Raw genomic sequence first — 255764 nt, 5'->3', positions numbered from 1 at the left:
TTAATGAGATAGGGCGCCTGGGTGGCTCAGTGGGTTAAGCCGCTGCCTTCGGCTCAGGTCATGATCTCAGGGTCCTGGGATCGAGTCCCGCCTCGGGCTCTCTGCTCAGCAGGGAGCCTGCTTCCTCCTCTCTCTCTCTGTCTGCCTCTCTACCTACTTGTCATCTCTCTCTGTCAAATAAATAAATAAAATCTTTAAAAAAAAAAAAGTACTTTAATGAGATAAAAACAGGTTCTGTGAATCTAGCTGACTCTCAAGTGACTATCAGTCAAAGGGCAAGTAGAATATTAGAAAATATTTTATTTTTAAATTAAATCTGACAATAATTATTTACTATTACTATAAAACATCCATAGCAAAAATGGACTAGTCATGCTCTTTCCTTTGTAATCAATATTTTGATATAGTTTTGATATTTATTCATAGATAAATTTGTCAAAAAGTTGTCTTTATTAATAATCAGGTATACTCTGTATTTATGTATGGCAATCACACAGTAGTGGGAGATTAAATATCCCTTCAGTTTACATTTCTGTAACAGCTACGTTTAGCTTATTATCCACTTAGTATCTTGAAATTAATTTCAATCAAATAATTGACATTATGAAAAAACTAAGGGACTACCATAAGAATTTTTTTCTTATCTTTTATTCATGGGCCTTAGTAATAATTAGCACTATTGTTTGGGAGGTATGTTTTCATCATAAAGGACATAAAGGACATAAAGGAAATGTTGTAGCAATATCTCAACTCTATCACTACTTCAACTTAAGACAAAAAGTCCCTTGCAGACAATAGGAGATTGCTCAAAAGAGGTCAAGTATTTTGTGAATACAAATTTGTCTGTTGAGTAAATATAGTCCAAGACTTTATTTAGAAAATAGGGCCAAAAATATGAATAAATAACTAGTTAACACTATCCCTTTTTTCCACTAAGGATAGATCTTCTGTCGTTAGGGTAGCTATTGGTTGTACTCTTTTTTGGGGGGTGGGTGGGTGGATGGTAATAGGAAGAGCCTGAAGAAACACTAGGTTGGTTAACATATTTTGAATATCAAACTGGTTTTTGACACACATGGAGACCCATCTTTATTTTGGTAATGTTTATTTTTTAAAATAACAAACCATAAGAAAAAGCAATTCTATCTTATTAGAAGGTCTATTAACTGGACAAGGCTGCTATGTAATTTATCTAAGGTTGCTTTATAAAAGTAAGTCTCAAGGTTGCTGAACTAGGATACCCTTACAAATTAAAAAAATATATATTGGTTTAAAACAAAAAAGAAGAATGGGTGCCTGGGTGGCTCAGTGGTTAAGCCACTGCCTTCAGCTCAGGTCATGATCTCAGGGTCCTGGGATCGAGTCCCGCATCGGGCTCTCTGCTCAGCAGGGAGCCTGCTTCCTCCTCTCTCTCTCTCTCTGCCTGCCTCTCTGCCTACTTGTGATTTCTCTCTGTCAAATAAATAAATAAAGTCTTAAAAAAAAAAAAGGAAGAATGAAGCTGTTTTATGGTCCATTTGAATGACATCAGATTACCAAATACTATAAAAACTTATTCCTAAATATTGTGTTTTGTATTTCTAAAAATCCTCTAAATATAATCAGACAATTGCGATAATTACTATATACAAAAGGGAAGCTGTACTGGTTTTGCTTAATGCTTGCCTCATTGCTGTGGTACAACACAAACAGTGGTACAATCCAATGCCAGTATCTTAACATTCTATGTTAACATTTGCTGTCTTTTTCTTTCTCCTGTTATGCTTGAAGCTACTAGAAAACATCTCATTAGAAAACTTACCTTCACCCACTATTATGAAATATAATCCATGCTTTGGAAAACACTACATACAACTCAAGTCAAAAATAAGGTCTTCTTAAACAGGGTGCCTGGGTGGCTCAGTTTGTTGAGTGTCTGCCTTCACTTGATCCCAGAGTTCTGGGATCAAGTCCTGAGTTGGGCTCCCTGCTCAGCAGAGAATCTGCTTCTAACCTCTCGCTTTGCCCTTACCCCCTGCTGCTCATGCTCTTCCTCTCTCACTGTCTCAAATAAATGAATAAGATCTTTAAAAAAAAAAAGGCGGGGCGTTTCCAAACAGTTGTTTTGCTAGGTTGAACTGGTCTACCCTCCCAGAGTGTGATGGAGAAGTAAAGGTTTTGTGCTTTGAATACTAGGTGAATATCAGTACTGATTATACTAAGGTCAGTCATTCAATTAAGTAGTACATTTAATTTAAAATATAACATAGTCTTCTATTTTCAAATTTTACTTTGTCAGAAATGAGTCAGTAATGTCCTAGTACTCATCACACCAAGAAGTATTTTGTTAGTTATAGGGGTGAGCTGATTTTAGTAACAGCAACAACAACAACAACAAAATATATATGTAATTAATCCATGTATTGAAGCAGCAAAGAATTAAATCATTCTTAGTTTGATTTACTCATTCAGAAACCATTCAAATCAAACATTTCATTTTCTATAGATTTATAATATTTTGCCATCTACAGAACTAAAGAATGAAAAAAAAAAAGTGACTCTGCACAATCAGCCGTAATATTTACAAAGATTCCTAATGCCTCCAGTTATTTTTGAAAAACTTAAAACAATACCTAGTACAATACCTAGTTGCTTCAGCAGTCATTAGGATTTTAGTTCTGTTCCTTGAATTATCTTCCGAATCTTCTCAGCATCATTTTGTACAATTTTATTGGATGGATCAATCTTAAGTGCAGCTTCATAATCCTGGAGGCCTATATTTATATTGCAATGATGGTCAGTAAAATTAATATTTTATAAATCCTTGTGTTATCTAGATGATATTTTTTAATAAAAATAACCTCTAAGAACATGGTTCAGGACAAGTATCAGATTTTAAATCAGATTATCATTTTCACAAATATGTCTCTATATAGTATTTCTTAAAAGATTGCAGAAATTTTTCAGTGATTTCAGGAATAATTATAATCATTATATTCAGGATTCAGTAAGAAGCAGTTTTGGTTTTTTTTTGTTTGTTTGTTTTTGTTTTTTAAGCTTTTTAAATGCATTTAATCTCTACCCCCAATGTGGGGTTCAAACTCATGATCCCAAGATCAAGAGTTGCACACTTTTCAGACTGAGCCATCCAAGCACCCCAGAAGCAGTTATTTTAAGTTCAAGTACAAATAAACTGACAGCTTAAGCTCATTAAAGCATGAAAAGACTCAATAAAACTCACTATAAAAAATACATTTTTATTACCTCAATGAGAAAGTAATAAATGGCATCTTATTTAGAAATTCTAGATTTAAAAAAATAATTTTGGTAGTCTCAATTCATACTTTATATAATTCATAGACTACAGTTTGTGTTTTTTTCTATAGTTGTCATATATACAGAATTCCTTTGAGGAAACTTAATTTAAAAGGAAAGCATTGTGGACTGTATGTTAAATAAATATAAATGAGTCTAAGTTTTTACCAACATAAGGAGTGGGAAAATTTCTTTGAGTAAGAAGACTTGAGTTCTAAGTGCTACTTATTTGCCATGCCACTTAAGGTAAATCACTTAACTTCTCTAAGCCTCCATTTTCTCATCTTTAAAATGAAGAGTACTTTTAGCTCAAAAAGTCTATGATGCTACAATTTCTAAAGAATGCTTTATATTGGGGCACTTGGGTGGCTCAGTGTGTTAAAGCCTCTGCCTTTGGCTCAGGTCATGATGCCAGGGCCCTGGGATCGAGCCCCACATCAGGCTCTCTGCTCTGCGGGGAGCCTGCTTCCTCCTCTCTCTCTGCCTGCCTCTCTGCCTACTTGTGATCTCTGTCTGTCAAATAAATAAATAAAATCTTAAAAAAAAAAAGAATGCTTTATATTATTTCATTCCTGTCCTGATAATTTTTAAATTCATGAAGCTGGTTAAGAGACTAAAAATAAAGGGTGGGGCACATAAATCTAATTGGAATGCTTTGTTTAAAAAAATCTCCTAAAAAATGTCAGAAACAAGTTTAAAAATGTATTCAGAAATAATAAAACCTTATAGACTAGCCCATTCCCTGGTAAGGCATCATCAGGGATATGCCTCGAGGTCTTGAATAAAGGAAAATTGTCTGGTCCTCTGGGTAAGGAGGCATGAAGAGCATTAAAGATAAAACGCTAACTACTACAAAATTTTGCTTTTGAAGCAACATGAATAAAAGCAAAAAGTACCTAAATACATTAAAAATGAAAAACAATAAAAAATAAATGTTATGGCTTCTATACACATGAAGCTGAAACAAAAGTTAGTACAGTCTCGCAAACATAAGCAATGATCATACACTGTGATAGATCAGTTGTTTCTGAGCTTGTGTGTCTGTCTGTATGACCAAAGTAGTTCATTTTAAATTTCCATCATATCTTAATTGACTCTTTTATATCCTTTATTACACATCTTTCCATAAAAAAGTTGTCTGGATACTGGAGCATTTTCCTACACCTAAACTTGTTCATATCTTGTCTTAACTGCCTTCTACAACAATAAATTTTTTAAATACTTAAAAATCATTTTTATCACATAAACTGCAAAGAATATATTAAATGCTAAAAATATAAAACAGTGGAGTCCTAAAAAAAATATGATCTTAAATAATTCCAGTGATTTTTTTCAGAGTATAACTAAGAACTCAAAACATTTCTATCAATTTCTTACCTTCTATGTATAATTCCAGTTGACAGAATGCTGTCCCACGTCGTATATATGCCTTCATTCTTCCATTAGCATTGTCTGCAACGGGTGGTGTCAATAACTCTAGTGCCTTACAGAATAAAATAAGGGAATTTAAACTCGGGCAAAAACATGATAAAAATCTTAACTTTAAAACAAGCATCAGGGGCGCCTGGGTGGCTCAGTGGGTTAAAGCCTCTGCCTTCAGCTCAGGTCATGATCTCAGGGTCCTGGGATCAAGCCCCGCATCCGGTTCTCTGCACTGTGGGGAGCCTGCTTCCTCCTCTCTCTCTGCCTGCCTCTCTGCCTTCTTGTGATCTGTCAAATAAATAAGTAAAATCTTTGAAAAATATTTAAAAAGCATCAAGTCTCACCCACCAAAATTTTGACTTAACTGGCACAGAAATTTATCAAATACTTGTATTTGTGTTGAACTTAAGGAATTGTTCAATTGTTCCTATACCAGATGCATAGCTTTTCTCCAAAGTGGTGATTTGGTTTATCATTTGAAACCTTTACAGCTTTATCTTTATTAGCAGGAGTGATTTATTAGCAGGAGGTCTTTGCATTCAAATTGGGTGATCCCATTCATTCATTCAATAAATATTTGTGCACAGAATGGTGCTAGTAAAAGGAAAACTGGATCATAAAAATACTGTCAGATCTTTTAATAGCTTAATGAGATCAAAGCAGGAGGATATGGTTATTTCCTTCACATTTTCAATCGAAAGGAGCCACATGAGAGATTTTTGCATATGATTTTCCCCTAAAACAGATTACTCTGACATGGAAGAAAAAAAAAAGAGAGAGAGAGAAAACTGAAGTTTAAGATAATGACATGATATTAATAATAAAATTAGAATATACTAGGTTTATTCTGATAATTGGGAAATTAATGTAGAGCTATCCTTCTACTGTGCAGGTCGTAGTGATAATAAGAAAAAATCAAGTTTTCTTCCTTCAAACTTTAAGTCTGCAAAACTTTAATAAGATAAAGGGTAAGCACAAACTGACAAGCATTTACTAATTTCCTTGTGAACTTCAACTGATACATACCAAGGCAATATAGTGCCTTAAAGTCTCCAAAAAAACATCAGTTTCTTGTTGCTTCAAAAAAATCTCTTTTTTCAGTTAAAAAAAAGTAACTAACAAGATGACTCTTAAAATCCTTGCAACTCAAGTATATAAATTAAAAAAAAAAAGATTAAAGGCATCATTTAAATCAATAAACAAGAGGATAACAATTTTAAAGCACCATATATAAATAAATAGATATATATACCTTAGAAGAATCTTCAATAGCCTTGTGTAAGTTTTTTAGTTTTAGGTGGCAAGCAGCCCGATTCAAATACAATAGTGGAATCTTGTTATTTAGTCTTATGGCTAAGTTGTATGCATTAATAGCTGCCAAGTAGTTTTCTTTTGCAAATAGTTTGCTAGTAAGACAAAAAGAGAAAAGGAAAACAATGTAATATTGAAATAAAAACACAGAAATAATATCTAATGGTATGTGGCAGAGGAGATGGCTCACCTCCTTTTCTATTGCCTGTACATTCGACTTCGTTCCAAGGCTGCACCAGCTCCATCTTTCCCCTACATACATCAGCATGTAATAGATCTGAATGGGACTGACTTCGACCCCACCTCCGAGGGTACTCATCTGTAGTTTAACCAGTAAGCATATTTCTACCCTGTTAACTAACTACAATGACTGACTTGGGGAGAGGTTTATGACCTAAACTGGTCAATTCAGAATGAAGCCTATGACTTTCCAAAGTTGGAGAATGGAAAGTTGGAAAAACTCCTCTTACTGGATACAAGTGAAGAAAACACACTGCCCAAACTGTTAGTCACCATGTTTAACACCATGGGAACAGCTAGCACTAAAATAAAGCTGATATATGGAATTATGAAAAGAATAAAAAGGCAGATAGAAACTGAGTCCTTAGTGATACAGTTAAGCTGCTGGATCAAGTTTTACCTGAAATGCAACATGCCTTTAGCTTTTTTAGTTATATAAGCCAATAAATTCCTTTAACATAGAGCCAGTTTAAATTGGGTTTTTTTGGTTACTTGCAAACAAAAGCATCTAATAGATCAAGTCTTCCAAAATTCTCTTCAAATAGATGTTCACAGTTAAAGGATTTAGTTAAAATGTAAAGTGTTTATTTTTATATATAACTCTTAGAATTTTGAAAAACACATAAACATAAGGAATATAGGAAATACCAAATATAAATGTACCATAAAACACTTTGTATTCACTTCCAGTTGATTGTACTGCATACTGTACAGTTCTAGAACACGATGACATCAAAAGTAAAAGCACCCAGTACATCATTAGTAAAAGGGAAGATGACACCACTGTGACATCTAACCTAAGCCTGACTTAAGTTTAAAATAACCTGTACAGGGACGCCAGGGTGGCACAGTGGGTTAAAGCCTCTGCCTTCAGCTCAGGTCATGATCCCAGGGTCCTGGGATCGAGCCCCACATCGGGCTCTCTGCTCAGCAGGGAGCCTGCTTCCTCCTTTCTCTCTCTGCCTGCCTCTCTGCCTACTTGTAATCTCTGTCTGTCAAATAAATAAATAAAATCTTTAAAATAAAATAAAATGACCTGTACAAAAAAACAAATAAATAAATTAAAATAAAATAAAATAACCTGCACAAACTGGAAAAGCTAATTCTCTGGGAACAGTTTATTTTTCTGAAGTGCCTCATATCAGCTAAGATATTCTTGAATGCAAGTAACGGACAGAATTCCAACTCAAACTGGTTTAAACAAATAAGGAAATAAATTACCTCACATTTAAAAAGTCCAGACCATGGAAAGTCTCTGTGCCCAATGAAATCACCAACTTGAGGATGTTATCCTAAGGCTTAAGGTTCCTTTCATTTCTCCATTCTACTGTACTCAGCAACTACTTCATCCTAGGGCTGATCTGATCTGCCTCATAGGATGTATGGTGGCCGCATAATTTAAGGTGCCACATTCAAGCACAATATTCATTCAAAGAAAATGGGATAGTATCGTCTGACATACGCTCCTTGAGGGTGAGAAACCCTTTCCCAAAAATCTCCTGGTTTACCTCCTTTCCCATCACACTGACCAAGAGAAAAAACCCTTAAAAAAATATTTTGCCTTAATAAAACCACCAAGTCTCTCCTTCTCTTCCTCAGTCTCTCTCCCCCTCTAACTTTCTCTCCCCACCTTTATTCCTTAGTACTACAAATTGCTGTTTGGGGGCACTTATGAAAATTCAACAATATGATCATCTTTTCATATTAAGAAATGGAGACATACTATTTTTACAAAGTTGTTTTTGTTGTTGTTATTTTTACAAAGAAACCTCTAATTTGTGCCAGGATTTTTGAAACCAGTCTCCTTCTACCGATGGACATTTAGAGTTTTTGTTTCCCAATACTTTGCTTGTATAAACAACATTACAGTACATATTTTTGTTCATCTAGCTAAAAATAAAACAACACAAACAGAAAAACCTCACCAACAGTGTAAGGAAAACAACCCTGATTTGTTGGTCAATCAGAATTTATCCTGGGACTTGGGAAAGGTCCCCATCTAAGTCACAAGGGTAAGTTCTACATACCTAAACGAAATAGGGTCTCAGCCAGTGAGAATAAAGGGAGACCATACATTTTGGCCAGATAACCAATAGTGTCTACTACCAGCCTTTTTTAAGACTTGTGATAAAATATATATAACAAAATTTACCATTTTTAACCATTTCTAAATGTATAGTGGCACTAAGTGCATTTACATTGTTGTCAACTATCACTAATATCCATCTCCAGAACTTTTTCATCTTCTGAAACTGAAACTCTGTACCCATTGAAACATTAACTCCCCATTCCCTCCTATCTTTGACAACCACCATTCTATTTTCTGTTCTATGAATTTGACTGGTCTAGGTACCTCACGTAAGTGGAATCATGCAGTATTTGTCCTTTTGTAACTGGCATATTTCACTTAGCATAATGTCTCCAAGGCTCATCCGTGCTGTAGTGTATAACAAGAGTTTCTTCCTTTTAAAAGGCTGAATAATATTCTGTTGTATGGATATACCACATTTTGTTTACCAAAATACCCATCAATGAGCACCTGGATTGCTTCCACCTCCTGGCTATTATGGATAATGCTACCATGAACAGGGGTGTACACATACCTGTTTGTGTCCCCTGATTTCAATTCCTTTGTGTATACACCCTGAAGTGGGATTGCTGGATGACATGGTAATTCTATTTTTAATTTTTTAAGGAGCCTTCATACTGTGTACCATCTTCCATTCCCACCAACAATGTTCGATGGTTCTAATTTTTCCATATCCTCACCAACACTTCTTATTTCTGGTTTGTTTTTTTTTAGAACAGCCACTGTAATGTGTGTAAAGTAGTATCCCATTGCAATTTGGATTTGCATTTTCTAAATAATTAGTGGTATTCAACATCTTTTCATGTGTTTTTGCCATTTGTATATATCTTCTTTAGAGAAGTGTTTATTTAAGCCCTTTGCCTAATTTTTATTTTTATTTATTTTCTTTGCCTCCTTTTTAAAAAGGTTGTTTGATTTTTAGCTCTTCAGAAGTTTCTTTTTTTTTTTTTTTTTAAGATTTATTTGTTTGAGGGAGGGGCCAGAGGGAGATGGAGAGAGAAACCCGCGCAGACTCTGCTGAGCAAGGAGCCGCCAAGGGGTTTGCTCTCACGACCCGGAGATCAGATCAGAGCTGAAACCAAGAGTGGGATGCTTAACCAACTACACCACCCAGGGGCCCCACAGAAGTTCTTTATATGTAGTCTGGATATTAACCCTTTATCAGATATATGATTTGAAAATATTTTCTCTCCATTCCATGGGTTGTCTTTTCACTCTGTTAATAGTGCCCTTCATGGACAGAAGTTTCTAATTTTGATGCTTTTCAATTAAAGTACTTTTCTGTTGTCTGTGATTTTTAAAATTTTTAAAGTGAGAGAGAGAGAGAGAGAATGTGATCAGGGATGGGGGAAGGACAGAGGGAGAGGGAAAGAAAAAATCTCAAGCACACTACCTGCTGAGTACAGAGTCCCACTCATGATCCTGAGATCATAACCTGAGCCAAAATCAAGAGTCAGGCATTTAAACCAACTGAGCCACCCAGGCTCCCTGATGCCTTTGATGTCACATCCAAGAAAAATTGCCAAATCCAACGTCACAATGCACTCTGTGTTTTATTCCAAGAATTTTATAGTTTTAGCTCTTATGTTTAGGTGTTTGGTATATTCTGAGTTAATTTTTATATAAGGTAGTAAGAAGGCCCAACTTCACTCTTTTTTATATGAATTTCCAGTTTTCCCACCACCATGTGTTAAAAAGACTATCTTTTCTACATTGAATAACTGTTGAAAAACATTTGATCATAGGAGGGAGGGCTATTTCTGGACTATCTATTCCATTAGTCTATATGTCTGTACAAATCTTGTATTTACATACACATCTGAAGAACAGTTCCATTTTTGAGGCACCTGGGTGTCTGTCTCTTGATTTCAGCTCAGATCATAATGTCAGGGTTTTGAGACTGAGCCCACATCAGGCTCCACACTGGGCATGGAGCCTGCTTCAGACCCTCTCTTCTCTCTCATCACCTCCCCCCTCTAAAAAAATAAAAACATAAAAAATTTAAAATTTTTCAAAAATAAATGAAGAATGCTTCCATTTTTCATCTTTCATATAAATTTACAGTTTTATAATATAACAGTTTTGTCAGAAAAATTCTCCCAGGTTCTAAGGGAAAGAGTTTACAAAGAGCATTATTAAAAGAACCACTGTAAAAGGCATAATAACAAGAAATATGAAGTATTAAAATATTTTTAATGTGTACCATACATATTAAAACATAAATCCAAAGGAACATTACATTCTTTTAAGTTCAATGCCACTACGAACATTCAAGAATTTACATAAGGGCTTTCAGAATGATTTTGAACTTGGAAATAGCCAAATTTCAAAAGGAAAGGGGAAAAAAATTAAACCTGTATCTAAAGGGCAGTAACCTTTGAACACCAAATTTAAATAGAGAGGTAGAGAGGTTAATAACCATGAAGTCTACCCTAATGTTCCAAACAAGGCGACGTCATTGAAAAGATTTATGCAAAAGTACTCATTAATTCAACACATACTGAGTGTTTATTAAACTGTATATACAGTGAGAACCAAAAAGTCATGGACAACTGCAAACATTCCTGTCATTTTTATGATGACTGATTGGTGTGCCCTTATGAAAAAGAAACATGGTGATTCACAATGGCCAAAAGGGCCAAAGATTTTGTACAAGAGTTGAGGGTGGAAGAAGAACCAGAGGCAGGACTGATAGGAAAGAAGCACTACAGAGAGAAGTGAAGTAAAGGGCAGGAAAAAGCTGGGAGAAATCAGTAGTAGTAGGGACTAGACACAGCAATAGGGGCAGGAGCAACACAAATTCCAAGAGAAGGCAGAACTGCTCTGTTGTATGAGCAGTAAGAACTCTAACAGCCACCCGCCCCTGAAAGGACTTTAAAAGTCCTTGTCTCTTTCAGCATCTCATCATTCAGCTAAAAAACATTCTTGGGTGTCTTTTTTTTTTTTTTTTTTAGATTTTATTTATTTATTTATTTGACAGAGATCACAAGTAGGCAGAGATGCAGACAGAGAGAAAGAGAGAGAGAGAGAGGAGAAAACAGGCTCCCCGCTGAGCAGAGAGCCCGATGCAGGGCTTGATCCCAGGACTCTGGGATCATGACCCTAGCCGAAGGCAGAGGCTTTAACCCACTGAGCCACCCAGGCGCCCCATTCTTGGGTATCCTGAGAGCTTCTAAAGCTGAGTAGCAGCACACCTTAGTAAAGGCACACAAGCAGTACAATTTAGCACTCACTATGGATACAGGAAGAGGAAACTACATACTGAACAAAATGACAAGTTAGGCCATAAAAGGTACTCTATTGCAACAGAATATTAAAATGCATACAAACAAGCAACTGAACAAAATGGTAATTACCTCAAAGAAGTCATCTTAGAATATGGATTCTAAACGTCTTTAAATCAGGCAAAAGATAGTGGTATAAGAAAACTGTCTTATCTCCAGAAACAGAGTCTTTAAAATGCAGCAGAGCAAAGCAGATTTGGCAAACCTGTCCTGAAAGTATGCAGGTGCAAAGGGCTGTTGGGGGATGAGTCTCCATGGGAATCTTATGTTCGTGCATGTCTTAAATCAGATGCAGAATCAGCTTTTATTTTTTTATTTTTTTTTTAAGATTTTATTTATTTATTTGACAGGGAGAGATCACAAGTAAGCAGAGAGGCAGGCAGAGAGAGAGAGAGAGAGAGAGGAGGAAGCAGGCTCTCTGCTCGGCAGGGACTCAATGCAGAACTCAATCCCAGGACCCTGAGATCATGACCTGAGCCGAAGGCAGCGGCTTTAACCCACTGAGCCACCCAGGCACCCCAGAATCAGCTTTTAATTGGGACAATCATTTCAAAGATGTTTGTATAGCACACAGCCTTGGAAAATAGAGATAGTGTCTTCCTCTGGGGCAAAGAACAGATTTATTTGTTGTTCAGTATGAAAAAAAGGTTAGACATGCTTGCTTATAATCCTCTTATAAAAAATTGTGTTCCTTGGGGGCATCCGGGTGGCTCAGTCAGTTAAGCATCTGACTTGATTTCAGCTCAGGTCATGATCTTGGGATCCTGGAATTGAGCTTCATGTCAGGCTCCTGCTCAGCAAAGAGTCTCCTGGTCCCTCTCCTTCATGCTCCACTCCCCCCACCTTCCCCACCCCTGCTCTCACACACATGCACTCTCTCTCTGTCTCAAATAAGTAAAAGTAAAAATTTTTTAAAAAAATGTTTTCCTTAAATATGGTATTCTGAGCTGTGGTTCAAACCTGGGCCTGCCTTTGCACTGGCCTTGTAGGACTTGAGCAGCAAAGGGAACCAACATAAAGCTCACACTGTTTGATGTGCCTTGAAAAATAGCCCTTAGTCTCTGACCCATGCGTCTCCTTCCTGTCTTCTCCCCCATATCCATGAAACTGTGGGAGGCTAACCCTTCATAACTCTTGCCAAGGCATGGACCCAAACCTAAGAATTAGAAAGAAATTCAATTTGGCAAGTAGAATTGTATACTGTATTGGGAGAAGATCGTCAATAATCAGCATAAAAAAGTCCAAAACATGGGGCGCCTGGGTGGCTCAGTGGGTTAAAGCCGCTGCCTTAGGCTCAGGTTATGATCCCAGGGTGCTGGGATCAAGCCCCATATCAGGCTCTCTGCTCAGCGGGGAGCCTGCTTCCCTTCCTCTCTCTCTGCCTGTCTCTCTGCCTACTTGTGATCTCTCTCTGTCAAATAAATAAATAAAAATTTTTATTAAAAAAAAAAGTCCAAAACAAAGTAAAAGGACATCCAGATAGGGAGACAGAATCCAAGCACAGAACATATACAAAAACAAGCAGAAATAGAGACTGGCAGACTAGGTTAGTCTGTCAGCAGGGTCCTATAAACAAAGCTGGGGTTCAGAAGTAGAATTAGCCTGGTAGCAAAAGATAAAGCAAAAGCAAAGCAGATCCTCTTCTTAAAAGGACTGGAGTACTAGGCAGGATATAAAATCTGGCGCTTAGGCCAAAAGAATAAAAAGAAAATTCAGGGGACGCCTAGGTGGCTCAGCCGGTTAAGCATCCAACTCTTGATTGCAGCTCAGGCCTTGCAGCTCAGTGTTGTGAGTTCAAGCCCCACGTACAAAGGAAAGGAAGAAAAGTTCCAACTAAGAACTAGGGTAGACAATTATTTTATATAATAATAGCAATATGATGCTGGGAGCTAGATTGTAGAGTAATATATCCTCAATTCCCTCCTAGGTAACATTAGACTTTGTTGTAGAGTGAGGTATGCAGAAGGGACTCAAGTGGTCCTAGGGTGGGAAAAGAAGGGATTTAAGTCTAAAGTTAAGACAAAGTCCAAAAAAACTTATGCTAAAAATCAAGCCAGAGCAATGTCAGTGACACACAACAATGGTCCATTTACTTTATATGATTACAAGCATCTAGAAGGGTAGCTATTAAAGTTATTTACAGATTCTGAGTCATGTAAGCCTGTTAAATAACATCATACCATGCATATATCTAAATTAGAGCATCTCGACTCTGTTTTATATGAGATGTTCTCAGTAAAAAGCTATCTGGTGCTAAGGTTAACTGGAAAACGTAAAATGTACTCATGAGAAAATAAAATTGCCTAAGCTTATGTATTTTCCCAAAAGGTAGAGATTTGGCATTTAAAACTAAGACACAGCAGTGGAAGGGTAGGCAGAGGAAAATGAAAAAGCTATTGGTCTTTTGAAAGGTTTTCCCACCTCTACTCTTCTGTGAAACAAGTGTCCCATGGGTTTTAGCATAGCAAGACTACTTACCATGCTATATTGGACTATTTTCACCTGTGTGAATATAGAAGGCTGTCATGAAACAAAGTCTCCGTAGATTAAAGTATTTCATCCTTTGGCTTAAATTCAACACACTACTTCTGAATCAGTTCTATTAAGTCTATTTCTATCTTTTGTACTGCATTACATTGCTAGTGAGGATACAATTCTAACAAGTCATACCTTTCATCTATTTGTACTTGGAGCTATGATTAACCATACTTTGATCTATTTCTCTCAGTGTTATTAGTTACTAAGTTTTCTTCCAACTCTCCTCATTTTCAACTTTCTTTCTCTGGTCCTCTTATGTGGCTTCTCTTTCTTTTTCTATCTAATTGGAGGTAGTAAGGCAAAAGTATATGTAAGCAAAAGAGACAAAGTAATGACAATCTACCATGTTTGACAGCTTCAAAGTCTATTTTTGCACTAGGGTTGCTGCCAATTCGTTGTTTTTGCCAGCAGTCAATTTTACTTCTATGTTTTAATTTTAATTATAACACACATGTGTGCACGCACACGTACACACACACACACACACACACACACACACACACACACTTTTGCCGCACTTGTCAGTCAAAATTCCAACCCAGGCTCAACAATCTTATCTGCCCTAATTTTTTTTTAAGATCTTATTTATTTATATGAAAGAGGGAGAGCAAGCACAAGGAAGTGGAGGGGCAGAGGGAGAAGCAGACTTCACTGGGCAGGGAGTCCAAAGTGGGGCTTGATCCCAGGACCCCGGGATCATGACCTGAGCTGAAGGCAGATGCTTACCTGACAGAGCCACCCATGTGCACCCAGCACTTCTACTCCTAAATCCAAATCACATCGTTAGTGTATCAGAAATAAGTCCACACCAACACTGCCTAGAACCTTTAGCCCGTCCCAGCATCATAGCACCTGTACCAAAAGACTGTCTCCCCATATCAATTAACTGTGTTATTTTGAGCGCCGATCTAAAAGCACACTTCTCCCTTGTCCTCATGTTCTTGGACTTTCCTACTCCTATCCCCCTCTACTCCTTTGCACTTTTTTTTTTTTTTTTTTTTAAGTAATCCCCATTCCCACTGTGGAGCTTGAACTCAAGATTCTGAAATCAAGAGTCCCTGCTCTACCAGCTGAGCCAGGCAGGTGCTCTCTTTTGTACTTTCTTATTCTTAGTTCTACCATAAGATTCCACCTCCCAGTCCCTCCCTATAGCCTCAACTTTTCCACAAAATCCTTTCTAAAATAAACCTGGCTCTGCCCTGAAGGCAGTATTAATCTCTACCACTCTCTCCACTAAATACCCCTCCCTCAACTCCCCACATCAGGGACTTAAGGGGGTGGGACGGGCATTGTCTAGGCTCTCTTTGTCCTTATCCTTTGGAACTACTAACATCTTTGCCCTATAGCCTTCTAGTCACAGTCATCTACTGGCTTTTTAAAATCACTCTTCTCATATTCATTCAGGACTTTGAAACCTGGTTCCCAGCATCTGTCTCTATCCCAACTTCTGCCATGACTCCAGAGGATTCTATTATGTATATGACCCATTTATCAATTTATTCTTGAAATACATAGCACTCCTTAACTCAGCATATCTTTCTTTCAACAATATTTTTGCTACCCACTCCCAGGATCACGTATTGGCCTCCATCATCACTTGAACTACACTACCTTAGAAATATCAAACTCTAGAATCCCAGCCACTAATCAGAAATTTCTAGTCTACTAAATTTCCCTTTAATCTTCAACCTTAAAATACCCTTTAACTTCTTAATTGCTCCATTTTCTCTTAGTCCAATGTGTCCTTCATGGCGTTTCTTCCTTTCTAACTCATCCTGGACTTCAAGGATAAACATCTGAGCTATTTTTCCATGAGCAATCTGGTCCCTTGCACTACTAGTCTTTTACTGTACTTGTCAGTTAAAACTCTCACTCTGGCCCATAGATCTATTCTTGAATTCAAAATACTAAATCACACAGCTGTACTGACATCTCTATAAATTCATGTTCTCCAACCTGGCAGGGCCAACAGTATTCACCAATTTCTCTTATCTAGATCCATATTTGTCTTCACTTTCTTTCCTCCAATTTCAGAAAATGAAGTATCTCTATCTATTCCAAGTCAATCTGTCAACATTTTCTAGAGCAAAGTAATCAATCCAACAGGACAGCCCAGTCAGCTTTGCTCACTTCAGCATTTTCAGATTGTAAGGAGGAGCAATTCATAACCAAACTACTTAGACTGCCTTCACAATTGGAATGAAGGGACAGGAAGTAGATTTTTTTCATCTGTGAAAAGTATACAGCAGTAGTTAGAATACAAGCTTTTAATCATACTGACCTGGAATTGAATCCTGGTTTTATTCATTAACCATCACCTTAGCCATATTTTCTTAGCCTCTCTACCCTTGTTTTCCATGTTTGTAAGAAGAGGATAAAAACAATAATATCCAACTAGTCACACTGTTATAGGAATTAAGTGAGCTATTTTGTGTACAGCTGCTAGTTTCTCAATAAGCATTTGTTAAATAGTGCAAAAGGAGTAGGTCCTACCCAACTATAGTTATGAGGAATTAATGAGATAATATAAATACACAAAAGCTCTTGTAAACCATCACAAGTTATGAACATATTAACTGTGATCCCAACAACGGCAGTTTAGAGATAAGCAAATGCAATTAAAGAAATGAGTTAGAATGTTAGAGCTCGAGGGCAGGGCAAGCAGTTGGCCAAGAAGAATGGGTGAAAAAGAGAGACTTTCATTTAATATGTGCTGTGTAAATTTCTTCCCCCCAAAATATTTGTTATTATAAAATTTAAAAATGAATGAAACTTTTTTTTTTAAAAGATTTTATTTATTTATTTGACAGACAGAGATCACAAGTAGGCAGAGAGGCAGGCAGAGAGAGAGAGAGAGAAGCAGGCTTCCTGCGGAGCAGAGAGCTTGATGCAGGGCTCGATCCCAGGACCCTGAGATCATGACCCGAGCCGAAGGCAGCAGCCCAAACCACTGAGCCACCCAGGCGTCCCTGAATGAAACTTTTAAAAAGAGGAAAAGGAAAACAAAACCAAGACAATCCATCTATTCTTGGCTTTCAATCAATTTTCTCCACTCTGCTCTGAGAGATTTCAATCATTTCTTCTTTCTCTTGTCTCCAAAGCTATCCAATCTTTTATATTCTTAAGGAAACAACACAAAAATTCTTTAGAAGTTCTACTCCATTAGCTTCTGGAGTATTTTGTGTACTACCTTCTTTTGCAAAATCTTCAAACTTTGGTAGCTAGCTCATGGAGTGTCTATCCTCAGGCCACTACTTTCCTGGTCTGCACACTGCCTATCTCAGCTCCTTTTTCACTTTTCTAAATTGAACTACAATATAAATGCTGATAACCTCCAAATCTATTTCCATAGTGTTGGCTTCTCCTCTAGGTTCAGACTTGCTGGACAGTGTCATCCAGACTGGCCCAGAGACATCTTAAACTCAACATATTAAAAACTGAACTTAACCCCCATTTTCTCCTGACTAGCCCCTCGTCTTGTACTCTCTAATTTAGCTGGTGGCATTATGCAATCAATCATTCAAGCTAGAAACTGGGGACTCCTTCATCTTACTCCCCAAAAATCAAACAAGAAGTTCTGCCTCTTAAATAGTTCTCAAGTTGCCCTCCTCTTCACCCCTACAACAACATCTCTAGTAAAGGCAGTTTAAGGCCTTCGCCATGTTTTCTGCAACATTTTCCCCCCTCAAAGTACAGAATAAAATCTTAAAAAAAGGCAGATTCTTAAATACAGTGAACAAACTGGTAGCTGTCAGAGGAGAGGTGGGTAGGGCAGGTGGGTGAAATAGATGAAGGTGATTAAAAATAATCTTATTGTGATGAGCACTGAGTAACATATAGAAATGTTGAATAGTTATACTGTACACCTGAAACTAATATAACACTATGTGTTAATTATACTCAATTTAAAAAATAAATTTAAAAAAAGAATCTTAACCAAGTAAACGAGGCCCCTGCTGATTTCTCTAGGTTCAGTTGTCATTACTCATAGCCTCAAATTTTATGTTTTAGTAAAAAATAAACTACACATAGTTCCTGTCCACACTATTTCTTGTCTTTTGAGCTTTTGTTCACATTATCTCACTATTTGAAATGAATGTCTTTCTTTCCTTTTCTCTTGAAACTCCTACTTATCATTAAAAGGAGCTCAGGTGCTATATTCTCTATGAAGCTTTTTCTGAACCTACCTTCCTCCCTTTAAAGGTAAGTACCCTCTTCTCATTTTTTTTTATTTTTTTATTTTTATTTGACAGACAGATCACAAGTAGGCACAGAGGCAAGCAGAGAGAGAAGGAAGCAGGTTCCCCGCTGAGCGGAAAGCCCGATGTGGGGCTCGATCCCAGGACCCCGAGACCATGAAGCCAAGGAATATAGGCAGACTACAAACTAGAAAACAAAAGAAAACAGATTCTTCCCTACAGGCTCTAGAAGGAACACAACTGATACTTTGATTTTAGCCCAGTGAAACCCATTTTGAGCTTCTGACTTCTAAAACTGTAAGATAATAAATTTGTGATATTTTAAGCCACTAAGTTTATGGTAGATTGTTATGGCAACAATAGAAATATAATATAAAAGCCTATATAATGAAATATAACAAGTTACATCTAATGAGAATAGGCAAAGAGTAATAATGAAAAGCTAAAGATAGTTTAAAGATAGTTTCATTAGTAATAATGAAAACCTAAAGATAGGCATCTACAAAGGCCTCAAAATATGAATTCAAATTGCCATTCATAATGTATCAAAATTCACTGGGGTTTTTTTTGTTTTTTTTTTTAATTCACTGTTTTTAATAATTGTATAAAATAGGGGCTCAGTGGGTTAAGCCTCTGCCTTCGGCTCAGGTCATGATCTCAGGGTCCTGGGATCGAGCCCCACATCAGGCTTTCTGCTCAACAGGGAGCCTGCTTCCCCGACCCCCACCTCTCTCTACCAGCCTCTCTGCCTACTTGTGATCTCTTTCTCTCTCTATCAAATAAATAAATAAAATCTTAAAAAAAAATAATTGTATAAAATATTCACACAGAGCAATAAGTAAATAAATGAAAGGATTTCCTGCATATAAAATGATAATTTATAAGATAATTTGGTAATCTTTTGAAGATGGAAATGAATAATCAAAGAAACTCTAATTTCTAAAAAACATATTTCTTTTTTTTTAAGAGAGGGAATTGTGATTTTGTTGTTGTTTTTGTTTGTTTGTTTGTTTTTAAGTAAGGAGGAGCACAGGGAGAAGAAGAAAAAGAATCTTTAACCCATTGAGCCACCCAGGCACCCCAAGAAGAAAAAGAATCTTAAGCAGACTTCATAGGAGGAGCCCAACACAGGGCTCCATCTCACAGCCCTGAGTTCATGATCAGAGCCCAAATCAAGATTCGGAAACTCAACTGACTGAGCCACCCAGGTGCCCCTAAAAAACACATTTCTGAGAGAGAGATTAGGAAGAACTTATGCTAAATGTAAGTGATTTTAAAAGGGATTTTAAGGGGCGCCTGGATGGCTCAGTGAGTTAAGCCTCTGCCTTCGGCTCGGGTCATGATCTCAGGGTCCTGGGATTGAGCCCTGCATCAAGCCCTGCATCGGGCTCTCTGCTCAGTGGGGAGCCTGTTTCCCCCTCTCTCTCTGCCTGCCTCTCAGCCTACTTGTGATCTCTCTCTCTCTCTCTGTCAAATAAACAAATAAAATTTAAAATATATATATTTAAAAAAAATAAAAGAGATTTTAATAAGTACACCAAAAGATGTCATACATTCCATTTCTGTGACATTTAAATACAAAAACAAATATAAATATGAGCCTTGTTATATGATCTGACTTTTAAATAAGGAAGCCCTGCCTAACTTATTTATTTGCATTATCTTTGCCCAACAACACACACACACACACACAGGCACATATATGAAGATACCTTGAAGATGTAGTAAGTACTAATGTATACCTAATTTATTATAAACCTCATAGCCTGAGTTCAAGCAACTTACTTTCCTTTGTCCTTCAGCCATTCTGGGTTCTTTTCTTCTTCTTTTAAATCAGAAAGTTCAGGAATATCAGTATTCAGTGCTCTTCGTGCCTCTGCTTGTTTGTGTAACCACTGAAATCAGAGGATAAAGTCTAATGAAGGATACAAAAGTTTTATTTTTATTAACAGCTACTTTGAGATTTCTCAGCTTCTACCATGAGATGGAATACTATTTGTTATGGACTGAATGTTTGTATCTCCCAAAATTCATATGATAAAGCCCTAATCCCAATGTGATGGTGTTTAGAAGCAGGACTTTTGGGAGGTAATTTGATTTGGATGAGGCCATGAAGTTGGGGTCCCCATGATGAGATTAGTGTCCTTCTAAGAAGAGGGAAAGACCAGAGCACAACTCTCATTCCTCCACTCCCTGTACCTGATCTTGGAATTTCCAGCCTCCAGAACTTTGAGAAATGTCTGTTGTTTAAGCCACCCAGTCCAAGGTATTTTGTTATAGCAGCCTGAGTAAACTAATATACTATTTGATAATGTGATTTTAAACTTCCAGTTTTTAGCCTTTTCAGTTGAACATTAATAGCTGGTAAAGATCAGATGTATAAAAATTTCAAATCCAAATTTCACACCGATTTCTGGGAGTTCATGTGATTATTATTTTACTTTTCTTGTTTATAATATATTTGCTTTTCTATAATGAAAAATATAAATGACTTAAATAATTATAATTTTATAGTTCTAGATATAATTTTACAAATAATAAAATTCAGAATTTATTATTCAATAATAAGAAAATAGTTAATATTTTTTAAAGATTTTATTTATTTGAGAGAGAGAGATTATAGAGGGAGAGAGAGAAGCAGACTCCCTGTTGAATAGAGAGCCTTACTCAGGGCTCAATCCTTGGACCCCAAGATCATGACTTGAGCCGAAGGCAGACACTTAACTGACTGAGCCACCCAGGTGCTCCCCAAATAGTTAATATTTATAAATTGTCATGTCTTAAGGATCTTCAATTACTTCCACAACTTTTCAATTGTGAGAGGCGACAACTAATATCTTGTAGTAAAAAAACGCAGTTCTTAGTGCTTATATAACTAAAGATATAACATTCAAAATTCCAGGGCCCAGGAATTTATAAATGAATGAGAGATAGTCTAGAAAGTCACATTAGAAATACCTGATGATAATAATAATTAGTTGTAAAAATATATTAACAAAAATGTCCAAATCCCTTACCAAACACATATGGATCCCTTACCAAAACACAAGTTTACAAATCTAATATGCAAATGATGTATTTCATAAATTATGTGGCAAGTATAACAGTAATAGATGAAATAAAAAATAAAGCATTCTCATTTGTGATCACTGTAACTAACAACAAGCATATCTACCTCTTCTTCTTCTGCTACTTGTGATTCTCGGAGAGCAGTTGGAAATACTCTAGGGGTAAAGCTGATTTTAATACTGCCAACAGAGCGAGGACCAGGAATACTGTCTTCCTTTAACTTCTCCAAAAATATATTTTCTGAATTTCTTCCTTGAAAAGCAATATTAACAAGTGAGTTATCTTCCTCTCATTTTCTAGGTAACAATCAAACTGACTTAAAGTAATTACACATCAAAGCTACCTCTAAAATCCTACACAAATAAACCAAAGATAACTTCTACTAGAAGGAATATAAAATCCCATCATCGAAAGTGTGGCAGCTAGTTATCTCTTCTTTAATCAATGACCCCAGCTACTTTTCTAGGATTCTCTTTGCTAAAACACACAGTGGTTTAATTTACATTCACTCTAGGGAAGGGCACTCTGAGTATTTCTACATCCAGTTTAGAAAGCTGTCACTACCAATACTACCTCTATTTCCCTTAAGCTCCTATAGCAGTATCTTCTATAAGCTTCCTTGTGGCAGTATAAAAATTTTTCAGCCGTAAGAAATTGTTAATGAGAATAGGCAAAGAGTAATAATGAAAAGCTAAAGATAGTTTGATGTAATAATGGTTAAGCCAATATAAGAGAAGAAATCAATGTGTTCTATGTGTTAGAATATAATTAGAATAAATCTATGTGTTAGAATATAAAATATATGAATTAAAAGGAAGGGTAAGTTTAAAAATTGAAAAAGTACAAAAAATATGATACACAGATTTAAAAGGCAATATCGAAACTTTAAAAAAACCAGATTTTCCACAAATACAAGAGTAATATCCTTGATATAAAATGAATACATACAAAAAGGAGGAAAAAATAAGGACTGAAACAAAATTTGAGTGCAAATTTTCTGGATGTCTGTGGTTGAGACATCTATCTTCCAGTATTCTATCCATTCTTCCCTCTTCCTTTTAGAGATAGAATTTGAGTTCTAAACTAGGCATATGACTATTGTCAGGCTAGAATCTACATAACCCAGACTCCCTTGAGATTAGATGTGATTATATGCCAAATCTGAGGCAACAAAATGTGAATAGAAGTGATGTATGCAATGGATCATTTTATAGGTACATCTGCTTGCTGTGGACTCCTCTTACCTTCTTCCCAGTGGCTAAAACACACTGCCAACCTTGGCATCCAGAGATGGAAGTCAAATGGTATGATGACAGAGATGGCACTGCCAGCCTGGATGGCCTTGTATGAAGTCATTTATCAAGCCGACATGGGTCACTGTTACATAACAAGTATTGGATTATGGAGAACTAAATTTCTGTCTCATTTGATCTGTAATTTTGGATCTCATTACCACAACTAGCTTTCACCTACCAAATACAATGTCCCAAGAATTTTATATCCAAGTAAACTGCTGCTTACTTATAAAGGCAAAAGATACTCCTAGATATCTAAGAACTAAGTAAATATACTACTTTAGCCATCTTTTCCAAATAAATTAATCAAACCAATGTTCCAGAACATGGAAAAATGAAACTAAGAACCCAGGAGTGAGGAAACTAAGGTAAAAATAAAAAGAATTAGTTTTCTATACAGTGGAGAACACACTAAAAATGTTGTGAATAAGATTCTTAAATGTTAGTGTAACAGAAGGAAAACAGAAAAAGTAAAAATGAAGTATATAACTTTAGATTACTATACTAATGATTACTAGTATACGGAACATGAAGGGAATAAGCACTATTTCCATAATGAGGAATTAAAAATTTATTTTCTTGGGTGGGTTAAGCATCTGCCTTCAGCTCAGGTCACGATCTCAGGTTTCTGGGATCAAGTCCTGCATCAGGCTCTCTGCTTAGTGGGAAGTCTGCTTCTCCCTCTCCCTTTCCCTCTATACTATCCCTCTCTCTCTCTCAAATAAATAAAGAAAATCTTTTTTTTTTAAAGATTTTCTTTACTTATTTATCAGAGAGAGAGAAAGAGAGAGAGCGCACAAGCAGGCAGAGGCAGAGAGAGAAGCAGGTTCCCTGCCGAGCAAGGAGCAGGATGCGGGACTCGATTCCCGGACTCTGGGATCATGACCTGAACTGAAGGCAGCAGCCTAACCGACTGAGACACCCAGGTGTCCCAAATAAATAAAATCTTTAAAAATTTTTTTATTTTCTTATTAATTTTGCTAAAATAAACAAATGTTTTTAAATGTTCATGAAAAACATTAACATAACAACCAGTTACATTAAAAATAGGGTATCTAGCTTCCAAACCCTTACTGTAGAATAAGACAAGTAGTAAAACATAAAATAAAAATAAATTAGCACAGGTTTCTAGAAACACAAGATCAAGTTTTTAAAACTTTTTACAATCTCTAGATAAAATGCAATAAACAGGGGCGCCTGGGTGGCTCAGTGGGTTAAGCCGCTGCCTTCGGCTCAGGTCATGATCTCAGGGTCCTGGGATCGAGTCCCGCATCGGGCTCTCCGCTCAGCAGGGGCCTGCTTCCTTCCCTTCCCCTCTCTCTGCCTGCCTCTCTACCTACTGTGATCTATCTCTGTCAAATAAATAAATAAAATCTTTAAAAAAAAATGCAATAAACACATAAAATGCTTGATAAAATATAGAAAATAAATAAAGTTTTAAATATACAATTCAGTTTAAAAAGTAAGCAAAGAAAAAGTCTTAATCAGTGATTTATAGCTGGTGTAATCTAAAAGCTGACAGAAAGCTGTTTGGAAAGATATTTAGATCTATATCTAAAATACATATATAAAGGCAAAAGGCTGGAAATTTAAGGCTGATACAGTTACAGAGGTAGGAAGCTGAAAATGAACCTAGAAGCTTAGAAGGGCTTCTCTCTTAGTGAAAAGAACATTTATAAAATCACTGTCCACTGGTCCAGGAAAGTGAAGCTTATTCTTCCTGGGGCTTTGGACAGGAGGAGAAAAAAATATCTCCTGTGAGAAATCAAAACTCTAGGTATTCCTCGTGAGCAATTCTTACTTCCACACACCATAAAACACCTGAGGATTTTTTAATATATACCCATTAAAAAAAAAAAAAACCTTGCAGAAGAGGGACACACAATCAAAAACTATAAATTACATGAGAAAACAATGCAGTATAAAAGACAGTAAGCAGACACAAAAAACAGGAGGTATGGCTTCTTAAGAATTTGAAAAAACAGAACAATCTGAAAGAGATAAAATAATTTCAAACACGTTTATTTAAAGAGCAGAGACAAGACAAATCCATAATGAAAAATGAAGAAACTAGTGACAAAAGAATTAACAACAACAACAACAACAACAACAAACCAGATGGAACTTCCAAAATGAAAAATATTGCTGCTGAAATTTAAAACCTTTAGTATAAGTTTAACAGTACATTAAGCATAGTTGAAGAAAATTTGCAAACTAGAAGAGATCTGAAGATAATATATAGAATGTGGTCAAGAAATACAGAGAACAGAGGAAGACAATAGCTTAAAAGTTCCCAGAACTTTACTGAAAACATAAGTTCTTTGACTAAAAGTATATTCCATGTTCTGACTTTATGAAGCAAAAAAATTAAAAACTGCACAGAGACTAATAAAATCAAAGTACATCAAAGTGAAGAATTTTAAAGCAACCAGAGACAAAGCATGGGTTAACTTATAAAGGTTCAATAGTTAGATCAAGAGCAGACTTCAGCAACATTAGAGGGCAAAAGGCAATAGAAAAATACCTTCACATTACTGATGGAAAATAACTATCAATGAGGAATTCTACAACCACGCAAACCATCCTTCAACAACAAGCACAAGATAAAGATAATAACTGAATTGAACGCCCTACAAATCTTCATTAAAGAACTACTAAAGGATTTATTTGTAAAAGGAAGGCAATTTAACCCACAGATGTAAAACACAAAGAAGCAAAGACAAATTAAAAATCCATAAATATGCATCAGTCTAAACAGTAATGACTGTATAGTGGGGAAAAAAGCCATACTAACAGTGATGACTAAATTTGGGATTTAAAAATAAAGTGAAGTTGGGGCACCTGGGTGGCTCAGTGGGTTAAAGCCTCTGCCTTCGGCTCAGGTCATGATCCCAGGGTCCTGGGATCGAGCCCCGCATTGGGCTCTCTGCTCAGTAGGGAGTCTGCTTCCTCCTCTCTCTCTGCCTGCCTCTCTGCCTACTTGTGACCTCTCTCTCTCTCTCTTTCTCTCTGTCAAATAAATAAAAAATATCTTTAAAAATAAAAAAAATAAAAAGTAAAGTCAAGTCAACTGATCTCCCTTCCCTCCAAAAAACTGGACTAAAATGTTTAGACAATTTAATAGAAGATGGGTATCACTGGACCTTACACACTAAACTTCCTTGTAATATTTACAGGAGTGGTAAAGATTAACCTTAATCTTTGTTTAATATGTATGTTAAAATAATAAGAATTATATCTATGTACCAAAACAGATACAAAAAATTTAATATTAATCATTCAAAGAACAAAAATAGAATACATACCTTTCAAATTAGTAGAAAGGAGTAATCAAGAACATTTTTTAAATCCAAGGCAGAAAAATAGAAGAAAGAACTAACAAGAAAGTCTAGTAAATATACACTATGAAGTAAGATAGTAGAAGAATATCCTAAGACATTAGGATACATTTTATTTATAATAATAAATCTAAGTGGCCCATAGCTTATTAAAAGAAAGCCTTAGGATAAACACAAATACACACCATAAACTAAAATCTAGAAACACACCTGTAACATGATGATACAGGAAATTTTAAATATGAGAACTATAGTCATTCCCATTTTATATATTTCAAAACTAAAAACAAAACAAAATGAAACAAAAAACAAAACAAAACAAAAAACCCACCAAAAAAAAAAAAAAAAACCTCCCTACAAATTCAAGGGCCAAGGGAAAAAATGATGATGAGTTACAAAATATTTGCAACTAAAAAACAACAAAAACACAAGATTCTAAGACTTGTGAATGTATTAACATACTCTAAGACAAAAAAATTTAACTTAACATGCATGTATTAAAATATTCCAAAATTAATGAAAACAAGTTGGACAAAGAACAGAGAAAACCTAAAGAAACTAATGTACCTCTATAAAATACTCCATGCCCAGGCATTTTAGGGGTAGTTTAACTAAACCTTTGAACACCAGATATTTCATAGCGAACTAAATTATTTTGAAGAATAAAAAAAGAAAAAAGGTACAATTCCCAGCATACTGAGCCATAAATATTGTTAAGACTTTGCATATCTGAAAAGTCTGTATTCTGCTTCACACTTGATTATTAAGCTGGGTATAGAATTTCACACTGAAAATTATTTTCACTCAGAATTTTGAAGGCACTGACCCATGTTTCAGGATTCCAGTGCTGAGGTTAAGAGGACAGATGCTAACATTCCCAGTCCTTTGTGCATGATCTGTTTCTCTTCTCTGGGAACTTTCTTGATCTCTGCCAAAAGTGTGCTGAGGGAAGCTTGCATAGCTCAGTCAGTTAAGCATCCAACTCTTGATTTTTGGCTCAGGTCATGATCTCAGCATTATGAGATCGAGCCTCACATAAGGCTCTGAGGGGGGTGTGGAGCCTACTTAAGATTCTCTCTCTCCCTCTGCCCCACCCCTGGCTCATGTGCTCTTGTTCTCTCTAAAAAAGAGAAAGAATAAAATATAAAGTGTCTGAAATTTCGTGTGTTTTTGGCATGAATACTATAAAATCTGCCGTGCTGGACATGATAGACTCTTTCAATGTGGAAATTCATTTAAGTTTTCAGAAGTTTTGCAACATTAAAAATATTATTTCCGGGCGCCTGGGTGGCTCAGTTGGTTGGACGACTGCCTTCAGCTCAGGTCATGATCCTGGAGTCCCGGGATCGAGTCCCACATCGGGCTCCCAGCTCCATGGGGAGTCTGCTTCTCCCTCTGACCTCCTCGCTCATGTTCTCTCTCACTGTCTCTCTCTCAAATAAATAAATAAAATCTTAAAAAATATATATTATTTCCTCTCTTCTGTCTCTCCCACCCTCTTTCTTATACCCCTATTGAATGTTGAACATCCAGGATGGATACTCTGATTATTTAATCTTTTCTATTTAAAATTTTTTTGTCCCTTTTTTCTACTTTCTGAAAAACTTAGAAACCATATTCCAACCATTTGATTAAATTTATAATTTTTATTGCATTTTAAATTTCCAAACTGTTTTATTCTCTTAATATTCCTTACTATAGCCTCTTGTTCTTAATGATTAAAATACGTCTTAAATGATTAAATGTCTTAAATTATTAAAATATGTCTTAAATATGTCTTCATCTTTCTGAAGACATGTTACAATTAAGTTTTCTTCTGTTCTTCTATTACTTGGTTGTTCAAAGTTTCTATATCTTGCCTATCTCCTCCTATAAAAGTATAAAAATTCTGACTGAAGTTCTATGTACATAAGTCTGAAATCTGTTGACTGGTAAGCTTCAGCAGGGAAAACCATCTGGGCCATTTCAGATGTCAGGATTTTTTCATCCTACACTCATTAGTTTCCCTATGGAAGAATTCTCTAATCTGCACCCCAGGTGCACTGGGCTTGTAAATGCATATATGCAAGAGCTAAGGGTAGAGGAGGGCTGGAAGAGATCCCTCGGACCGGTATTTAGATTTACACAATGTTGACTTTCGCTCTATCAATTTTCAGAGCAGAATCTGTAGTCTTCAAATATGCACAAAGTAAACCCTCCATCTTCTGTCATGATCTGGAAATCTGGTAGTGAAACTCTATTTACACACTTTCAATCCATCCTTTTTCTTTTTTTCCAGACTTACATTTGCCCCTACCTTTAGGAGTACCTAGTTCTTCTAAGCTGAAGAAGGACAAATCCACATGGCCTAAAATTTCATTTATCCATCTACCATGCTTTTAGTAGCTTCGTAAGCAAGTCAAAAGTACTTCAACAGAATAGGCTGGTACTAGTAACTGAATTTCTAACAAGATACAGAAGACCCTATACTTAATTAATTATATGCTCAATGATTCCTCTTTCCCAGTCTCCTATAAATATACACAATAGTACAAGGGCCAGGACCTTCAAAATCGGCTTCATTACGGCTGGCCTTAAGCATTAACTGTGGAAATATAAGAACCTGAAGATATTATATGCATTTTGATGCTGTTCTGCCTAAAAGTATTCCCAATAAACTTTATTCAGTTTAACAAAGAAATAATTCATGTACAATAAAATGTACATGAAATAAAATGGGGCACTGGGTGCCTCAGTTAGTTAGATGTCCAACTCTGTTTCCACTCAGGTCATGATCTCAGGGTCTTGCGATAAAGCCTCATGTTGGGCTCCATACTCAGTAGGGAGTCTACCTGAGATTTTCTTCCTCTCCCTCCCTGCCCCTCCCCCAGCACTCCCATACATGCATGTGCTTGCGCTTTCTCTCTTAAATAAATCTTTAAAAAAAATAAACTGTACTCATTTTAAAGTACATTAATTCAATGAGTTCTGATAGATGTGTGTACCCATGAAATTATAATCATAATGAAAATGGAAAATTTCTATCACTTCTAAGAGTCCCCTATAGTCCCTTCCTTTTATTTCTCGTCCCAGATAACAATTGATACACTCTCAGTCATTATAAAATGGTCGGTATTTTCTAGAATTTCTGTTGCAGTCTCATTTATTGCAGAGTAATATTTCACTTTATGAATCTATGAGAATTTGTTTATTCACTCATCTAGTGATGAGCATCATTTCCAGTTACTCACTATTACGAATGAGGTTGCCATGAATATTTGAATACAAGTCTTCAGGTGAATACATCTCTCATGTATAAATACTGAAGACAAGAAAGACTGAGTTATATGATAAGTGCATACTCAACTTTCAAGGGAAGAGCCAAACACTCTTGCAAAGTCGTTGTACCATTTTACATTTCTACTATCAGTGTATACTCGCAGCATATCCTCAACAACAATTGTGCTGATGATCTTTAGTTTTCTGTTTTATCATTTTATTTTTTTAAAGGTTTTAATTATCTATTTGTGAGAGAGAAAGAGCACAAGTAGGATGAGCAGCAGAGAAGAGGGAGAAGCAGGCACCCAGCTGAGCAAGGAGCCTGATGTGGGACTTGAACCCAGGACCCTCAGATCATGACCTGAGCTGAAGGCAGACGCTTAACTGGCTGAGCCACCCAGGCATCCAGTTTTAGTCATTTTAATGCATATGTACTATGGACTGTATCTCACTGTGGTTTTAATTTCCCTACTAACAAATAACATTGAACATCATCTTATGTGTCTGTTGGTTGTTCATGTCTTCCACTGCGACAAGAGCATTCATATCTTCCATGCAATTGTTTACTGGATTGTCTTCTTACATATGTATTATGTACATATGTACATAACTGTCTCATTGTGTAGTGAGGCAAGAGTCTACTTTCACTTGTTTCCATAAATATATCCTGACCCGTTCCTTTCCCCCATTGAATTACCTTGTTACCTTTCATTAAAATCACCGAACCATACTTGTATAGATTCATTTCTGGTCCCTGTACTCTGTTGTTTTGAACTTATCCTTGTCCTTTCACCAATTCCATCTTGTCTTGATTATGGTAGCTTGATGCTAAGTCTTCAAATGAGGCAGTGTGAGCCCTACATCTCTGCTCTTATTTTTAAAAGTTCCTTTGAGGGGCGCCTGGGTGGCTCAGTGGGTTAAGCCACTGCCTTCGGCTCAGGTCATGGTCTCGGGGGTCTGGGATGGAGTCCCACATTGGGCAGGCTCTCTGCTCAGCAGGGAGACTGCTTCCCTTCCTCTCTCTCTCTCTGCCTGCCTCTCTGCCTACTTGTACTCTCTGTCAAATAAATAAATAAAATCTTTAAAAAAATTTAAAAAAATAAATAAAAGTTCCTTTGACTATCCTTGGTCATTCACACTCTCATATAAATTTTAGGATCAACTTGTCAATTTCTACAAAAAGCTTACCAGAATTTCTAATGGATTTACATTGAATCAACAGATCAATTTAAGAATAGACATCCTAACAATATTTAGTTTTCCAACTCAGGAACATGTTGTATCACTACATTTATTTAGGACTTTAAAACATCTCTCAGCAGTTTTTTGATAGTTTTCAGTGATATGGTCTTTCATTTCTTTTGTTAAATTTATTCCTACGTGTTTTCTCTTTTAGTGCTACTACAAATTAATTAAAGTTTAATTTTCCAGTTCTTTGCTGCTGATAAAATTTTAAGTGACTTTTATAGCCTTATATCATGAGACTTTGCTAAATTCAGTTATTAGTTCTAGCAGTTATCCTTCAGATTTCTCAGGAAATCCCTATCAGGAAATACACAATCATGTCATCTATAAATAAATACAGTTTTACTTCTTCCTGTCTAATCTTTATGCCTCTCATTTCTTCTTGTCTTAATGTAATGGTTAGGACTTCCAGCATAATGTTGAATTAAAACAGTGAAAGTGGACATACTTGCCTACTCCTGGAACTACAGGGCAAGGCAAAGTATTCATCAATAAATATGAAGCTTACTATACATTTTTTGTACACTCTTACTCACCAGAGTTAAGAAAGTACCTTTCTATTCCTAATTTGTTGAGAAATTATTTTCATAAATGGATGTTGGGTTTTATCAAATGCCTTCTGCAATAGAGAAATGGTCATATGTTTTTTCCTTTACTCTGTTAGTACAGTTATTACATGGAATCATTTTCAAATGCTAAACCAACCTTGAATTCCATTATCCATTTCTATCAGTCAAAAATTCTCTAGGCTATGTGGAAACATGACTATAGTTGTTTAACCAAGGATGGATTTATTTTCTCACTTAACAAACTTGAAAAAAGGTGATTCAATGCAGAGGTACCATCTTTCTAATGTCATTAATGTCCCAAGCTCTTTCTTCTCCCCTATTCCACCATTCTTAGGGTATGTCTTGCCTCGTTGTGGTTTTCAAATAGCTAATGAATTTTTTGCACCTACCTTCATCTTAAGTAGGAAAAGGAAAGGAGAAGCAAGCAGTAAGGAGTAATACTTTTCTATAAATCTTTAGCAGATTTCTTCTTGCATTTCCTCAAAATTTGTCACCTGGTTACATCTAGTTATACAAGAGTTTGGGGAAGTGAGATTTGCTTGGTTTTGTTTTGTTTTACTAATTTAAAATGACGTTGTAAAAATCTCAATGTGTGCTTTTTAAATTTTTTTCTTTTTTTTAAATTTTATTTTATTTTTTCAGTGTTCCAAGATAAAGCGCTTTTTCAGTGTGTTGCCTATTTTTTATAATAAAAAATTTCAAACATATATAAAATTAGGCAGAATAGAATAATTAACTGTCATGCATTCATAACCTGCCTTCTATTATCAACTCCTGGCCCATATCACTTCATCTTTATTTCTATCTACTTTCACATACCATATTATTTTGAAGAGAATCTCAGACATCAAATACTATACTTTCACCCATAAATATCTCAGTAGGTTTCTCTATGAGATTAGGGCTTTCTAAATCTAACTACAATTACGTTATCACATCTCAAGGGAAAAAATATAATTATTCTTTAATTTCTTCTAATATCCAATTGGTATTTAAATTTCTAAAAGGCAAGGTTTTTAGCTGAACACATTTCTTCTGTCCCTTCCCTGAAACCATGATTCTGTTAGTAAAAAAGAAAGGGAGAGAAGGAAATCTGCAGCACCTGCCACACCATTTGCATTCTGTATATAGAAAGTGGCTTAGCTATTATACTATTATAATAGTGTATATAAAAGTGGCTTATCTAGTACATTACATATACTCTTATTATACATTGAGTCTTACTTATTGATGTGGCAAAAAATAAGAGTATAATAATCCAAACTCCAAACATTTAAGTTGATTTTTAAAATCACATAAAATCTTATCAAATTTTTTGCTTGTTAAATCACCTTAATATAAAATATTAAGCAGCTTTCATCAAAATGACACCACTCAATATTTAAGTTCTAGGTCCAGAAGAGTATGAAGCCCACAGCACATTTAATTCCTCTGCCCTGCAAAGTAATCATGCCTAGCTTCACATTAAGAGACAAAATTAGTGGGGTGTGTTATATTAGGGGACTGTAATTAAAACTTCTGAAGTTTTGCTACTTCATAATTAGTAATACTTTGGTTAAGCATAAACCGATTCATTCTTGAAAATTACTGTAAGGCTTTGGGATGCTCAATAACAAACATTTAAAAGGTAATACTTTTCCAAACCAGGATTATACATTTTGTGTACTTTTTCTCCTAACAAATTTCTCAGTGAAAACATCTCCCTAATACAAACAGTCAGCTAAAATATGTTATGAATTAGATAATGAACATGGTTAATCTGCCTATCTTACCTGTGTAGCAGTATAACACAGTGGTGGTCACCTACTCTAAAGCCTGATCACCCACATCCAAATTCTGACTCTGCCATTTATTAGCAGTGTTGCTTTGGGCTAGTAAGACTCTCTGTGCCTTTCCTCACCTGGAAAATGGGGATAATCGTGGTTCCTAACTCACAAGTTCATTTATTGACTTTCCAACACACTAGAACTTGAGAGCTTACAGTAGAAAAGACCTAGAGTACAGTAATAAAGCCTAGAGCATAGGTTTCAAAGATGTGGGTTCAAATCCCACAGGTTTACTTATTGGATAGCTTTTATCTTTTCTGAACACCTATTTCCACTAAAATAAGAATAGCAGCACTTATCCCAAAGTGGTGTTGTGACAACTGCATGATACAACCAATATAATGGCCTGGCATATGGAAATCACCCAATAATTATTAATTATAATTATTACATAAGTGATTTTACAACAAAATATTCCATTACTAAAGATGCTAACTATTCCCAAAACAAAATTTACTATTCTAAATTCAGATAAAATCAAACTCTTAGCTTTCAATAAAGAAATATGTGCTTTCACCTATTTCTGAACACATCAGGATCAAAGGCCAGATGAGCCACTATTTGCTTACAACTAAATTTGTGTAATAGTATTCATGTTCCTCAATCATATGAGGAAAATGTCTTTTTTAAAAAATATTTTATTTATTTGTCAGAGAGAGAGAGAGAGAATGAGAGCACAAGCAGGGGGAGTGGCAGGTAGATGGAGAAGTAAGCTCCTATGAGCAAGGAGCCAGACGTTGGGCTCGATCTCAGGACCCTGGTATCTGAATCATTGCTCACTCTCTCTTGAAAATGTCACTACTTCCTAAAAGAAGAAATAAATCTTTCATCTTACCCTCTATATTATAGTACTTATTCTCAATATGCCAAAATAATGACCTAATATTATAAATAGATTACAGAAAAAAAAGTAATGGACTCACTTTCCCAGAAAATACAAAGAAATCATCGTACCTTTTGTGGCAAGATTTCTAGATGCTGCAATTCTAGTAAGGCTTTTATGTTTTAATTTGTTTCTCTCTTCTCCAACTTGCTTTCCTTGTTCACAGAATTTCTCTTCTCTCTGAATTGTTTTTTGTTCTTCAGCTTTTCTTTGACATTCTTTCCAGGCTTCCAACTCTTTAGTTGCTTTTAGTCGTTCATTTTCTTTCATATCTTCTATTTTTTTCCTCTCCTCTTCTTCAATCTATAAAAATTACAATTATAAAACCTTGAAACATGCAAAAAGTAACATTTTAAAAATAAGAAATTTATTATAATAATTAATTAGTCTTACCTCTAAACTCATCATTGTATCTGTAGCAGTAGTGAATAAAAACTTAAAATGGGAATGGTAAATGATTTAGTATGGAATACAGGTTTTAGTTCCAGATTTACTTATTAGTAAATTATTAATAAATTATAATTAATTATTAATAATGATTAATATTAATGATTAATAAAATCTTGAGCAATCATTTTCTCTAGCCTCAGTTTACTCACATGTAAAATGGGGGCAGGCATTCAATTAAATGATATCTAAAGGCTTGGTTAAAAAAAATTTTTCTAAAAATCAAATCAGTTCTCCCAAAATTTACATGCACACACATTTGCCTTTCTTTCTTTTTTTAGATTTTATTTACTTATTTGACAAGAAATCACAAGTAGGCAGAGAGAGACGGGGCTGAACAGAGCACCAGACGCGGGGCTCAATCCCAGGACCCTGGGATCATGACCTGTGCCGAAGGCAGATGCTTTAACCCACTGAGCCACCCAGGCACCCCCACATTTGCCTTTCTACTTATGCCAGTGTTCTCTTGTCTTGGGACTGAAGTTGCGCCAATCTTCACCTTAAGGAATGAGGGAATAGTAAGAAAGGAAATGGGAAGAATAAACTAGTAAGTATGTCTCTGGTGGGTTTGAACTTTGAATGCTGCTGCCAACTGCATTTGCAATGGCAGTTATTTGAAGCTTCCACAAGAAAAGCTAGTTATCAGATGAATTTGGAAGCAGTACATTGTACAGGTGTGTGCTAACTTTTTCTCCCTTTCACAAACTTCCTTCATTATTGGCAAGGAAAAAACCATGTGAAAGAGCAACTGGTTGGTGTATATGATTGACTCTACGTATCTGACTTTCCTGTGGTAACAAAAATATTCTCACCTCTATCCTCTGGAGAAGCAGTGTCTAACAGAACTTTTCTCAGTGACGGCAATGCTTTGTGCTATTCAACACAGCAGCCACTCACCTCATATGGCTAATTAAGAACTTAAAATGTTGCTGATGTGACTGAAAAGCTAAATTTCTTTTGAGTTTCATTGATGTAAATTTAAATTAATTTACATTTAAATAGTACATTTGGCACAGCTCTAGAATAATACATTGGGATGAAGTTTCCTAGATGCTAAATTACTTCAGGATACAAAATAAACATAGGTATGAAACTGCACTAAAGAAGTGTTCTGTGGGGGTGCCTGAGTGGCTCAGTGGGTTAAAGCCTCTGCCTTCGGCCTGGGTCATGGTCCCATGGTCCCATGGTCCTGAGATTGAGCCCCACATTGGAGCCTGCTTCCCTCTCAGCAGGGAGCCTGTTTCCCTCCCTCTCTCTGCCTGCCTCTCAGCCTACTTGTGATCTCTGTCAAATAAATAAATAAAACCTTAAAAAAAAAAAAGAGCTGTTCTATAATATCTGCATGACCTAATACCCTGTTCTGGAAGAGTGTTTGTTATTTTCCAATTGGACTGTGGAACACTGACTTTAAAATAAGCCTCACAGATTACTGAACAGGAGTTTCCTATAGTCCCAGAATTGCACATAAGGCCAAAACTAAGCACAAAAGTAACTTTTACATATTCTAAGTTCAGAGAGTTGCCAGTGAGCTGCCAATAGGTTGGGCCAGAAGAATCTGTGGCAATGAACCAGACTTTAATTGCCTGACGACAGGGCATGATGACCTGTCAGTGTTAGCCAGAGGCAGCCACAACCTAAAAGAAGATGACAACTTCACCCAGTTTAATGATATGTTTGCTTTTTTCCTGCTTCCTCTCTGCCCCAACAGATGGAAGAAGGGAAAAGTATGTAGAGTCAGAACACCCTCAGTCCCTCATAATCCCTAAAAAGGGAGTGAATTTTGAAAAGCTTTTAAAAATGTGTAACACTAAGTCTTAATTACCAAAAATGAGACTGTCCTTATACCAAAAAGTAACAGGAAAATTATGATATTATAGTAAAGATGTAATTAAGAAAACTAAACACACACACACAAACACACACACAATTTATAATAAGCCAAATAAGAAACAAAAAAGGTTTAATCCTTCAGAGGCTAAAAAGGAAGAGGAGGGACTAAAAAAGGCTTCACTGAATAGGTGACAGAGAGACTAGAATGAAGAGAAAAAAATAAAGAATACCACAAAATTCATTATAAAAGGAAAAAGACTAACTATGTCAAGGAGAAAGATAAATATTAATCCTTGAAATTCTTTTATTAAAAAAATACAATATAAGAAACATAGCACTTTTTAAAGGAGGACTGTACAGTAACAGAAAAACTCAGAAAGCTAGAAAAATAATCATCACATGAAGAAACTGGATTTTAAGAACTCTGTGCTACTAAAAACAAGAAGGATGCCATTAAGTGTGAATTATTATTTTAATATAGACAGTAAATGTAAATAATAGGAGGATAAGAACAGGCCCTAAACCAGATTCCTTAAAAGGGGAAATCTTCTTTTAATTTGGAATGAATGTCTGCTTCATTAAGTCAATGTTCTTTATAAGCCAATCTCTATTATGAATTACATGTACAAATCATAAATAAAATATTAGCAAACTGAACCAAGGGAAATATTAAAATTATAATACATCTGGATCAAATAGCACATTTCTTATTTACAATATTAGGAAGTCAAAGAGAAAAACATATGAGCTTAGTACATGCCAAAACATCAGTTGATACTAGGAATAAAAGAAAAATTTTAGCTTAATAAAAGGACTCCTACATGGGGCACCTGGGTGGCTCAGTGGGTTAAATCCTCTGCCTTCAGCTCAGGTCATGATCTCACAGTCCTGGGGCTCTCTGCTCAGCAGGGAGCCTGCTTCCTCCTCTCTCTCTGCCTCCCTCTCTGCCTAGTTGTAATCTCTGTCTGTCAAATAAATAAAATCTTAAAAATAAATAAATAAATAAAAAATAAAAGGACTCCTACAATGTCACACTTCATGGTGAAGCACTAGAAATATTTCTAACAAAGTCACTAAAGCCACTATGTTTAATATTTTGTCACTTTCCTAGAGATCATAACCTATATAACAGAATTTTTTAAATAAATGTAAATTTCATGTATATTTAAAAATTATACATATGAATATATCTATTTAAAAATAATATAATATATCTAAGATACATCTATTTAAAAATAAATATAAAACTATGAATATAGATTGTAAGTAAATAAAATTGTCATTATTTGCAAATAATATGGTAGATTACGTAAAAGAACTGAAATAACAAACTGACAAACAGAACTATTAGAAAAGTAAGTTCAGCAAGGCAATCATATAAAAGATCAACTTTATATGAATTCATAAAAACTAACCCTTCTACAAATTGGCAATAAACAGAAAAATACAATGAAAAAAATCATTTCATTAGTAATTGATTAAAAAAAATTCAAAATGCTAAGAATAAGCTTAACAAAATATGAGTAAGTCCTAGATGTATGTTAAATAATTTTGCTGAGGGGACACTTGGGTAGTTCAGTTGGTTAAGCGTCCAGCTCTTGATTTCGGTTCAGGTCATGATCAGGGTCATGAGACTGAGTGGTATGGGGTGTGGAGTCTGCTTAAGATCCCCTCTCTCCCTCTCCCTTTGCCCCTCCTGCCACTTGAATGCATACTCTCTGTCTCTCTAAAAAAATATGAATAATAACAATAATTTTATTGAGGGCTAAGTCCAAATAAATGGAGATAAATGTCATGTTCCAGGAGGAACATGTAATATATTGTATTAATGTAAATATATTGATATTCTGAAAATTAACTTATAAAGTCAATATAGATCTAGTCAAAATACCAAGAGAACCTCTTAGGAAGCTTGTAAGTAAATGTAAAATTCACCTGCAAAAAAAATGTACAAGTTTTATAGAGGGATGAAGGGGTTGGCAATTTCCATACACAAATATCAAGTATAAAGCTGGACAAATCTATCAAAAAGAACCATTTCAGAGCACTAGAAACTAAGCAAAGTCAGTCTGCAAATTGAGAAGTGCTTGTTCTAGAATAAATGCTAAAGATACATGTAAGAACAGTGGGATGTTGTGTCCTTCTGCCTGTGGTTGCTCCCAACAACCCAATGTCAGCCTAAATAATGAGAATGGCAGTTCTGTCAACATGAAACTAGCAAAAAGAACCTAATAGCTTTGTTGGCAAAAAGGGTGCACTCATTTCAGGGTGGGGGGAGATGAAAACCCATGTTTTTGGTGGATAAAAGTGATAAACTTTTTTGGGAATGAAAAGGGAAAATTTGAAGTTGGAGTCTGAAGCTGAAGTCCTGGTTAAAGTGAATGTCTGACTAGTCAGAAAATTAACAGAAAGATGACGTAAATAAGAAAACCGTAGAAGGTCTATGATAAGCTTACCATATAACTCTGGCTAAACAGAAAGCTAAGTATTTGTTGGGGAGACAAATGAAACCATGGCGGGCACCTGGATGCCTCAGTCAGTAAAATGTGTGACTCTTGGTCTCAGGGCTGTGAGTTTGAGCCCCACTTTGGGTGTAGAGGTTACTTAAAAATACTTAAAATACTTAATACTAAAAAATTACTTAAAAATAAAATCATTAAAAAAAATGAAGCCAAGGAAGGGTGAAGACTGGCTCCTACCACAAAGGAGACTAGACTGACTTCACAATTAAAGCACAAGCAACCTTCTAAAAAATAAACAGCCTTCAATAAATAAGCTAACAAACAAATATAAATAAAACAGATCCCAGAATTGTTATAATATGTTAACTAAAATGTATAATTTTCAACGAACAATGTTTCAGAAAATAATTGGTGAAAAATTTCTCAAATTTGATGAAAACATTAACCCATAGCTCCAAAAAGTTCGAGAAACCCAAAGTAAAAACACGAAGAGATACACCTAGATACAACTTAGTAAAACTGCTAAGTTAATATAAAAGCCAAACAAAGAGGAAAATCTTGAAAGCAGCAAGAGAAGGAGGACTCATCATGTACGGGAAATGACAATACAAATAAGATTAATTCCTCATTAAAAATGATGGAGGACAGAAGACAGTCAAACCCTGTGTTCAAAGCACGGACCGGAAAAAAAACATATAAACTATGAATTCTATGTCCAACAAAACCACTCTTCATAAATGAAGATGAAATAAACATATTCTAAGTTAAATAAAGCTGTTGTAAAACTGCAAAAAAAAAAAAAAAAAAAAAAAAAAAAGCTGTTGTTAGCAGACCTGTCCTATAAGATATACTAAAGAAAGTTCTTCAGGCTGAAAGGAAATGGCACCAGATACTAACTCAGATCCACAAGAAGGAACGAAGATCCGCAAGAAGGAATATGTGCAAAAGTATAAAACACAATACAAATAGATAAACAAAATGTGGCATATACATGTTAATAGACCATTATTCAGCCTTCATATGGAAGAAAATTCTGACATATGCTATCATGTAATAAACTTGAAGATATTCTCTTAGTGAAATAAGCCAGTCATGAAAGGACATATATGGTATGATTTCAATTCCATGAGGTGTCTAAAGTAGTCAAATTCATAGAAACAGAAAGGAAAATGGCAGTCTGAGGGAAGGGGGGATAAGAAGTTATTATTATTTAATGGGCACAGTGTTTTAGTTTTGTAAGATAAACAAAGTTCTGGTGATGGATGGTGATAATAGTAGCCCAACATTAATGTATTTAAAATCATTGAACTGTACAATTAATGATTTAAATAATGGGTTTTATGTTATACATATATTATACCACAATTTAAAAATAAAAGACAATACAAATCAACATCAACTTATGATAAAAACTCTCAAAGTGGGTACAGAGGTAACATACCTCAGCATAAGAAACAACATACATGATAAACTCACAGCTAACATCATACTCAATGGCAAAAAGCTGAAGGCTTTTCCCCTAAGATCAGGAATGAGACAAGGAAGCATACTTTCACCACTTATGTTCAACAGAGCATTAGAAGTCCCTAGTCAGAGCAAGAAATAAAAGGCATCCAAATCAGAAAGGAAGAAGTAAAACAGTCACTATTTGCAGCAGACATGATATTATATATAGAAAACCCTACAGACTCCACCAAAAAAAACTGTTAGAATAAACAAATTCAGTAAAGTTGCAGGATACAAAATCAATCTACAAAAATCTGTTGCATATGTACACTAATAATGAGCTACCAGAAAGAGAAAGTAAGAAAGCAATCCCATTTACAATTATATCAAAAGAATAAAATACCTAAAATTAAATTTAACCAAGGAGGTAAAAGACGTGTACACTGCAAACCACAAGACATTAATGAAAGAAACTGGAGAAGGCACAAATAAGTGTAATATTCCATGCTCATAAGTTAAAAGAATTAATAGTGTTAAAGTGTCCATACCACACTATAATCTATGAAATTGATTCAATGAAATCTCTAAGAAATTCCAATGGCATTTTTCACAGAAATTGAAAAAAAATCATAAATATTCATGGAACCACATAAGACTCTGAATAACCAAAACAGTCTTGAGAAAGAACAAAGCTAGAGGCATCAAGTCCCAGATTCAAACTATATTATAAAGCTATATAGTAACTAAAACTTGAAAGTATGGTATCAAGCATAAAAACTGACACATAGATCAATGATAGAATTAGAGAGCCCAGAGATAAACTGATGTATATATGCCAATTAATTTATGACAAAGGAACCAAAAATATATAGTGGGGAAAGGACAGTCTCTTCAAAAATGATACTGGGAGGAAAATATATCCTCATGCAAAAGAATAAAGACTACTGTCTTACAACATACACAAAATTTAACTCAAAATGGATTAAAAAACTTGAATGTAGGATCTAAAACCGTAAAATTCCTAGAAGAAAACATAGGCAGTAAATTTCTTGATAATTGGTCTTTGTGATGATTTTTTGGATTTGACACCAAAAACAAAGGCAAGAAAAGCAAAAATAAAAAGTGAGATTACAACAATCTAAGAAGTTTCTGCATAGCAATGGAAACCATCCACGAAATAAAAAGCTACTGAATTGGAAGGGGAGGTGAACCATGAGAGACTATGGACTCTGAAAAACAATCTGAGGGTTTTGAAGGGGCGGATGGTGGGAAGTTGGGGGAACCAGGTGGTGAGTATTGGAGAGGGTATGGATTGCATGGAGCACTGGGTGTGGTGCAAAAACAATGAATACTGTTATGCTGAAAAATAAATAAATAAAAATTAAAAAAAAAAAAGAAAAGCTACTGAATGAAAGAAAACATTTGCAAATTAAAATATCTGATAAGGGGCTAATATCTAAAATATATAAAGAATTCATGCAACTCAACACCAAAAATACAAACCATACAATTAAAAAATGAACAGAGGATCCAAATAGACACTTTACCAAAGAAAACATACAGGAGGCCAACAGGTACATGAAAAGATGCTCAACATCCCTAATTACCAGGGAAATGCAAATAAAAACCACAGTGAAAAATTACTGTACACCTTTTAGAATGGCTAGTATCAAAAAGAAAAGAAATAACAGGTGTTGATGAAGATATGGAGAAAAGGGAGTCCTTGTACATTGTTAGGGGGAGTGTAAACTGGTGCAACCACTATGGAAAAATCATATGGAAGCTCCTCAAAAAATTAACAATAAAACTACCACATGACCCAGTAACTCTACCTCCAAAGAAAACAAAAACACTTATTTAAAAAGATACATGCACTGTCCCAGATTTACTGCAGAAATATTTACAATAACCAAAACATGGAAACAATCTAAGTGTCTACTGATGGATGAACAAATAAAGAAAATTTGTATATATATCTATATATATAGATACACACACACACACACACACACTAGGATATTGTTCAGCACAAAAAAGAATGAAATCTTGTTATTTACAACAACATGGTTGGACCATGAGGGCATTATACTAAGTGAAACAAAACAGAGAAAGACAAATACAATGTGATCTCACTTATATGTGGAATCTAAAGCAAACAAAAAAACCCTAAGCTCATAGATACCATGATCAAAGTGGTTGCCAATGATGGGTTGCTGGGTTGGGTAAAATGGGTTAAAAGGAGTCAAAAGGTACAAATTTCCAGTTATAAAACAAATCATGAAAAGGACTGCTGACATTATATTATATTGTTTAATTTTTAAAAAAGACCTTGCCTTTAATCTCTTGGTTTCTTTAAAAACTTATGATTTTTAAAAAGTGACAATTTTTATAGTAGAATTACAACATACATTGTTGAGTTATAACAAATACATACACATGAATGGCAAAGCAACCCAAAGATAGAGGAAGATAACAAAGTTGTATTAGAGGAAAGCTGCTATATTTTACTGGAATTGAGTCAGTGTTTACTTGAAGTAGATTCTTATGAGTTAAAAGTACACCTAGAAACCATTAAAAAGTTTTACAACAACATATATATGTGTGTGTGTGTGTGTGTGTGTAATAAAAGAGCTCTAGTTTCAGCTTTGACAGGCAAAGACTCTTTCAGAAGATGCATAAATGGAGAAGCCCAGAGTCAAAGGTGGAGTTAAAAAAAATATATCAGACACTAGAGACCTTTAAAGCCTCTGATACCTACAGCTACAGCTAACATTAAACACAGCAGCCCTTGGGACACCTGAGTGGCTCAGTGGGTTGGGCCGCTGCCCTTGGCTTGGGTCATGATCTCAGGGTCCTGGGATCGAGCCCCGCATCGGGCTCCCTGTTCAATGGGGAGCCTGCTTCCCTTCCTCCCTCTCTGACTGCCTCTCTGTCTACTTGTGATCTCTCTCTGTCAAATAAATAAATTTTTAAAAATCTTAAAAAAACAAAACACAGCAGCCCTATTAAAATAAATCAACACCCTAACAGTCTAATAACCTCAGTTTCTGCTACCTGATACATGTCTAGCTTTCAATCAAAAATTGCAAGACATGCCAAAAGGCAAGAAAAACACAAACATAAAGAGACAATAACCAACAGAACCAGACTCAGATATAACACAAATGTAAGAGTAATCAGACATGGAATTTAAAACAAATTCCATGGTATGGTAAGAATTCTAATGGAAAAAGTAGACAATATGCAAAAATTCCAGGTAAGAATATCTCTTTTTTTAAAGGTTTATTTATTCTAGGGAAAGGAGGGGCAGAGGGAGAGAGAATCTCCAGCAGACTCACCACTGAGTGCAGAGTCCAACTGCAGGTTAGCCCACAACTGTGAGATAAGGACCTGAGCCAAAATCAAGAGTCAAATGCCTGAGCCACCCAGGTGTCCCAGGCAAAAGTATCTTTAAGTATTACCTCCCACATGTAGCTATATATCATTCTAATAATGAATTCCTTTAAGAAAGAAAATTAAAATTCAGTCTAAAGTTTAATAAATATAGTTTTAAATTTTTTCTTGAAAGTTATAAACTTCTGAAATTATTTAGTTATGTCCTATGGAAATGGGAATCTGGTGTTTAGAAAGATAGACATCTGTTACAGCCAAAGCTAAAATGTAGTTCTCTTCTGTGAATTAAAACCATGGTCCCCAAATCCATATGTTGAAATTCTAACCCTCAAATGTGACAATATTTGGAGATAAAACCTATAAGGAGGTACTTAAGGTTAAATAAGACCATAAGGGTGGGATCCTAATAAAACATAATCAGTGTCCTTATAAGAACAGATGCCAGAGAGCTTTCTTTCTCTCTCCCTCTCTCTCTCTCCACCATGTGAGAATATAATGTGTAGGCAGTCATCTGTAAGTCTGGAAGAGAGTCTTCATCTGAAACCAAACTGACCCACACCTAGAGCTTGGCCTTCCCAGCCACCAGAACTATAAGGAAATAAATTTCTGTCATTTAAAGCCATGCAATCTGTTGTTTTTTGTTTTGATAGTTTGAGCCAACTAAGACACTTCTCTTCCTTTTGGCAGATTTTCAAAATAGGTGAAAGGGCCCAAAGAAATCAGTAAGAGCTATAAGGAGAACCAATGGCTAATTAATTCACAAACCAAAAATAAAACTCATGAATTACTGACAGGAACTTGTTCAGCTTTCCAACAAATTAGGACATAGGTTATTCTCCCTTTCAGTTTACTTCATTACATTGATATCCAAACTTAACTATAAAAAGCACAAGAATTTGTAAGTAATTTGGAAACTATACATGTAGCCAAGGATAAAAGCAAACTCTTTTTACACTAATTAGTTCTCTCTCTCTCCTTCAACAGAAGTTATTAGGTGGTAGAAAATTCTGTTTTTACACTATATGACTTCATAACCGTATCATGATTTGTTTGGTATCTTTTAAAGATTCAGTTTCAGCTTACTGATGGAGAAATTTTTCTTAAGCATGTACCAAAATTTACTATACACAGAAACTGTATCAACACATTTAATATTACACATGTTACAAAGTTCCTGTTTGAATAGCCTTCAAATTCAAAGAACAAGTGTGCCTCTCTGGCTGTCAGTAGAGCATGTGACTCCTGATCTCCAGGTTGTATGTTAGAGCCCCATCCTGGGTGTGGAGAGTACTTTAAAAAACAAACAAACAAACAAACAACAACAACAACAAAACCCTCAAAGACCAAAACTGACAGAATTGAAGAAGAGAAGGTTTCTCAAACCAGGTTTGGGCCAATGAAAACGAGTTAATATACTTTTGTACCCTAATCTTCATCTTATCCTTGCTGCTCAGTAATAATTTTATTCATCTCTGATAACTGATGTTTGCAAACAATTTCCTTTTTAGAAGTGCTTAATTGCATTCTGCTACTTCCATCTCAAAAGCTTTTGATGTTGAGAAGACAAGAACCATTCAACAACTTTGGTTCTTTCAATTTTTCTCTTCTTCCACACTCTGTTCTTTCCAAAGTCAACAGATACCCTAATGGGTAGAATGAATGAATGAATGAATTTTAACCACATCTCTACAGAAGATGAAAAAGTTTGAAATAAAGAAAAAAAAATGGACATACACAGGATTGCTGAAAGTTTACTTCTACACAAATGCTGTGAATCTGGAATATACTTACACAAAAAGGAGGTAGGTCAGCATTCTTGACAAAATGAATATATAAGAAAGGCACTGTCAGAGATTAATGACTTTTCTGATGTTACGACATTAATAGCTAAAGTTAATTTCTCATATGCTTAGAAATTTGTGAGATTCACACAGAAAATCAGTACATTCCTGTTAGAGCAAAAAGAAATTAAAGTAGGAAAAATGGGGTGCCTGGGGACACAGTCAGTTAAGTATCTGACTCTTGGTTTCAGCTCAGGTCATGATCTCAGGCTCATGAGATCAGAGTCGGCTTAAGATTCTCTCTCCCTCTCCCCTTGCCCCTCCCTGTTCACATGTGCACACACACATGCACATGCGCTCCCTTGTGCGCACGCTCTCTCTCTCTCTCTCTCTCTCTCGCAAATAAATAAAGAAATAAATCCTTTTTAAAAAAAAGTTAGGGGGCGCCTGGGTGGCTCAGTGGGTTAAGCCGCTGCCTTCGGCTCAGGTCATGATCTCGGGGTCCTGGGATCGAGTCCCGCATCGGGCTCTCTGCTCAGCAGGGAGCCTGCTTCCCTCTCTCTCTCTCTGCCTGCCTCTCCGACTACTTGTGATTTCTCTCTGTCAAATAAATAAATAAATAAATAAATCTTAAAAAAAAAAAAAGTTAGGAAAAATAACCATAAGAAGGTAAGTATTGACCTCTTTTTAAAAAACTTTCTTTATTATGAAAAAATATGTGTTTATTATTGGGAGAACACAGAATATACAAAAAAATTACTAGTAATTTTTATCACCCATTCATTTTCTATTCATTTTTTTCAGTTATGAAAATAACACTGTAAAGTCTCAGGATATAAAATCAATATAAAGAAATTAGTTGCATTTCTACACTAACAACAAATTATCAGAAAGAGAAATTCAGGAGAAAATCCAATTTACAATAGCATTAAAAAGAATAAAATATTTAGGAACAAATTTAACCAAAGGAATTAAAGATTGGTACACTGAAAACTACAAAATATTGCTGAAAGAAATGAAAAAGACACAAATAAATGGAAAGATATTACATGTTCATGGATTGGAAGAATTAATATTGTTAAAATATCCACACTACACAAAGTGATCTGGAGAGTCAATGCAACCCCTATCAAAATTTCAATGGCTTTTTTCACAGAAATAGGAAAAAAATCCTAAAATTTATATGGAAACAAAAAAGATTCTGACTAGTTAAAGCGATCTTAAGCAAGAAGCTGGAGGTATGATACTTTCTGATTTCAAACTATACAAAGCTATAATAATCAAAACAGTATGGTATTGCCATAAAAAAAACAGATATTCAGATCAATGGAACAGAACAGAGAGCCCAGAAATAAACCTATACGTGTATGATCAATTAATTTTTGACAAAAGTTCTAAGAACGTACAATGATGAAAGGATAGTCTATTCATTAAAAAAAAGGATAGAAAAAAATCAATATTCAGATACAAAAGAACAAAACTGGATCCCCCACCTTGACCATACGAAAAAATCAACACAAAATGGATTAAAGAGTTGAATATAAAAACTGAAACCTAAAACTCCTAGAAGAAAACATAGGTGGTAATCTCCTTGACATTGGTTTGGCAATGACTTTTTAGATTTGAGACTAAAAGCAAAGGCAACAAAAGCAAAAATGAGGCGAGACTATATCTTCTGAGCTTCTGTACAGAAAAAGATAACATCAACAATATGAAAAGGTAATGTGCTGAATGGGAGAAATATCTGCAAACCATATAACCAATAAGGGGTTAATATGCAAAATACAGAAAAACTCCTATAACTCAGCAAGAAAATAAATAAGAACTTTAAGGTTCTGACTAGTCATTTTTCCAAAGAAGATCTATAAAAGACTAATAGACAAACATATTTAAAGTAAACAAAATCACTATCTCCAAAAGGTGTCTACATACCATGCCACGTTCACTGCAGTATTATCCATAATAGCCAAAATATAGAAATAATCATTTTTAAAAAGATTTTATTTATTTATTTGAGAAGGGGAAGAGGACAGAGGTAGAGGGAGAAGCAGACTCCCTGCTGAGCAGAGAGCCTAACATGGTGCTCTATCCCAGGACCCCAAGATCAAGACTTGAGCTGAAATCAGATGCTTAACTGACTGAGTCACCCAGGCACCCCTTAGAAACAATCTTAAGTGTGCACTGGTGGGTGAATAAAGAAAATGTGATATGCAGTGTGTATATACATACACATACACATTACACACACATTTTTAAAAAATAGGTATCCATTTATTTTCATGTGTAATAGGAAAAAACATAACTAGCACATAAGATTGATGGCAGGATATGTTGTTTAACATAAGACTAAAGTTTGAAGTAAGTAAAATAAAATAATCTGTTGATCAAAGAAAATATTAAAGGAGAAGAGAACAGGAGGTCCTCAGTTACAACAAGAATTGTGGAGGTGGTACACAAATGCCCGGAGTTTGGGACTCACTCTCCAAGTTTTGAGCCAGAAGCTGGGCTCTGTTCTGAGACCCTTAAGGGCTCTACAGGGAGACCCTCCTAGTGCTCAGAGTCCAGGACATCACCATAGGAGTGTGTGTTGGATCCAGACCACCCCAGGGAGGAAAGTAGGTTTTATTTCATTTGTTTATGCTCTACAAGACATCTCAGAAGTTAAAAAGCAACAAAAGTGGTTTTCCTTAAAAGAGAAGAAGAATCTTCTAGGTACAGCCTTGAGGAAGCAATAGTCACAGGGTAGTCTGGGTTGGAGGGTCTGAGTGGGACACGGCTGGGTGGGGATAAACAGGGAGGTGGAAGAAACACCCCAGCACTCTCCTGGAAGAGTGTGCACAGGTATGGGGTGTGTGTACACAGCCCCAGTCAAGGATGTAGGATGAACACTCACAGCTCCTGGACCCTGTTTCCCAGCATATAACTGGCACTTAATGCTGAATCACTGTGGCACTGGGAGGAGTGCCGGAAGGCAGGGCCGAAGTGTGGCTGGCGTCCCTGGTATATCAGCATATACCAACCTCTTCTCCTGAACATTATGCTCATTATATACATACACATACACATATATTATGTATATACTATATATAACATATGCACAATTTATATGAAATATAACATGATATCGTTTACACATAGAATTTTTCTTTCAAGTTGAATTCATGGAAACAGAGCAGAATGGTGGAGGTCAGGGGCTCCAGGGCAGGGGAAATGGGGAGAAGCTGTAACGGTATAAATTTCTAGCTGTAAGTAAGCACTAAGATCAAATGTAAGCGTAACTATATGAAGTGATATATGTATTTTTTAATTCCATCGAACATGTATTTTTTATTATGTTCAGTTAGCCAGCATATAGTACATCATCAGTTTTTGATTTAGCATCAACAATTCATTAGTTGCCTATAACACCCAGTGCTCATCACAACATGTGCTCTCTATAATACCATCGCCCAATTACCCCATCCCCCTACTCTCCGCCTTTCTGTAACACTCAGTTTGTTTCTTGGAGTCCAGAGTCTCTCATGGTTTGTGTCCCTCTCAAATTTCTTCCCATTTAGTTTTCCCTCCCTTCGTGATATATGTATTAATCAACTTATCTATGGGATTCCTTTCACAAAATATATGTATATCAACAGTTCAGATTGTACACTTTAAATATATATTTTTGTCAATTACACCTCAATAAAACTAAAAAGTAAAATACTTAAAAGTAATATAATATAAAAGTAATAAAATACTTAAAAGTAAAATAAAAGCCACCATGGCAGCACTTTGAAGGAAAAACAAACAAAAATAATGTATTTGATCTGTAAAACTTCTCAATAAGAAATATCAGAGATAATAAAGGTAAAAAATAAAATTCAAAAGGAATAGTGATACAAAGACTGAGTACACTAACAACAGAATTAGGTGTCTTATGATGGTAATAACTGTTAATAACAAATAAGGTAAGAGAATGAAGATTTCACATATAGAGAATAGGTCAAAGGAATTAGAACAGGAGATACCAAAACACAGAGCCCTAAGAGTGGTTTATAGGGAAAATGTTAAACATGCAATAGCAAGAAGCAGGATGATGAGAAAGTAAATAGGGTCAATAGTGCTGATGTGCTTTGGAAGGGAAGAAAATGCAGAAAAAGGAGGGGCTGGGCATATAAAAAATGCTAGGAACATGAACATTACTATTAAAAAGTAGAATTAAAAAAAAAAGCCAAGCAGTTCCTTGTGGTTTTTGCACATTGTACGTACTTCCAATAAAGAGGGCATCCGGTTCACTGATAAGAACTTTTTAAGACCCTATAGTATAACCTAGACAATTTCAGAAAGCAACTCATACCTCATCTGCATGATTATACAAAGTGGTTTCACAATTTGAGATTTCTGGTTTCAACTTTATGAAAATGACAGAAGAAAGCACTTCAGATTTCATCTACCTAGGTTAAAAGTTCAGAGCGCAAAAGTGTAGTAGTACTTCCTCTGAAGAAGAAAACAAAGCAAAATCAAAACTCAAAAGAAAAGAGGGCAATCTACAATACAAAATAGTAAAGACGACAGACAAAGCAAGCAATAGCAGTCAAAACTGTCAGACAAAGAGAGCATGCGTCAGAAGATCAGTTTGGCATCAGTATTCCAAACTTTCATTAATCACCTCAAAACCCATACCTCCACCTCAATCTCTTTCCCTCTTGCCTCCTTCACCCTGAAAACAAAGGATTCTTTTAACTGTCTGTGTCCTTAAGAATTTTCCTAATCCTGTTATTCCTTATTCCTGCCCTCTAGCGTCCAAAGATTAAAATATCCTGCTCTTAGCTAAGACTAATTTTTTCACCTGTTCCAACCTTCATCCCACTTGTTCCATCATCATCATCAATCCCCTCCTTTGGTTGTGTTATCAACTTCTCCCTCTTTACTAGCTTTCTTCTTCAACATATAAATATGCTCAGGTTCTTCCATCTTAAAAATACAAAAGCTCTGCTTCCACCCTGCGACCACTCCATACTCATTAGCCAAAATGAGCTTTTCCAACATACAAACCCAATTAATTTGATATTCTTGCTGAAAAATCCCTAAAGAGTTCCCATTACCTTTAGAAAGATTTTCAAGATATTAAGATTTTATTTCCAACCAATAAATATTCCCTCACTGGGCCATATTCTGTCATGGACTTATCTGTCTTGTAATCATGGACAAACTGTCTGTAATTTCTCCATTTACTCCTCAGTTACCTGTAACTCATTCTCCAATATGCAAAATATAGAAGAACTCATATAACTCAGTAGCAAGAAAATAAATAAAAACTTTTAACTTGTAAAAAACAGAATAGATAAATTTATAAAGACAGAAAGCAGATTAGTGGTTGCCTGGGACTGGAGTGAGTGGGAGAAATGGGGAGTGACTCTTAACAGGCACAGGGTTTCTTTTGGGGTAATGAAAATGTCCTAAAATTGATTGTGCTGATGGTCACACTTCTCTAAATATTATCAATTAATGAATTGTAAGCTTTACATGGGTGAATTATATCTCAAAAAAATATATTGCTAATTAAAGCTTTAACTTGAGGGGAACCAGAGTGGCTCAGTCAGTTAAGTGTCCGAATCTTGATTGCAGTTCAGGTCATAATCTCTGGGTAGTGAGACTGAGTCTAGCATCAGGCTCCACTATCAGCTGGGAGTCAGAGTCTGCTTGGGATTCTCTCCCTTTCCTTCAACTCCTCTCCCGGCTTATGTGCTTTTGCTCTCTAAATAAATAAATAAATCTTCTTTTTAAAAAGTTTTAACTTGGAAGCCTCAACAGTTAAAAAGATATTAATATGTCAGTGTTCAGTGTTCAATCTAGGCTCTTACTGTTTTAAATAGTCATATCCATGTTTTCCAAGATTGAAAAAGAAGTAAAACACTTTTACCATAGAAAATTATAATTTTTTTTTACTCCCTTGGAAATAGAACATTCTCCCTGAGACAAGTAAATCTATTATCTAACTTTTATACTCTCCACTTTCATATAGATTTTTAGGAACACATGGAAGTAATAGAGAGCCTCTATAACATAGTAAGTCCTACAACCAAAGTATAAATAAAGATGTGAGGAAGTACAGTGATTGGAATAAATTATCCTCACAGCGTTTACTATTACATCTTTAATGAGAGGACTTTCCCATCAATCTGCAACTTACCTTCATCATAACATTTAGTGCATATTTTTGATCTTCTCGCCTTGCTGCTGCTTTTGCTTCTGTAGCTTCTTTTGCTCTTTCTTGTGCTTGTAAAATAGATTTCTCCCTTATTCTTTGCATCATCTCTTTGTCAACTAAAACAAGAAATATCACTAAATTAGGATTATGATGAGTGTTTTGCTTAGGAGAAAACTGCTTAACACCCTGATCCAGGATGCAATGTGGGTGGGGGGCGGGGGAGGACAACTTCACATGGAGAAATGAAAGCATTTCTCAATATTAAACTGGCCAAGAAGCTAACATTAAAAGGTAAGCAGGCAACTGTAACAGCAATTATTTACTACAGAGGTAGAGAAGGAGAGAGAAAGAAAATATGAATGAGAGGAAGTGGGAACAAGAGGAAGGGTGAATCAGAGTGAGAGGGGAAACACTGAGGACAAGGAGAGGGACATAAAAGGGAGAGGTGGAAGGGGAAGGGGGGGAGAGGTACAGAGAAGGAGATGGGACAGGGTGGAGGGAAAGAGTACACATTTATCCTTTTCCCTCTCTTTCAGGAAACCAAGGATATTTGCTTAGAAACCTAATCACAATAAATCATCACTATGAGGTCTCCTAGAAGAGAAGATGAGATTTGTTTTGTGATAGCGTAATAAATACTACAATTTCAAAGTAGTGAGTATAAAAGATAAATGTACTTCATAATATAAATGTCTTCGTGATACTTGTTGATACAGCTGTTGTTTGTTGCCTACATTCATGATGGAAGAGAATGCTAAATTTCAGTTAACAGTTTAAAAAAAAGTCTGGAATTTTAATATTCAAAGAAATTGCCTTAAAAAGGAAAAGGAAAAAAGAAGCATGGAATTTTTACTAATTCAAGATCTTAACTAGGCCTTTGGACTGGAATTAAGTCTGAAACTTCTCCCAACCCTCCTCCTGTTTAATAACAGTGACAGACAACTGGACCAGATTCAAGGATAAAGGTAGCTAAAAGAACCTACTTTCACATTGAAAAATAATGAAGAGTACACCAAGAAAAAACTCCAGAAGAAAACTAACCTATTATGTTCTGAAAAATGAGGAAGACTTGGCATATAGACTGGAGTTGCACACACTTCATGTGAGAAACAAAATTGTTAAAGAAATAATTTCACTGAGTTGCTATGTAACTGAGCTTGATTTCTAAAGGAATTTCAACCCTGTTTTTTGAAGTAAAATCAATGCTCATTACTTATTACATAAGCTAGTTTTAAGACTGTGCTGATCAATCTAAATCAGAGTTGGCACACTATGACCAAATCTAAACCGCTGCTTGTTTCCTCTAGCACACAAGTGAAGAATACTTTTTACATATTTAAACAGTTGAAAAATCAAAATAATACCTTGTGACATATAAAAATTAGATAAAATTCAAATTTCGGTTCCATATATATGCATTGTCTATTGGCTGCTTTTGTGCTACCACAGAAGAACTAAGTAATTGTGACTGAGACCATAGGGCTCCTCATATTCAAAATACTATCTGGTCCTTTACAGAAAGAATTTGTTAAACCTTGGATTAAATGGTCAAAATTTGGAATGGATGACCATATTACCATGAAAGAGAAGACTCAAGCAGGTGTGCATTGAAAGCATATTTGAAAAATAGAGAGGAGGATCGTGATTAGGAAATAAAATTCTCTTCCCACTCCTGGAAAAGATAGCCAAGGACGTTAAGAAGAGAATTTGACATAGAAGAAAGTGTCATGTAGGGAAAAGTAACAGGTTTTCTGACATGATTCTTCTTTCTCTCTCTCTTTATTTATTTACTTGTCAGAGAGAGAGTGAGCAAGAGAGAGAGCACACAAGCAGGGGGAGCAGCAGGCAGAGGGAGAAGAAGGCTTCCCGCTGAGGAAGGAGCTCAATGTGGGACTTGATCCTAGAACCCTGAGATCATGACCTGAGCTGAAGTCAGACGCTTAACCAACTGAGCCACCTAGGCATTCCTTGATTCTCCTTTATATCCTAAAAAGTCGGCAGACAAAATACTTCCTGGAGAGAGACAGAAACATACACACAAACATTTAAGTCACTGGTTCTCAAGCCTGGTCAGTCATCAGAATCACCTGCAGTCCCACCATTCTCAATCTGTTTATTTTAAAATCAGCCATTATAAAATAGATGATGGTTCTGGGACCATCTTACTTTAAAATTAATATCATCAACAAGAACTTAAATAAATTAAAGTGTTTACATTTGATCTTAGGTAAGAAGTCAGAACACGCTGAGTGTTTCACAACAGAGTCCCAGGCCCCATCTCAGAATTTAAAAACTCTTCAGTTAGTCTGGAACCCACTAAAGAGCTACGGTAACCTGACTATAGTAATCTACCTTAGCCAGTATTTTCTGAGCTGAATACTAGACTTTAGAGAAAAATTCTACCTGGTCTTGGGGATTACAAAATTAAATTCCACAGCAAGGTATCAAGAAATAATTATTATAAAGGACTGCAGGGTGCCTAGCTGGCTCAGTTGGAAGAGTATGTGACTCTTGATCTAGGGTCATGATTTCAAGCCGCAAGTCAAGTGTAGAAATTACTAAAAAATAAATTTTTTTAATATTTTTATTTATTTATTTGGCAGAGATCACAGGTAGACAGAGAGGCAGGTAGAGAGAGAGGAGGAAGCAGGCTCCCCGCTGAGCAGAGAGCCCGATGTGGGACTCGATCCCAGACCCCGGGATCATGACCCGAGCTGAAGGCAGAGGCTCCAACCCACTGAGCCACCCAGGTGCCCCACTAAAAAATAAATTTAAAAAAAGAAAAAGAAAGCCTGCAATCTCCCCATTGTCAGTAGTTCCTACTCAAGACTTAATGCCAGAGGCCCAAGAGAAATTTCAGGCAGTAGATATAAAGCCCTAGAATACATGACAACTAGAACAGGGAGGAAGGAAATAAAGGCAAAGCAGCAGAGGGCAATTACTCAACCACAAAGTCAACTGTGGCAGAAGAATAAAGTACTCATTAAGAGTACAGAGTAGATGTCCATCAACAGATGAATGGATCAAGAAGATGTCGTATATATACACAATGGAATACTATGCAGCCATCAAAAGAAATGAAATCTTGCCATTTGCGACAACATGGATGGAACTAGAGCGTATCATGCTTAGCGAAATAAGTCAAGCAGAGAAAGACAACTATCATATGATCTCCCTGATATGAGGAAGTGGTGATGCAACATGGGGGCTTAAGTGGGTAGGAGAAGAATCAATGAAACAAAATGGGATTGGGAGGGAGACAAACCATAAGTGACTCTTAATCTCACAAAATAAACTGAGGGTTGCTGGGGGGAGGGGGTTTGGGAGAAGGGGGTGGGATTATGGACATTGGGGAGGGTATGTGCTTTGGTGAGTGCTGTGAAGTGTGTAAACCTGGTGATTCACAGACCTGTACCCCTGGGGATAAAAATATATGTTTATAAAAAATTAAAAAATTATTTAAAAAAAAAAAAGAGTACAGAGAACAGAGGATCTCAGCTTTGCACACTATAATCCCTGGAAAGATTTTCACACTCACAGAAACTGATTTGATTGGTCTAGGATGAGTTTCAGATATCCGTATTATTTTAAAGTTTTGTAGGTGATTAAAATACGTAGCCAGGGTTAGGAACCACAGCTCTAGAGTCAAATTGCTAAAGCTCCAGTTCCAGGCTGCCACTCATTAGTTTTGGGACCTGTGCCAATTATTCAACACTTCTGTGTCTCAGTAGCCTCACCTTAAAAAAAAAATAAAAATGGGGATGGGTAGGAGGTAACCTAAGTAAGAGGTTGTTCTAAGGATTACCAGATGTGTTAATGTCTAATACAAAATAAGTGCTCAATAAAGATCATACCAAGAGGCCTTATCCTCTGAGAATACAAACTCACATCTGTTTGATAGCTATTATAAATGTGCTCTAACTTTTGAATGATTCAATCTTTATGTTATTTAAGCAGCAGCTGAAGCACTATGTCATTTAAATCATGCTCACGTTCCTATTTTTTCTTCTAGAAGAGAAACAGTTGTTCTGAAAAAAAAATTTTTTTTTAAGGTATAAAATATAAAAAGCACAACCAGATGAACATCTTTTGGTAAAAAAAACTTACCGCCTGACACAGAAAGTGTCTCCCACATGGCCACTTCTTTTTTATATAATGTGAATACAATAGTGTCATTCCCAATCTTGGCTTTGCTGTTTTCATCGTCTATGGGTGCATAGAGAAACACTTCAAATAGAAATGGAGAAAAGTTGACCTATTCAGACGGGAGTAAACAGAGGTTAATTTAGTTAAACAAAATAAAGACACAGCCATTAAGAAACAAGTGATAGAGGTCCAGATCCCTTTTCTTAAATTCCTGCTATAAATTTATCCGATTAACAAGGCACATGAAGAAACCCTGGATTAAAATAATCTCTGGTCTGATGACATCTTTCAAAGATGAGGTGTCATCTCATGAGATTCTACTTAAAAAAGAAAGAAAGAAAGAAAGAACTAAATTTTAGGACGTTTATTTGCAAGAATGCGCGGGTGGCGTATACTGAGCTGCGCTCTCAGAAGCTTGGGACCACACCCCCGGGGACTCGGCGGGCCCAACTCGAGTTCCTACCTTCAGATAGTTTTCTGTGCAGAACACGTCCGCGTCTCTGACGCAGACGCCCCGGAGAGGCACAGAGATAAACACCGCCGTCTTTGTCTGCTGCCAGCTGTAATCGCTCACCTGCAGCGGCATCCCGGGGGGTGGCTGGACGGGAGGATGCGGATGGTTAGGACTAGCGCGGCTCGGTTGCTACGGCAACCGGGGTTACCACGCACCAGCCCTTCCGGGTCAGTTCGGCCAAGGTGCCCCGGCTCCCAGCGTGCCCCGGGCGCACCTCTGAGACAGCAGCACACACTCCCGCCTCGTGGCGGCCCGGGCTTCTTGGAGCGGGCGGTAAGACTACTTCTGTGGCTATTATCCGTTCCCTGGAGCCTGAATGAATCATCGAATGAATAGGTCTTCCTTTAAGAAAAGAGCTTTGCTCCTGAGGATGCAAAAAAAGAACAACAACAATAATACGGTAGAGAGTGACCTGACCTGTGCGAAGCAGGTGCACCGCCCCTGCGCCTAGCAGCCCTGGCCTTTTGTTCTGATGGAGGCTGTCAGAACATCATTTGGTGTTCCTGTTTTGGAAATTTCTTGGCTGTGCAGAGGTCCTGACCTGGGAATTTGGCCTTTACTATTGCAGTGCTCCAAATCCTGTTAACTCTAAGGCCTCCAAAAGATCAAATGTAGGGTTCCCTACATGGCTTAAGACCTGGAAAGAAATGGGACTTGTGACTCAAGTGACAAATGCTTGGTTGCAAGGATAGCTTGGATTTACACGGATACATTTTACAATTGCTTAAGAAGAAAGGACCTTAGCTCTGGAGTGACCTTGTAGGTGATGTAGTTCATCCTGCATATTTAAGGAATTTGACACCCACACACTTAACCCCACTGCCATTTAGATTAATGGCAGAATAGTGATTAGAATCCTGTTCTCTTAACTCCCATTCCAATAATCCTTCCCTAAGTAGCTTTCTCTAGACTCAGTTTATAAGTTACTGAATTTGATGTTTTAAAAAAAGAACAAAACAAGGGGTGCCCAGGTAGCTCAGTCCGTCGGGCGGCTGACTCTTGTTTTCCATTAGGGTCCTGATCTCAGGGTGGAGAGAGCAGAGAGGCCTGAGCTGTGTGTTTTGGGAAGAGTCTGTGTGAGTTTCCCTGCCTTTCCCTCTGCCTCTCTCCTCTCTCTCTCTCTCTCTCTTTCTAAAATAAATAAAATCTTAAAAAAAGAAAAGAAAAGAAAAAAGGACAGAGTGAATTTACCCAAATTTAAGCACCTATGAACGACTTGCCACCTATGGATTTGGATTTTAAACTTTTTACTTTTGCCGGCCACTAAAACAAATTTCAAACCTCCTGAAAATACTTGGGAGAAAAAAATATGTATCTTCTTTTCCCCTAAACAGGCTACCCCTCAGTACCTTATCTAATTTTGTCAGAGGTTCATCATCTCAAGTTTCTGTAACTTTGACTACTGGGAGCCATTCTTAGACTTCTTTTCCTTTGTCCTCACTTTTGGCATTTTCTTCCCTTTGATTCTATTCTAACTTTTACCATTTTGTTTCAGACTTTCTTGTGTCTTCAAAAGAGAGGATTTATACATTTCTTTCATGTAAAATTTTAAAGGCTAGATTCTCTGACTATATAAAAAGTGAGATAATGTATGTATGGAAGATAATGAAAGGGATACTTTTTGTCATTTGGGACAAATCTATTAGCAACCACTTTGTTAAGCACATACATACCTCTGCAGTTAAATTGTTCTCTGGACTACCATAGCTTTACTAAATTTTCTACACTCTGAATGAATTATCTTTTTTAAAAGCTTGGTAAGTTTTATTACTGAATCATTGCATCAACTATTACTAACTTAAAACACTAATTTTTAACATTGTTTTATGATTTATGTATTTATCTAAACAAGGTTTCACAATATTGAAACATTCCATCTTAAAGCCTTAAACTATTTATTACATTTTAAAAATAAAAGAGTTGTAATTTAACTCATGTATAGATAGAAGTTTGATATATAGTAGAGGTGGCTGTGCATGTAAGTGGAGAAAAGCACAGAAAGGAATGGCTCTTGAATACACTGTTGATGTGAAAAATGGTTACCACATTAAAAAATGAGATTAGATTTCTACATCATATGGTATCATACACAAAAATGAACTTCAAATGAACTAAAGACAAAAGTTTGGATATTAGAAATACATACCTAGCAAAAAAAATACATATCCATATGACCTTGGAGCAAGACAGGAATTCTTAAATATGACACAAAAAGCACTAACCATAAAGGAAAAAGATTGAAAATTTGAACTAATACTAAGAACTGGTGTCCATCAAAAGGCACAACAAGGAATGTGAAGATATTTTACATATAAACCCTTCAGCCAAAGACCACAGGCACACATATACTTGAATAAGTTGAGTTCAGTACTCACTGAGCAAGGGAGAACACACACCACTGGGTGTCTCAGTAAGACGATGTTAGAATTTAGGGAAAGGTCTAAGGGACTCTCTCTCTCTTTTTTTAAGATTTGACAGCGCACAAGCATGGGGGAGCAGCAGAAGGAGAGGGAGAAAGAGGGTCTCCACTGAGGAGCCCTATGTGACACTCAACTCCAAGACCCTGAGATCATGACCTGAGCCAAAGGCAGATACTTAACCAACTGATCCAACCAGGCACCCAGGAGGGTTCCCTCTAGATAGGTCCTTTCAGAAAACAAGGGTAATTCTATGACTAAGGAAGTGACTCTTCATAGCAATTTCCTAGGAAAAACCTGAAAACAAGCCAAATGTCCATCAATAGTTTTATTCACACAACAGAATATCATAAAACAGTGAAAATTAATTTTAACCATACACTGGATGGATGAGTGAGAAAAGTAAGTCAAGTCATCTCTTGGTTAAAAATTCTTACCTATGTGGTAAAATTATAAAGGAAAGTAGGGCACAAGAAAGGACAATGATTAACTCCTAGGTGAAGGTCTTGCCAGTGGGACCCTTTGTGAGCTGATTTCCACTGTGTGAATTAAGACAACGGTTCTCAGAATGTGGTCCCCTTACCATGATATCAGCGTTACCTAGGAATTTTCTAGAAATGCAAATTCCCAGACCTCATTCCAGGTCTACAGAAATTCTGGAAGTGGGATCTAGCAATCTGTGTTTTAACATGCCCACCAGGTAATTCCAAACTACACCAAAGTTAGAACCACTAGGTTAAGGGCTAGGTTTTACTGGTGAAAAAGGAAGTTTGTTTACAAAACTAAGAAAAAAAACACAGGTTCCCCCATTCTGCAATCATCTCAAGGAGAAGTATATTGGGGTCAGAGCACTATGTTAGAACTTCAGTGTGAGTTTGCATTATAGGAGACAATTCCATCCCCTTTTTGCTCTCCTTTCTTGCAGGGAAAACATTAAAGGAATCTTGTCAGTAGGGAAATAACTGGGGCACAGGGCAGTCTTGGTTTAGAAACAACTATTTATTTGTCCAAGGGGGCACCTGGGTTACTCAGTCAGTTAGGTGTCCGGCCCTTGATTTCCACTCAGGTCCTGATCTCATGGTTTTGGGATTGAGCCCCACACCAGGCTCTGCATTCAGCAGGGAGTCTTCTTAGGATTATTCTCTCTCCCTCTGTCCCTCCCCTATGCACTCTCTCTTTCTAAAATAAATAAATTAATCTTTAAAAAAAGAGAGAGAGAGAGAGAGAGACTTGTCCAAGAAACCTACCCAGTATCTTTATACCTTGAATCACATGGAAAGTTTTAGTTGGAAGAAGGTGATAGTACCATGGCCAGCTGAGTTCAGATGCACTCCCTCCCACTGGGAGACCAAGAAGTCCAAGACCTATTGGCTTGTTCCCTAAGAAAACCCAGAGAAAAAATAATTTTTGTTTGATTCTGTTAATTATATCAAAGCAAGCCCTTAGAGAGCACCAAAGAAATTGACAGGTTATATTTTTCTCTCTCTCTCTCTTTTTTCTAATTTCAGGTAATAGATATGTACTATTTGTATTGTGATTCATAACTTAAAAATACAAATATCTGTATCGTGCTTTATGTAACATATTATAAAATTGAAGTAAAAATTTAAAAACTCTTTGGTAAAGGAAGATCTCTATTTTCTCCTTACATATTGTGAGGTTCTGATGGAGTGAAAATGTACATTATGAAGTCACAATTAAATCTAATTTCTTCTTCTTTTTTTTTTTAAAAGATTTTATTTATTTATTTGTCAGAGAGAGAGAGAGCGAGAGCGAGCAAAGGCAAACAGAGTGGAAGGCAGAATCAGACGGAGAACCAGGCTCCCTGCGGAGCAAGGAGCCCGATGTGGGACTCGATCCCAGGACGGTGGGATCATGACCTGAGCCGAAGGCAATGCTTAACCAACTGAGCCACCCAGGCGTCCCTCTAATTTATTATTCTTAACCTAAAAATAAGTAACTATAATTGTTTATTTTTGATGGTCATATTATCATATTTGGCCACTGGGAAAGTTGACTATGATTTTTAATACCATTCCAGAATTTTAAAAGCCTTTTAAAGATTGTTTATTCTTAGAACAAGATGATTTAGACCCATTTTGACATTTTTTCCTTTTTTTTTCTCTAGGAAATGGAATCAGTTATTCTCCAAGAAACCTTAGTTCTTTTTAAGATTTTATTTATTTATTTGACAGAGAGAAAGAGAGATCACAAGTAGGCAGAGAGGTAGGCAGAAAGAGAGAGAGGGTAGGATGCAGGCTTGCTGCTGAGCAGAGAGCCTGATGCGGGACTCAACCCCAGGACCCTGAGATCATGACCTGAGCCAAAGGCAGAGGCTTTACCCACTGAGCCACCCAGGCACCCACCTTAGTTCTTTTTAATGGAGACTAGCATATCAGATCAAAATCTAGGCACTAGATCTTAAATGCATTAGTTATTTTATTATTTTAAATTTGGGTTTTAGAAAAAGACAATGTGTTCTACAGTTAGACAAGAATATATAGTTAGATCTCATTTAGAAACTATAAAGTGGCTATTCTTTTCCTTTCATTTTTGGTCCACATATCATAGATTTACACTTACGGGGTATAGATCTTGATGATTTTTTCTATTAGATTGCTTTAGCACAATATCAGCTATTTAATTTTTTCAAAAGTCTGATCGGCTCTTTACAGACAAAGAGCTTGAAAGTCAACACTCCACCCTATGTGAACGATAAAAATCAACAACTCTTCTTAGATCCATTAAAAAAGTGAGGTCACAGAGGAAATCACTACCCCCAAAATTGGAGAGGCCAACAAATGAGTACAGAGAATCACAACCAATTAGAGAAGAAACCTCCATGGGAACAGTGTCAAGATGGGAAAACCCGAAATGTAGTTCACAAATTGCTGCTCCCTGTGGGTAAGTTTCAGACATAAAAACTCCAGGGAGACCCAATCATCAGGGAGCCCCTACACTTTTGTGAATTTCACTTCCTAAAGCTGTACGAGGTTCTCACAGTCAAAATCAGAGAAAAATCTCCCAGTGCTCCCAACAGGGAAAGGAGAAAATGAACTATTTTGAAATATGCTGAGCATTCTGCTCTTAGCAAAGATTGGCCTTCAGAAGAAATTATTTAAATCAGATCCTAATCTGCTGGGGTTTTACCAGAGTTTAACTGAATTTATACCATCAAATGCATATGTTAGGGAAGAAAAAAAACTAGTCATTCATCTAAGCTTCCACCTTAGGCAACCAGGAAAACAAAGATTAAATTAAATCTGAAGCAAGCAGGAAAAATAGAATAAAAATTAGAGCATAAATCAATGGAATTGAAAACAGGAACTCAATAGAGAAGATCGATAAAACAGAGTTGGTTATTAGAAAAGATCAACAAAATTGACAACCTCTAGACAAGCTGGCTAATAAAAAAAGAGAGAGGACACAAATTACTAATATCAGAAACAAAAGAGGGGACATCACTACAAATTCCATGAATACTAAAAGGATAATAAAGGAATACTGTGAACAACTAACTCTATGCCTATAGGTTTGATAACCTCAATGAAATTGACCAATTTGCAAAAATTGCAATCTCTCAAAACTCACAGAAGAATAAATAGGCAATCTGAGTAGACTTATACCTATTAAATAAACTGAATCAATCATCAATAACTTTTCCAAACAGAAAGCACCAGACGTAGAAAGGATCGCTGGTGAATTCTACTAAACATTTAAGGAAGAAATTATACCAATTTTCTACAATCTCTTTTAGAAGACAGAGGCAGAGGGGATATTTCCTATTCATTTTGTGAGGTGAGACATACCAGCTTCCTAGAAATCTCCAAGGTGTTGTAGCCAGCCTTGTGGCAAGTAGTCTTGTGTGTGTGTATGTGTGTGTATGCACATGAGTGCATGCCAACTCTTGATGTTGGGTATTGTCACTCCTCTAATTTTGTTCTTCTCCTTCAATATTGTGTTGACTATTCTCGGTCTTTTGCCTCTCTTTATAACTGTAGAATCAGCTTGTCAATATCCACAAAATAATTTGCTAGTATTTTTATTGGGATTGCATTTAATCTAAATCAATAGATTGAATCTTGATCAATCATAGATCAATTTGGGAAGAAAATAATCAATGCAGTGTAGTATTAACGATAAAAACAGCCAAGTAAATCCAAGGAACAGAATAGAGAGCCCAGAAATATACCCACATGAATATAGTCGACTGATTTTTAAGAAAAGGAAAAGAGGTAATATAATGGAGAAAAGATAGTATTTTCAACAAATGGTGCATATATGTACATACAAAAAAAGAGAATCTAGGTATAACCATTACATCTTTCACAAAAATGAACTCAAAATGGATCACAGATTTAAATTTAAAATTTAAAACTATAAAACTCTTAAAAGATAACACAGGAGAAAATCTAGGTTGCCCTGAGTTTGATGATAACTTTTTAGATATATACCAAAGGCATGATCCATGAAAGAAAGAACTGATAGGCTAGACATAATTAAAATTAAAAATATCTGCTTTGTAAGTGTCACTGTCAAGAGAATGAAGACAATACACAGATTGGGAGAAAATATTTCCAAGAGACATATTTGATAAAGGACTCTTATCCAAAATATAAACTCAAACAATAAGAAAACAAATTCAATTAGTTGGGAGTAAGAGATACAAACTTTCAGTTATAAAATAAGTCATGGAGATGTAAAGTACAGTATAGGGAATACAGTCAGTAATAGTATAATGATGCTATATATGGTGACTATACATCATGGTGAGCACTGAGTTAATGTCTAGAACTGTCAGATCACTTTCAGGTGCCTGTACACCTGAAAGTAATATAACATCATATGTCAACTATATTTCAATTAAAAAAAACAGCCCTATTAAAAGACGAGATCAAGACTGTAATGGACACTTCACCAAAGAAGATATACAGGTGATAAATAAGCATATAAAGAGATGCTCCACATCTTATGTCATCAAAGAAATGCAAATGAGAACAACAAACAATAATGAGATACTACTATGCATGTATTAGAATGGCCAAAATCCAGAACATTGACAACACCAAGTGCTGATGAGGATGTGGAGCAACATCCTCATTCATTGCTGCTAGGAATACAAAATGGTAAAGCCACTTGGAAGACAGTTTAGCAGTTTCTTACAAAATGAAACATATTTGGGGCACCTGTGTGGCTCAGTTGGTTAAGCATCTGACTCTTGATTTTGGCTCAGGTCATGGTCTCAGGGTTGTGAGATCAAGACCCACATCAGGCTCTGTGCTGGGTATGGAGCCTGCTTAGGATTCTCTCTCCCCCTCCACTTCTCTCCCCACTCCTCTCCTCTTCTCTCTTACCCCCTCTCTCTCTTCCAAAATAAATAACTAAATAAATACATAATGATAAAAATAAATTTAAAATATTTTTAAAAATAAAACATATTCTAACTGTATGATCTAGCAATCATGCTCCTTGGTATTTGCTAAAAAGAACTGAAAACTTATGTCTACACAAAAACCTGCACACAGATGTTTATGGTAGCTTTAATCATAACTACGTAAATTTGGTTGCAACCAAGCTGTCCTGCAGTAGTTGAATGAATAAACAAACCATGGTACATCCAGATAATGGAATATTATTACATGCTAAAAAGAAATGAGCTATTGAGCCATGAAAAAACATGGAGAAAACTTAAATGTATATCACTAAGTGAAAGAAGCCAGTTTGAAAAAGTATATATTATTGGTTCCAACTGTGTAACCTCCTGAAAAGGCAAAACAACAGAAGCAGTTAAAAAAACCAAAACAAACAAACAAACAAAAAAAAACAGTGGTTGCTAAGGGTTGGAGAGAGGAAGAGATGAATATATAAAGTACAAAGTATTTTGTATGATAGCATAATTGTGGACACATGTCAGTATACATTTCCAAACCCTTAGAATATGAAATACCAAGAATGAGCCCTGATGTAAACAATGGACTTTGTTTGATAATGACATGCCATTGTAGGTTAATCAGTTGTAGCAAATGTATTGTTCTGGTGGGGGATGCTGAGAATGGGGGAGGCTGTACAAATACGGGGGCAAAGAGATATGGGAGAGCTCTGTATTTTCTATGAAACTGAAACTGGTCTAGCTTATAAAATGTATTAAAAAATCTTAATTTATCATTATGGAGAATAGCTATTAGGGAAATTTTGTGTGCTAGTTACTAAAGATTAGTAAGAGAAGAATGTAACATTAATTTTTTTATTTTGTCAACAATTTTTAAAAACATTTCATAACTGGGCCACCTAGGTAGCTCCATTGGTTAAGCCTCCAACTCTTGATTTCAGCTCAGGTCATGATCTCAGGATTGTGAGATCAAGCCCTGATTCAGGCTCTGTGCTGGGCATGGAGCCTGATTATGATTCTCTCTCTCCCTCTCCATCTGCCCCTCCTTGCTTTCTCTCTCTCTCCCCAAACCAAAAAAATTTATAACTGAGTTTAGATTAAAATTTTAGAGTTTTATCTTTTTTTTTAAAGATTTTCTTTATTTGAGAGAATGAGAGAGAGAGAGAGCATGAGAAGGGGGAGTGTCAGAGGAAGAAGCAGACCCCCTGCCAAGCAGGGAGCTTGATGCAGGACTCAATCCCAGGACTCCAGGATCATTACCTGAGCTGAAGGCAGTCGTTTAACCAACTGAGTCACCCAGGCACCCCAGAATTTTATCTTTAGATAAATATGGATATTTATTACCATAACATTCAGCTATTAAAAGTTCCAATATTTATTAAAGAGTATCAATAAATATTAATATAAAAATTAATACAATATTATTAGAAAAATATTAAACCATTACTCTATAAATATAAATGAAATAATGTACAGTAGTCCTAAAACAAGACAACTGTTTTCTTACCTTGACTAAATATACCTCAAAAGGACCTGGAAGGCCAAATTCAAGAGTTTTCTGCAGAAGCGTAGGAGAAGAAATGCCTATCTATTTTTTTAAATTTTATTTATTTATTTATTTATTTTTACGATTTTGTTTATTTATTTGACAGACAGAGATCACAAGTAGGCAGAGAGGCAGGCCGGGGGTAGGGGGGTGGAAGCAGGCTCCCCACTGAGCAGAGAGCCCAACGCAGGGCTCGATCCCAGAACCCTGAGATCATGACTTGAGCCAAAGGCAGAGGCTTATTAACACATTGAGCTACCCAGGCACCCCGGAAAGCCTGTCCTTGAGCAAAGGGATACACACACAAGAAGTACAGGCCAATCAATGCAATCTTGAGAAAGAAGAACGAAGCTGAAGGTACCATGCTCCGTGATTTCAAACTATACTACAAAGCTATAGTAACCAAAATAGTTATGTTACCAGCATAAAAACAGACACACAATTCAATGGAACAGAATAGAGAGCCCAGAAATAAACCCATTTATATATGGTCAATTAATTTATGAAAAAGGAGCCAAGAATACACAGTAGGGAATGGACAACCTCTTCAATAACTGATGTTGGGAAAATTGGACAGCCACATGCAAAAGAATGAAACTGGACCAACTCCTTACAGAAAAATTAACTCAAAAATAGACCGAAGACTTAAATATAAGACCTGAAGCCATAAAACTCCTAGAAGGAAACACAAATGGTAAGCTTCTTGATAATAACATCAGCATTGAATTTTTGAATTTTATTCCAAAAGCTAGGGTAACAAAAGCAAATATAAAGAAGTATGACTATATCACACTAGAAAGCTTCTGCTCAGCAAGAGAAACCATAATAAAGTGAAAGACAAACTACTGAATAGTAGAAAACATTTGGAAATCATATCCAAAATATATAAGTAACCCAAAAGCAAATAAAATGAAAAATCCATTTCCAAAGAAGTCATAAAGATGGCCAACAGGCACATAAGAATATTTCCAGTATCACTAATTATTCGTGAAATGCAAGTCAAACCACAATGAGATATCAGCTCCCATCAACAGAATGTCTGCTATGAAAACAGGGGTGGCAGGGTGACTCAGTTGGCTAAGCATGCCAACGCTTGATTTCAGTTCAGGTCATGAGCTTGGGGTCTTGGAGTCAGGCTCCTCACTCAGCATACAGTCTGCCTGTCCCTCTCCCTCTGCTCCTCCCCTGCTCTCTCCCACTCTCTCTAATAAATAAATAAATAAATAAATTTTTAAAAAAAAAAGACAAACAAAAATCAAGAAATAATTGTTGGAGAAGATGTGGAGGAAGAGGAAGCCTCATACACTGTTGGTGGGAATGCAAGCTGGTGCAGCCACTATGGAAAACACCATGGAGGTTCCTTGAAAAAATCAAGATAGAATTAACATATGATCCAGCTATACCACTTCTGGATATTTATCTGAAAAAAATGAAAACTAATTTAAAAAGATATATGCATTTTGATGTTCATTACACTATTTACAATAGTCAAGATAATGGAAACAATTTAAATGTTCATCAATGGATGAATGGATAAAGAAGATGTGAAATACACACACACACACACACACACACACACACGAATACTATTCAGCCATAAAAAGAAGGAAATCCTGCCGTTTATAACAACATAAGGGGACCTCAAGTGTATTTTGCTAAGTGAAATAAGTCAGACTGAGAAAGACAAATACTGTAAGATTTCACTTATATGTAGAATATATGTATATGCACATATATTTTATATGTGTAGAGCATATAATAAATATACATATATATGTATTTTTATGTGTGTGTATACATATATATATGAACAAAGAAAACTCATAGAACGGATTGATGGCTATCAGAGGGGAGGGAGGTAGTATGTGGGCAAAATAGGTAAAAGGGGTTAATTGTATGGTCACAGATGGTAACTGGATTATTGTGATTTTTTTGTAGTATGTACATAGTATATACAAAGATCAATTTATTATATTGTACACCTGACACTAATAATGTTATGTATAAATTTTAGCTTAATTTAGAAAAAAAAGGTAGCAGCTGCACAGGCCACCCTCTGCTGGCTAGCCAGAAAAAGACTCATAATGTTCCTAAGGATACTGAGTAGGAATTCCAGATTTGGAGCAGCCCAAACATGGTCTAGAAGAGGGAACATGAAGGTCCCTGGATACCTCAGTTGGTTAAGGATCTGACTTCAGCTCAGGTCAGGATCCCAGAATCCTGGTATTGGCCAGCATTGGGCTTCCTGCTCACCAGGGAGTCTGCTTCTCCCTCTCCCTCTGTGCTCCCTCAATCTCTCAAATAAATAAATAAATAAATAAAATCTTAAGAAAAAAAAATAGAAGAGGGAGCATGAGTACTGGATGGCACATCCTCTTGACCTGCAACTTCTTTACCTTTTGGAGAAAGTAAAAAATAGAACAAGGTCAGAAAAAGGTCCTCAAAGGCAAGAGGTTCAAGATCCAAGCCAGGAACTTAGGAATGTTAACATGTTTTCAGGCTAAAATTATTTATTTGTTTGCTTGTTTGTTTGTTTTTTATTTTACTCTTGATGTTAAAATTTGGTACTACAATCTAGTGCTTAGAATCAGGCTAATTGGTTTAGAATCTCACTCTACTTTTATTAACTGTATGACCTTGAGTGAGTTTCTCACCATCTGAGCCTTAGTTTCCTCAATCTGTAAAATAGAGGCAATTATATCTATTTGCAGGGCATTGAGAAGATTAAATAGGATTTAATCCTCTTTAATAGAGTGCAAAGTGCTTGTTATTGTTGCTACTTAGACATTTGAACAGATCCAGGGCTTTTCTCCTGGACTTAACCATAAGCATTTTTTTCTGATACACATCCTGACAGACATTTCATGAAATGGCTTTCTACCTGCATGAGAATTAAAGTGTCACTTTTAACATTCTTTTTTTTTTATTTTTTATTTTTTTATAAACATGTATTTTTATCCCCAGGGGTACAGGTCTGTGAATCACCAGGTTTACACACTTCACAGCACTCACCAAAGCACATACCATCCCCAATGTCCATAATCCCACCCCCCCTTCTTCTAACCCCCCTCACCCCAGCAACCCTCAGTTTGTTTTGTGAGATTAAGAGTCACTTATGGTTTGTCTCCCTCCCAATACCATCTTGTTTCATTGATTCTTCGCCTACCCACTTAAGCCCCCATGTTGAAGCACCACTTCCTCATATCAGGGAGATCATATGATAGTTGTCTTTCTCCGCTTGACTTATTTCGCTAAGCATGATATGCTCTAGTTCCATCCATGTTGTCGCAAATGGCAAGATTTCATTTCTTTTGATGGCTGCATAGTATTCCATTGTGTATATATACCACATCTTCTTGATCCATTCATCTGTTGATGGACATCTAGGTTCTTTCCATAGTTTGGCTATTGTGGACATTGCTGCTATAAACATTCGGGTGCACGTGCCCCTTTGGATCACTACGTTTGTATCTTTAGGGTAAATACCCAGTAGTGCAATAGCTGGGTCATAGGGCAGTTCTATTTTCAACATTTTGAGGAACCTCCATGCTGTTTTCCAGAGTGGCTGCACCAGCTTGCATTCCCACCAACAGTGTAAGAGGGTTCCCCTTTCTCCGCATCCTCTCAAGCATCTGTCATTTCCTGACTTGTTGATTTTAGCCATTCTGACTGGTGTGAGGTGATATCTCATTGTGGTTTTGATTTGTATTTCCCTGATGCCAAGTGATATGGAGCACTTTTTTATGTGTCTGTTGGCCATCTGGATGTCTTCTTTGCAGAAATGTCTGTTCATGTCCTCTGCCCATTTCTTGATTGGATTATTTGTTCTTTGGGTGTTGAGTTTGCTAAGTTCTTTATAGATTCTGGACACTAGTCCTTTATCTGATATGTCATTTGCAAATATCTTCTCCCATTCTGTCAGTTGTCTTTTGATTTTGTTAACTGTTTCCTTTGCTGTGCAAAAGCTTTTGATCTTGATGAAATCCCAATAGTTCATTTTTGCCCTTGCTTCCCTTGCCTTTGGCGATGTTCCTAGGAAGATGTTGCTGCGGCTGAGGTCGAAGAGGTTGCTGCCTGTATGCTCCTCAAGGATTTTGATGGACTCCTTTCGCACTTTGAGGTCCTTCATCCATTTTTAGTCTATTTTCGTGTGTGGTGTAAGGAAATAGTCCAATTTCATTTTTCTGCATGTGGCTGTCCAATTTTCCCAACACCATTTATTGAAGAGGCTGTCTTTCTTCCATTGGACATTCTTTCCTGCTTTGTCGAAGATTAGTTGACCATAGAGTTGAGAGTTTATTTCTGGGCTCTCTATTCTGTTCCATTGATCTATGTGTCTGTTTTTGTGCCAGTACCATGCTGTCTTGATGATGACAGCTTTCTAATAGAGCTTGAAGTCAGGAATTGTGATGCCACCAACTTTGGCTTTCTTTTTCAATATCCCTTTGGCTATTCGAGGTCTTTTCTGGTTCCATATAAATTTTAGAATTATTTGTTCCATTTCTTTGAAAAAGATGGATGGTACTTTGATAGGAATTGCATTAAATGTGTAGATTGCTTTAGGTAGCATAGACATTTTCACAATATTTATTCTTCCAATCCAGGAGCATGGAACATTTTCCCATTTCTTTGTGTCTTCCTCAATTTCTTTCATGAGTACTTTATAGTTTTCTGAGTATAGATTCTGTGCCTCTTTGGTTAGGTTTATTCCTAGGTATCTTATGGTTTGGGGTGCAATTGTAAATGGGATGGACTCCTTAATTTCTCTTTCTTCTGTCTTGTTGTTGGTGTAGAGAAATGCAACTGATTTCTGTGCATTGATTTTATATCCTGACACTTTACTGAATTCCTGTATAAGTTCTAGCAGTTTTGGAGTGGAGTCTTTTGGGTTTTCCACATATAGTATCATATCATCTGCGAAGAGTGATAATTTGACTTCTTCTTTGCCGATTTGGATGCCTTTAATTTCCTTTTGTTGTCTGATTGCTGAGGCTAGGACCTCTAGTACTATGTTGAATAGCAGTGGTGATAATGGACAGCCCTGCCGTGTTCCTGACCTTAGGGGAAAAGCTTTCAGTTTTTCTCCATTGAGAATGATATTTGCGGTGGGTTTTTCATAGATGGCTTTGATGATATTGAGGTATGTGCCCTCTATCCCTACACTTTGAAGAGTTTTGATCAGGAAGGGATGCTGTACTTTGTCAAATGCTTTTTCAGCATCTATTGAGAGTATCATATGGTTCTTGTTCTTTCTTTTATTGATGTGTTGTATCACATTGACTGATTTGCGGATGTTGAACCAACCTTGCAGCCCTGGAATAAATCCCACTTGGTCGTGGTGAATGATCCTTTTAATGTACTGTTGAATCCTATTGGCTAGTATTTTGGTGAGAATTTTCGCATCTGTGTTCATCAAGGATATTGGTCTATAGCTCTCTTTTTTGATGGGATCCTTGTCTGGTTTTGGGATCAAGGTGATGCTGGCCTCATAAAATGAGTTTGGAAGTTTTCCTTCCATTTCTATTTTTTGGAACAGTTTCAGGAGAATAGGAATTAGTTCTTCTTTGAATGTTTGGTACTTTTAACATTCTTGAACTGAATGTTTTTGACCTTGACAACTATATCTATGATAGACTACAAATCCAGTCTCCATGTCTGAAATATTTCTCAGATCCATCCACTTTTCACTGCCACTCTCTTAATTTCTTTTTTTTTTTTAAGGATTTTATTTATTTGACAGACAGAGATCACAAGTAGGCAGAGAGGCAGGCAGAGAGAGAGGAGGAAGCAGGCTCCCTGCTGAGCAGAGAGCCCAATGCAGGACCCTGAGATCATGACCTGAGCCAAAGGCAGAGGCTATAACCCACTGAGCCACCCAGGCGCCCCCACTTTCTTAATTTCTTGAGCTATCAGTAGTTACCTAGTAGAAGAGTAACAAGGTAAGCAACCAAGTACCTTGAGAGTACATAACAGAATCTTTTCTTCAAGACTCGAAGACTCTTCTCCTTGGCTGAAGACCCAATTTCTAACCTGTGAATTACAAGCAGAGACTTCAGGCAAGCGTGAGAGAGAAACAGAAAGAAGCTCCGATGATAGGACTGAATGGCTGAGGCTAAATGAGAATGGAGGAGAGTTCTCTATTAGGATTCAATACATGACTATATGATAAGGATTTGATCACTCTTCCCCTCAAGGGAATGAAACATAGTGTGGATAGTGAGGGCAGTGAGAAATTATGCTTAGTTCACAATCTCTGAAACATGTTTGCGTAAGTAGTACTTACCTAAAGGTTGACCTAGAAAAGATTGAATTTTTCTTTTGATTTGACACCTCTTCTGATGCAGTTCTTATAATCACATTGAGCCAATTAAGAAATGGGAAACATATCTGACCATCCCAAATATTTTTACCTTTTTTTTTTTTTTTGTAAGGTAAAAGAACAAATCTTTGTGACTTCCCAGGGAAACTCTTGGAAAAAGTGTTTTAGGTCTAAAAGGCATTTTGGAAATGTATTATGTATATATTTAATATATTAAAATATGGAATAAAAATACATTTATATTTATCTTTAGGGTCTGATCTTAGAAAGCATAATCAAAAAGAGTTATCATGGGATTTTGTCACTCGATTAAGAAAGGTTCACAGAAGTCAAAGAACAATGAATGACCTTAGCTTGGCTGCCTATTAACCAAGATACATAGAAGGTGACAAAAACCATAGAAGATAACACTGTTGTAAGGAACTTTAGCTTTTTTTCAGACCTAAGGACTTCCGTGTTTGTTTTCATGTTAGTAATCAAAATCACCACAATGCAAAGAGAACTTGAAAACTTTTCTGGTGAGATAGAAAATTTTAGTTACCTGGGTGGATTATACAGACTATAAAGAATACCCTCTTACTTTGTATTTCCCTGATGCCGAGTGATATGTTTTGGTGAGTGCTGTGAAGTGTGTAAACCTGGTGATTCACAGACCTGTACCCCTGGGGATAAAAATATATGTTTATAAAAAATAAAAAATTATATTAAAAAAAAAGAATACCCTCTTACTATTTTTCATTAACAGCAGACTAAAGGCTCTACAATCAATTTATCTTTTAAAAAATATATTTTTTATTTATTTATTTGACTGAGAGAGAGAGAGAGATCACAAGTAGGCAGAGAGGCAGGCAGAGAGAGAGGAAGAAGCAGGCTCCCTGCTGAGCAGAGAGCCCAAGGACCCTGAGATCATGACCCAAGCCAAAGGCAGAGGCCTTAACAGCTTGAGCCACCCCGGCACCCCAAACCAATTTATCATTTTACAATAACAGGAAAAAATTCTAGATTTGTATTGATATGATAGCTGGCAATAAATATATCTTAAATTTGTAAAAGTTATCTTAAATTTTTAAAAATTATCTTAATAAAAACTAAGCATAATTTGACAAAAACTTTAACACATTTCATTGCTTCTATTTAGAACCATTATCTGTGCCTATTATGAAATAGGCAAATAAAGTTCACCTTCTGTATGACATATCATTTTCCTCATCCTTTCACATTTTTATATCCTTTTATATCCTTTAAGATTTGACATCAAATACTTCACTATAGAATAAAACTACTCTCTTCATGCTTCCTTGCCATTATGACACTTAGGATAGTCTTGATCACCCACATTTAACCAAAGAAACTACTGATACTTCACAGAAGCTACTGGGAAGAGACTGCTGAGAATTACCTGTCATATACAACAAGCTTTTATTGGACTAGTACAGCTCATAAGTACATGTAATATGGCCACACAGTCATCTCTTTTCATGCTTTAAGTTTCACTAACAGGACTCAAAGATAAAACCACTCTATAACCAAAGAAATCCAGTCCAAAACTGTACATATGAAAATTATGCACAGAGTAATAGTCTATATTACTTAGAAATTATCAAAGCATCCAAAGATTATTAACTCAATTTAAGATAATTCAAGCTCTTAAAGTTAACATTTAAATTGACACACTATAGAATGTAATACATTCTTGATGTTTAAAATTTTTTTCTAAAGATTTTATTTATTTATTTGACAGAGAGAAATCACAAGTAGGCAGAGAGGCAGGCAGAGAGAGAGGAAGGGAAGCAGGCCCCCCGCTGAGCAGAGAACCCGATGTGGGACTCGATCCCAGGACCCTGGAATCATGACCTGAGCCGAAGGCAGCGGCTTAACCCACTGAACCACCCAGGCGTCCCGATGTTTAAAATTTTTGTTAGAATTCTAAAGCAATTAGGTTAAATAAAAGAAATAGTAAATATTTATTTATTTGTTTTAGAGAAAGAGAGAGAGAGTATTGGGGGGGGGCAGAAGGAGAGGGAGAGAGAATCTCAAGCAGACTCCCCACTGAGCCCGGAGCTCAAACTCTGAAATCACCACCTGAGCCGAAACCACGAGTCAGTCACTCAAGGGACTGTGCCACCCAGGTGCCCCAAACAAAATTTTTCATTGTCCCTTATCCTTAATATATAGGAGCCATGTTAGTTTATGACATCAATTCTATATAGAAAATGTAGGGAGTTCGACTATTCTCTTTTAAGAGAAAGCAAATCCAAATCTTTAAAAAGAATAAAATGTACTTTTGTAGTTTACTTCACGCTGACATCATCAGGTAGAAGGTGTAGCTCTTTTTTAAACCTGTGTTTTCAAAGAAGTCTGATTTGATTGCATTAACTTGAAGAAATGCTTCTAATCTAGTGGCTTCTGTGAGAATTTTTCTTTAAAAGATTACCACATTGAAAGTATTCATTGTATAGTTTCTTTATTGGAGGGAAATTTTGAAATTATTAGATTTATATAAGTGCTTTTTAGTCTCTCTAAGCTAAAGTTTCTCGCCCTTGTCACTACTGATATTTAGGGCAGATATTTCTTTGTTATGCAGGGCTATCCTGGGCAGTGTAAGGGGTTTGGCTGCATACTAGACCTCTACTCACCAGATGCCAGAAACACCTCCACGTTGTGACAACCAAAATATCTCTAGACATTACCAAGTGTACTCATGGGAAGATGGGACAATTGTTGCAAATCAATCAGAATAGTGCACCTTTATTTTAAGAGCTTTATCATTTATTAATACATTCCAGAGGTAGGAGTGTATCTCACAGACACAAACAGAGGTTAAGGCTTTTTTCACTTGTAGATGCCGCAAAACATAAGAATCTTACAGCTTCAGTTTAGCAGGTTAGCAAGGGGTTAAAAGTAAACAGAAAAATTCCATTGCTGGGTCATATGGTGGGTGTATGCTTAATTTTATGAGAAACTGCCAAACTATTTCAAAAGTACAAACGTTGCATTCCTACCGGCAAAATATCAAAGTCTCAACTATTTTGCTATTCAGGTACAATTGCTATTAGCACTATTTTAACGAGAAATTTTTTTGCAAACCTAATAGGTGTATTGGTATCTCTTATGCTTTTTTTGTTTAAGATTTTATTTATTCATTTGACAGACAGAAATCACAAGTAGGCAGAGAGGCAGGCAAAAAGAATTAGGAATTAGGCTTCCTGCTGAGCAGAGAGCCCAACACGGGGCTCTATTCCAGGACCCTGAGATCATGACCTGAGCAGAAGGCAGAGGCTTTTAACCCACTGAGCCACCCAGGCGCCCCTCTCTTATGCTTTTTATTTGCATTTCCCTCGAGACAAATGAAGTTGAGCGTCTTTTCATGTGCTTTTTTTCATTTCACTCTTCCATGAATTGCCTGTTAAAATACTTTAATCATTTTTTAAAAAAATATTCTATATTTATATTGTTTTGTAAGCAATTTTTGTATATCTGGATACAAGTTCTCTGTCAGATATGTTTTTCAAATATTTCCTCACCTTCTGTGGTTTAGGTAAAGCTTAATTTATCAACTTTCAAAATATTTGTCCCTTTTGATTTTTATCTAAGAAATGATTCCCTAACCTAAATTCACAAAGTCTTTCTATTTTCATCTAAAAGTTTTATAGTTTTAAATGTCTTAAATTTGAGTTCCATTTTGAGTTTCTTAAAAATATGGTGCCATATGTGTTAAGTCCAGGCATTTTTTTATGCATATGGTTATCTAATTATTTCAGTATCATTTGTTATTTGTTATTATTTCAGAATCATTTTTCAACTGACTTATCTTGGCAACTTTTCAAAAACCAATTGACTGAGTATGTGTGGGTCAAAGCAGTTTTTAAAAAAAGAAAAAAATGCCTTCTATATTTAACTTTTTTTTTTTTTTACCATTTCCAACACTCCTAATTTTTTGGTGTAGTTTCTTTCTGGTCTAATCCTACCTCAAGAACTTTGACATTTCTGTTAGCACAAGTCTATCAGCCCATGAAACAGTTACGTACTGCATCTCTCCTTGGAAAGGCTTGTCCCCCTGTGATATTCAAATTATTTTATAGCTTTTGAAATCAGCTCTCTGATGATCTTAGGTAAAATTGCCGTTTTGTAGATTAGCTAACTTCTTTTTTTGTTAGGGTGGGAGTGAGGTTCCTTGTAACTTTCTATATTCTAAACCTATGCTTTTAGTTTTGATACGTAGTATTTAAATTGTCTTTAGGTTTAAATATTATGCAACTTTTGTTTTAATTAGTTATTTAAGAGGTTATTCTTATATACTATATAGACTGCTTTTTGTTACCTTTTGGTCAGGCAACACAGTGTACATAATAAAAGTTCTTTGAAATGTGTTGCGACTTATTTTATAACTTAGGACAAGGCAAAATTTTGCAAATATTCCTTGAATGCTTGAAAAGAATGTGTATTTTTTGTTTGGTGACAGGTTCTTCACTAGCTCAAGCTTGTTCATTTTGGGACCAGGTGCTATTGGTTGCTTATCTCAAAACCATTCTCCTTTTCTCCTTATTTTCCTTGTTTCCATATTTTTCCTTATTTCTTTTATTTTCTTTGCATATTAGATGGCAATATTTTCAGAAAAGTTGGGTCTAGCTCCAAAGGAAGAATCATGTTTGGTCTAAACTAATGATTCCTATTTCTCGAAGGGAAAGGCTGCTGGAGACCTCTGAAGGATCCTCCTTTTTCACAAAAATAGAGCAACATGAGCCTCCTTTTCTGCTTGCTTTGGATGTTATTCTGTAAGAAAATGATATATGTAGCAGTGGTAACCATCTTTCAATCATGAGAGGAAAGCCAAGAAAATCATAGAGAAAGCTACATGGTTTCCTGATATTGAGTTGATGAATTAACCAGTCCTGAAACTATCTTCAAAGTTCATTTTATGTGAAGTAATAAAATTCTGTTGTTTTTGGCACATCTGGTTAAATATTCTAAATTCATCTTGGTATGTGTTTATTCTTTAACATACAACATATACTTGAGCTATCATTTTCAGATACAAATTTTTAAAAGATCTCACACAATTGCTACTTTTCCTTCCTGTAATTCTGTCTTTTGCTTTATGTATGTTGAGTCTCTGTTGTAAACATATGTATTCATGATTATTTTATCATTTTGGTGGGTTGTTCCCTTTATAATTATGAAATGTTCTTCTATTAATACTTTTTGGCCTTTTGTTTTTTAAATGTGTAACCAGAAATACTTTTCCAGTTCTCTTGTGATATGATTGACATATAACATTTATTAGTCTCAGGTGTACATCATGATGATTATATATATATATATATATATATATATATATATATATATATATATAGTGAAATGATCACCACAATAAGTTTAATTAACATGCATCACCTCACATCATTATAATCTTTTCTTATGATGAGAACTTTTAAGATCTATTCTCTTAGCAACTTTCATATATATATATATACCAGTATTGTTAACTTTACTCACCATGCTGTGTGCATTACGTCCCCTGAACTTATTTATAACTGAAGTTTATACCTTTTGACTCTCTTTACCCATTTCAACCCCCACCCTTCTGCCTCTGGCAATCTCGAATCCATTTTCTGTTTCAGTGACATCAGTTTTTTAGGATTCCAGTCCACATTTCCCCAGTCATGTGTTTTTACAAGACCAAACAAAATCCACATTTCACTCCTTCCACTGTTATCTTTGTGGTTCTAATCACATTATATCTCACATGAATTACTATAATAGCTTCCTAACTAGTCCTCTTTCTTCAACTCCCTGCCTTTTGAATCTATTTCAACACAGGAGTCAGAATGATCCTTCTCTTCTGAAACGCTTCAGTAACGTCTTCTTTTTTTAAGATTATTTATTGAGAGAGAGAAAGAAAAAAGAGAGAGAGAACACACACACGTGTGCAAGTAGGGGAGGGGCCGAGGGAAAGAATCCTCAAGCAGACTCCTGGCTGATCTCAGAGCCCGACGCATGGGCTGTTCACTCAATTCCAGGCATACTGGCCTCCTTTGACATATATGAAATGTGCCGAGCATGCTCTTTTCACAGGATCCTTGTATCTGCTGTTACCTGTGCCTGGAATTTTCTTCCCCAGTCATCTGTATGATAGTATCCCTAACTTCTTCATTGAGATATTAAAAATTAAGAATTTCACCTCTTGCCCTACCAGGTTCAGCATTTTCTATCTCGTGCCCTTTTTTGTGTATAGCACTTATTCTCTCTAGAATGATAATCTCCTGAGGGTGGTAATTTTTGTCTGTTTGATTTACTGCTGTACTTTAGCATCTAAAACATGGCCTTACACATAAAAAACAATAAATGTTGAATAGATGAATGTCTACTTACCAAATTTTGTAACTGCAGTTTTTACTCTTTAGTTTGGCTTTCAGGATCCCAAAACATACTTCTCTTAAAGTCCTTTTCAGTCTACTCTATTATTTTCATTTTGGGTGGATTACAATTCCACAAGGTGTTGGTTAGCCATCTTATCATTATGTTTCTTCACAAATTTGAAACCTTTATTTATAGTGGCTTTTTTTACATTTTATTTTTCTTTCTTTCCTCAGGGTTCATCCTTTTTAGCAGTTTTAAGTTCCCTCCAAGTTGTGGCCTAGACACCCCAATTCAGCCAAGCATTATGTGCTGATTCACTGTGCCAGTTCTTTGGTGATAGCTGATGTCTTTACCAACTGAGCAAACTGCAAACTGGGCACTTCTGCCCACCTTGGGCCCACATCTTCCTCCATGAGCTGGAGCTCCACACACATATCATTTGATTTTGCTGCTTAGTCTCCTTCGCAAGTGGTGCAGCAAGGGAGAGGAATCCTAACTTGGCCTTTCACCCAAACAGTGCTGTTTTGGTCCCCCTTTTCATTCCTGTTATTTCTGCTATTAAAAAAAAATTCATTTCATCAGAGGATCATTGATTTTATTATTCTTTTAAATAACCTGTTTGTGGTTTTATTATTCCTCTCCCGTTTTTTATTTCTTGTTTTTTAAAATTATTTTCTTCCTTCTACTTTCCTTAGGATTTTTTCCCCTTATCCTCTTGAGATCAGTGCTTAGTTCATTATATTTGGGCTCAAAAATTATCTAAATGTATACATTTCTCTTCTAGTACTGTTATCACATCTCACAAGTTTTGAAACAGAGTAGCACTTTTAGATTTCATTACCCTGCCAGATTAGAACTTCTGTTCTGGACCTAGAGTCGGGCAAGCAGCTGCTTCAGCATGGTTCATGGTGTCTTCCTTTGTTTCTTGCCCCTCAATATATATTTCAATTTTGAACCTGATTTTCTCTTTTTATGTTTATCATACTATGTTTGGAACAGAGGGGGTGTTTTAGAGCAACCATTCAAGATGTTATTTGATCAGAAGTCTCTGTATAGCTTTCTCTCTTCTACAACAGGTAAAATAAACACATTTTTATTGATTTTTTTCTTCCATATACTTAGTTTAATAAATTTTTAAAGGTTTTATTTAAATAACCTCTATACCCAACATGAGGCTCAAACTTACCACCCAAGATCAAGAGCCCCACATTCTTCCAATTGAGCCAGTCACGCGCCCCATTCTTCCATTAATTTGTAATTCATTTTTTTAAACTTAATATTAAGATTTGTTTAACGTGTGTGATTGATTTGACAGATGTTTTTACATTGAAAGAAGGTTAGTGGGTTTGGTTGGGAGATGGAATTTTCTTTTTTTTTTTTTTTAATCTTACATTTTTTTCAGTGTTCCAGAATTCATTGTTTATGCACCACACCCAGTGCTCCACGCAATATGTGCCCTCCATAATACCCACCACCAGGCTCACCCAACCCCCTACACCTCCCTCCCCTCCAAAACCCTCCATTTGTTTCTCAGAGTCCACAGCCTCTCATGTTTCATCTCCCCCTCCAATTTCCCCCAGTTCACTTTTCCTTTCCTTCTCCTAATGTCCTCCATGTTATTCCTTATTAATTCTTACTTAATTGACTGATTTTTAAAGTAGGTTCCACTCCCCAATGGAGCCTAACATGGGGCTAGAACGTTCTATCACAACCCTTAGATCAAGACCTGAGCTGAGGGGTACCTAGATGATTCAGCCAGTTAAGCATCGAACTCCTAATCTCAGCTCAGGTCATGATCTTGGGGTCATGAAATAGGCCCTGCCTTGGGCTCCACACTGGGCATGGAACCTACTTAAAAGCAAAAACAAAAAACAACCCAAACAAAAAGACCTGAGCTGAGCCTGAGTTGGACACTTAAATGACTGAACCACCCAGGCATCCCCTTCCATATATTTAAGTAGAACTTTCATGCATTCAAATTTTATCTTGATGTAATTTTATCTTATTGCTATTTTTGTTACCTCTTATGCCAAGTTGCAACAACACATTCACATGCATCTTTCCATGTAAGATTCTAGACAGTTAATGATTTTTTCCAACAAATTTTGGAGGTCTTTTGTAAACATGATCTGATCTTAATATTGCTACAGTGGTGTCTCCGTTTCAGAGATTGTTAAGCTGCTGAGGTTGTAGAACTCCTCTCCAATTAATTTTCTGTTAACAGAACTGAAGTCCTAATCTGTTAAAATCAAGACAGAGACAGGTTATGCTCAGATTTTTAAAGAGAAACTCAGGACTCAGTGTTATGTATAAACTTCATGGGGCGGGGGGAAAGAATGCATATAACTAGGCCTGTCCAAAAGTAATAGCTTGGTCCTCAGTATAAAACTAAATTCCTGGAAAATTGTAGGCTATTGCTCTGGTAAATGTTTCCTGGAACATTTCCTGCCCAAAGCCGAGACTGTCATACCTATAACCTAAGATTGTCCTGTTGAAAATCAAGCACTTTAAAAAAAGTTATTTTTCTCTTTAAAAACTAGCTTTATTTAAAAGAATCTGAGGCATAACACTATAGGAACAAACTTACAATACATATTGTTCAAGAAAGCCTGCCATACATAATTTCTACTAATAGTAGGTCTAAATACTGATAAATAACATTCTTTATACAATGCACAAATGACATTTAGTATGAACCTTGGAAAGAATGGCCAACAATAACATGGACTGTTTTGACAAGAGAACCTCTACTCGTCTTACTACTTATCTGAGAATAAAAAACTAAAATGCGGAAGATAAGTTAAACTTCTCTTAAATTCTACCATGATGTCTGAGGAAGAAAGAAAGGGATCAAAAGGAGGAAACTATAAGAATTAAAGATCTTAAAAGAAAAAGAAAAAATTGGCTTACCACTATTAATAGTAATTATTAAAAAGTAATTCAGAATTGAGAATTTTTGGTTTAACACTTGGAAGCCCTTAGACAAACTATCTATTATCCACTATATTCAATTAGTGACCAAGCCAATTTTATTTCTCTGAAAACTGTAACCTGTACAAAACCATACAAAGAAAATAAACAATTTTGGGGTAACCTCATCATTTCATACTTTAAATTTTTCCACAAAGCAATTCATGAATCATTTAATACTAATACTTCTTTAAACCTCTATAACTTAAATAGAAAGAGACTCATTTCTCAGTGATTATATGTGAAGATGCCAGGGAAAAAGATGAATCCCTAATATGTAATTCTAAATTTTTAACCCCAAAATAGACCCATGTAAACACTGTGCATTCAAATCAAATATAATGGAATTGTGCCATAGTATGGTATATGGCATTTTTTAAAATATCGAGAACTGAATCAGATTTATGGCTATGTCAATCTTATTAATAGCTGATAATTAAATGTACAAAATACACCACAACATCCATGCCAAAAACGATGCTGTATAGAGATATCATTAACATAAATAGGTAAACATTTATCTTGTAATATATATCACTAATATAGTAAAACCTTATTCAGGGTAGTTTGAATTGATAAAAGTCTAAAAATTTGAATACTTTAAAAAGATATGCAGTTTAAGCACTCATAAGCATTCTTTTTTTTTGCTTTCAAGTATACAATTTCAAATATACAATTTGCATTGGCCAAGTATTACCTTTTGGGTATTTGTTTTAAAGACAAGAGAATGCTTTTAAAATAGTATTCTCAAATAAATGCTCTATAAAGCTTAATATTTTCCTAAGATTAAACATTTTTTAAACTATCTTGATTATGACTTTTATTAATAAACCTTTCATCAGATAATACAAAGCAACCACCACTCAAGTCCTTGTATCAATGGTTACAAATTCTAAGTAAATCATAGGACTTGTATGGTATCATACTTGCTTTTTAACAAATGAAGATTAGTATTTCTACTTATTTTGGTTAAGGTGAAATGAATAGTATCTTTTTTGGTTGGAAGAGATCAGACTAGGTTCAAGGTCTAGTATATAATTTTAATAGTAAAGACTAAGAAAAATCCTAATATTCACAATTAAGATATTAATTCCTTGATAAGTTGTAACTGTGAAAGGAAAATCAAAATTTTAAGAAGTATTTATTGTATTATTAGTGTTATGAATTGCTAACACCAAATTTTACCCTCTCTCCCATTTCAAAACATCAGGCCATCTACTAATCCATAAATATTGATGTTTCACATACTTCATAGAGTAGCTTAAACATACCAGCACAAGAAATAATTAGTATTACATAGTAATTTCCTTCGCCATAGGAATAAATGTTGGACAAAGTCTGGAAACATTTTATTTTCCAATTTGAATTACAGTAATTTTGCCACAGACCACAGCACTAGTGCATGTGTTACTTTAGACATGCTCTAAGAACAAAACGAAAAATTACTGCAAAAATACATGTCACCAATGTGGAACACACTCAGATTTGTATAAAAGTACTGAACTAATATCCCAAAAAGAGGTATATGTAAACAGTACATAAGGAAGAAATAGTTTTAATATGAAACAGTCATTTAAGTCACATACATCATGATAAGAAGCAGGACTTTCTTTTATAAAAGATATTTTAACTAACAAGCAACATCATCTATGTCACCTACAGAACAAGAAAAGTACAAGTCTTTAGAATAAGTTTTAATATAATTGCAAGTAATGTATTTTGACAAACTATGATCAAGATGAAGCTTATCCATTGGGTTTCATTAAAAATTGTCAAAGAAATACAGGCAGCCTCTGATGAACTCACATCTGGCTTAAAGATAGCCACTGCTCATTTCCCCTAGACTGTATGTCAAGGGAGTTGTTAATGCCAGCCCTTGTCTCCCTACTCCAGGAGTACCTCTAAACTTCCATCTCTGTACCAAGAGTTAGAAAAATGCAGATGTGACTTCTATACTCTTCTATTGGATAAACAGAATAGGGAGAAAGGGGAAGCTACTAATTTTGAAATGAGAAAAAACCTCTGAGTTCATAAGTTGAGGGAAAAAACTGTAAAAAGTCCCAACAATCTAAAGGAAATTGGTAAGTACTCTCAAGAGGCATCCACCAATTCAATAAAAAATACTGCTTCCCACAGTGCCTGAGATGTGGTCATATTGTCTGAAATCCTATTAGATAAAAATTCATTCTGAACTAATAAGCAGTCTTTAAAAATGTTTAATCCCACTTTCTTCACTATTCACATCTTGGTGGAAAACATTTTTCTCTTAAAATCTAGCCAGCCATAACCACAGGGGGAAAAATGGGAATTCTGAATGGAGAAAAGATGAAATTTTGAAGCACAGAGCATCCAGCAAGGGAAAAGGCAAGTTGGCTTATATAGTATTCCACTGGAGGGTTTAGGATGGTAAGAGGACAACTAGGAAACACTAACACCAAGAAACCTAGCTTTCCTGAATCCCACCAGGAAAAAGGAAAGACCCCTGTTTCTTTCTACCTCCTACATTGATTGGTTCCCTAAAGAAAACTGAGTGCTCAGCATGATACTAGTGGTTAACTACATTATGGTTGAAATAAGCCTTTATCAGCTTTCTTAACAATCTAATCATTTTATATAATGTTCCAAACCACTATTTACAAATGACATTTGGGAGCCTGGATGCTCTTAATTGAACTTTTTAATTAAAAAAAAATCAAAATAGCACGAATGTTCATGCATATGAAACCTCTATACACTGTAAAAAAAAAAAAAAATCCAAAAATTCTTTAGCGCTCCCTTAAAAAAATTATTACTTACATTTTTTTTTTTTTACTATTAAATACAATTACTATAGTATACGCTGGACAATAAGTACTAGCACTTTTAATATGTTCAAGACAAACAAGTTTGAAAGAATTCTAGATGAAGACCCCTGATACTTATTTGGATGACTAAAGTCAGCAGAATTCATGGTGACCCACACTACTGAGGTTTTTTCCTACCAGTAGGCAGAGCTGGAAGGCTTAAAAAAAATCAGATTTCTTTATATTGTGTTAATCCAGGAAGAGTAAGCCCCACTAGAAGAAAATCTTGCTTTATGTACATAATCTTCTAATTTGGGTAACAAGAATACTAATAGCAGTACTCTAAAAGTATTTCGCACCAAAGGAAAACACCAATCACAAAACTAATTCTAAGCACTCTATCTGAAGAATAATTTTTCTTTTTACAAGCTAAGCTACTTCGGCATTAGTGAGTCCAGTAGTTCAACAAGTAAGTAGACTAGGAATTCTCTAGTAAAATGAATAAAGCAAGTTCTGGGAAAGGAATAGATGCTTTAAAACTATCAGTAATCTAGCTGTCACGAGAAAGCCTAGCTGCTGAGAGTTAGCCAGGTTGAACTTAGACAAAACTTGAGAATATGGGAGAAACCATGTTTTCCTGCTCAGTTGGGTATGTTTATCTCTCTGGGTGTATGTGCGCATGTGAGATGAGGCCTTCAGTGAAGGAAAAGGATTATATAAAAAATGGTACAATGCTACTGGAAGATTATTCTACCTAAGTACAATTCTTTTCATTACTGAATATCTGAAAATGTTTAGGGTAGCTCATCACTTGTCCTAACAAAGCCATATCAATTTGTATAATAGCCTTTTGGGGTCAAATTGGACATTCTTACACTTTATCACTTTTCCTATCAAAAAACATCTAACTTTTGACTTAGTAATCATATACAGACAAATGTGGAACTAGTTAAGAAAAGTAATTTGAATACATGAAAACATTCACAAACTATGGTTATAGTTTACCTGTGACTCACGGTCAGTCAACCACGGGTTTTTCTCTGAATATTTACAGACTTACTTAAATAAGGTGCTCAGAAGATCTAAATACTTGAATAAAAATTCACTTGTAAGTTTTCAAAAATGGCTATTTGGAAATGGAAAAGAACCACATTACAAATCAAGTACCTTTAGACTAGCTTGGGAGAGGTTACTTCACTTTCACAAAACAACTATTGAAACTGTAAGCAACAGATGGCTTAAGAAAATGCATAATCAATTCTAACAGTAAGTACAACTCAAGTACTACCATGGAGAATGTTAACTCCTGAAGACACTGGAAGTGTCTTCAAAACCAGCACTCACTAGGATTTCAAGATTTCAAGAACAACATAAGTAGGTCCTTAAACATTTAGAAAATCGTGTACTTCAAATATAAAGTAAGCAACATGGAATCTTCAAAAATGCTTCTAAATACATCAAAATTCAGAGTCAGCCAAAAATACTGCATTTTCACCTGCTTCAATTGGTAAAGTTTTCACACAAAGGAGTACCTAGTATAAGAGTTTATATCATTTCATTTCCTAAAATTGTAAAGATATATAATTTACAGCTCTATTGAAAATATTTTGTACTCACCTCTAACTAGTCACAGGTAAATGGAGAAAACCTTCTACTAAATTGTACCATATGAAATTGCTGTTTTTGTAGGTCAAAATTAAAACACTATTTAAAAAAATAAATTTTATTTAATCAAAATATGCATCATGAGCATTAATAGTTTTCTTCTAGTAGGATATTAAGTATTTCATTTTTATAAAATTTGTCATGTCTTCAACTATATAAACTGTTCATATCCCTCCAATTACTGTTTCTTAATTGGAGAACATGTTGTTTATTAAAAAAAAAGCTTCAAATGATGAAAAAGATGGTAGTTTGCTGGATAAAGGTCTGATGACTATAATGGATATGACAAAATTTAAAATCCCAATTCAGTTAATTTTGCTTTAGTGGCTTGTGGCATGCGAGGTCAAGTGCTGTCATGTAAAAGTGTAGGGTCATGTTTATTAACCAAAGAATGGTTTTTTAATCAAGAGTTTCATGCACAATTTTAATTTCTTGGCGAGACACTGCTACTGCTGCTGCTGCTGCTGCTGCTGCTGCTGCTGCTGCTGCTGCTTTACTAGGGTTTAAACAGTAGTAATTAATTATTCTTTTGCAGATCCCTACACGGCCTTCAGAACTTTTTTGGTCACAACGATAATGATGGTGCAAGTTTGGGAGCTTCACCAACATCCAACCATTGTATGAATTGCTATCAATCCTCAAACAGTATCTTGTGGTGTATTTTGTTTGTTTTTTTGTGTGGTTTTTTGGTCACAGGTCACTGTTTTAAGTCTCAGCGAGTACACCTCTGTCTCTGTTCTTGATCATCGCCCAGGAGGATGTTCTTGAGTCCATCGTTACACTTTCCCCAGTCACAACAGAAACTCCTATCTACTTCAAGGCCTTGAAATTGTTGTTTGTAAGTTAGCTTCACCCTGGCTCTTAATTGGTCTTTGCTCAAAATGGATTCTGATCTCCCCCGAGGCTTGTCTTTGAATCCAAATCCCCAGAACAAGATTTTTCAAACCACCACTGAGCAGGTCTCACCAGCTGAGCTTTCTAAAGGCCAACTTGATGTTTCCACCTATGTCATGTGCAGTATGTCCTGGCTTCAAATCGTGTTAAAAGAAGTATTCACAATTCTTCCGAAGACACTATGTTATTTATTTCTCTGGAAAACAATAACAAAACAACTCAATAATTGAAGGAAACTGAATGAAGAGCATAATACTATTGTAATTCTAAACAGCACAACTAGAAACATATTTCACTTCAACTCTACTAACTACAGTCCTTTTTCAACTGATCTCATATTAGCAATTTCATGTGGTACAATCCACAACTTAATGAACAAATACTTACAAAGCATCTACTATATGCTAACTTCTGTTTCATATCTGTATAAACAGACATCTTGAAAAGACTGACTTGAAAATAGGAAAGTCACTAACTTCAAAGACCCGAGTGGGAAGAAATCTGGTAACATACTCTATTTTTTTTTTAAACATCCATTAAAATGTATGCTTTCTTCCATGTTATAGCTACACATATCTTTTCCTGAAAACATGTCAAGTAGATCCTTGAAAAATTTTTTGAACCATTTAATGTAATATTACCAAAGTTCAGCTCTGCAATGTACATTTTTCAATGATTCTAACTTTCTAAAGTCAAAACTTGCCTACATTTGCTATATATTATTTTGAAGCTTCAAGAGGCTTTTTTATGTTTATGATTAACAACAACAACAACAACAACTAACATTTATTAGTATAGTACTTTCTAAAGCACCCCCATATACATTATTCTCATTTAAGATAGCAAACAAGGACAATATAAAATTTGCACTGGTAATGAAGTAGAATATTAACAAAAACTAAGGTAAATAATCTTTTTGTGTGTGCATTTAAAAAAATAATGTAAAACATTAAAACCCTGTGTCACTGAACCTCTGTAAGACACAGGGGGAGGGGACCCTTTAGTTAATGCCGGTGATTAAGCATCACTGCCCACTGCAGGTGGACCAAAAGTCTCTCGAGTGCGCATCAACTGGACATCCTTGTCAGCCATACAGGTGTCACAGCCCCATACTGCTGAGGCCTCTGCAGTTAGGAGGCCATACGCGGTTTCAGTCATTCCAGTGCAGATCCGATGAAACCATTTCTGACAAGAGGCTTCACACAAGATGGCATCCTGATCATCATTCACTTCATTTGTACAAATTCCACAAGGATACACTGGGTCAGAAGAAGAATGGCCATGACGGCTTGGGTGAAGAGAGGATTTATTGCTTTTTTCAGTGGTGCAGGTATCTGGGGCACCTCTGGGTTGTCGCGGCTTATTCTGTGTCCCATTTGCATGGCTGTTATTTGTTGCTTCTGTGGTACTCGAACGGCTATTCTCTTGATTTACTGCATTATTTCGATTAACATTTTTTAATTCGATATTACTCTGATTCACTGTGTCATCCATATTTAAGTGAGGTGGATGAGCAGAGGAATTTTGATTAGTATTTTTGGTTGCTCCTTGACTAAAGTCTTGTTTTTGGGGTGGTGCTTTTGCTTGACTGAAAGTGTTTGGGGGAGGAATAAAAGAATGATTAGATTCTAATGGGGAAGTAAAATTTGCATTATTTCCAGGGACAAAGTTAGATGACAAGTCAGGGTTAGAAACTTGGTTAGCATTCTGTGGAGGAATCTGATTAAAGTTTTCAGCAGGATTCTGTCGAAAATGTTGATTAGGCATATTAACATTCTGACTTAGTGCATTATTATAGGATGGGTTTCCAAAGCTTGAATTATCATGTGGCCCAAAGTTAAAAGCATGAGGTCGATTAAAACCCATGCCCAAAGGATTCTGAGGAAATGGGTGTGGCTGATTCCTGAGTGAGTAAGGACCACAGTATGGGGAAGACATTCTTGGAGGTACGTGAGGTGGCATTCTGAATGTGCTATAGCCTCCAAAGCCAGGATAACCAGGGCCAAGATATGGATTTGATGAAGGTAGTGGTTTATAGGAAATAGTATTATAGTTGTCATCAAATGGATTAGCAGCCACTAGATGGTCAGAGTTTGGATTCGGTGGTGGAGCATACTCAGACAATGGAGGAAAAGAAGGCCCCTGAAATGAGAATGTAGAGTAAAGGACATGTTTCGATCAAAGAAGTTATTAAAACTGTTATCTCAACATGTAACAACCTAGCTTTAATCAAATTTCTCTTGCTTTGTTTATGAAAATCTAATTCATTTGACCTTTCAATTCCAAATAGTTTTCATATTTATATTTAATGATTAAAATGTGTAGACTTCTTTCTTTAAGAAAGGAAAGGAGGTATGCTTTTCTGAGCTCAAACTCATTGTTACTTCAAATTCCAAATGTATTTAAGCTTCAAAAGAAGCTTCATTATGTAACTTTCATTTAATATGCTTAACTGTAATTCTGGAACCTTTCACTTAAACCATAAAATTAAGTAACAATAAACAGGATCTAAGTTTTTTTGTTAGCTTAACTTCAGGGAGTAGCTATTAAAGTATTCCCCAAGCACTATGCTCTTGGCCTCAGAATGGAAAAATAAACTTCCAGTTTTAGTCACGCTGGAAGTTTAACAGATGGTGGCCAAAATGGAAATAATCTGAATACACATCTTTCTTTCTCGTAGTCCTTAAAATAGAAAGAGTGCTTCAAATTTATAAGGGATAAAAGCACAGAAGCCTATTCTTATAATGGTTATCTAAGCACAGGTTATACACAAAAGATTCTTCCACCACAATTGCTTAATGACACGTATGTACTACTGAATTACTGTTAACAGCTGAACACTACTTCAAGTTAAACCTGTATCCCCAGATTTTACAATCTTTTAGTAGAACTACAGTTACCTATGGTTTTTAAGTTAGATTTAAGAACAAGCATTTTCATTTGTCTGCCTACACTTCTTTCTTGCAATACTCACTTTAGACCTATAGGCCAACATCAGCCACTAGTTGCAGAATTAAAAAAAAAAAATCACTGTAGAATTCACAGTTAGGTTATGAAAAGGATAGGAAACAAACCCATGACCAAATTTAAATTTACCTCATCAGATTGATCTTATCAATGAACAAAAACCATTATTAAAGAAAATGTTAATTTACCTGTGTATTTGTCTTGCGTTTTTTCTTGTCAGGGCTTCCCAGTTGTACACCTGGTCCTCCTAACCCATCCAGTCCACTATCACCACCTTAAAAAAAATAATAATAATAACATTTCCACTTGTAACTAAAATCATTTTACATCTCTCACAGCAGTATCTATCATAACTAGCTGTCAATATATGTTCTATTTTTATCAGATAAAATACCAAGCTTTAAAAAAAAAAAATTTTTGTTTTTCAAACAGTCTTCCCCATAGTTTCAGCCAGAAACATTCATCTCTACTCCCACAGTAACTTTTATTATTCTTTCAGTGAGAAAGTATCCATCCTACCCTTGAATCTTTAGTCATCTGGTTTCTTATCCTTGAGGCAACCACCAGTTTTTGCTCTATCTTTCAAAAGATAATCTAGCAAAATTCCAGCGTAATATCTTTTGCGGGGAGTACACAAACCATAGCATGCATACTATACAACAATGCTCTCTACACTTTGCTTTCTTCTTGGAAATCATTCCATGTAATTACCTACAGAACTGCTCCATCACCTCATAACTGAGTAGCATTTCGTGGTATAATTATACCATAATTCATTAAACTAGCTCCTTCCCTACTGATGGGAACAAACCTTTGTTGTCTGCAATGAAAATCTATGTATAGGTGTCTTAAATACATGTACAAATCATTCCTGGAACTTGAATTATGGCATTAAATTTTATACCTTTAAATTCTTAAAGGTATTGTCAAAGTACAACAATGTACGTGAGTATTACTTTCTCAACAGTATACGATGAAGCAAAAGCAAAAGCTTGACTGTGAAGTAAAGAGGCTAAAAAAAGTTTATCAATATACAACACTGTGAATGAAATTAATGTCACTGATTTGTATGCTTAAAAATGGTTTAAATGGAAAGTTTTATTTTATATATATTTTACCAAAATAAAAACCAAAAAGTATGGAGTTGACATGATCTGAAAATATCAACAGAATTTTTTTCTGCTGGAAAACAATTATGGAGGATTATGATCATTAAAAAAGTAGACAGAAGAATAAAAGTATGTATACATATGTAGATACACATTTGTAATAGATTCAGTGAGTTGACAATTAGAAGAGACATGCTCACGTATGTGGATTCTGAGAAAGGGGGTATTTAAGCTGAGACTTAAAAGATAAAAATAAGGGGCACCTGGGTGGCTCAGTGGGTTAAGGAGCCTGCTTCCCTCTCTCCCTCTCTCTGCCTGCCTCTCTGTCTACTGTGATCTCTCTCTGTCAAATAAATAAACAAAATCTTAAAAAAAAAAAGATAAAAATAAAAATAAAATTAAAAAATAAACTGAGACTTACAGGACAAAAAAATCTCTCATTTAAACAGCAGAGAACAGCACGTGTAAAGATTCTTAAGTAAAAAGAAGCCCGATGTGGGGCACCTGGGTGGCTCAGTGGGTTAAAGCCTCTGCCTTCAGCTCAGGTCATGATCTTAGGATCCTGGGATCGAGCCTGGGATTGAGCCTGGCATTGGGCTCCCTGCTCAGTGGGAAGCCTGCTTCCTCCTTTCTCTCTCTCTGCCTGCCTCTCTGCTTGCTTGTGATCTGTCAAATAAATAAATAAAATCTTAAAAAAAAGAAAGAAAGAAAGAAAGAAAGAAAGAAAGAAAGAAAGAAAGAAAGAAAGAAAGAAAGAAAGAAGCACGATGTGTTTGAGAAATTTAAAAGAGGCCAGTGTCTGAAGGGACTCTGGAGAATGCCACTAGAAGAGGTTAAAGAGATAGGCAGGGATCAGATCATTTAGAGCAGTGTGGACTGAATGTGTCCCCCCAAAATTCTTATTTTGAAGACCTACCCCACAGTATGCTGGTATTTGGGTGTAGGGCCCATGGGAGGTAACGAAGATTACCTCCGGTCATGAGGGTCAGGCCATTTTGATGTGATTAGTGGCCTTAGGAGAAAGAAGAGTATGTTCTCCATCCTCCCTCTGGAGTACAAACACAGGAAAGGCCATGTGAGGACACGGGCAAGGTGAGCATCTGCACACCAGAAAGAGAGCACTCACCAGGAAGTGAATTGGCTAGCACCTTATCCTTGGACTTCCTAGCCTCCAAACCGGGAAAATAAATTTCTGTTGTTTAAGCCACCCAGTCTACAATACTTTGTTCTTAAAGCCCAAGCAGACTAAGACACAAAGCCTTGTAGGTTATACTAAGGAATCTGAATTTTATCTGAAGAACAGTGAATGATCACTTAAGGGTTATGAGCAGGAAAGTGATATGATTTAAGTTTTTAAAATATTATATTAGCAACTGTGTTGAGAATGAATTGGTGATGGGACAGGGGTAGAAGCAGGGAGACTAGTCTTTTACAATAATAGTTCAGGAAAAAAAATGGTACTTGGCAATAAAGAGAAATAAGTGTGTTGGACAAAGACTCCCACCTAACAAAAAGTGAAGCCGATTTCTCTAAGAGCTATTTAGAGAAGCTTATAAACAACGAAGAGCTATTTAGAGAAGCTTATAAACAACAAAGTGAAAAAACTAACAAAATTCAGTAAGGATTCTGGATGTTAAATCAATATTTAAACATAAGAGTGCTGGGCGCCTGGGTGGCTCAGTGGGTTAAGCCGCTGCCTTCGGCTCAGGTCATGATCTCAGGGTCCTGGGATCGAGGCCCGCATCGGGCACTCTGCTCAGCAGGGAGCCTGCTTCCTTCTCTCTCTCTCTCTGCCTGCCTCTCCATCTACTTGTGATTTCTCTCTGTCAAATAAATAAATAAAATCTTTAAAAAAAAAAAACATAAGAGTGCTTTTTATACACAAACTAAAACCAGTCATAAGATAGTATAGAAGAAAAGTTTTCACTTATAGGAACAAAACTAAACTAACTAGCAATAAATTTTTTAAAATACACAATATCAGTATAAATAAAAACTTACAAAAGTTCTATATTGAAAGACACAGAAAAATACTTCTAATAATTGGAAAGGTATTCCCTGTTCTGGCTAGCCATCTAGAACAAAATAACATTGTTTTTTTTTACCTCATTTATTATGCCAAACAGCCTTTTTGTGCCCTCCTCAGAGACAATAGCACCAGGCATTTGAGTCCCAGGCCCGTGGGGCTCACCCTCAGAGTCCAGAGGCTTTAATACTAGAATAAGCAGGACCTCCTTCTCAGAGATCTGAGTTTAAATTCCACAGGGCCCCTCCTGTGAATTTATATACTCTAATAAGTACAACTTCTTTCCTATGGCCTTAGGAATGGTAGCTGCTTCCCACAGTCAACACCTCTCTGAAAACTTTAATATCCTATTTTGCCACTTGAGTTTAATGTCTGTTAACAATACCTTATATTAAATTTTCTATTAAAAGTAACTGGTATGGTTTCTATCTCCTGAGTAGATCCTGACTGATACATATCTCAAGTGCCACCAGCCAGAAACCATCATTACTAATAAGTTAACATCATATCATTCTAGACATATAGCTTAATACCTCCTACCTACTTCTCCCTCTGTGAATATAGAGCAGTAGTAATAACTTTACAAAGATGGGATACATTTTTACATAAAAGCATTAAATTTTAACTTTTTTATAATGTAATAAAGGCAATAAGAAATTAATTAAACTACCGAATATATTAAATATTTCTTTACCATAAGATAAGTTTTTGGAAAGAATCCTCTAAGTCTAAAAGAAATCAAGGAAAACATTAAGTTGGAAAATGTATGTCTTTTCTCAATTTTAGATAGCACTGATTGAACTTTGAATGTTTAAGATAATACGGTATCACATCTTACTCTACTTTTTTCCATCTTGCTTGCTATCTACTTTTTCTATCTCTACATTCAATTTTTTTTTAAAGATTTTTTTTAAAAGATTTTATTTATTTATTTGACAGACAGAGATCACAAGTAAGCTGAGAGGCAGGCAGAGAGAAAGAGGAATCAGGCTCCCCACCAAGCAGAGAGCCTGACATGGGGCTCTATCCCAGGACCCTAGGATCACGACCTGAACCAAAGGCAGAGGCTTTAACCCACTGAGCCACCCAGGTGCCCCAATCTCTACATTCAATTCGTTATTTCAGCTAAATTTTCTTTTATCTCATTTTTGAATACATTTTCTGCTCTTTGTTGAGTGCTCTATTTGGGGGGCACTAATTATTATTATGCTAGAGGAATTTTAGCCCCATATCTATTAGTTACTTTTCCAACTTTACTCTTTTTTAATATCTACTTAATCTATCTATAGTTTTCCTATTTTCTTATTATATAATTCATATGTTAGCCATGTTATGTTCTTTATTTCTAATTTTTTAATTTGTTCTAGAATTTGTTCTAGAATTGGTTTAGTCCTCAATAGGTTTCCTGAAATCTGCAATTTATATTTAATCTAATTAAATTAGATTAAACAGACAGAGATCACAAGTAAGCTGAGAGGCAGGCTGTCTTTGAACTCTTTCCTGCTCTTATCTTTGCTCTTGTTTTTTCATTAAAGTCTACCACTTAAAGTACATATGAGATCTTTCCTTCTCTCTTTTAGGTTATGAGTCTTCATCTTCTGCATGCTATTTCTTTCTTCTTCTTCTTCTTTTTTTTTTTTTGTTAATTCATTAGTTTCCTATAGTATGTTTACATAGTTATGCTTTTATTTTTAATATTGCAACTCTGTCTAGATCTTTTATTTGCTCTTTTATTTAATATGGGTGACTTTCTAACTCTCTTATTTACATCTAAGATTACTTGGTTTTGGTGGTATCTCTATTGAGATAATCATGTGATTTTTTTCCCCTTTAAATTATTATTTTTTAAAAATTTTATTTATTTATTTGACAGAGAGAGATCACAAGTAGACAGAGAGGCAGACAGAGAGAGAGAGGGAGGGAAGCAGGCTCCCTGCTGAGCAGAGAGCCCGATGCGGGACTCGATCCCAGGACCCTGAGATCATGACCTGAGCCGAAGGCAGTGGCTTAACCCACTGAGCCACCCAGGCACCCCCCTTTAAATTATTTTAATGTTCAACTCAAAACTGATATTGCTGAAATAAAGCCAACTAACTCACTTTTATACAAATGTTATCATTTTCATGTGACTGGATATGCTGTTATCTCTTTAGAACACCTGCCTCTCCTAGTAAGATTAGTAAGAACCTCTTGTAATTCCTTGGTACATCCAGGTTTTTAATTCTCACATTTTGTTAAATCTACCTAGTTGGGGGGTGTCGTACCCCACTCACATGGGAGGTTTCCCTGTGTTCCTTGATTCAGTTTGTATCTAATAGAAATAGTACTTTTTTTTTTTTTTACTTTTTGTTTCATTTATTTTTTTTTCTTGCACAAAAGAATGAGAAGATAAAGAACAGTCATTTAATTTCCTTCTTTCCAGACTTGGGGTTATTAGTAAGAATTCTCAAAATTCTGTAAATTACTAATAGCTTCCAAGGGTAGAGACTGTCTTAGAAGTCTTAGTGCATTTTGCACTATTTCAGAATTACATTATTGGGCCTTTGTTTGCTGCTGTTGCTGAACATTTTTGCTCTTTTTCAAAAACAGCTTTGCTTCATTTTACTTAGAATTTAAAAAGAGATTCTATAAAGTAGTTCTGTTTTAGAAGTCTGTATTTGCTTATACCTATGTTCTTTCAGCTCAATCTTCATGATGAACCTAAGAGGTAGGTAAGTCATACCACTGGTAAAAAGTAGCATAGAAATCTAAAACTAGGGGGTTTGTTTCCTTTTGCTTTTAAGTTTTGAATATATTCACAAGGTCGTATAACCATTACTACTCTTTAATGCCAGACCATTATCATCACCCCATCATATACGAATTGGCAGTCATTTCCCAGTCCCCCAGGCCCTGGCAATCATGAATCTACTTATATATTTTTGTCTATTCTGGATATGCCATATAAAAGGAATCATACAATATGTGCCTTTTTGTATCTTGTTTCACTTAAACTAGAGCAATATTTTCAAGGTTTATCCATGTTATAGTATGTATTATTTCCTTTTTATGGCTGAATAATATTCCCTTGTATGGATATACCACATTAAATTTATCCATTGATCAGCTGGTGAACAATTTGGGTTGTTTCTACTTTTTGGCTACTAAGAATAATGCTGTTATGAGTCCTTGTGTACAAGTTTTTATATAACATATGTTTTCAATTCTCTTGGGTATATATCTGGTAATAGAATCTTTGGGCAGTATGGTATCTCTTAAGTTTAACATTTTGAAGAACTGCCCTACTGCTTTCTATAGCAGCTACACCATCCAACATTCCCACCCACTAAGTTTGAGGGTCCAATTTCCTCACATCCTCCCCAACACTTATGTTGTTTCCTTTTAATTTAACTTTATTTTTTAAAGATTTATTTGAGAGAGAGAAAGAGCGGGGGTATGGGCAGAGAGAATCTAAAGCAGATTCCCACCTTAGCACAGAGCTTGACGCAGAGCAGAATCTCATAACTCTGAGATCATGACCTGAGTAGAAACCAAGACTCCGATGCTCAACTGACGGACTCTCCTCTGCTTGTATTTTAAATGTAGCCATTCTAGAAATTATAAACTGGTATCTCTTTGCGGTTTTAACTTGCATTTTCAAAATTACTAGTGACATTGAACACCTTTTCATATACTTATTCATCATCTATACATATTTTTCCTTTGAAGAAATGCCTACTCCAGTCACTTATCTATTTTTCAGTTAAGTTATCTTTTTTGTTAGGTTGTAAGAATTCTATATGTATTCTGGATACTAGACTGTTATCAGTTATAAGATTTGCAAAGATTTTCTTCCAATATGTGGGATGTCTTTTCACTTTAATAGTGTCCTCTGACACATGTAAGTTTTTAATTTTGATGAACTCCAATTTATCTTTCTTTCTTTTGGTGTCTGGGTAAACAAAGATTATATACTTCTAAGATACTAGTTTGCCTCCCTAAAATCTTACAAACATACTGTCTTCCTCAGTGGACCACAAAAGACAAAAATGAAAACTTCAGGTTCAAACTAAAGGAACCCCTATTTTAAATTCTTTGATGTGGTAGTAATCCCATTTCAGTAGATGTTAAGTAAAGAACTAACAGTGAGATCCAATCCACCCCTCAAAATCATTGATTTAAAATTTCATGGTTCAGAAATGACTGAATCTATTACTAATTTATAACTATTCAGTAGACCATATAAAGTGAATTGATGATTCCATATTAACAAATCATATTTGTTACACTGACATGCTGAGACAAGAAATGTGCTGTTCTCAAATACGAATACCTAGAAATTCTGATGGGTTGGTAGAGAAAAAGAATCAGCAATGATTTTAGAGGTCAATAAATAAATAAATAAATAAATAAAGTGGTTATATAAATAAAGGTACCAAACAACAAAGTCCTATATTTCCTAACATCTGTCATGGATATTTCATTATAACAAAAATATAAAAAGAAAACTCCAATTCCTAAAAATAAAAACAATTACTATTAATTTAGTCTCCAATCTCCAATCTAGAATATATAAATTCTCACTCAGAGCATTAAGAATACTGAATAACTATAATTTTCCAATTAAATGTTGTAATTTAAAGATGGACAGAAAGTACTTTCAATTAATGGTATGTACATCTCTGTTCACTTTCCAAAAATTTAACAACAATTACTTGTATTCACTGTAAGACAAGGCTTTGACACTTGCAACTATTTAAATAAACATAATTTTCAAGTAATCTGTGAGTAAAACCACCTTAAATTCTTTTTAGAATCTGACTTCTATGGTATTAATTTTCTATTTAAGAGTATAACATTTCCCTCCATAAAGCAAATCTTCAAGTTCCACTGGTGTCTGTTGCTCCATTTATTGTTCATCTAAAGAGTGAACTATATAACATTTTCAATGGTTCTGACACTTTGCCTTACCTGGGTCCTTCCTCCTGCTACCTGTAATACTGGTAGTTCTTCTCAGTGAGGTAATCATTGTGTTAGATCAGAATCATAGACCTAAGGCCTAATTAGACTACAAGCTACCAAGAATTTCCATGATTCTCACTCTTTAAAAGTAGTGAAAGGTCAGAATCCAACGAACAGGAAAGTAGTGGCTGTGGAGCTAGTCAATTACATTGCCCTAAGAACTTTTGGTACCAAAGCTTCTCTCTAGCTGCTCTATAATCCAGCGCAGCTAACTCTGCAAGTAAATCATTACTCAGTCAGGAGCTGAGAGCTGTGGGGCAGAGAACCAAGAAAAAGGAAACTGTCAAAGCTCATTGTTAACACTGGCCACTGTTACACTTTTAATCTGTTAATACTTGAATCTCTTTATCTCTTCACTCCTACCTGCCCAGTGACCTCTGAATTCACAAGAGGAAAAGACATGCTAAAGGGTGAAGACAAAAACGGAAAAAAGAAGCCTCTCTTGTCTTAAGAAAGCAAAGAAACTTTATCTCTGTAGATATTATCACCCTACATTATGCCACTCAATCTCAATTAAATGAAATAATTATCTTATCTCTCCTTTACCCTTTCAACTTTACCTGGAGCTGTAAGTTGAAGTATATGCCTCTTCATAGTCTGATTAGAGATGTCATCTATTAGACAAGGCAATTTTTTCCCATCTAAAGAATCAACAAGTTATTCTTTTATATGAAATCTATTGGAAGTATAGTTATTTTTTCTATTTATAATTTTTATTTTTATAAACTATGGATTATTTGCTTTAGGGCTTTTATATATTTTGTGTTCTAATTACATTATATATTATATATATATATTCCACCTTTTTATTTCTTCTATTAAAGAATCTATTTCAGCCTCAAGTCCTTAAAAAGGAAGTGAGGGCATTGTTCTGTACACTAGATAGTGGTATGCCTTTTATGTCCTTTAAATTTTCATTTTTTAACTTCACATTTTGTAAAAACTTGGGGGAATCAACAGTAGATTAGAGGATGTAGAAGAATGGATCAGTAATCTAGAAGATAGGGTCATGGGAAGAACCCAACATAAATAGCAATAAGAAAAAATAACTTTTTTTAAACATTTTATTTATTTATTTGACAAAGAGAGACACAGTGAGAGAGGAAACAAAGCAGGGGGAGTGGGAGAGGGAGAAGCAGGCTTCCCGCCGAGCAGCGAGCCCGATGTGGGGCTCAATCCCAGGACTCTGGGATCATGACCTAAGCCCAAGGCAGACACTTAACAACTAAGCCACCCAGGCACCCCAAAAAAAATTATTTCTTTTAAAAATGAGGATAGGTTAAAGAAGCTCTTGGACAATATCAAGTGAACAAACATTTGTATTATAAGGGTCCCCAAAGGAGAAGAGAGAGAAAAGGGGGCAGAAAACTTATTTGAAGAAATAATAGCTGAAAACTTCCCCAGCTACAGGGAAGGAAACAGACATCCAGCTTCAGTAATTCTAGAATCCCAAACAAGATGAATTCTAAGAAGTCCACACAATGACATATAATAATTAAAATATCAGAGATTAAAGACAATTTTAAAAGCAGCAAGAGAAATGAAAATGGTTACATATCAGAGAAATCCCATAAATCTATCAGCTGATTTTTTAACAGAAATTTTTTAAGCCAAAAGAGAGAAGCATTATCTATTCAAAGTGATGAAAGGAAAAACCTACAACTAGGAATACTCTAGCCAGCAAGATTATCATTCAGAAATTCAGAATTCAGGAGAAATAAAGTTTCCCAGACACATAAATGTTAAAGGAGTTCATCACCACTAAGCTAGCCTTGTGAGAATTGTTAAAGGGAATTCTCTAAATGGAAAAGAAAAGGCCATAATTAAAAGTAAGAAAATTATGGGGTGTCTACATGGCTCAGTTGATTAAGTGTCTAACACCACAGAAATGCAAGGAATTATAAGAGACTACTTCAAAAAATTATATGCAACAAGCCTGACAACCTAGAATGGTTAAGTTCTAAAAACAACCAACATTCCAAAACTGAACCAAAAAGAAATAAAAAATCTGAACACAGACCAATTATTAGCAATGAAAATGAACTGGTAATCAAAAAAACTTCCAAAAAACAAAAGTTCAGGATCAGATGGATTCACAGGTGAGTTCTACCAAAGAAGAGTTAACACCTATTCTCCTCAAACTATTCCGAAAAAAATAGAAGGAAAATTTCCAAACACATTCTACAAGGCCTACATGATCCTAATACCAAAACCAAACATGACACAAACAAAACAAAACACAATTACAAACCAGTTGGTATCACCAACGAATACAGATGCAAAATATTAGCAAACCACATTCAATAATACATTGAAAGGATCACTTACCACCAAGAATGGTTCAACATCTGCAAAGCAATCAACATGATACACCACACTAACAAAATGAAGGGTAGAAACCATATGATCATTTCAGTAGACACAGAAAAAGGATTTGACAGAATTCAACATCTTTCCTGATATAAACCTTCAACAAAGTGGGTTTAGAGGGAACATACCTCAACATAATAAAGGCCATATATAACAAACCCAAAGCTAACATCATACACAACGATGAAAAACTGAGAGCTTTTCCTCTAAGATCAGAAAAAAGACAAGGCTGTCTACTCTCACTGCTTTTATTCAACGTAGTACTGGACATTCCAGCCATAGCAGTCAGACAAGAAAAAGAAATAAAAGGCATCCACATTGGTAGAGAAGAAGTTAAACCATCACAATTTGCAGATAATATGTAATACTATACATGGAAAACCTTAGAGACTCCACCAAAAATCTATTAGAAGTAGCAAATGAACTCAGTATAGTTGCAGGATACAAAATTAATACTCAGAAATCAGTTGTGTTCCTATACACTAATAACGAAGTAGCAGAAAAATAAAGAAAACAACCAAACAAGAAAACAACCAAATCAAGAAAATAATTCAATTTACAACTGTACCAAAAAGAATAAAATACCAGGAATAAATTTAACCAAGGAGATGAAAGATGTTTACTCTGAAAATTATAAAACATTGTTGAAAAAAACTGAAGATAGCACAAACAAATGGAAAGATACTCACGCTCATGGATGGAAGACTTAATATTGTTACAATGTCCATACTACCCAAGGCAACAACAGATTCAATGCAATCCTTATCAAAATACCAATAGCATTTTTTGGATAATTACAACAAATAATCCCCAAAACTGTATGGAACCACAAAAGAGCCTAAACAGCCAAAGTAACCTTGAATAAGAAGAACAAAGCTGGAGGTATCATAATCCCAGATTTCAAGCTATACTAAAATAGCTGTGGTAATCAAAACAATATGGCACTGGCACTAAAACAGACACAAAGATCAACAGAATAGAATAGAGCTTAGAAATAAACCCATGCTAATACGGCCAACTGTATGCAAAGAAGGCAAGAATACGTAATGGTAAAAAAATAGTGTCTTCAATGGCTGCATGGGTGGCTCAGTTGGTTGAGTGTCAGCCTCTTGATTTTAGCTCAGGTCATGATTTCAGCATTGTGGGATCAAGCCCTGCTCTATACTCAGCAGAGAGTTTGCTTGAGATTCCCCCCACCCCACCGCCCCTCTCCTGTTCACACTCTCTTTCTCTCAAATAAATAAATAAATCTTTTTTAAATATGGAAATAGTCTTGCAATAAATGGTGCTGGGAAAACTGAGGACAACTACATGAAAAATAATGAAATGCGGCCACTTTCTCACACCATAAACAAAACAAATTTAAAATGGATTAAAACCTAAATGTGAGACCTGAATCCACAAAACTCCTAGAAGAAAACAGATAGCAATTCTTTGATATCAACATTTCTCTAGATATGCCTCCTAAAGCAAGGGAAACAAAAGCAAAAATAAACTATTGAAACTACACCAAAATAAAAAACCTTTCGCACAGTGTAAGAAACCATCAACAAAAGGAAAAGATAACCTACTGAATGGGAGGTACTCACAGATAACATGTCTCATAAGGGCTTAATATCATAAGTAAAGAACTTACACAACTCAGTAACAAAACTCAGTAACAAAAAAAACCCCAATGATTTAAAAATGGATAGAAGACATGAACGTTTTGTCAAAGGAGACATATATATGGCCAACAGACATACAAAAAGATGCTCTACATCACTAATCATCAGGGAAAACACAAATCAAAACCACAATGAGATATCACCTTACACCTGTCAGGATGGTTAGTATCAAAGAGACAAAAATAAGTGTTGACAAGGATTCAGAGAAAGAGGAACATTTGGGTCCTGCTGGTGATATTGCAAATTGTTGCAGCCACTATGGAAAACACTATGGAAGTTTCCTAAAAATTTAAAAATAGAAACACAATATGATCCATTAATTTCACTACTGAGTGTTTAGTCAAAGAAAAGAAAAACACTAATTTGAAAAAACATATGCACCCTTATGTTTACTGCAGCATTATTTATAATAGCCAAAATATAGAAGCAACCTAAGTGTCCACTGCTGGATGAATGCATAAAGAAGATGGGATATGGACACACACACACACACACACACACTCCCCACACCGGAATATCACTCAGCCATAAAAAAGAAAGATCTTGCCATTTAGGACAGCATGTGTGGACCTAAAGGGCATTATGCTAAGTGAAGTAAGCCAGACAGAGAAAAGCAAATACCATACGATTTCACTTTTATGTGGAATCTAAAAAACAAAACAAACAAGAAAAACAAAAACAGACCCATAAAAATCAGAGAAAAAACTGGTGGTTGGCAGAGGGGAGGGGATGGGAGGAAGGGAAAACTGGGTGAAGGGGAGTGGGAGATTCAGGCTTCCAGTGATTGAATGAATAAGTCTGGGGGATAAAAGGTCAACATAGGGAATACAGTCAACAAGAGGATTGTAATAGCAATATATGGTGACAGAAGGTAGCTACACTTGTAGTGAAAATAGTGTAATGTATAGAGTTGTCAAATTACCATGTTGTACACCTGAAACTAATGTAACACTGTGTCAACTATATTCCATAATTTTTTTTATATTTTACATTTTTTCCCTCAAAAACAGCTTTACTTCAAAAGTAGTTCAAGTAAGTATGCATTCTAATTACTATGCTGATTAAATGACAGAAACCAAGTCTCCGTCCCTCCCAAAAAATTTACGTGTTGACATCCTCAGTTTGATGGTTCTTGGAGGAGGGACTGTGGGAGGTGACTAGTCCCTGCCTTAATGAATGGAATTAGTGTCCTTATAAAACAGACCTGGGAGAGCTCCTTTGGCTCTCCTAGCATCCAGAATTGTGCCCAATAAATTGCTATTGTTTATAAGCCACCCAGTCCATGGTATTCTGTTACAGCAGCCTGAACTGACTAGGCAGTGCTCAACTGTACTGCCTGGCACACAGTGGACCCTCAAATATTAGTTTTCATTTTGCTCTCCTTTCAACTAAACTATACCATAATCTCACTTCATTTCAGTTTCTATAGTATTTAATGCCCTATCAAAAGATCTCGTATCAAGCATTGTCAACACATTCAGTGGAAAATATCAATTTTTCATAATAGCACAGAAGTCTGGGATATAATGTCAGTTTATTCCATCATTTACTATGGATGTGAACATCTTAACTAACAGCTTTGCCTTCACCTGAAATATGCACTTCTGTAACACTGGTCTCTACCATTGAAAGAAAATATTATGAATTTATATGTCAATACAGTATTATAAGAAATGGCCTTGGAAGGGAGGGGGGTGAGAGGATGGGTGAGCCTGGTGGTGGGTATTAAGAAGGGTATGTATTGCATGGAGCACTGGGTGTGGTGCATAAACAATGAATCTTGGAACACAAAAAAATTTAAATTAAAAAAAAAGAATGACCTTATATGATTGAAATGAAAATGCCATTATACTCTTTTAGAATGTAAGGCAGAAAATGTCTGCCATGTGATGCTCAGAACCTAGATCAATCTGGGCATGTAATAAATATTAAATTCTGAAAACCCTCAACATCTGTGATTTAAGGTTCCAAATATTTGTGGTTCCTGTACCAACTGTTCTCCCCAGACTAATGATCTTTCTATTACTGAGGTGCATGAGGTTTAAAGTTGCTAACGGATGTAAACTTATGGAGGGTGGGTAGATAGCACTCATGTGTGAAGCTGACTCTATACAATAATGACTCTAATAACAAACTTATTTTATGAACAAAGTCAACCATATTTTGAAACAAAAAACTTCAAAACTAAAGGAGAAAAAACCTGCAAATATTCATAAAAATCACATAATAAACAGCTTATACCTTTCTGTTTTGGCAAAATTATGAAATATGAGGGGTTTCTGCTTTTATAATTTTTTTTGGTTCATTGTCTTTCCCATAAAGGGAGAGTACTTTCTTTTCCGTTCATATCCACTCCTAATCAAAACAAGAAAAAATATGCTGTCTTTTACTTATTAATTGATTAAATACACCTAAAAGTGAATGTTGGTCACATTACCTGTTATATTTTAGAATGTGTATTTTAGAACGTATATTCTATTTCTGATTTTAAAAGTAAACAGGTAAATTTAAAAAATAGTAATTCCTCCCTATAAGGATCCCATAATCTACAGAAAACAATTTCTTTCTTTCTTTTTTTGGAATTCTTAAATTTAATGCAATAAATATTATGATAGACAAAGCACAAGATATGGAGGGAACATAAGGAGGTCCCATCTAATTGTGACTGAGGGAGGAATATCAGAAAAGACATCCCAGGAGGTTAAACAAAGCTGAAACCGTGAGGATGGGTATTCTACCAAAGGTGAGGAAAAAAGAGGGCAAGCCTAGCAGACAGAACAGAATGTGCGAGAAAGGTTTAAAGGCAAGAGAAACCATGAGAACCTCTAAAAAGGGAATGTGATTATCTCACACCTGGACAGGAGACCGTTTCATGGAATATGAAGATTAGAGAACTAAGGGGTAGGCCTGGACCAAGTAAAAAAAAAAAAGCCAATATGAGAAGGTTGGATTTTTTCCAAAGATAATGGGGAACAACTAAAGAGTTTTTAAAAAAAAAAAAAAAAAGAGTAACATGACTGAATTGTGTTTTAGAGCACAGTGGCAATGAAACACAGTTAACTAAGACTTTCAGGCATAGAGTTTAGCTCTAGCTTTGTCACTTACTAACTAGGTAAACTTGAGTGTTATTTAACCACACAGTACTTGACCTCTCTGAGCTTTAGTCAGCCAACTGTAAACCTAGAATGACAGTAACATCTAACTCAAAGGGTTCTTGAGAGGTTTAAACAAGACATCCATTTAAAACAATTAACAAGCTGCGTGGTAAGTACTCAATAGATAGTAGTTATTAATCATCAGCAGTAGCAATGTGGAAAATGGATTAAGAGGGACAAGACGGGAGGCCAGGAAACCAGTGAGAGGCCTATGATAATAATAAAAAAGATGAAGTCTAAACTAAAGAAGTGGTTATAGAAAAGTCAAGGAGATGGTGGGTTCAAAATGTGGAAAGGAGACAGGTATTCTAGGACTTTGGGAAAGTGTTGGCTGGGAGTGGAAGATGGGTTTGGGTCCCTGGATAAATGATGTTCACCAAGACAGGGAGTGTGGGAGGAAGAGCACACTGGACATCTCACAGATAAATACATTTCAATCAACAGACTAAAAACAAAATTCATTTATCTTCCCCTCATAAATCTTTTCTTCCTTCTACATTTCTGTGACACTCTCCTCTTTTGGTTTTTCCTTCTACCTCTCGGGCTATTCTTTCACATTCTGCTTTTCAGAGTCCTCTTTTCACCCTTTGTCTTCTAAATACTAGTTTCAAAGTTGCTTTTCTCACTGCTTTTCTCTTCTCACTTTTCACTCTCCCAAGTGAGTTATCTACTCCCAAGGCATCAATTAGTTTACTTGTTTACTGATAACTTCCAGATCTCTATTTCTGGCTCAGCCCACTTTCCTCAGTTCCAAACCATGTATATCCATTGTGCACACTGAAACACCTCAGGGGGATATTCATGCAAGGTGTTGAAAATCAAACTACTTTCCTGATAATGTTTAGTCTTTATTTTCCTTATTTTCCTGATAATGTTTAGCCTTTTTTATTAAAAATAAAACAGCAAAACCCCCTAAAATCTTTCCTTTGGACTTCGATTGGCTCCTCCCCTCCACTTTATGTCTACCTAAATTAAGTTTCATCTCCAGTCTGAATTCAAATCCTCCATACACTCATTCAACATGGCCTACAAGTATATTTTTACTACTTTTATGATATCTCTATGCTATTATCCCATTCTAAACCAAATCCCAACATCTCCAATGCCATGCCTAACTCTATTTAAAAACACTTCATCTGGAATAAATGTTCAACTTCCTTCTTCACTTCTAAATTTCTTTCTTCGCTCTTTTTTTCTCCATGACTACCTCTTCATTTCATTCTGTTTCCCTTCTCTCACCTGCAGAGATGTGACTTATGAGAAAGAAGCCTTTTCTGTCTCACCTCTAGCTTCCCACATTGAATGCTTAGCACATGGTACATATTCAAAAACATGTATTGAATGTTTTATTAATGAATTATCCTCTCTTCTGATGTTTTTCAGTTTCTCCCCTCTCAGGTTCTTTTGTAAGTCTACCAGTATGTTTGTCTATCTTTAAAGGAAAAAAAAAAAAAGACACTTTCTCTTAATTGTATCCTTCCAACATACTTTCTGTCTACCACCATGCTTCTTTACATCACATTTTTATCTCTCAATTTTTACTACTTGAAAATGTGCTTTTTCCCAGAAGTGACTTTATAAAACCACTGCTGACTTACTAAACCTTTTTCTCATCCCCATTGTCTTTGCTGCTTTTTCTACATCATTTCCACAAAGGAACACTCACTGCTTCTTAGAACACTTAGAACACTTCTCCAGAAGGCATTCCTTGATTCCCTTAAAGATAGGTTATAGGTTCCATTATTTCCTATAGATGATCACAGCACTTCTCATGTTCTTTCTAACTACTTATTTGTCTGTATCCTAAAGACTTCTTGAAAACAGTATTATGTCTTCCTAATCAACATTTCCACTGTCTAGTGCTGTGACTGCTCAATAAATATTTGCTGAATAAATGAATTGATATTGTGATCAGATCAACACCTAAGAGTTCTGAGAATACTGCATAATGGGAATATTGGTTAAAATAAGGATGACAGGTAATATTTTAAGAGAACAGACTATCAAAAATCAGCATAAATATATGAATGAGTTACTTCATGTATTCACTCATCCATTCATTTGGCATATACTGCAGGCAAAACAATGAGGGGAGAAATAGTAAGATAACCAAGATATTGTACCTATCTTCATGGATCTTTCTTATAATCAAGGCCTGAGGGGCTGAGGATGGTAACAACTGGTAGAAAATAAGAGTAAGATACATTGCCACTAAATAGCAATTCTGAATCTAATATTAAAATATCAGGACAGGTTTAGAAGACCCCTAAAACAGCTTCCTCTTGTCCACTCACCTTTTCAATCTAGGCCTACCATCATTGGGTCTCAAACCTTAGTAGGCATAAGGAACACAGGGGATCTTGTTAAAGATGTAGAGAAATCACCCAGAAATTCTGATTCTGTGGGCCCAGAAACCTACATTTTTAATAAATATCCCAGGGGATATGATACTTTTGGTCTACAAAGCATACTACTGTAAAGTCCTTAGTCATGTTGTCATAATTTTGTCATATCTCAGTTCCATCTGTGACACTGTTTGCTTAATAATTTCTTCAAATTGAAATTGTGTGTGTGTATCTTAGCCTTAAACTAAACAAGAGGCTTGATGACTTATATTTTTTATAATACACATGAAACAAACATGTAACTATTTAAAAGTCTATCTGTATACATTGGTAGATGGTAAACAGTTTAAGAAGCACTGTTCACAGTTTGTATTCTGCAAAGACCACATCCTGCATGTCTTAGGATATAAATTACAACAAAAAGTTGCAGAGCAGTCAAGTTCAGCTGAATTGTGTTTCAGAATCACTCATATAGATATTCTGGTACCTTTTATAAAATAATCCAAAATATTTTAAAAATTAATGCTATAGTCACTACAAAGTGACTTATTATAAAAAACTCCTCCTCATTGTGATTTTTCATTTTGAAAAGTGCTTTCTTTGCCTTTTATTCTGGTACTTAACTTGCAGAATATTCTTGAGCTGACACCTGAGCCAACTACACACAGCTAAGGCACCAAACTTAAAAGCTGTAGCTGGAACAAAATAAAGATAAATCCGTGCTCTTGATCTACAGCACAATATCCGTCCATTTTATTTAAAATTACATTTGATTAAGACTGATAATAATTGAGCTCAAAGGTATAAACCTGAGAACTCTCTTTCTTTTCCTTCAACCCCAAAGTAATTTATAATAATCGGCAAAATAACAGGGCAAAAATATCAGAGGAATAACTGTATTTCAGAAAGGTCTATTCCTTAAAGGGTTTGGCAACTCAAAACCACAAACAGAAAAGGAAACTGCAATAGAAAACCTATGCTGGTATTAAAAACAATATTCTGAGAGAGCATGCATGCGCTCTTAAAAACAATATTCTGCTCTAAATTATGTTTTTGCTTAAATGGCTAAGAAAATCAATCTTTACCTAAATACACAAGTGATGTCTTTTGGATCATCAACACATTGTCACTGTGTTACAATCCGGTTCTCTGGGATTAATCTGCAGTCACATGGAACAAAAACATAGATGAATGACTGTGGTTCTTGATCTCTACATCTCTTAAGTCAATTGGAAATTTACCTTACTACTTACTGATTTATAAAGCACTTTATCCTGTTTGGATGAAAGGATTATTGCAGTAGCTTCCTAACTAGCTTCCCTGCCTCACCCCTTGTTCTCCCACAGGGCAGCAGAGAAACCCTGCTAAAAATATAATTCCTGGGGTGCCTGGGTGGCTTAGTCAGTAAGTGTCTGCCTTGGGCTCAGGTCATGATCTCAGAGTCCAGAATTGAGCCCCTGCTCAGCGGGGAGTCTGCTTCTCCCTCTCCTTCTGCCCCTCCTCCCCTCGTGCGCATGCATGCTCTCTCAAATAAATAATATATATACCTCTTCTCACCTTTTCTCCTCAGCTCATACTACTCTCCCTTTGCTCACTCTCTGCCGGTTACCAAAAGTTCTTTGCTGTTGCTTGAAATACACTCAGCAAGTTCCAGACCCAGGGCCTTTGCACTCGCTGTTCCTTTTGCTGAGACTGCTCTTCCCACGCATACCCATATGGCTCTGGTCTATCACTTCCTTTGGTCCTGGCTCAAACATCATCTTCTAGATCAGTCCTCTTACACATAACCTAGACCTCTCCACCTCTTATGTATTTCCTAACCACTTTACCTGCTTTGTTTATGTCCAGAGCACTTACTATCTGACATTCTCTTATCTTTTGTTCATTATCTCTTTAGAGTGTGAACTGCTACCCGGTGAAGACTCTCCCTGCTTTGTTCACCGTTGTACCCCAGTGCCAAGAACAGTGCACAGCACACAGTACATGTTCAATAAATATTTGCTTAATGAACAGTGTTATTTCAACTTTGGGACTTTCAGCCTTAACCCCATTTAGAGTTGAAAAATAAAAGCTGGAGGATATCCCCCAAATTTCCAGCCGCTATTTGGCATCTGTGAACTTACACGCATTATCTTTTGTCTGGTACGGCGTTCCCTCCGATTTTTCTTCGATAGTAAGGCAGCAGGAAATTTCCTAACTAGTGTGCAAGGAACACGCAAACCAATCACGTATAAAATTGATTTTAGGTGATCTGATTCTTATCCAGAAGCCCATAAAGAAAACGCCTTTTGAATTTATATAGTGTGTCCTCTTCAACCCAAGGAAAATACGCTGTATATTTGTTGCCTTTGGGGGTGGGAAGGGGGCTGGGAGAGACGCGAAGGCCCGGTACACCCTCCTCAAAGCGTCAACTCTTGAGCAGCCCAACTTACTTTTTGGGGGGGTGGGCACCGATCGTGGTCTCTGCCGGGGAGGGGGGGTTTCTTTCTCCCCCTTCGAGGTGCCTATTGTGCTGTCTTGCGAACGAGCTAAGGTGGGAGAGGAGCGGGGTACGGAGGGATGCTGAGCGCGGCTTCAACTGCCGCCTAACACAAAGTCGGAGGCGAGGGCTCCGCGCGGGCGTCTGGGGCGAGCGGGCTCCGGGGCCGCGCGCCTCGAAACGCAGCCTCGGCCCCGGGGCGCAGGCGGGACGCGCGGGCTGCGCGGAGTTAGGCCCGGACAGAGCCCCGTGGCCTCCCAGCGGCCGGGCACGCGGCCCCCGCGCACCCCACTCACCCCGAATCCCCCAATCCCGTGCCCTTCCCGGTTACCTCGAACTCTCTTCAGCGAAATGGGATCCTTCTCCTGTTCTGCTGACATTACAGACCGCAAAGCATGACTCCCCCCCAGGCCGCGGGAATTCGGTCTCTTTGATGCTGCGGCGGCGGCTCCTCCTCCTCGCGGGGCCGCTGCGGCTGCGAGGCGAGCCTCCGAGCCGAGGCGCGGCCGAGGGCGGCGGGGACGCGGGCCGACTTTGCAAAGTTTGGGAGGAAGACGAGGCCTCGGGGCGGCCGGGCGGCGTGCGGGGGCTGGCCGAGCTCAGCCGCGGCGGCCGGGAGCGCGGCCTGGGGGCGGCCCCCCGCCCGGGGCCGGCATGTGCGGAGGACGAGTGCGCCGCCGCCGCCGCCTCCTCCCACTCCTTCTTCCTCGCCGCCGCCGCCGCCTCGGGAGCCGCTGACAGGGGAGGCAGGAGGCGGGTGGCCGGGCCCTGGCGGCGCACTCACAGCGCCCTCTGAGGAGGAGGTCTGCGCTCTCGCCGCTCCCGAGTCGCAGACACAAAAGCCCCCAGCCTGGAGCCGCCTGCAAAACCCGCTCTGGGGCGGGCGAGGGACGTGGCGCGGCCCCGCGGCTTCCCCGCCCTGAGCTCCCCAGCCCCGCGCGGGGACGGACTTCGGGGGGCGGGGGCCGCTGCCTGGTCCCGCGGCGCCCGCCGCCGCTGCCGTCTCGCGCTCCGCCTCGGCCCAGCCCCCACGGCCCGCGCGCGCCTCTCGCTCCGCGCCGGGACTCGCGGGCCCGCGGCTCTGGCAGCCGGGGCGGGCCGTCGCGCGCCGAGGGGCGGCCCCGCCCAGCCCCGCGCCCGGCCTCCCCCGCCGCCCTCCGGGCCTGACAGGACGTTCGGCTCTGCGGCTGGCCGGCCCGAGCCACGCTCCTGTGAGGAAATGGCATCTCCGAACTTCGTCGGAGGCCACAGCAGGCATCTTGGCCTCGCAGCCAGGGATCTGAAAGAGAAACGTAGGATCCGAGCAAACTTTGTACGCGGGAGCTGGAGAGTTCTCGGCCGGCATGTGGAGATCCCCATGCTCACGCTCCGTGTCCGTGGTCTGGACACCTGTTTGTTGAATGCCCCAACTTCAAGTTTTAATGACTCGGCTCTTCGAGAAAGAGCGATGAAGAATTTCATACAAGAAAGGAGGATGGGTGGGAGCGGTGAGAAGACCGGACCTGATTCAGACGTTACATTTTAGGAGAAGGAACACCAGTGAGATTTGTACGTTCGATTTGATCACTGATTCACATCCATCAATTGGGCTGTGTGTCCTGAGGCAACCCAGGTGACCTCTCTGAGTCTCAGACTTAGGATCTTTCAAAGGCAGTGGGGCTGCATCTCTGAGGTCCCTTCTAGCTCTGACATTCTTTGTCTTCCTTTTACAAAACTTGTCCCTATTTGTTAGGTTTTCCAGTAACCCCACTAAAGAGAATCCGTAGGTGCAGCCTCTAATCTTCAGTCAGGTGAGACACTGGGCTTATTTTGATGTTAGTATCACTGAAAAGTACTCATTAATCATACGAGGACTAACTCCAAAAGGAGAGTCATCCCTCCTGAGACTAGACTCGAAACTCACTCGGCTACACATACAGTATCAGAAAGAACAGAAGTAAACATGAAGCCAATGGATAGTCTTAGCAACTACATTAACAGGCAAGCACCGTAGCCTCAGAATCGGCTTTAAAAGGACAGCGTGTGTCCAGGGAACACATTTTACCCTTTTTCTATTAAGTTTTGAGAAAATTTCTCATTGGAAGATCCAGACTAGGATAGGCTGGGGAAAATTTTGTACTGGAGGCAGGTCTAAAGAGAAGCCCATCCTCCTCCCCACCCCACCCCACCCCCAGCAGCTAGAAGGTAAGCTCCCTGCAGTAGGAATTTTATCCAGTTCACTGCTATATCCTCTGGTACCTAACAGTGACTGGCAAGTGTTCAGAATTTGTTGTTGCTGTTGAATGAATGCATGAATAAACAGACTGGAAGTGGTCCTGGGATGACAGGATTGATAGGGGTTTCTTGAGTGTGATAAAGCCTAAGCTAGTTCTATGACAAAACAAATTGGTCTTACACTATCAGTCAATATGGAAATGTAGAGTTTTCTTTATATAAACCTAGTGCAACGAGAGTGGTTGAGCAAAATCATTGCTGAGAGATTTTAACTTCTTTATTGTAATTGCCTTAAAGCTAGAGACTCGGAAATAATATGTAAATCAAGAGAAGCTAATTGGCCTCTTTTTAATGATTCATCAAGAATAAAAAGACCATCTTACCCAGCGATGGATTTTTAGATCGATTTGACTTCCAGATTCTGACTACTTACTTGCTACATACCAGAATTACTTGGAGGGCATTCTAAAATTTCAGATTCCCAAATCCCTCCCCAGATTTACTGAGTCAGAATTGTTGAGAATGCGGTCTGGAAATTTGTCTTTAAATATTCTTTATGTGATTCTACAGCAATGAGAATTTTGCATGATATTCCTTAGGCCTCCAGTTCCTTAGGCCTCCAGTATGACAGAATCCTAACAAAAATATCCCTTCACTTTGCTGTTATAGTCTTTATCCATGACACTTGGTTATGAATCCCAGAGTTCATCTTCACTCCCTCTTTCACACAGAGAAATTCAGGTACATCTATTGTTGGTGGGCCAGTCATGCCCTGTAATGCCCAGTCATGCCTAAACTCAGTAGAAAGCACATCTTAGGGTCAACAAACTTTTTCTGTGGCGGGCCAGAGAATAAATATTATAGGTTTCACAGGCCCTTGTGTCCTCTGTCACAACTACTCAACTCTGTCATTGTAGTAGGAAATCAGTCATAGACAATATGTAAAGTGGGTATGGCTATATTCCAATAAAACTTTATTTTATAAAAGCAGGCAGTGTACCGAATTTGGCCCAGAGACCAATCTGACTCCCAGACTAGAGGCTGGATCACAAAGTTGAATTTTGAGCTCAGAGAACAGGCCTAGGTTGCAGATATAAATGAAGAAGGCATTACCTAAAAATGGATAAACTACCCAGGATCAATGAGAAATGAGAGCCAAGGAAGAATACAGGGAAACAATGATATTTTATTTTATTTCATTTTATTTTATTTTTATGGGCTGTATTTATTTGAGAGAGAGAGAGAGAGCATAAGCAAGCAGGGTGGAGGAGGGGCAGAGAGAAGAAGGACAAGCAGGCTTCCCACTGAGCTCAACTGAGAGCACCGGCTGGGGTGGGGTGGGGTGGGGAGGGACTCTAGGCCAGGACTCTGAGATCATGACTAGAGCCAAAGTCATATGCTTAAACGACTGAACCACCCAGGCACCCCAACACTGACATTTTAAAGGCTAGGTAGAGATAGAGGAACCTGTAAAGGAAATTGAGAAGGAATGAAAAAACAGGAGTGTTAGGGCAATTGAAAAAGAAGAGAGAGAGAAAGGATCAACATTATCACATGCTGCTGAAGGAAGTACTCATTTCTGTCAGAAGCCATCCTTGGTCTGCAATCTACTAAACTCCTGTCTCATATTTTGAAATATTGAATTTTTAGTTTTCACTTTAAATATATTACATCTCAAAATTTGCCTGTTTGTATTGTGGAAGGTAGCACAGTGTTTAAGTGCAAAGACTCCAATGTAAGTTGCTTTAGATTTACACATAAACTTATTTTTCAGGAAAAAAAAAAGAAAATATCCCTGTAAGTTCTATTTTCAAACATTTAAAATCATAAATGTGTTTAAAATTGAATAGAAGTAAAAAAAAAAAAAGATTCTAGGTATTTGGGAGTTTTGCAGCATTGGTTTGAATCCTTTTGCGATATAATTACAAACGTGGTCAGACCAGCAATCTCTGGCCAACTACCAGGAGCCCTTTGTTGACAAATATAGATGGGCTGTTGAATGCTCAAAATTGAGAGAATCACAACAGCAAACTTTTGGAGATGTCTTTATGAGTTAGGATTCAATCAAGACACAAAACCACACAGTAATTTGAATAGAGTTAAGTTTAATACAAAGAATTATTAATTATAGCAAGAGATTGCCGTAGGGAGGGATTTTAGATAGTAAGAAGTCAAAAGAAGAGGGCACCTGGGGCTCAGTTGGTTAAGCATCTGCCTTCGACTCAGATAATGGCCGAGCGGTCCTGGGATTCAGCCCCACATCTGTTGGCGGGGAGGGTCTTTGCTCAGCAGGGATCCTGCTTTTCCCTTTCCCTCTGTTCCTCCCCCTGCTTGTGTTCTCTCTCTCCCTCTCCGTCAAATAAATAAAATCTTAAAAAAAAAAAAAAAGTGAAAAGAAAGCTAAAGAATATTAGAAAAGCAGGGACACCTGACTGGCTCAGTTAGTAGAGCACGTGACTCTTGATCTTGGGGTCCTGAGTTCAAGATTCATGCTGGGTGCATACATTACTTAAATAAATACATAATTAAAAAAAAAATGAAGGTAGGAAAAGTAGGTATGAGGAGGAGCCATTCCCCTTAAGGCTGAGGGGGAGCACCCGGAGAAGGGGGCTCTCCCTCTCCAGGCTGCATTCTGACCTTACCAGAGAGTGCCAGAGGAAGCTGTTGGCTTGGGTGCTACATGTATTGCAGGAGCCTGGCCCTGGGTAAGTGCCCAGCACTACAGAAGCTGGATGCTGGAGAAGACATGGGGGCTACAGGAGCCCACCAAGAGGAGGACTGTAACAGGAAGGGAAGTCCCTTCCTCCTGCACCTGCTACTGACAACACATAACATCATGCCAGTTGGCAAAGGAAGAATATTTAAGGAATCTGTCTTAATTTTTGCAGAGCAGGCAGTGAAGGATAAATTGGCATTGAGAGGCAACAGACTGATTATTCACACAATGTTCGTGTGCACTTTAACCTAGGAAGGGTCCCTAAGTGATCTATCAACAGCACCTCTGGTTCTGGAAGTCTCTATTTAAAAAAAAAAAAAAAAAGGTACTTTCCAAATGTTGCTATCTTGTCCTAAATGAATACTTATTTTCAAGGTGATGAAATATGGGACAAAGTTTAACTTAAAAATACCCTTGAAGTCATTCTCTTTAACTTCTTCTATTCCACCCATTGATTTTATAAATTCCATAAATTTTACCACCGAAATAATTCTCAGATGTGTTTGTTATCTATTTCTGTGGCTACCACCCAATCCCAACCATGACCATTTATCTCTTTTCTAGACTAATACATTAATCACCCAGTGGTTTGCCCCACATTCACCTTAACCTCTATTCGAATCCATTTTCTACTCGGTAGCCAGAATGATCCTTTTTATTTTGAAAGAATTATTTTAGATTCACAAGAGCTGTAGGGAAGGCCTGTGCATTCTCACACTGGCCTCCTCCAAAGTCAACATCATGTACAACTACAGTATGATATCAAAACCCAGAAACTGACATTGGTACAATCCATAAAGCTTATTCATATTTTACCAGTTATGCATGCCCTGGTGTGTGTGTGTATGTTTGTGTGCGTGTGATTTTATCACAGGTGTCACCTTTATAACACTACCCCAATCAAGATACTCAACTGTGCCATCCCCACAAGACTCCCTTGTATTATCTTTTTATGACCACACCCACCAGCTCCTTCATTGCTAATCGATCAGGGAGAGCCACTAATCTCTTCTTCGTTTTTATAATTATGTTATTTAATGAGGCTTACACAAATGAAGTCACGCAGTATGTATCCTTTTGAGGTTTTCCTCCCCACCCAATAGAATCTCCTTGCTTATTATCCAAGTTACCGTGTGTGTCAGTGTGTTGTTCCTTTAACTTAATGCTATTCCATGGTATGGATGTACCACATTTAAAGCATTCACTCATTGAAAGACTACATGAGTAGTTTCTACTCTTTGGCAAGTATAGTAAAACCATTATGAACATTAATGTACAAATTCCTGTGTGAAATTAAGTCTTCATTTTTCTGGGATAAATGCCCAAGAATGCAAATGCTGGGTCGTATGGCAAGACCATTTTTAGTCTGAAAGTAACTGCCAAACTATTTTCCAGAGTGTGGAGTGCTCTTTTTAAAACACAGAAATCATCCTGTCATCACTTTACATTAAACTTTTCAATGGCTTCCCGCTGTTATTATAATAAAGGTTAGACTTTTTTAAAGATGGACTATAAAGCCTATGTAATATGATTTCCACTGATTTCTCCAGCCTCATCCTCTACCACTCCCCTTGCTCTTGAAGTTTACTGGCCTTTTAAAAATTTCCTCCAACATTTTCCTGCCATGGGGACTTTGCAAATGTTTCCTCTTTGGGGAGTGCTCTTCTTTCTGGTCCTAGTCCAATTAACTCAAATTCTACTTGTTTCCCTGAAGTATTTATCTCCAGTATTTATCTCCTCAGGGAAGCCTCCTCTAGTCTACCTCAGGTTCTGTGTTTTCATGTTCCTTTCTTTCATCACTTGTCTCAGTTTGAAATTACATGTTAATTTCTGTGAATATCTGATCAAATTTTGTCTTCACCTCCAGACTCTAAAATTCATGAGAACAAACATTGTGTTGATATTTGCTTATTTTCGTCTAATATATAACAGGTTCTCAAGAAACATTGTCTGGTGGGGTACCTCGGTGGCACAGTTAAGCCTTTGACTCTTGGTTTAGGCCCAGGTCCTGATCTTAGGGTAATGAGATCAGGTTCTGCACTCAGCTGAGAGTGTGCTTAAGATTCTCTCTCCCTCTCCTTCTGGCTCCCCACCCTGCTCTTTCTTTCTCTCAAAGTAAACAAATCTAAAAACAAAAAAATTAATTTTTGAGTGAATGAATGAATTACATACTTGCGAAGAATTCAATGTCAAAGCCTTAACATTCTGTAATTGTGTTTATTCATTATTTATTTAAGATGTATTAACTAGGGGTGCCTGGGTGGCTCAGTGGGTTAAAGCCTCTGCCTTCGGCTCAGGTCATGATCCCGGGGTCCTGGGATCGAGGCCCGCATCGGGCTCTCTGCTCAGCAGGGAGCCTGCTTCCTCCTCTCTCTCTGCCTCTCTGCCTACATGTGATCTCTCTCTGCCAAATAAATAAATAAAATTTTTTAAAAAAAAGATGTATTAACTACTCTAAAGCTGGTGGGAAAAGGGAGATAATTAGCTACTCATGATAAGCAATAGATTCCTTTAGCCGAATTCCAAATCCATACAGTTTACATTAATACATTCCGAAATATATATTATTTCAGCTAAGACTTATTTTCTAAATAATTCTATCAGATAAATATTATTGAAAAATTTAAAAAAGGGGCACCTAGGTGGCTTCATCGGTTAAGTGTCTGCCTTCAGCTCAGGTCCTGCGTCATCTCTGCATCCTGAGATCCAGCCCCATGTCGGGGTCTCTGCTTGTCAGGGAGTCTGCTTCTCCCTCTCCCTCTGTGCTCCCTCCCTCTCAAATAGCTAACTAAATGAATAAATCGTTAAAATAAATAAATAAATAAGAAAAGGATTAACAGGACACTTGTAATTCTTTGAAAATACAAAGGAGGCTTGAAAGGCAAGGGACGAATGTCTAGGGAGCTCTCCAGCTTGATCATCGTCCTCTGAATGTGACAAACCTCTTCCCATCAACACCCAGAGATTTTAGTTTAATGTAACTGTCCTAAGAACTTTCCTGGGACAGTGTGGTTGAAAACATTCACAGGTTAAGTAGAGGTGCCTCTAGTGAGCCACCTGTTTTTGATCTTTGATTTTAAAGACAGTGAATCACATGCTTCTTACATGACAGCTGATGAAACCAATATGGCAAAGTAATGTAGGATTTTTGCCTTGTTTTGCTCTGTTTCTTACAGCAATGGGAAAAGAGGCAGATTTTTTTCAGGATGTAAATACTGCCAACATAGGCAGACTGCAACACTGTGGGTGCCTGAGAAATTTTTTAAGAGCATGTGGGAATGAGCAAGATATGTGCATACTCGTGAATGAAACACAGCAAAGCAGGACTACCTAAGAAACATGACAAATCTTGGTGTTAAAACAACAAACTGTAAATATGGAACAATTGGCATTTTATGAAATCTCTTTTAAAAGACAGAAAATGTGCCAATTTTAAGCCTTTTTGGTTTGTATATGTGTTTGGAGGGAAAGAGCAGGGAAAAAGAAGGCAAGGTAATGACAGCTTTGTGTGAAAGCCTTCCTTGGAGTCCCCCCATTTCCTTGTACATCCACATTTTTTTAATGAAGATACAATTAACATATCACAGAATTCACTGTTGTAATGTGTACAATTCAGGGTGTAGTATTTTATTCACTTTTTAGTATATTTTCGTATATTCACAGTTGGGCAACCATCACCATATCTAAATCCAGAACACTTTCATCACCCCGGAAAGAAACCCCGTAGTGGTTCCGCAGCCACTCTGTATCACAAACTTTCCCTTTTCCCCTCTCCCCAACCCCTGGGCCTGGGCACTACTAATCTACTTTCTGTCTCTATGCATTTGCCCTCTCTAGATATTTCATTTTATAGAACTGGAATCATACAATACATGTATGGCCTTTTGTGACCGGCTTCTTTCCCTTTGCATAAAGTTTTCAAGGTTCATCCAGCCTATGTACCAGTATTTCCTTCTTTTTTATGGCTAACAACTTTCCACTGTAAGGACATACAGAACATGCTCTTTGTAAATTTTTAAAATCTGACTTACCTTCAAAATTACAGAAGAGGTACCAGAAAAGTGAGAAGAGCACTCATATATCCTTCATCTGGGTAAATAAACTAACGTTAAGCCTCATTTGCTTATTTGCTGTGTATCAGGCTTTTTTCTCTCTGTACACACACATTATCATCCTTGTTGCTCTCCTTATTTTTTTTTTTTAAGATTTTATTTATCCATTTGACAGAGATCACAAGTAGGCAGAGAGCGGGGGTGGGGGGTGGAGGCAGAGCAGACTTCCTGTTGAGCAGAGAGCCTGATGCGGGGCTCCATCCCAGGACTCTGGGACCATGACCTAAGCTGAAGGCAGAGGCTTTAACCCACTGAGCCACCCAGGCGCCCCGCTCTCCTTGTTTTCTGAACTGTCACGCCCCTCTACCCTTGTACATTTGTTGTGTATTTTCCTAAGAATGAGATAGCCTCTTGCAGAATCACAGAACAATGATTAAAGAACTTTTAACACTGGGAAAATACTAGTATCTAATACGCTGTCCATATTTAAACATCACCAATATTCCCAGTAATGTCCTTCACACCAGTCTTTTCTCTGTGATCAAAGATGCATACTGCATTTAGCCCACAGGTATGTCCCTTTGGTCTTCCTTTACCTGGGACAGGGGTACCTCCGTCTTCCCTTGTCATTCACCATGATGACAGTTTTGTGGCCAGTTGTTCCATTGAATGATGCTCAGTTTGGACTTGTCTGGTGGTTTCTCAGTATTGGATTAAGATTTTTGCATTCCTGACAGAAATGGTGGATCGGTGAGGCTGTGTCTTCCTCGGTGCATCATACTGATAGAGAGGCACGTGATACCAATGCTTTATTACTGGTGATGTTAACTTTGACTACTTGGTTAATACGGTGTCCACTACATTTCTCAACTATAAAGTCATCATTGCTGTAAGGTTAATAAGTACTCTCTGGGAAAATATTTTGAGATTGTGATCCTTTCCTCATGAAACTTTCATTCATGAGTTTTTGCAACCATTGGGGAAGGATGTTTACTTGGGAATGATATTAATTTGTTTTAAGAATTTTTGCTTACTCATTTGAGAGAGAGAGAGAGTAGGGGGAAGGAGCAGGGGGAGAGGGAGCAGCAATCTCCCCACAGAGCAGGGAACCCAATGCAGGACTTTATCCCAGGACCCTGGGATCATGACCTGAACTGAAGGCAGAGGCTTTAACCCACTGAGCCACCCAGGCGCCCCAGTGTGGAGGAATGACATTTAGAAAACAAACTCCGAGTGCTTGGTTTGCTATTGCCACTAAAGTGTCACTGCTTATAGGATTTTTTGGTGGGGGAGGGGTAGAGGGAGGGAATACAGTTCATGTAGTTCAACTATATATATTAAATCACAAATTTGTATCAATACATAGGGAAACCTCTAATCGTGAGCCAATTTCACACGGTTCTTCCTTGCCGTTACCCCTTCTCTCTTTGTTTCTTTCTTCCCCTACAGTGAGAACCCTGGTTCCCCAAGTTCCCATTTTATTAGGGCTTTTGTTACTAAATAAACAAAATGTGAAAGCCCAGTTTTCATTTCTAATTTCAAAATATTAACAACACACAGAAATTACAAACACATGCACTCAAGTGTACATATACAGACAATTTGAGAGTATATGGTCATTCATTTTAATGAATTTTAGTCCAGTCCTCCTTCCGTAAAATGCAGACCTCACCACTTATCACTCTACTATTACGGTTTCATTCTTTTGGATTGTAAAATTATTTTGCTTTTGAAGAGCTATCTATTAAAAATGTATATTATAGCCTTATAATTAGTTAACGCCTTACACAGAAATTAGTAGATATCTCTTGTAAAGTTGAGTTGGAGGGACTTGGGGGTGAAGAAGTTTTAAGACAGAAGGATTGAACACAAATTGTACACAAAGTTAGAATTTTCTAATTATCAGTTTTCCTTTATGTATGTATTGATCTCAGCACGAATGTTTGTGTAAACGATGTAGTCAGTACATATAGTGACACTGAGTCAGTATGGTTGAGCATTCATTTTCTTGGATCCAGGCTGCCTGACTTCAAATCCTGCCTCAATGTATATTAGCTGTATAATCTTGGGTAAGTACTTGGGCTCTCTGTGCATCACTGTCCTCGTGTGCAAAATAGGGACAATAAGAATACGAACTTCAGGGACGCCTGGGTGTTTCAGTCTGTTAAGTGTCTATCTTCGGCTCAGGTCATGACCCCAGGGTCCTGACACCAGGTCCCGCATCGGGCTCCTCGCTCGACAATGGAGCCTGGTTCTCCCTCTCCGCCTCTCCTCCTGCTTGTGCTCGCTCTCTTTCTCTGACAAATAAGAACAAAAATACACACATAAAAAAAGTCCTGAAAAGTAAAAAGAATACATATTTCCCGAGGTTGGTGTGAGGATTAAATGAGTTAATGTGTATAATGTGCCTGATACACAGTGAGTACTATATAAATGCTTGCTATTACTATTGTATTTAGTCTCTATTTTCTTACAAAGATTATGTTCTTACAAGGAATCTTTTCTTACAAAGATTTAGTCACTATTTTGTTATAAAGATAGAATCGAATTATACATACCTGTTAACTCGATTATATTCCAGATGTTTATCTCCCCATCAATGAGAAAAGAGCTGCCTTATATTCTGTCATGGCATCATAAGAGTCGTTTATATGGGTGTTCTCTATTTTAATTTTTAACCCATCCTGATGAGACAGGATTTTTCTCTTTTTCCTATTATAAACTGTGCTAAACATTCTTGGACATAAATCTCATTTGTGCACTTTATTTTCTCGCCAAAGTGCCCCTTAAAAGGTTGAGTTAATTTGTATGTCCTTTAGTAACTTGTTTTAATTTCCTTCTTGGGGTTTGTTGTTGGTATTGAGAAACTTGATTGCACTTTGTATTTTGGTCTTACAACCCATCAGTCTTACTTGACTCCTCTCTTTAGACTAGTCGTTTGTCTACAGATTTTTCTTGGATTTCCTATGTGGGTGATCACATCATATGCACATAATGAAAGCTTCTTTCTTCCTTTGCAATCCTACCTACCATCCTATGTGATGATGTCCATCTCCTCTAGCACATTGTTGAATAGGAGTGGTAGTTTTCAAGGTTGGTCAATGTTGTAGCATGTATCAGAACTTCATTCCTTTTTTACGATGGAGTAACATTCATCGTATAGGTATGTGTAGATACACCACATCGTGTTTATCTATTTATCTGTGGATGGACACAGGTTGTTTCCAACTTTTGGTTACTGAACAATGCTTTTGATAAAATTGGTGTACGAGTGTCTGTCTCAGTCCCTGTTTTCATTCTTTTGGGTATAGACCTAGTGGTGAAACTGCTAGGTGCAGTACTGCAATATGGTGATTTCTATGTTTGCTTTTTTGAGGAAGCTGAGCCATTTTCCCAAGTGACTGCACCATTTTATGTTCTGATTAGCAATGTATGAGGGTTCCAAATTTCTCCACATTTATTTTCCTTTAAAAAGAATTAAATTTTTATGTATGTGGAGGTTTCTTATTGTAGTTATTTGAATTTCCCCCAGTGACTAAAGATGTTGAGCATCTTTTCATGTACTCATTGGCCATTTGTCTACCTTGGAGAAATGTCAACTCAACTATTTTACCCATGTTTAAGTTGGGGTATTGGTCTCTTTCTTGTATTCTACAAGGTCTTTATATTTTTGTCTTATGTAGTCAATGCTGATTTAGATTTACCCACATTTCTCTATGTCTTTGCTCAACTTTTTTTGATAAAAACAGCTTTATTGAGATATAAATACCATATAATATACCCATTTGAAGGGTACAATTCAATGGTTTAGTATATTCATAGAATGGTACAAACACTATCACAATCAATTTTAAAACATTTTTGTCATCCCAACAAGAAACCTTATACCCACCATCAGTCATGTCCCATTTCCTGCCACCTTCTAGTCCTATGTAACCACTAATCTATTTTTGTGTCTATAGATTTGCCTCTTCTGAACATTCCAAACAAATGGAATCATACAACATGTGGAGTGTTTTTACTGGCTTCTTTCACTTAGAATGTTTTCAAAATTCATCCTTGATATAGCATTTATCAGTACTTCATTCCTTTTTATTGCTGAGTAACATTCCATTGAATTGATATACCATAATCCATTTAACCATCCATCACTTGGTAGACAAGTGGAAACAACTTTTTGGCTGTTACAAATAATGCAGTTATGAACGTCTGTACAAACTTTTGTGTGAACCTATGTTTCCATTTCTCTGGCTATATAACTAGGTGTGAGATTTCTAGGTCAAAAGACAACTCTGCATTTAACTGTTAAACTATTCCATGGTGACTGCATCATTTTACATACCCACCAGCAATATATATGGATTCTAATTTCTCTATATCCTTGCCAACACTTGTTATTATCTTTTTGGTTATAGCTATCCTACAGGATATGGGGTCATATCTCATTGCCTTTTTGATTTATCTTTCCAGTTCATCATTGCCTCTTTCTTCTCATATCTTCCCTGCGGATTGTATTTTTTAAAGTATATCCTTTATTTACTCAGCAAGCATGTATGAGTGGTAAATTCTCTCAATCTTAATCTAGAATTATGTCTACTTAACTTTAACTTTCAAATGATAATTTATCTGGGTATAGAATTCCACATTTTAGTTATTTTTCTTTGTGATGTTTTGAAGATACTATACAATCTTCTTGCTTCTTTTATTGTCACTGAGAAATCCTCCCACTGGAATCTGCATCATCTCTTTTTCCCCCACCTCCTGCCTTTAAGTTCTTCAATTTGTCTTCAATGTTCTGTGGTTTTATTCAAACATCTTGGTGTGGACTTATTTTTATATTTCTAGAACAAGAGTTGTACTTCCCAAGTCTGATGATTTCATAAATTAGTCATTTTGTCTTTGAATATTACTTATCCTTCATTCTCTTTAGTCTTTCATTTTAGAGTGGCTGTCAGAAGTATGTCAGGTCTTCTCTGTTTATCTCGTTTTGTATTTTCTATTTCTCTGTGCTGCATCCTGCATAATTTCCTTACATCTATCTTTCAATTTTAGAATATTCTTTCAGTCTATTTTGTAGGCTATTTAACAATTTTCAAAAATTCAATGACTCTACCTTTTTATTTCTAGAAATTCTGTTCATTTTTCTAATATATTTATTAAAAATAGTTTCTTGTTCTCTTATGCTTTAATTATGTTCTCCACAGTCAACACAATATCATTTCAAGAAATTACTGTTCTATTTTTCAGTTTCCCTTTCATTTCCCAAATCAGGAATTTTTTTTAAAACATAAGAACTCAACTATCTTAAAAAAGCTTGTTTAGGTCATATTTTGTCTATCATTTCTAGATTTTCTAGTGGGAGCATTTTCAGTATTTGTTAACCTTTTAAAATAAGAATATTAAAAAACAAAAATAATTTTTAAAAAAACACTAACTCTTCATTATTTCTTTTTTTTAAAGATTTTATTTATTAGAGAGAGAGAGCATGAGAGAGAGAGAGAGAACAAGCATAGGGGACAAGCAGAGGGAGGAGGAGAAGCAGACTACCCATGGCGCAAGGAGCCCAATGTGGGGTTCAATTCCAGGACCCCGACATCATGACCTGTGAAGAAGGAAGACACTTAACCGACTGAGCCACTACCGAGCACCCTGTCTTCACTGATTTTTCTTCTAATTACAAAAGAAAATCCAGCTACATATTTGTAAGTAACAGAGATCATGAAATCTACTTCATGCTCCTAATAGTAGGTGATCACTGTTAACATCTGCATATTTTCCTCCAGTTTTGGGGGGCATATACCTACAAACATTTATAAAAATGGGCTCTTTCTGAAATAGCATTGTATGCCTTGATATCTTTAATCTTGTTAGATATAGATGTGCCTCCCGTTGAACGCCTGCAGAGTATTTCATACTATGGATATGCTCTACTTTACTTGAACATTCCATTATTTATAAACATTTAGGTCAATTTCCTTTTTACTCTTATCAGCAATGTTGTTATAATAATCCTTGAATATTTATGAGTGCCTGTGCTATCATTCCTGTAGTAGTTCCTAGAAATGGGATTACTAGGTTGTAGGGTATGTGGTTTGAAAGTATTATATAATACTGCAAAACTACTCTTCTAAAAGTTTAGCCAATCCCCCCACCCCTCCAATGGTTTATGAGCACTTATTTCCCCACATCCTTGCCAGCAATGGTTGTTATAAATCATTTTAGTTTTTCTCAGTCTGATGGGCAAACATGGTATTGTGTCATTTTCATTTGCATTTTCCTGATTGCTAGCAAGATAGAACATCTTTTTCCATATGTTTATTAGAATTTAGTTCTTTCTCTGTGGATTTCTAATCCACTGACAAATTTTCTTTTCCTTTGGACTTTTCCTTATTGACTTATAGGGACTTTTTGTATATTAATATTTTCTTCCATGTCTCACTTGCCTTTTGTTTATAATGCCTTTTGCTGTACAGATATTTTACTTTAAAAAAACAAAAAATTTTAACCTGAATTAGAACTGCGTCTAACTGGCTGAGCCCGTAGCTTTTAGGCTACTTACTCTTTAGTTCCTGAGGTGATCAGTCATCTACTGGAAAGGGGAAATTGTTATTTCCCTGCTGCTATGCAGTAAAATGACAGATGAAAACAATTCCTAGATCCCTAAAATAGGCTCTATTCCTGTTGCTTGGAGCGGACTCTATAATCATCCCATATAGGATATGAAAGTCATCATTCTATAAAGTGAAAGAAAACAAAAGGGAAAAAAAAAGTTTTTTTTTTCTTTTTTAACTAAGGAAAACTTTTATTTAAACTGTGCAATCAATCAGTATTTAGACAGCAGTTTCATAAACATTTTGGCATTTAAACTTTTACTTATTTTTGGCATGACCTGTAGGATAGTATGTAAACTACCCTGGGGAGGGGGGGAAATACTAGGCAATATTTACTATGCTAGAAAAAGAAAACAAACCCACATTATTAAACAAAATATGTTTTAAGAAGACATTAAAAAGGTACATTCAAAATCAAGGCAAACATTTGCTTTCTTCATGCAATGGAGTTCACAGAGCTGATCCCCTGAGTCAAGTATAAAATTAAAATAGCTCAGCTCTAGAGTCCATTAGCTAGTCTGCAAATGTTGCCCTTACAAGAAAATGGTATACAGAGTGAAAGGATCCAGAACACCCATAATATGAAATATATAGCCGGCTCCCACACTCTCATTTAATTCACATCTTTGAAGAAAATAGAAAAAAAAAACTGCGCATACATAGACATAAAATTTTGTCCAACAACAGCAACAAATAGACAAACTTAGGTACTATGTCCTCTATTCTACCGATAGGCTAAGGCAATGTGTGTGTATACCAGGCTTTGCAAATTCTTATAACAGGCTCAAGTCACTAAATCATTAAAAATCATTTCATTTGCAAACAGAATTAATATAGAGTATGTGGTAACAGGAAGAAGAAGGTTTTAGGTCAAAATTTAAAATATTTTTGTTACTTTTAAAGATAGTTCTGTAGAAAAATATACTTCTGTAACATAAATTCTTAAAGATGGTTTGAAAGGACTGTGTCTACATACCATGAACTACTTACTTACAAGATATAAACTTGAGTAAATCAGCAGAGATGTTCAGATTCATGATAATCATGAACACTTCACAGGAAGCTTTAAAGGTAGAATCCGGTAAACTAGAATTTGATGCCAGTAGGTGTAGCCCTATATAAAATTCATTCCAAATAGTTTAGAGAAATGTTAAAGACGTTCCATAACCTTGAAAAAGTGGATGTGTAGATTAAGTAGGGAAGAAGCCTAAAGAGGCACTTTTCTCTTCACCCATCTACCCCTCCCAGGATATTTGACTGACTCTCTTTAAATCTTCAGAAGCCATATATATATATATATATATAAATCAAAGTGGGGGGAACATCTAGGGGAGTAGAGAAGTGGCTGTAAGGCAGCCAGGCGGGACGGGGTTCTCACCAAGGCCAATACATGAGGCTTCCACACGCTCCCTGCCCCCAGTCCACAGCTGCTCCCCTCTCAGAGCCCTCTGGGCACCGGACCAGGGTGAGTCACCTATCCGTGGGTCCCAAGCAGGTGAAGGGAGGGCCCTGCGCTTACTATCCCCATCCTCCCATCCCAACCCCGCTCTGGGCACTGCATCCCCTCAAAACGCCACCGGGAGGGCAGAGCCATCCCGGGGAGTCACTGAGGGTGAGGACCCTGGGAAAGAGAATCCCATGGATAGCCGCCATCAAACTGTGCTTTACCTGCTCTTTGGTGCTGAAGGACAATTCACAATAACACAGTGACAACTTTTTTGACACCTACTCCACAAGTAAACTTCGTGTCTTTGTCAAGGATGTCTGGAGATGGAACCCAGTCACTGTGCTGTGGGGAAGCCTGAACCAGCCTTTCTGGAGAGACTCCGTGGGCCAGCACAATGGACAGGAACTAAGGTTCTCAGATGACATTCCCCCCATCAACACCAGATTTGTTTCTATGGTGACTGCTCTATAGTTAATATTGGAAGCTGCAGTATCCTTATTGACATCTTATCTCATAGTATTCTACCTTCAGTGTAGCAGTCTTGAAGCAAGTTCCCTGGTCTATTGTCTAACTTTCAACCAAAAAAGTCTCCACAATAAATGCAAACTAGAAGGAAGGAGAGGTCCTTGCTTTAGATTTGAGTTTTGACTACTGTTTGAAAAACCAAGATTCCAGGAAAGATGTTAGGCATCTAAAGTTAAAATTATAAATTCATGAGTCTTGTTCTCATGGACTTTATAAACCAAAAGGAAAAGTGGACATTAGACAGAAATATAAATATAAAATGTAAATACAGATTTTTAAGAGTCATATTAAACTGATATTTAAAAAAGCAAGATGTTGCATAATTAGAAAGTCTATCCAAGTTATCCTAGTTAGCTATTTATAGAATGCTTTTCATAAGAAATTTCATTTCTGGCAAGTCTTAAAAGATCTTTAAGTTTAGTAGCTGTGAGGGTTTGGGGCGCATTTAAATAAAACTTGATAATCTCTATGGTGAACTTTTTTTACTATGAAAAATCATGAAGAATAATATTTAATACTTTTTTTTGCTTTCTTGATATATAGCTTAAATTACAAAATGTATCAGTTTAAAGGGTAAGTTTTGATAAAGTTTGGTAATTTTATACAGTCATGTAAATAGCACCATAATAAAATGTAGAAGAGTATCCTCTTTAAAAAAAAAATGAAAGATTTAAATTGACGTAAATTCCCATTTCCTTTTGTAGAGTTTCCTACATTACAGATGGGTGGGGTTTTTTTGGTTTTTGTTTGTTTGTTTGTTTGTTTTTAAAGGTTTTATTTATTCATTTGACAGAGATCACAAGCAAGCAGAGAGGCAGGCAGAGAGAGAAGAGAAAGCAGGCTCTGGAGCAGAGAGCCCAATGCAGGGCTCGATCCCAGGACCCGGGGATCATGACCTGAGCTGAAGGCAGAGGCCCCAACCCACTGAGCCACCCAGGCGCCCCAAGATGGGTGTTTAAATACTAGTCTTTATCTTTTAACAACCACTGTCTTCTATTAGTTTTTGGTGCATATACAGGAAATGCAAACATGTTTCATTTTAGCACAGGCAAAATGTAATTGAAAAGGCTGACCTATAAAGAAAAAAAATCCGTTAAGACTATTTCACAACCTTATAGAAATGACTTTCAGATTATAATAATTTACACTTGAATTTCCTTTTAAGTCTTCACAGTACTATTGCTTCATTCTGCACATCCCCTCATTTGATGATTAGAGATGGAACAGAAATAGGTTGAGAACTTTCCTACCAAACAATTCTCAAAATGGTAAATGATTAGAATTTAGGTGGTCCAATAACTAAACTTACACTTATTCTATTATAGGACTCTCCCTCAGCTTTGCTCTCTCCTCAACTAGTGTGAAGAATTAGTTACACTGTAACTCATATAAAAACTATCGACTCCAGATCTAGCAGGAAGGATGACAGGTTATATGCCTGGTTTTTTCCAGTGAGTAAATTCCTACTTGGATGTGGGGATTATAGAAATTCTGAACACCTAATCTATTAGGCAAATGCTTAAAAAGATAAGGACTCCAGAAACCATAATTACCTTATTTCTAATGCAATCTTAGGCACAAACATCAGTTTTCAGGCAATATTGGCTAAGAGAAATTGAAGGTTTTAACAGAGAAAAGAGAGAGGTTAGGAGATGACAAGAGGTAAGTTGTGGCTCAGCCTCCTAAATTCCTCCTGTGAATAAAGGACACAACTAAGATTTCTGTTGATTGGCTATTACTATGTGGACAGGTTGTGTTGGTGTACAGCAGAAGGCACCACGAGCCTGAGTAATTAAATATAATTTCGTAGCTGAGAAAATACATCCTAGTAGAAATCCTATCAGCTTTGGAAGTAGACCAACTTGGGTTTGTAACTTGGGTAAGCAACTTAACCAGCTGTGATCTTTGGCAACTTAGACATTTTAAACCTTAGTTTCCTGATCTCTAAAATGGGGGGAATATTTGCCTCACAGAATGTAGTAGTTTGCAGGAATGAAGCACATATTTGGCATAGCACATCTGCTCAGTAAATCACATTATCTCTTCCTAGAGACTGGGATCAAAAGCAGCTGAAAAATGACCAGCACGTTATCCCTACTCAGAATATCATCATGTCTTTACCCTATAATGGAGATAGCTGTATCTCCTTAGTTAAGACATACTGAAAATTAGGGTTAGAATTAGAAACTATCTTTTCAAAACAGAAAGAAGGCTTGACTTGAACAATCCAGGAATTAGAACCAACTAGAGCTGTGGAATGTAAAGCTCTCCAGGGAAAGGCACAACTGAAATCAAAGACAGAGCATGACAAGAAAAACACCACTGCCTCAGATGCACACAAGCTGGAGAGGTGAGTGGAGGCTCTTGCTGAGGTTGATGGGAAATCGAGGGATTACCAAACTGAAAAGAAAACAGGTGGTGAAGCTTAAGAAATAAACCTGACTTAAAAGTAGAAAGGGGGCATGTTGCAAATATGCTTTTAGAAGATGAAGAATGAGCATGAGCATGATCTTGTTCATCTACTGAGTCCCATGTCTGAGGTCTTTTTTGCCTCAATCCTCCGCCGGCAACAAAATTACTTAAGAGAAAAGCAGAAATTTCAGCTATAGTAAGAACAGTTATCAAAAATTTCTGATGAGTTTCCATAAATTTCAGGAAACTTTCTGTGAAATGCATAGATCTCAGACATTAATTTATGAAGCACATATTCAAAAAAGTTTAAAGCTGAATTATTTTTGCAAGCAATCTAGAGAGGGAGTTTAATGTGTACACTTGATAAGCTATAAACCAAGGTATTCACAGCTTTGAAATTTTGAAGATCTCTAAAGGGTACATGACTTCAGACTGCCAATCTCTGTAATGCAGCCGACATTTTGTAGAAATCAGAATTCTACAGTAATAATGTGTCTACGGGAGGCAAAATAGTGGCCACCCACATAAGTGCATGCCTGAATCCATGGACTCTAAATATGTTACCACACGGGGCAAAAGGACTTCGCAGATGTGATTAAGTTTAGGATTCTAAGATGGGGAGATTATCCTGGATTATCCAAGTAGACCCAATGTAATCACAAGAGTTCTTAAAATTGGAGAACCTTTTCTGGTTAGGGTCAGAAAAAGAGATATAAAAATGGAAGCAGGGTCAGAGTGATGCTACACTGCTGGCTTTGAAGGTGGAGTCCACAGCCTCTAAAAGCCAGGAAACAAAACAAAACAAAAAAACGGATGTTGATTTTATCCCAGTGAGACCTGTGTCAGACCTGTGACCTACAGAGTGGAAGGTAATAAATCTGTGTTGTTTTAAGGCCATCAAGTTTGTGGTAAATTGTTACAGCAGCATTAAGAAAATACAGCATCTGTCTGATAAAAATGCAAGACTGTCATAATCCTAAACAACTTCAAAGCCTTAAAATGGGAAACAGCCTGACAAGATTAAAGCCTGCAAACATACACATTGCATTAGCCTGTGATCTGGTATCCTGAGCATAAATCAACTTAACACAGAATTCTATGTATATGTTCTTCTAAACATCAGTAACAGTTCAACAAGTTGGCAACTGGTTGTATATGGAAATCTCCGGAACCCTCTACTCTTTGCTCACAGCCCACAAAAATTATTCTATTAAACCAAAGCAATTTTACCAGAGAGCCATGTGGCAAATTGTCAGGAACACAGTTTACAAAATACAGGTTTAGTCTTAGAATGATCATGACTCTTTCCATACAGTTGAAACTTTTTTTTTTTTTTTACATTCAGTATTAAAAATTTACATTCAACGAAATGGAAACATACATGTGAATCACTACAGCTACCACTGAAATGGAGCCACATCTGGATATTCTTACATTAAAAAAAAAAAAGATACTTTCAATTCCATTTTTCGGACACTCTTCAAAGGTGTCTCCATATGGACCTTAACCATCCATCGATCCTGAGTAGTCAACACCAGCAAGTTTCCGGGAGAAGTCCTTATCAAAGTCAAGACAAACTAATGCAAATCACTGTCACTGTTATCAATGTTGGCAGTGCTCTTGTTTGAAACAAAGCCAAATAAAAGGCATTTCGCCGAGGACCAAGGATCGAATTTCCCTGGTGTGCCAAAGCCAACCTTTTAAAAGCTACTTATTTAGTGGATAAAGCTGTGTCTTTACTTTTAGGCTAATCAAAATATAAAACCCCAGATTTCATAAAAAAAAGATTATGGTTTTACCCAAGGTTCCCCCTCAAGTTTGAAACACTAGGGTCCTTGATGCTGTTAAAATATTTCAACTTATGGACAACTTTAAAGGGCACAGCCATTGAAGGACAGTCTACTTAAACAGTGATACGATTTGTTTGCCCACTGTATGTCACTGCTCCCAGGAGATGAGAACGTCCCTATTATTTTGGGACTGCCTCAACCTTCTGAGTTAAACAGGTAATGCTTTAAGCAGAAGGAAGACGGCACAGGCTAAATCAGAGGTTACCATATGCTCTGGAATGGAAAAACTTGCTGAGATTTCTGTTGACATCTCACACTCAAGGTGCTTAGGAAAGTAATCACATCATTTGGCAAAAACATCCTGTGGCTGAATCAGCAGACTTGATGGAAAGTCCCTATGTATGCTATTTGGATACAGACTGGGTTCTGGAGAGACAATTTGGTTGACATAAAAACAAGAAACAACAGTTTAATGTACAACTAAATTTGTCTATATGCGGAGGTAATCTTAAATATCTTTGGTTTTTTTATAATTTGCTGATAAAAAGTACTTGAATAAAACACTGATAAATACCAACATAAATTGTATTGCTTTTAATTATGTAAACTTAGCCCTTTGATATCTTTTACTACTAAAGCTAGAGTCCTATCAGCCTCTAAATAAATTTATTTCAAATCTGCTCATCTTTACCTCCTTACAGGCTAATCTATATATTTTAATGGTCTTTGGTATGAAAATACTGATGAGCAGTATCTCATAATATTTGGCATAAAAATGGCATGCGTGTATCAGTACTTACAGCAAATAAGTCTTTGGGAAAGAAAATAATTACCATTTGCGTATTAACCCCGTTGGAATGAAATGCCATGAAGTAACACCACTATGAGAGATGAATGAGAAACTTCACATTTTAGTTACAGTTTCATACTTAAGACTTCAAAGAAGCTAGCTTTGGCCAAGTAAAAAGAAGTCTTTGGTGTATACTAAACATCTTATTCAATGAGACCAAAATACATATCTTTGGTGAAAATATTTTTTTTCTCTCCAACAAGTAGTTTCAACAATTTAAAAGTACTTTATTCTAATACTGTATATGAGGGTTTACTTGCTGAAGAAAAAAAAAAATTACACTTGAAATTCTTTGGAACTATCTGCTGGTAAAGAAATCATTTTAAATTCTCTGGTAACAATAAGGTAGTTGAAATTACTAGTCTATTTAACTATAACAATCAATATAAACCCTATTATTTTGGGTTAGTAACTACTTATATAAGCTTCAGACCTATAGATGTTTCTAGTTAATTCAATTTTGAGGGGAAATTAGAGTCAAATTTTTACTTTCTGCTGAAATTTCTTTGGTAACAGGATTATTATGGAAAAAATCTGTATAAAAACAAAATGAAAAGGTGAAAGAGTAAAAATGTACTGGTATATAATTAGCAAACAGTTATAGCCTAAAGATCTATAATAACTATGGGCCTATTTATCAAAAAAAAAAAAAAGAAAGAAAGAAAGAAAAAAAGAAAAAGAAAAACAAACAAAATACTTTCCTCAAGGACTTTCAGATCATCTTTTTAGGCTTTTAAAAATGATTCAAATTCATGTAGTCCTGGACACATCTTCCATAACCATGATGGATGATGTTTCAACTTTAGATTTTATCTGCCTTTTAATGAAAGTTTAAAAAATAAAACAAACTCCTTGTATTCCTTAATTTTGTATGCTGATAAAAGTTGGCCCCACAAAACTACTTACGAACCAAAAGACACCATACCCTGTCAGTTTGCCCATGCTCGCATGAGGCAGCTTAAAAGTAACAAAATGTTCCCTGAGTACAGGAAAAAAATAACACTAGAATAACTTTAAAAGGAGGTAGTATAAAACAGGAGCTATAAAGGCAGGAGCAGCATTTTTCCTTGCCTCAGATTGTTCACCTAAAGCTCTGCTTTTTTTGTTTTGCCATGAAGCCCATACTTAGATAACTAAAGGGGGACTTTGAATTTAGTTCACAAGTGGTTGCTGGCACTTAATGTTGGTCTGCTTCTGAACACATCCAGTTTGGCACAAAACCACAGATTAAGAAACAATAAGAGAGGCATCATCAGACACGGGGACAGGCAATGGCAGAGGTGGGACTAATACCCAGGAACATTCTTTTGATTTTAGAATGCCATTTACATCACTTCCTCACCATCACCCCACCCCACCACACCCCATAAACCAAAGGTTTCAAGGGGAAACCCATGAAGATTCCTTTTAAAATAAAGCTCAGAAGTCATTTCCAAATAATGTGAAGAAATACCAAAAAACATGGGGCCCCTCTCTACGCCATGTGTTTAATTCTTTTTCCTTTTTCACTGCTGGTTACCTAGTAGGTAACTGTCTCATGACTGAAAGAAGGTCTATTCTATGTGGCTGAGTAAACAGTTTGCTGATTTCAAACCAGCAAGAGGATTAACTCACTCCTGGAGTTAGCATTCCTCATTCACAGCATTGACACGAAAAGAAGATTAGAGAGTACCAAATTCTCTTAAGAATTCAAGAAAATACAAATGAGGTGGTAGAGCTCTGAACACTTATCCCTAAACCAAACCTGCGTGAAAACAAACTAAAACGCTTTGATAAGATACTATACCATCAAAATAGTTATTGATAAAATCCAAGAAACTCTTAAGGCAACTTTCTGTACTCCTGTCCTGAACAATTTCATGAATATTAAAAAGGTATAAGGCAAAGAATTTCATAATACATAATGGAAGGCACTGTTACCATGATATCCTCTAGTTTATTTTATGGTCTACTTGCATTTATCTTTTATCTTTATTCTTAATATTTAATGAAATTTCTTTACCCTTTTTTTTTTTTTAAAGTCAAGGTGGGATTAAAAAACAAAACTCTAACCAATTCTCTTTAAAAATGGAGTTTTGCAACTAACATTGGAAATGGTGAGGATGCTTTGCAAACTAGACAGTGCAGGCTTTGGCCGACCATCAGGCAAAGGGGAAGGTAGAAAAGGCACGGCTCTAGGCAGCTGAGGTTTGGGGTACAGCAGGTAAAGCACTCTAGACTCTAATGCCCAAAACAGAAAGGCCCTTGAAGCCAGAGTATTCCCTATATGCTACTGAAGAGTTCTGTTCTCAAAAGAGACACTCTTTGTTTTGGTCATTCGTTAAAATCAGCAGTCCCACTTTTTCTCTTCTCAGTGGTTCGACAGTCCTCATAGCAGAGGTATGACATTCTCCAAACCATGCAGATGTCATAGTTTTCTTTAAAAAAAAATCAGAGCTTCAGATAAACATTCTTACTCATATACCTATATGACTCCTTTGATCACACACACTACACATACAGCAATGAAAACAAAATGCTACTAGGAAGTATCATTGGTTACTGAGCGGAGATCAACTATCACAACACACGAGGTAACAAAGTTGTCTTCGGAGTTTGCCATCTGGCAAACTGAGGTAGATAGTCAGCAAAGGGGTTTTCAAAAGTCTTCCCTTTGCTCCAGTGACATATTTTATAATCCAGTCAAGTATCTAGACTGTCTTTTCACATTGCTGACAACAAAACATTCAAAATACATTGTTTAAACATAAAAAAATGAAAACACATTCAAAAAAAAAAAAAAAAAGCTGAAATACCCAATAAGACATCAAGATTTTCACAAAAGGCTTTGGCTCCCTGTTCCTTGTCCTTCGAACAGACTTAGAGGTGAGAATACCTGAACATGGCTGTCTAGATTGGAAAATCATTTTTGTCAAAGCGCAGCATGGCAGACGGCGGCTGCAGACCTGAAGAAGTCGTCTGCTCGGCATCCGGGGGCATGGCTGGGTCTTCACACTTCTTCACAGAGCCATCCCCACCTGAATCACTGCCGGTGAAGGAACTGGAGGTCAGGGGCGTGGTGCTGATGACTGAGGACAGGTGGATCTCATCATTGGACTCATGGGAGAACCTTCCAGAATCCCCAGTCTCGTGGCTGCCTTCGCTGTTTGCGGAGTGCTCCGTATCAGCGGCAACACCACCAAAGGGCCTTGGGAAGCTGGCGGTCTGACCTGGGGAGCTGGGGGAGTCTTCATCACTGATCAACACAGTGGTGCCTGGCTGGTAAAAGCACACTGCTTGAGTAAATCTTCTTTGAGGCTGGGCAAAAACACATAAAACACTGTTAGTGATGGCAGGGTGCTCTGGGAAAAATAATAGATATGGTTTTACATACCCTATAGATTCTGAGATAGTCATCTGTTCAAGGACATGGGTGAAAGGTCATCATCAGGAAGAGATGATCGAGGTCAGTAGTTCCCTCCCCGAGTGGTAACCCATCAGAATGACTGGGGCAAGTGAAGTGTCCAAAGGCTTCTTCAGTGATTTTTTGAAGCTTACTCCTGCCATATCCCTTCCTCCACTGCCACCCATTCCCTGCTGAAAACCACAGCTCTGATTACTTTCCAACTACCACTTCAGTGATCACGCATCATGGCTTTCCACAGAGTTATGCCCCAAATTAATAAAATCATATCCAGACAGAACATGAAAATTAAGGCCTTCATTTACACATTTTAATTATCATTTCATGATACCATGAACTGCCAAAAATTTTTCTCATTAAGTTGGGTTACCTGGTCAACTTTTATCTTCTTGGAATCTTGGAAAAATAGCCATTTTTTCTTAGAGTTGTTTTTAATTATAGGACCATAGCTATTAATTATCAGGTCAGTTCCTCCCTGGAGAAATAAAAGGAGAAAATAGAAATACTACAGATTTCAGTTTATTATACGTAGTATACAAAATTTTTAAATGTTAAAATAAAAAACCATCAAGGAGACATCACTATTTCTTCTTTTACACAAGCAGTACCCCCCACAAATTCAGGGTGTTTGTCAGTGAACAAAAAGATGTAATAGATTTAATCTTCAGAGATATATATGCTGAAGTATTTGGGATGAAGTGTAATAATTCCAAAAACTATTTCCAAATGTTACAGCAAACAAAAATACATAGGAATATGTATGACAAGGCATTGACAATTATTTGTGCATTCATTACATCACTCTTTCAGCCTTTCCACATATCTGAAAAACGGGAAGTTTTGGGAAGCGGTTGGGAAGAAAAAACCGTGGGCCTGCATGTGCTCAACAAAATGGCAATAAATGGAAGATCAGCTCTTGGGCTAAGCCAAGGACACAGAGAGACCTGATTTATCTGCTTTATACAGATCCCCACTCCAAAAAGGCCTCTTTTCACTTAAGATTCTCTCTCTTTTCTCCCCATGTCCTCCCCATACTGCTTCTCCGAATCCTTTCTCATGCCCAAGGTAGTTCCAAGGTAGTAAAAAGAGAATGTGCTTTAGTACTTTTTATGCTTATTTGGAAGTTTTAGGTTCCAGTGTTCTAGATTAACTGGAAATAAGTGGAATGGCTTACATTGGTTTCAGAAAATAAAAGCTAAACCAAGTTGCAAACAATAAAGACAACAGGAGCAACGAAATGAAGTCATTATTACTTACTCATAATATATATAGTATATTACACTGTACTAGATTTGAGTAGCTTGCATTTGTTAAATATAACTATATTAAATTTAATAGCAGGGGCAACTGGGTGGCTCAGTCGGTTAAGCATCTGTCTTCAACTCAGGTCATAATCCCAGAGTCCTGGGATCGAGCCCTCCATCATACTCCTTGCTCAGTGGGGAGAGCCTCTTCTCCCTCTGCCTACTGCTCCCCCAGCTTGAGCTAGCTCTCTTGGACAAATAAATTCTTTAAAAAAATTTAGTACCAAAACTGCCTGAAATTTTGTTGTATTTCTGTTATTCTAAATTTTAGGGAAGGGTTGGAGAGGAAGGATTTAGACCAGGATTTGTTAAGCTTCCTCTGTAAAGGGCTAGATAGTAAATATTTTAGATTTTGCAGGCCTCATATGGCCTATATCTCATTTTCTCTTTTATTTTTGTCCTTCAAAGTACCCTTTAAAAAAGGTGAGAAACAGGGGGCCCCTGGGTGGCTCAGTGGGTTAAGGCCTCTGCCTCCAGTTCAGGACATGATCCCAGGGTCCTGGGATCGAGCCCTGCATCGGGCTCTCTGCTCAAAGGGGAGCCTGCTTCCTCCTCTCTCTCTCTCTCTCTCTGCCTGCCTCTCTGCCTACTTGTGATCTCTGTCAAATAAATAAATAAAATCTTTAAAAAAAAAAAAAAAAGGTGAGAAACATTCTTAGCTCATATAAAAACAGGCTATGGGCTGGCCTGGGATGGGCTACAGTTTGTGGATACCTCGTTTACACCACATTGGCTGCAAGAGCTATTATAATAATGCACACTATCTAATGTTGCAATGTGACCAAAAATAATTTTCATTTGGTGTTCCTAATGCTTATCTCTGTACTATTATTACATATAGTAGGACATGAAGTAACATCATCCAATGACACTTCTTTCTTGTATCCGACTTCCTCAGGCCATAATAGGAAGGATCTTGAAACATCTATTTAGATAGTCTATATTTTTAAAAATATAGTTTATACCTGGAATGTTCTAATGTCCATGGCAGTTAAAAAAAATCAAATGAAGTATGAAAATGGATTAATAAAAAAATTGCCCACTGAGTAAATACAGGGCAATCCAAATTGTAGTAAATATAGACTAATGACCCTCTGTTCTTATCTAAAACATGTTAGCTCTACATAATCCCATCTAATTGCATTTATGTTATTTTTTCATTTTTTTCCCTCTATCTCTTTAATCTTTTATTTCTTTATCTTTTATCCATCCCTATCTTTATCTCCCCATATATATTATGTAAGGAAGGATCTGGGTGAAACTGTTTTGTATTTCCTCAAGTAGAATATGAATGTAATATGTTCAACATACAATTTTTTAGTAAGCAAATCTCACATACCAAGATGTGAGATGGGAAGGGAACGGAGGGAAGGATTATACAGCAGATCAGTATCTCAGCTCAGAGTACCTTTGCATCAATGAAGCTGTTTGGCATTATCATTGGTATTAAGGATTCTTCATGTTCTACAACTCCCCCCAGGTTCTTTCCAGCTTCATTTCCACCGGCTAGAGAGGTACTGGTGCGAGATAACTGCTGAGTTCCATTCTGTGCTGTCTTGGAAGCAGATGACTTCCTGAAATATTGCAAGCAAAGGAAATCTTCCAATTTTACAGGAGATCTGGACAAATGTACCAAATTTGGCCTATAATCATGACTTTGCAAACAGTGAAGTTCTTCAATGCTTATTTCTCAAATACCTTTAGAAACTGAGTATTAGATTTTTACCTCAAACTCACTCCCGCAAACTTTTATGATTTGAGGACACGTCTTTCTTTTAGCCCCAATATTTGCTTACAGAAAATTATTTTTTACACTTACTAAAAACCTTAATATTTACAAAGTACTATTAATTATTGCTGTTATTTACTTCACATTTACACAGAAATTATAATTTTAAGATTTACGGGTTCTCTCTCAAGTCTGCCTGAATGTCACACTAACATAACAACTCACTTGCCAGTTAATGATGGCAAATTTACAGTAGCACTTCTGCAAGATTTAAACAACACTAGAACAATATACGTAAATATTTTATTTGTACAGAAAGATTTTATAAAAATATTCTTCAAGTGAGAAACCTGTACAGCAAAACTAAGCAGTTAAATATACAAAAAGATGTTAGAATTCTTTAATAGAGTATGTTTCCTGAGTATGTTTTTATACACAAGTACCATACAGAAAGAATAAATCTCGATAGTCAATACTAATGCAGGGAGTCTAGTGATAAGGATTATCTGAAAATAGTGTGTTTCTGACATTGTATTAAATACAGTAAACAACCTTAAAATAAATGAAAGCAAGAGCCAAAATATAAAAGGTCAGAATTAGACAAACTTACTGAATGCTGAGAATTTAGCTGAAGTCAAACTACAAAGGAGACCGCTTAACAGAGTTTCCAGAGGACAAATCCCTAGTTATTACATTTATTTTAACCCCATGTCTGGAGAATCCCAAACATATGTCCTATGGAAATAAGGGAGGAGCTCTCAACGGAAGACTGCTTAGATATGAAAATATTCCAGACAGTAAGAAATCTCCTCAATCAGCATAAGCATCCGACTAAGTGTGCCACTTTAAAAAAGAAACCAAAGGATATACTTTGTACTTCTCAAAATAAAAAGGAAATGAAGAAACTAGGGCCTCATTTAAGAACATTTTATTGGCACAGTAATTTTTTCAAATGGAAAAGTGAGCACATCTCTATAGCAATTAAGAATTCAAGTAACATTATTTTAAAATGGAAAATCCCAGTTATTCTAGAAAGCACTTGATTTCAATTTGCTTCTCATAGTTACTGTAATTTAAATGTTTTTTTAACCACCTCAGCATGGCTAGCAATGGAAACACACCTGGCTTTACTTCGGTATATCAGGATGAGAACACAGATGAGGATGCAGGTCAAGGCTATGCCAACGCCTACAGCAATGCCAGTCATTGATTTTTGGTCCAGATGGTAGTAGCCTGAATAAACTAGAAACAGAAACACATTAACTCAGTATCAATCACAAAAATAAATGATCCCATTTAAGTCAAAGATAGCTGTTTGCTTTTCTATAATTTTTCTACCTCTCCTGGGAGAATTTTTTACTGTATCTGTCTAAGCAGAAAAGACACATATTACTCTTTTTATCAGTGATCTCAAAGATCAGTTATATTCCCATATTGAAGATTCCAAATATGAGTTCTAAATACCATATTATTGTATCAAAACATGAACATCAGTTAATAACTTTTAATGCTTTGGTTTCCTTGAACCAAAGGGCAGCTTTCATGTCCTGCTACCTTAAAAGCAGATCTGCATATTAAAGATGAGTTTCCTGTGTTTTCTGCATTTACATAGCAGTGCTCCTCTAACTTTAATGTGCACACGACCACTAGAGGGTCTGTTAAAATACAGATCCGGATTCACTATGTCTGGGGTGGAGCCCATGATTTTGTACATCTAACAAGCTCTTGGGTAACACTCATGCTGCTCGTCCCTAGACACTCTGAGCAGCAGGTATTTGAGAAGTAACTATGACTTGCTCTCCTTTGCCATGATAAGGGAGCTGCCCCCGTTACCTCACTGCAATGCTTAAACCTGTCTGCCTTGCCTTTCTCTTTCTTTCTCCCTCCCTGTTTCTCTCTTCTCTCAACACCCCCTACACACACACACACACACACACATACACACACAGGCACTGAATGACTCTCATCTGAGGAGCTATAAGCCCTTAATCCTGTTGAGTTCAGCTGGCATTTCCTCCATTTAAAGCTCCCAGGGAACTCCCCCTGAAGAGAAGGAAAGGAAGGGGTCTTGATCTGTACCACGGGGGGGTCCTGGCTTCCTTCGGGATAGGACAGTTGCCCTGGAGTGTGAGGGTGGCTCTTTAAAGACACTACTTCCAACTGCTCTTGGACAGAGAACTTTCTCTCCGGAAAGGCTGTTTTTCTGTGGTAACAACTCTTAATGAAAACCATGCTCTCTGCTTAAACACCACAACCAGCACAGCTGTTTATTTCCATGGAACCTCCCTGGAAGCCTCCTGCCGTCAGTTTTTGGACCCTGTGGCTCGTCTGTCTGGGACGAGGAGTAACTGGGACACAGTGGTCTGAAACGGAGCTGATTCGGAGGTAAGTCTATTTCCCCTGTAAAGTGCCAGGAACGGCCGGCCTGTAGCCCCACAGCATCCGGACAGCACCGCCAGCGACAATTCAAGAAACCAAGTGCAGGGATGCGGCTGCCGTGGGGAGAGAAGCAGTGCAGTGCAGGAGAGCGGAAGGAACACTGATCTAAGAAAGAGCAATGAGGACGACATACAGACCTTTGGCATCAGCTGAATCCAAACGCTTGGGCCTCTGATTAGATTCAGAGGTTTCCTTTGGAAGGACTGCCAGCTCCACAGAATTTGAAAAGGGTCCTTCTCCCACCTCATTAGATGCAGATATCTTGACAATGTACACGTTTCCTGCCACCAGGTTTTCTAACAGAGCCATGGTTATTGCCCCTATAAATAGATCAATTACTAGTTAAGTAAAACTTATCTTTATTCATTCTCTCAAACACACCATCATGACCCTTTATTTAATAAATATTCTTCTGATTATAAAAGGAATACCATGTTCATGGCAGCTGCAAAAAAAAAAAAAAAAAAAAAAGAAATGTTTTAACTACTTATGGTAATCAGTGTGGCCAATGATCTTGTTCTTAAATTAGAAACAACACAATTATTTTTGAAAGTATGAATATATTTCTTGCTGGTCCATCATTATCTAAAATTTCTTGAAAATAAACAGAAAGGAAAAGGCCAATGTTATATTGGAATCTCAGAGTGTTGAAGATCTGGACCTCTGATTAACTACCAAAACTACCACCAGTAATCTGCCCAGAATCTACTTCTCTCCAAAGTCACCGTCACCAGAATTTATATATGATATTTGGTATCAAAGGCATTTTCTCTGTTGGCATGATGGCTAAGAAGGATTCCTATGTGCGTACTGCTATTCCTTGAGGGGTCTTTCTGCTCTTGGTTCTGCCACAGCCCTGAAGTACTTTTCTTACAAAAGAGACTCCCACCCTAAGAATGAACTCTAATGTTAAGAACGCAGGTGTAACAGAATTCAACCACAAAGTTATTTTGGCACGGACTGCATTCATGAGTCGATATTCACAGGGAGCCTAGCTTCCCTCAGGTGACATCATCTCACTTTTTCCCCAACTCAGAGCATCCTTGCAATAGCTTTGAAGAACTTACGATAGCTTGTAGCAGTCCCCTTCCAGGTCAGACTGGACTATTCTCTTACACTTGCTAGCGTATATTTCACTATGCAGTGAAATGTGGGGTAATCTCAGAGCTCAGGTCATGATTCAGAGGCCACCTGGGAGGTCACATGGTGTAAGGCAGCTCAACCAAGCAGCTATGTGAGGGCTGAACATGGCTTGTTTTCATGTTCTCTGGTTTCAGCTTGGCCTGAAGAGAGTGTGAGCTACTTGAATACACAGCTGTTAAATAAACAAACTGACCCTTACTTAGAATCACGAAGAATGTTTGTACAGTTACCATGTTCTCAGACAGGTGAATTAAAATCAAAGACGTATTGTGATGTGAAGGATGAACATTTCAATTTCCTCACAAGAGTTACATAAATAAACTGAGTTTCCATTTTAGCATAGAATACTTCACATTTAATGTTTAAAAATGCTTGGCAAAAACTAGTCCCTACCTGAAACTGAAAGTCTTTTCATTTTGAAAAGATCTTATTTATTTATTTGAGAGGGAGTGAGAGGGAGAAGCAGGCTCCCTACTGAGCAGAGAGGCTGACGATGCAGAGCTCCATCCCAGAAGTCCAAGATCATGACCTGAGCCAAAGACAGAAACCTAACTGATGAGCCAGCTAAGGTGCCTCAAAGAATTTCTTAAGTTCTATAAGCAGATGAGCTGTGTGGATGTGTGCAAGTGCTCCCCTTCCGTCCACAGTCTTCTTTCACACACAAAAAGGGAAACTAACACTTTGGCTCCTCTATGAGGAAAAAAAAAGCAATTCACTCAAAGCAGTTCCCAAATACTAAAGTGATCTGCCTGTCCTTCTATTCACTCAGCATGCTATCTCAATCTCACTTACTGTGTTGATGCCAGCCCCCTGCCTTTCATATGTGTCTGAATCTTCAGCTTATTTTAGAAGTTTCAGAAACCAGACAGAACAATAGCCTCAGTGTTGGATCAATGCTGATCAAATGCTGGCATGCTACCAACAAAGTAATTTGTGACTTGGGGCACATTACTGAACTTTAATTTCCTCATGGGGGCAATAATTCCCACCTCAAATAGTTTTTATAAAGGATTAAATAAACTACCATTGGCAAGTCTCCGACATAAGTATATACACTCAATGAAAGTGAGTCTTCCTCTTCACCTCTGACTCTCCCTTCTTCCTCTTCTGAAGGACAGAAATTTTTTTCACATTTGAACAGCTTAAGGTGGCTGGCATAATGCTTGGACAAGATAATTCTCAGGAAATGCCTACTGAACTTATATTAAAATATGAGCTATCTGTCACCAAAGGAGTGTTCATTGAGGATAAAAAAGCACGGGGTTAAGATTCTGAGGTTGGAGAAGTGCTCCAGAATGCGGTCTTAGAACTTATTTCTGTCTACATTCTGGAAGTGATTGTTTTCCAGTTCCAAAGTCTTAAAAATCATCCACTTAGTTATACCACAAGAATACCTTTCCATACCTCTCCCATGAACTTAAAACACTCCCACTGCTTAATCAACCTTTCCACTTGGATATCTAGGACATATCTCAAATTTAACATGTTAAAAACTAAACCTTTGATTTCCCCCGTCAATTTAGCTTTTTTTCCCCCTTACACTTCTCATCAATCTGCAGCAAACCTTGTAGGCCATTCTTTCAAACTGTGTTCTACTAGCTTCTTTTACCTTCCTTGTTATCACCCTTGTCCAAATGCCCACTAACTCTCACGTGGACACCTGTATATTCAGTGGTCTCTCAACTTCTACACTTACCAACTTATAATCAGTTTTTGGGTGGTTGATAAAGTAATCCTTTTAAAATGTAAATCTGATCAAAAGTCTCCAGTGTCTTTCATCTCTCTTCGAATAAAATCTGTGGTCTAAAAACTCTGCTCTTGGTTTCCTCCCCACTGATTTCCTACTGCTTGTACTTCCCCTCACTCTAGCCTCCCTGGCCTTCTTGTTGCTCCTCTAACATGCAAGCATACTTTTGTTTCAGGGCCTCTGCACATCCTCCAATATACACATGGCTCTATCTAGATGTCATTTCTTCCAAGAGGGCTTAACCTTACTACCTCCATCACTCTGTCTCTCCCCACCCCACCCCCCCAGCTTTCTTAATATCACTTATAACACTACCTGAATATCTACATGTTTGTATATTACTGGTGATACAAGCATCAATGGGGAAGGAACATTGTTTTGTTCACTGTGGTATTGCCAATGCCTAGAAAAAAGCTGGCACACAGTAATCACTCAATCATTCATTTAATGAATGAGTATGTTCCTTACTATGGGTATTCTGATTTACTTGGCTAATGTTGAGTTAAATTCCTTTACTGAAGAACTTTAATGTCCAATGTACATCTCTAATAGGAGGAAATGGCATATTTATTTAGGCTAAGTTTAGTCATATAACTTTTATTTTTTGTTGTTGTTGTTGTTAAGAAGGAGCGTCTTTACAACTGTGGGAAACTCATGCTATGAGGACTAGAGTTCAGGAATTGCTGTAGTATATAGGGCAAGATTGTATATAGTGCCTTTTAGATTTTAAAATAATTGGCAAGTTTGTGCTAATTTACTACGTATAAGGAAGGTAAAGACTTAATTTCTGATTCACTTCAAATTACATACAAGTATAATTTCATGTCACATTACTGCTCAACCATTTTAACCATGCATGCTTTTAGCCACAGATACCATCTGGTCATCAGGAACATTTTAAAAATGCTTTCCCTTATTCCATTTGGCAATAAATATGTAAATTAATTATACACATAAATATGTATAAGCAAAACATGTATAGAAGATTAGTAGATCCATAGGAAAGAAATACTGATATTCTCCCTCTTCTTCTTTCCTCATCATTTTCTACACTTTTACCTTTTCCAAAAGTTGCCATAATTAGACATTAAAGACCATTTTACATTTTATTTTTTTCTTTAAATGCCATGATGTATTTTTTTGCTTTTGGTTTAAAAGTGAGTGACTCAAGGGGCACCTGTCTGGCTCATCTGGGGTTTTGACTTTGGGGTTTGATTTTGGGGTTGTGAGTTCAAGCTCCACACTGACTGTAGAGACTACTCAGACATAAAATCTTAAAAATAAAAATAAAAGTGGGTGACTCAAATCCTTTATGTTTTTTATTCTCAAAAAAAAAAAAACCCACCTCAACTATTTTTACCTATATCGTTCACTTTGTCCTCTATGAAGTACTAGCATTAGCCATAAAAAAGGACATGTACAAGATGGTATAGTTTTTTGCTAAGAATTTTTCTTAAAATCACAAAAGTAAGATAATAACAAAAATGGATTTTTCCCCCTTTCATGCAATTCTTATAGGAGTGTAAAAACCTGCAATTACAATCCATTTCACTACTGGGTCACCAATGAGGCAAAATGTTGTTTTCTGAGCCTTGTCTGAAACTGACAAATGAATGCATTAAAAGGAACCAAAACAAAATACTGTTTCTTTTTAGGCAGGTACAAATGAAGAGCTAAAGCACTCACGTGATAAATCAGGTTAGTCGGGGTCAAAGGTGTCAATAAATCATTTTGGAATTAACTAAAAGTAAATTGTACATTTTAAGAATATTGTGGTAGTCTGTAAGACTAACAGTTGCAAATAAATCATGCCTCCATCTATGCACACCCCTGGGCAGCCCTCTTCCACACTAACTCTGAGTTTCCCTACCTGATTTGCTTTGCCCAGTGGGACATCAGCAAAGTGATACAAGCAGAGGCTTGCAAAGCTTTGTATGTGCAACCTCTCCCTCTCCTCCTGGCATTGGAACTCACTCTTGCTGTTTTTGAACTACTCACACTCTGTTGAAACCATGAGATGATTTCAGTCTCATGAGTGACCTCAGGAGAGACTAAGAGAAGTGTCCAGCTGATCCCAGTCCAAATTGCTGACTCACAGCACTGTGAGAAAATACCATGGCTAATTTTTAAAGTGGTTTGTTAGGTAACAATAGGTAACTGATACAAAAATAAAATTGTATTGCTGGCAAGTACTTATCACTTTCAAGTCTGTTCAGGGACTAAGAAAGTATTACTTGGTAGAGATTCTGCATAATAAAAAACATGAATATAGGACTATTAAAATTCCAACAAAAGTCACTATGTGTTTTACAACTGCATAGAAAGTTTTATATTATATCATATCTTTAAAGTTCATCCTAATTAGGTAAATATTCCTTTTAAAAGGTGAAATATAGGTACAAATGTCTAGTGCTGTAAAAGTGTTTAGAATATGCAGGTGGCCAAAAAATTACCCTCTTGAAATCCTTCTAAAGCTTTTAATTGCTTAGCAAACTGTTCTTTTCCCAGCATGCATGTTTGAAGTAAGTACTTAAGTGGGACCCTGATATTCATGTGGGCCAATTTATTTGTATGTGGACCATTTTAGTGCAAACGTCTGCTCCCTTAAACCAGATCTTCATCCAGCATTTGCTACTCCACTGCAAGACACACAACCACTGGAAATCTAGTAGTCGTCTATAACAATTCTTTTTTCCTTGCTTGCTTTCTTTCTCTACTTAAGCTACTATCATCTGACCATCCTCTTCCTTCCATCTCAAGCCTCCATATCCTAATCCAGGCCTATAGTTTTGGGCCACTACAGTCACTTCTTAGATTCTACATTATTCTGACCCAACCCTCCTGCACCAAACCCATTCTAGTCACAACAGTCAAGAGTGATCTTCCTGGAATGTGAATCATATGCTCATGCTCAAAATATGGTGATGGTTTCCCAATGCTTTGCTAATAAAACCCAAATCCTTTATAACTTGTTACTTCCTAAATTCAAAACAAACTCTAGATCCTTCTTTCTGTTTGTTTCCTTATCATCAGTAATCTTACTGTTCATCCTTTTGGATCCTTTATGCTCATATTTACCTTCTCGGTGTAGGACCTGCCACTCTCCTGCAATCCAGGCCTTCCTGGAAGCGTACAAGATGGTGTAGCGTGTCACCACGGTCTCTGGGCCATCAGGTGGTTTCCAAGAAACCAGAGCAGTGTCATCTTCTATCAATGTCACTTTTACTCCAACGGGTGGGCCTGCCGGTGCTGCGCACACATGGAGGAAATACTGTGTTACTAGGATTAAATGGTGATAAACACTCAAATACCTGGCTAATAGGCTGAAAACTCAGGGAAAAGAGTGTAAAAAACTAGAAACCACTATCAAAACATCTCAGAATCACAGCCTTTACAGATCATTAGCAGTAAAACACTATTTTTTCTTCTTTTTCTGAGAGCTAATTTCATTTTTATAATGTTTAAAACATAAAAATAGAGGGGGGGATATGGTAGATTCCTAGATGGAGAATTACTAAGTCAAATTGTGTAGGAATTCCGAGAGCTTTTGATAATTGTTTTGCCCACCTGATAACTAGAAAGGTTTACAATTCCACAAGCAACACCACCATTAGGTATTGAATCTAAACTACATTTCTTACTAAAACATACAGAATATATATTTCACTTGATCTAGGAAGCCACTGAAGAAAATACTTCTGAGACCAAAACATTTAGTTATTCTCCAAAAAGTTGTGAATCAGTGAGTTCACAGGAGAGACCTTAGACTAAGTCTTTATACCTGCGAAAGCAGTCAAGTCTTGGGATTTTAGTTGACCACATATTTAGTAGGAGCTAAAAGTGTAAAGAGCTGGGTTTTGGCACCACATCAAATACAGAACATAGCCAAGAGGCCCTATGCTTATTGAAGTCAGTGTCTTTCCTTTGTTCTCTCTCAGCATAATTAGACTAGAGCTGTGAGGGTCCTTACATAGATCATCTACTTCTTCACCCTCATTCTAGAGAAAAGAAATGCAGATCCACAGACATGAAATATCTTAGTGAGTAGCACAGAGAAGCTCCAGAAAGGGTGCTTGATCAGATATCCCAACCACCACACTGCATAGCCTCAAGCCATCACACACATTACTTTTAATGGGCTCCCAACATCATTAAATACACTATTCATTTACTTCCATTTTAAATTACATGGGTACAGTCTTGAGCAGCACACCTGATTTTAGAAAATGTAGTGGTTCCCCAAAGAGACATTAGATTTAAGCCTACTGGCTTATGTAATATATAAAGTGAGAGGAATAAACATTTACTATAATAAAAGAAAATACATTTCAAAAGTTAAAAAACAAAACAAATGCATACATGCCAATCTGGGTAATAACTAGGTAGTACCTTCTTTAAAGTGACATTTCTATTTTTTTTTTTTAAAGATTTTATTTATTTATTTGACAGAGAGAAATTACAAGTACACCGAGAGGCAGGCAGAGAGAGAGAGAGAAGGAAGCAGGCTCCCTGCTGAGCAGAGAGCCGGATGCGGGACTCGATCCCAGGACCCTGAGATCATGACCTGAGCCGAAGGCAGCGGCTTAACCCACTGAGCCACCCAGGCGCCCTCTATTTTTTTTTTTTTAAGATTTTATTTATTTATTTGAGAGATTGAGAATGAGCAGGTAGAGAGACAGAGGGAGAGAAAGAAGCAGACACGCTGCTGAGCAGAGAGCCTGACACAGGGTTCAGTCTCAGGGCCCTGAGCCAAAGGGAGATGCTCAACTGACTGAGCCACCAGGTGCTCTTAAAGGACATATCTATTTTTTAAACATTTAGATAAATGCCTGTACCTTCTGGAAGTGTTGAATGGTAGACAACGGGGCTCCAGGGGCTGGAAAGCTGGTCCACATGCAGTCGTACAGCAAATTCATATTTGGTGTTTGGTTCTAGACCTTGAACCAACATGTGAGTTTCTGATCTATAAAGTGAGTATTGAAGTTGGTAATGCCGGTAGTACATTGTTTCTAAGAGATTATCAGTATTTCCAGTGAACTCAGGGAAGTATCCTGTTATTATTACCTCATTTTCTTTAAAAACAATAGACTAAAAAAAATTCCTCTATTAAAATACAATATTTGGTATTATCCTATAGAAATTAGCCTACAAATTGCCTCTCAGAAACTATGAAATAGTTTAGAATAGCAGTTTGGAAATATCCCAATACAAAGGGATTTCCTCTAAAATACTGAAAGTCGTATCATTCTTTTAAACCATAATGATGGGCATTTTTCTAACTATATCCAAAAAACCAGAATAAGCTTTATTTTTTGATACCAGCATGAAAGTGGTCTTTTATTTTTTTTCCTTTAAACATGCTAAGTTTAACCAGTTGGAAGTAATAATACCTTCTTGCCTAATCTTGTTGCATGAGGCTGAGGAACCGAAAAAAAAAATAGTAATATTAATTTATAGAAACTGAAAGTCAGATGTAGTTTTCAGAACTGAATATGGCAAAGATGCAAAACTCCCAGCCATTTTATAAGTAAGGTAAGTCCAGAAACAGGTTTTCATAGCTAAATGTCATGCTGGCCCAAGAGGGTAAGAAACAAGTGCGAGTAGGCAAAAGAGCAAAGAAAACCACTATTAACAGAAGCTACATACGTTTGAAGGTATAGAACCAAAGAAGCGTTCTGCAGGCCAACAGGGTTACAGCGGATGGTGTAGTTGATTATTTGTGCAGTGGTGAACGCAGGCCTCCTCCAGTGCAGGAAGATGGAAGATGAGGTGTTAGCCTTCGCATAGAGATGGTGGGGTGGCGGTGGAGGGGGAACCATGCGATCACGAACAGCTATTGAAAAAGACAATGTTAATTTACTGTACCACATATTACTATAGAAAGTGGTAAAATGATAAAATCACAATTCCCCACCCTACTAGTTGACTTGAGGTCCTTTTTTCATTAAAGAGTTTTCAGGGATACATTTAGAGATGTATATCATTCAATTCTGAGCAATTCTTCCATACATCAGGTAAGGAATCAAATATTAATACTTAGATTATAAAAGAGAAGCACCAAGAAGACAGACTACTAGCCCAAGACATTCAGAAGGCCAGCAATGGACTTAAAACTAAACTGACACCCTCTTCAGTAGCAATAAAACCAAACAGGTCTTAGCACCAGTAAAACTGAATAGTAATTGGAAGAAAATAAATAGCCTCAAGATTAGAGCAGATAGGTATTCAGGGTTATTTTTCCCAGTTAAATTTCTGAAGGTCTTTTGTTTGCAAAAGTAAATAGGTTCTTATAATTAAATACACCTCACTTAAGTATTTATTCTGAGCATGTACTTGTTCAAAATAACTATGGTAGGTGCCATGGAAGACAGAAAAGCACCAAGGATTCCAAGAAGTAATGAAACTTAAATTTACAGAAGGAAATGAAGAACAAGGCCTGTGCGCCATACAGAGTGAAATGTGCTACCATAACCCTTACTTACACACGCATCCTGGAGTGCTGACTGTCTGATCTGCCTGATAGCCATCTTCTATGTTGTTGTAAGCCAGAAGCCTCACGTGGTACTTTCTTCTGGGGTCTATAAAGAAACTGACAGGTAATAATTTGGTCCAGTCCTCTAGATATTAGCCCTCCAGAGCCTTTGCAGTGTTTGGTTTAAAAATCTTCTGGATACGTAACAGTTTAAAATAAAATGAGATATCTTTCCTTTTCCTAGCCTTCATAGTGACTCAGCAATGCACCTTCGTGTGACATTGCTACTGTAACTATTTACCAGTTACTTACAATTTTACTTAACCTTTCTTCGAACAATAACATTAACACCAATACTCTCTGTCCTCCTCCTCAACTGACCAGAGATAGATTCTTGATCCTAAAAGCCTTGGGGATTGCCTAAGGGGTCACCTTCTAAGACGTTTCACTATACAGAAATTTTTTGTTTAGTTATTGGAGGTTTAGCTACCTTAAGAAGGGAAATCAAAGTGAGCTTATTCTCCCCCTCAAAGGTAAAGATAATTATGATTGTCATCCTTTAGTAACTTTAAAAAGTTTCACAACCATGTGTTATTGAAGTTTATTTCTATGTGTACCCTTTCCATTAACCCATTTTCAGGCCAACAGCTAAATTCACCAAGAAAGAGGAGCTGGAGCTCCCTCTACTGGTGCTCATTAACTGTCAAAATAGGAAACCCAAAGGCCCTTGGATATATACAAAAATTTTTCAGTTTTTTGAGGAAATAAAGTTACACATTTTATTTTATTTTTGAAAATATTTTATTTATTTGACACAGAGAGATTGAGCACAAGTGGGTGGAATAGCAGACAGGGGGAGAGGGAGAAGCAGGCTCCCCGCTGAGCAGGGAGTCGGATGAGGCGCTCTATCCCAGGATCCTGGGATCATGACCTGAACTGAAGGCAGACGCTTACCCCACTGAGCCACGCAGGCACCCCTAGTTATAAATTTTAAATGACATGTTTTAGGACATATTTTGAGAAGTGTAATGATATAAATACATTTAAATATAACTATGATAATATTTAATTATCGAGTACTTGCTTGGGACAAAAATAAATACTACTGAGAAATAATGTGTTTTCCCCCCAGCTTTGCTGAGGTATAGTTGATGAACATATATTTAAGGTATATATTTAAGGTATATGAGATGATGTTTGACACATGCGTGCATTGTGAGGTGATCTCTACAATCAAGCTAACAAACATATCCTATCATCTCACACAGTAACCATTTTTGGGTGGGTATGTACTTGAAAACAAGATCTCGGTAAAGCTCAAGTTTATAATACAGTATTGATGAGTATCATCACCATGCTGTCCATCAGATCTCCAGGACTTATTTATCTTGCCTAAGTATAACCTTGTACCCATGAGCAATACTTCCTCATATCCTCCATCCCTGAAGGCCCTGGCAACCACTGTTCTACTCTCTGCTTCTCTGGGTTCAACTATTTTGGATCCCATACATTATTGAAATCATGCAGTAACTGTCTTTCTGCATCTGGCTTATTTCACTTAGCATAACATTGTCTAGGCTCATTCACGTTGTGCAAAGGCTGAATTGCCTTCCTTATTAAAGGCTGAATAATATTCCATCGTGTGTATAGGCCATATTTTCTTTGTCAATTCACCCAGCAGCAGACATTTAGGTGGTTTTATATCTTGACTATTACAAATAATGCTGCAATGAACATGGGTGCAGTTATCTCTTCAAGATACTGGTTTCATTACCTTTTGATACATAACCAGAAGTGGGGCTGCTGGACTATATGATATATTTCTAACTTTAATATATTTCTGTATTACATTTCTCTAAATAATAATAAATGTGTAAATAGATCTAATACTTCATAAGGGAAAAAAATCCTTGAAAGATATATCCAATGTGCAAAAACTTAGAATAAATGGATAAAAATAATTCTAGAGTGAATTTAAACATTTAAAAATCCCAAAATAGGGCTGTGCCTGGCTGGTTTAGTTGGGGAAACATGCAACTCTTGATCTCGAGGTTGTGAGTTCAAGCCGCACATTGGATGTAGAAATTGCTTTAAAAATTCAAAAATAAAATATGAAGTCTGCTAAAGTTTCCAAAATAATTCTGAGAGTCTCCATATTTTAAAAACTGATATATTCTATTATTTAATATTAAAATGGGTTAAAAGAATGTCCTAAAATACAAATTTTTTATTTGTTTTAACGAATTTCTATTCATTTTAACAAAATTAAAATCACAAGAACAAAAAAAATTTATACAACTTAGGACATTCCTATACTTTTTAGATAGGAAGTAGGAAGGCTAATATTCAATTATACTATAGGAAATGATATATGAGTAACACAAAATTCTATCAATGTTCTTCCCATTCTATAAACGGTGGTACCACGGTGTTAAGTAGCATGTCTAGTGCTACACAAAACTAAACCGAGGACTTGCTGATATTTCTATCACATGTGCTTTTGTTATAGTAGGTAACTTTGTCTCTTTATAATGAATTCTAAAACAAATATTTTTAAACGTTTTGTAAAATAACTACAGAAAACAAACACAGAAATACATTTGGACTTCATTACTCAGATGATTTCCAACAGTAAGCACTGAAATTCTAAGATTCAAGGACTTCTGTTCAGATTAACAGCAACCTAATTTGAATCGTGTTCATCTTTCTTCCCTCTTAACATATTGCTGAACTCATGAGGCAGCTGAATCCTGAGTGCTGTCTTACAAATACTCCCTCTGAATGGGTACAAATGGAATTCATTTGGCTCTCTGCCGTTGAGTTCTTCAAATGTATTTCTTTCTTCTGTCTCTACTCAATCAGAAACTTATCTTTAGGAAAGCCTACCGAGTGTGGGGCGTTGCACCAGGAATTAGGAAATACAGAAGACAAGGGATGAGACAGAGTTTGTCCCAAGTAGCTCGCATCGTCAGAGAGCCAGACACAGATATAGCCACTCTCACTGAAAGCAGATTTTGATGAGGTTATGAGTATGGGTGGAAAGATTAATCTTTTTTTCCACTGTGCAAATAATCAATTAACACTTCATGAATATTTCTCTGGAACAGTTATTTATTTTTAGTCCTAAAATTGATTCTTCATTTTCCCTTCATCTTTGAAAAATGAGCTGCTTAAATTTTAAACCCCAAATCAACCTTTTCTGGTTGACGAGAAGCAACGTATGTGTCCTGAGACAATGAGAGGAGAGCACACTTAGCCCCTGTACAACCTACTCAGCATGGTAACAGCCAGTTTTTCTGGTGCCCATCTGGAAATCATCCAAGTCGCCGGAGCAACGACCTCCCAGGCTGGGCTCCTTTGACTGCACGTTTCTATGAGGTCAGGAAAAGGCAAACCATCAGAGGCTGGCAAATCAAGTATATCAGGTGCATGAGATTCCTTTCAATCCATACACAAGAAGTACAACAAGGGTCAGGATAATTTTTAAAACCATTTTAGTGGGAAAATAATAAAGGAGAGGAAAGCCCATTTAACGTTCACATGTGATCGACTATGCTCTTCAAAGAATCTCGTGTAACAAAATTGAAGTGCCAGGTTGGGGGCCAAGCTGAGCAGCAGTGGGACATGAGCATTTACGATGTGCTCCTTTCAGGCTCCGAGAAATAGGACTCCAGCCTCAAAATCTAGTGACATTATTTTGGTTGGTTAATCGAGTCCTCAGAGCAATAAGACTCATGTTCATGCACCAATTTGTTAGAGATGTGATGTCCTGGACCCAGGAAACCAGAGCCCTGGGCTAATGTTAAGAGGAGCACTACCAGACGGCAAGAATAATCAGCTAAGAAAGAAAAAAAAGCTATACAATTAACAAAATTAAAGATACAGAGTAAGAAATCAGAGTTTAGGACCAACATATTCAATATAGTTAAATGCACAGATAATGTACCTCAGCATAAGAGCACAAGTCCTAAAACTCTAGAGTTCTGAGAAAACCCTCCAGTGCATAAAGGACAAAGCAGAGACCCAGCCTCAGTACTGTGAAATGTTACAGGGACCCTGTACATATAGTTTCCAAGGCCTGCTAACAGCCCTTTTTGAGTCCAGGACTGCCACGTCTGTGGTGCTTGGTTACACAAGACTCAGCAGACTTAGGCAATGCGGTTTATGGGGAAAACAGCAGAGTCAGTAAAAGCAGCCACAAAGAATTGTTCAGGACTTCCCAAAACCCAGTGAGGATAAAAGGAGAAATAAAAAGAGGGGAGAGGGTTGGTCCCATTTCCTTCCAAACTCAACACATGGAGCATAAAAATCACTCATTGGCGCTAATTCTTAAAGGTCTCAGGAGTGACGGCTCCACTAGGTAGTATTTGCCTTTATGGTTAAACTTAAAGATTTAGCAATATATAAAGATGGAAGGCCAGGAAATATGCTCAAATTAATTTAACACAAACTCTAGTGAGTGTCAGCTGAGGTTACCATAACTGTGGTCCCAACCAAATTAACCTGTACCTTTATTATGGACTCAACCTTTGGCCAAAAAATGAAGCTCTCCTTCCTCAAACATTGCTATGGTAGCACTCCTTCTTCTTTTCTCCTCCGCTCTAGGATTTGCTTCACCTTCTTTCCTTTCTGATTCATTCTCATCACGAACTTTCCCACTTGACTTTGTTTCACATGAGGAGAAATCAAAACTAGAAGTCTGACTGGCCAAGAAAGAGTATACAGGTATCCAATAACATTTACCAAATGCCTACTAAAAGTCAGATACTATATGAAGACTCAGCAGTTAGAAAGCCATTACTGTTGGGGAGCCTGGATGGTTCAGCTGAAAGAGCGTATGACTCTTGATCTCAGGATTGTGAGTTGGAGCCCCATGCTGAGTGCAGATATGACTTAAATTTTTTTTAAAAAATGAAATAAAATTTTTAAAAAAGAAAGCCATAACTTGTGCTTTTAATTTCAATCTACCAGAGTACAGACTGATAAATGAATATTCTGTAAATATTATTTACTAAATGTATAGCCTTGAGAGCATATTTTTTTTAGTTTTCTAAGCCTGGCTTACTTTCATTTGGAAAATAGACAAATAATCCCTGACAGGGATTTTAAGAGTATTAAATGAAAGCATGGCTATTAAGGAATTTGTATAGTTCCTATAAATTAGTAGAGATATAATATTATTATTGTTGTTATTATAATGAGCAAAGTTGCTCAGGAGAACAGAAAGGGTACTACCAAAAATACCGTACACTTAAATTTGGAATCATGGCAAAAAAACCCATCAAGGATGTTCATTCATGCAACCAAGGTCTGGAATTCAGAATGTCAGTAAGTGAGCTGTTGGCAAATACTAAAGCTGAGCTCTAACTGCTCTCTGTCCTCATTAATGTTCCTTGGTTTGTGGAGCAGGCAAAGGCTCCCAAGTGTGTGTCTGCCTTGTATTCATGCTTGAAGGAGCTGTGCTCTGTATTTTATAGCCACTAAGAAAGCTTGCTGTTTTGGCAACCATGTCACATGGTGTATAATCCTCTCAGCTTCAAATCCACCTTCGCCCACGTCTTCCATGTTCATTCAATAATGTCTCATCGTCTAACAAACTCGCTGATGATATGAAAGTTTTAGAAAACAACATAACAGATTTCTTCCCTAATGGAAGAACAGTAGATTGTTTCATGAAATGGAAATATGGAAGTTTGAGAGCTAGCATTAGCAAGAGCAAGCAGATGGAGACAACAAATTCATTCACTGTTAATTACATCCAGTTTTAACAATTCAGTATTTATTACTCTCAATGACTGCAATGAGAACAAGAAAAAAGTTCAATAAAATCAGATTCTCTACAATGCAAAGGTCTTTTAAAGATTACTGATCAAGGACCTAAATTCCTTTCTAAAAGTACCTGATTTAACAACTATAGTGAATTAACTGTATCTTTATACATCCTAAGTAACCTACAAAAACTTTGGTATAATATACCTAATTTTCTTTGCAACATGTTCCCAAAGACCACAAAACAGCAGAAAACCCAGGTCTTCCAGGGTTTCATCCCAGTAACTTGCACTTCTCTTCTCTACCACTAGATGGCATCTGTGTGCCTGTACCAAGAGATGGCCCCACTTCATCTACTGAAGGTGGGAGCTACCATGACATATGGCAATTGCTTAAATTTCGTCAAAAGAAGGACTGCATGAAATGCAAAGCAGTGAAAAGAAGAAGGGTGCTTTGAATCCGTATTTGTCATATATATAAATATTTCCCATGGAGTTTAAAAAACCCTGTGAGCTATATCATTGCTCTTGTCAACTGACCTCTACAGAGAAGAAGGCTGAGGCAAACAAAAGACAACTTTCCTAACGACTCAGCACTACTTGGAAGCTACGAGACAGTCTAGCACAACAGCGAATGTCTCAGATGCCCCAGGCTTCCTGGATTCTGATCCAGCTGGGTCATTACTGCGCAACCTGCAGAAGTTATTTTCACCCTCCATACCTTTGTTAAAACTGCCTGTAAGATGGGTAATGATGATGATAACAATCTACCTCTCAAGGGTGTTAGGAAGAGGAAATGAATTAATCCACACAAAGTATCTCCGAGAGTGCCACTCTGTAACAATAATATACCGATAAGAATACCTTTAGTAATGAAATAATTACTAGCAGCATCACATGACCCCTGCTCCCTGCTCCCTCTCAGGCAGAAGGGCAGGCTGGCATGGTGACTAAAGGATAGACTCTGGAACCAGACTACTTTGGTTTAAAAATTGAGTTTCCTTATCTATAAAATGAGGACTTGATGGATTTATATTTATAACTTGCTTTTAGAAATGCACACCAAGTAGGTGCTTTCCAGTGCTAAGTAAGTAAATATAGAGGAGAGGGCTGCTTTGACCATTAGGGGATTTGGATTTGAATCTTGGGTTTAGTAGCTCTGTGGCTGCAAATGCAGTCCCCTGGAAGTCAGTTTCCTCGTCTTTAAGATTAGCAAGTTGAAGTCTATCGGTTGTCTTCAAATTTGTTTAGGTAACAGTATATCAGGGAACCTAAGACAAAGTACAAGTAAATATCGTGCAAGACAGGAATACCTACTGTGAAGAGATGTGTTAAGACTAATGGAATTCAAAAGAAGGAAAAGTTACTGGTAGTTTTTTACTGCATGAAGGAGGAAGTACTTCCACTACTTCATGGAAGTAGTGCATGTGAACATAAGAGATTAAGGCCAAAGAAGAGTGTAAGTGAAGGCTTGAGGACAGGAACATGTAGATCAGGGATGAGTAACAGGGAAGAGATGGGTAAGTGCATGAGTGAAGGTCACGTAGAAAAGTTAGGCTGTGGGTAGATCTCAGGTTTAAGAACCAGGCTAGCCAGCATGGATTTTGTTATATAGACCAAAAGATGGCTTTAGTAAATGGAATTGTTGAGAGAAGGTACTCATCAGAGTCAGAAAGCTCCAAGTGTCCAGCCTGGGTGAACCAACAGAAATGGAAGAGGAGATGCAGAGCCAATGACACATGGCATCAGAGATGCGGGAGTAAGTCAAGGGGAGCTGACCCTGGGTGAGAAAGTGTGGGCTGAGCTGGCAGTGAGGACAGAGATCCACAGTCAGCAGTCCAGTACACAGAGGACAGGGTACCAGCAGGGACTAGAGACCTGAGTGTGAGATGGGAAGTGGTGTTAAGGAGTCATGAGGAAAACTGGGAAGGTATCACGGGAGCCATGAGAAGATGATGTCCAGGGCTACAGGGACGTCAAGGAGGATAAAAGTGACATCTGGTATCTAGGTCTTTTAACAGAATAAACTCATCAGGAAAGGGTGGGGTTTTGGGGGTAGCAGAAAACATGGATTTAAGCAGCAAGGATGTGGTAACACTGGTAATAGAGTGATAAAGGAGAATGAAAATAGAAATGCATTATTTTCTGATGTGTACCAAAGTGTTAACAGTAGTATTTAGGTCTATATGGTAGAATTTGTGGTTATTTTGCTTCCTATATTTCTACCTGTTCTATTGTGAATGGTTTTGGTAATAATAAGATAGTAAAGAATTAGAACTCAGATGGCAAAACTGACAGACATCGATTCAAACTTTATGGATTCCTTGTTGTAATACTAATACTTCTAGAAGTTTGGTTTCCTGGAAAATGCATAATAGAAAACTATTAATTATAAAGTATTTAGCTATGGACCCACAAAAAAAGAGATATTATTGGGGTCATGAAAACCAGTCCTTTGTTTCCTTTAGCTGCTGTGTTGGTGACACTCCAGAACCCTTGAAAAGAGCAGGGCTGGAGTGGACAGGTCAAGGTAGATAAAACTAAGAAAACACCTGAGGTCAGGACCATGAGAAAACTTTTACCTTACATCTATAATGCCTCCTCTGACATCATTTCTAAAATCCAAATCTAAATAAGACTTAATGAGTCTTATGCCATATCCTTCTAAGGAAAACTTCTCAGGTGGTGGGGGGAAAGTCTTCCAAGGACCAAAAGAAACATAAAGCAATTATATCTACTTTGGGACAGTTCCTGCCACTTGGTTTGATTTAGACATGGAACATGTTTAGTAAAATGTCTTAAGAAAACACAAAGCATTACTTTAAAAATCACTATGTACTGCTTTAAATTATTCGCTTAAAACACCACTGTAGGAAGCTTTGCTAATGTTAACCACAAAGCCATTAAGATGGCTATAAAGCATTCAAGAAGTCAAACTAATTAGGCTATACAGAGGTAAGTAACAATCTGAAAGTTTGCTAATATAATATCACCACATGTAAAGTTTGGAAATGTTAAATTAGCAAGTACTCAGAATCAGTGAGAAAGGTGAGATTCTGAAGGATGAAACTGAGTATCTGGCCCAATGTCCACTTTTAATTTAATCTTTTGTGTTACGCGGTTTTGTGCGAGCCTTTTCAGGGCCATTGTTCCCCTGTGGTCTGACTAGAGAGCCCCTTGGTCTGGCTAGCCGGGGTGACTGCACTGCCCCCAAGCCTGTCCCTCCAACACAATACCCCCCACACCCCATATAATTATTCAGAGAAGAGGCCAGCATGACTGCTCCGACACCTGGGTCATGGCCTCTGACACAGGATCTGGGGCCAGGTCAAGTCTGGTCCAGACGCGGAGGAGCAGGAAAAATGCTAAGGGGGATGGGTGGGAAGGAAAGCAGAGTGAAATACTCTGCGTTTAAAGAGGGTGTTTAAGCACAGTAACAAAAACACAAATCACATGCAAACAATGTTATCCAAACGTCGTTAGACTGTAGTTTTCTTCTCTCTGAGAGAGAAACCCCAATGAGAGAGATTAGAGAAGCAGGCTTCTTTCCAGTGATTTGTCTTCTATCATCAGACGTACATTAGAATGGAAAAGGTTAATTCATGATGGTTAAAACAATGCCTGACCCAAACGTGTGAGTATACTGACTTAAAAATAGGTTTTTGCCTAAAAGAATGTAAATTTTACTTAAAGTGCAGATTAAAATTTCTTTCTTCTGTTTATAAACTGCATTTCCATATAGGATTGTGAAGGATAAACATCTTTCATATCCATTATAAATTTAAAGGATTTTTGTTAATGATCACTATGCCAAAATGTTATAAACCTGTTGTAATAATACAGAATATGAGTGTACAGTAGACACAACAGTAGATGTTGTGTCTCCCCAAATTTCCCTGTGTTCTGTGTAACAAGTTTCTATGGAAGCTGATGGTAGAGTATTTGTCTAAACCTGAAATGACTCAGTGCCTTTTGTTCAGCACCCCTGAAGAGCCTTAAGACAAATAACTCTCACTCCCAGCGAAAACATCCCTTCTCCTACGGAGTTTAGGATAATTTAAAAGAAAGTTCTTTGCATGTGACATTTGAGAATCAGTTTCCTACCAAAATAAGCAAACCCTACTCATAATCCCTATTTTTAACAACACCCCCCCCCCCACACACAAAACTCAGATTGCTTTTGCAAAATCCAGAAGCAAATGGCTTTTTCAATCATACTGTGTTCACTAATATTTTGGTCATGTTATTTTTTGAACATGTGATTTCATTTTTATACATCTATCAGGCTTTCAAGACTTCTTGTAAAAAGTATTCTTCATTTTTGACAAATGCATTACTTGAGGTTGTCTGGATAAGAAATATTTGGTGTTGAAGAGTTCTACTTGAACACTGCCTCAAATGAATCCCATTTACATCCAAACCCTGCAAAACCAAACCTCTCACAAACACCATTTTTAATCTTTTATGTTCTTTTCTTATGATACTCCTTTCTGTTTGTGAATCTCTGTGGAAAAAAAGATACCTCACTGGTCCAATTTTGCAAGTTGAGAGAGCACAGCCACTGAGTCTCTCTACCACATAATCAGTTAATGGATTTATGCCGGTGGCTGTTATCTCCTATGGGGTAGGGAGGAGAAAAAGGCAGTGGCTTAACTGTCCCCAAATTTATAAGAGCTGTATGTGAACAGTACTAATAAAGCTGGTCCACATTCATGTTCCTGAATTACTTAAAAGTGAATATAATGGAATAATGACTGATTATAAAAATTCAGAATTGTAAGATTAAAAAATTAGAATGGGGGGGATACGCAGAATAAGTTACTTTAATTATATTGATATTTCTATCACAAACAATCCTTACCCTAAAAACATCCAGGACTTGACTTACGATAAGGTACTTGGGTTAGCATTTGTTTAAGTAGCTGCTCTGTCTGCCAACACACTTACACTGTCTGTCCCACATACATCACTGCCTTACAAACAATATTTTTATAGACTGACAGAGAGAGCCTATTCACGACAACCAAACTTCCCCTGAAGCCATGAAATAAATTTCCTTTCAGGACTAACATTTCTCTGTCTCACTGTCATGGGCTGGCCATGCCATTTTGACCCTTTTGTAAGGCAACATGGAAATACCATCTATCATCTCCTGAACCACAGCGACTTGGTCGGAGGTGCACAGTTTCATTGCAAAAACATCTGTGGTTTGATAACCATTCCTCCCAATCTCAGCCCTCGGCAGTTAAAAGCGTGCTTACAAGATGGGAAAGATGCAGGTAGACAGCTTGAAACCAATCTTAAATTTCTTCTCAAGTGTGAAACTCGAGCCAGTGAAATATCAGCGTCCTCAATCACAGAGATAAACACGGTCCTGTTATTTATTTATGCCTCCTTTAGAATTCACGAGAAACACTATGTTACAACAACTTATTTAAACTTTCCCAATGTATCACTCTGAAATCGATTTTAATGTTAGCCGATAAGGGAATGTTGGGAGCTCTGTGGTACTAGCAGGGGCAGGTCATTACCATGTTAACTGGCTATCAACAGCCTACTGCAATTCTATATAAACCTTAAATCTTTCAGGTATTCAAAGACAGTGAAAATCATTGGGGTCCTGGAAAGTACTCAGTATATCTTAAGATGGTTTTCAACACGTATAATAGAGAATCGCAAACAATCTGAGCATGAAGAATCAGATCAAAAGGCATTTTCTGATAAATAAAACATAGAAGATCTCAGGTTTCTTGTGTTCAATATCCGTTACTTCAGAAATGCTATTGTTTTAACCATGTGCATAGTCACTGTAAAACCAATCCTAATTTGGAGATACTGATTAAAGCTTAAAAACAAAGCAAGGCATTTTTTTAACTTTAAATTTCTTTTAGGGACGCCTGGGTGGCTCAGTTGGTTAAGCGGCTCCTTCGGCTCAGGTCATGATCCCAGCGTCCTGGGATCGAGTCCCGCATCGGGCTCCTTGCTCGGCAGGGAGCCTGCTTCTCCCTCTGCCTCTGCCTGCCATTCTGTCTGCCTGTGCTCGCTCGCTCTCCCTCTCTCTCTCTCTGACAAATAAATAAATAAAATCTTAAAAAAAAAAAAAACTTTAATAAAAAAAAAATTTCTTTTAAGCATTTTGATGATCTGCTTTATTACTTGTTCTCTTATTTGTGTGTGCATGTGCAAGTGTACAAACACACACACACACACTTTTATTTTGTTGAATCATCACTTCACACCTAAATATGTGGACATGCTTCCCCTGAGAACAAGGACAGTCTCTCCTATACAACCATAATACCATGATCACATTCAACAAATTGAGCAAAAATGCAATTTTATCCAATATATAACTCATTTCTAAGTCTCCCAAATTACTTCCAAAATGTCCTTTGTAGCTGCTCCCTCCCTCCCGGCCCAGTGGAAGATCGCATACTGCCTGTCCTATCTCCTTCACGGAGAACTGCTCCCTTTCCTCTTCCTATCTTTCACAACAACGACACCTTCAAAGAATCCAGTGCAGATGTTTTGTAGACCAACTCACAATTTGGCTGTATCTGTTTGTTTCCTCGTTATTAGATTCAGATTAAACACTTTCTTTTTTTGGTAAGTCTACTCTATCAATTAAATTATGGCTGTAAGATAGATTCTTTTCTTCAGGGAAATAAACCTTAAAACCCCTATTTTTTGCAAGTGAATTTGTTTTGAACTTTGAATTTGTTACAGTGCTTGTGGAAGGGGGATATTATGGTTTTGAAAGCCTTCCTAACCTCAGAAAGGCCTAATTTTCTCACTGGCCAATCTTATCTATTTATCTACATTTATCCATATAAATGAACTTTTGCCTGACACTGAGGACAATAAAAAAAAAGCACCAACATATTTTTAGGATTCTTGAAAGATTTCTAGAACTATCTGGTATTTTTTGTATAAGTAATACAAATGCAGATTTCTTTTCTAAAAAATTCTCAATGAGTCACACTGGAATGCCAATTTTTAATACGCACACAGCATGGGAATAAAGTGTACAAAGAACCAGAGCCACACAAATATGCCACTGAGTCAACACAGGAAAGAGAATACGATAAAAACAATCCTTGTAATTCCTCAGAACAGAAATGTGCATTAGCAAAATCAGAGTGTCTCCTTACTTTTCGACGTTTTCAGAGGTTTAAAATGTAGTCTCTATAGTTTTTTGGGTCAGAGTTAAGGTCCATCTGTCATGATTTTCTTCTGAGACAAAAGGTCATTTTATGAAAAGAATGGGAATGTATTCAAGAAAGGGAAACAAAAAAGAAAAAAGAAAAAAGAAAAAGAAAAGAAAAGAAAGGGAAACATACCAAAAACAATCCTAATTGGCCATCCAGATGGAGAAAGGTGAAAGTTCAAAAAAATTATTTTAATTGTTTCCTCCACTAATATCTCTAGATCACCCAAAAGCCTATAACTTGTCAAATGATCCTAGAAACTACAGGAATCTTCTCTAATACACTAAGTCATTGTCAAGTATTAGTATGGTGTTCAGTACATAAATTCATAAAAAATCTTCAACAATTTGAACATAGAGAGTTTTTCTGGAGGTACTATATTTTGGAACTTAATTAGTATAATTTTTTCTAGTAATTAAAATACCCTGTGCCCCATAGCTAGCAGAATTTGTGGTTTGCTTTGGTTGCAAGAAAGCTCACAGGCATTTCTAGCAACTGTACAAACCCTACAGCATGTGATTAAAGAAGCCAATATCCTGGTTTCACCGATTTTCCAACTTTTATTTATCTTTCCTCCGATTTCTTCATCTAGATATATTCAAAATTTTTAAAAATGCTTTTTTCTCATTAGGATCAAATGTTTGTTATAGAAAGTTTATAAAACTCAGACAAGCAAAAAGAGGAAATAAAAATAAAATGTCCTAATACCAGCACCCAGATACAAGCACTTTTAACATGAGGTGTTTTTTTTTTAAATTCCCTTTTCTACTCACATACACATACTGAATATTTTTTTGTATTTTATAGACTGCCTTTTTCATTCAATATGCTGTGAATAACCACTCATGGTACTAAATAGTCTTCTAAAACATTCCTTTCAATGTCCACATTTATTCAAATTGTATGGATGTACCACATAGAGGTTAACTAAAGCTCTGTAATTGAATATTTAGGTTTCTTCCAGCTTTTCACAATTATAAATGATCCTGTACATTACAGTGAACATCTTGATGGTTAAATGCGTGTGTGGCTCAGTTGGTTAAGCGGCCAACTCTTGGTTTTAGCTCAGGTGACAATGTCAGGGTCGTGAGATTGAACCCCATTCAGGACTCTGCCCTAGGCGGGGAGTCTGCTTCTCTCCCTTTCCCCCTGCTTGCTTGCTCACTCTCTCTCTCTTTTTTGTTCTCTCTAAAATAAAAATAAAATAAATCTTAAATGTGTGTGTTCTTTAGTATTTTCTCATGACAGGCGTCTACTAACAGAATTGCTGTGTAAAGAAAGCAGTATGTATATTACAGCCCCCCCCTTGTGGTGTTACCCAGTGACACCTAGAAAAGCTGTGTTATCAATTTACATTCCTACTATTAGTATGAATGTTGTTTAATCCCAAACCCTTACAAACACTGAGACTCCTATCACCTATTTGTTTTTTGTTGTTGTTGTTGAATTTTGTGTTTCCATACTGAGTCACTCCTCCCAATCTTTCTAGGAAAAGGAAGCAGGAGATATGCACATCTGAAATAATGACTTGTTAGATGTATTTACGTTACACAATCTACCAAGGAAGATGGACACACTATGGTAATCAGGCAAAATGTGCTGCCTACTGTCTCTACGGGTTTCTTAAGTTATTGTTAACATCCTGGCAGGCTGAGAATGGGAAGATGCCATTTTAACTTCGGCTGAAGGAACAGCTCTAGTTTTTGTAATAAATCAAGAGAAGAGTCAATGGAGTCAGCTATCTCAGCTGATACAAGAGGCCTCCACCTACATAGGGCAGCCTACATTTTCTGGGATGTTATACAAAGTCATTCAAGGTTTCACCTGTTTGAAAACAGAGTAAAAAAACATGCAAAAATCTCAATAAAGTCTTCAGGATTATGTTATCACACTAGTTTACCCTAATCAATTGATTAATCAGATTATTTTAATAGTAAGCTACTCCAGGATTTAGCCTGTTCTGATGATTAGTCTATAACTATGTTTATGCCATGCTTTCTTTAACTCTTTCATTATACCATCAGGGTTTTTCACTTAGTTAACCTGGTATCCTTCAGATAACAATACAATATCAGCTCCTCAGGGAAGCCTACCCTGACCTCCACCCTCAAGCTCTTCTGTCCCTTGTAACACGGTCTTTATAACTCCCTCTGCTTCACCATCACAGGGCCTACTAAGGTTTGTAACTACGGTTTCTGGTGATTTTATGAATGTCTATTTTCTCTTCCAGATATTACAGCTTCATAACTGGGTAGTTATGTAGAAATACCTGATTCAATATTTTAGGACAACGGTCTCTAAAACTTTATTTTACCTCCCTTTAGTAAAATATTCTTCTACCGTGTATACTCATAACATATAAGCTTTTATTTATAGCATATACACGTATGGCTGCCCTGATATACTATCACATTACAAAATAAACATGCACAAATATTTTTAAAGGCTAAGGTATAAAATATTTTCCTCTAGTAATGGCCTATCTTGCAGCTCCCTTTCTATCCCATGGAGTACATAATTAGTGCAAAACTAAAATTTTTATTTGCATGAACTATTTTTTTTTTTAAGAACAGGCTTAAAACAAATACAAAACAAAACCCACAAGTATAATTACTACTTTACAACTATTTTTTTTCTATCCACCCTGAAGTTTCTTTCATGTGCTAATGGTGGTATTTTAAAAAAACCTACTCTCCTTTAACTTACTTAGATCTTTAAGGACCTCACACATCTAAAGACTCTTTACATTCACCAGAAACTTCCAGAGTAGTCTGAGGGCTGACAAGCAGTATGATTAATGGACAGTATTGATTTAATTTTCTCCATGAGTTTTTCCTTCTATAAGGAAAACTGTTCGTAATTCATGTCCTTTTGCTATGTTTACAGATTTTTAAAAAGAGGAGAATGAAAAGCTTACTGAAGTTTTTCCATCATTCAAAAAGTACTATTTGAAAGCTCTGGTCTATAAAACAATCAAGAGCTGATCGATGGCTATGAGTATCTTCCTAAGACCAAGGAAATACTGCTTTTATTTGTCACCATTTTAATGGGAGTTTATTAGCACATCTAGAAAAGAATTAGGAAATAAAACCATAAAATTAGTTTAATAAATAAGCTTCAAAATATAAATACAAAGTGCTATAGAGGACAACGGGATATTTTAGAAGAAAGATACATTAAGCTAAATGTTCAATATAAACCTTTTAGTTAAAAGCCATGAAACAGATGTCAGCGTCATCAGATATAAATGATTAAAGTTTCTCCAAATATCTTAATTTGAAGTGTCATTTGGAACCAATCAAAACACTTTTTCTGGAGACAAACAATGGGAATAATACTTTTTATTTTTTATAGCTGAAGAAAAACTTAACTTCTTAACATATGAAGAGCTACACAACTGGTAATTCTCATCCTCACCCATATTTTGATAGTACTTTTTTTTTTTTTAAGTCTTCTGTTGTTTGCTTTCCTTAAAGGAAAAATATTTCAAATGAAATTTAATTTGAGGGGGTCAGCAGGTAGGGATATTTGCTGGTGGCAAAAGAGACAGAGAAGGATGATCTGCCCAGAGCATCCCTGACTCAAACTATTCTAACATTAAACCCCAAACTTAAGTGACATCAGACTCAAAACTGGAAACACATCCCAATTGGTATTTCACTTTAGGGACTAGTAAAAATAAAGCAACACACTGCTACTTGAAATAATGTAACTTCCTTATCCTGCTTATTTTCTCCATCTCCACAGGGGCCTTATACTTTATTTAAGGCTCTTTTCAGTCAGGCATGTGAATGAAGCTCCACAAGTACTCTAAATCTTTACCCAACGCCATAGGTCAGAGGGTTATCTGTGCTATGTAGTTTTAGGGTAGATGATTTTCTTTCCTCTTTTCTTTTCCTTCCTTCTTTTTTTTTTTAAGCAGGAGAACAAAACGAATGCATATCAATCAGAGCAAACTAATTTAGGTACTAAAAACGTTCTTCTTCTACAGATAAACTGCCTTCTCAAGAAACCACTAAATATCAACTTTTCAGGCATTCTACAAAGAGAAACCAGATGCAACTGAACTCCCCTCCCCACCCATTGTCTGCTAGAAAACTTGTCCCACAGCTGCGAAAGCCGTAAAACAACTTCAAGCCTCCAAAAGTGATGACCATTTAGGCAAAGGCATCCATTTTGTTCCTGGGGGAAAAAAACCAAATTGGCTTTATCTTTAAAAAAAGAAAAAAAAAGTGGTAGCTGTGCATCGTTTTTGTTCACAAATTACACTGCATTTAATAACAAGACAAATGTTTCTCACAGAGCTTTCCATGTTTTAGAGCATTTTCAAAGGTGATGACTATTCAAGACTAAGAATATAAAAGCCCAGGAAAAACCATCAAAATTCTTTTCTAAATTATTTTTTGGTGTTTGATACGGAAAGTTGAAGCTCATTTTTTTTTTTAAGATGGTAAAAAATAATGTAACAAAATACAAGCATTTATTTCTCCCTTCCTTCTGTCTCTCCAAATGATTTTCCTTAAAAAGAGAAACAGAATTATTAGGTATAATATCCCATAGGATGCCATTAATACAACTGATGCAGTACAATATACAGCAGAAGAATATAAGGTATTTATTCTTTCAGGAGACATTGTCATTTTAATGCTGTTTACAATCCTCTGAAGTTCAGAGGCAAAAATGCAAATTATGATAGTATTGCTATTGCAGTGTAAAACAGCTTCTGTAATTTGTTACAAGATTTGGCTTGGAATTTGCCAACTGTATTTCTCCTGTAACATAGCAGTAATGATTCACTGGATCTTCTTTGCTTCCTTATTTAGAATTCCTCTGTATTTGTGTGGCCAGAAAAGAAACTGATAAATGTTCAGAATTGCACCAAAATGAGATTATGTATGACCTTATCTATATGGAAATCATAGAAAGAATTTCAGTTTCCTGAGGTCTAGGAAGATAATTAAAAAAAAAAAAAAAAAGACTGGACTGACAGTGATTAACACAGAAAATGAGACTGTTCAAAGTTTCACAGAGTAAGAGGAATTTCAGTGGGATTTGTTGGATGTGTCTCACTTCCCTGAAAATGACCTAATGTCCTTTGTTTTACAGTTATGCTGACAGAGGTTTCTCCTGCTCAAGTTTTTCATCAGTTTCTTTCAAGGCAGCTAAGCCAGAGAGATGCCAAGTCTCTCGGAGAAGGGCTGCCTCAGTATGAAGACTTAACTCCCAGCTGTACACAGACTCACCATTTCGGATCTTCTGAACGCTAAATATATTAAGATGTTACAGACATCTCCCCTAGGACACCGATCTTTTCAACCCAACGTGATCAAAAGTCAACTCAGTATCTGCCACTTCTCCAAACCTGATTTTGTTCCTGAAAGTCCTACTCCAATTAAAGTGCCGTCCACTCCAAGCTCTTGGGAATCATTCCAACTTCTTCTTCTCTGTATTCATATTTATATAGAGCAACTAGTTCCCAAGCACTTACTTTGTACCATACAGTGTGCTGAGGGTTCCACACGCACTAGCACATTTAATTCTCAAAAACCCGGAGGAGCCTGGGTGGGCTCAGGGGGTTAAGAGTCTGGCTCTTGATCTCAGATCAGGTCTTGATCTCAGCATCATGAGTTTAGGCCCTGCATTGGGCCCCAAGCTGGTGTGGAGCCTACTTAAATCATCATCATCATCATCATCATCATCCTCAACATCTTAGACATTTACAGCAAGGTAAGGATCATAAAGATAGAGTGACTTGACACTAGTGGGTAGGGAGCTAGAATTCAAACCCTGGCCATTTGGGAATGTAAGTTGTTGCAGTCACTCTGGAAAACAGCATGGAGGTTCCTCAGAAAGTTGAAAATAGAGCTACCCTACAACGCAGCAATTGCACTACTGGACATTTACCCCATAGATACAAATGTAGGGATCCGAAGGGGCACAGGCACCCTAATGTTTATAGCAGCAATGTCCACAATAGGCAAATTATGGAAACAGCCTAGATGTCTGTCAACAGATGAATGGATAAAGAAGATGTGTACATGTATATACAGTGGAATATTATGCAGCCATCAAAATTGAAATCTTGTCATTTGCAACAGTGTGGATGGGACTAGAAGGTCTTATGCTAATCAAAATAGGTCAATCAGATAAAGACAATTATCATATGATCTCACTGATATGAGGAATTTGAGAAACAAGGCAGAGGATCATAGGGAAAGAGAGGAAAAAATGAAACAAGATAAAACCAGAGAGGGAGACAAACCATAAGAGACTCTTAATCTCATGAACAAACTGAGGGCTGCTGGAGGGAGGGGGGTGAGAGAGACGGCTGGGTGATGGGCATTGGGGAGGGTATGTGCTACGGTGAGTGCTGTGAAATGTGTAAGACTAATGAATCACAGACCTATACCCCTGAAGCAAATAATACATTATAGGTTAATTAAAAAAACAAAAACAAAACAAAACAAAAAAAACAAGAACAAATCCTGGCAATTTAGCTCAAAACCCAGTATTCTATTTTACTTTCTAAATTTAGATACACTTAAGTGGACCTTTTTGGTATACAGTTTTATTTAACATGTACAGATTTGTCCACTACCACCACAATCAGGATACAGAATTCCATCACAGCAAGAAACCCCTCTGTGCTTCCCTTTGTAACAAAGTTTAAGCCCCCACCCCTAATCCTCGGCAGTTACTAATCTAGTTCTGACTTTCCAAGAATGTCATATCAGGGAAATGATACAGAATATAACCTTTGAGACTAGCCTCTTTCACTCCATATAATGCCACTGAGATCCGCTTACAAATTGTTGCAAACAGCAAACAGTCCATCGCTTTTCATTGCTGAGAGTGTTTCCACCATTCAAATATACTGCAGGTTGTTCATCCATTCTCCCACGGAAGGACATTCATGGCTTCCAGTATTTGGGGTGGAACAGAGCCATGTATTTGTGTTATAGGTTCTTGTGTGGACATAAGTTTTCATTTTTCTAGAGTAAATACCTAGGATGTGACTGCTGGGTCATATGGTACAGGCGTGTTTAAGTTTAAAAACAACAAAAGCATTGAACAAAAGCATTGAACTGTTTTTCAGAGTGGCTGGACCATTTTGCATTCCTACGGTAATGCATGGGATTTCCCAGTGTTCTGCATCCATGGCAGCACTTGCTATTGGTCATCTTGGCATTTAAAATTTTTCAGTTCAGGCATCTGGGTGGCTCCATCAGTTAAGTGTCTGCCTTTGGCTCAGGTCATGATTCCTGGAATCTAGTCCCACATGGAGCTCCCTGCTTGGCAGGAAGTATGCTTCTCCCTCTCCCGTTCCCTTCTGCCTGTGATCTCTCTCTCTCTGTCTCTAACAAATAAATAAAATCTTTTTTTTTTTTCTTAAAGATTTTATTTATTTATTTGACAGAGATCACAAGCAGGCAGAGAGGCAGGCAGAGAGAGAGAGAGGAGGAAGCAGGCTCCCTGCCGAGCAGAGAGCCCGATGTGGGGCTCAATCTCAGGACCCTGGGATCATGACCAGAGCCGAAGGCAGAGACTTTAACCCACTGAGCCACCCAGGCGCCCCCAAATAAATAAAATCTTTAAAAAAAATAAATAAAAATTTTTAGTCATTCTGATAGGCATGTAGTGGTAGCCTACTGCAGTTTAAAATTTTAAATTTGCATTTCTCTAATGGCTAATGATGTTGAGCATCTTTTCATAGATCCCTTAGGTGTGACCCCGATACTTATATCTGAAGGCCTCCCATCAGGCCACATGTAATCAGTGAAGTCCTGCTTAAGCTGAGATTCAGAGTTGGATGCTTAAGCGACTGAAGCACCCAGGCGCCCCATGACTGTTGTGAGTCCCAAACAACTTTGTATCTTCCTTCTCTCCAATAAATTACCATCTTAGCTCACACCCTCATCCTCTTACATTACTTCAACACCCATCATCTTGATTTCCTGTCTTCAGTAACTCCCTCCCTGGCCCATACTCAATGCATTTTCTAAACCTATCCTAGACCTTGTCATTACTTTATCTTTCTAAAACAAACCATGTTATACTCTCAGTTAAAAACTTTTGGGGCGCCTGGGTGGCTCAGTGGGTAAAGCCTCTGCCTTCGGCTCAGGTCATGATCTCAGGGTCCTGGGATACAGCCCTGCATCGGGCTTTCTGCTCAGCAGGGAGCCTGCTTCCCCCTCTCTCTCTGCCTGCCTCTCTGCCTACTTGTGATCTCTCTCTCTGTCAAATAAAGAAATAAAATCTTAAAAAAAAAAAAAACAAACTTTTGATGGCCCCTCATTACTGTATTGCAGGACAAACACCAAATCAATTATTAACGTCCACAGGGCTTTTAAGACATGGCTCTATTTAACTCTACAGCTTCAAAGTCCTACAACTTCTAAACTCCTACGCATGTGACCCACATTTTAGCCATTATATACCACTCAGGTCACCTCTTCACTCTTCTATTTTGTACCTTATAACTTCCTATTATTAGAGTGACTTTCCTCCATTCTCTCCTAGGTAAACCGTTCTCACACATGCAGTCATGTGTGAGTCATAAATAAGTCATTTATCCTTTGTGTTCTATCTCAATATTGTCTATTAGGACATTTTCCTATGGGGACTAATAGGTCCTTCATGCTGAGCTTAAATACTCGGGAAGCGGACATGCCATCTCATGTCCATATTCCTTGTCCCCAATACAGAACCTGGGACACAGTATGTGCTTTCAATCAATATATACTAATTTTTAAATTTTAACAATAATAGAAAATAAACTTAAGTTAACATCCATAATTAGGCTAGGTAAACTTTAATATGAAAATTTTATGAAACAAGAAATGGCAATAACATTGGTATAGATAGCAATCTCATGTTATTAAACCAAGTAGATTTACATTAAGTTCTAAGAAAAATATATATTGTGTAATCCTAAAATTAGAAATTTTGCATTTTTATTTAGCACTATCTTCTAGGCAAGGTCTTCAGAAGGTGTTAGCAGAAGAAATCAATCACACAAGCCAAAGCTGTATGTTGTGAGGATGATTTCAATTTTGTGACTGATTTACTGGTAATTAATTTATATTAGTTTAATGGTAACTGCAGCCCATTATCAGTAACTTTTAACTTGAGTTCATCTCCTGATTTGCAAGGCCACTGAGCTTCTGTGTCACAAGCCTTCTAGGAGGGGCGCAAAAGAACCACCAAGAAAGCATAGAAGTCTCTTTATCTGAAATCTATTGAGTTCCATAAGACACTGTACTCACTGTATTCACACAGTGTTAACCAGGGCTTTGTAAACAGTATTGTAGCTCTAAAAGCCTATCCTCAAGCTCAATGGTAGCAGCTGAGTGGGTTCAAAATATTCTTCTTTTGAGTGACTTATAAATGCTCCTGGATTTACGCTGTGGCTTCGAAGAACAATTTATATTACAGGTTTATGTTTATGGAATCCATAGCTATATTTCCTTTACTTCCTTGTTCATTTAAAAACATGAAATTTAATTAACTTGGCAATCACAGTTGCCTAAAACGAAATGTACCAAATCAAGAGTAATTAGGCATTCTCAGGGGGCACAGAATACACCATTAGATTTGTGACTATATGCGTCTTGAGAGCTGACTCAAGAAAAGGGAGGAAGAATTAAAACACTTTAACACAGTTATGGAGCTGACTTTAAGACAACCATAAACCAAAGATCCAACAATCTTTCCCTTTATAAAACAGTAGGGTTTGTATTTTTAGATATGGGAACAATATTACCTTAACACTTTGATTTCTGAAGAGGGTCAGCACAAAGAAATTTCCAAATTTACTGTTTTGGTGGAGGCGTATATGTATATATAGATATGTTACACAGTGACTGTAGTTCCCAAAAGTCAAGTATAAATTGATTAAAAGCAGCAGAATATGCTGTTCTCTGAAGAAATCTTTATCATTTGTGTGCACAAAAATTGCCACGTGCAACAGGACCATAGCAAACATGGAATATAGGCTTATCTCTGAATCAGAAAGAAAGTGAAAAAGAAAACTCACAAAAACCTCTTTCAGGCAGTAGGCAGTTCTGAGCTACTACGTGTCTTACTTCTCCACATTATATTTTACACACTACAACAGAAAGATACTTCTAAACAAATCTAATTGGGTCACTAGCTTGCTTAAAATGATTCAGCTTCATGCTGCCCTTAAGATAAAAGCCCAAATTCCCTCAGGCAGTCTCCCAGGTGCCTGCTGCACACTGTCGTCAGACAGCAACGCTTCATCTACTCCAGAGCCTGGTCTCCACACCTCCTGGACGTCCCACGTGAATTTCACCAGTCCCTGAGTATCTCCTGGCTTCTGCTACACCCTCTTCTCAAAGCAGATTTACCACAAAGTTGTGAGAACTTTTTAATTTTCAGAACCCTTCACTTGTAATGGAGCCTCTACCTGCAGGTAAGTCCAAGGCCCCATATCGATAATATACTTTTACATTATTTAATATACTTTTACATTATTTTTATGTTATTACACATTATTTTCTTAGGTCCCACCTAACCTGTACTTGCCCCTGCCTCTTTGCCTGACTAATCCTACCCACCCTTAAATCTCAACCTAAATGTTACTTCTTCCTGGAAGCCACCCCCATTCCAGCCCTGAAATAGGTCAGAAGCACCTGCAGAATGTTGTCAAAGAGTTCGTCGCCTGGTATTTTAGTTGCTTATTTGTTGGTCTTCCTCCTAGACACAAATGCTATAACCATGTTTCCATTAAATATATATGGCAGTCCCTGAACTAGGGATTGCCATACAGTAAGCTCTGTAAGTATCTAAGAATGAAAGAAGGACTTTGTCAATGAGCACTGAGTGACAGACAAAACACAGGGAGGAAGGGCCTCAACTGGAAGATTATACCTGAGAGCCTGGGATTCATCCACTTCCTGGATGTCTGGGGGGAAAAAATGCATCGATTAAAGGATGATACCCATGAAAGGCCATGTTTCTTTTCCTGTGAAAGCTGAGGAGTATGGGGAGATAGACTTGAAACAAAGTATGCAATAAAAAGTGCAGTGAAAGTAGACTTAGGGGAAGGCTACAATAATTAAAAACTATAATTGGCCTGACAATCAGGAGAGTCAGCTATATAGGAGCTCAGAAAGCACAAAAACAAATTCTGAAAGATTTCCAACAAAAGTAACAAACTAACCCTAAAAATCTATTAACTTTATAAAGAATATTCACTATTTAGAAAAATATATACCAAGTCATCCAGACCAGTGTTTCCCAAGCTTCAGTGTACGTACAATCACGAAATAATCCTGTTAAAACAGAGATTCTGATTCAGAAGATCTGGCAGGAGAGGGGACAAGGGAAACCCAAAACTTCTAGATTTTGCTGCTGTTCCTGGGACCACATTTTCAAGAGCAACAACACTAGAGTCTACACCTGGCAAAAGACAAAAAACACTACCTAAAGATACCTGCAGACTGAAAGTGAGGGGGTAGAGAAACACCTACAATGCAAATGGAAGTCAAAAGAAAGCTGGAGTAGAAATACTTGTATCAGACAAAATAGACTTTATTTCTTTTAGAGACTTTATTTATTGTCAGAGAGCACACACGCACAAGGGGGAGCTGCAGAGGGAGAGAAGCAGGCCCCCACTGAGCAGGGAGCCCAACCCCAAGACCATGGGATCATGACCCGCATCAACGGGAGATGCTTAACCAACTGAGCCACCAAGGCGCCCCCAAAATAGACTTCAAAACAAAGACTATAACTAGAGTCTACACCTGGAATTGCCAACATATAGTAATATGGTCCCCTGCCTCTGGGTCAGCCTGCTAGCTAAAAACAGTTTTTACATTTTGAAGCGATCAGAAAATAATTTTAAATAATAGTATTTTGTGACATGTCAAAAATATATGAAACTCAAATTTCAGTGTCCACAGATAAAGTTTTATTGGAACATAACCACATCCATGCATTTTCCTCTGGCTGCCTTTGTGTTACAGTGGCAGGACGGAACACTTGTGGTATCTCTTACAGCCCACTGTATAAGTCTGCTGGGGCTGCCATAGCAAAAATACCATAGACCGGATGGCTTAAGCCACAGAAGTTAATTTCTTGCTTCTGGAGACTGGGAAGTCCAAGATCAGGTCGTGGAAGTGTTCAGTTTCTGAGGAGAGCTCTCTTCCTGACTTGTGGACAACCAGCTTCTCACTGAGATCCTGCACACATGGTAGAGAGAGCTCTGTTGTCTCCTCCTCTTCCTATAAGGGCACCTATCTATCACATTAGGGCCCCACCCTTATGACCTCACTTAACAGTTATCCCCTACTCCAAAGCCATCTTTCCATATCCAGTCACATTAGGGATTAGGGCCTCAACATATGACTTTCATGAGGACATGAATATTTAGTCTATAACACCCACAAAGCTTAAAATATTTACTATCCATTCCACTGCAGAAAAAGTCTGCCTACCCCTGGTATAGATGTTGCTTCTCCAAGTGGGTAGGAATGCAAAGATTATTAGGCCCCACTCAAACCTATTAAATTAGTATCTGCATTTTTAACAAGACCCTGGGTGTAGATACTAAAGTTCAAGGAGCACTGGTTTCCAAATCTACTGATCACAGTAAATCACATGAAAAAAAATTTTAAATATAGATTTCCAGGCTCCATCCTAGGAGGAGAACAATTTTAAAAACAATTACAACAGCTAACATTTGTTGAGGACTTACAGTGCAGTTTTCTAGGAACCATGTTAACTTTTATATACATTATTTCATTTAAACTTCCTAATATTTTAAAATAGCTATTACTATTATTATTATCACTACCTAAAAAGATTAGGCAAATAACCAGGATTTAATTTGCTAATAAGTTACAGAGCTAATGTCAGGCAACAGACATGAAATTTACTTCACGGCTATTTTTCTTTTAGCTGTCAGTGCCAAGTGCCTCCTATAATAGGGCATTATAAATGATGTACCATGGGAATGACTGACACCATCTGAGATCACAAGACGATTCCCAGAGGGTTGAAACTTAAAAGCTGGGGAAGATTTTTCCAAATGGAAATAGACATATCTCCAATTTCGTCCAAGGAGTATTAGAAATATTTTAGAATGGCAGATAACCTTTCATTCAAGAGAGAGAATTTAAGGAAAGATCACCAGATGACAGCACCGTAAGCTTTGTATAGTTCAGTTTCACAAGTCTATAAATATTTTGTCTTTAAATGGAGGTAGCTGCAAACTGTCAAATGAAAATCTGTCCCTTCCTTTGTTACTGTTGTAATATAACAGTATTTTTTTTTTTTTTTTTAGTAACAGGATTTTTAAAGAAATGGATGCTCTATTTCTTTTGAGCATCTTTTTGAGGTACTTTTGAGGTACATTCTTTGGAGGTACTGGTTTTTAAATTTTTTCAAGTATTAAGATTCTAAAGTTTGAGCTAAATAGCTCTTATATGTGCTATGTTCAGATACTGTAGAAATATTTAAAAGTTTTTGATCTCCTAGTAAATTAAGAAAAAATAGTTGAATATTTCTTAAAATCTGCATTGAATTTTCAACATATTTTGGCTAGATAATAGATTAAACACAAGAAAGGGTAACTTAAAATATAAGTAATAGAGAAATAAGTAAAATACAGTATTTTTACAATGTTTCCTTTGTTATAATTTGTACTCCCACATTTTCAGTCAGTTTTCTGGTCTACAGAGTAAGTGGTTTCCAAAATTATTCACGTGAGTTAAATGAATTTATTTTGTAATTCTTTTAAAGGAAGGAAAGGGAGAGTGCAATCAGACACTGTTCAGAGGAACTATTTCTACTAAAAGTGGAATTTAACAGTTATAAAGCATAGGAAGAACTGAAGAGAGGCAAAAAATGTGAGGTATGTCCCCAGTGATCTTGCCTGTGGTAAATGACAGCAATAATGTCCAGGAATTTCTACACCAATCCCTAAAAATGATCTGTTAACAAACAAATGCAAACTGATCTCACAGAAACCAATGCTACTTTGTGAAGTCAACACTAATCTGGGCAGAGTGCTTCATGATGCCTACGTTGATTATATGTTACTTTAGAAAACAGAAGAATCCTGGCATCTATAGTGATATTTGAGATGGTAGTTGAAATCAAGCCACCAAATTATTTGAAAGGAATTTTTAGGCTAAAAGTCAGTATGCTAAGATATACTGGAAACTATACACAATTGGGAAGATTTGTTTATAAAATATGGTGTAGTTTTTTACTCTATCTTAAGGGGTGCAGTAAGAAAACTGAAAAACAGCCACAATACAAGGATTTTCACCTGTAGCATGTTGCCAGAGATTTTTCTGAATGTTCTCTAAGGCTTCCTTGTGTGAGAGGAAAGAGGGAACAGAGTCTCTGAAAAGACTTTGGCCTGCCTTAAAACGTGACTTCCATATTTCGTAAACTGAGTGATTCTAGTTCTTTTCAAAACAAAATCACTATTATAGTGAAGTTCACAATGAACCCTCTCTGATAAAAGTAGTCTCTTTTATGCCACAAAATCTTGTCCTCTCTTGACTAAAGGAAAGACTACAACTCCCTCCAGCTACATGAGTTTGGCTCACCAGTGGTACCTCTTGATTTTCTTTCCTCAGATCAACCGAATCCTATTCTGGTTATGGTAAAGGATAACACCCAGAAATCCGACTTAATTTTACCATGTTTCCATACAAACTGGCTAAGGGACTCTAAAACTACTTGTCACTCAGGAATTGTTTTTTTTTGTTTTTGTTTTTGGGGGTTTTTTTGGCCTCCTATTCCCCCCAGTTAGGGGAATTCCATTTTGGATTTCTCAAAAAAAGATCGGTAAGTTTTGAAGGTGTACAAGGAATCCAGGAACATTACTGACTTTAAATATTTTGGATCTTTGTAATTGGTACTGAATCTCATGGTCACTAATCAAGCTTGCTGTGAAGTGTTAATAGTACACATTCTTTGGCAAAATAGAAGCTAAAGATTATCAGTGTCCCAAACGCTAAACTAACAACAGGACCATCTAAATAATCTCCCCTTTCCCCTTTTTATATAAATACTGAAAAATTAAGAGGTTTCTTACAGCTTATGAAAATAGTTCTCTTTGCAATTAGAAACTAACTTCAGAATTTGAAGCCAATTTCTGAAATAAACAGACAAAAAACCCAAATTATTGGGGCACCTGGGTGGCTCAATGGGTTAAAGCCTCTGCCTTCAGCTCAGGTCATAATCCCAGGGTCCTGGGATGGAGCCCCACACCAGGCTCTCTGCTCAGCAGGGAGCCTGCTTCCTCCTCTCTCTCTGACTACTTGTGATTTCTGTCTGTCAAATAAATAGATAAATAAAAATGTTTTTTAAAAAAACCCAAATTATTTCAATCTGTTATTAGGGAATACAAGTATGCTATTAATTTTGCTTCTATTTATTGTGTGATAAGCTTAATGAATGTTTTAAAATTTCGCTTAAAAAGGTAAACATGAGAAGTGTTAAAGGGAGGAAAAACTAAATGAAAATCATCACAACAAAGATGCAAATCTTAAAGAAAACCTCAAAAAAACCACAATTTAGAACAAATCACATAAACATTTATTCACAAGCCAAATGCTTTTTTCCCAACCACCAAACCATTTCTAATTAAAAGCAAACTGTGTATTTAAAAATCATTAAACTAGAACAACCAGCAACATCAAAATACCTCTACTGCTCTACCATTATTTCTATTACACTAATAAGGACAAAATAATCTTTTCAGCCATTTTAAAAACAAAACATTCTACATCTCTGAACTGAGCATTGAGGGTTTAGTGTAAAATGCTGTCAAACAACTTTAATTACTAAGTACAATTAAATTTAGTTAATCAGAACTTCGGGAAGAAAGTAAATCAAGTTAGTGTCTTTTGTTTTAATTTTTCTTGTTTTGAGCAGAGGTCACATCTGTTAAATCTGTTCATTTAGTACCACAACGCCTTATTTAGAAAAATAATTTGTTAATTCTTGTTAAATGAATTGAAATACACAAATTCATTTCTTTTTTTTTTTAGAAACAAAGAACTGTATGTTACCAAGGACAATGTGTCCCAATAACATACTTTTTAGTTGAAAACTTAATTAGCAGAAGTAACAAAAGGAAGTGTATTAGGGCATCAGAGAAGGGATTAGTATGAAAATGAAATTTTGAGACATCAGTTTGCTACTCAAATTGACACTGAATTAGCAAAGAGAAGCATTTAAATTACATTTCCAAGCCTACTTAGTGAATCTAGTTCTAGTTAGAGCATCTTTAATGTACAAAAGCTCTGTGAAAGAAAGTATTCACCATGCAAGACACAGATAGGGTTCCCTTAACCTACTGCCCTCTGCACACATCACTCTCTGTTAAACAGGCAGCTACCGCCAGATGCTCTTGCTAAAAATGGTCACAGATGGTCAGTTGTCCAGTTAACAGAACATACTGCCCTCCCAATAGCTGAAAGTAAGAAGGGAAGGAGTGAGAGCTCTTAACACTTGCCTGCTCAGTGGGTTACACACATTCAACTTAGTGTAAGCTCGGCTAGGCCTCAACAGTGTCTTTCCAAAAAAGAAGACTCTACAGACCCTACAGCTCTCAAGATTAAAAAGCATTTTAAAGGTGAGCTAGTCAACAGCCATATAATACTTAGATCTATACAACTGCATCTCTGTTGGTCAGCCCATTGCAGCCCTGGCTTGGGACCTCCAGAGGTGTGGAATCCACTATCCAAAGAAAGTCCCAAGGCTGAGATGGAGTCCCCTGTTACCCTGCACTGCAATTACCCCAACTGCTCAGTCTAATTCCACAGTCAGGAAACATGGAGTTATTTTAACAGAGAGGCATACTGACTATAATAAAATAATTTTCCAGTGTATGCATTACACAGCGATTTTAAGCTGGGTTACCCAAAACACATGGATACACAATGGATTTTATAACATAAAAACACAGGCTATAACAGATGTGATTTATTTTTAAAACACAGGAGGAAAGTAAAGTCTGTAGTACTAAAAGCTATTAGCTAGAGATCATAAAAAATTTCAACAAAGATCAATGGGTCTTCTCTATATTTATATGCACCTATAGAAAATGTTTAAATTTTAAAGCACTGTTTTGTTTTTAAGATTCCATTTATTTATTTGACAGAAAGAAGGAGAGAGCACAGCAGGGGCAGCAGCAGAGGAAGAGGGAGAAGAAGGCTCCCCGCTGAGTAAGGAGCCCTATGTTGGACTCCATCCCAGGACTGTGGGATCATTACCTAGGCCAAAGGCAGATGCCCAATCGACTGAGCCACCCAGGCACCCCCCAAAACATTGTTTTAATTGACAAAGTGTTTGGTGTTTTTTTTAAAGATTTATTTGACAAAGAGCACAAGTAGGCAGAGAGGAGGAAGTAGGCTCCCCACTGAGCAGAGAACCTGATGCAAGGCTCGGGATCCTAGGGTCCTGGGATCATGACCTGAGCCAAAGGCAGAGGCTTTAACCCACTGAGCGACACAGGCGCCCCTTGACAAAGTTTTAATAAGATGTTTCTACAAACTTTTCACAAGCAGAGCATTACTCTGTTCTTCCCAATACATTATTCATTTGTTTAAAACAAGCTACCTATGTGTGTTCAAGAAGAGTGCTCCATGAACTTACTTTTTGTATCTTCTACTTATTTTTTTTTCCTTAACAGTGAAGGAATTGGAAATACTGAGTTTGATGTATGATTTTTCATCAGCAATTGTCCCAAATCCTGTTTCTTTTTTTTTTTTTTTCCAAATCCTGTTTCTTACTTGATAACTTAGTGCAGCTCTTTTGAATAAAGGATATGAACATAGAAAGTAAGAGCATACTGAGAAACCTCAGCTAGGAATAAATGCTCCTGACTCTGGTGACAGGCTGGGCTAACATCACCTCTGAGTCCGTGGTTTTAAGGAAGGTCAGCCTGGAACATATGTAACTTCTCCTCATCATTTATAAAACTGTGTGACAGGGATCAATAGTGAAATTTATTTAGGCAAATGCAGATTAAATTAACATCCAAGACAATAAGATTAGAAGCAAAATGCCATCTGGAAAACTACAGTAAAGAACTAGAGGATGGGGTCGCATGTCCCTGCCTCTAAAAACAGACTCCCACCGCTGCTTTTCACCGGCAGGGTCTCAGGACTCCTGCTGTTTTCACAGGCCTGAAAGAAGCAAATGGAGCTCTCCATAGTGGGGTCCCCCCACCTCTTCCCCTTCTGCACTCCAAAGGGTAGTCTGCGAGGGGGAAAGCCAGAGAGCACTGTAAGATTCCACTAGGTGCAGAAGGTGCTGTAACAATTCAGCAGCAATTTAGTTGGGAATCCTAAGTAAAGCTGCTGCTTTAACAAATAACTAAGAACTAACAGAGTATGCATTTAAACCTTAAGTATCTATCTGTTTATACCCAGGTACTTATTGTAGACATAAGTTTCCTTACTTTCCATTAAACATGGTCACATGATGAAATTCTTCACTCAGCCATGATAAGACGAATAGAGAATAAAATGGTGTCTTTCACAATTGTGATAAACCCAAACACAAGGCTGAATGTGTTTTCTCTAGTGTTTCTGTGTCACAGCTATAAAAATAAATATGTACAGCGGCATGGGTCATATGTAAGAGCATTATTTTATACATAATTTAAATATGTATTTTATATATATATAATTTATATATTAGCACTCTCAGGCAATTTCTAAGTTAATCGTTGCCTACTTTCTGCTCTTTTTGTGATACTACTATTTTATGTACACCATATACTCACCATATTTGATCAGTTCTCATTCTACCAGAAGTGAACTGCAGAAAGAAAAGTGGATGCCCAGAAGTAGGGGAAAGATAACACGGTTATCTGACCACTGGCAAGTTTGCTCATGATGGTGAGTCAAAGGCCAGCCTGGACTCCAGCAGTAGGACATACACAGTGATTTGATAAGGGCAATTCCCTTTTTACCAGTAAGTCAGTTCTTCTGCCTTATATCCAAAAACTCTTTCCCAGCTGTTCAGAGAGGAAGAAAAAAAAATGAAAGCCCAGGATGGGCTCACTCACCTAAACCACTGAGAGTGTAGAGAAGGTCACTGGTATCTAAGAATATGGGTCCATTTTCCTGCTGCCCTTCTTCTTTGTAGTACAGCTTGTAGCCCTGAATGGTTGCTGTGTCCTCCGCATCTTGCTGCCACTTCACAGAAATGGCAGTGCAGTTCAGAGGCTCCAAATGTAACTCTGGAGACTTAGGGGCTAGAAAAATCCACCAGAAATGTATGCATTAAAAAATCCATAACTCATACAAATACACCCAGTTTTAAATGAACAGCTGCAAAAAAAGTGCGATTCCAAGCAATCATACTTTAATTTTCAAAATTCCACAATGATATTAAACTTTGAGACAGAATTAAAAACATAAAATACTACCTTTAAAAAACCCCTAAGGTATATAAATAGGAACACAATACCATCTATACTTGAATTTTTTTTTTAAAGAGACAATGAGGACTTCCTAATTTTGACCATTCATTAATCCTCTGTGTAGAACAGGCATTATTATTAATCAATGAACAACAAAAACCCCAGTCATGTTACATTTCACATTATTAAAAGAAGAGGGTCTAGGACTTCCTAGTCTTTGGTCTTTCTATTAAATGGATGATTTAGGGGCGCCTGGGTGGCTCAGTTGGTTAAGCGACTGCCTTTGGCTCAGGTCATGATCCTGGAGTCCTGGGATCAAGTCCCACATCGGACTCCCTTCTCAGCAGGGAGTCTGCTTCTCCTGCTGACCTCTCTCCTCTCATGCTTGCTCTCTCTCTCTCTCTCAAATAAATAAATAAAATCATTAAATAAATAAATAAATAAATAAATGGATGATTTAAAAAAATATATGGTAATAATATTAATTAGGTCTCTATTAATATAAAACTTTTGGTAATTCAGTTTGATCTGGACTCAGCCACCTATGAAGAATTTGCTGAGCAAACTGACAGCGTAACCAAAGGTTTTACACACTATTGATCTCTATGTCAAAAGGGACTATGCAACAAAAAGTTGAAAGTTACTTTTAGTGAAGTCCATGATCTACGGAATATTTTCTTTCATAAAATACCATTTAAACATAACTTTGATTTCACAGAAGTTTCAAAAAAGTAAAAGTACTCTTCCTCAATAGCATTTTGGGATTTACCTTTCACACTTGTAGCTTTGGGTGTCCTATGTGAGGTCCACACAGACGACTCTCCCAGCCCCACCCTGGTGGCAGCAGTAATCCGCACCAGGTAGACACTGTCCGGTTTCAGGCCCTCCAAAAGGTACTCGTGTGTGGTCCCCGGGAGCTCCAGAACTTGGATGGAATTCTCAGTACTCAGGCGGAAGGACAGGCGGTAGAGGACTACCTGACCCCGTCGGTACTTGGCCGGGATCGGCAGCCAGGAGATGAGGATATCAGTGGGACTTCGACTCGTCAAACTGATTTCAGGAGGCCTCAGCGGAACTAGTCATGCAACAAAACAGGATGCTTATGAATATTTAGAGTCAAAACTGTCAATCAGCACACCAGTATTTACTGAATTCTCTTAAGAGCATCACACAACATAATAAAGGGGAGATACTATCAGCCTTAGCAGAGGTTTTCAGGTGAGGAGATCACAAACCAGAAAAAATGAAGGAAAAATAATTAGGAAGGATCAAGCATAGAGAACCAAAGAAAGCAAAGTGTCACTGAAAGTAAAAGCCCGGCATAGGCCTCCCTGCTGGGCAGGGAACCTGTTTCTCCCTCTCCCTCTGCCTACTGCTCCCCATTGCTTTCTCTGTGATAAATAAATAAATAAATAAAATCTTTCCAAAAAAAAAAAAAAAAGTAAAAGCTCAAGTCCTCCCGTGGCTTCAAACAAAGCCCTATGTACTTACAGGGTTGGCTCCTCATGAATTCTGTGCCCTAATCTCCTACTGCTCTCCAGCCGTTAGCAATGTCCATTTCCTCTGCTGAACCGGCACCTCCCCCAGTCATCTGCCTCGCTACCTTCACTTCCTTCAGGTTTTCATTCAAATGTCATCTACTCAGTAAGCCCTTCTTGGGTGACCCTGTCTCAAGTCTCAAATCCTCCCCACATTTCATACTCCCTTTCCCTGCTTTTTTCTCCTGCTCCTAGATAATTATCAATATCCCACATAGGACATAAATACGTAATGGACTGTTTATCTTGTTTATTGTTCCTTTGCCCCCTCTCCCACTAGAAAGTAAAGTCCATCAAATCAGGGACAGTTTTTGTCTCTTTTGTTCAACTACTAAATAATGAATAACAGATAGCAGGTACTCAATGAATATTTGTTGCGTGAATGAACTAACAGGTGGAAAAGAGAAAATCAATTTATTAAGCATTCCTGAGTCGTTGATGTGTATGAACTCATGTGCGAATGAATTAATAGGTAGAAAAGGGAAAGTCCGTTTAAGCCTTTCTCAGTCCTTGATGTGTATGAACTCATGAATTCTCACAAAAACCAAAGGCAGTACCATGATCATTTCTACTCTATAGTTCAGGAAACTGAGGTACAAAGAGGTCAATTCACTTGCCCAAGGTCATACAGGTTGTTGGTGAAGGAGCATAGTTAGATTGAAAAAGCCCACATTCTTACTCCCTGTACTTTACTATGTCTTCTATAACCAAAGTTCTTCTATCCCGCGTTATGTAGGGATTACACGACATAATGGAGAGAACTGTTACTTGTATTTACTGCAGGCTGCTATGCTCCTGAGACACCCACACACCTTCATCTGAGAAGTATGGGGTTAGGAACTGAGGAGAAACTGGTGCAGAAACGGGAAAAGCAGGGTTAGAAGTCTGTGTTATTCAGAAAAGACAATGAAACTTCAATAAGTAAAACAGTTACAAAGTAAGAAAAGGTTTAAAAGAAAAAAATCTTGAGGTCATAACTTAACTGGAATTGGCAGGCTTTAACAAGTGGCTTGCCATGGTCAGACTCCTCTTCTTCAAGGATATAGGGAGGAATACACCTCATATACCAAGAAACCCCCAGAAGCCCCAAAAGAGCACACCTTCCCAGCCCGTGTTTCACCTTAGATACACATGTCAGAAGTTAAATATGATGAGAACTCGAGAGGTCATAGAGACTGTGATTCACTCTAAAATGGAACAAACTTTTTTTTTCTTTAAGATTTTATTTATTTATTTGAGAGAGAGAGAGAGAGAGCACGCACACAAGCAGGGAGAATGGCAAAGGGAGAGAGAGAAGCTGGCTTCCTGCTGAGCAGGGAGCCCCATGTGGGACTCGATCCCAGGACTCTGGGATCATGATCTGAGCCAACAGCAGTCACTTAACTACTGAGCCACCCAGGCACTCCTAAAACAGAACAGACTCTTTAATGAAAACTGAATTTGGAGCTGAGCATCCAGATTAGTAATTTTTTTTCATTTCATCAAACTCTGAATTTAAAAGCATCTAAGTAAGGGGCATAATAGAGATATTAGTAAGAGATCTGGGACCAAATGAACAAAGAAAGTGATATGAAAATTATCTACCCAAAAATGTTTTGAAGGCCACCTGGGTGGCTCAGTCGGTTAAGTGTCTGCATTCAGTTCAGGTCATGATCCCAGGGTCCTGAGATCAAACCCCCTGACTCCTCACTGAGCAAGGAGTCTGCTTCTCTCTCTCCCTCTGCCCCTCCCTCCACTCGTGCTCTCTCTCTCTTGTTCTAATTTTTTTTAAAAATCTTCAAAAAAATATTTTCAAAACTAAAAGTGGACCACTCTGTGAGGATGGAAAATACCTGTAGAGGAAAGCAGTATAATTAAGCGTATGTTAAATCATTCCCTTTTCCCAGTGAAGGGTATAAAAATGGGCCTTCTGGAGAGCCCCTGGAGAGAGAGAATCAGGCGGAGAATCAGTCTCAGGACTTTCCTAAGGAATGGGATCTCCTACCATTATAAGAATATATGGAGGCCTGCTTCTCAAAAGCACTCAACTTCCAACCCAGAGTCTGTTACTGAACTGAACTATTACTTTCCTCCTTAAGCAGAATAGACATATTATACCTAAAAATAGACTGCTGATTTTTTAAGAATATTTTTTAATCAACAGTTTACTAAATTTCAAAAACTCCCAGTTTCAGAAGTCTAAGACCTCTGACCTCTCTTCATTATATATATTCACTCATATTTACTCATGCTTAGAAAATTTTACATTTTGTTCCACTTGCTTAAAAAAAATCTGCAATGTCAAAAAAATATTTTTTAAAAGGTCATCCTTACAATTTAAACTAAGAAACTTGAAGAAAAACAATAATACAAGAATTTTATTAAAATTTATGTTACAGATTATCAGTTATAAAAACTCTTTACCTATATCACATTACTGTCAAAAAATGAGGGTCAAATTTGAAATGGCAAACTACCCTGCTGGTAACCACACCTGTTTTTATTATTTTTTTTAACCAAAAAGAAGATATTTTCTCTAATTTAAAACACATTTATTCATTGAAATGGATTAAACATATTGATGTTCATACTTAAATGACACAGACTGTTTTCTTACCATCCTCTAAAGTATTCTGGGTCACATGGTCAGACATCTGGCTGGCTCCCATTGGCATATATGCCACAATGTAGAAAGTATAATTGCTAGCAGGTTCTAAGTCATCAATAATATAATGAGTTGTGTCATTTCCGATGACTACTTGATACTCTTCATTATTTAAACCTAGGTTAAAGTATCAGCGTTTAAAAATTAGGAATATTCAAACAATAAAGTGACCAATTTCCCTTACTGTGAAACACTGATTCTCTGATCCAATCTCTGCTAACTTTTGTGACCCCTTAGAAAATAAAAGTGATTTCTAAAAGTAACTATGTCTTGCTACAAATTAGTTTGAACTCTTCCCTAATAAATGAAACTGAAAATAATTAATCTCTTCTGTATTTGTTTTAAAATCCAGTCAAAACCCATAGCAGAGACAATGTACAGAAGTAACACAGAAGAGCGAGCTTAAAGTTGCAGAACTCTGTAGTTTGTAACAGTGTTAAGTTTTACTTGCTTAAACTCATGCCTTTTTTTTTCTTTTATATATAAATGGAGAGACAGTAGGGAATGTAATGGCTCTGCACTTTACAAACCAAACCAACAGTTGTCCTGCAAAAGGTGTTAAGTTTTACTTGCTTTAACTCATGCCTTCCTTTTTCTTTTATACGTAAATGCAGAGACAGTAGGGAATGTAATGGCTCTACGCTTTATAAAAACAAACCAAACCAAAAGTCGTCCTGCAAAAGATCTCATTTTGGCCCTAGAGATTCTATTAAATTTGACTGACACAAGTTGTTCTTTTTATTTATACTGAAAGCAAAAGAACTGGGAGGCACGGAATGTGCTTCAAAACACTTTGTTCCACAACGAACTTTTTTTTCCCCCCAAAGAGGGGGAAAAAAAATTCTCAGCAATTCTTTATAAAATATGCATGGCAAGGTACAGAAAAGAATTTGTCTTTGTGGGATTTAATTCCTATGGCGCAAATCTGTAAAGTGCAAAGGCAGCTCCTGTGCTTTGAGAACAATTCACGGTAAATGCACGTCAACTTCATCAAAATGCTCTAAGACGAAGGCCCTTCTCCCCCACACTGGATTTATAAACAAAACAGAAGGCAAATTCCACTATTAAGTTTTCCCACATTTCTGAATTAACTTGATAGCATTTTAATTAGACAAGATTACAGCCATTTCACAACAGACTGGCTAATGGCTTGTTAATTAGGAACTGCATAGTACGATTTCTGACCTACCAAACAAGGTCCTTGAGTTCGAATTAAAAAGCCTTGTTCTGTCCTTGAATAGACCACTGAGCCACATGTGGAGGCTCTAATGAAACAACCATAATAGCGAACAAGAGTGGTCTCCACCAAAACCAGCATTCCTTTTACCTTCCTAAATCACTAAGAAGGGAATTAACATACTCCAACAGGCTCAGTTAGACTTTCATTCTTCTTGCTAACACAACTCCTGATTTAAATTCAAAATATTCCTTTTCAAAATACTACTTCAAAGTACAAAAAACAAACAACAACAAACCACCTGTTTCTATGAACAACTTTATCATACCATCATTTTTGGGTGCTGAGGTTTGTTTTAATGTCTACTGCATAAAATCTGGACTGTGTGCACAATTAAAACTTGTAAATTCTGTGGTTTCTACGAGAGATCACTAGAGAAAGCTCTAGGATTTCTAAGTAGCTTTCCTTTTCCAATTTTTCTTTTTTTTTTTTTTTGCCAAAAGAAAATACTAGGGCAAAAAATAGAATTAATAGTTCTGAATAAAAATTTTAAGGCAGATCTGATTTTCTAGTTTTATATAAGAAATGACATATCAATAAAGACAGTCCTGTTCAATATTCAAGGTTCTAAATGGTTTCAGGAAGCATTCAAAACATATAAAATCAACTTATGGAGATCTGATAATGTATACTTCCCCCCCTTAAAAATAACATGTTATAGTGACCATAATTTACCATATTCTTTTCTTTTTTTTTTTCCATATTATTTTCTGAACCAGTTACACCAGTGTTCCTATGTAACTGCATACTTTAATTGCTAAAGAATTTATATCTTGGCTGGAATGAAATTCATCACTCCACCACTCTGTCATTTTCAGCAGGCAGAGATAGTACTTATTTCTAAACATAAAAATCTTAAACTATACATATATATACCAGGTATACAATAATAAGAACATTTAGCAAAAACTGATATGTGGGTGATAGATTATTTTACTAAAAGAGATAAATACTATAGAACTGACATTCAGAAAAAAAATTTTTTCTGGATTCTGTAAGATGTCACTCATACTGAAATTACTGACAAGAAGTAGCAGTTGAAGATAAATACTCCTCAAATTGCTTACCTTCTGCTTTCATGTAGTGCACAGAGTAAGCGATGACTTTGTCTGAATTATAAAGTGGCCTCTCCCAAGCCAAAAGGATCGCTGAACTGGACATGGTTTCAGCATGCACATTGTATGGAGCGCTGGGTCTGTCTTCTGACATTACTACGGTCAGTCTGGCTCTAGATAAAATAGATCCTTGGCTGTTCTCAGCCATGCACTGATAAATAGCATCGTCTTCAGGAATAATCTGGTTAATTACCAATTTACTGAAGAAAGAAAAAAATACTTCTATGAAAAATGCTAAGAATGATGTAAAATATATATAAATTATTGTTAAATTCACTCTCATTTTAAGTGGCAAAAGTTTATACTAAGAACAAAAAACTGTGTAGTCAACCCTACTGAAAAATCTGAGTTGCTTAAAATTACTCTTATTTTCTGAGTTTAATTAAGTAATAGTGATAGCCAAATCCTGTTTGCTTTAGGTGAGTGACTAACCTCTTTTTTAAAATTTGGCTTTTATAAGAAAGTATATTACTTTGTAATAGCATCTAATTTATGTAACTTTGCAACATTACATAAATTCAGATAAACAAAAATTTTAAAGTTTTGTTAAACATCTGGCAATGTTACAAGAAGATTCATATTTATACTAATAAAAAGGAGTTCTTAAAATCATTAAGTTTGAGCTGTGGAAAAATTCCTTGAGATTTGAGTATTTCCTTCTTAGTTTCTCTTTTTATCCGTAAAGGAAGAAGGAACTGAGACTGCAAAGGCATAATATGCTTGCTAGTAACTTAGCTATTAGCTTATCAGGATGAGTACCCAAGTCTAAGGGACTGTCCATCATTTATTTCATTATAATCTATCACTTCCATGATCCATACAAAACACAGAAGAATCTAGGGCGTGTTGATGTTATAATCTTAACTTCTCTTTTATATTAGTTTAAAATACCAAGATAATTTTGATATTTGGTATTACAACCAGTTCACATAACAATTATGAAAGCCATATATGTTCTCTAAAAGAGTAGCACAATAGCATAGCCTACCTGTTGTACATTTTAATTCTCCCATTTGAATGTATCTTCCTCCCGTTTTTCAACCATGACATTTTGGGTGAGGGGATTCCTTCTGCTTGACATACAAATCGAGCAGTGCCAGCTCGAGGCCTTGTTAAACTTTCTGGCCATTCAACAAATGAAGGTGGAGCTATTTTTAAAGAAACAAGAAAAGGAAAAAATTTCCATGTCCCCAAAACAGGAATTATACAAACAGTCAAGGAAGAGTCTGGCAAATGACTCAAGTTCCATCCTTGAAAATATTTAACAGTCGGAGCCTCTTATCTATGCTCTACATATATCTATCCAGATGTCTTTTCTCAGCATTGCTCATTTAGATGTTCACTCCCCCAAGGTTTTTCCTATTGAGAACCTCTGTGTCAACACGCTAAAAATATATCCACTATAGTCCACCTTAACTAAGCCCAATAATATACAGCCACTTGTGAGTACCCACAACCAACAGAATAAAATTTTAGATTGGTAAATGGATATGTGGATTTGCTGGTGGGTAAACAAAGACATAAAAGGGATGCTTAAATAAGAAGGAACATAATGGTATGCAGGCAAACAGGAGGCATGATAATTACGTTTTAACCCAGGGCTTTAATTTTCTCCTAAAATTCATGGTTGGATTACAGTACTTCATATCAACTTTCATATCAACGCTACAAAACTCAAGAAAGGCGTAAGTAAGCAATGAATGAGATAAAACAATAAATGTTAAAATACAAGATTCTCCTGAATGCAGAATGAAATAGAACATACCTAAGACAGTTAAGGTTGCCATGGCAACCGTAAAGTTCCGCGTGCCTGGGGTTGTGGCCCGACAAACATATACTCCAGCGTGTTGCAGCTTGACATCAGATATCATGAGATTACCGTTTCCAAGTACCCGAGTATTGAAGACATCGATGGACTTGTGATCTATTTCCAAGAGAATACTTCAGTGAAAATAATGTAACATAAGATCTAAAATTATGTCAAAAGATCACTATCCAATCATACCATAAAAAAGCATAAAATTTGCTACACAAAATCCTTTTCTCTATACACTGAAATGCCATTAAGTTAAAAGCTACTTAAATGACAAACATGTGTTTTGCAAATAAAATAAACATTTTATCAGTTTCTTTAGAATGAAGAAAGTTTATAGACTTCTTTCCCTGAGAAAACTTACCAAGGCGGCTCCAAGAAATGATTGGTTTGGGATTTCCTGTGGCCACGCATTCCAAAACAACCGTCTGATGGAGAGACGTTGTTATGTTCTGTGGGCCTGCTATAATGGTTGGTGTGTAGAAGGAATTAGACTCCTTAGCTTTGAGGAGGAAAAGGCACAACATGAGAACAAATTACAAATAAGATATAATAAGTGAAACAAGTTAAAATATCCTTAAGTTATTCACTTAGGAAATAATTTTAGGGAGATATAACTCACATAATAAGTCACCATTTTGGTGATATTTTAATGATTTTTTAGTATTTTCAGAGTTGAGTAATTATTACCACAATCAATTTTAGAACTCCAAAAATAAAGAAACACCACACCTATTAGCAATCTCCTCTCCCCAGCCTGGCAACCACTAATCTTTCCGTCTCTCCAGATTTGCCTGTTCTAGACATTTCGTAAGAACGGGACTATATATTTTATGGTCTTTTTTGTAACTGGCTTCTTTTCACTTAGCAAATGTTTTCAAGATTCATCTGTGTTACACATAATGTGTACCAGTATTTCATTTCTTTTTACTGAGTAATAATAACAGAAAAGAATTTAATTACATGGATAGAACACATTTTATTTATCTATTTTTCAGTTGACGGACATTTAGTTGTTTCCGTATCATTCACTTTTAATTGAGGCTCAAACATTCATTTAATCCTTTCACTAATCTTGTTAAGAATTTATGTGACAGTGGGGAGAAGAAGTGTTGGAGTGCTTTTGTCTTTAATCTTTCATACCAGAAAACTAACAGATACTACCTGATGTTAAAACATAGTGTTAATCTCTTCCAGTCCCGTCCATGTTGCTACATAAGTTGGGTTTAACAGGGGAGGTGAACCATGAGAGACTATGGACTCTGAAAAACAATCTGAGGATTTTGAAGGGGTGGGGGGTGGGAGTTTGGGGTACTAGGTGGTGGGTATTATAAAGGGCACGAATTGCATGGAGCACTGGGTGTGGTGAAAAATAATGAATACTGTTATGCTGAAAATAAAAAATAAATAAAAATTTAAAAAAAAAAAAAACAAAAAAAAAACATAGTGTTAAAAATACAATTTTTAATCTCCAAGAGATTTTTTTCCAAAGAGATTTTTTTAATCTCCAAGGATCTTTTAGGAAACTTGTGAAAAACAAACATTCTTATGAAGTTCAACAATGTCTTCAGTCCAGATTTTCTTCCACTATATTCAAGTAAATTTACATTATTTAAAAATAAAAACTAGTATATATATATATATATGTAATTCCATTTTAATAAGACACATATTTTTTTCTGCATCTTCATCTCTTTGGCTAGTTTCCCTTCTAGCTATATTCACATATGGCAAAATATAGAAATTATGTTCACTTAAAGTTAACAATGATAATTTCTGGGTATTGGAGGTGGAGATATTTTTAAACTTCTATCTGTATATTTTTACATTGTTTAATGTAAAGGTTTTTCTTTCTATACTTTTATAGACATATAATATGCCTACATTATATATATTATGTCTATATTTATATATTACATATAATATATAGACATTAGATATTATATAATCTTTATAATAACCATGTATCATTTTTATAAACACAAATTATAATTTTTCTTAAAACAACAAGCAAAAAAATACCAAACTAGAAATACATCTTTATTAACAATGGATAGTTTTGGTGGAAATGGATAATTGTTTTTCTCTTTTCACATTTTATATTTTTACAAAACAAATATTCATTCTTTCTTAAAGATGTTGACGTAACTTAAAACAAGCTGGCCTGTGAAAGAAGAGGTGCCCAATAAGGATAAAAGCGACCATTTCCAACTAGATAACAATAATCTAAGTGAAATTACAGTACTACTTTATGGCATACTATTACAGCCACAAAAGAAAAATAGTTGGGCCAATAAAAGCTGAAGTCTCTTCCGCGTGGTACCTGGAATCACTGTCAGAGAGGCTTCCATACTTTTACGTCTGTGGGCTACAGTAGCAGCAGCACAACGATAATTTCCAGCATCCTTTTGGCCAACATCATAGATCTGCAGTACTCCTGTTGGTAAGGCAGTTATCCTGTTACAAGAAGAAAGGGGATTAAATTCGTTGAAGTGAGATTTTATATTTTAACATGTATTCTATGATTAATACATTCAACCTTTTTTAAAGTGCCAGACAATGCAATACTTTAAAGACCATTTAAAATATTAGCTTGATGCAACTGTTCTCATTTGGGTTACTACAGCTCTCTGAAACATGCATAACTACGCAGTATGTGATTTGTGAAATCTACCAGTCTGATTTTATACAAGTTACATTTGACATTATAGCTTATATAACTGGTGGTCTAGAGCTTAGTATGATTTTTTTCAAATCCTGATGTCTTGTCTATTAAAATAGATGTATTCTCCAAGATATACCTGAATCTACTTAAAAAAAAGCTTTTTTGAATAACATTTTCCATCTCAGCATCCTACCATTTTAGCAAATGATTTTTACCTACTTTGGAATACTGCTATTCATGAGGACAGAAATCAGACTTTATGAAGTTGCTATGAAGTTCTTGATCCTTAAACCTCGACCTGCAGATCACTGGGGGTGTGTGTGGTGGGGCCAGAGGAGACCAGAAGTGGGAGTGGAGACAGAATGGGCAACTACCAGGGCATATGGGAGACCCCCAAAGTAGGAGTGCTATAGCCACAGTGGAGGTCTAATTTGGTTTCCTAAATCCTTGGGCAGCAAAGCAAGTGCTCAGGTAGTCCTATGACTGGAAAAGTTGTTTGAGGAAAGTAACAAAGCAGTAAGGTAGGTTATTTGAATTATGATCTAAACCAAAACTCGGAAATTATTCCCTATGTACCAAAGACTGATGATCTAATTGTTTCCTTAAGTTCGAAATGTCTTAAAGAGGTTGGTAATCACTACTGTAAATGAAAATAAGCTCCATAATGGTTTTACCCCTGTAAATCTCACGACACCTTCATTACTCCTGCAACATCTCCAATGACAAAAAGCTGCATTTACCTGTCCATAGTTACAGGCAGAGTTGTCCGATTTAATTCCCATGTGATGACTGCAGGAGGGTTTGAGGAAATCTTGCATGCAAATCTAGCAACTCCACCTTCTTGGACCTCAGTAGAAATCGGCTGAACTTCAAATGTAGAAATCGCTATAAGATAAAGTTTACAAATTTAGAATAAGTACAGGTACTATTACACTGTACTATACTTGGAAATAACATTATGCTAGATATCAGAATTGAACTCCTGCCCAGACAAAAGACTGACCCAGCTTAACCAGCACAAAGATAGTTTAGACAATGATTTTGGAAAAACAACTGACCGTGGCCTCACTCAGGGAATCTGGTCTTTACCAGGATGAAATTCTAAATAAGTTCTCAAGAAACTTATAACCCATTTGAAAAAAAAATTAATACAACGGAAACAAAATAAACAATTAATGATATGTAATCACATACCGTTTTTGTGTGGTATGAACTTCACATACTACTATATTTCAGAGAAAAGGGAAATCAAGAAAGACAAATTAGGGGCGCCTGGGTGGCTCAGTGGGTTAAGCCGCTGCCTTCGGCTCAGGTCATGATCTCAGGGTCCTGGGATCGAGTCCCGCGTTGGGCTCTCTACTCAGCAGGGAGCCTGCTTCCCTATCTCTCTCTCTCTGCCTGCCTCTCCATCTACTTGTAATTTCTCTCTGTCAAATTAATAAATAAAATCTTTAAAAAAAAAAAGAAAGACAAATTAGACAGGTAAAAACCATTTACAGAGATTGGATTTGAAGATTCAGTTGGGTTGGGATGGAAGGGGGGGAAAAAGACATTCCAGGTGACAGGGAAGCAAGCACAGAAGAAATGTGTAGCCTCTGTTTACAGGACTGTAAGGAAATAGCAAGAACTAACTATTGCAGAATATTTCAGATTAAGGGATCATGTGAAAGGGGAAGGAGAGTAGAGATAGAACAGATCTGTACCATGACACAAATTAAGACATCACTGAAAATGTTTAAGCAAAGACAATAATAGTTCTGATAATAGCTGTGTTTGGGCGAAATCAGCCAGGCATGGATATGCAGGATGGAGTGGAAAAAGGAGAGCCTCAAGTCAAAAGACCAATAGGTTGTTTAAACAGAAATGACAGACCCCGGTGGTGGCGGTGAGAATGGTGAGATTCTACAGATATCTCAATGGAAACAAAGACTCGGTTCTCACTGGACACAGACACGTCACTCTGTGTTTGGAATCAGATGAGCCTGGTATTGATGAAGCCGAATGAGAAAGGAGAGAATGAAGACAAATGGTGTGTGTGTGCCTGACGAATTAAAGGTAGAGAGACTCAAGAGACTATTTTTAGTCTCATGTATTTCTTAAGTGGAGATAAATCTCCAAGTGTTGATATTTCTAGAGATAATTCTTCTTTCTCATTCTAGGCAGGCCTCCAGGAGCCAGACATCAGTGTCCACGCTTTTCCATTTTGATAGAGTCCAGACTCCAGAGAATGCTGTGGTTTTCTTTCCCTCTACTGTTTTTCAGGATATAAAGGGCCCCAATGGTGGTCTTACTCCCCCGCTCTGCAGAGACCAGTTCAATATACATACATACATACATACATACATATGCGTGTGTGTGCTTACAGTTTATCAACAAAGTGCGAAGTCATGAAGAAAAGCAGAGGGCATAAGGTCTACATGACTTAACCCTTCATTAGACTGTAAATGGATTGATCTGTAAATGGATCACAAGACTTTAGAGTATAAGACAAAGCCAGTGGATAATAATGGTGAAAATACTCAGGAACATCTACTTCCAAAAAGCAGATGGGGGTAGAGTAATACCTTATGGGTGTATGTAACCAAAAATTTCTGCTTCCTCAAGAACAGTGGTTCTCACACCACTTTTGTCAGTGGATAACAAAGTCAAAACCATTTTCATGATCACTGTCATCTGCCTTTTTCACTCTTATTTCTCCAGTGTATCATGTGATGGATGATTTTGCAACAGACTTAATGCAGAAGGAGATATGCCTGATGATGAAGCATTAATTTCTCTTATTGATCCCATATTCACCTTGTCCATGATTTCTTGGGGAGGGGGAATCTTTTAAATCCCCCAAACACCTTTATATTTAACATTTCTCACTCTCTGATCCCCTTTGAAAATTCAACCTGCTGGGAAAGTGATTTTTCCTAAAGAAGACCAAGCACAATACCCTTTGGAACTCTCATGAGTACCTCTGAGACGAAAGAAAAATGAGGCATTCGTGATTCCACAATAAAAATAAGTTGCCATCCTTGTGTCTGTAACTCCTCCCCCTCGGGGCCAACCCCATTCTTCTCCCTCACCTCTGGGAACCTGATGTATCTGCTTCTCTCTCTTTCTCGCCTGCATATTCAAATTCTTTTCCTGGATCCTTCCCTCCAACTATGAGAGTGATTAAATTTTCCCAAATCTCAAAACACAAAAAGAACCAAACTCCAGACATCTCTTTATGGCATGTAACCCTCTCAGCGGCTATCCACCCTCTCTCTTCCCCATGGCATTAAAACTTTTCTAAAAAGAGTCACTGATGTTAGTCCCCTCCCCTTCTTCCTCTCTGACATTTTATCTTGAACATCTCCTCTGCCTTCTTCCCCTATTATTTTATTGAAACAGTGTCAATGACATTGCACACTCCTATTTCTTCCACACTGTCTTATCTATTTCTCTGATTCCTCCTTCCAGTCTCCCTTTTCCAGGGTGCTCCCTCCTCCTCCTCTGCCTTTCCTTCCAGGGATTCCCTGCTCTTTTCTCTCCCCAGATTCTCTTTGGGGGATTCCATCCACATTCAGTTTTCAATGACATCTACTTCTTGCAGCGGATTCCCCAAAATACATCTCCAGCTTAGATCACCATCCCCAGGGTTTCATACTCATGGCTCTAATTGCTACTGGACACCTTCACCTGGAATTTATAAAAGGTAGTTCGAACTCATCAAGTCCAAAATGAAACCCTCTTATTTCCTCCAAGTCTGGGTCTCTACTTAAGTTTATCACACAACTATCCAGATACTCACCTGAGCTAGATACTATTAATTCCTTCTTCTACACTCTCATTCACTTGTTCCCACTGATATTAACTCCTGAACATATGTCAGATCCACTCCTGTGTTCCTCTCCTAACATCTCTCACTGAAACCACGATGAAAGTCCCTTATCTGGTCTTCTTACTCCCACTGTTCCTCTTCCCTGCTTCAAAAACATCCTCTAAATGTATACAAGTATGTGATATGGATGTGCTGGGCTCACAAGCAGCTTCCATCTACTAATTCAAAGGCTTCCATAGGTCAACCCATTACTGCTAAAAAACAAAAAAGGAATAATCTCACAAAAAATGTGATTCCAATTTTAAATGTCAAAAACACTGTGTGATAGCAACAAAACCCTCCTTCTAAGTCTTTAAATTGCCTAGCCAAATTTTCAGAAAAAGTGAATGTATATATCCTTGCTACATCAAAAGGAACAAATAGCTTTCTTTATGCCAACTACATATTTTTGATTCTTTTTGGATGAGTACATTCTCAATAAACAGACTTATTGGCTCCTTTCTGCACAAAGGAAAAATAGTTTGACATCAATTACTCCAAACCAAACTGCTTATATGGTAAGCATGCAGCAGTATTTAAAAAGTCACTCTCATGTAGTTATATTTAAAAAACACTGAATATCTCTGCAATTAGAGATACACATTATAACTGTGACATAAAGCATTTGATTTCCCCCAAGTCACACAGTATCAATCCCATTATCTGTATAATCACACTATTCATTTAGTTTGTAGTTTACCCATGCTGGCAGGCTTTGAGTCATGTAATTATTCGTCACTAATGGGCCAGATGAACTATCTCCCCAGTCCAGAAAAGGATTTTAATTACACCTATTTTAGAAATACTTTAGGCTACAGTAATCTCTTCTAAGTTCATTCGTTCATTCAACGAACATTCATTCAGTGTCTAGGATATTCTAGGTGTCAAGGATCCAATAATGAACAAAACTAACAGAGGCACCACCCTCAAGGATCTTCGTCTAATGATACAGAAAGGCATGCACCTAAATTACTATGCCAGCATACAACTTCCAACTGTGATAAATGCTTTCAGGGAAAAACACCAAGCATTATGAAAGCACATAACAGAGGTTATAATAATGATAGAAATAACAATAGTCCAACATATTTTATTGCCAGGCAGTGCTTTAAACACATTATATAATTTATTTAAACCCCACAGACATTATTACCCCACACTTCAGTTGAAGAAACTGAAGCATAAGGAAATTAAGCACCTTTCTCAAGGTTTTGCAGCTAGGGAGCAGTCTCTGGACACCCAATGCGAATCCTCTCATGAGATCCCCAACCTTCCTACTGAAGATGAAAATTACTGGTTCTACATCCAAGCAATTCTACTGCTCTAAGTTAATATGCATTGACTTTCGAGTTGGAAAAGAATATGTGTTAAAATCCTAAATTTCCAAAACACAGTAACACCTTTAGACCCCTGCATACTAGGATAATATTCTCAAGCGAAGGCTCCCTTCACAAGCAGGAGAACCTCTATCTCTAGGAACCCATGAAAGATAAGAGACAGGAGTGCATGCAAATTGAGTCTACTACTTCGGTCTAATATTTCTTTAGAAATCAAATAGATTTTTTAAAAAATCTATTTGAACGGTGTGTGGGTGGCTCAGTTGAGTGTCTGACTCTTGATGTCAGCTCAGTCATGATCTTGGGTCGTGGGACTGAGCCCCATGTTGGATTCCACACTTAGCATGGAGTCTGCTTCAGATTCCCTCTTCCATTTTGCCCCTCTTCCCCTTGAAATAAATAAATAAACAAAATCTTTAAAAAGTTTAAACTCTATTTGAAAAACAATTTACCTAGTGGGAATTGCTAGCTATTCCTACATTCTCTCCTAGTTCTAAGTTCACATACATTTGAACATCAGAAAGCCAAATACTTGGAGAACCATTAGACGTAGGGAGACCATTTAAGAGGCTATCAGAACAGTAGACAAGAGATGGGCTGTGGGCCTGAATGATGCAGGAGATTATGGAATGGAAGGGAGAGCACATATAAGAGAGGATATACACAGAACACCATGATTTGGTCATAAGGTATTCAAGGGAAAGTGAGGGAAGGATCCAACAGTTGAGGTTTCTGGGCTATGTGCCTGGAAGGTTGGAGTACAGTATGGTACCTATACAGGGAACACAAAATAAGAGCTCAGATGCACTGACGAATCACCATTACAGACTCTCATTTCCTCAGAATGAGAAGAAACCCAACATATTAAGGAAGACTGGGAAGCTATAAAATTTATAAAATTAAAGACCAGGGCTTAATAATATAAACCTCAAATACTTATCCATCCTGATTTTTTAACTGGTTCAGGTGGTCAAGATGTCAGGCTGTCATTAAGATTTGAAGAAAGAGGGGCGCCTGGGTGGCTCAGTGGGTTAAAGCCTCTGCCTTCGGCTCGGGTCATGATCCCAGGGTCCTGGGATCAAGCCCCACATCGGGCTCTCTGCTCAGCAGGGAGCCTGCTTCCTCTTCTCTCTCTGCCTGCCTCTCTGCCTCCTTGTGATTTCTGTATGTCAAATAAATAAATAAATCTTAAAAAAGATTTGAAGAAAGACATCCATGAGTTTCTAGAACAGCAGCCTACAAAAATAGCAATGTATAACATGTAAAATTAGCAGAGAAAAGAATCTATTATTTCTGAAGCTCTGTTGGAATGAGCTCAGGAAACATAGTGTTCACTGTTCTTCCAATTTAACTTATGCTCTTTTCTTGATGATGGAAGTTAAGGCAATAGAAAACTGAAGTAGAGAGCTAAGGCAAAACCTTAGCCTTAGATGGTTTAAAGAAAATCAGGAATCAAATCTAAATAAACTACAGGACATAATTTAGGCAGATAGAGGAGGGCAGTAAAGCAGTACATCCTTGCAGTTAAGAGCGCGGATATTAGGGATGCCCGGGTGGCTCTGTTGTCTAAGAGTTTGCCTTCAGCTCAGGTTGGAGTCCCGGGGTCCTACGATTGAGCCCAGGGTTAAACTCCCTGCTCATCGGGGAGTCTGCTTCTCCCTCTCCCTCTACCTACCCCGCCCACTTGTGCATGCTTTTTCTCTCTCTCAAATCAATAAATAAAATCTTTTTTTTTTTAAAAGAAAGAATGCAGATATTAAAATCTATGGCTCTGGGTTAAAATCACAGCTTTAGACTCATGCTACATGCCCTTGAGAAGTTACTCAACCACAAGCCTCAGCATCCCTCAGTAAAATGGGGATGATACTTTACAAGGTTATTGTAAGAATACTAAATGACACACACATATACATGTCTGTACACATATACACACAGAACAACATGAGTGTGTGCTCGGGCACTGCTGGGCACCTAGTAACCTTGGTTGTGGTGCTGGAGGTGGTAACAGTAACAGGATGTCCTGCTGTGAATACACTGCTTTTACTTTCAGAATGATGACTTACAGAAAGGCAAACAAAGGATGTTAGTGACCATCACGCAATAAAAATAAACTTTAAAGCCCTAACAAAGTCAGGGGTATTTTAAGATTTAAAATTCTTCTTTTCTACTGAGCTAGACACTGTAGACTTTATGTAAAGAAACATAAAATGGAGAGAAACAAATAATTTTCCTATTTTTCATGTGTACAGGTCAATTTTTTGGAGAGGATAAAATCCCCTACTTCAATAATGAAGTAATAGGGAATAGACTACAAGAAGATAGGTAATTAAGTTCAGATCTCTAGTGGAAGAATTATATATGATAATTTGTTTTAATTTACATTTTTCCTACAATACATGTAACTAAGAAAAAGTAATATTTTTAAAATAAATTTTATTACTTACATGGGGCATGGAATGGAAAGTTTTGCCTGCATAAATTTTCTGCTATTATTCCCCTATCTGAGAAAATCCCTCACTTTAATTTTATCTGCCCTCTTTTTAGTACTTTGAACTTCATTCTTTGGGCAGACATCACCTATGAGCTATGGATGCTTGATTCTCAACCCAACAAGGGCCCTCAATCTGACAATTGCAAGAAAAAGAACATCTGAATAATAGCTACTTTTCAACAAATTGTATGAACTTTTACAGGAAAACTTAGAAACTTGAGAATATGTAAATATGCATATCTCTATCATGATAGTCTTAAACTTTGCTTTCCAACAAGTGTTTTTCTATATTGATTTTTTTCTCACCTTTTTTTTTATCGTATTTTTAAAAATTTTTACTTACATTTTAGTTAACATACAGTGCAATATTGGTTTCAGGAGTAATTTTGATTTTTTTAAGGGGGACATTCAATGGCAAAACATCGTATGTTCTTATGCAAATCTTGGCTTTCTCCTTGACATGGACTTGGTTTCTACCAGTTAGGTATGATTTTACAAGTCTACGGCCTCCTTGTGAAACCTGACCTCTTTTTTCCCTCCACAGCCAGTGCTAACATAAACCAAGAACCCCACAAGAAGTCATTAAAGCAGTGCTGTTAAGAGGCCAGAGCTCTATAAAATAGGTAAGAAACAAGGTCTCAAGAAACATGTGCCATCCTCAAAAACAACCCTGCAAACACAATAAATGTAAGTGCCTATTTTATTTGTGACTTCCTCCTCTCCACCTGTCTACTTAATCATTAGCTTCTATGATTTATAGTCAGAAAAAAAAAAGGATCAAAGACGCTAAGAGGAAAATGTTCTCCAAACCTTTATTTGATCAGAAAGCAATATATCTACATTTCTACACTGGAAATGCAGGACTATCATATTAAATGATGCCATTCAGGCTTCCAAAAGGTTGCAATGAATTAAAAAAAAATACTTAAAACATTTTGATTTTAAAACCAACTAAAAATTATGGAACCACAGTATGAAATGGTAAAGCCATGCAATAACTTTAAAGTAAGTTCACAGAGGACAGAGTAAAAAAATAATAAGTTCACAGACTATTCCCTAGTTTAAGAAAAACATCATTTTCTTTTGTAAATCTAATTTAAAATATTCTTTCACTCAACAGAATACTCTTCAGTGGGTCAGAATCTTGATGCAGGGATTACACCAGTCTCCTTAAGGCTGTAGATCAGCCAGAGTTCTGAAGGGCCTGAGATGGTCGAGGACGGCACCAGTTGCAACTGCCACACCCCCTCCGTGGGGAGTCCTAAATGGCAGGGGGGCATGGCCAGTAGTCACGTTCCAGTGTCTCTGTGCTGTTTCCAGGGGTCTAGCCTGAGGCAACCTGTAAGCTCATCAAGAACACAGGGAGATTTCTATCTCAGACTCTCCCATGGGTACAATTTCAAAGTCCATCATGGAGTGTTTATACATTAAAGTTGATTTTTATGACACTGATCTTTCAAATCATGCTTTTGTCTATCCCAGACCCTACTGATCCAAACAGAGCTGTGACTTCTTACCTCATCGCCTCCAATTCACTTTGAGTCTTCAAACTTGAAGACTGACCTGCAAATGAAGAGCAAGTAAACCCAGAGACCCAATCCATCACTTAAAGCATCAGGGTAACCGCTGCTTTACCTACTGAGGTAAAAACCTGATCAGGTAACCATTCGTTTACCCATATGTGTCAAAATAAATATAAACAAAATAAAGTCTAGAAACTTTTTAACAAGGCTGGAATGCAGGGACTTTCAGAAATAGATTCCACATGTAAGATTTCCAGACTAGATTATGTTCCAGTATAGTTCTACTGTATCCATGTTAAAAGACACCTTTAATAACACCTGAGAATTCTCTGTTTCTTTGCTATTTTATCAACCCTGTCCTGCCAAATGCCAGACATGGTTCTCCCCACGCTCAAGTTCTCTAACTGGAAAGAGTGACACAAAGCTCTTCAAGTCCCCTTCTGTCAGCGGGCCACTCACTGCTGTTCAACAGTACTCTTCTTAATAACTGGTTTTAGGAATTCTCTAACTTTCCAATTTATTCAGGTTCCTAACTACTTGAATCCTAGATTATAAATTCCTTGAGTTCAGACAACATGTCTTATATGTCCATGTGTTGCCAAGGGCCAGAACAGTGCCCTGCATACAAAAGGTACTCAACAGAGATTTCTTGAGAGTGAACTTCAAATGAACCACGTTACCACCTCCCTCCTATCTGCAACAGAAAACTCTGACTCTTATCTCTCTGAGAAGATTATGGTAATTTTGGCTAGAGCACTCCCTACAGTTAACCCTGAGCAAATTACTCTTCTTAAACATGGGTGGTTATGTAGGGGTGCCCGGCTTGCTCAGTTGGTAGAGTGATCTGGGGATTGTTAAATTTGAGCTGTTGGGTATAAAGATTACTTTAAAAAATAAAATCTTTTTAAAAATGTTATGTAAGGACGCCTGGGTGACTCAATCTGTTAAGCGTCTGCCTTCGGCTCAGGTCCTGATCCCAGTGTCCTGGGATCAAGACCCCCACTGGGCTCCTTGCTCAGCAGGGAGCCTGCTTCTCCTTTGCCTGCTGTTCTGCCTGCTTGTGCACTCCCTCCCTTTCTTACAAATAAATAAAATCTTCTTTTAAAAACATGATTATGAAAAATAGGGTTCTTAAAATTAGAGAAGGTAAATGCATGCAGAGCACTTAGCACAGTGGCCATAACATTAAAGGCAGTAAATGATTTTCAGTTCTCCCTATTATTGTATTGGAGATAAATTTTCTTCCTTACCACCTAAGAATCTCTCCCTCTTCATCCTGCTTCTCTCCCTTCGCTCCCAGTTCTGAGGAAGAAGTAACGATTCCAATCAGTACCCAGGTTAGCTCTCTCCTGGTACTCTCAATCCCTTCCCTGATAACCATCACTGGGCCCCTTTTCCATTTATTATTCCCATTCTCTTGCATCACTCCCTCATTACTAGTCTCTTCCTCTCTGACTATAAACATACTTAAATATTCCCATCCTAAAAAGTAGTATAGAACTCAAGCCAAGCCAATTTATCAGTATATCTCTTTTCTGTCACTGTCATTCTTCTGGAATTACTCCAGCCACCTAATTCTTTCCTTCTACTGGGGCAGGGTGGAGTGCCATGGGACAGGGTGGGGATGGAGACAAGAGCCGCAGGTGTACAGTCCACCCCTGAACAACGTGGAAGTTTTAGGGGCACTGACCCCTCCCTCCACCTCCCAGTGCACTCAAAAACTTCCACTTTCCAAAAACTTTACTAGTAGCCAACTGTTGACTGGAAGAAGCCCTACAGATAACATAAACAGTTGATTAACACATTTTTTTCTATGTTACACATATATTATATACTGTGTTCTTACAACAAAGCTAGAAGAAAAAATGTTAAGAAAACCAAGAGAAAAAGCATTTACAATATACTATATTTAGTGAAAAATCCATGTATAAGTGGACCCACACAGTTCAAATCCATGTTGTTCATGGGTCAACTGTATTTGTATGCAGGGATCAGGAACCTCCTTGGGATGAAATTTATCCCCCCCCTTTTTTTTTTAAAGATTTATTATTTGAGAGAGAGAGAGCGTGTGCGTGAGAATGCTCATGAGTAGGGGAAGGGGCAGGTAGAGAGGGACAGAATCTCAAGCAGATTGATCGCAGAGCTCAATCCCATGACCCTAAGATCATGACCTGAGCTGAAATCAAGAGTCAGACACTCAACTGCCTGAGCCACACGGATGGCCCCGGGAATGAAATGTATCTTAAGAGAAGAAGTCATAATGCAGATAGTGCTCATGGATTTGGTTCAAAACAAACTGACCTAAACTGGGGAGGACTGTGTCAGAATGCATGGCTGCCTGATTCTCAAGACTAGGCAACCATGAGGACCCATAAATATAGGTACATAAAGGAGAAAGGGAGGGGAGGGGGAGATGCATGCGGGCTGCTGGCTAAAACTTCTGAAAGCTTTAAGGAGACTACCAGTGAGAGAAGCAGGGGCAGAGAACACAGGGAGGCCCACCATTTGGGGTTACTATAGTACCAGGTAAAATGGGGCACAGCAAATATAGTTCATCCAGTGCACCTGACCAGAAAACACCTGAAGAAAGAAACCATAACCCTCCTTGGGGGAAATACTCAACTAACAGAAGAAAGAAGAGGCTGCTGACTCCTCTAGGGTTCTGAACATGGACACTGAACTAAATTGGAATAGACAAAAACTCACCTCTCCCACAGACACTTTTTTTTAAGCTTTTTACCACTCAAGACTTGTTTTTATCACTGTTTACTCATAACATAATGCCTAGTGTGTCCCTGTAGAGATGCCTGGCATATTTGTATTTACCTGACACTTGGCCGTCAATTTTCATCTTAGAGAAAAAATTATAATCGTTGACTTTCTGTTGTCCAGCCACTAACACAATCTCCTTGCTCCTCAATTTCTTCCTTCTCTCCTACCTCTGTCCCTCTCTCTCACTCTTTCTTCTCAAATTTCCATATTCCTTTTTCTCTGGAAGACATTCTGTAATAGTAACTATGCCCTGGACTGGAGGAATGACTGGGGATGGGAACATGGAGACAGAATAGAGATGTTTGGGAGGTGGAACCAGTATGACCGGAAGGGGCAAATTTTCCAACAGTGCAAGATAACAAACATTCTCGTATCACACTGCTATTGGCAGTACAGTACCAAAAAAGGTTAACGTATAACAGTAACAATAAAATGCCTATCGACACTATTCAATCCTCAATTAATGGAACTCAGAGACCTTAAAATGACTATGTTATCACACAGGAAAACGTTTGTGTCATGCTAAGTGAAAAAAAAAAAAAGATACAAAATTATTTTGACAACAGTCTTATGATCACTCAACTGGAGAGGTGGAATTCACTCTCATGACTTCTTTTATTCCTAATAAAATACGAGCAGGCCAACCAAAGTTCTTTTTTGCAGGCATCAAAGAGCTAGCACTTGACAACAATGCTGGGCTTAATAGAGTGGCATGGGCCAATGCTGATGCACACAGACTGGAGCAAAAGATGTGAAAAAAGCAAAAACTTAAGCAAAGACATTTTACCTCTCTGTAAAACTTAAAAACAGCTCAATGAGAACTCAAAAAACATTTTTAGTGGTAGCCAAAGATAATTGTTTTAGGAGACAAGCAAGACTGAGGCAGAGAATTTTATTTATTGGTTGATTAAATAAATGAATGCATATGTAGGTAACTACTAAAAATGTGTAATAAATATTTATGAGTAATAAAAATCAATGTAAAAGTTGCTGCTTGTTTCTCACCCTAAAGAATATGGTAAAAGATTTCCAAATTGGGTGGAAGGTTGAATGACCTTCATGGTCTCAAAGGTGCCTTCCATGACACTATTATTCCAGCAGCATATGTTGTGCTCTTGGAAGCTAAATCCCTGACACAGAGGTCGCTGTGGTACAAAGAAGAGATCCCGGAGTCAGGAGCTCTAAGGTATGGTCTCTGCTCACTCACTCACTGCCTTTAACACACATAGATCAGATTCTCCCTTGAGGTAGTGCCCTCTACTTCACAGGTTCTTCTGAGAAGGGAATAAGATTACAGGCATGAATGGGCTCCTGAGCTGGGGTATGAATGGACCTTAGCTATGGGGCAGAAAGCAATGCAAATCGAGAAACAGGACTGGACTGAGGTCAGGGACCTGTATTCTTTCCAAGCTCTGTCATGAATGAGCTGTAGGACCTGTCAAAAGTAAGCTCTCCCTGGTTCTCAGTGTCCTCATACACAGAATGGTAGTGCCCTTCTCCACTCATTCTTCAACTCTGATCCCCAGCCTAAGTGCTGAGCTGCAAAGAATGGACCCAGTTGCTTAGGGTTGGGTGTGGGAAGGATGGGGGGACCACAGGCATGGTTACTTATGGCTACCCAGCTTTCTCTTAGGGAGTATGAACATGTCCAAAAATTAGACTGGTGATAGGTGCCCCAAGTGAATATACCAAGTATTCTTTTCATTATATACTTTAAGTTGGTGAATTGAATAGCATGTGAACTATATATCAATAATGCTAATTTTTAAAAAAGAAAAATGGTGGTGTTTTTCTCAGCCATCACTGACATTCCTTCCACCCCCAAAGAACTTTCCAAGAGGCACAGTGCAGTATGCCCTGATCCATCCTTGAACTTGAAAACACAAGATTCATGAAGCTAATAGAGATTACTGGACCAGCTATAGCCACTGTAGCCTTAAAAAAAGATCCAACATGGATGATCTCAATGTTCAATGATATGTTCCAAGTTATCCATAATTTTCAATGGCAAACTTACTGAGGCTGAGGCATTTCCAGTTCCCAAAAAGAACTGAATTTTCAAGGGTGTTGTCAAGTCTGCAGCAGGGAACTCTTAAGCCTCAAAGTGGCATAAATATATTAAGTAGCCAGCAGAAAGAAGTTTGGGTACAAAATATATGGAAGAAAGAAGTCACAGAAGACTAAAGACAGACAATTTTCCAGGCCACACCTGTTCTTACATATAGAATAAAAAGCTACACCCTATGATAAAATGTCAGTGGAAAGGCAAAAGAACTAGAATAGCCAAAATGATTTTGAAAAGGAGGAACAAAATTGGAGCATTTGCACTGCTTGATCTAAAGACAGAATTTCAAGAATTATGATAAAACTATAATAATCAAGGAACAATGGTATTGGCAAATGGACAGACTCAAAGATCAAAGGAACAGAAGACCACAGAAATAAACCAAAACAAATATGTCAATTCATTTTTTACAAAGTTGCAAGAGCAATTCAAGAGAGAAAGGATGGTCTTTTCAACAAATAGTGCTTAAGCAACTGAACCCCCAAATCTTGACTTACACTTTATACCTTCTATAAAAATGAACTCAAGGGGTGCCTACATGACTCAGCTGGTTAAGCATCTGACTCTTGGTTTTGGTTCAGGTCACAATCTCATGGATCGTTAAGATTGAGCCTAGTGTCAGGTGTGGGCTCAGTGGGGAGTCTGCTTGAAGAGTCTCTCCCTTTCCCCTTTTCCCCATGCCCACCTCCCTTCCTCGCTCCTTCTCGCTCTCTCTCTCATGTAAATACATAAAAATTAACTCAAAATGGGTCACAGACTTCAACGTGAAACATTAAAGTATAAAACTTTTAGAGGGAAATATAAAAAAATCTCTGTGACCTTGGGTCAGGTGAAGTGTTCTTAGATACGACACCAGAAATGCAATCCGTGAAAAGAAAAAATTTATCAACTAGACTCCATCAAACAAAACAGAAAAACTTCTGCTCCTGATTTTAAAAAAAATAATAAATAAACAGCCACTGTTAAAAGAAGGAAAAGACAAGCCATAAACTGGGACAGAAAATTTGTAAATCACATATCCAACAAAGTATTTGTATCCAGAATATATAAAGAACTCTCAAAATTCAGTAATTAGGAAATATCCAGTTAAAAGGGAACAAAAGATACAAACAGATACTTTACTAAGGAAAATGTAGAACAGCAACTAAAAAGATGATCAACCTCATTAGTTATAGTCATAAGGAAGTGCAAATTAAAACCACAAGGAGATACCACTACACACCTAAAAGAATGGCTCACATAAAAAACACTGACAACACCAAGTGCTGTTGAGGGTGTGGAATAGCGGGCACCCTCATACACTGCTGGTGCAAATGCAAATTCGAAGTCACTTTGGAAAATAAGTTGGAAGCTTCTTAAAGTTAAACACTTATCACAGGCACTTAGAGCATTCTCCTTTTTAAGTAGAGTACTCAACAGAAATGAAAACTTATGTTCACACAAAAGCCTACACAAGAAAGATTGCAGAAGCTTTATTTATAACAGCCCCAAACTGTAAGCTACCTAAACACCTAAACATCCTTCAACCAGTAAATGGATAAACCACAGTAAATCTATACAAGGGAATATTACTCAGCAATAAAAAGGAACAAGCAATTAACACAATCATTAAGCTACGTGAAAAAAGCAAAACCCAAGAGCCCACATACTGTATAATTTCATTTATATGACATTCTGGAAAATGCAAGATAATGTGGCTGCAGGGGTTAGGGGAAGAGGAATAGGACTACATGGGCAGTGAAAGAATGCTTTGGGGCGATGAAATTCTTCTCTATCCTGATTGTGGTGACGGTTCCACGCCTTTGCATATGTCAAAAGTCACAAAACTATGGACCCAATAAAGTAAACTTTACTGTCTTTTAAAAGGAGATTTTTATTTATCTATTTGAGAGAGAGAGAGCAAGAAAGCGTGTGGGGGGGGGGAGGGGCAGAAGGGGAGGGAGAGAATCCTCAAGCAGAATCCTTGTTGAGCACAGCATGGAGCCAGAGGCAGGTCCCCAAGATCATGACCTGAGCCCAGATCAAGTCAGACACTTAACTGACTGAGCCACCTAGGTGCCCCATCAGCTTTACATTTTTTAAGTATGTAAATTAAAAAATAAATTTCAAAGAAGGCTATGTTCTTTAGAAAACAGAAAGGCTTTTAATTTTCTAGTTATGCTTAATAAAGAATTATAAATTAAGCAAGATGGTAACACACATAAATTTTACAAGCCAACTCCTGCAGACTGTCTTTACTTGTTCTGTGAGGTCACACTTGATTTTCCCAAGTGCAGAATTCTTTTATACTCCCAAGATCTTGGGAGTATGCTGCTTGTTCCATTGTTTTATCAGCTCAACTTTGTGCCCCTACTCACAGGACAAGGCCTGTGTCTTTTCATCTTTGTATTCTTGGCAGAGCACAGAGATGAAAAGAGCACTCGACAGATAGCTGATACACAAATGAGTAAGATATACCGAAGGTACATTCAGTTCCCTCACCATCTCCATCATCTGGAAGGTATACACAGTAGAATGTGGGCAACACATTCTGAAGGACCACATGAGGCTGAAACTAAGTTTACATTATCTTTAGTATGCCATAATGAAAAGTGTAAACAAATATTTATCCTAATAAATAGGAATGGATCTATGCTCCTAAGGAACAGAAGGAGGTAAGAAACCTAGAGCTCTCCTATTCCCCTTCCTATGGAAATGAGGGGAAAACTGTCACACCTTTGCTGGGAGAGTAGAAGATTAGGGAGTCAGTAAGGCATCACACACACATATGTGAACACACACACACACACACACACACACGCGCAAGCATGCGCCTGAAAAAATGAGCCCTTCCTGAGGAGCCCAGCACAGTCCTGGGCTCCTGATGCCAGCTGCACCCTGCAGGGCTGCATTTCTGGCGGGGACCTTTCGCAGGACACTGACCCGGCATTCACTCCAGATGTGCGTCAGTTCCCAGGCCCCCTGACATTGAGCCTGTCTTGGGAAGTCACATAATATTCAGCCTGACACAGATCCCATCAGACCAGGCTTGAAAGTATTTAGAAATTGGGTCCTAGAACCAACTGGCTTGAGCCAAAGAACCTCACATGTGAAACAGATTTTCTAGAGTGGTGACAGGGTTTTGGAATTCATGTCTGACGAAGACCGCTGAACATCCAAGCGCTCCTTCAGGATTAAACTGCACCACTGAATGCTTAGACAGAAGTGCACTGTGCTGCACACACACTTGTGCCACAGCCATACTTCTGCTCTCCTAAAACAGAGATGGAAAGAGTCCCATGAATGAGGGTTGCAATGCTGAAGCCACAGCTACTTCTCCTGACATTTCAGCTATCACTGAAGTACAGTCCTCTCTAGCTATCCTTTGGCCTGTGTTCTGCTGGACTCATGGTGTCCATCCTCGAGAGATCAGCACCAACTGGAGAGTGACAGGCAACAGCGGTGGCTTCTCAGGACCGGATCATAAGAATACCAGAAGCAGATGCAGAAATGTGATGCTCCAAGAGAAAGAGTCTGTTCTGGTAGAAATTTAAGGAAGAAATTAAGAACAAGGAAAATCACACACCAAGCAAAATAAATAGGAGCTGGCTGCCAATAGGAAAAATATCCACTGAAATAAAAACGGTTTTCAATGTAAAAGATTTTATTTATTTTTATTTGAGAGACAGAGGGAGAGAACACAGCAGGACAGGGAGAAGCAGGCTCCCTGCTGAGCAGGGATCCCAACACAGGGCTCAGTCCCAGGACCCCAAAATCATGACCCAAGCTGAAGGCAGCCACTTAACCAAATGAGCCACCCAGGTGACCAATATGTTTTAACCACCATAAAATTACTACTAATATTCCTGGTTTTGCTTTTTAGAACTTACACAATTAAAATACGGCACTACTCACTTTGCCTTTCACCTTTCCCAACTACTTAATCTGGAGGTAAAAGTCTTTTTTAAATAATCAGTCTCCATATGGTACTCTCATAATCTAGACAGAATCCTGTTAGTTGGGAGTAAAATCTGATCTTACTTTGAAAGACGTCCCCAACTGGGATTTTCTTCTTCTCAAATTATCTGTCTTCCCAGCAATCGCGTGTGGTCACAGAAGTGTGTGGAACATGCTAATGCGTTTATCAAGTGATTATTCTTGGCCCCTTTGCTGGCAAAAACAAGCAGGAAACAGTACAGAAAAAACATGTCTAGTAAGCCACATTATCCAGCTTCAAAGCTGTTCAACTTGTGTGGCTCCTATGAATTCAAGGAGAAGAGAAAAAGCGCCGTTGCTTTGTCTTCACCAAGGCCACTTGCCCTTCAGCCGTTTGCCAAGTGTTCGCCTTATATTGCCTAATCCAAGAGATGCCTTTCGTAGGCCTTGTTGTCATTCCGTAAAGAATTAGTTCTGCTTAATAGCTCAACTGTGCAGGAAGAACATTCCATGCAATTTTACACTTTGCATCAGTCAGAGAACCAGAAGGATCAAGAAAGCATTAAGCAGAGTGAGGTTTTGTAACAGAACTCATGTCACTTAGCAACTCCATCCAAGTAGAAATTTATAATGAGAAAAAATACATAATCTGTCAAAACTACAGCAGAAATGATTCTACTAGGATTGTTTTTGCTTCTCCCAAATGATTATCTCCTCAAACTCAATTCCAGAGTTTTAGTACCTTGTCATTTTTTAATAAAACTTTCAGTATTCTTTTCTGCGGCTGTTTGATATATCGTTTTCTAAGATTATGATTGGCCTGGTTTTCCTTTCTCTTCCTCTTAATCACCTCACACTTAGTGGATATTCAGTCAACGCCTGTTATGCAGTACAATTCATTAAATTTTATGTAATCACAATTTATCACACCAATTAAACATTCTATATATGACATACAATTTATAAACTGGGAATCAATCACTATGAAATGTCCGGGTAGGTCTTTCATCTTCTAATAGCTATTAAAGACAAAGCCTATTTCATTGATAACAGAAAAAAAGTACACACATACACACATATCAGATGAACCTGTTAAAGTGAATTCATAATGTGGACCTGGAATTCTAAGCTGCCTGTCTACAACATAATGAGGTCTTTCAATAATACTGTAGCTCACATTTTTATTAGGCTTGGTCCCGTAGCCCTAAAGGGGAGAAGAGAGAATTAACTTACAACATGTGTTCTATATATTATCTCATTTAATACTGCTATAAACCTTAACAAGTAAGCAATATTACCCTCACTTACAGGTAGGGAAGTATGTTCTGAGAGGTTAGGCCACTTGTTCAGGTCATAGAATTAGTAAATAGTAGAGCCAGGAGTCAATATGGTGTTACTGTCTTATAAATTACGCTCAAAAGCTGCAGCCTTAGGAAGTAAGGAGTCCCCTCTCCTGCTCCTCAGAACTTTACAGCAGTATTCCTTTTCCCACCTGGTGAATTTACTCTCCCAGTGGGAAACATATATTCACACACAAAGCACAGTTTCGCTCTCTCCCAGTTTTTCTCTTTTAAAAATTCCTGGAAGCAGCAACAAAAACATATTTCCCCAATCTTTCACTTGATTAAATACTCATTATTCCCAAAGTCATCAATGAGGGCTTTAGGATCTTCTGTCAACAGTTTTTTTTCCTTCATCTTTCTACCTATTTTTGACCAACATCAATTTAATTGTACAATTATTTATCCAACATTCTACATCACTCTCCAATATGGATCCTTTTGGGCTACTCCAAATACATCCATCCATTCTTTTAAAAACACTCAAAATCCAAGTACGTTACATCTCTCCTGAAAAGCAAATCCCACAGGATGCTTTGCGGTCAGGGAAGGCTTTGCAGGAGAGGAGACCTGTGTGGTTGAAGGCTGAAGGATGAGTAAGCAGCAAGGGAATATGATGAGTGGTTCAGGGAGAAGGTAGAGCATAGGCAGAGACACATTCAGAGAACCGAAATCCCATGTAATCCAAACGAGAGGTGTACAGAAGAACCAAGGGGTGAGGTGAAGGGGAGACATGGAGACAGGATGGCAAAGGCTGCTGACCAGATGACGAAGAGGCTTGCCAACTTATTATGCTCCAATGCCTTGCTACTCTAAGTGTGGTTAGTCCTTAGAGGAGCCCTCTAATTTGTTTGATCTGAAATCCATCAGCCTCCACCGTGGGGCTCACCACGTTCAATCAGCATTTTTTTTACAGATGCCCGGGTGACTTACATGCACTTTAAAATTTGAGAAGTACAGTTGTAACCATTTAAGGTTGCATTCTGAAGAGAATGACAAGCTACTAAAATACCGGAAGCAAAAGATATACATGGTCAGATTTGAAAGCCATGTGCAAGACTGATTATGAGCAGGTACAAAGCTAATGTGAGGTTTTTTTTTTTTTAATGGTTTACTTGCTATTGGATTCTTCTATTTGAGAATGATTGTTTCATACTTTCATAGAAGTACCTCCTACTTTTCTACTCTGTTTCCATGGCTGTCAGGACCCGGTGGTGGGTACAAACTTTCAGCTACAGGATTAATGAGGTCTGAGGATCTAATGTAAGTTGATAAAACTGAGTTAAATTATTATAAATTATATAATAATAATAATAAAATAATAATATAAATTATTATAAATTATTGAAATTTACTAAGAGAATAGAACTTAAATGTTTTCATACATACAAACAAAAATAAGTAGTAGATATGTTAATTAACTAAGAGGGGAATCCTTTTATAACATACACATATATTAAATCGCCATGATGTACACTTTAAATATCTTATAATTTTGTATGTCAATTATTCCTCAACAAAGCTGAAATTTAAAAAAAAAGTCTTCCTTATCGATACAGAAGCTCCTGCTGAGAGGAGTAACATACAAGGTTATCTCAAATACCAAGAATGTACCTTCTATAGGACAAAAGTATGTCTAATCATATCCAACTAGTGATTTGAATCAAATTTATGCAGTCGTGCTCCCTGAACTGTTTCATAAACTCTAAGCTGTTGCATAAACAGCTCACTCTTAATTTACCCGTTAAATGCCTTTGAACTACTTAGGTACAGGAGATACAGGTTATATTGGCTGCTCATAAATAATCCTTTAAATGAGCAAAGCATATATCCTCCTAGAAATTTTTGCTAATTTATATGCGACCCTTAGCTCAGAGGAATAAAAGCACAGAATTCTGGACCACAGCCATACAAAAATCCGCTATGTTCTATTCAACAAGCCAAATCAAAAGAGCACATGGTTTATAGGAATAGGCTGAATGAGACTTGCAGCTCTTACCTCAGCTGCTGTCAAGTGTCACAATCAATCAAGAAGAAAGTTAACTGGTAAAATCTGCTTTTTAATGCCTGTTATTGACAACAGAGAGAGCCAAACAGCCTGACTTTTTCTTTGATGGCATATAATGAATGTCACTGAAAGGATTTTGTACTTAAAGAAACATGACCCTGTTTAAAAAAAAAAAAAAAAGATAATAAAACTGGTAACAGCAGCAAAAATGTAGGTATGTGTGTTCGAACATGCAATGCATCTTTTATAGTGATCCTAAAGTTATGATACTTCTGCTTCTGTTAGTCCCCACAGCCACCTGACCCAAGATTGATATCCCAAAAGGATCATGACTTTGATATGAATAAACTACATTCAGAACCAGTGGTAGAGCTGGATTACCCCAGCCTTGTGTAGAGTGCTATTCACAGCCTAATGTAAACATTCTGCGGGGCTTAACAAGAGACCCCGATTATCAGTGGCATCAAGTCATTGGAAAGATTTTTGAACATATACCGATGCTTGGAGGCCACAAAGGTAGTGTTTTTCAACCCCTTCAATTCTGTGATGGAAGAGCTGGGAAGTCTCGTTACCCACAAATACACACTTGCTGATGGGAGGAGTTTGTATGTATGTCCATGGAAAGGTGGAGTAAGCTGGCAAAGACAAGTGAGGCAAAGCAGTTAGTGAGAAAGAGGGGAAAGAAAAAGGGAGAAATGGGAAAAATATTACATGACAAGAAGACAAGTAAAAAGACAAAGAGAAGGAAGAGATAAGGAATGAATGGTGCAAATAAAATGAAAGAAAATTTAAAAGCAAAGGAACAGGGGCACCTGGGTGGCTCAGATCAGTTAGGAGCAGCCCACTCTTGATTTCAGCTCAGGGCCTGATCTCGGGGACCCAGGATGGAGCCCTGCATTGGGCTCCATGCTAAGCAGGGACTAGGCTAGAGGATTCTCCCTCCATCCCTCCCTCCCCACCACCTCACTCTCTCTAAAATAAATAAATCTTAAAAAAAAAAAAAAAAAAACAAAGGAACAAACCACTGGTATACTAACCACTGCTAAACAATTATCAATTATGAGAATAGCTTCTCATACCTTTTAGTTTGTTGTACTGCAGCTGACTCTGTTAATACTTACTAGTAAATAAATAAAAATTAGTAAATATGTCTATGAGTAAATATGCCAGGATTATTTCAAGCTGATCCCTGCTTGCACTGTCAAATAAATTCTTAAAAAAGTATCTGGGAAAATGAGTAGTTTATAGAATTAGCAATTTTCTTAAGGTCTAAAAGAACTTACCAGTGGTTTAAATTTCTTTGTAACTGTAATTATGGTTACAAGGATGTGATCAAATTCAATAGTATCAAGGGGGCCAATAACAAAAACAAAGTATCTGTATATTAAGTGAAAAAAAAAAAGTTAAATATCAACATACAGTGAAATCTATCTAAGAGGATTACAGCAACCACTTTGAAAATAGCTTGGCAGTTTCTTAAAAAGTTAAATGTATATCTGCTATACAACCCAGCCATTTTACCCCTAGGTATCAAGCCAGGAAAAATGGACTCAGAGTCCTCGCTTAGATCTGTACCTGGCAGCTTCAATAGCTCCAAACTGTTGGAAAACAGCCCCGGGTGTCCTGTGATGAATGAATGAACAAACAAACAGCGGTATGCCCACACAATCGCATACTACTCAACAACAACAATAGTGAATTATCAATATATATTGATAGTTCACAACATGGATCAATCTCGAAATATTTACACTGAATGAAAGAATCCAGACAAACAAAACAGTACCTATTATGTGATTCTATTTGCATAACATTCTAGAAAAAGCAAGCTAACTGGTGGAAACATGAAGCAGATCTGTGGTTGCCTGTGGATGGGGAGGAAAGATGGATCACAAAGAGCACGAGGAAGCCTTTCGGAGTGATGAGTCTGTTCATCACCTCCACCACAGTAATGGTTTCATTGGTACATACATATGTCAAATTCACCAAGTCATGTACTGTGATATGTACACAGTTTACTGCACAATCATACCTCAACGAAGTTCTAAATGACTGATGAAAAAAAAAAAAACCTCCGCATGTATGGACACAAACACGTTTATAAATACACAGAAAAAAGTCCTGCAAGAATCTACATAACCATTAACAATAACTACCTCCAGGAGAACTCTGCATTTAATTTATTCTCCACTACTTCACTATTTAGGGTAGCATGTATTACTTCTGTAACTTCAAAAATAAAAATAGAAATCAGTATCCTCAAAAGCCTTTAAAAGTTCCAGAAAGCCCTATTCAAAATTATAAACATCTCCACCAATTTTTTCATCCTCAACTGTTAAACATTATTTCTTACTAGTGTTAATGGGAAGCTACTTAATTTTACACTGATTATAGCAACTCTTCAATGTTTTTAATTACAGATGTACAATTTATTAGCTACTACATGAGTCAAACAGGTCTGCTTGCAAACTAATTGTTATTTGTAGAGCTTTTTTCCTTATGCTAAAGTATTCTCTAACTCCAAACCACTATAATTATTAAAACTTAGTTTGTGTCTTTCTCTGATAATTACACTTGAAAGATGTGGAGTTGGAGTTCTGTTTTTAAAAGTTTCATTTTCTGAAATTTTAGGAAATTTCCATGCATTTAGTTGATTTCTGCTCAGTTTAAACAAACGGATTATCTATTCAAAATTATCGATTAAAAATACATTAAACCCCCCAAATTTTATCTAAGACACATTGAGAGACAGAAAGAAAAGTTAAACTTTACACCTGCCCTCAAAGGACTTGCCTCTTCCCCTCTAAAAGGTGCTGTAGCAGGTATGTTTTTTAAAAACACAAGTAAACAAATCAAAAACAAATCTTATGGTGAGGGTTCAGAAAGAAACAGTGAATTAGGTCCACCAATTAATAGCTGTGTGACTTTGTAAGTTATTGATGTCTCTGTGTCTTAGTTTCTTAATTTATAAAAGGGTGAGAAATTTATTTCACAAAGTTGTGGGGAGGATTAAATTAAGTATCTCTATAAAGAATTGAATTCTGTCTGTCCCATCCCACTCCTCTGTGATCCTGATTCATTTATAACCCATCTTCCAATTCTTCCTCATCCCTAGGTGCCACTGGCTTACAAAGACACCCATGTTGTTTCCTATCATACACAGATGGTCTCCTGGGCTAGCTTCTATACCCACTGGCTTTCCTTCCACTTCACTCCTCCATCACTACATTTCCTACTAATTCTTCAACCCCATCATGATGATAGCAATGGACCAAATGGTTTCTCATCCATCCTCAGCTGATTCGGACTCCAGAACATCTCCAACAGTGGAATTTCCTCATTTGGAGACTTACTTACTTTCTGATTCCCAGGTCACTGTGTTCTCTCACTGACTACTTCCTAGACCTGCTTTGATGACTCCTCTTTGTTCACCCTCTCCTAATGTGCAAGGATGACTGTGTCTTCAGTCCTCCTATCTTTGCACACAATCTCTTTCTTCAGCAATCCCATCAACTTCTGGCACCCAATATGCTCATAACTGCTATATCTGTGTTTCTAGACTTAAATTTTTCTCTTGGAAAATCTTCAATTCTACCAATAATATGACTAAACATCTCCATCTAGATATCCCAAAGACAGCTAAAGTTTGGCATGACAGGACTAAACTCATTTTCCTTTTTACTCGTTCTTATTCTTTCCTACTCTTTACCCTTTCTTCCTCTACCTGCACCTTAAAACTTTCTCCCTGTCTAGCTACCCCCACCTTCCTAATACAATTTAATGATATCACCATCCAAAAACACAAGCCATAAATCTTCAAGTTATCTTCAAGGGTAGAAGTCACCAAATCTTCATTTCCCCACTTTCTTGCATATCCTTCCCATCTGCAGTAAACTGACTGCAAAAGCAGCTAAAATTCTTCACTCTTCTATATCCATGCTCTTTCCAATGTAACTTTGCAGCTCCTTCCCACCTCTCAAATCTGAGCTACACTTGAGACTTGCTTTGGCCGATAGAATGGGATAGAAGTAACAGCACACTAACTCCTGCCAGAGCCTTGAGAAGCCCTCACTCTCTTGGAACTTGCCACAGACATGTGAACAAACTCAGAAGAGCTTGCTGGATGATGAAGGACATTTGGTCCAATCTCTCCCATCACTCCACCCAACAAGCATTCATGTGGGATGAGATCATCCCAGACCAACCAGCACCCCTCCTCCCAGGAGACCTCCCAGCCAACTGAAGACACACCAGTGAGTACAGATGAGATCAGCTTAAAAGACTTATAAGAGGGGCGCCTGGGTGGTTCAGTGGGTTAAGCCACTGCCTTCAGCTCAGGTCATGATCTCAGGGTCCTGGGATCAAACCCCACATCAGGCTCTATGCTTGGCAGGGAGCCTGCTTCCCTCTCTCTCTCTCTCTGCTTGCTGCTCTGTCTACCTGTGATCTCTCTCTCTCTCTGTCAAATAAATAAATAAAAATCTTTTTAAAAATATTAAAAAAAAACTTGTAAGCAATAATATATAATTATAGTTTTAAGTCACTATGTTTAAGAGTAGTTTGTTATGCAGTGATAGCTAAACTGATATACTTTCTTTTCTGCTTTCATGATTACTGCCCTAACTTATACATCCATCTCTGATCTGGCTAATGGAAAGGTCCAATAGTTGGACCTTTTGTTTCCTCTTACACTGTAATTACTCATATATATATATATATATATACACGTGTGGGTGTCTATATATTACAAAAATAGTTTTAGTAGCTATTTATATCTCTATATACAGTGGGGCAACTCACAAACCATGTAGCCTAAAAATATTCAAAAAATTAAGAAAAAGGGAGACGCCTGGGTGGCTCAGTCAGTTGAGCGTCTGCCTTTGGTTTGGGTCATGATCCTGGGGTCCTGGGATCAAGTCCTGCATTGGGTTCCTTGCTCAGGAGGGAGCCAGCTTCTCCCTCGGACTGCCACAATCCCCCCTGCTCAGCAGGAAGCCTGCTTCCCCTTCTCTCTGCTGGCCTCTCTGCCTATTTCTGCCTACTTGTGATTTCTCTTTCTGTGTCAAATAAATAAATAAATAAATAAATTTTTAAAAATTAAAAATTAAGAAAAATGTGTGTAATGAATACATAATATCTATGTAGATGCTAGTATATTCATCACTTACCACCAGAAAATATATACAAATCTATTACAAAAGTTAAAATCTATATAAACTTATGCAAACATTTGTAAGTCACACATGGTACCATTTGCAGAAAAGAGAAATGTAAACATAGATGCAGTGTTAAATCATAACTGCATAAAATTAACTATAGTGGGTACTGTATTACTGTAATAATTTCAGTCACCTCCTATTGCTACTGTGGTGAGTTAAAGTGTTGCAAGTATCCACTTAAAATATGTATTATGATTCTCCTCCCTGTGAGCACTTCATCTCTCCAGTAAATTGCATTCGGTGGTAAAAAGTGATCGCTTGTATTCCTGCTATTAGTGATTAAGTTTTGGGGGACTTGAAAGTTACATGCAGAGCCTCAAATGTGCAGGGGTCAAATGTTCAGGTGTTGTTCAAGGGTCAGTTGTGTGTGTGTACATGAAAAACATCTGCTCAATGAACATGTAAGTGATAAGTAAAATTAAGTTAAATAGGTGACAACTCTCAACAGAGAAGGGAGAGACTACAGTGAGATGAAATGGTAAAAAGGGCAAATGATTCTGAATATAGGATTTGGACTGGGTCAAATTAAAAGAGAACAATAACAGCATTCCCAGGCCTCAAAGTAACCTTGTCAATCACACGACTGCAACCTAGCCTTTTAAATAAAATGAATAAGCTCACATAGAATCTTTTTCTCCCTACACTGATAAGTTTTTGACATAAGAATGTGAACTCTAGAGGGTTAATGAATCAATCAGTAGCAACCCACACTATGATCAAGATGGTAAAATGAAATGCTTGGTCAGAGTTCACTGACCACTGGTCAAAAACAGACAAAGACCCTCGTCTCAAACAATAGCTTTAGTCTTCTGAGATACGCTTGTTTTCTGTACCAGAATGCGGTTTTGCTGCATGCCCCAACCAAATCCACAAATCTCAGGTGGACTTGCATTTTGCAGGGGGGCAGGTAGTGGTATTACAATAGCTAATTGAAAAGCAGCTGTTTCAACTCCTAATTGTTCATCCAATCAGACAACCAGAATAATGGTGCATGATCTGGTTATTATAATTGTGCTACCTTCCAAATTGAATTAACCATGTGGCAATCTGACTGACAACTCAAAGGCTATGCTGTATCAAAATAAGCCAATTTGGTGCCAAACACAGTTACGGTTTTGACTTTTCAACGTATACCACAGCAGATGTTACTCCAAATTATTAGTAGCCTTTTAAATCATAAAATTTAATGCAAATTCAAGTTATTGCTAAGGCTTGGAGTAAGAAAAATTGTAAAAAGATACCTAAGATAAAATTTAAATATAAGCTGTTAAATAACTCAAGCAAACAAAAAACATTTGTAGCAACAATAATTTAATTTCAGAAGGCCACTAATAGATCACTTTATCTCTGACAAAATAGAGAAATGCATTTTATTTTATTTTATTTAAATATTTTATTTATTTATTTGACAGAGAGAGAGAGATCACAAGTAGGCAGAACGGCAGGCAGAGAGAGAAAGGAGGAAAGAGCCGGATGCAGGTCATCAAGACCCCAGGATCCTGATCTAAGCCTAAGGCAGAGTCTTTAACCCACTGAGCCACCCAGGCGCCCCAGAGAAATGTATTTTAAATCACTCATCTAAAGATTGTTTATTCAAACTATTTCAAACATACGGAAGAATAATACAATAAACACTTCTATATATTCCACCGAGCTTTATCAAATATTAACACTTCGCCATATTTGCTTCAGATTTTTTAAGACTATAAAACATTACAGATTTGGTTGATATGATCTTATTCTTTCCCTTCCCAGAAGTAACTACTATCCTGAATTTAGTGTTTGTAAATCCCATGGATATTTTATACTATCATCAAATATCTATGTATTCACAAACAAGATATATACTGCTCTGCATACTTTCAATCTATATACAAAGGCATCATACTCTATTCTGTAATTTACTTTTTTAAAGATGTGCACAGGGGGAGAGGGAGAAGCAGGCTCCCTACTGAGCAGGACCTAGAGATCATGACCTGAGCCAAAGGCAGACCTTAACTGACTGAGCCACCCAGGTATCCTTAATTTATTCTTATGCTCAACTATGTTTTTATTTTCCCATTTATCTACATTGACAAATATAACTTTAATCATTGAATTCTGAATGAAATTAATTGGATACCCCACAATTTGTTGGCCATTCTCTTATTGATGGACATGTAAGTAGTTCCCAACTTTCCATTATCACAAAGAATAACTTCAGGAGCATTTTTTACATATATGTTCTCATGTACATGGGCAAGAGTTTTTCTTTGACATATTCCTAGAAATGAAATTGGTGTGTCAAAGGGCATATGCATTTTTAATTTTTCTAGATATTGCTAAGGTGCGTTCTAAAACAGCTCTACCAATTTAGATTACCATCAGCTTTCTTTGCCATCATTTGGGATATATAAGGTATATTTCGAAAGGTATATTTTTTTACACATATACATATATATATATACTTTTTAAAAAAATTTTTTTAAAGATTTTAATTTATTTTTTTGACAGACAGAGATCACAAGTATGCAGAGAGGCAGGCAGAGAGAGTGGGGAGAAGCAGGCTCCCTGCTGAGCAGAGAGCCCAATGCGGGGCTCGATCCCAGGACCCTGAGACCATGAACTGAGCTGAAGGCAGAGGCTTAACCCACTGAGCCACCCAGGTGCCCCTATATACCTATATATAAAGGTATATAAGGAAAGGGGTGTGTGTGTATAAATATATATATGTACGTATATCTATCTATCTATCTATATATATATATCTATATCTATATGGTGGGTGGTATAAATATATATATGTATGTATATGTATGTATACATACATACACACACACATACACACACACACACATATATATATATATATATATATATATATATATATATATATTAGGTTTTACTTATTTAAGAGAGAGAGAGAGAACACAAAAGTGGGGCTGAGGGGATGGGGGGGAAGGAGGAAGCAGACTCTCTACTGAGCAGGGAATCTGATGCAAAGCTTGATCCCAGGATCCTGAGATCATGACCAGAGCTGAAGGCAGATGCTTAACTGACTGCACCACCCAGGTGCCTTTGGAAATATATATTTTTATCAATATATATTCATATATTTTTGACGATCTGGTGGATATAAAATTGTATCTTGGTTTTTATTTCCCTGGTTACAAGTGAGCTACGCATACTTTCCTGTGTTTAATAGGTACTTAGGTTTTCTCTCCTGTGAATGGACTCCTGTAAATAAACCTTTTCTACTAGGATGTTTGCTTTCTATTGATTTGTAGAAATTCTTTATGTATTTAGCTGCTTATTGTTGTTATTTAGGTTCATTGCACATATTTTTTTTTTAAAGATTTATTTATTTATTTATTTGACAGAGATCACAAGTAGGCAGAGAGGCAGACAGAGAGAGAGGAGGAAGCAGGCTCCTGCTGAGCAGAGAGCCCGATGTGGGGCTCGATCCCAGGACCCTGGGATCATGACCTGAGCCGAAAGCAGAGGCTTTAACCCACTGAGCCACCCAGGCACCCCAACTGCACATATTTTAATTCAGCTGCGGGTTGTCATTTTATTCCTAGTTTATACTGTCTTTTTGAAATTCATGTCTTCAATTTTAAAAAATCTATAGAATTTATTTTTTTCTTCATGGGTTAGCCTTTTTATAAATATTTTTAAATCCTTCCTGACCTAGAATTAGGTAAAAGCCTAAAATTTCAGGCCACTTAACCCTCTATACTTCTCTTCTGTTTTGGTTTCCATAGATGTTTCTCTTGTTTTTGAGCCGGGATATCTTTTTAAGTTTTCTATTCTTATATTTTACCTATCATTGTTGGGCATTTGGAACAGAGAGAGTATGTCAAAGCATTTACTCACTCTCCCCATCTTTTTTTGTTTAATGGAAGAGCGGCTTTAGGTAAGGATAAGTTTCTAAATGAAGACTATTTCCCTTGCTTATGTGTCACATAAGCTTTGAAATGTTAAGCTAATTGTTTCAGCTGTCATGATATAGTCTGGATTGTGACTACTCAACTCATTTAACTGCTTATACTTTAAAAACAAACACATACAAAACAGCTATAAGAGATAATACACGTTTTTTTCTTTTTCTACCTAAAATGTTTATGCATTGAAATTGAGTAGCAGCTTCTTAAAAATATATAGAAACATCTTTGATGTTGCAGAAGTTAAAATTTAGGAACAATCCTCAAAAATCTCTGTGTTTAAGGAACTCAAATAGCGACCCCACAGGGGCCTTTGGAGAAACACACATTTACAAAGTTCCTTAACCTCTCAGGAGCAGAACTTTGTAACACACAGATAAGATACTCTCATAATAAGGGGTGCCTGGGTGGCTCAGTGGTTTAGGCTGCTGCCTTCGGCTCAGGTCATGATCTCAGGGTCCTGGGATCGAGTCCCACATCGGGCTCTCTGCTCAGCGGGGAGCCTGCTTCCCCCTCTCTCTCTCTCTCTCTGCCTGCCTCTCCATCTACTTGTGATTTCTCTCTGTCAAATAAATGAATAAAATCTTTAAAAAAAAAAAAAAAAAAAAAAAAAGATACTCTCATAATAATATTGAATGTAAGGGTTGTAATTTTTTCTTTTAATCTAATAATTTATCTCTCATTTCTTCAAACAGTAAAATATGTTAACACCAAATCATGTCTTGACATTCATTTCATTTAAAAAGAAACTATTAAGTAATGTATCTACTTTGAATTGAGGCTACAACAACAGACTATACACTGAAACAAAACACGACAGTCCAAAGACCTCAGTGCCAAAGCTTTCACATTTGTTTCCTGTCTAATGAATGTTTTCGCCATGCCCATGGCAAAACCGTAAGAAAATAAATCTGAATTTTCAGGCTAGTCAAGAGATTTTCCACTTGCCTTCAGGGATAAGAACACTTTCTCTAAATAATCCCAACTATGTTTTTAATCTTATTGATTCATTGATTCTATACACAAAGCTATTAGACTATTAGGAATTCCAGCCCAGATCCCTGAAAGCTAGAACACAGGAGTTAGGAGCCAACGTGGGGCCTTCAGAGTATTTGAAGCATTTGTAAAAGTGACCTAAGGGCAACTCCAAGCCCTAAAGGATGCTTTCAGTGTTTGCAAAAGCAGCAGGAAGTTCCTAATCCCTTTTTCCTTAAAAGAAGAGATAAACGTCTTTGATTTGGGATCAAAACATCCAGGGTCCTCTGGAATTATAGTATCCCCAAAAAACCCTTGAGTACTAAGGATCCAAACTAGAGGTCTGTGGGGAAAATAATATTGGTTTTAAGATTAAAAAGGGCTAATGGTTAAGCTAAAAAGACAGTCAAAAAACTCAAAAAGGAATCCAACCGCTCTTGGTTTGGTCTATCAATTAACACCAACTCCAAGTGAGAGGAAACCTTTGTGGCAAAACATTTAGGTAAATAATTCATTTCCTTCTGAATTCGCACATGTTGGACAAGGCATAGGTAGATTATCCGGTAAGTGCATGGCTATTAAAATGCTCAACACTTGTTTGTGTTATCTCATTTTTCAGATACCGTCCAAAAGCTATCAAAGAGTACAGCACTTTCCTTGAAGAGAAATACTATTTACCAATTTATAAATGAATTTAGACTGGTGATCAGCTGATTCTCCAAATAAAATTTTGTTATCGGTCATAATAACCCAGTTTGTTGTTAACTAAGACTGAGCTTTCATTCAGAATAAACAACCTTGAGCTGAAGAATGACAATTACTCTGCCAACTACAGAACCGTCCCCTTCCTCTCTCATCCAAGCGACTAAACAAGTAGTTAGTCCCTATTTTTGTGAGAGGCAAGGACTCTGAAAACGGACTGGACTCTGAAGAGGGTTTCAACAGAATGCTGCAACATCTTCATAACATGGAAACTATCTTCCAGTCAAGTGCTGTGAGGATCTCATCTTCAAGAATACAGTATAGGGCGCCTGGGTGGCTCAGTGGGTTAAAGCCGCTGCCTTCGGCTCAGGTCATGGTCTCAGGGTCCTGGGATCGAGTCCCACATTGGGCTCTCTGCTCAGCAGGGAGCCTGCTTCTCTCTCTCTCTCTGCCTGCCTCTCCATCTACTTCTGATCTCTCTCTGTCAAATAAATAAATAAAATCTTTAAAAAAAAAATAATACAGTATAATCTAGTTTTTAATTTTTTTTTTCTAAATAACCTACCAGGAGAAGAAAAAAAAAATCACTCCTATTCCTTGTTTTCTTTTTGTATCTACCTAATCAAAACATACAAGCTATGAAAATTCTTAGGATTATAATTGCTGACTTCAACACAGCATAGAAAAAATAATTTCACAGAAATATATGTAATAAAAATACATATTCTGTGTATGAATATTTGTAAAACTTGATAACCCCTAAAACTCTAGCTGTGATTACAAAATTAAAAGAGTTTTTCACTCTCAGATGGGATTTATGTCCAGTAACATATTCACATACAAAGTGGTCTGCTAGCGATGGTAAAAGATGTAGCTTTAGCTACATGATGAAACAACTTAAACAAAACAACTTAATGAAAAGTGGAAAATCCAGTCATTGTTACAAGGGCTATAGGGACATGACACAATTAAGTGACAGAAACATCCAAATCCTTAACTCTTTAGTGGTCCATCCTGATGCTTAGAAACCTGGCTTTTACAGGAAAGTAGAAAATGTATATATTTAATACAGGTGCAATTTTCTAACTTATTTCAAACAAAATGCTTTAACTAAAAATATAAATGATATAACACAAACAGTAGTATACACAAGAAGGCATGTTATAATGAACACTTCCTATTGAAAACTGTCAAAATCTGGGTAAAGTACAATATTATCCTGCAGTGGAATTCTACTAGTAGTTAATGATTTTACAAAGCCTTATAGGGGTAAAGGCTCTCTCCTGCTGATTTATGAGATGTTTCTTTCAACCATGCTTCTCTAGTAATTCTATGCAAGAGAGGGAAAAGCAAAAGGCCACAGTGAAGGTTTCTGGGATTTGCCATCTAAAAGCTTTTTATTCTTCCAAAGAAAGAAAGTTACGACCTTTGACATTGTGCTGTGATGCCGAAGAAACTGCTCATAAATGTATGTCAGTAATGAAGCAGAAATCAATAATTTCATTTAATCTAGTGAACTATTATGTAGCGGGACACAATATGTTTGAAGAGCCAAATGTCCTTGTCTTATTAATGACACCTATGTTACTGTTTCATTAAGATGAAAGTTGTTTGTTTTGTATTCTTTTAAATCATCATAATTTTCACTATCGTATATGAAAATGCCCAGAATTTTAAAGTTAACGTGAACCCTTTTTTTAAAAGAAAAACACTTTGTAAAATTCATGCAAATTTTAATGCAATATTTTCATTTGACCTCAAATATGGAGATACTGCATTTATGATGATAAGTCTTTTAAGAATCAGATAACTTTCCATAAATGATTTTATGCATGCATACATATATAACTGGTTTTACAAATATACACACTTTTAAGTCACTATATTATTTGGATTGCTTATTAAAATTAAATAACTGAATTGCCCAGAAAAATCATAGTACCAAAAACAAAGGTTGGGGGATTGTTTTTCTCATTTTAATTGATTTTAATAAAATATTTCAAATATTTACAGGCTAATGATAAATGGTGGTGGTATTTGTTATACTACATTAACAATATCTGCAAAGTTCGTATTAGAAGATAAAGTAAAGTTTGTTTCTTTAAAAATCAAGCTTTCCCTCTCAAACTGAGGAACCAGTAGGCTAAAATTTAGAAGTACATATTTTGAAGGAAATTAATAGATGGCACAGAGAAGTTTAATAAATAATGAATGCTTACTAATGGTTTCATATATTCATGGATTGTTATTTTTAAAGAGTATGCTCCTCAAGGCAGAACTCCTCAAGGCAGAACTGTTACATATGTAACAATTATTTCAGGTAAAATACAATAGCAATTTAGCTATTTTATTTACACTAAATAACTAAATTTTCTGATAATCACCATGACATTGATAAAAGTTTCAGGAAAACATAAAATGGTATTATTTTCCTAAATCATAGCATAGTAGTATTATTTGTAATTTCTAACATCTTTTTTTTTTAAGTAGGCTCCACACTAGGTGTGGGGCTTGAACTCACAACCCTGAGATCAAAACCCAAGCAGAGATAGAGTCCTATGCTTAACTACCTGAGCCATCCAAGTGCCCCATAATTTCTATTTTCTAATTATATATTTCTATTCTAATTATTTCTAATGTCTACAATAATGTTGGACAATATTAAAACAATGAGAAATTATCTTGCTGTCGGGTTTCAGGCAAAATCCTATGTCCCTAAAAATTGTGCTTGTGTATCCTCTAAGACTTTAATGACCTATTAGTTGCCCAGTACAAAGGCTATTTTTCAAATCTTGTTTTATCAAAACTCTGACGCAGCTGATGTTGCTTAATAAGTTCTTTGAAACCTTTCCTTCAGCATTTGTGATTTAGTACTCTTGTCCTGGTTTCTTCCAGCTACCCTGTTGACAACTTGACCAACTGCCTTCGTCTCTGTTGATTGACCATGGTTCTTGCACTGCGCACTCCTCCTGCTCAAAATCACCCATGATTTAAACTTCACTTAATGGGGCGCCTGGGGGGCTCAGTGGGTTAAGCCTCTGCCTTCGGCTCAGGTCATGATCTCAGGGACCTGGGATTGAGCCCCATATCAGACTCTCTGCTCAGCGGGGAGCCTGCTTCCTCCTCTCTCTCTCTCTCTCTCTGCCTACTTGTGATATCTGTCTGTCAGATGAATAGATCAATAAAATCTTTAAAAAAAAGAAAAACTTCACTTAATTACTGGTAATGCTCAACTCAGTATCTTTATGCCATGCCTCTCCTGGCTTCCAACTGTTCTTCGGACCACCTGCTAACCAGTTCTACTTCTGCATCTCACAGACACCTAAAATGAACACTTTCCATACCAAACTCATAACCTTGATCCCTGTATCGGCTCCTCTTCCTGTACTGTCTATTTTAGTTGGTGGTACCGCCATTCACCAAGTCACCCAAACTAGAAATACTGACATCATCCTGAACTACTTTCACCTCCCTTATTCCCCACATCTACCGAGTGCTGACAATTTTTAATCCTAATTATAACTCAAGTCCCTCTTCCTGCATCTCCTTACTGCTCCAGTCCAGTCCCTTAAACACTCTCACTGTGCTGCGGTTACAGCCTCCACCTTGCCTCTCGCCCTGCTCACGGGACTTTTGTTTTCCTCCCAGTCTCCAGTAGGATCAATCTAAAACAAAAACTGGCCAATCCAATCCCCTGCAGCTCATCACTCACAAATTAAATTCCAGGTTCCTTAACATGGTATACGGTATATAATGTCTTTCTATGAGTGGATCCTGTCTACGTCTCCAACTGCATATCTGGCCACCGCTTCCTTGAAATTTACTCTCTAGCAACGCCAAAAAGCTTATTATTCCACATATACCATGTTGTTTCTCACTACTATAACTTAATTGGACTATCCATCCCTCTCATGTACCTAAAATATAGTTTTCCTTTTTTTAAATTTTTTTTTTATTAAAGCTTTTTTAAAATTATTTATTTATTTGACAGAGAGAAATCACAAGTAGAGGGAGAGGCAGCCAGAGAGAGAGAGAGAGAGATAGGGAAGCAGGCTCCCTGCTGAGCAGAGAGCCTGATGCGGGACTCAATCCCAGGACCCTGAGATCATGACCTGAGCCAAAGGCAGCGGCTTAACCCACTGAGCCCCCCAGGCGCCCATAGTTTTCCTTTTAAGTTTAGCTTAAGCATCACTTCCATAAGAACCTGTCCTTAAGTGCCCTTCAGCCCATACTCCAAACTCAGAGATGCATGGAGAAGTATTTAGAGGTAAAGTGTCAAGATGTCTGCAACTTTTTTAGAAAGAAAGATGAAGTAAACATAGCAAATGTTAATTAACAGCTAGGAATCTAGGTGAAAGGTAGTCAGGTGTTCATTATTCTATCCTTCCACTTGTCTGTAGATCTGAAAATTCAGTATAAAAAGTTAGAGAAAAAAACACCTCATATGCAACTCTGTTAGGAGTACACTCTGTTATTGCACAACCATACCATTTTAGTTATTACCTATTTATGAATTCCTTTTTCCATCTAACAAATCAAGTCAGAGACTGTTCCTTATAAACTGTGGCATTCTCAGGACCTAGAAAAGTAGGTTTCAGTAAATATTTATCGAAGAAATAAATGTTTGTCCTAAGTCAAAAATAAACCTGAACACAAAATTCTCAATCAGCAAGTATTTTAGTGTCTACAACGTGCAAAGTATCTTAGGTGCTCTAGCAGTAGAAGGGAGTATCACACAAGGTCACTGAAAAATCCCATTAACTAACATAGGGACATGTTAATTACATGAGACAATGAGACATTAGTAACATGAGACAATGAGGAAAGACAGAAATGCAGTTGGGAGGGATGATGAAAACTAAAATGAAGAGAACCGGGATTATACAGAGACGTGAAGTTAGGAACTAAGTCCTCAAAGATGAGGCATATAGCGTCTAAGGTACAAAGAAATTCTTCAGGACCCCATCCTTATTTCAATTCCTACAAAATAGTAGAGAAAAAACAAAGATGATCTCTCCCACTAAAAATATATGCTGCACTGTACATATTCAAAACAACATCACTGACTAACAAAATTTCAAGGTCAAGATCAGAGCAGTAAACTTTGGCCTGATGCCATGATGCTCTAGATGTGGCTATGGGCTCTAAAGACTTCTGGAAGTAGAAGCGGTTTTGTTCCATCACAGCATAGTTAACTGAGACCTGAACCTGAAAGCACTTGTAGAAAGGATCAGTGGAGAAACTCACTCACCATCCAGATTAGGAATAAGGGGGTTTTATTCTCAGTAAGAAATGTTTCTTATAACAAATATAAACCCTGACCTATATCACACACTTGTGTAGAATCTAAATGTATACAACTAATGCAGAGCAGCCAAGAACTAGCCCCAAGATTGGTTCATGACCAGTGAAACCTTAGAGCACCAAAGAGAAATAAACACTTTCATAATATAGTATATACTAAGTTTAACCAAAGATGAGATCATAATAAAAAAATTAAAAATCACATAAGGAAACAATCTGTCATAAGGAAAAATTACCAGACACAGAAAAGAAGGAGGATGACACCTCGAGAACCTGAGATAATGGTACAGTTGAAGGAAATTAAAAGATAATAAAACATTTAAAATCATGGAAGAAAAGACAGAAATAATAGCCACCGGCAATGAATAATCTAGTTTCTCAGTTACTCAATCTTTAAAATGAAAATAATAGTATGTGTTTCATAAGATTATAAGGATTAAAAAAACTAAATACATGTAAAGTGCATAGATAATGTCCCTCCCCCTACTCAGTTGGTATTATCTATTATTATCTGCCAGTAAATATCAGGCACCATATGATTTAATTCATATGTGTGATTTAAAAAACAAATGATCACACATGAAAAAAGAGAGAGGAAAAGCAAGAAAGCGACTCTGAACTATAGAGAACAAACTGATGGTTACCAGAGGAGAGGTGAGTAGGGGGGGTGGGTTAAATAGGTGGTGGGGGGAAAAGCAGCGCACTTACTGTGATAAGCACCGGGTGTTATATGTAAGCACTGAGTCACTAAATTGTACGTCAACTTACTGGAATTTTAGTAAAAACTTAAAAATAAATAAATAAATAAATAAATGGATAAATAAATAAATAAATGCAAGAGAAAATAACATACAGATGTGCAAAAAAGGGAAGGATAGGTGAACAGAACCCAGGAGACATATGGAATACCACTGAGCAGACCAACATATACATTACGAGAGTTCTAAAAGAAATAGAGAGAAGTAATGGGCACAAAGAGTATTTGAACAAATAATGTCCAAAAACTTTCCCAATTTGATGAAGGAAGAGAATCCATGTACCAGAGAAGTTCAATGAACTTCAAGTAGGATAAATTAAAAGAGATCCACAAGGAAAAACATTTATAATCAAACTGCTGTAAAACAAAAAAAGACCCAGGAAAACAGGAAGAAAGAAGAAACTCATCACAAACTTATTATTCCTCCAACAGGGTTAATAGCTGATTCCTCATCAGAGACCAGAGGCCAGAAGACAGTGCGATGACATATTTAAAATGACATAAAGAACTGTAAAACAAGAATTCCATATCCAGTAAAACTGTCCTTCAGAAATGAGAGAGAAATTAAGACTTCCCAGATAAACAAAGGCTAAGGCAGCTTATTCCATTAGATCTGCCCTACAAGAATGTTAAAGTGAGTCCTTCAGGTTGAAAAGAAGGGACAGTAGATAGTAATTAAAAGCCATATAAAGAAATAAAGATCTCCAGTAAATGTATCTAAATTGGCAAATATTAAAGTTAATATTATTCTATTTTTTGGTTTATGTCTCCAATTTTTTTTAAGATTTTATTTTTTTATGTGTGAGAGAGAGAGAATGAGAGAGAGAAAGCATGAGAGGGGTAAGAGGGAGAAGCAGGGAGCCCATGTGGGACTCAATACTGGGACTCCAGGATCATGGCCTGTGCTGAAGACAGTCACTTAACCAACTGAGCCACCCAAGCGCCCTTACCTCTAGGGTTGTTTGTTTTGTTTTTAATCATTTATTTGACAGAGAGAGCATGAGAAAGCTCACGTAGGGGGTGAGGGCAGAGAAAGAGGGAGAAGCAGGCTCCCCACTGAGCAGGGTGCTGGACATGGGGCTCGATCCCAGGACCCTGGGATCATGACCTGAGCTGAAGGCAGATGCTTAACCAACTGACCACCCAAGTGCCTCTACACAACCACTTTTTATTTTTCAGTTTAAAAGATAAATAGACTTATATAAATATAAATCTATCTTACTGGATACACATGTATGAAGATGTAATGTATCATAGTAACATAAAAGGAGACTGAACTGCATAGGAGCAGAATGAAAATAAGACAGCATCAACTCAAACTAGATAGTTAAAATTCAGTATATTAAATGTAATCTCTATGGTAACCACAAAGAAATATCTAAAAAATAAACACCAAATGAAACAAGAAGGGAGTCACTATGGTTCACTACCCCAAATCAACTAAACACAAAAAGAATGCAGTAGTGGAAGAAAAGAGGGACAAAAAAAAAAAAAAAAAACATTCAGGACATTCAGAAAATAAATAGCAAAACGTCAGAAATCCTTCTTTCTCAGTGACTATATTAAATGTAAATAAATTAAATTCTCCATCAAAACACAGAGACTGGCAGAATGGGTTAAGAAAAATGGGATCTAACAACATGCTGTCTACAAGAGATTCACTTTATATCCAATGACATAAGTAGGTTGAAGTGAAAGCACTGGATAAGGTATTCCATGCAAATGGTAACCAAAAGATAGCTGGGTGGCTGTAGTAGTAGCAGACAAGAGTGACATTAAGTCAAAAACTGTTACAAGAGACAAAGGAAGACATTATATACTAATAAAAGGGTCAATTCATCAAGAGCAAATAACATTTGTAAACATATGTTCACCAAATAGAGTCCCAATATATATATGAAGTAAATATAGACAGAATTTAAGTGAGAAATAGAAAGTTCTATAATAATAGTTGGAAACTTCAATACAGCACATTCAACAATGGGTAGAACATCTATACAGAAAAACGATATGGAAATACAGGTCTCGAACAACACGGTACACTAACTAGACTTAACACACATATAAGATATTATACCCAATAAGAGCAGAACACACATTCTCAAGTACACATTGAACATTCTCCAGGACAGACCACATGTTCAGCTGCAAAACAAGTCTCAAACATTTTTAAAGATTAAATGCATAAAAGGTATATTCTCCAAGTACGGTGGAATGAAGCTAGAAGCACAGAAGGAAAAGTGGAAAACGCACACACATGTGGAAATTAAACAACAAACTGAATTAATGGGTCAAAGAAGGAAGGAAGAGGGGAGCAGGAAGAGAGGAAGAAGGAGGCGGAGAAGGAGGAGGGGGAGAAGAAAAAAAAATACTCTGAGATAAATGAAAATGACAATGCAACATACCAAAACTTACAGAGTTTTGGTGGAAAGCAGTGCTCAGAAGATCTGTAGCAGTAAATGCCTACATTAAATAAGAAAAACTATCTCAAGTCAATAACCTTTACTACATCTTGGAAAACTAGAAAAAGTAGTAAAAACTAAATTGAAAGCTAATAGAAGGAAAAAAACAATAAGGATTAGAATGAAGATAAATGAAACAGGCTAGAAAAACAACAAAGACAACAGAACCCAAAACTGGTTCTTTGAAAAGATGAACAAAATTGGTAATTAGAAAGCCAGACTGACAAAAAAAAAAAAAAAAAAAAAAGACATAAAGAAATGAAAATGGGGATATTACTACCAACTTTACAAAAATATAAAAGATTGTAAGACAATATTATGAACTCTATACCTACAATTTGGATAATCTATATGAAATATACAAATTCTAAAATCACACAAATTATCTAAATGACTCAAAAAGCAATTGAAAATCACAATAGCCTTGGGGCGCCTGGATGGCTCAGTGGGTTAAGTCTCTGCCTTCAGCTCCGGTCATGATCCCAGGGTCCTGGGATTGAGCCCCACATCGGGCTCTCTGCTCAGCAGGGAGCCTGCTTCCCCCTCTCTCTGCCTCTCTGCCTACTTGTGCTCTCTCTCTCTGTCAAATAAATAAATAAAATCTTTAAAAAAAAAATCACAATAGCCTTATAATGAGTAAACAGACTGAATCACTAATCAAAAACCTTCCAAATAAGAAAAGTCCAGGACCAGATGGCTTCATTGATGAATTCTACAAAACTTTTAAATTAGAATTAACATCAATCTTCTCAAACTCTCCCAACAAACAGAAGAGGAGAGAAAACCTCCTAAACCAAAGGCAGATATATATCACAAGAAAATTACAGACCGAGAAAATAGAAAGCAACAGACCATCTTTATCAATATAGATGGAAAATCTCAACAAACTACTAGCAAACTTGATCTAATATTACATTAAAAAGACTGTATTTACCAAATGAGATCTGTCCCAGGAATTCAAAGAAAAAAATTAATATACAACATTAACAGAACAAGGCAAGAAACTATATGACATCACAACTGATAGAAAAAAAGCAGTTAAAAAGCCAATGCATTTTCATGATAAAACACCTAGAGAACTAGAAATACAACGGAACTTCCTCAATATGATAAATAACATTTATGAAAAGTCCACAGCTAACACCATATTCAATGGTGAAAAGACAAAAAGCTTTTCTCCTATAATTTTTAAGAAGAGTATTCTACTTTTCAGTTTGGCTCCTCTTACATTATATTCTGCGTAGCAGGTAAAGCAAATAAATATTCCTCCAAAGTGCAAGTGAGGTAATAGTCTCAAAAAAGGTGAACATGACCAAGATTTTCAAGAGCACAAGGAAACTTACACTAAGAACCCATTTCACAGTTGAGTATTATTTCTACAACTCCTACCAAAAAGCAATGAAAACCTGACGTCGCTAGAAACTTAGCCTCTTTTGGAAAAATACATACACACCAAAACTCTACCACCACCCAATTCAGGTACAAAATGCAAACATTTTATTTACTGGAGAGGTGATATTCTTCACGTGGTAAGAGTTGTAAGACTTTTGACAAGTTCTGCAAAACTGCTTGAGGTAATCCTTGTTTACCCTGTATGTACCACACCTAAGCACTTTCCCATCAGTTATGCAGTCTTTGTAGTGTTAACAGTCATATTTCTAATTTAGGGACAGGAAATGAACACTATTCAACATTCTATTAGAAGTTCAAGCCAGAGGAATTAGAAAAGAAAAAGACATAAAAGGCATCCAAATTGTGGGGGAAAAGAAGTAAAACAATAATCATTCACAGATAATATGACTCTATACATAGAAAATCCCAAAGAATCTGTAAGAAATGTACTAAAGCTAATAAATGGATTCAAATTTCAGGGTACAAGATCAACACACATAAAGCCATTGTGTTTATACACACCAGCAATAAATTATTTCATTTACAATAGCATCTTAAAGAATAAAATATCTAAGAGTAAATTTTATTAAAAAGATCTGTGGACTGAAAACTACAAAACACTGCTGAAAGAAAACAAAGACCTAAATACACAGTAAGATGTATTGTTTTTGGATTGGAAGACTTCATATCATTAAGATATCAATATTACCCAAAGTAATCTGCACATTCAATGCAATCCATATAAAAATTCCAAGATTCTTTTATCCAGAAATGGAAAAGCCAATCCTGAGATATGTATGGAATTGCAAGGGGCCATGAATAGTCAAAAAAAAAAAAAAAAAAGTCAAAAGAAAGAACAAAGTTGGAATACTCACATTTCCTGATTTTAAACTTACTGCAAAGTTACAATAATCAAAATAGTATGGTACTGGCTTAAAATGTAGGGATATAGACTAACAGAATAGAATCGAGAGTCCAGAAATAAATCCTATATACCCATGGCTAACTGATGCCAACAAGGGTGCCAAATCCATTCAATCACGAACAAAGAGTGTCTTCAGTGAATGGTGCTGGGACAACTGGTTCACCATATGCAAAAGTGTAAAGCTAGACTCCTACCATTGGATTTGCTGAAGGGTTATCAAATCCAACAACAAAACTACAAGTAACAAAAGAAAAAATAAATCAAATTTAATCAAAATTAAAAACTTTATGCATCAAAGGACATTATCCAAAAAGTGAAGAGACAAAATACAGAACTGCAGAAAACATTTGCAAATCATATAACTGATAAGATGAATATCCAGAATATTAAAAAAAAAAAAAAAACCTCCTACAACCCACCAACAATAAAAAATTCAATGATCTAATTTCAAAAAATGGGCAGTAGATATTTCTCCAAAGAAAATATACGGATGGCCAATAAAGACATGAAAAGATCATTAGCCATTAGGGAAATGCAAATCAATACCACAATGAGGTAACATTTCACACTTATGGTAGTATATTAATAAGGAAAATAATAAGCATTGGTGTGGGCACGGAAAAACTGAATCTCCTGCACATTGCTAATGGGAATGTAAAATGGGTGCAGCAACTATGGAAAACAGTTGGGTGGCTCCCCAAAAGGCTAAATGCAGAATTACCATATGATCTAGCAATTCCACTCCTAGATATATGCCCAAAGAAGTGAAAACAGGGACTGAGAAACTTGAATGTCAATGTTCACTGCAAAATTATTCACAGTAGCCATAAGAAGGAACAATCAAATTATCCATCAACAGATGATTAGATAAATGTAATGTGGTTTATCACATAATGGAATCTTATTCAACCATGAAAATGAGGTACTAATTAATGCTACAACATGTATGAAACTTGAAATTATGCTAAGCGAAAGAAGCCAGACACAAAACTCGACATATTGTAGAATTCTATTTTTATGTCATGTCCAGAATAAGCAAATCTATAGAGACAGTAATCAGCTTAGTGGTTGCAAGGTATAGGTGGAGAGAGAACTGGGCGGTGTGGGGTTTCTTTTTGAGGTGGTGGATATATTCTGCAATTACATAATGGTGATAAAGGAATAAAACCCACAGAAATATAAACTTTCAAAAGGGGAACTTTGTGATATGTGAATTCTACCTCAATAAAACTGATACTTAAAAAAATATATCCACAAGAGACACAGGATATCACTATGTCCCTCCTTCCAAGGAGTAGTAATAATAATGACACATAGTCAACCATTTATTTAAATCTCAACTTTTTAAGATTTTATTTATTTGAGAGAGAGTGCAGAGAGAGAGAGCCTGTGAGCAGAGGAGGTGGAATGGCAGAGGGAGAAGCAGCAGAATCCCCACTGAATGGAGAGCGGATGTACCCTCTCCCCCCCTTCAATCCCAGGGCGCTGGGATCATGACTTGAGCTAGAGGCAGAATTTTAACCAACTGAGCCACCCAAGTGCCCCTCAACCTTTTGATTAGAAAGAGCCTCATTCCTTGGAGGTTATTTAAAGAAACATTTGAAAATCACTGCTTGAGCTCAAACTTCCATTTGTACAGATGTATCAACAAATGCAGCCTCTAAAAGGACTGGCTACAGCTCTCTCTCCCTGCATTGAGGTCATACACAGGAAAAGAAACTCCATGAAGTGTTACAGGACAGATAAAATAGAAACACATTAGTGCTTTTGTTTCAAAACTGCCTATTTTCTACAACAACAACAAAGTCTTACACAAATACAACAGTAAAGGGTGAGTTCCACAATGATAAAGTAATACTTTTTAAATAAATATTAAGAAATTAAAGAAGTGTCTTTAATCTCAGGATCAGTCCCACTACAATTCTCTTTCCTGAATTCTGGATTAGATGAGATATTTTGAATTTAGAAAGACACATTTCCACACAATACATGGGAGAAAAACTTTACTTGAACATTGCAAATTCATGACTAGAATCAGCAAACCTGAGCTCTAATCCCAGACCTAGTAGCTATGCCCTTGGGCAAGGCAGTTATCTCCCTTCAGCTTCATACTCCTTATTTACAAATAGAAATTTCTAAGACTACAAGTAATTATCTTAACTCATGTTAGAAGGAGCCAAAATGATACTGCAAGTCAAATTAGGGAGCAAGGACTCTACTGACTGTGGGTTTCAGAAAATTTTAAAGGTTTCTTTTCAAAATGTTCTTTGCCAGTATCTTAACAGTCTAAAAAGTTTGCAGATCAGCAGAAAAATAATAATGTATTTTTTCTTTATCTCTTATTCCTTCTTTTTTTTTTTTTTTAACATTATCCCCTTCCAAAAATTGTTTAACAGGGCAAAACTTCTGATTGTCAGCTTCTTTCTGTCCTGAGAAGAGTCAATTCTACTATAAGAAACCAGTCACTTCTCTATTGACCAACTTGTAATTTCTCAATGTACCATTTGCTAAGCAATAAAATTCTCTCCCAAATATTATAGCTTCCAAGTTGACATCTGGTGGACTGAAAATTAAACAAATTTCCCAAAGTTTCTTCTGCCTGTATACTATCTTTCATGTATTATCACAGACTTCTAAAACGTAGTAAATCATCCAGGTAAAGATACTCACAGGCTTTGAAGAAATCATTCTATCACTGGGGTAACTTCAGTAATGCTTTTGGTAAAATTTTTGATTTTAAAATCTTACTGCTTTACTGAGATTGGTCCCTCAGTTAAAATAATATTAAAAGTATTAATTAAGAGAGCATGGAAATGTGACTTTCTTAAACACATAAAAAGTGAATTGTTTTTATTTTAAAAAAAAACAGTAAATACATTTAACTATGAAAATTGTTTAAGAAAAGCTGTGATCGCTCTTTTAAAAAGAAATACCAAAATGGTAATACCAACATCAAAGCATTTTTTTCCTATTATGTGTTCACATTGAGGTCAATATTTTAATTGGAGTTACTTTAAATCCAATCAGAGGGACTCAAGCTAACTAAGTTTGAAAGCTGGGGGGAAAATTAAACTTTATCATTCTTAATAGGAATTGGTGGTGGGTGGATGCAGGCAGTATAATCTATTTCTATTAAGATACTAATACATTAGCTAAACACTGTTAAGATTAAACTGGCACTATTTCATTTAAACACTGAGTCAATAAACATCAGAATACACTATTAATTAGCAAAACTAGACACATTTGTAAAGTTATACCTCTCATGTACTATGTCAACCTTCAAAGAGCACAACAATTATGAACTGCCCAGTGCCAGTTAAAGTAACTTATTTTTCTGACTCTTAAAAATAATACTAGCTCAAATTATCAGTATTAGTTTAAGACTCCCCCCACTGAAGTTGATTCTCCTATGATTCATGGCAGGAATATGAATTCTTAAAAGTACCAAGTTAAATAATGGCCAAGCCATTTTAATTTTTTTCCCAGTGACTTAAATGGTTCTCTTATAATGTGTGATTAGATTCAGTCTTAGAAAAAATATAATTTATTGGCCATTTATGTAGAATTACAATAATAGAATTACAAAAATAAGGGCACTGTGTTGCTCAACACCCATTCCCCCTCCTTTTTGTCCTTTTTACAGATAACACAAGGTAGAAATCAGAATGATTAAGTGATTTGTCTATAGTCATATAAATCACAAGTAATGGATTTGTGGTTCTCCTGCCTTTCGTCATTCTGCTTTTCCACTGTAGCTCCCAGCAACTCGATAAGGGGGAAAAAAAGCAGCAACGAAGAATATTTACCAGGTATTGTTACCCGGTAATATTTCATAATTTCTTTATGAAAGGACTATAGTAAGAAAACAAGAACACTAAATTTTCTGTTTTGACACAACTACTATTTACCTCAAAATAAAGAAATGTGCAATTTTTCTCTTCTAGTTTGAACTGATTTTTTCTACTCAAGGCACTTTTATGGAGTAGGACACATGGTGCCAAATGTTCCACCATCCATGCTCAGCGCTAGAGTCACCCATTAAAAGATCTGGCTTTCTCCTTCATCCATCTCAACTGCCACTTGGGCTACCAGTGGCTTACTGCCCTCAACAGGTGACCAAACTACCTATAGGAAAAATCTTTTAACTTTCAGTAGCTCAAAAAGCTAACCAAAATGAAAGCAAACACAAAGAATGATACCTTGAAAAAGATGAAGACTGAAATCCCTGCCCACTGCTCCTAAGTAATCTAAGTAATCTAAAACGAGCATTTCATAATAACCTTGTCTGTCACTTTCTGTGTGCTAGTTAGCATACTGCAGTGTCTAATTCTTTTCCCTTCACTTACCTCTTGATGCCCTCTCAAGACACCACCTTCTTTATTTACATCATTATCTAGAGGAAGTTAAGTTGTTTCTGACCAAAATAAGTCCATGGTACCATTGAATTAGCTGAAAAGATTTCTGTTAACCATTCACCCAAAGAACCACCTACCACACACCAAATGGAATTCTCTGGGCTGTTAATCTCAAACAGGTTTACTTGTCTCCATGAAGAGCATCACAAAAGATGTTCTTTACCACTTACCACACATGGAGATTTCTCCTATCTTTTTCAACATTGGAGTCAATGACATCCAGAAAATAAAATTAACTGACTAAACAGGGTTAAATAAAATTTGCATTCACTCTTTGACTAGATTCCTCAAGAAAAGATCTAAAATACTGAGATCAAAATGAAGGGACCTATAGAATGGTGAGCTCTTAGTAGGTTTCAGTGTACCACATGTATGAAGAAGGAATGGAGAGGCAAATCATTTCCAATTAGACAAATACTGACCCAGACGCATTTTTTAAATCAAGTTTCCTTCCCAATACTTAAAAATAGTTAACCTGGTGATTCACACACCTGTACCCCTGGGGATAAAAATATATGTTTATAAAAAATAAAAAATTAATTTAAAAAAAAGTTATAGTTCTACAATCAATACATTTAGCACTATGAATATGAAAAAATCAGATTACCAAGCATAAGACAGAGATAGTTAAAATAACTCTTGGCCCAGGATCACTTGGACTTCTTGGACTTGGACTTCTACCTCTTTCAGAAACATCAACAGTTTTCAACCAGGTATGATTTTGCCTCTCAAAACACATTTTTGGTTGTCACAACTGGGGAAGGGCATGCTATGGGACTGGGATCTGGTATGTAGAAGCCAGGGATGCTGATGTACATTCTAGACTGCGTAAGACAGCTTCCACAATGAAGAATTATCTAGCCCCAAATGTTGATTGCACCAAGGCTGAGAAACCCTGAGAAATGTAACCTATAGTAAAAATGCATTATCATTTTTTTAAAGTTGGTGGAGTCAAAGAGACCCATTTTGAGTATTACTAAAAAGACTACAAAACCATAACAATAAAAAGACCATTCTGGAGGATTACTCCCAAAGAATATGATTTAGAAAAAGTAGTCTTATGTTAAGTAGCATCATAAAAAAAACAAACTATCACTGATTTACTATTGTTTCATTAAGTAAAATTTTTTCCATTTTTTTAATTTAATTTAGCCAACATATAGCACATCATTAGTTTTTGATGTAGTGTTCAATGATTCATTAGTTGCATATAACCCCCAGTGCTCATCATCATAAAGTAAATTGTTAAAAGAAAATTTCCCTCGGGCGCTTGGGTGGCTCAGTTGGTTAAGCATTGGACTCTTTTTTTTTTTTTTAAAGATTTTGTTTATTTATTTGACAGAGAGAAATCACAGGTAAGCAGAGAGGCAGGCAGAGAGAGGAGGAAGCAGGCTTCTCGCAGAGCAGAGAGCCTGATGAGGGGCTCGATCCCAGGACCCTGAGATCATGACCTGAGCTGAAAGCAGAGGCTTTAACCCACTGAGCCACCCAGGCGCCCCAAGCATTGGACTCTTGATCTCAGCTCAGGTCTTGATCTCAGGATGGTGAGTTCAAGCTCCCATTAGACTGGGGATGGAGTCTACTAGAAAGAGAGAGAGAAAGACAGAGAAAGAGAGAAAGAAAATTTCCTTTCCATCAGTCCTAAGAAATAAGCCCAGTAAGGACCTGAACAATAAACCCTGAACAGTGATTGCATTCTCCAACAGTCACTTGATTAAACTAGCCACAAATGCTAAAGCTATTAAGAAAAAAAAATGCATATACATAAACATGAGAAAAGGGCAAACCCTCTAGAAACTGAAAAAATAAACATTTTTAATTCATGCCTTCCATTCAGCCTATAAGAATTTGGCTTTTAACGTGCATCAAAAGCAGTTTCTGAGAACCAGAGGTTGAAAAAAGAAAAAAAAAAAAAGGAATGTATAAGTCAGGAAAGTATTTGTCAGATTAGTGTCAGAGACCTTTGTGAGGATGACACCTTCATCCTCTGCAATACATATCCCTAGAGGGATTCACTTGGCTTCAGAACTACAGACACTGAAGGTAATTTAGTACATTTTTACCCTTTTTGCCCATCACCATTGTCAGTTGCTGACTGTGAGCTGGCTCTGTGCAGATTCCCATGTTAAGGCAACTGCCAACATTTACTTCAATGATTACAACTATGTATCATTACAACTGTAATGTATCATTACAACTAATTCCTCTCTTATTTACCAAATTTAAATGATGAGCTTAAAAAATGCTTTACTGAAGAGTTTGGACACACGTAAGTATTAAAATAGTCCTGACTGTAAGTGAAAATTTGGGGTACAATTTTTAGGTCTTCTCTTAAAACATCTCAATAACCACAGCTGTTCTTAAAAATTCAAGTATGATCCGGGCACCCGGCTGGCTCAATTAGATGAGCCACTGCCTTCGGCTCAGGTCATGATCCCGGAGTCCTGGGATCAAGTCCCACATCAGGCTCAAGCTCCATGGGGAGTCTGCTTCTCCCTATGACCTTCTCCCCTCTCATGCTCTCTCTCACTCAAAAAAATAAATAAAATCTTTTTAAAAAATTCAAGTATGATCAACAAAATGCCAAACATTATTATTTTTCATATAGTCATTGCCAATTTAAAAGCTGAAAGTAATCCATCCTTAATAGAGCAAATCTGCCTGTGAGAGATTAAAAATTCTCTCTCAATATTGTAGTCAGGGCTATTGGGGTTTTCCAAAGAGTAACCTCAAATGTATTTATTTATTAATTGAAATACTCCTTCAAACTTAAAGTCCTGCTTAAAAGATTTGGTATTTTGGTGGGGGGCTAAGGGAGTTTTTTGTTTTTGGATTTTGTTTTGGTTTGGTTTGGTTTTGGTTTTGTTTTGGGGTTTTTTTTTGTTTGTTTGTTTGGTTGGTTGGTTGTTTTTTTTTTTTTTTTTTTGCAATTCTCTTAAATTGCTCTGGACTCCATCAATAGGCCCAGCTGTTAAATTCAGGAGCAGTGACAACAAATCCCTCCGCAAACAAGTGCTGAAAGCAAGACCCCTTCTTTAGAATAATCAGAGATAGTTGACAAAGAGGACCATACCAAATGCTCTTTCAATATTCCATTAAGGAGCTGAACAGAAATAAACACATTTATATACATCTTAAAGCAAATTATAATTCTACCCCTCAGTGGATCCTGCTTGGTTATAAAATTAAAGATCCAACAACTATGAAAAACAGTGAGATAGTGTTACGGGTTTCTGAAGATGAGAAATGTTCCTCACTAATCAAGTGTAAAGTGGGAAAAACTGGTTCCATCACCCAGAGATTATCAGGTACCTGATAAACCTTTTAAGAAGACAGAATTAAAGAACCAAGTATAATTGTATATAAGCCTGTAGAACTCTTTGTGCTTTTACTTCCCTGACTTAAGCAACTTTAAGATGGCCAATTTTTAAGTTAAACATGTACTCTTGAACCATACATAACCCCTTCTCTTTGAAGATGATTTTTTGTGATCCCAGAAAGCATCATCTGAACCTTATCTATAGTCTCTCTAAATACCTCAGTTCTGTCTTATTTTTCTGAAATCAGACGACTTTTACTTTTGTGTTACAACTGTTTAGTTAGGGCAGTTAACTGTTAACAGCTTGAAGTGAACAGGCACAGATATAAGAGATGTTCCCCTTTACAGCATCTACAAATCTCAATAAAAAGTGACACTGTAGCAAAATCTTGCCCATCTTGGGTCCTAGGTCACTAATACAATTCAAAATTTAGGCTAATAGCCTCATAGTTCTTATCTTTCTCTTTTCAACCACCCACCTTTTTTTTTTTTTAGCATGAGTCATTAAATATTCTCAATATATTTTAACTCATTTTGGACTATAATTTCTGTTTTACTCTTTAAAATACAAACCACACTCATAGAACAGTTTTTCATTAATCTAACTACAACAACAACAAAAGCCTTGAAGTCTCATCTCCATTTAAATTGCAGTGATAAAAATTTATTCAGGGAAAACAAACTACATCCTTTCAAAGGGAATTACTACTGCTATGTAAAGGTATAGATACAGACTACCTCCTCCCCCTCTCCACCCCCCCCCGCCCCAACTTTACACATGCAAAACCTAACCTCAAAATTGGGGGGGGGGGGTGGAAATCATAGTTACAATACTATGATCTTCCAGCTAATGCTCACTTAAAAAATGACTTTTCACCCAAATGAAGCACCCTGAAATACCTAAGAAATATAAGCTGGCTTTATGTTCTCTTTCCCTCTATCCTAAGACTTCAATTTCCACCTTTTATGGAAAGGAAATAAACAACTAGCTTCCTGTTCAATCACTAGCTTACAGCCAGTCTTTTACACATCACAGAACACACTCCGCCTCCTCCTTTACTTCTCTCAAATGTCTCTTATCTTAATTTAAACTTGTTGAAATATGAGACCATTTTACCACACTAGTGCTTTCCTATGAAATTTATCTTACTTTAATGCTAAGAATGCAAGGAATATCAAAATGTCCAGGGATTATTTCTTACTCCTAAAATATTTAAATTAAATAATTTACATAGTGAAGACTTAGCATGTACATGAAAGTGGAAATTCGATTTGCCAAAAGCTAAAAATATTGAAATTTATAGGAAACAGCTTAATCTTCCATTCTTACTATTCTATATAACTAGAAAAAGGGCCTCACACATACTCTCCTTTCTCTACTAACTTCATGAAAATGTAAAATGGCTAAAATGCCTATCAATAAAAAAAAAAACACAACTAAATATTACTTTAACCCTATACTTTCCTTTAAAAATGAGATGCCTTAGAAAAACTAAGTTAGACAAATTCTTTTGTGCTTGGATGAACAACAGGAAAGCCAAGCCTCCAGGCCTTTGGGGAGGAACCTTGTCCCTGCAGCGGGGCTCTGATGTGCTTGGGAGATAAGGCTCCAAAGTGACACTTAAGGAAAGGCCGGTTCACATTTGAATTTCTGCATTCCTCAAGAACAATTCATGGCAATAACTAACTTTGCAGAAGAGCTACATGAAAGCTTTGGCCAATGAATGAGGGTCATCTGCTCTTTATCACAAGGGTAAACCTCATCCTGGCCAGTTTCTAACCTTTTAACCCTGTGAATTCCTAATTTACACATGAATAATGGAATTCTTGCCTAGAGTGCAACTTTCAGCTTCTAGTTCCTAAGTTTAGAAACCAAGACTTGATTGCCTACGTGTTAAAAATCTAAAACTTGCACAGATTAAAGTTTAAGATTTTCAGATGCTATACTCTTACACTTCTGAATCAAAAGATATGCTTGCTGGCAAATCTTTGATCGGAAAAATAAAAAGAACATACTTGCACCCTGCTGCTATCAATAACTGAAAGAGAACAAGCTTTTTTTTTTTTTTTTTTTTTAAAGCGAAACAGAATGTCCACTTAATGCCTATTCTCTTCCTGTTTAATATGTATAACATCTTTACCCTGAACTTAGGATAAAGTCATTTGAGCCTACATCACTGTCGGACATTGCTTTTTAAATACCCAAACTAACTTTGTAAATTCAGAATCCCTAAGAAGTCTCATGTTTCTAAAAGAAAATCTAAAACCACTATGTATTCATTTCAAATCTATAATACTAAATGTAATTTCCTAGCAAAGTTATCTCTACAGAGTTCCTATGAAAAGTGTGGTCCCTATAACTGAATACAATTGACATTTGCCACCAATGTTCTAGTCTCACTAGGAAGTTTTTGATACTCATTACATGAAAACTTCACCACAAGAGCTTTCAAAACTATTCACATCTAATATTAATTATCCATAATTTTTACAGTTAGAAAAATCTAAAGATACTCAAAAAGCCAACACTAACATTTGTTTCACTGTTAATAACACTTATTATCCTACACAGACTTCAAAGCTCTGTGTGTTTTCAAGGCATTTCTGAGTGCCTTAGAATTTTGTCAGGCTACTAAGGAGGTCCTGGAAACAATGTGTGGTCATGATAAATGCTTCATCCTTTCAAGGCCCATCCGCCCTCCTCCACCTTTCTGTTCTGCTCCTCTCCAGCAAAGAAACACAAACGACAGTTCCTGGTATGAAAAGCTTCCCACAATGCTGAAAAGGTGAAAAAGTTACAACTCTACGCAACAATGTTATGTTACACACACACACACCACAGCACACTATTCTGAAAACAGCAAAGAAAAACCAAAAACAAAAAGATTATTGGCTAGTGATTTATGCCAAACAAAAAAGTTTATCAAAAATTTTCTGGGGCGCCTGGGTGGCTCAGTGGGTTAAGCCACTGCCTTTGGCTCGGGTCGTGATCTCAGGGTCCTGGGATCGAGTCCCGCATCGGGCTCTCTGCCCAGCAGGGAGCCTGCTTCCTCCTCTCTCTCTCTCTGCCTGCCTCTCTGCCTACTTGTGATTTCTCTCTGTCAAATAAATAAATAAAATCTTTATATAAAAAAAATTTTTTTCTCAGGTTTTTGTTATTTGGGGGTGGGGGAGGTTAGAACTGGAAGCTTTCCTACCTTTCTGAAATATTTCAGTAGATAAGTCTCTTTGCTTGGAACTTATTTTCTACAAGTAATCATTACTGCACAGGTAAATTACTATTATGATGGTGACGTAAATATGGCCATACACTGTTATAATAGTTAAAGTCATCTAGAAAATCCCTGCCAATAGCTTTCTAAATTTCAGTTGTGTAGACGGTGAAGAAACTACTTCTTAAAGATCATGTCTTTATCTTATGAGCTCCCTCTTCCTATTGTTCATTCTGTAAATGATCAATTTGTCAGTATTGCATAAAATCTATCTTTTGTGGATTAACAGAAGAATGTAGCTACGAGACTTGTAAAAACTATTTTTAAGGGGCGCCTGGGTGGCTCAGTGGTTTAAAGCCTCTGCTTTCAGCTCAGGTCATGATCTCAGGGTCCTGGGATCGAGCCCTGCATCGGGCTCTCTGCTTGGCGGCGAGCCTGCTTCCTCCTCTCTCCCTCTCTGCCTACTTGTGATCTCTGTCAAATAAATAAATGAAATCTTTTTTAAAAAAATAACTATTTTTAAGGGGCGCCTGGGTGGCTCAGTGGGTTAAAGTCTCTGCCTTCTGCTCAGGTCATGATCCCAGGGTTCTGGGATCGAGCCCCGCATCGGGCTCTCTGCTCAGTGGGAAGCCTGCTTCCTCCTCTCTCTGCCTGCCTCTCTGCCTACTTGTGATCTCTCTGTCAAATAAAAAAATAAAAATCTTTTTTAAAAAACTATTTTTAAGATACTGTTTAAAGGTTTACATTGTCTATTGCCATCTGGAGTGTCACATGTTTGATCCCTCAAAGATGCGGGAAAGCCTCAGTGGGAACAAGGAGTTCCCCATCCATCCTAGGCCCATCTTTACACTCAACAGTTATCAGGTCAACCACCAAGCACTGGATCACTTGGACAAATGGCTGATCTGATGGGGCTGTTAATACAAAGGAAATCATTAGACAGCAAACTTTATGACAACTGGAATAAAGGGGGCAGATCTGGTTTAAATCCATTAGACATAATATGGAAATGGCCTTAACCTCTTTCTCTCCCAGCAGAAAAAGACTAGGAATACTTCAAAGGCTTGAGAGTTACTGACCAATGCCCTCTCTACAATTAAAAAGCAACATGAGTGATCTTAAAGCACTCTGAGAAATGGAAGGCTGGGCTATAAGAAAGATTAAGCAATCACGGGCCATCTACAAAGCAGAAAGATCTACTTGTGTTTAAATTTTGATTATTAATTTATGAAAGATGAGATTTTAAAACTTTTGTTGTGTTAGCTAAAACTTTTGCACCCAACTCTTTTCATAGCGTGAAACACTTATAAATTTATATAAAGCTACTTCTACAGGTTTAGGTGTTCTAAATCTAACTTGACTTTCATTCTCAATCACTCATTAATTTTTTTCTCAGTCTTTTAAAAAAATATTTTATTTGTTTGACAGAGATCACAAGTAGGCAGAGAGGCAGGCAGAGAGAGAGGGAAGGGAAGCAGGCTCTCTGCCCAGCAGAGAGCCCAACACGGGGCTCAATCCCAGGACCTTGGGATCTTGACCTGAGCCAAAGGCAGAGGCTTTAACCTACTGAGCCACCCAGGTGCCCCTTTCTCAGTCTTTTGCTTGCCCTTAGGATCAGCTACTGTCTCCAGGAAAACTCTTCAAGTTTGTGTGACTTTCAGGGTTAGTACATAGTGAATCACAAAATCATCAAAATGTAGCAATGAAAACTGTCAGACAACGAAGAATTTAAACACTTACTTGACAAGGTAAGATGCGCTTTTTGACTAAGAATGGCTCCATATTTGTTCATTGCCAAGCACTGATAAAATCCTTCATCAGACAGCTCTCCTCGCTTGCCTTCCACTTCACTGATGTATAAAGAGCCGTTAGACAGAACCTGGATCCGTTTATTTTCAGACACTTTTGCTCCATTTTTCAACCATGTGACCTTAATAGGAACTTCGCCATGAGCCTGGCAATCTAAAATGACTGGGTCCTTTCTTGTGACAGTTACATCCTGTGGTTCTTTTATAAAAAACAGTTCATTAAAGCACCACACTCCTATAAGGAAAAAGAGAGGGGAGGCATATCCAGAATTACAAGTATAAAATCATTTCTTAACACATAATTGTAAACCATATTCAGGATGTAACACGACAAAGTTTAACAAATATATTAGTTAACTGATAAACACCTTAATAAAGCAATCTAAGTTCAGCAAACCTTTTCAACAAATCAGAAAAATCACCTTTTACAACATCTACTCTAAAAGCATAGGGAAGATTTCATAATCATCTATCCCTTGTAAGAATCCTGTTCTCAAGCTCCTTGCTAGAGTATCAAAATCATCAGGAAAACTCAAGAGCACAAGCTGTTTGCTACTTTTACAAGCTTGTCAAAAAGATCTTGAACAGAGTAAGTCGTAAAAGTCTAATTTTACAAGAAATCATTAGCAAAACTCCAACCCTGTGAACAAGCAAGTTTATTTCCTTGTCCCTTGAAGTGTTTTGGACCCCTTGGCACCTACTCCTCTGGGAAGTGCATTTATCTTTTGTGACAAATTACAAGTTTGCATTTTTCCATCTGTCCTTTTACAGCAAAGACTGTCTCCTCTCCTTGAAATAGATCCATTTACTTAGTTTCTGCAGAGTAAGGTGGGTATTTAATGGGCAAACTGTAGAGTTTGAAACGCTGGTAACTTTTGCTGATTGTACTCAGTGGGTGATCAGATTAGAAAACTTTTATTTTTTCTTTCTTTTCTTTCGAATTACCAACTGCTGGAAGAAAGTGTGACTAATTGGTCCTTACTGTCTAATAAGGATAGAAGATTGCTTAATCAACCAATACACATTTTTATCAGAGCAGAGGAAACGTTTTAATCTAAGCATGCCCATCGTCCCGGTCCCTGCCTGGAGAAAACATCCGATGACCTCTTAATACCCTGTCAGGTCCTGCATTCTGCGCAAAGGTCAGGTAAAGTCTGGCATACTGATTGGGGAGTGTTAGGAGTTTGGGAATATTTCATTTTCCTTATGATGTTCTGAATACATGATTACAAATTCCCGGGACTGATCTGTTTCTCATCAAGGCAGGTCCTCGGAAAACTCACACACTAGGCATGCTCCCACGCTCGGGCTGCGGACTTCTAATATACGCCCAGGGCGACGAGAGCGACCCTAACAGCCCGGCGCTGCGAGGACCACTCCGGAAGGCGCCCATTGTGTTTCCGAGTCACATCTGACTTTGATCCTTTTCTCATGTTAACAGAAAACTAACTCCTCCAGAGAAGATGAAAGTCCGGGGTTTGTAACCTGTAAATAAATAAAATAACCCATTCTCCTGAACACTCTTCCTCCTCGCCCCTCACAATCATTACATCCACTTTATACTTTTTTATCTCTTTTAGGATAAACCAGAGCAGATGCAAACCAGAGAAATTAGTTCATCCAACTTTGCACAAGGCTAAACTGGAGTTTGGAGAAATCTTCACAGTGGCACACACCTCAGGCCCTGCCCCCAAAATACCTAGGTACGGGGGAGGAGGGCTCCTATTCATAAGATTATACCTGCCTCCTCCGTTCCCGATACTCCCCGCCCTCCCCCCAACACAAATCAGCCACGCACCTTCCAACCCATCTTGTCTCTAATTCCACCCCTCCCCTGTCCTTCTCCTCTCTAGATCCGGATCTGGGGAAATGGGGGCCCTAGGGGTGCTGCCCCCAAGGCTGAGTTCACCTATTCTCTCCCCTGGCCTAAAACGCGTGGGAAACCCCCACTGCAAAAAGGGGAAGCAGAGGGAAACCGCGGCGCCCCCTGCGTGGCCAGGCTGCCACTAAGGAAACAATATAAATAAAGCCACGTGCGCCGCGGCGGCCCCGGCGGGCTAGCGAGCCGGCGGGCGGCGCGGAGCTGGAGCTGAGGCTGGCCGCGGAGGCGAGGACTCGGCCGGAGCCCGGACAATGGCGCGAGGAGAAAGGGGGAAGAGTGGACAGCGGGCGCCACGGCCCTGCAGGCTGCGGCTCACGAAGCGCAGCGAGGAGGGGCGTGTGCCGGGAGAGGCGCCCACCGCTCTGCCCGCGCCCCCGCACAGCCCGCGGGCCGCCCGCGCCTCCGGCAGCCGCTCCCGACTGGCAGCAGGGAGGGGGCAGGTCCGGTGGTCAGCGCACCGCGGCGGACCTCGCCGTCCCCCCAGCATCCCCCCCGCCCTGCGGTTTCCTCTTTCCCCAGCCCACTCGCGCCTGCTCAAACGCCACAGACGCAGAAGAAAGCGCGCCCACCTGGACCGGAGCCGAGCAGCAGCAGGAGCAGGAGCGCGCGGAGCAGCATCCCTGGCCGCCGCAGCCGGGCGAGGGGTCGCAGAGAAGGCGCCATTCAGCGGGGCTGCGCGGGCATGCTCCCCGGCCGCCCGGTAGCCGCTGTCCGCCTGCCTGCCCCCTCCTCCGGGCGCTCCCCACGCCGCTACTGGACGCGCGCAGCCTGGGCTTCCCTTTCGGGCTCCGGCGTGGCGTGGCGTGGCGTGGCTTGGCGCGGCCGGCGGCGGGTCTCTGTGTCGCGGCGAGGCCGGCGCACGGACACCCGCTCGCAAGAGGCGGGGGGCCCGAGAGTCCGGCCTGGGGGCGGAGTGAGGCGGCGGCTGGAGGGGGCGGGGGCGGCGGAGTGGACAGCGCCGCCGCTGCCGGCCTGGGGACTACTTTCTACATCTGGCCCCTGGTCTGGGGACCGCGAGGTCGGTGCGGCCGGCGGAGGGAGACGCCAGGAGGGGGCCCCGTGGCGGCCCTGGCGCTGCCCCGCGGGGAGGGGGCGGGCCCCGCCGGACAATGCACCTGGGGGTCAAGCCCCGGCTGAGGGTCTTCGGCCCGCGGCCCCGCCCCCTCTGCCTGCCCGCCACCGTCGAGGACAGAGCCACAAAGGCCGAGCTTCGCGGCCCAGGCTGCCCCCGGGGCCCCTCTCCCGCCGGCTTGTTTAGGATGGGGGAAGGAGGAGGCGGGGTGGGGGAGGGATGGTGTTGAGAGACGTGGAAAGGCCGGAGACTTTTCCCCTGATGGCCCCTGCCCATCCCCCTCCTTCCCTCACACGCCGAGGCCCTGTGGAGGGAAAACTGACGATTCCCACTTCGGAGATTTGTCAGCCTGACTGGAGGCATGTCCGGGTGCTAAGTGCCACATTTGGGGACGGCTCTTGCCCTCCCTGCCCCCCATCAGATGCAGCACTGGCTTAAAAACAGCTTCCAAAAGTGCCCTGAAATCAACAATCACCTTTTGGGGAGACGTTTTATTTCTGTTGCTCAAGTTAGTCAAGTTCTCGAATTCCTAAGAACTGTGCACACAAAGGGCCCTGTCCTAAGAGTTGAGGGGAGATCAGGAGATTTCTAGATTCTCTGAGCTTGCCTTGGGGAACTAAGCGTTCTTAGACTACCTGAGTTAAACTGACCAGGAAAGACACAAATGTTATTAATTTGTTCACATCTCTTAAAATTAAGGACAACGAGAGGAGTTAAAAGGTACATTTGAAAATGTAATCAGATTGCTAAACATATGTGGATCTTAGAGATCATTTCCATGTGGATTAGCACTTGCTAATCCAAAACTAACTCTATGGCACATGATGAGGGTACAGGCTAAACGCTAACCTTAATGAAAGCTGCTGACAGAAATCTAGCTTTTGTCACTGAGTCATCAACACACTGCCTTTAGCATTTTCCCAAAACCCTCCTTATGAGAAAAACGTGGGGGGTGGGGTGGTCAACAGTTTTAGAACATCTGCTCGGAGGGCAGCACTACCTTCCCCGGAAGCTTTCTGTAATAAGGATCAGCCTGTTTAACAATCTTAACCCGCGTGAAGCAGAAAAACCCTTGGCTATACTGCCTCCAATACTTTACTTAAAATTTAGATGAATTAAAAGGATTTCTAAGCATCAGTATAAAGGTTCATGGAAAGGGGAAAATGTTGAGGTAATAAAATGAAATAAAGAATGTTTTAAATATCTAATAAATGTACACAAATTTGCATGACATTCTTGACTGTGTGCAAGCTAAACTAAATTCTCTAATTGTATGACATTCTTCTTCCTCTTGACTCCCCCTTATCCCAGTTTCTTTTCAATTGACCCTAAGTGCTCGTATTTCCTGCGTGAGAATTGCTAATAAGATGCTTTTATACTCTCTTTCTTGAATAAATCAGAAAAATAAAGGCCGGGGGAGGGGACGGATAAGCTAAAAAGCAGGGGAAGAACTTTTTTCTAAATTGCCACTTTGCCTTTCCTTTAACATTTTAATTGATCATAGAAGCCTTTGATTCTTACAGGATGGCTTTGCACCTTGAGTTGCATTGGAGAAGGACATAGTATTGCTCTAATGTGAAATAAAAATGTGATATTTATATATGTATGTATAATATATATAATGTAGTGAGATTAAACAGCCCTATGGAACTTTTCTGATATATTTACTGTCTCATGTTAGGTGTCAATAAAATTACTCTGATGATGTAATTATACAATATTATGCAGAACTTGCAGAATATCCAAGGTCACTCATTAGTGAGTAGTAGTTGGGAACCAGAATTCATGTGTTCTGATTTGTTTGTTGCCCTTTCTACTATATAATCCTTTCTGCCTTCAATTTAAACTTCTTTTTTTTTTTAAATATTTATTTGAGTTAAGGAGAGGGAGAGAGAATCCTCAAGCAGACTCCCCACTGAGCATGGAACCCAACATGGGGCTTGATCCTCCCCACCCTCTGGGATCATAACCTGAGCCAGAATCAAGAATTGGCCACTTAACTGACTGAACCACCCAATAGCCCCTCTTCTTTCCTTTCTTACTTTCCTTTTTTTTTTTTTTTTTTTTTTTAAATCATCTATTCCTATTGGCTTCAGAATTTATAGCATACTTCTTTAACACAGTATATGTCTTCTTGGCCAGGTACATTTTCTTTCATCTGTAGTACTTGTCTTATATCATGTGCCAGGTTGCATAAACTACTTAAGGCCTTGTTACACAGTCCTCATATGCTCCATAGATTCCAGCACAGTAGCGTGCATTTGGTAGGTAGTACTGCAGTGATGAAAGTCATGTGTTTTGTGGTCTCACAGATGAGGGTCCAAATTTCAGTATTTCACAGACAAATTATTTATTGTCTCATATCTCATCTCTTTAATGGGCATCAATATAATACCAGTAGGCTGCTGTGATATAATGCATGGAAAGTGCCTGTGTATAGCTCTGTAAATAATTATAATGATTACATAGTAAGTAAATATTCCCTATAGTGATAAATCTTTGTCCTTTCAGAGTGGGTTTAATTTTTAAATATTTAAGTTTTTAAGAGTCGAATCTGATTAATTTGTTTGGTGATTACATTGATGGTGACTCTGATGACTTCTTTCAAAAGCTTCTATGTTGGTCTGGAAAGAGATAGGAAGTGTCTAGTTGTTTAATCTCCCGAAGTTATCCCCTTAAAAGATCAAGCTCATTGAGATAAACAACTACCTAAGCTCTATTTCTATTTTGCTTTCACATTCTAAAACAGGAACAATTATTTTCAAGCTAAAAAGAGTAGAGCCCAGATAGTTGAGAACTGAAATCTGAGGGTAAGTTTAATAAAAAAAAAAAAAAGGAATTGCTGTTTCCTTAAATAAATATTCAAGTCACCTGTCCCAAGTTTGGGGGGTGGAAAATCACATAAATTTACTCATCAAATTATGGAGCTATATCAAATGATCTTTGAGCTCTTTGAGCTCTGAACATCAATCTGGTTCCATGAAATCCTAGGCCATTTGTATACGCTTGTGAAGCAAGAGATTGAGAAAAGACAACAAAAAGTCTAGAGTTGTTCAACTTTTCATTTAACAAATATTTATTGAGCTCCTATGATGTTGGTTAGAAGACCTGGCCCCAGATAAGGATCACATGCTATGATTGTCTCATGACTTCAGAAATCGCTCATCCATGAACTTAATTTTTGTCATCAGAAGCATTCCGAAATGGATTTTTTTTCATAGGAGGGTGGTAACTATTTGTGGAATTATAAAATTCCATAGCAGCTGCTATGGAAAATGGTATTGAGATTCCTCAAAAAAA

At 37.2% G+C, this 255764-nt stretch overlaps 3 protein-coding genes across 4 annotated transcripts; all 3 read right to left on the bottom strand.

The window, feature by feature from the left end:
- Positions 1-2210: 2210 nt before the first annotated feature.
- DNAAF4 (dynein axonemal assembly factor 4) lies at positions 2211-56206 on the bottom strand. 2 transcript variants are annotated; one of them, XM_082733838.1, is made up of 9 exons: positions 56019-56204; positions 55517-55664; positions 51392-51525; positions 33932-34163; positions 21553-21698; positions 20163-20272; positions 5969-6122; positions 4672-4777; positions 2211-2753 (listed from the first exon to the last, which is right to left on the bottom strand). In XM_082733838.1, the coding sequence occupies exons 1-9, from the start codon at positions 56139-56141 to the stop codon at positions 2644-2646; spliced, it is 1263 nt and encodes a 420-aa protein (XP_082589964.1). In that variant the 5' UTR covers positions 56142-56204; the 3' UTR covers positions 2211-2643. The 2 variants fall into 2 exon arrangements, with proteins under 2 accessions (XP_082589964.1, XP_082589965.1); XM_082733839.1 differs by lacking the exon at positions 4672-4777 and having other exon boundaries at positions 56019-56206.
- Positions 56207-80620: 24414 nt separating this feature from the next.
- PYGO1 (pygopus family PHD finger 1) lies at positions 80621-110537 on the bottom strand. Its single transcript, XM_082733840.1, has 3 exons — positions 109863-110537; positions 89568-89653; positions 80621-88554 (listed from the first exon to the last, which is right to left on the bottom strand). Exons 1-3 carry the CDS (start codon positions 109909-109911, stop codon positions 87430-87432), a joined length of 1260 nt encoding a protein of 419 aa, XP_082589966.1. The 5' UTR covers positions 109912-110537; the 3' UTR covers positions 80621-87429.
- Positions 110538-134190: 23653 nt separating this feature from the next.
- Positions 134191-252298, bottom strand: PRTG (protogenin). Its single transcript, XM_082733832.1, has 20 exons — positions 251962-252298; positions 249443-249745; positions 194534-194678; positions 193452-193585; positions 191493-191630; positions 191081-191239; positions 190304-190463; positions 189268-189515; positions 186916-187080; positions 183551-183856; positions 182425-182613; positions 150396-150491; positions 149560-149746; positions 148749-148876; positions 146992-147162; positions 141161-141343; positions 139706-139826; positions 138264-138429; positions 135922-136026; positions 134191-135445 (listed from the first exon to the last, which is right to left on the bottom strand). Exons 1-20 carry the CDS (start codon positions 252053-252055, stop codon positions 135038-135040), a joined length of 3606 nt encoding a protein of 1201 aa, XP_082589958.1. The 5' UTR covers positions 252056-252298; the 3' UTR covers positions 134191-135037.
- Positions 252299-255764: the final 3466 nt, after the last annotated feature.

This window comes from Mustela nivalis (genome assembly GCF_964662115.1).
Source record: "Mustela nivalis genome assembly, chromosome: 6".
Taxonomy (NCBI): domain Eukaryota; kingdom Metazoa; phylum Chordata; class Mammalia; order Carnivora; family Mustelidae; genus Mustela; species Mustela nivalis.
Note: the sequence above shows the minus strand (reverse complement) of the source record. Positions and strands in the feature narration are given on the sequence as shown.

Excerpts from the sequence above, each read along its gene's own strand:
- PYGO1 (XM_082733840.1), bottom strand. The coding sequence starts at position 109,911 with ATGTCAGCAGAACAGGAGAAGGATCCCATTTCGCTGAAGAGAGTTCGA. Across the intron at positions 89,654-109,862 it reads TTCGCTGAAGAGAGTTCGAG|GTGGTGATAGTGGACTGGAT; the intron begins GTAACCGGGAAG and ends ATTTTTTTTAAG. Across the intron at positions 88,555-89,567 it reads AACGCAAGACAAATACACAG|GGGCCTTCTTTTCCTCCATT; the intron begins GTAAATTAACAT and ends TTCTCATTTCAG.
- DNAAF4 (XM_082733838.1), bottom strand. The coding sequence starts at position 56,141 with ATGCCGCTGCAGGTGAGCGATTACAGCTGGCAGCAGACAAAGACGGCG. Across the intron at positions 51,526-55,516 it reads GACACTTTCTGTGTCAGGCG|TTGACAAAGAGATGATGCAA; the intron begins GTAAGTTTTTTT and ends TTCTTGTTTTAG. Across the intron at positions 34,164-51,391 it reads CACTAAATGTTATGATGAAG|ATTGAAGAAGAGGAGAGGAA; the intron begins GTAAGTTGCAGA and ends TAATTTTTATAG.
- PRTG (XM_082733832.1), bottom strand. The coding sequence starts at position 252,055 with ATGGCGCCTTCTCTGCGACCCCTCGCCCGGCTGCGGCGGCCAGGGATG. Across the intron at positions 182,614-183,550 it reads CAAAGCTACAAGTGTGAAAG|CCCCTAAGTCTCCAGAGTTA; the intron begins GTAAATCCCAAA and ends GGATTTTTCTAG. Across the intron at positions 136,027-138,263 it reads ACAGCTTCATTGATGCAAAG|GGAGGAACTGACCTGATAAT; the intron begins GTACTCTGAGCT and ends TTATTTCTCCAG.